The following is a 288,358-nucleotide window of genomic DNA, read 5'->3' on the forward strand; positions in this document are numbered from 1 at the left end:
TGTTTTCCTCTTAGCCATTCTTGGGTGTTTTTAGCTGTGTTTTTTGTCATTATCCTGTTGCAAGAATCATGATTCTTGCAACAGGACTGAGACCAAGCTTTCTGACACTGGGTAGCACATTTCTCTTTAGAATCCCTTGATAGTCTTGAGATTTCATTGTACCCTGCAGAGATTCAAGACACCCTGTGCCAGATGCAGCAAAGCAGCCCCAGAACACAACAGAGCCTCTTCCATGTTTCACAGTAGGGACAGTGTTCTTTTCTTGATATGCTCTTGATATACCAACAGATATGTCTCATCTCACATCCTCCCAGAAGCTTTGGGGCTTGTCAACATGTAGTTTGGCAAATTCCAGTCTGGCTTTTTTATGATTTGTTTTTCTAACAATGCTGTCCTCCTTGTTATTTCTGTGACCACTGTGGGTTTTTCTTTCATTAATCGAGGGGTACCAACAATTTAGTTGGTAAAACAAAGTTTTTTGTCGTCACACACATAGTCATAAACAGTACAACTAACAGTGAAAGGCTTTGAGCAAAGGATGACAGCAGCCAACCTCACTGGCGCCTTTTTGGAATTGTGATCTGCAATGGTTTCCTTTTTCTCCTAACCTACGTGGATGCAGACAAATTGAAAAAAAAAAAGTTCCAAACAAATGAAAATTTTACCAGCCACAAGTTGTATCTCTAAGCTTGTTTTTTTTTTGTCCAGAACTGTGTTGATGGAACATTTGGTTGTTATTTTATGAACTGTGTGCAACCACCTGGTCCTTTTTAATCATGTAAATTCCAAGCACTATTTTCCTGTGCAATTGAGAGTTTTTGTAAGCACACCCACAGAAAGGCAAAGGCATTGTTGACTCATGCTGAGTCTTTGATCTGTATCTTTACAATACAATACGGAGCATGGAATGTGAGTTTCCTGCATTCACGATCTTTTCCCAGTGTTAACATGTGAGTTCATACTCTAGTTCCAATTGTTACCCAGTGTATATTAGCCAACCCAAAATCACCATCATATAATGTCAAATTTTACTAATAATCCTACATTTATTTAATTAAAAAATGTAACACATATAGCATTTATCATTTACAGTATTTACATATCAAAACTGTCATCAGATTCAACAGTACACAGAGTACGTTAAACCTGCATCTACTTATAATTTTTCAGGAAAAGATAAAAATGAAAAAACATAAAAGACAAGTGTTGAAAAAATAATAATTGGCCTCCCTAGAACAGTGGAGCCTTAGATCAGTTTTCTGCTGTTACATTCTTAGTGGATGCCACTGACTGCTCATGTAGATACTAGATTTTCAAACCATTATTTCTATCTGTTATATTTTCTTGCCAAGTACTTTAAGAGAGAAGCTGGTGAAGGTTTTAAGCCTCATATTCTTTACATAATGTAGTAGGTCAGGGATTTCAGTGACATTCTACTAGACTAATTACAGTTAATACAACATATATTGTAATATCTAAAATCTGTAGATTCTCAGATGTTTTTTCTGTATTTAAAAGAATTGATTTCAAACATGAAATGATACACAATTTGTACAAATAAACAGTTTTTATAACTGTTAATTTATTATTATAAATTAACAGTTGGGGACAGTTAATAAATATATTATTTATTTATTTATTAACTGCCCCCAAGTTCCTTTCAGGTCCTGCCACATTTACATAAAACACTACCCAAAAAGTGGGAGTATGAATTTAAGGGTTATTAGAGGAAGTGACACTACTTGATCAAGGTGAAGCTTCTTTTAGCATGTTGTTTGATGAGTATGAGCGGAAGCATGAATGAATAAAAGGCTTTTTGAAATTCTGTGCTTTCGTACTAATAATCTTGCTGCTAGCATGTTCACAGGCTGAACAATGGCAGTGAAAATGGCTGACGGTCGGGCCATCATGTCAAGCCCTGTTACAGCCATGCATTAGAAGACTTGAGAGATTTGTGACCGGACCTGACAAATGAATGACATTGTTCCTTTTTATTACCTTTATTGAAGCTTTTTATGATCATAGACAAGAAAACAAAATAGCAGTTGATTAAATACCTTCATTTGGAATACTCTGCAATGTCACCATCAACCACAACAGTAGACATGCAAAGATAGATATAAATGGAATTCATATTAGCTTTGAGACAAATTAGTCTAATATTACAGTAACATCATGAGAAATTAAAATGTGAATGTTAAAAAAAAAAAGTAACTCAAAACATAAACTCCATAAAGTCAATCCTGTCATGCATCTGTCACCATCAACTACAACTCAGGACAGTCTTCAGTAGGCATGCAAAGACTGATGGGTAGCATTAAATGAAACTGAACAGCTGTCTTGCAAACAAATAAAGATTTCTGACCAACCATCCTTCACTACATTGGTCAAATTTGCTTCAAATTTGCTTTAACTGCTGAATTTACTACATAGAGAGGAATTTTCTACTTAGTATAAATCCACAGCAAACATAAATCCATCAAGATGCAATTACTTCTGTGTATCTGTATAAATTCTATATGAATAATCATTTCTCCTTGTTACAGTTGAGTATATAACGTTAGTTCAAGTGTTTACAGTTGTTACTATATTAGTTAATATATGCATTTGTTGTATATTTATTTCATTGAATGTTAACAAAAGATATGGAACATGACACATTTGAAGTATGTAAGAAAAGTGAGAAGCATAAAAGAAAAGTACTTTGACATGTTCACAGCTACAACCTAGCAACAGCCCGAAAAGTACATTGATTATATTCAACACTGCATCATTTTAGATGAAATCATAAAAAATAAAATGATTAAACTGTAAAAATAATAATATTTGTTACCCCTAAAGGAAAAAGTTGACAGTCATGATTAAAAAAAAGTGTAGACTTTGGAACAGCCCCTTTAGTAATCAGGACTTTTTATATAAGTAGTCTGCTGTTCTTTGACTGCTCATGCAACATCTAAAACACAAACTATCATAGATCTTCAAACACTCATCAAATGACCTGAGAGAGAAGCTAATGAAGGACCTTGCCTTGAATACGTAAGCCTGATAATCTTCTTTGACTTTTAAAGAAGCAGCATTCTCTCTGTATTATGAATACCATAATCGCTGAATGCGCTTCAACACTCCTGGGTTTTCATCCTTGTCTCTTTTCTTCAGCTCCTGAAGCTTCTTGACTCTCTCTGTGTTTCCTGTTTCCTTCACTTTCTCAATGAGAAAGTCCAGGTGCTGAAGAGTAGAAACAGCAGTGGGATTTAAGGCAATCTCTTCTAGACCGATGACACACTGATAGCACTCTTCAACCAGCCTGTTTTTCTCATTATTCTGAACTTTAATTTCATTCTCCAGTCTGCTGATGAGACTCATTTTCTCTCCAGAGTCTTCCTCATATTTTCTTTTCAGATCTTCAAGAGTCTTCTTCACCTTGCGTGTCTTCGTCTCATAGATTTTCCCCTCTTTAACATGATCAGTGTAGTGACATCTTTCTGTGCACACTGTGCATTTCCCCTCTGACATTACACTGCACCAGGAGAGATCTCTGACCCACCAGCATCCTGGATAATGACAGTTCTCTTTACACACACTGCAGCAAGTTGCTTCTCTACTCAGGTGCCACCACTTAGATTCTATAGGCACCTTTTCTTTGTAGGGCTCATCAACTTCATACTCAAAGTCATTGTTGTCCTTCTTTTCTTTCTCATGTTTCTCCAAAGCTGCTTTTGTCTGTTCAAGCTCAGTTTTTCTGAGCTCTGTCAGTGTGATCCGATCTTTGAGGTTGCTGATGGAAGCTTTCAGTTGTTTGCGTTTTCTCAGAACACTTTCAGTCAGCTTTACGTTTATAGAGCTGACTTCATTCAGAAAAGTGAAAAAATTGTTCATGGTCTCCTTATTTGTTTCCCACAGATGTTGGTATTCGTCAGCCTTTTTTTCGTTATCTGTTTTATCATCATCATCATCATCATCACTCTGAAGGTTTTCACAGTGAGAGTTGTTAAAGCAGAAATGTACAGGCTTGCCATTAGAAGCTTTAGCACATTTGATTTTAGAATCCTTGATAGCCTTAAGGGCATTTCTAGGCTTGTTGTGGGCATGTGTAATGAGCACAACTATGTTTCTCTCCATATCAAAAGCAAATAAAGAGAGGACTGCATCAAATACATACAGTTGTGTGTCTGTAAGTCGAATGGTATCTGCTGACACCACAAGACACACTGCATCAATTTCCTGAACTCCATCCTTGGATCTGAATAACTCGTGCAAAGTTTCAGCAATTTTTAAATCACTCTCAATCCCTTCTGTGCTTCCATATCTAGGTGTGTCAATGACAGTGAAAGAGACTGGGCTCTCGTCAGTGAAGATATCATACACAGTGACTGCTTTTGTTTGAGATTCAGTTTGGCTTGCTTTTGTCTCTATGATCTCACACCAGATCCTGTTTTCCCACTGAACTCCCAGCATGTAGTTGACGATGGCATTAATGAGAGTAGTCTTCCCTGTTCCTGTTGCTCCAACCAGCAAGATGGTTTTATGGGGTTTGCTTCTGTCACTTTCTCCAAATGTCTCTCTCCTCAGTTTGTCTCCATCTAGTAAAGTCTTTGTGTTTAGAATATATCTTGTGAGAGGTCCTTTTATTGATCTGCACTTTCTTGTGATTTCCTGCAGTTGTTTTCCCATTGAAGTATATAAATCTTCACTCCTACAAAAAAATAAGAGGTTAATGTTTCTATCATTAAATCACTTGCTTGTTAAATGGGTTGCAACTGATCTTTATTATTTTTGTCATTATGAGTATTATATATATATGTCATAATATTCCCCCAAAACATTTATTGCAATGCAAAGGGTTAAGGAGCTGCACATTAGTTCAGTTTTTTTGTCACTATATGAGTTACCACTTTTTCCACTATTCAGACAATTTCTAAGCACTACTAAAGACACATTGGCATGTTATAGCAAGCTTTGCTATTTTTTGTATGTATGAGTGTCAAGCACACTCAAGCCTCTCTAGCCAGCCTGGATAGTTGCACCTACTGCCTCACTGAGTTGGTGGCCATGCTGGAGAGATGCCTGTGTGTTGTTGCTTTGTCTGATGACACATACAGTGTATCACAAAAGTGAGTACACCCCTCACATTTCTGCAGATATTTAAGTATATCTTTTCATGGGACAACACTGACAAAATGACACCTGGACACAATGAAAAGTACTCTGTGTGCAGCTTATATAACAGTGTAAATTTATTCTTCCCTCACAATAACTCAATATACAGCCATTAATGTCTAAACCACTGGCAACGAAAGTGAGTACACCCCTTAGTGAAAGAAGAGTTCTGAAGTGTCAATATTTTGTGTAGCCACCATTATTTCCCTGAACTGCCTTAACCCTCCTGGGCATGGAGTTTACCAGAGCTTCACAGGTGGCCACTAGAATGCTTTTCCACTCCTCCATGACGACATCACTGAGCTGGCGGATATTCAAGACTTTGTGCTCCTCCACCTTCCGCTTGAGGATGCCCCAAAGATGTTCTATTGGATTTAGGTCTGGAGACATGCTTGGCCAGTCCATCACCTTTACCCTCAGCCTCTTCAATAAAGCAGTGGTCGTCTTAGAGGTGTGTTTGGGGTCATTATCATGCTGGAACACTGCCCTGCGACCCAGTTTCCGGAGGGAGGGGATCATGCTCTGCTTCAGTATTTCACAGTACATATTGGAGTTCATGTGTCCCTCAATGAAATGTAACTCCCCAACACCTGCTGCACTCATGCAGCCCCAGACCATGGCATTCCCACCACCATGCTTGACTGTAGGCATGACACACTTATTTTGTACTCCTCACCTAATTGCCGCCACACATGCTTGAGACCATCTGAACCAAACAAATTAATCTTGGTCTCATCAGACAACAGGACATGGTTTCAGTATTCCATGTCCTTTGTTGACATGTCTTCAGCAAACTGTTCGCAGGCTTTCTTGTGTACAGACTTTAGAAGAAGCTTCCTTCTGGGGTGACAGCCATGCAGACCAATTTGATGTAGTGTGCGGCGTATGGTCTGAGCACTGACAGGCTCACCCCCCACCTCTTCAATCTCTGCAGCAATGCTGACAGCACTTCTGCTCCTATCTTTTAAAGACAGCATTTAGATGTGACGCTGAGCACGTGCACTCAGCTTTGGATGACCAACGCGAGGTCTGTTCTGAGTGGACCCTGCTCTTTTAAAACGCTGCATGATCTTGGCCACTGTGCTTCAAATTTGCTTTAACTGCTGAATTTACTACTTAGAGAGGGATTTACTACTTAGTATAAATCCACAGCAAACATAAATCCATCAAGATGCAATTACTTCCGTGTATCTGTATTAATTCTATATCAATAATCATTTCTCCTTGTTACAGTTGAGTATATAACGTTAGTTCAAGTGTTTACAGTTGTTACTATATTAGTTAATATATGCATTTGTTGTATATTTATTTTATTGAATGTTAACAAAAGATATGGAACATGACAAATTTGAAGTATGTACGAAAATTGAGAAGCATAAAAGAAATTAGTTTGACATGTTCCCAGCTACAACCTAGCAACAGCCCGAAAAGTACATTGATTATATTCAACACTGCATCATTTTAGATGAAATCATAAAAAATAAAATGATTAAACTGTAAAAATAATAATATTTGTTACCCCTAAAGGAAAAAGTTGACAGTCATGATTAACAAAAAGTGTAGACTTTGGAACAGCCCCTTTAGTAATCAGGACTTTTTATATAAGTAGTCTGCTGTTCTTTGACTGCTCATGCAACATCTAAAACACAAACTATCATAGATCTTCAAACACTCATCAAATGACCTGAGAGAGAAGCTAATGAAGGACCTTGCCTTGAATACGTAAGCCTGATAATCTTCTTTGACTTTTAAAGAAGCAGCATTCTCTCTGTATTATGAATACCATAATTGCTGAATGCGCTTCAACACTCCTGGGTTTTCATCCTCATCTCTTTTCTTCAGCTCCTGAAGCTTATTGACTCTCTCTGTGTTTCCTGTTTCCTTCACTTTCTCAATGAGAAAGTCCAGGTGCTGAAGAGTAGAAACAGCAGTGGGATTTAAGGCAATCTCTTCTAGACCGATGACACACTGATAGCACTCTTCAACCAGCCTGTTTTTCTCATTATTCTGAACTTTAATTTCATCCTCCAGTCTGCTGATGAGACTCATTTTCTCTCCAGACTCTTTCTCATATTTCTTTTTCAGATCCTCAAGAGTCCTCTTCACCTTGCGTGTCTTCGTCTCATAGATTTTCCCCTCTTTAACATGATCAGTGTAGTGACATCTTCCTGTGCACACTGTGCATTTCTCCTCTGACATTACACTGCACCAGGAGAGATCTCTGACCCACCAGCATCCTGGATAATGACAGTTCTCTTTACACACACTGCAGCAAGTTGCATCTCTACTCAGGTGCCACCACTTAGATTCTATAGGCACCTTTTCTTTGTAGGGCTCATCAACTTCATACTCAAAGTCCTTCTTTTCTTTCTCATGGTTCTCCAAAGCTGCTTTTGTCTGTTCAAGCTCAGTTTTTCTGAGCTCTGTCAGTGTGATCCGATCTTTGAGGTTGCTGATGGAAGCTTTCAGTTGTTTGCGTTTTCTCAGAACACTTTCAGTCAGCTTTACGTTTATAGAGCTGACTTCATTCAGAAAAGTGAAAAAATTGTTCATGGTCTCCTTATTTGTTTCCCACAGATGTTGGTATTCGTCAGCCTTTTTTTCGTTATCTGTTTTATCATCATCATCATCATCATCACTCTGAAGGTTTTCACAGTGAGAGTTGTTAAAGCAGAAATGTACAGGCTTGCCATTAGAAGCTTTAGCACATTTGATTTTAGAATCCTTGATAGCCTTAAGGGCATTTCTAGGCTTGTTGTGGGCATGTGTAATGAGCACAACTATGTTTCTCTCCATATCAAAAGCAAATAAAGAGAGGACTGCATCAAATACATACAGTTGTGTGTCTGTAAGTCGAATGGTATCTGCTGACACCACAAGACACACTGCGTCAATTTCCTGAACTCCATCCTTGGATCTGAATAACTCGTGCAAAGTTTCAGCAATTTTTAAATCACTCTCAATCCCTTCTGTGCTTCCGTATCCAGGTGTGTCAATGACAGTGAAAGAGACTGGGCTCTCGTCAGTGAAGATATCATACACAGTGAATGCTTTTGTTTGAGATTCAGTTTGGCTTGCTTTTGTCTCTATGATCTCACACCAGATCCTGTTTTCCCACTGAACTCCCAGCATGTAGTTGACGATGGCATTAATGAGAGTAGTCTTCCCTGTTCCTGTTGCTCCAACCAGTAAGATGGTTTTATGGGGTTTGCTTCTGTCACTTTCTCCAAATGTCTCTCTCCTCAGTTTGTCTCCATCTAGTAAAGTCTTTGTGTTTAGAATATATCTTGTGAGAGGTCCTTTTATTGATCTGCACTTTCTTGTGATTTCCTGCAGTTGTTTTCCCATTGAAGTATATAAATCTTCACTCCTACAAAAAAATAAGAGGTTAATGTTTCTATCATTAAATCACTTGCTTGTTAAATGGGTTGCAACTGATCTTTATTATTTTTGTCATTATGAGTATTATATATATATGTCATAATATTCCCCCAAAACATTTATTGCAATGCAAAGGGTTAAGGAGCTGCACATTAGTTCAGTTTTTTTGTCACTATATGAGTTACCACTTTTTCCACTATTCAGACAATTTCTAAGCACTACTAAAGACACATTGGCATGTTATAGCAAGCTTTGCTATTTTTTGTATGTATGAGTGTCAAGCACACTCAAGCCTCTCTAGCCAGCCTGGATAGTTGCACCTACTGCCTCACTGAGTTGGTGGCCATGCTGGAGAGATGCCTGTGTGTTGTTGCTTTGTCTGATGACACATACAGTGTATCACAAAAGTGAGTACACCCCTCACATTTCTGCAGATATTTAAGTATATCTTTTCATGGGACAACACTGACAAAATGACACCTGGACACAATGAAAAGTACTCTGTGTGCAGCTTATATAACAGTGTAAATTTATTCTTCCCTCACAATAACTCAATATACAGCCATTAATGTCTAAACCACTGGCAACGAAAGTGAGTACACCCCTTAGTGAAAGAAGAGTTCTGAAGTGTCAATATTTTGTGTAGCCACCATTATTTCCCTGAACTGCCTTAACCCTCCTGGGCATGGAGTTTACCAGAGCTTCACAGGTGGCCACTGGAATGCTTTTCCACTCCTCCATGACGACATCACTGAGCAGGTGGATATTCAAGACTTTGTGCTCCTCCACCTTCCGCTTGAGGATGCCCCAAAGATGTTCTATTGGATTTAGGTCTGGAGACATGCTTGGCCAGTCCATCACCTTTATCCTCAGCCTCTTCAATAAAGCAGTGGTCGTCTTAGAGGTGTGTTTGGGGTCATTATCATGTTGGAACACTGCCCTGCGACCCAGTTTCCGGAGGGAGGGGATCATGCTCTGCTTCAGTATTTCACAGTACATATTGGAGTTCATGTGTCCCTCAATGAAATGTAACTCCCCAACACCTGCTGCACTCATGCAGCCCCAGACCATGGCATTCCCACCACCATGCTTGACTGTAGGCATGACCAAACAAATTACTATTGGTCTTATCAGACAACAGGGCATGGTTCCAGTATTCCATGTCCTTTTCAATCTCTGCAGCAATGCTGACAGCACTTCTGCTCCTATCTTTTAAAGACAGCATTTAGATGTGATGCTGAGCACGTGCACTCAGCTTTGGATGACCAACGCGAGGTCTGTTCTGAGTGGACCCTGCTCTTTTAAAACGCTGCATGATCTTGGCCACTGTGCTGCAGCTAAGTTTCAGGGTGTTGGCAATCTTCTTGTATCCTTGGCCGTCTTCATGTAGCACAACAATTCGTCTTTGAGGATCCTCAGAGAGTTATGCCATAAGGTGCCATGTTGGAACTTTCAGTGACCAGTATGAGAGAGTGTGAGAGCTGTACTACAAAACTGAACACACCTGCTCCCTATGCACACCTGAGACCTAGTAACACTAATGGGTCACATGACATTTTAAAGAGAAAATGACAAGCAGTGCGCAATTTGGACATTTAGGGGTGTAGTCTCTTAGGGGTGTACTCACTTTCATTAGACATTAATGGCTGTATATTGAGTTATTGTGAGGGAAGAATACATTTACACTGTTATATAAGCTGCACACAGAATACTTTTCATTGTGTCAAAGTGTCATTTTGTCAGTGTTGTCCCATGAATAGATATACTTAAATATCTGCAGAAATGTGAGGGGTGTACTCACTTTTGTGATACACTGTACCTCTTGGCTACCGTTTCTGCCACCAAGAAGGCCCCCAAACCCTCCAGGCTGATTTCTCCAAGCTGGGATGAACTCTAAATTACAGCCTCAGTAGAAGGGGGTAACTCAGACCGTATTATGAGGCAGAAATATCTTATCACCTCAGCAAAGGAGCTGTTTAGAGAGTCCCAGTGGAAGAAGGCTAAAGTGGTTTCTCACTACTTCCTCATTCTGAAAAAATACAATGGACTGCATCCCATTCTGGACATTCTGTTTTCAACAAGCATTTGGGGTAGTATGCATTTAAAATACTAACTCCCAAGAACCATTCTACTTGTCCTAAGAATTGTTTCACCACGATTTAAAGGACGCTTCTTAGATGCATCCATCTCATAGAAAGTATCTGTTTGCTTTCAGGGAAATGGCTTTTAAGTTTGTCACTGTCGTTTTTGGGCTCAGCTTTGCTCTGTGGGTTTTCACTCCAAGAGCTGTTCAGTACCCCAAGAGGTGACTTTTCTGGGGCTCAGGATGAACTCTCTCATCCCAAGTCATGCTATCAGAAGACAGATTTAGATTTTGCCGCACTGACCAGGGAGACTTTGGTTAGTGGAAATAACTGTTAGAGATGCCTTGTCTGTTCCCAATATGAGACTTGCTGTCTCAAGCCTACAGGCAGATTTACACCCATACCGTCTGGCCCTGTCCACGTGCACGCTCATCCATCCACGTGCACACTGTATAACAAAAAGTGGCATGTGTTTAAGTTGTGGTCTGAGCATAGAGGACTAATTTTTCTCCAGTGCTCAGGTTCAGATGTGCTATGACTGCTGGATGGCAGTAGAGTATATTTGGCTGCTTTTTTGGCATGCCACATGGGTTTTGACAGGACCACCGTCCTTTGATATGTTGTTTAATAAGAGGCATGTGCCAGTTATGCGGGTCATTTAAGCCTTTCCTGGATCCTGGATGCACTCTCACAACCACCATTTGAGCTGTTGGAGAGTGTGGGTATTAAAATAATTTCTGTTAAGACTGTGCTGGTACTTGCATTAGTGTCCACTAAGTGAGTTAGGGAGCTGCATGCATTATTGTTGCATCCCATGTGTTTGGACTATACCTGCACTGCTTTGAAGATGAGGGATTTACCTCATTTGATGAGTGGAGGTAGCATTGCCTGTGTCCAGTCCATGCATCACATGTCTTTGTGTCGTGAGCTATATTGTTTTCAGAGAACTAGGGTTCTGTTTCAGAGAACTAGGGTTACACATGTAACTGTACATTTTGACAACAGGGGGCTCTTAGCCTTTGTCTTTCAGCACTTGTTTACATTTCCCATACAGCCAGCCAACAGTTACTCTGATAAGAGTTACAGGAAAAAAAGGTCATTTGAATATATTAATTATTAATATCAGTTGATTTCGAAGAAGCCCATAGAAAAACAATTGATTTGATTTGATGTTGAGGCGAAGCTTAGTGGTTTTGCACAAAAAGCTTGGAATTTTTGTTGTAAATAGTTCATTTCATTCAGTATTTCATTTAAAAGGTTTGCCTCAAGGTGGGAATTTCGCTTAGTGACTGTCTGAGTAAGTGAGTGACTAATTGCCTGATGGACCTTGTTGAAACATGCATTGTTATTGTTGCATTCAATTGCATTATTTGTAGATAATGTTTAAGTGTATTTATGGCAACCCACTCAGTTGTTAATAGAGCTGACAGCCACACTAGAGGATACTTACTTCATACTACATACTATCTGGATATTGGAAGGATATCCATCAAGCTTTTAGTATTATATTCCAGAAAAAAATACCATTTCATTTTTTATATTCTTGGGGAACCTCTCTGTTGATATGTGTAATGATGATAAGAAATTACTACTAGTCTATTGTGTTAGTAATGTAAGTAAAAAAAAAAAAAGGAAGTAAAAAAGTCATCACCAGAAAATGGTTGTCTACTGAACTCAAAGACACGAGTTTGTTTATAAATTTGTTGTTATGGAGAAACTAACTTATTCCTTAACAATTCAAGAGGACATTTTTAATCAAATTTGGTTTAGATGGCCAGACTTTATAAGACCCCAGTGACAAGAATTCAACTCAAGTGACCTTCCCACTCAAACCCTTAAAAAAAAATCTTAATTAATTATCTTAATAGTGCTTTTTGTTTGTAACATGAATTGTACTCTTGCCTTACAATGCTTGAGACAATAACTGTGACACTGTACTTTGTTCTAAGTGAATTACATTTCCTGTTCTTTAAAATATATTTTTTTCAATAAAAAGAAAATGACAAAAAAAGAAACATGCATGAGCAAGGACTGCCTGTTGTTTCCCTAGAAAATACATTTTCTTGTACTGCCAAGAGCTTTAAGAGGAGATGTAATCTTAGGTTGTTTTCATTTTGCTTGAAATATTATTGCAAAGGGAAATGGAAAGGGTATTAATGCTGTGCCATTAATGTGTGTATCAAACTCTGTAGCAATAGCTTGTTGACTTAAGCAATCCCACTGTAAAGATCATGTGATCTACAAGAAACCACCCTAACAGAGTTGTTTAAGAAGTAAATTGTTCTCATTCCCAGTTTTTATACCAGCAGAAATATAACCTGTCTATTTCCTTTGATGTTAAGCCAGATCACTGCCTACTAAGATATGGCTCTCTGTGTTGACATTTGCTGGTGGCTACAACTAGCTTTTGAAACTTTGACCAAAAGAGGAGACCTAAACTTGCCTTGCCCAGCATCACCGCGGTAGCAATGCTAAGGCTGCAGTAGCAAGATAACGCTGTGTTAGTGCGCTAGCCACCAGCCTCCTCCAGTATCACTACCACAGCGTTATCTTGCTACTGCAGCCTTAGCATTGCTACCGCGGTGAATGTTGGCCTCAATGTTATCACGGCATTATCATTGCAATATCCCACTTTTATATTTTATGTTTGATGTTGTGCAGTTCCAAAAAGACCCTTTCATTTTAATAGTCAAGTTTTAAACAATCATCCATTGAGTTTAGGGAACCAAACGTAGGTCTTTTGTGGCACTGTACTTAGAAAACGTTTACTTTTAAGTGTTCCAGTTGATGTTAGTTCATTTAGGATAAGGTCGCTGTGGTGTGGATGATTCTTGCAAATAAAACCTTACCCATGAGAGGACACTTGGCACTCTGCCATGGCTGCCTGGTCTGGTTTGGACAAGCAACTGAAACTGCTGGGTTTCACAGGAAGAACTCTGAGGAAATATTAAACCTGATCAAATCCAAAGCAGAGATGGGTGGATTATCCCAAACTCATTTTCAAGCAAAAGTATTGTTGTTTCAAAGGGGTTATTAATCACCTATGCAAAAGTATAAGTACCACTGGAACTGAAATTTATTAAGAGCTATATGTTAAAACCTTAGGATGGGCTGTGTAGCTTCTGACAGGATAGCTCAATATTAAAAACTCTAAAGTTAAAACACAACTAGTACAAAGATTCACAAGAAATTGATTTGGATCGCACTACAATTGTGATGTACACAACAGCATGATACATCAAATTCTACATCAACAGCATGATAAACCAAAAAAAGCAAAGTGAAACAAAGTGTGAAACAGCCTTATTTGGTCTTAAAAGATCATCTAAATGCATTACTTACCTTTGGATGTGGTGTTTGTGCTTTTTGTGCTGCCAGGCCACAACAGAGAACTACATCAGGAAGTTTGATGCTTGCACTTACATAAACACTGCCACTGTGAAGATCACGTGATCTTCAAGAAACCACTCTAGTTGCTTGGGACGTCAGTTGTTCTCATTCTGTTTTACACCAGCAGAAAGATGCCCTGCCTCTTTTTACACTGTAGAATGCTGGATGTTAAGTTGTAGTGGCTTGTAGCAAGAGATACAAACATGACATCTCAAAAAATATAAGTAAACACACCTGCCTTAGAGCTCAAATTACTCAAAGATAAAACAGTGCAGGGTTTTATTTGATATCTTAAACTACAAATTTGATTGTTTGCACATATTTCCTGTGATTTTAAGTCAATCACTGCACACTAAGGCATGGCTATCTGTGTTCACACTTTCTGGTGGCTACTTTAAAAGCTTTTGAAACTTTGACCAAAAGAGGAATTCTAAACTTTAGATTTGGCCAAGTGTTTTTACTTTGTGTGGTTTACGAGGTTAATGTTTTCTACGATGCATAATGTAACTTGGATCTTGAATGTGAGATACAAGTCAATCAAAAAGACTGTTAGAGACAACACATAGTTGGCATACTGGTCATTTTAGATAGTGTGTTACACCAATTTATTACATCACAGGATTTACTGGATCAGATTTGTTTAAATGCATAAAATCAAAAAGTATATTGGTGGTCGATAGTTGTAGATAGTTGCTTAAATGTTTAAAGAATATGTTTTATTTTAAGGTGAGCTTTTTACTCTAACAGTACAAAACAGACCAGTGACCACTGTAAATATGGCTATGTAAATATATGTATGTAAATATATGTATGTAAATATATCTATGTGAATATATCTATGTGAATATGTCTATGTGAATATGTTTATGTAAATATATCTATGTAAATGTATCTATGTGAATATGTCTATGTAAATATGTCTATGTAAATATATCTATGTAAATATATCTATGTGAATATGTTTATGTAAATATATCTATGTAAATATATCTATGTGAATATATCTATGTAAAAATGTCTATGTGAATAGATCTATGTAAATATATCTATGTGAATATGTTTATGTAACTATATCTATGTAAATATATCTATGTGAAAATGTTTATGTAAATATATCTATGTGAATATGTTTATGTAACTATATCTATGTAAATATGTCTATGTGAATATATCTATGTAAATATGTCTATGTAAATATATCTATGTAAATATATCTATGTGAAAATGTTTATGTAATTATATCTATGTGAATATATCTATGTAAATATGTCTGTGTAAATATTTCATAAACAGACTTTAAATATTCACTGATGGCTGTGTCTTTAAATGAATCTTTAATAAAGTAATTAAAATGACAAACTTAAGACACAATAAATAAATCCATTTAATAATAGGATACGTAATTAGCCTACTACACAGTATACATAGACAGTAGGCTAAAAGCACCAATCTTCTCTTTAAATATAATGAAATTTAGAGCACAAGTTCTAAAAAAGTTCTGTAAATCCTTACAAAACTGAACCATGCAAGCACCAATAACTGCACAAGTCTTCTGATGGTTCATTTTAAAACACTAAAAGCTTTGTCACACAAACTCAAACACTCACATCACATCACAGTACTATGGTGTCTATAAAAAGTATTCAACCCCTTTAATGTTTTTTTTTCCCTTTTATTGCTTTTATGAATGGAATCATGGTAAATTTACTTTGTCTTTCATGTCAAAAGTGAAATGTGAAAGTGGAAACATATTTCTACAAAGTAATGTCACTTCATTAAAAATACACTGCTCAAAAAGGTAACACGCTAAAATAACACATCCTAGATCTCAATTAATGAAATATTCCAGTTGAAAATCTTTATTCATTACATAGTGGAATTGGTTGAGAACAAAATAACAAAAATGATCAATATAAATCAAAAGTATTATCCCATGGAGATCATACTCAAAATAAAAGTGGAAAATCCAAATTACAGGTGGATCCAACTTCAGTGGAAATTCCTCAACACAAGTTAGGCTCAGTAGTGTGTGTGTGGCCTCCACGTGCCTGTATGACCTCCCCACCTCATCCGTGAAGAGCACAGGGCACCAGTGGCGAATCTGCCAATCTTGGTGTTCTTTGGCAGATGCCAATTACCCTGTACGGTGTTGGGCTGTAAGCACAAGCCCCACTTGTGGACGTCTGGCCCTCATACCCCCCTCATGGACTCCTGGTGTACTGGCCTGTCTCCTGGTATCTGCTCCATGCTCTGGACACTGTGCAGACAAACACCAAACCCTCTTGCTGCAGCTCGCATTCATGTGCCATCCTGGATGAGCTGCACTACCTGAGTAACTTCTGTGAGTTATAGACACAGCCTCATGCTACCTCTAGGGGTGAGAGCACTGACAAAATGCAAAAGTGACTAAAACATCAGTCCGAAAGGATGAGAACGGAGAAATTATTTGTGGACCTGCAGAACCACTCCTTTAAACTACTCCTTTCCATCTTTCTAATTTTCTCTCATTTCTACCTGTTGTCAGTTCTATTTGCACAACAGCAGGTGAAATGATTCACAACCTGTGTTGATTCCTAACTATACAGGTTGATTTCACAGTGTATAAACTGTAAAATACATGATTGCATCTATACTTCCATTGTGTGTTTATTAAATTATTATTGTACTTTCCATTTAATGTGTTAATGTGATTATATTACATTTTATTTTAATGATCTTTTTCTATTTAACAATTGACCCAACTAACAATCTCACAATCAATGTTTGGAAAAGACATTACTACAGTTATTTGAGCTTCACAAACCAGTCAGTTCCTGTAATGTTGAAAGATTTGGAATACATCATACACATCTACTTCATTCCTGACAAGGTTATTGGCAAAATGAACAGTGGCACATGCTAACACACCTAGCTAACCTAACATAGCTATTAAATTGAGTGCCATAACAAAGGAATCACACAAACACACTAACTTTACAATGTTACAGCTTGAATTATTATTACTTTAGCCAGGGTTTGAGGTGTATGAATACTGTAGCTACTTTACTGCATCTAACATTATCTTGCAGTTACCACTTTATTAATAACATTAGCATTCAGAACTTTGCCGGATCACAGGTCTCCTTGATGTAAGTGATAGAACTGATCGAGAATTAAGGAACAAATATGACTTCCAATATGATCTTGTACTTATCTTGACCTTTACTTGCTGCAGCAGTGGTCAACTTTACACGTATATGATGTTGCCATGGTAAATGTGTTACTTTAACTGTTCTACCGGGGAAAGGGGGGTGGGGGTGTAGTACCCCTGTGACACAACAGCATAAAAACACATTTTCCAGTGGGGGCCGTTCAGGTGAAGAACTGAGTTTCCCTCACTGTGATGTTTGTATAGTATTTGTATGAAATATGAGAATCTACAGAATATCATACAATAAAATGTGATTGAAAACAATATAAATATAATGCATATTTATATTTGAACACTGACATTTGTCTCTTCTTGTCCACAATGCACAATCAAGTAAAAAAAAAACAACATTGACTGTTCACACACTTCAAAAACTGATAGAAATCCTAATCAGTGGGCATTGACCACCACATACACCTACTGGCAACTTACTTAGTAGGGTTGTAAGGGTTAGTCAAACATGGGATTATTCCATTATAGTCCAAATGACTTGTATCAATGCTGTCAGGAAACACAGGCAACATTATGCTTTGTGCTACAGCTCCATTGGAAAACCGTATTAAATATCTTGGTGGAGTAAGGCATATGTAGTTCGGAATATACATTGCATTACATTGTCTTGGAAGGTAGCCTCTCCTTCTTTTACTCTCAGGAAGCAGTGCAGGTGAGGCATTTATTACTGCTGAGCCGATGGCTGTTACAAGGCTGCCGAATGCTCGGAGACACGAAAATCTTCTGATGGTTACCTTTGCTGAAAGGAGCTGACCCAATTACCTACTGCCCTCACCCCATTATTTATGCAGTTTATCTAAAACTGGGCTGCACTGTACTGTAGAAAGCATGCAATTATCAGGCAGAATCATGTTCAAGTTTGTAGATTGTTTGTGACAACCAAGTAACCAAGTAGCATTCTGATCACCATGATAGCTCCTCAGAGCTGAACAAAAACTAAATTCACTCCAGTGCTACCAAACACTACAGATGTCATTTTATACTACTACCCAGCGTGCAATACTGTACTGTGGTGGGGGTAAAATCTGACTAGGTTCTCTTGTATTTGTTCACAGTAGCCACGTCAGCCAGCCTGCACATTGACAATTCAGTGATAACTGGGCGTCTCACCATCATTACAGCTCATTATACTGCAGACGAGAATTGCCTTTGCTTACATTTGTGGCCAACTGGAGGATTTCTGGTGACCAGGTGTCTGGTTCAGCCCAAGTCACACCCAGCTAACAACGCGTTAGTAGTTCTGGATCAGCGCAACTGCTAATTGCCAAACCAAAAATAATTTAAAAATAGAAATCACCACACATTCATTAATTACCAAAAGCATCCCATAACCCAATTAATCCAAACTAAGCTAAGGAGAGTCTGAAAGAATGACATGGGGGAATTCACTCAGAAAAAGGTACTTTTTTTGGGTGGTTTGTACAAAGCCAAAACTAACAAGAACAGTTGCATATTATTGCTTTTATTGAGGTTCTGGAGAATTTCCATATCTTCAGAACAGGGACAACATCCACTCCATGGCTCCCCAACAGAAGTCCCAATTAAGACATATGTACAATTTATATCAAATGACATTACATTTCGAAAGCTAGCTCACTTATCAAAAACACACAAATTTAAAAAACTAATTTGAGAGGTACCCACAGCACACAGTCACTTCCATGCTCATATATAAAAGAGTACATTAGGAACAGCAAGCTGTCCTTAGCATTTAGCAAACTTGCTCATATAGTTTTGTTTTACTGGGAAACATCTGACAGCTGACTAAAGCATAACATGTGCAATAAAAATAAAAAAAAAGTGGGAAATAAAGTGAAATTCAAAAGTTAGTACATTAAATAGTTATATTATGCCATTTATTTATGTTAAATAAATATTGAGAAATGATCCATTGCTTATGGTAGATCCTCATTAATTCACCTTCCTAAACAAATGAAAGCTGTTTTAAAAGCTTATGAACTAAAAACCCATCTTTCTCCCATAATGGGGGGTATTAGGGGAGACCGGTATTTTTTTAGGATGCAGTTTTCCAGCCATTTTCTTCACAATTTGACAGAACTTTCACCCTGCATTAAACCAATGCATGTAATATCACCATTTGTTTTTGTGTTCCAGAAGTAAAATATCACAATAATTGAAACTTCATTGCAACCATTTTAAACCAAACTAACAAGTTACTATAAATCAACCATAAGACTGAATTCACTGAACAGACGCAGAGGTACAACAGTGTGTAATGTGGTTAGCATTAACAGCTAAATGTAGGTTGACGGGCAGGTAATGTAAAAGAAGCAGACAAGACAACAATCCAGGCAGCTGGTACAGCCAAGTTCTGAACATTTACGGTACTCCAAGACACATACAGACATATCCCAGCTTCTTGAAGGAATAGCACTGGAAGTGTTGCGTAAAATTCCAAGTCACTTTTCCAGTTAGATCAATGCAAACAGAAGAAAACGCCCAACATTCAAGTGGACTACTCAAATAGCGTGAAATATGGGGGCTTTACAAGGCATACGACTAGGGAACCAACTTCCTTTTTGGAAATCAAACCAGTTCCTGTACACTTGCTTTACCTGTCAGGTTTGAACTCAAAAACAGCCCCCACATCAAACTAGAACATGCATCAGGCTGCAACACTGGTTAGCTGAAAAGGCCAAGACAAATAAAGAGAAACTTCCATGTTGAACTCATGTGTAACTGCTAAAGTAAAATGCAGTCAATGACACCATGTGGCCCAAAAGCGCAACTACAGTTTTAACAGATTAAGAACTTTGTCCTTCAGAAATGAAAGTTTAGGGTGATCACTTCCAGAAAATCTGATTGGTGCTGAAAAAGCAAAAAAATCATTATGAACGAACATGGGGAAGGCAGTATCTAGTGCTAAGGGTAAAACCAATCAGGAATATATTTGGCCCAATAACATTCGCCCCACAACCTGGCCAATCAGTAACAACCCTTATTCCCATTGTTCTGTAAGCTTTGTACAGCCATTGGTATTGTTAAAGAAAAGTTTATTTTCAGAGGGGTAGCATTTCTAAACTCATTCTCTCAGTCACAAGGCTTTCAAAAGACTTCAGAAGCATGATACACAACTTTTACTTTGTTAAAAACGGAGATAATTCCAATCACAGGACTAGAGCTCCAGGTACTGTAGGTTTCTCACCCATTCTGTACCCAGGAACTCGACAAACATACATTAACCGTTCATCGATCATTAAAACTCCAGATTTGAAGATCTCTGTTCTTTAGACTTGGCTCGACCAACAGAGCAGAGTGGACTTTTGGTGTAACTGCTTCATTTCCAACTCAACCGGGCTGAAGGACCAAGCGCTTTTTTGAATTAGGTCAAGCCTAAAGAAAAAGTACCACACCTTTTACACATCAATGGCTTCAGTCAAGGACACCTGCCTTGCATTTTAAGTTGATCAAGCATCACTTAGAAAACATTTAACACTTTTAAACAGCACAGCTTAACAACAAAGCTTCCAATGACAACCTAAATGGAAAAAAAAAAAAAGAAACAACCCACACAATTGCAAATACCAGTAATTTCCCTTCACACAGTAGTCCCACAAACAATAGGAAAAAAAGTCCAGTCCATAAAATTGCCCAGAACTGATTTTCTTTTCATTTGGATGGTGGTACAGTAAGCATACATCCAGGAAAAGAGATCTAAAGTGCACTTCCAGAGTTGAAATGGAACCGGCCACTGGTGCAAGCAGATCCCTCATTTCTAGTAACATCAGTTGGTAATCCTGCCAGTGTCCGAGCATGCAGTTTCTCCATGAAGATGAATGCAGCGCCATTTTGTCCTTTGGCCTATAAAAGTCATTAGTTCCAGACCAATATGAATATTGGGCTCATATGAACAGGTCACGGATCAAAAGGGAGTGTATGAATCTGCAACAAGTGCAGACAAGGTATTTCCACAGAAGAGTCCCCTGATTAAAAAATGTGATTGAGGACCACAGATTCAAGCTAGTAGTATTTCATTTCTATACAAAGCAGAGCAAGCTGTGGAAGTGCTGTGTAGTTCTACACAGCAGCTTACTTTCTCCAACTCACCTCTTTAGTGAAGCGATCCAGAGAACTTATTTCCAATAATTAAGTCACTACTGATGAATCATAAGGCCTCTTGAAAGAACGATCTCATTGAGGACAGGAGGAGGACATCCTGGCAACCATTCGAAAAGCAGGTCCTATACACACACTGCTAAACAGGTAAAGGTATGCAGACTCATATCAAGGTCATGTGGAAGATGCATTTGCAATCCAATGCAAGCACATGGTGGATCCTAGTCACCTCATAAAGGCTGGGCTCCTTGTCTGAAATTTCTGAACCCAAGATGGAGTCTCAGAGACCCATTCACTCTTAGTTGCAGAGGAGGTCATCCAGGTTTGGAAGTCTATCCAGGTCATCAAAGAGGTCGCTGATGCCCTCCCCCTCACCCAGGCTCATGAGGTAGTCCTCGCTGAGAGGGGGTGAGCCCAGGCTGACGAAGGGCCCATCAGCATAGGGGATCTGGTCTTCTGTCTGCTGTAGCAGGCTGGTGTATGGAGATGTGATGGGAGACAGGCTGGTGACCGTTACTGCAGGACCAGAACAGCCGGAGATGCCATCTGCAAAGAAGCAGCAAGGACAGACTTATCACAAAGTTTAACCCTTTAGAATCTGAAGCTTGAAAACCATGAAAAATTGTGGATAGTTTAAGCTGTGGATCGGACACAGTGCAAGGACCAGAGGGTCACAAAGACGACGCCTCAAAGACCATTTTGGTTTTTCTATAAGAACAGTGCTCAGTGTGCATTTGAGGCCTTTTTTGCACAGGTGCAGAGAGCAAGCATGGTCACTCAAGCTTAACCCATTATATGGCTTCCTTTTCCAGAACCATTCCTTGGCTGATGGCCCCAGCAACACACCAGTGTTACAAGAGTAACAGGTGGAAGCTGGGAAGCCTACTAACATCACTGACAACCCAGAAAAAAGTTAAATAAGATGTCAGTAACTGAAAGGTCACCCATCGTATTCCACAATTCTCCAATTGCAGTACAACAATGTAGCATTATCAGGGATGCTGCAATCTAGTTTGGTTCCAGATATATTCTAACTACCTTAATGCTTAATACCACTGCAAGCCACAATTCTAATTTCTAGATTAACTGAACTGCCAACAAGACACTTTATGATCTGAAGATTTAATTACCTTTAAATCAGTCAACTACGTATCTATTAATCCCACTTTCACTGCAAAATGAGAGCACTGGGAACTGCCACTACTGCAGTAATGTGCATTTATGGGGTCAAGAGGGTATTAGAGGATGAAAGAAAACAGGACGGGAACTGAAACAGTCCGAAATTGAAACTGGCACACACCCGCTCCCTTAAAATATGCCCGGATTAGCCCTGGTGCCAATCCACTAAAACATTGAAGAAAAAGGGGACTGGAAGTGATGTTTAGCACTAAGGAGGGAGCAAAATACATAGTTACTAAATACAGTAAGCACAGAAGCACAGTGAAGACATTTAGACATGAATTAATGCATAATGCACTGAAAGCAGCTCCAGTTTATTTGGAGCACTTGCGCAAAACCTGGGAGATCAGGAGATTGCAGGAGGCGCCAGATCAAATCTGGGAGGCACCTGGAATGCACACATTTAGAACTGCATATAAGGAAAACCAAAAGGCAAAAAGGAGCCTATTACAGTAAACCCACCGTCTAACACTTTCATGAAAGGTGACGAGTCTCCATTCAAGCGCAAGCCTTCATTTTTCACTGGACTGTCAGGGGTGTTCTCATCCGGACAAAGGAAGACATCTATAGGACCCTTTGTACTGGTGAGGTGTACTTGTAGGCCCTGTAAAAAAGCAAGCAGATAAGCTGTTAAACACCTGCGAGTGCTTCCTACACTAGCTTGGTCAAACTAAATTCTTAAAAGTTTGACACTCCACATGTATCATGCTTTACTTCTCCCAATAATTTCATTTAAGTGGGCAAATTAAGCCAGGCCTGGAGGACCACTGCACTGCAGACATGGAATCCAACCACCAGTGATGTTTAGATTGAGGTTATGGCAATGAATATCTATAAGTCCATCAGACAATTCACTTCAACTGACCTCTTGTGGATCAGGCACCTCCAGCTTGGTCCCAGACGGTGCCTTGACCACGATGACAGTCTGATCTCTCAAGCTACGGTCCCGTCGCAGGTCTTGATACGTCACATAAGCAAATGTGAGGGAAGTTAAGGAATCACACTTGCAGTTGGAAGGGTTCAGAACATTACAGGTAACAAAGTAGGGAATCACCCATTTAATTAGTAAAATAGCAACACAAAGTGCTTTGAACAAAAAACAAGTAAATAAACCACACAAGAACACATTTTCAACACAGGTTTTCTAGATCACACCAAGGTCTGTTCGTTGCAATTCCTATATGGCCCAAGTGTACCAAATATTTTAAGCCAATTTGAGAACTACAAAAACCTGTGGCCAGATTCTCAAAACTACTGTAACTTCCAAGCCTGTCAAAACTTGTCAGCAATTCTCAAAACATTCCAGCTGCAATAGATGGCTCTGTTGGACGTCACTGTGCTCGTCTGTAGCCGCGATGTAGTAAAATAAAGGACCTTGCCAGAGCAGTTCAACCAGTGAGCACACATCCCCTTATTGTACACCACACTGCAGTCAACTGAAATACCACCAAAATGAGAACCGACGTCCTGACTCGATCTAGTGGATCTGGTCTGATGCAAGCATATTTGAAACGGATCAGGTATTGGATTATAAGATACACTAGAAGTCTTAAATATTTAGTATATTAATAAACCAGAATATTACTACTAAATGCAGCAAGCATAAAAATAGCACAGTTAATGAAGTCCTTTAGACAAGTGTAGCTAAAATCCACAACAATAAGGGGTTTACTACAAACTAGAACCTGGAATAACAAATTTAACGCCAATTGGCATCTCCCACCACTGAGGGATTTGACACAGAATGCACTGGTAAAGCAGCTCCCTTAATATAGGGGATCCAAGTTAGTGTCCTCAGATTTAATCAGACCACCTTCATGGCTATTTGTTGTGTGGAGCATGTGTGAACTATTTTATAGTGGAGTGTACATTTACGGCATTTAGCAGATGCTCCTATCCAGAGCGACTTACAAAAGTGCTTTGCTATTTACTCAAGAAAAACCTCAGCTAGTTCAAATAGGCTAAAAATTCAAAGCTACTTCCACGTTTAGAGACTACTAAACAGTCGATATGGAGACCATAGTACTCTACTCTTCACCCAAGTACTCTCGGAAGAGGTGGGTCTTCAGTCTGCGTTTGAAGACAGTGAGCGACTCCCAGGAGGAAGTTCGTTGATTGTATTAACTATATAGAGCACCACGTTTTTGGAACTACAGAATATGGCTATAGTTTATTATTGCCATAATATGGACATATAGTTTATTAATGGTCAATGCTAACTTCTGCAACTGTGGCTGCAACTTCCACTGTTTTATGCTCAAAGAACTGTGTATATGTATTTGTAAACAAACCGTGACGCAATAAGTTCGGTAGACCTACACTGATATTTTACATGTTCATGTACAGAAAAAGGCTCAGCACAGTGAAAACCCCTTTGCTGCACATGTTTATAGTCCACTATGAAACAGATTCACATTATTTGTACATTTATGAACTCATCCAATCTCCATTCATCTGAAAAGGCTCAAGACTGGCACCTTTCATTTCAAGCCATGTCATCTGCTACAGATTAGTGGTGTGGATATGGATTTACTACAGTACAGCAAAACGCTGAAAGGCACTGCTGTCTCTGGCAGAGTTGTGTGATGGTCTGCAGTCATTTTAATATCTAAATTCATGTTTTACAAATTCAACAGAACACTCATAGCTACACAAACACCCAAAATGGCCCAAAAGCCCCCATCCACCCAAAAACAAACAAGCTACGCACACAATGCAAGTCCTTGAACGCAGCCCTTGTCTCAGCGTGAAAGGATATTTTTGACCATTTGATGACTCCGTCATCTGCTTCACCTCCTGGGTGCATCTCTGGATCAACTCATCCAGCCGGCGTTCCTCCTGCACCAGCTGAGCCACCTCACTGCTTAGCGTCTGCTTCTGGGTTAAAACCCCACCAACCTCTGACAAGTTACAGCCCCTGATGCAGAGACGGGGAGAAAAAAAAAAAAAAGCTAAGCATAAGTAGAAACGAGTCACTTAAACACATCAGTGCTGGATCCATGTCATCCTGGGAAAAGCAAGTGCCATCACTGCAGCATTAGCTCTACTGAGTTAAAAGGTTCAAATTCCTACATTAGGTACATTGCTAAAAATAAATAAATAAATAAATAATAATAATAATTTAAAAAGACAACATACTACTATTGTATTTGCCTGTCAATAAACATTTTCCCATCATTTAGCAGAGCATAGAATAAGCATGGGACTAAAATCAGGGAAACAGTTACAATAACCCAAAACCCCCATGTAAGACTAAGGCTGTACGAATATCAAATTTTATCCTCCCATTTTCTGCCGTTTTCTGCGCACGGCATGCTAGTGGTTCCTAGCTACGAACATTTAAACAGTATTCATGTTGTACTGTGCAGTCTACAGCCATCATCAATTATCCTGCTGCAGCATTAGTCCTAAAGAACAAAATACCCAGGCTGATAGTCATGGCAAGGTATCTTACAGCCTGATACGCTTGAAAGAAACATTTCCATATGTGACTTCCTGCTTTTCTTCACAGACACTGTTGTATTTGCCAGTGGCATCGGTGCAGAAACACTTTAGGCACCATTCAGTCGTTTTGTTTTGCATTTTCTACATGCAAGTATGCCTCACAGAGCATGCACACAAATGTGGATTTTAAATCAATTTTCCACAAACTGGGCTTTCAGTCCAAGTCAGAGCATAAAAATAAAAAACTTTTGGGTCGACAAGGTACAAATCCACCCATCAAAATTAAAATACATTTGACTGTAAGGGATACCAGGAGCAAGACAGCAATTCCTTGCATAATTCTCTTTTAAAACTAGAGTCATTGCATTTACCAAATTGTGCAATCCTTTCGGTATCAAAATATCAGTTCTTGTGACCTAATACAGCTCCTCTATATTACAAAGTTATTTAAGCTTGGCCCAGTTTAATATGAAAAAGAGAACAATCGCATGTCTCACTGTTGAGTGTTTATGCGTGTTTATCAGGGTTACCACAGCAACAATACTCTTCTGGGTCTCTGTATATGAACTTCATGCATACGGGCAAGCAGGATTACCACAGGCAGGAAAACAGCAACTTCCTGTGCGCATGTGTGCAGAGAAGTGATGTGTATGATGTGCAAGGTGCTGAAAAAGCACTTTCACACACGTATCTAATGGTCTATCCTTCAACACGAATTCCCCAAATATGCAGTGACCACTGACGAACAGTACCACTGGCCTCAAGTTTAGATGCACTTGCCAAGTTATGTTGAAAAACCCACTCAACCTCCCGCCTCAGACACTAGATACAACATAGCATTGTGTAAAGGTACACAGTACGTACATCCATTGTATGTTGTTTTTCGATTTCTTCTTGATCAGATGAACCCCCTCCAACACATTGGTGATGTCATAGAGACGTCTCTTCTGGACATTGAGGACCTCAGCCGCTTGGTTTAGGTCCACCACTCCATCAGAGGACTGGCCTAAGAGCTGCACAAACTTCTTAGTCAGGAGGCCCAGAGAAGTGTCATAGCGAGTCTTTTCCGATGGAGACTTGGGAGCTATACAGAGAGTTTATAAGAAATAGAAAGACGTCTCAGCACATTCAGGACAACACACCAGTCAGGCATTTCATACAGCCCTCATTTCAAATCAATCTGGTAAGCAAACCTTTAGCTGTGGGACTCATTTATCCCCCTTAAGACCTGCCTACTTTTCTGTCCCAGTTCTCTGCACCAATCATTACACAACTAGGGAGGTGTCAAATAAACAGATACAACCATACACCATGGATAAGCATGTGGAGTAGACCTATTAGGGCTGCAAAAAAAGCAAAAGAAAATGACATTGGAACTTTTACACCCCCTGTGATCTATATTACAGTATTAAATAAGGCGGAATTTGCACCAATTGTTACTAAGCAACTTAACATTTATATATTTACATTTGCCAGATGTATGTGCAATCTATGCTGCATTCAAATACAAGACTGCAGCATTTATAACCCAAGAAACGCAGCACACTACTAGCAGCTGGTCTTGCTCTTTCAGGGAAAAATGTGTCTCACACTTGGGAGAAAGAGAACAGGGTGAAGTTTAGCTGCTTTCCAGGATGTGAATGAAGTACTGTTGACTAACTGTAGTTAGGGAACGTACAATACTTTGTTGCATAGTCTGAATTCAGCTCTTAGCAATTTGGCTAAATGTTTGACGAGCTGCTTCATGTTGTAATGCTGTTAAATTAGTTTTGTAAAGTTTTGTTCAACCTCTTAGAAGCCATGTCTTGCTTACTTTTGTTGCCCTTCAGCACAGCTAGCGGTGCTCCATTTTGTGTCTTGGGAGTTTTGGCTACTTCGGTCGTATACAAGTGATCTGCATCATCCAAGGCCAAGCGTCTTTTCGCCTGTGGAGAGGGTTCAGAAGACATTCAGAGCACGTCATGACACAAAATAAACACATTTCAGCTTATCCAAGTAACTGACTAAATCCAGCTAGAAATATGAACATTTAAAGCAAGGTATTAAAGGATGGGTAACTGACCCACAAAAGGAGACCCCTCTCCATTGTTCTTATAGCAATATAGTATGGTAGAAGGAGAAAAATTATCAAGGCAGTCATGCACTGGACCAGATATCAGTCTTTAAAGAAGGGGGGGGGGGGGGGGTTGTCCTAGAGTTAAAGTACATTACAGACACATGCCTTCTGCAAATATACTGATAGTGAGTGACTGCTGCCAAAGACAACCCCTTCTTACTGCTGAACATGCAGCCCACCATTCCCCCCCCCTTCTGCAATAACACTCGATTCAACTGATCAATTAATTATTAAGCCCCTCATGAGCCGAGGCGGCAGGGTTGGAGCAGGGACAACAAAAGGAAATGGATTAGGAAAAGCAGTCTCATCAAAAAAAAAAAAAAACCCTTTCTGGTGGTCGTGTTAATCTGTAATACAGATCTGCAAGTGCTCCAGACCATCTGACATGGCGAAAAATGTTCATAGCCAAGCCAAAGAAGTGCATCCCCCAAAATATTTGGAAAATGAAGCAGTCAGGGTGGACGTTTGGTGTTTTTCATACTGGAGCTGCAAAGCTAAAGTGGCTAACAAGGTGATCTTTTAAACCTGTGTGGTTTTGGACACCATGACCGCAATCTATTAAAAAAGGACAAGTAGGTGGCATGGCTAAAAACAGTCCCAGCAGCCATTTTGAGGCCTGAGCTGCTTGTCCTAGTCCATATTTATAGAGATCAGTATCTCCGTGCATTCAAATACAAGCGCAAGCTATTTTCTAAGAATATTCCTCATATGCACATCAGCTACAGTTCTCTTCCGTTCTATTTAGCTCTTCATCATCTGGCACATTCTGCTATGTTGTCAACCCCTGGACCGCCTTACATGCGTTTAAGTCTCTAAAAGATGGACTAAAAGATGGTGCAAGCTCAATCAGCAAATCAACAGCAGTTCTATAGGGAGCTTGGTACTTTGCCACCTTTACTAAAGACATTTGACCACCACCTTTTCTTCAATTGGATACTTTGTGTCTGCAGAAAGAAACTTGAATGGATAACTCCAGGTTCTCTCACACAATTGACAAGTGGACCTTTACATTAGAGACTTCTGTAGGAGTTCAACCTGGCTAATAATGATCACTTTCTAGGCTCAGGATCAGAATGTAGGGTTTTCTCCATTGCAGCCAGCACTTATGTGCACTCACCTCCACTCAGCTGCTCAGAAATGATCATGAAATCAACCACAAACACAGGCCAGGACGTGAAGCCTGGTTGAGCAGGGAGGAGGCTAAGGGATGGAAGCCCTTTAAGGAGATTAGCTCTACTAGCAAAGAGAAAAAAAACACACAGAATAGCAGATCCGTTTTCCCAACTCTGCACCCTTCCCCCTCTGAACAACAAGAGCAGGGGCCTAGAGCTCCTTCCCAGCCATGAACACACACATGTACCCACAGCACATTCGCTTATCTTCAGGCCAGACCCAAAGAAAATCGCCCCTGTGAAGCAACTGCCACTTCCCCGTGTGCAGGACCCCTTAGACGAGCAGCGAAATACAAGAAGTGTCAACAAGACGCATTTACAGCAGTGTGAAGCTACTCCCGACCCCTAAGCCCCCCTGACTGGAGGTGTAAAAGTTTGAGTAAAGTTTACCGTGGTAAGCGTGTCTGTGTGTGTGCTGTAAGGCTAAGATAGCGAGCGAGGAGCCCCTGAGGTGTCCACTAACGCTCTGCTACGCTGCTAGCAAGCCACTTAGCGTTAGCATGCGGCGCTCCTGAAAATAAACGAGCTCAGAAAGTGAGTTTCTGTTTGGGTTTATTCGCTCTTTTTTTTTTTTTTTTACCGGAGGACGTCCCAGGGCAGGTCGTGGTCCGGCTCCGTTGTTTCCGTGCGGGGTTGTGTACAAACTGGCAGTCGGAGGCTCGGACAGACACACGGCGGAGGTCTGAGAAATGCCCGGCGGCGGGGTTATTATTTGGATATAAGCTGTGGCAGGGAGATGAGAGGTCAGGCGGTCGGATAGGGCCGTCAAAACAGCGTTTTTGTCCAGCGAGGAGCCACCAACCCCTGCAATTATGACTTTCTCCGGGGCTGATGAGATCCCTCTTCTCATCGTCGTGGACTCAAGTAGGGGGGCCGTCCTTTTGTCCCTCCTTGGTTTAAACTCTCTTTTTGCACCTACACACCGCGCTTATATCATCAATATCGGCCTCGAACAGCAGATGAGACTCTTAACTGTCGATGTGGCCACGTTTGGGATTATATTAGTCCCGCAGAAGCGCAGATGGTTTGGATTTAAAACCGGAGTTGAAGCGCTGCGCCGCTCGCTGGAAAATGGCTCCAGGAAGCTGACAATGAATGAGGGGGGATGCAGTTTTACCCGCGAAAGAAGCTCGCGCGAAACTCAGAATTCCCGCGAATATTTTCAAACTAAATTTGCATACACTCGCGTATTGGTCCGCTCCACAACGCAAAGCCACGCCCTCTATTGAGTTTGCGGCAATGGAGGCGCGAACACGCAGAGACCAATTCTCTGATTGGTCAGCAGGAGCGCATGTGCCGAGACGTCACAGAAGCGTATGACGCCACGGGGTAGTGTGCAGCCAACGCTGTTGACGTTTTTCTTTATCAGTTTATTTTATTCATATTTTATTTATTTTATTTATTTATGTATTTTTGTTATACCGAGTTTTGTCACAAATGGTGGCCATTAATATACAATATAAACAGAGCCATATCAGGTCATGAGCCACAGTTAGCCCTGATCTAACTTGTTCCTGGTCAGACGCTAAAAGGAAACCATAACACATAGCGAACAGCTTACAACAACAAAGACCGCGCAGGACATGTCCATTAAAGCACTTCATCTAAAGCATAAAGTCAAAAAAAAAAAAGCCCAAGATCATTTGTATTTGTATTCAGAATAAAAGTCACTCTAAACACAGTAAAACTCGACAGAGACGTTATCCTGCATAACATGAAGCACAAAGGGGCGAGTAAGGAGGGCAGTGTTGCACATACTAGCTGGCTATTGCGCAGGCACAGTGCAGTCTGTCTGGCAGTACAGGCGCAGGTAGGCTGCAGGAATTAAGTAGCAAAAGTCAAATTCATGTGAGAAGAGGAGTTCTGTAGTGCAGAATACAGTGTACAATACAACGGTACCAAATACAAGTCCCTATCTTGAACTAAATCCTATGTATTTATTTCTATTCATTTTAGGCCTAATTTGGGTGGACCTTGCACTTTGTACAGTGCTTGAAATTCAAGTGGTTTCAGTTTAGTTTCACCTGTTCCCAACATATTCAGCTTATTTATTAAACACATTAACCCTGCCACACTTTCTTCATATGAGATTTAACGGATATACTTGTACACTTGTACACTGGGTGGTCTAAAGCACTGCTGAAATTCAGGCCTAATTCTATTTATTTGTAAACATTGCATTGAAAATGTTGATAACAATGATGTTTAAAGCTTTAAATTGTTCGTTTTATTTCAGTTTCACCACCATACAGCCTTAGTTGTAGTATAACTGGCATTCAGATTATTATTACAATAATTGTTGAAGAATTAGATCGGACTTGTCCAAGCTGTTATATGTTATATGGCCATATGAAGCCAGTTAGATCATTGCTCATGGGCCGCCAAGGTCATAAGAATATTATTTCCCATGCTCATTAATTCATCATCCAAACTAGTAGCGGGTTACTGCGCTGTAGTAGAGACTGCACGTTATTACCATTGGCTGCCGGCAGGTGTCGCTCTGCGCTAAAACAATAGCAGGGCGACGCGAGTTTCTGTACATGAGCCTAAAGCATAATCGGTTTGAGGTGACAAAGAAGTAAAACTGGGTGTCTATTTTTATAGTACTGAAGATGAAATTTACAGCCAGTAAAACTGTAAATAAAAAAACTCACAATAACGAAGCTTTACGTGTTCAAAATAAACAGATACAGCGGTCTGCTTACAGTGTGGCACCTATCATTCATATATAGGAGTTTTTCTCTTCAGTTCTCTTCTTTTATGTCGATATTTGATCAGATCTCTCAGTAAAATCTCAGTAAAGTTGGTCTTATGTGTTTACTGTGTCAACAAAATCTCACAGTGCAAACAAGGAGACAGGAATGGACAGAGCAACACACAGAAAAGTACACAGACACGGATGGCAGATCAGTAAATATAAATAAAAGGAGCAGAACTGCAGTATTGATCCATTAAAAGGTTGTTAAAAGTGGAAACTGGCAAAAAAAAAAGAAAGTCACAGAGCCAATAAAATGTGCGAATCCACGACGTTGGGCGGAGCCGAGCGCGGAGGCGCGTCCTGTGTGGTGGGCGGGCCCAATAGAACGCGAGGAAGGAGCTCCTAGTAGGCGTGGCCACTGTTCGGAAGCGGCCGTTCAGTGCTGCACCCAGCAAAACAACAGGCTGTGGGCGGGGCCGATAGAACACATGGAACCGCTACAGCGAGTGTAGCAGCTACGGTGGGAGGGGCAACTAGAACGCGCGGAGGGGCCTCGGTGGGCGGGGCTAGAGCTCCACTGCAAGGCTGGCTTTCCCGCGCCCCGCCTTGTTAAAACACACGCAACTTCTAGACGACCGGCTGGGCGTGCCGATGAGAGTGTGAATGAGTGTGTGAATGAGTGTGAATGAGTGTGTAAAAGAGTGTGTAAAAGAGTGTGTAAAAGAGTGTGTAAAAGAGTGTATGAGAGTGCAGAAGACCGGAGGGAAGATGCTGTTGCTCTTCGCGGCTCTTCGCTGAGATTCTCCTCGAGCAACAGGTCGCTGAGTCCGGCTGGTGGGTGAAGGAGGGACAGTGGATGCGGAATGGAGGACCGATCCGACAGCTTTACCACCACGGGCTGCGCATGGCTGCGGCCTCTCAGCGACCTTACCGGAGTCCCTCTGGATCAGGTAGGACCAAGAGCTCACCCCGACGAGGAACACTCAGTGGATCAGTGGAATTGACCAACCTGGTGATCCCCAGCATAGAGCCTCACAGTAGCTGAGATTTAGAGCTTTACTAGACATGTAGTTATGTAGTGTGGATGCTCATCTCCATCACTGAGCTGATGAGCATCAGTTCAGCCTGCTTCTCTCCAGCTTTATCAAGCAGTCGTCTTCCTTCAGATTTGAGAAATTATTCACACCAAGTATCTGAAACTTCTCTGGACCCTGGGAAGACCTCAGTTCATCCTGCTGCTAGTTGTGCCACATCTTAGACATACCACAGCTTGCTGTGACCATACGAGAAGCAGCACCGTTCCTGAACAGTTCTAGGCCCTTAAAGAGGAGTTTGTGCATGACTACATCTTTAAGATGAAAACAGTCAGAATTGTTCACAGTGGTGGTGATAGGAACCAGTCGTCTGATAACGGAGACATTGATTTACTGATTTATCAATTTTTAGTTTTGAGAAGGTTTTGGCCAAAAAAAAAAAAACATTGGTAAGAGACTCTTTCAGGCCCATTCAGGCCCATTCAGACCCATTCAGGGCATAGCTAGACAAAGTAGGGCAAATTTACCATAATTAACCAGGTTAACCAGGGGTGCCACCAGGGATTTGGGGCCCCATTAAAAGATATTACACCAGGCCCCACAACAATTCTGCCAAAATACTATATAATTGTATACTATATTCGTATAATATTATACTATATAATTGTATAATTAATACAATTTTAGGGCCCTTGTCAATCACAGGCCATATGGTATCCCTGTGGTAAACCAGTGGTTTTGGTTAGTAAATAAAATGGCTAAATTTATGTTGTAGGCATGGCGACCCCTAGTTTTTATCACCACTGCTAATAAAATCAAGCGCTGGTATGCAGACATTCAAAAAATTAAAAAAATCTGTGGGATTCCCTTTTATATTCATGTCTTCTCTGCAGGTGAACTTCATAATTTGTCAGTTGTTTGGCCTAGCTGTCGCATTCTGGTTCCGCCTGAGCCTCAGCCCTCAGCGTGTCAGTCCGGCACTGCGCCATGCTGTCGCCACCCTCCTCGGGGTATCATTCGTCATATTCTGCTTCGGATGGTAAGGAGGACAGGTGTGGTGGTGGTCTAACCTGTTCACATCTCACCGCTGATGCTTGTGGTGCTTCGTTGCAGGCCTTTACTACTACTACTGCTACTGCTACTTCAGCTGTCTTACACTGGTGTATGGGGTTATTAGTATACTTCCATACTGCTCCTGTTTGTGCTGGGTTGTAGTTGCTCCCACACTCAGTAACACTCTGTAAACACACTCGGAGTAATCAATATAATCCCAAGTAATCACAAACTGGACTTCACCGCGGCTTATATGCAGCTTTAGGAGGGCTCGGCCGTAACTCTGCACCTTCTGACAAGAGGCGACTCCCACGTTTTTTCCCCCATCGAAAGAATGTGACCTACTGCACCTGTCCCACCTGTTTCACCAGCAGGCAGGTGTTCCTTACCTGACACCAGGGCTTCTGCAGTAGCATATTTATAGATCTTACCTTCTTGTCCCATAGGTATGCATCACACGTCTTGATCCTGACGCTGGCCTGCTATCTAATACTGTGCACAGCAGGTGTTCACAACGTCCACTGGTAAGCCCTGGAAACTTTGTCTCTAAACATGCTCTGAACACACACTGGACGCTCCTGACTTGCAGGATCTTCGCACTGGCCTGCCATGACAGGAAACATTAGCCTGCATCGTTGTTAGCCACACTGAACTGTCTGCTAAGGTGATACTGATTGTGTCACCTGTTTTAGCAGGGGGTAAGCGGGCTTCCGGTATTGCCGTAGACTGTTATAGATAGGCATTTTCGATGAACCCGTTCGGCTATTAAAAAAATAAGGGACTACAGCTGCACAAAGTATCAGAGATATTTTATTTAAATAAGCAAAAAAGAGATTCAATACACATGTATTTCCAAGACCATTGAAGACTAGACCAAACCCATTTCCAATGCTATTCCCAATGTTATTCACCAGTGACACTGCAATTTAGTCCAAGACTAGGCTTAATCAATAGCGTAATAAAATTCGACCCTTGGGCACTTTGCTGCTCTTTCTTGCCCTCATCCCTTCTTCTGTAGTTCTTACATTTAACGAACAGAAAAAGCTCTTAACTCCATTATTTTCATTCTTGAAAAGCTCAGGCTTAACACAGCAGAATGGGTTTGTTAAGAATGCCATATAGTCCGAGACTAGACTTAAACAATGGCTTAATAAAATCAGATACTTAGTGTTCTGCCTTAGTTCTGTTTATAACTGTCTGTGGTCTGCCACACAGCTCCAGGGTTTGGGGTTCGGTGTTCACTCTGGCTTCTGTTTTTGTGTCCGCATGGATTTCCTGCGGGTACTCCAGTTTCCTCCTACCAAAAACACACATTGTAGGTGAACTGGCCACGCTAAATTTCCCCGAAGTGTGAGTGTGTGTGAGCTAAGGATTGTGTGTGGTTCCCTGCAATGGACTGCTAAACTGTCTAGGGGGTATTCCTGCCTTGCACCCAATGATTCTGGGTAGGTTTATCCCCCCCCCCAAGCACTGGTAGCAATATGTTTGTGAGGCTGGGAGACCTTCTGAAACTTGGAAACCATGACAACCCTACTTGGATCATCTTTTGCAGATGGCTTTTACTTACATTTGACTGGTTACACTTTACTAAGGTCTTACTAATGTGTTGCATGTTGTTTGGCCTAGGTATACCATGCTTGCAGCAGTGGGCTATCTCACGGCGTGTCAGGTCAGCAGGGTCTTCATCTTCAGCTACGGCATCCTGTCCACAGACTTCTCAGGGTGGGTCTCCAGGCATTGCGCCATCTTTTCTCTGTAACATGGTGATGACAGGTACTCATCCTAGCCGGTTCAGCCCGAGAGCGGGGTCAAAGAAGAACAACAGAAGAAGGGGTGGGGGCAAGAAAGAGCAGCTAAGTGAGTGGAAGCTGTGCTGTCGTGCTGTGAGATCATGAGCCAAACAAGTTTAGCATGATCCAATATGTTGCTTGAGACACTAAGCCACTTTATGAACTTCTACCTTTCACCTACCCACCCACCCATTCACCAGCGCACCTATATACACACCCACACGCACACTCTGACACAATTAGACCTCTGTTAAGCTGGCCACTCCTTGGAGGTAGATTTTGTTGCTTATCTGCTGATCCTGTTGGTTCCCCTTCACCGAAAGTTTGCAACACACCCTTGAGCAAACAAAGGTGTGAGATAATGTGTGGCTGGCTGCTTCACCTGCCTGTGCAGTCGTCCTTGCTGGACGAGTTTGGCTCCGCCAGACTGCAGGGCTGGTTTCCAGCAGGGTGGGGTGGTGTATGACTGGGCTGTATCAGCTTAATCTCATTATGCTGCTGCAAAATATGGTCACTTTGATACAGTTTGATGTTCCATTCATGGCTTGCTATCATTCCTCTGCCAGCACACACCCTGCATCTTTAAGCTTTACTTTACACCTTTCAGTCCAGATAGCCGAGCCTGTAGCCGACCTTCCCAAACCAACTGGACTGTCCCATCCACGCTTTGCAAGCTTGCCATCGTAAACTATTCATTAAAAATCAATGATGCTTTTGAGAATCGTTGCAGTATTCCAAAACATAAAATCACGATACTTCGATATATCACTATTTTCATACACCCCTAGAGTTTACCAGTACTATAAAGCCTGGATGTGCAGCCTCTGACCAACTGCCATATCCCACTGGTCACTTTTTTCACCGTACCTTTCGTCCCCTGACAACGCTACCCCGTGTCTAATACGACTCTCGTCACATGAGTGGTCCGAGCAGAGTCTGCACAAAGTCAGCAGTATGCTGGCCAAACAGAGAGTGTTCTATCTGCTGGACAAACACAGAGCCAGCAGCACAGCTACACCCGTCCGAGGCAGCCCAGGAATGGGGCCGTCACAGAAGAATGGCGTCGGGTCTTCTCCTATTGTCTCCCCTCTCGCAGTGTCGGGCTAGAGACCTAATTGAATCAAACTGCCATAAAACTGGCCACAGCAGGGCTGTTCAGTCGAAAGCAAAGAATGTACGGCATTCTAATTGTAATTAGAAAACCATATGAAACACTGGTCGGGAAACTTGACTCAGCAAAGAATTACCGGAAGAGCAATAATTACTGGGAAACCAGTCCACAGTAATAAGCTCTGGGCTTCGAGTGGCTCAGTGGTCTGTTGCACTGCCACTATGGTCCGGGGGTTCCAATCCTGAGCCGTTGCTTTGCCATCAGCGGCCAGAGTCTGAGAGAGCACAATTGGCTGTGCTCTTTCTGGGTGGGTATATGGCACACTCTCCCCTCATCACTCTTAAAGTGTTGACTGGCATAGGTGCCTGTTAGCTGGGGTGGTGGAGTTGGGGACCCAATGCTTCTCCTCAGAGGGTGTCGGCTGCATGGTAATGCCGCATTGGCGGCAGTTGGAAAAGAGACGGTGTCTGGCTTTGCATGTATCTGTGGAGACATTTGTGAAGTCCTTACCCTCCAAGTGTTGGGAGCATTGCTAGTGCTAGCAATGACAACAAATTTATATAAAAACTGTCCAAAATGAGAAGTTGCTATAGGTGCAGTTATCGGATGATGCACAGTGAATTTACAATTTATATAATTTATTATAAATCATTATAAATAATTTATTTATATAATAATTTATTAAATGTTAAATTAAATAATTATTAAATAATAATTTATTATAATTTATACGCTAAGCAGGGTAATGCTGGTGAATTCATTTTCATGCTTTACTCTAAAAAAGCCTGCACTGATTGCATAGTGTACAGCTTCATTCCTTTAGTTTCAGAGAGGAGGTGCCAAGTCTGTCGTATGTAATTTAAAAAGTTCTGATGTAAGACACTTACTGTAATATCCAGCATGACTGAAAACATCCTGTTATTCCTTTTTGGACATTGTTTACTCAGCAGTGTCTTTTTTGTTGTTGTTGTTCTTTGTAGGCCGCTGATGATGGTAACGCAGAGGATCACCACTCTAGCTTTTCAGGTCCATGATGGTAAGAAACAGGATTGGGCGGTATGGCATGAATATAATTTCATGATGCACAATATGACACAAGTAAAGCCTGATTTACTCAAAATGTACTAAAGCCATACTGCTGATTGGTTGGTTTGTTTGATCTGTATACATACATGTATATACAGGTATGTGTCGCGAGCCAGACAAGCTCACCCCGGAGCAGAGACGGCTGGCAGTCATGTATGTACGGTACACTTTTAATGTCTAAATAGATAACAAAGTTTCCTAATTTCAGTAAAGGTATAAGTGCTCATCTTCATCCCCTTCAGCTTTCACTGTAGAGCAAGTGTAACAGTTGCATCTTCATTACCCTGCAGAACTGACTTGTGTTACTGACTTGTGTTTAGTAGAGTCTAAACTTAGAGGTATCTTTAAATTATTAGTCTATTCAAACTAGCTGAGGTTTTTCTTAAGTAAATAGCAAAGCACTTTTGTAAGTCGCTCTGGATAAGAGCGTCTGCTAAATGCCTTAAACGTAAATGTAAATATAAACTATATAGCAGTGACAGCTGAGCTGTCCAGATGCAATACAGCAAAACGAACTATCAAAAAAGTATCCCTGTCTTGCGAGCATAATTACGGAGCTTTTCTATTGGTCCATTCTTTATGAAATTTGAATTCAATGTAAAGAACAACTGCTACATTTACATTCTATCAAACGTGAATAATAATAGAGACACAAGTAGCTGCATAACCTTTCTGCCTCTACGATCATTTAAATCTTCCTTATATTGCATCCACGTTTCATGATAAATGGACCAATAGAAAAGCTCCATATTTTCTGGAATAAAACCTTTTAGTTTTTCCTTCTCATGTAAAGTTGGAATTTTGGAGATGCAAGGTTTTTGTATAACAGTGATGTTTAACTTACCATTATGAGCCACAATAGTAAATGTGGGTTACTGCTATGATATGAATGTTCTGTTCATGGCTGACGGCTACCAGCAGTGAGTAGTCTGGCAGTCTGTGTGACATTAATGCATATGTTAAACTCTCCATCTGATCTCTTAGTAAGAAACAGAGTCTGATGGACCTGCGAATTCAGATTTTTAACTGGTGAAGTATTTTTTGGTTTTGCACAGTTTGTCAATGCTTAGTTATGTTTAGCATTTGGCTTAAAAAAACAATGTATTTTCATTTAAATTAATCAGCCTTGCATCTTCAGTGCAAAACCAAAGAATTATGGCCCATAACGATAGCTCCAGTGCAAGTCTTACCTGATTCTCTACATTTCAGTAGAAGTGAATACATGTGTAAATGTGACTTTGCCCTGAACTGTTTCTTTAAGAGAATTGGGTGGATGTGCATTGGCCAGCACATCTGGTCATGAGTGTGTGAGTCAGGCCAGACCAGTTAAATATCCATACCTTCACTTGTTTGGGCAATAGCATGAGGAATGTCCATTCAGTGCTGGGGCATGTTTATGTTTAAGTAAAGATTAGGCCTGAATTTGGCTTTGAAAAAGGAGAAAACTTTCCAGGTAACTTTCTAAAACTTCTGCTGTAATTCTATACTTATTCTCACATGCACTGACAGGAGAGGAGGAGAGGAACAGACATGTGTGCAATCCTATCTGACCTTATTTTATTACGTTTTTAAACTGTGATTGAAACAAGGCCCTTACTTTCCACTCACCTGCCAATGAAAAAAAATACAGGGGTCAACTGCAGTACAGGAGTCAACTGCAGTACGGGAGTCAATGCTAAAAATCGGGTGTATCACATACCTGGGATTGTTGCTTAAAGCTTAAAGCGTTCACCCTCTGTTCAAAATTTGTCTTTTTTACTACTGAGGCCCTGCAGCATTTTTATCATATCTATTACATAGGTAATAACACACTTATTTTAACTTGAGAGGGGCTTGTTAATAAGCTGCCAATTGCTTAGTTTAGGTGTGTATACAGCAGAGAAATCACCAAAATGCAGGGCAGGGCAGAGGGTACTCCAGGACCAGGCATTGAAATCATTGGCTTAAAGGGGCATTCCACAGATTTTCAAGATTCCTATGTAGTTTAATTAGCTTAGTTACATAGCTCATTGTAAAGAAACATACTGAATGGTGGTGATTGGAACCAGGGGTCATAATGACTACAACACCAATATAGGCAATTTATTTACTAGCCAACCCATCAGTGAACCTACTTGAGTCTTCTGAGTTTAATATGTAATGTTAAAGACATGTTTTAATCTAAAATCTAAGGTAAAGCAATGTCTCAAGCTGCATGTTTATATATCTGAATGACTTTGTTCTTAACCATTTAATATTGCAGAAATGTTTGAATGAATTGAATTGGTGGAATTCCACTTTAAGCCTGTAAAATGTGAAATTCAGTGTATATCAAATATGATCTATTTTTATTCTGTAGCTCCAAACCTTCCCTGCTTGAATACCTCAGCTACAATCTGAACTTCATGAGCATCCTGGTAGGGCCGTGCAGCAACTACAAGGACTACGCAGAGTTCATTGAGGGGCAGCATGTGCAGAGCAAGCTGAAGAAGCTACGAGAGGGCAGCCCGGAGCAGAACGGCTGGGACGCACTCTCTGAGCCTTCGCCTGTGGTGAGACACAAAGACGGATTCAAGGCTCCATTCACACGCACATAAAAGGCTCATCACTCAGGCTAAGACTGGCAAAGCAGCATAGAAACAGCCTAGCACCGAACAGGGCTTCTGCTAGCTGAAAGATTTAAGGTGGCTTGTGGATTAAAGGAACAGCAACGACAACAACAAACATCGCTAATAATGTAGGAAGGTGAATGAGGGGATGTTAGTGGTTTAGAAGCGAATGGAGGCCAACTACACTAATTGTTCGCTCTATGAAACACCACTACCTTGTACCACTTTAGAAGCTTAAGGGTCAATATACACTATAGGGACTAAAGTATTTGGACACCTGCTCTTCCGTTGTTTGTTTTTTACTGAAAAAGTTATTGAAAATGAGTTTATCCTGCTTTGGTTGGAGTAACTGTCTCCACACTGTCCAGGAAAGGCTCTACTAGATTTTGAAGCATTGCTGTGAGGATTTGATTGCATTCAGTGACAAGAGGTAATGAGGTCAGGATGTTGGATGATCACCACTCCACCTCATCCATTGGATGGAGCACCAACCATCATTCCAGAGAACACAGTTCCACTGCTCCACAGCTCAATGCTGGGGGCTTTATGCCCCTCTATTGGCATTACTTCTTTACAAGGTGTGTTCAATTGCAAATTTGTGTGAGCAACTTATAGCAACAATAGCTAAATGAATTCATTAAAGGGGCGTCCACAAACATTTAGAAACGGTGTAGATGTACATCATCTTTGTTCATTCAAAATAAATCAACCACTCTTTACCCAATTCTTCAGTGGACAGTTTTGGACCACAGGGCCGCGACACTACACTGATAAATTAACCAAGAGTGGAAACTGATCACTGATGAAGTGCTAAAAGATCAGTTGAGTGCTAGAGTTTAGGGCTGAGGGCTACATTAGCCAGGTGGAGCTACAACGTAAGAGGTTTCTAAAAGTGGACGATAATTGAAGCTTCAGTTCTTTCATAGTAGTAGCACCTGCTACCTGTCTTCGAACACCAAGCCACTCTTTGGTAACATAGCACTTTATGTATTAATACTGATGTCTTCCTCCGCTCCTCCTCAGCCGGCAGTGTGCCAGAAGTTGCTGGTGTGTGTGGGGTGCGTGTTCTGGTTCTTCACAATCACCAAAGCGTTCCCCATCACCTACAACGTTGACCCTGACTTCATCAGCCAGGCCTCATTCATCAACAGACTAGCGTATGCCTTCGTATCCATCCAGGCAGCCCGACCCAAGTTCTACTTTGCATGGACACTCGGTGAGTGAAGTTTCACACGACACAAGGTATTCACTGACCTTCACTGAGCCTATTGTGTGGTAAACAATGCTAACTCCAGGCTATCATTAGTGAAGTGGTGGGACCAGCCCGTACCCATTTAGTAGAAGCCAATGAAATTGCGTGTAGTTGCCATATAGCTGCACAAAGCTTGTTTTGTGTGAACGCTTTGCAAGGTCCATAGAGTGCGACACTATTGGGGAGAACTCCCACTACATGTTTCTTGTTACCATGCATACCCCTTTATTGATCTCAGTGAACTGCATGTTCTTTCCATCAGCGGACGCCATTCATAACGCAGCAGGGTACGGAATCAGTGGAGTGGACAAGAACGGCAGAGTGTCCTGGGACCTTGTCTCCAATATCCACATTTTGGAGATAGAGGCAAGTTCAGCTGCTATCAGGATTACACCCGATAGTGTGTTCTTGTCTTACTGGCTGTACGTAGCAGTTAAACATAAGTGGTTCTCAGACTGGTCCCCCGGGGTTCCTCCAGACTCTACATTTTTGCTTGAATCCAACTTTCAACATACTTTCAGCAAATATCAAGTCAAGTCAAGTCAAATGGGTTTTTATTGCCATTTCAACTACATACAGAAAACACAGTGAAACAAAACAATGTTCCTCCAGGACCATGGTGCAACATAGACAGTGCATACAGAACACAAGTGCAACACAGTACAAGTGCAGACAGACAATACAACACAGTACAGACAAAGAATAATAAAGAATTAGGGGTAGTGTGCCAATTATGCAGTGTGCAATAAATATTGAGTCCAGTGAGGCAGAGTGGGTTGTCTGTGGGTTGATTGAGGACCTGTTTGAGAACCACTGGTCTGAAACACTTCTGTCTGGTTGTTGGTTAAAGAATACGCCACCAGTTTTCAACCTAATATCTAGGGATGCACGATGATCGCATCGGTATCAACAGATAATTGCTTAAAGGTGCCCTAGAATAAAAAACTGATTTTTTTTGGCATAATCGAATGACAAGAGGTTTGTACATGGAGGTGACAAACACTGGTGTTTACTGACTAGAAAATACTACATAACCAAAACAGAGCTGCAAAATGGACTAATTCCACATCTCAAAACTGGGTCATAACAGTCTTTACTCACTTTGTTTACACCCTTGAAATTTGCACAAAGCCATTTAAACCAGCCAATCAGAGAAGATCTCTTTTTTTTGCCCGGAGCGGTGGGCAGCCATTGTTGTGGCGCCCGGGGAGAAGAGAGGGTGAAGGGCTTTGCTCAAGGGCCTAACAATGGCAGCTTGCCGAGCCGGGTATCGAACTCACAACCCTGTCATCAATAGCTCAGAGTCTGGGGACTGGACTGGACACTCTGGAGTACTGTGCTAATACAGCTCTGGTAAAAATGAAAAGATCGCTCCACATGATCAGTGTCTCTGGTTTCACTATTGTTGTTTTATTCTATTAACCACTGATGACAATTCCCTCAAAAAGATTATCTCCGAATAGAAATATTGCTGTTTAAAACATTTATTTGAAAAAAAGGACCCCACTGTTAAGTTAATATTCATATTTTAAACAACACACTACAAAAGTTTTTCACTTTTAGAGAATTCAGAACGTTTGGTGAAATCACAGCTTTTATGCATTGGCATGCTCTCCACTAGTATTTCACACTGCTGTGGGGGTGAGTTTATGCCATTCTAATGTTGTTTTATAAATGTGGTATAAATGTTATATATGTCATCATTTGGCTTTTATTACAATTGTGTTTTGAGACACTGGGGTTTCTAGGCACTGGGTGTCATATGAAACTAATTGGCCGTGGTAATGATCATACAGAGATTAGGTTGAAAAACACTGAAGTATTCCTTTAATAATCTCACAGAGGCTTCCTTTTTTATATGTGTGGATTCATCTTTTTGCGAGTTTCTTTTTCTGAGGGTAAAAGCCTAAGCAGGCTGGTTTAACCTCAGCAAACCTGTGTTGAGCATTCCATTTCTTCTCCTCTGTTCTGTGAACAGACAGCAACCAGCTTCAAGACGTTCATCGATAACTGGAACATTCAGACTGGGGTATGGCTGAAGAGGTATGTATCTGTCCTGTCACCTGCAACCCACAAGGCATTTGGTGGGTTAATATATCCTTACTGTTACACAAAAACCTTGTATGTCCAAAATAGCAACTTTTCAGAAGAAGGAAAAAACCTTCTCAATGGAAGTCAATAGAAAAATGCTTTATTATAAGGCATTTTGGAGCGTTTCTATTGGTGCATTCATTGTGAAATCGACACAATATAAAGAACAACTGTTAGATTCTTATTATGTTAAAAATGGTATACAAGGATACAAGGTGCTTGCGTGACACTGATCATATGCTGATAGCCCTGCTAACATGATGCAGAGTTTAAAAAATAAATGATGAAGAATCAAATGTAATAGTAAAAATAATGAATAATATGTGAGTAAATATGTAAGAAATGGTTTCTGAGGGTGTGGGTGAGGAGGAAGGGTCAGGTTTGGCTCTCATAGTGAACATGGTCAGGTGGAGTTATTGACAGATCAGTGTCTTTCCTTTGCTGTTTAATCCTGATGTGTTCTCTGTGGTTCGGTCCAGTGTGTGTTATGACCGGGTGCCGTATTACCAGACACCTTTGACCTTTGTGCTGTCAGCACTGTGGCATGGAGTTTACCCAGGATACTACTTCACCTTTCTCACAGGCATTCCCATCACCCTTGCTGCTCGCACTGTGAGTCCACACTCCTACATACACATCATGGTCTTTCACACTTACACTCACCATCTACTTTATTATGTGCTAAAAACACTGGTCAGTCTCCGAACACTGGACTGCTGCTGGCCAGATATAATTTGGTTGGAAGCTGTTCTGGACATAGAGGTGATGCATTTGTGGTAGTGTGTGTGCGTGTGTGTGTGTGTGTGTGTGGTACTACTACATAGTTGTGTTTTAAGCTCAAGAGTGGTCCACCACCCAAAACTATCCAGCTAAGAGCAGCTCCGTGGTCAGAAACAGGCGCTAGAGGATGACTTACACCAATTATGTATCAACAGATGGTCTACAGCAGGGGTGCACCACTCCGGTCCTTCTCTTCCTCACATCCCAGTGAGCACAAAGACGTTTAAAAGATTTTTATGAGATCCCAAGATTTGTCCAGAGGGAGGTTTTTAACATGGACTTTGAGAACATAGAAAAAACTGTTGTATTGGACGTCTCGGCTGGACATAGAAACATCATTAAGGACCGTTTTTTTCAGACAGGGATCTGTGTAGTCCAGGACCAGACTTCATCCCTGTTTGGAAAACCAGTCGATGGCTTTGGAGGCCAACAACACTCTTGAAAATAAAGGTGTGTGTGTGTGTGTGTAAAGAACCTTTACTTCCAGAACCTATAAAAGGTTCCTCACTCACACGCCCTTTGTACAAATGTGGTTCTTCTAAGGCATCGCTTAAAGAACCATTCTAGCGACTATATTTTTAGAGTCAAAGTAACTTGATGATAGCAAGATTAACTGGTTTCCATATTTTGGCCCGAAATGTAAATAGCATAACATCTTGTGTCATTTGGTGCTTGCTGGGAAAGTCTGGAAACCTAACAGATGAGCTGATTCAGCTACGTTGGAGCCGGGAAAATGGCAAACTCTGCTGGACCCTCTAGGACTAGAGTCAACACCACTGAGCCAGAAGGAAGGGGTTTCTAATACAGAGACCAATTACACACATACAAACCCAAAAACTAGTCTGTAAAACACACCACCGATCAGTGTCTGTCCCCTCACTGTGTCTCTTTTGCTTCGTGTGTCCAGGTGCGCAGGAACTTCCGCCAGTATTTCTTGGTCTCCCCCACTGTGAAGTTTGCTTATGACGTGGTGACCTGGGCGGCCACGCAGTTGACCATCTGTTACACCGTCATGCCCTTCTTACTGTTGGCCGTGGAGCCCACGCTGGAGTATTACAGGCAAGCCCTAAGTCCTGCTGACCCTTGCATCCTTCCAATCAGCACCGGCTGATGAACACACCAGGGGCAAATCTGTGGCTTTAATGCTGAACTAAGGCCATGTTTTTGTTCCTCTAGAAAATGTATGCTAATGATGCTAATAACGAATGAATGCAAATGGCTAGTATGCGATTGGCTCTGAAAAGTGTTTAAGTCGTTTAAGCTCTGGCAAAATAGCACTACTAGGATGTGAACCAGTCGACTGCAGTTCTCCTTTGAGGATCTTAAAGCAGTAAATGCTGGTAGTGGTTTCATTTGCCTCTTTCTCTCTCTCTCTCTCTCTCTCGCTCAGGTCCATGTACTTCCATGTGCACATCATCAGCATTCTGGCTATGATCTTGCTGCCCGGCAAACCCAGGAGCTCTAAGCCTGAAAAACATGCCCAGCACTCCAACAATAATGTGAAAGGAGAATGAACGCCACCATGGTGTGTGTGTGTGTGTGTATGCGTGTAAAGGGACAGGCAGAGCAGAGGCATGGATCTGGACAAAGGCTGCTCTGTGAACGCAACAAAGAAAGCTCGACAGGGCCTTGACCAGCTGGCTGGTCGGCCCTGTGCTGCCCTCTCAGCCAGGACGCTTGCCAGAGAAGCACTCCGTGTACACACACACGCACACACACACACACGCACACACACACAGTATCTACAAAGTGAACATGCACCCCAAAAGGCCTGAGCTGCAAGACTCCGACTGTAATGGGGAGACGATGAAGCCAGAGTATCAGAGAGACCATTTTCTGGAAACAGCAGAATGAACACATCACACCTTTACTAAGTAAATTAATTCTACCCTTGTTAAGGGTTTTTAAAAACTGTTAAACTCTGGGTAGTGAAGAAGCGGAAGAGGAGAGGAGCCTAATTGTAAACTAATGTCTAATATATATTTATTGTCTATGTAGCATTGGCATTGCAGGAACCAGGATTATTGTGATATTACCGTTTTAAAGTGTTTTGGATAAAGAATAAAGCAAAGTTTCAAATAAGGGTAGATTTTTTTCCTAATTTATGGAAGACTGATTTAACCAAGGTTCACTCAAGCAGAAGCAGAAGCAGAGCCTGACTCCACTTATTTAATCACTTTGTCACTGTTCAAAAAGCAACGATCAGGTGTGCTTGTGTTTGGTTGGTCTGAAAGCCTGCCACCACTCCAGCCTTTTAAGGATCAGACAGGCCCTAAATTAAAGCAACATTATGTAATAATTGTACCTTAAAGCACAGAACTGGCATTTATTGCTCCTGGGCCCCACCTACAGTCAGGAACTGTCATTTGCACTTTTGAGCCATCCCCAGAGGACATGGCAGAGTAAGGGAGATTCTCAATACAAAGTACGCCGGATTGTAAGTGTGGACTGGTCTACTTGGTAGTGCTGACTTGGCAAGTTCGACTTACGAGGACAAACTCCCGAGGACAGGAGGACAGCAGTGTGGTGTGTAATGCATTCTGGGATATTTGTCTGAGCCAAGTCCACACAAGTCATGTCCTGAGGCATCCTCGATAACACGGGCGGATCAAGAACTCATCCGGGTGTTCGGACTGTACTTGGCTGGATGTGAACTTTTGAATGGAGCGGTACTTGGGCCGCAACTGGTGACGTTTCACAAGTCCAGACAAGAGCGCAGATTGAGAATCTGCCTAATATTACAGGATGTTTGTATAAAATCCTGCACTATTACTCTACCATGTCGGTCCACATGCTTCTTTCACAGTGACGGTTCTGTATCTCAGCTTGTCAACAAATGCGTGTGTACAGCTGCTTATAGCACAATCTGCAATTTGTATTTACTGCAGGGGTGTAGAAGTGAATTACACTCCACAACCATAAAGGGAGCCTAGGAGCAAAAAATACCAAAGGCCTTATTTTAGCAATCTTTAGGCGAGCCGTCAACGGGGGCCCCACACTGTTTGATTTAGGGGGACGTGTAAGTGTGTCTTTGCTATCGTAAGGGTGGGAAAAGTACACTTGCGCTTCTCGAAAAGTGCAAAAGGCATGCACTAAGTCTCTTAATTAATCATGGGTGTGTTTTGGGCGTAACGTGCAATAAACCAATCAGCATGCCATTCCTTTTAAGAGTCAGGTGCGGTCTGATTTTGGCGGATTGCTGTTTCAATGGCGCATCGGATACAGTCTGGGGAGGCTTGCTGACTCTGGCCTCGCCTCTAGAATAATGTTATTTTATTTTTTATTCTGTTTATTGTTGACAGCTGCCAACTGGCACGCACTATGGGTTTGTGCACCTGCTGCGTGAAAATTGGGAGTGTACATACATTTGGCACCCTCCTGTGTTGACAATGTACTGCCAAGATAGCAATGAATGTCTGACTGTTGACGGCCGCCTAGGTTGTTTTCACTAAGTGGTGCACCTGTGTTTTCCATTTTTGACCTGAACACACCTCACTTCAAGACCACCACACCCATCCGTGTGGATATATTCGCAAGCACTGTTGCTATTTAAACGTCACAGGTGGAAGGCGTGAAAATAGGCTGTTGGAGGGGTGTACACATGGTGTAAGATAGGGCCCAAATTCTCACATTGCTCCTTTAAACAGTTTCACATGGTGCATGAAACAGCATGAAACCTCTTGAATCCCATCATATCATTTGAAATGGTAACAATTCTTATTTCTGTGTTGAATTTGCCATTTTCTCAAGGATCTACAGTTACAATCCTTTTATATTTTCACCATCTGCACAGTAATCAGTCATAGCACTGGTAATAACTGGCAATAATACATTTCAGGCTATTTTCTTAAGCCTGTTTTTCTTTCAAAGCAGAATGTCCATACAAAGAGTCCTTGTGCACAGAACCCATTAAACATAAAGACTGTGGAGAAAAAGCATGTTCAGTATATTTTAATAACACTGCAATAATATCAAAAAAGCCACTGACCTCAGGATGGGGCAGCTATACTCGTACCATTCCATCCCCAATTAAACGTGAGACAGACTGTTACTATTACGATGCAGGAATTCCTGCCCTGCTGCCTGGGTCTAATCAAATTTAAAGTATGAATGTGTCTGATTCAGTCTTAATGAACTAGCCAGGAGACAGAAATCACTGTGTGTCACATTGCAGATGGGAATCTACACTTTGGAACAATTCCATGCTATTCTGACTGATATTTAGTATTCGTGCTGGGAGTTCCTGTGAATACCACCACCACAAGGACACAAATCTATACGCTCTAGTAAAGCTGAATGCAACTAAAGACGGCGTTAAGCCCACATTTCTGTAAATACAGGCCATGGCTGTGGGAAATGGTTGCATTCTGTTAATCGGTAAACAAGCAGGCCCAGGAACAAGCTAGAATAACCAGCTCAGGTTGTGGGTGAATGTGAGTTTGGCTCTGACTAAGGTCACTGACCCAGAGTAACAGCCTGTCAGACCTGTGCTGACTTTTAGCATAGCGGAAAAGACAGTGGTCTTGTTTCGGCACATTCCAAACACTGCTAGTCATTCTCAGTATTACGTAATGGAGATGGTGCTGGAAAAACGAGTCTTGGGTTTGGTGAGATGTTGTCTTTATCTTGGCTTTGTAAAAGATTTTTGGGGTTGGGGAATTCTCTCTCGTGTTACAGGGAGTGATTGTGTGGAATAACAGCATCATGCAGCTGTGGTTTGATTCGACAGCAGAGATGTTTAAACAGTAGAGGGAGCTCTTTACTTTACTTCTCTGTGCAAGGCCTGCCACATGGCCGGCCTGGCCATCACACACACGCACACACTCACACACACACAAATCTATACTCACACCAAGAAATAGATTCTCAGTTTTGTGCACTTTCATTCTGGACAAATACAGGTTTATTAAAGAGGCCATTCTCACAGCCTAACAGCTTAATCCGCTCCCATTCTGCCAAAGGGCTTCATGCTTTAGCTGCCCTATTCACAGCATGATCCGAAAAAAAATAGACCCAGATTTTTGCTTGATTTCACAAGTTTGGGAACCTCTGGATACCCATAGGCAACCCTAGATTCCTGTTACCATGAAATTTTCAGTGAAGTGAGGAGAAAATGAACCGATCTTGGAAAAGATGAAGTTACATTTTTTTATGTAAAATTACTGTATTATTTTAGTTTTGTACAAATTTAGAGTGTAAACAAGGAGAACTATTTGAAATTTGACACCTCAAGAGATTTGAGCTTGAGATTAGGGCAATGGTTTGTTTACAGTCATCGTTAGGAATAGCCAGGTAATGCAGATGTAAAACCTTAATAATAATAATAATAATAATAATGATAATATATATATATATATATATATATATATATATATATAATAAATAATAATTTATAAATAAAGCTCTTCAAACCTTGTTCCAACAATCAGCAGGTGTCTAGGACCCACAAAGCAGGAGCAGGTTAGAAGGAGATAATAAAGCATTCTCAGGCAGCTTCCTCAGTTTATAATGGGATTGTAATGCCAGTGAACAGGAACAATAAAACAAAAACCTTCAGGAAGATTTAACCAACTCTGGAGTGGTGGGCACTGTTCTACTGGGCAGCGATATCTGCACAAATATTAAGGAGACCCCTTAATAATAGTAATAATAATAATAATAATAATAAAACCTTTCCTGTATCCACACTACAAAATTCAGCCTCAAACAAGCCTGATATGTTTTCAAAAAAATCTCCTGTGGACTGATGAAGTTCAAACCCCTCTCCAACTGTTAAGCAGGACTTGACTTGATCACGCATCCATTTCACAGGTGGCAGAAAGAATGGATTCCAATCAATACCAGCAAATTCTGAAAACAAACATCACACCAGCTGTAATACAAAAAAAGCTGAAGAAAAAGCTTCTACAGCAGAATAATGATCCTTAACACCCAAAAAATCTATAATTGGTGACCTTAAGAAGTGCTAGCTGGAGGGTTTGTTGAGCTTGATCTAAACATCATCCAAAATATGTGGATAGAACTCAGTAGAAGTCTTGTTTCCAAAGAAGTATGGTTGAAAATCCCTCAAACGGGGCACTGAGTGGTCCGGAGGAATAAGGCTCTTGTTACTATGACTAGTTCAAATCCTGGTCATGCTGCTAGCCATCGGCATCCAGAGCCTGAGAAAGCACAATTCGCCTTGCTCTCTAGGGTGGGTAGATGGCACATTCTCCCCACATCACTCCAGTGCAATGCTGTGATCAGCACTGGCGTCTGCTGGCTGATGCGTATGGGTACATGGTGCTTTCCTCTTAACTAACGCGTTGGTTGGTTGTCTGGTGGCAGTTCGGAAAAGAGGCTCTGGCTGGCTCTGTCTTCACCCTCCCAGTGTCGGGAGCATTGCATGTGATTGTAGGGGGAGAATATGTTTGGTTTGGGGTGAACTTAAGGACTTAAGGGGGTGTTACTAAGTACTGACCCTGCAGGTGGCCCATACTTCGTTAAGGTCCTTTTCCTTTTTTGTTATATAGAACCCGTTAAAGAGGATGAAGATCAGGTCAGGCAGGACGATGTGATTTATTACTTCACCTGGGACTAGTTTACTCCTCTGTGCTTTGTGTTTGAATGCTGTGGTTATTGATGTTTTTGGAGGAACACAGGTTACTGGCAGTACAGCCAAAATACTAGCTACGCTGAAGTGCTTTTACTCTGTGTGAAAGGGTCATTACGCATTCCTTTGAACACTGTTGCTCTATGGCCCGTGGAAGCCTATGTGGGGTGATTTGCACCATATCCTACTTAAGAAACTCTGGAGATCTGAAAAAGTTTTGTTTTTCACAAAGAAAATCCTTCATTCCTCATTGAATTCCCATTCAAATAAGCCACTGCCAGATTACCATCTATTATTAAAAAGTTTATTTCTTTGGCTCAGAAGCCCATGCTCTCAAAGGGATCGTCATTTTGAAGACCTCATCACATAGAAGCATTTCTGCCAAGACGTCTTTAACATTTCATAAGTCTAGCCTCCCCTGTAGGCTATCATTGTCAGTGTCAGCAAAAGATAAAATAAACACCTTTCATAAATCTGCAGATGCTGCTGTGCTTGTTCCTGTACAGTCAGTCAGGCCTGATTTGGGCATTAGCCATGTTTAGCAGAGCGAGTCATTCTAAGCCAATATTGCAGTTTAATTTGCATTTAATTGTTTTTCATAAGAATCAGCGTCCAGGCTTTCGTTTGGCGGCACTTGTGACTTTAATTTCACTTCGCAGGAATTGCGCCTCAACCCAGGCCTCATGTCTCAGTGTTTAATGTGCAGGAGATTAGCTGCAGTTTTCTGAAGTAGCGAGTCCCCCTGAAGGGGATTTAATCTCACCGGGTGGCGCTCCTTGCACTTGGAGAAATGTTCAGGGCAGGAGCACATTAAGTTCTGTATTATGTGCAGATTGCTGGAGCTCATGTTCGATCCTGTTTCCTTTGGGCAACACAGGACTTAGCACTAAGGCGATGTGATGCAGTTTCTCTCTCTCTCTGCTCCTGCCAAGAAAACAGAAGAGGGGTCTCTCATCACACCCACACAGCATTAGGTGCAGACAGAGGTCTCATTACACCAGAGACAGAGACCCCTGGCGCTGAAATCTCTCCGCTGGCAAATAGGGATGAGCCATATGGTTCAAAAAATACACTGAAAATTGGAAGCGTGCAGAAGCTGAGATGAAGTGGGATTGAGCTTTGAATTCATTATTTTTATATTTGTATTTATATATTTATACTTTATTTTTATGAACTTAGTGATTTTGCTTGGTATTGTTTCAATCATAATTAGCCATTTGTTTAAGTGGTAGTATTTGCCCCCTTGGCATGGTGTGCTAGGCCAGACCAATATGGGACGAACATGGTTTCAAAGCAAGGCAATTTATAAACAAGAACCAATCGAGGCAAACAATGCAGCAACTAATGGGTACAAACACAAACACAACACAACAAGAAAAACGAGAGGGCGAACCCAAAAACGGGGTAGCCAGAGAATCTGGACTGTGAGCGAGCGAGCCTCGCAGAAAGCGTGGACAGCAGGGTGACCTGCTCCTGAATGAGGACACCGAGCAGAAGCTGACCTCAACACACCTCTAACAGTTCGGGAAACCTATTGGGGAACCTCTCGGGGAACCTCAAGGTCCCAAACGATACAATTCTCGGCCCCGAATGGCGGTGTCGAGGCTCCTTAAATACCCCCCAATCCCAGGTTTGAATTATGTGCTGTATATGGTGGCATGTAAAAGTTTGGCCATCCCCGTCACAACGTCTGTTACTGTGCATATTTACACACTCTAGTAAAACATGACCTGATCTCCAGAGTTAAGAGCTGAAGACAACACATTTCTTTGATATTTGAACCCCCTTAACATCATATGGGTTACTGGCAGGCTGAAAGTATTATAAACTCATATTACCATAGATTAGCCCCACAAATTTGTGCAGAAGTGTCTGTAATTACTGAGTAATACGTGTTAAGTGTTAAGTGTTAACATAGCAGTTAAGAGTCTTTTAGTCTTTGAGTTCATCTTTGGGGGATTTTCACCCTCCCACCCACCCACCTTCCTTCCAAAAAGCTTCCAGTTCTTCGAAATTATTGGGCTGTCTTGCGTGTACTGCTCTATCTTGCGGTCCACAGATTTGCAATGATGTTTAGGGCATGGGATTGTGAGGGCCATGGCAAAACCTCCAGCTAGCACCTCTTGAAGTTGTCCGTTGTGGATTTTGAGGTGTGTTTAGGATCATTATCCTGCTATAGAGGGCATCCTCTGTTCATCTCCAGGTTTTGACAGATGGTGTGAAGTTAGCTTTCACAATTTGCTTGGACTTTCGCACAGTACTGTCTATGGTGGAAGGCATTGTTATTGGGGAACTGCAGGATATACACTATAAAAAAATAGTAATGTCAGATACTTTACTGTACTTTTACAGTATTCTGATATACTGTAATATGCAAATAAACCTTTTGACAAATTACAAATTGGGATGAGCTTTGAGCATCTCAAATGTTCGTCAGATGTTCATCTCAAACATAATACTTTTAGTCAAAATAATGAAAGCTGAGCTTTATTTCTTTAATCATGTCAAATCAAGGGTTTGCCAATGTTATTTCTAGGCGTATATCTGAAGCAAAGTGGTATTTTGTTCACAGCTGTGCTGGAAATACACCCTGTACTGTACTTAAAGGAAAACAGAAGAGTCATTTTTGCTTTAGCAAGAGACGATTCTCTGCCTATAAATGTTAATCCCTGACAAGAACATTCATTAGCCTGATGATATATGAGCCTGGTATCACAGCTGCGGAAGCGCTAGTTTATTAGTAATTAAACCACAGAAATCCCAGCGGCCTAACTTAGCACAATTATTGAGAAGCTTCAGTTCATATCCGTCAGATATCAAACAACTACTCGACCTGCCTGACGTTCACTCTGACAGCAGATAATCTGACACAGGTGAGAAAAAAAGTCAATATTTCCCAACAACTTCATTTGAGGACAAAAAATACTGTCTAATGCATGCAAATCTATGCAAATGTAGAATAACGCATGGCTGAAGTAGTCCTCCTTTTAAGTCTGAAGGGACAGAGCTGTGTGTCACCAGCAACAAGACGAACCCAGCACAGCTGTTTCTGGACCCTAAACCTGGCATAGATTTGCATGTACTGGTTCTTAATCTAGAATCTTTTCACAGATTTCACATCTATTTTTAATAACAGCAGCCTACAGTTCATATGGGAACAGAAAACTGATGGGATTCAAGTTGCGCTTCTGTTGTTACTTTAAATGTATATTGTGTCATATTCCAAACATGCTGAACATTACATACAATGAGTGAAGAAATATTTTTCAAATGATAATTGAATTTACTAAAGGAAAATCCATGATAATCCATCACCTATTGACCTCGTGTGAATTGTTTCTCAATGAAGCCCCTAACGCAGCAAGGCTTATTACACACTAAGGCATATTACTCAGTAACTACAGGGACAGTCTTATACAAACTGGTGAGGCTATTCTTTGGTAATAGAAGTTTGTAAGAACATTTTTAAAGGGCTTTTTAAGGGGTTTTAATGTAGTTAAAGCAACATTATGTGAGAATTGGTATTTCTCAACCCTCAAGAAGGGCATGCTTTACAAATGCATTTCTTGTCAAGCTAATAGATGCAGAACTGTTGCTAAAAGTGAAAGGTCATTGTCCTGCCCGCTTCACCAGAGTTACATAGTTCAGTTAGCAGTGCCTGAAGTGGTAATGATGGAGAGCATCAGTGATTTATGCCATTCTGAAGCTGTTATTTTAAGGTTAAAATGTTGCCTTAATAATTGAGGTCAATTAAACTAGACCCAGATGGACAGCCCTGTTGAATCTAAACACATTCAGAGCAATGTGAAATTCTGAGACGAGAAGAGTTATAGAAATCCGTCTGTCTAGAGATAGTTATAAACAGCAGCATAGCTATATGGATGGCTACTCTGGCTACTCCTGAAAACCCACTGCTGAAAACCCTGGGTGCCACCTCGAACTGCTCCTCAGTGAGAAAGTACACAATGTTACATGCAGTCAAAACACCAGTGAAGCAATACTAAATTGGAACAATCTCAAAATTCCTTGTGAAGTGAAGTGACTGCCATCTATATTTCAGTCACATGCTGTAAATGGGACATGCAAATGTCATTAAATCAACTACAACGATTTTTTATTATCAAAGCTACTGATAATGTTGATTAGTTGCTGCAGCTCTAATAAGAAGAACACACCAACAGTAAAACATGGGGGTAGTAGTGTGATGGTGAGAGGATGCTTTGCTGGCTCAGAGCCTGGGTGACTGAAACCATGAATTCTGCACTTAACCATAAAAACCTACAGATGAATGTCCATTCTTCAGTCTCTGACTCAAGTGCTCAAGCTCAAGTGCACTTGGGTTATGCAGCAAGACAATGATTCAAAGCCCAAGATCAAGTCCACCTTTAAATGGCTCAAAAAAGAATCCAAATGAAGGTTCTGAAGTGGTCTACTCAGAGAAAGAAAGAAGACACAAAGCCAGAGATGACCATTTATAACCCTTTAATTTACATGGAGCAAACCATAACATAGGAGGGTACATATTCAGGTAAAGTACATTACTCAAGTCTCCTAAAACAAACAATAAACAGAGCAACAAAATCATAAGCATTGTAACACTGATTTTAAATGCACTTACTCATAACTCATACTCATACCTAAAACCCGTGCTGTTGGCATTAGCTGAGGGTCATTCATGTACAAATGCATGAACTGAACAATTTATAAAATAGTGCTACAATAATCCATCATTCAGGGGCTATTACAGCAGATCACACCCGATAAACAAGGCTTTAGCTCACTCTGTTTGTGTTCAGGCTTCTGACTGGTGTGCACATTGTGTCTTCAAATGAAATTAAGCAATTCAAGATGATGAGATTGAAATTTTTTTTTTTTCATTGGAAAAAAAATGGGGAAAAATATATATATATATATATATATTTCATTGCTGTCCAATAAAAACCATGTATCTCCATTTGTTTAAATTTTTTTCTCGTTTTGAAACCTGTAGCTGTACTTGATATTACACAGGTGGTAATAATGTTATGGCTATTAAGGATATAAATAAGATGTAGATCTAATCCTTGAGATCTAAACACTTACAACGTGGAGCCCATTACATGCTTTTCTAGAAAATTCCACATGCCAGTAAGTCACCTGAATGTCCCAAATCAGATTCCGAAAAGCTTTATTAAAAAAAACGCAGCCTGCTGCCTAAACCCAGAGAGCATTGAGATCTCCGTTCCTTAGAATAAGAAATCAACATGAAAAAATCTCTCATCGTTAAACTGAATAAAGAAGTAAAAGAAACACAAGGCAAGACATGCTGCTACATGCACTTCTCCATTCTGCTCACTGGTCCCATTCAGCCATTCAATTTTTTTGCTTGTTTGTTTGTTTGTTTTTTTTACTTATACTATGATTGCACACTTTTCGACTTCTATGTAATGTGATAGGAGTCTAAAAACAGCCACTTGATTTTTCATTCCAAAAACCAGAAGAGCTATAAATAAACTATAATAAATAAATTAGTAATAAGTAATAAAATATAATTACACTGATATAATTAAGGGTATCAATAAGAAAAAGATATCTTAATGTGCTCCCATCTCATTTGATCGTCAGGGCCACCTGATGTCACTTTGATTTTATAGCCTTTTTCAATTTAGCAAGCTAATTTAGGCAGCTAGCCCTAGCTAGGGTGTTAACTAAACTCTACTAAATTCTCCCCTGCAAACACCTTTGTGTGCATTTATTAGCATTGGCAATTTGTGATCGATTCTAAGCAAATTTGTGACAAGTCTTACATTTTACAGCATGGCCCAAATCAAAATACTAGCGATGCGTGTGGCGTGGAAAGACGGCTCAGACAGGCTGTTTAGAAAGCAGAAGATCTCACATCCTGTGGCGTGTGGGTTCAGCTTACCTTAACCTCCTGAGACCCAGACTTTTGCTTGGTGTGCATTTTTAATTTCTCCTATTTGGGATCAGTAGGACCTAATAAGTAGAAAAACTAAACGTAGTTGTTTTTGCAAAATATGGGGTCCTCATATGGGGTCAAAGGGTCAAAGCTTTAAAAAAAAGAAGTATCATGGTGCAGAGAAGCAGAAATGTAACGTCCCCCTATGAGGACACAGGTTCTCACGAGGTTAAGCATCAATCTGTCTATATGGAATCGAGACCATAGCTTCGTAGTCGACTCTCAGTTTCCAAACAATTGGAATTAGAAGAGCCTTGCGCTGCTGTAACAATAGGCTAATGCTAATATGCAAATCCAACAGCTCTAAGATGCAAAGACTGAACAAGGCAAAAAAAGTAAAAAAAAATTAGTCACCTGGTTGCCTTAAGAATCAGCATTAAACAATAACAGAAGAATCCTACGTGTCTTACATTGTGCTGTGTTACTGTTCCAGCTGGAGCGCTATGCTCAGCAGTAATCATTATGCCCATATAGGTGGTCCCGCAATTGCAGTAATAATGTACTCAAAGTAATTTGGGAGCTGTTTAATTATTCAACACAACTGCACATTATAACTTTTCTTAGAATCCCGCTTCACACACGCGTGCACTTAAAGTGTTAAGTGTGTGATTATGAGAAACGCTTGATACACAGAGGGCCAATATAGCTACTATTCTGGTAATGAATCTGACCTTCCTGGCTTCTGTGCAAGCTACAACCACATAGCACTTATCACATTGTGTCTAATTACCAATTCCTCTTGACACACACAAAAAAATGAGGTGATTGGTCTACGCGGCAAAAAGTCATTTCAATTTATTCTAATGTGTCCAGGCACCCAAATTCATTACAGCCAGAGGCCATTGGACACAAAGAGTGATTGGCTCGGGCCTTCAGGCGAAATGTTAATGAATTCATGAGTATCCCACAGTCAAAAGGCATTGCCTCTTTATTAGGATCTATACAACAGCTTAGCCCTGCAGTTTCTCCACAACAACAACAACAAATAATAATAATAATATATAGAGGAGGAAGTTCTTTGCTGCATGTACTGGATGAGAAAACCTGTGGATTATCTTTTTTTAAATAGAACCAATCAGGATAAAAGCTTGTACACTTTATCCAGACCCCTGATGGCACTAAACGAATTGGCAAGCATTTCATGAATGAGACTTGAGGGAAGGCCTGGCCCAATCTAACACAATGACTCATAAAGTCCAAATATAGCAAATCAGCTTCTTGCTAATCTACACTGTGTGTAGTTGAGAAGAACCCTTACACTGCTCTATGCTGAGACTGTGGTGTTTCTTACAATGTATTACAATACATAGAGGAATCCCTGAACCACTGAAATTCATCTGGAAAATCTGACCTGGCCGGTCAGGTCAGGATGCTCACAGCACAGTTAGTTCAGACTCATTTGCATATTTCAAACTTCTGCTGTAGCCATATTGCGGTTATATTTAAACGATACATTGTGCAGCCCTAATGTGGAAGGCTAGGGCATTTGGGTCTGTTTGGTGGATGGAGTAGAGTGGAGTGGAGTCAGTCACATCTCCATCCATCACTGTCACACGTTTATCTCTCGTCATTCAGACAGGAAGCTTAAAAGACAGAGTCAGAGTAAAAGACACTGCAGGTCTCCATCACTCTTCCTCAATGCAGAAATACAGCCAGACACACACATGCTTGAAAGTCCTCACAGCCTCTATTGTCTCCATCCTACACACACACACACACACACACACACACAGATAGACTCCTCCACAAGGCTACAAGTCCCATCACACTGCCAACCCATCCTTAGAGAGCCCCAGCTGTCCCTGACTGACTCTAAAGTTATCCCGGCACACCGAAAGGAACCTGCACTTCCTGGCTCTCACAACCCAACTCATGACTACTGCTAACATCCAGTATTCACTGACCTGCCAGAGCATGTGCTGAGGACGGACATGTGGAACGACTTAATGTGGGTTTTAAATTTCAGGCTTAGGGAATAAAATGTATGTACATTTACAAAGGAGCCAAAAAATGATGACCAATTACAGTTGTACCAAATATGCCCAATACAATGCCTGTGCTCGTCATGTCCGGGGGTATACGTGTTTGGTGGTTACTGAACAGTTGGTTCTTGCATGAAGACACTAAGCAACTTTGACAAGGACCCAATTGTTATGGACAGACTGGGTTGGCTCATTAGTGGTGTTGGACAACCAATGTTTCTCGGCAGACCACGTTAATCCCTTCATGGTGATGATCATCCGTGGTGGCAGTGGTGGCCTATTTCAGCAAGATGGTTTGCTGAACATGCCGGAGAGTTCAAGATCTTGCCGTGGCCTCAGATCTAAATCCTACAGATTGAGCATTTGCTGAGCCCAAGAGGCTCCACATCACATCGTGCAGGACTTAAAAAATTCTGCTGCTAATGTCTTGGTGCCAGATAACACATAGTGCCTTCAGAGGTCTTGTAGAGTTAATGTCTCAGCAAAAAAAGAGCTGGTGGCTCTGTGGAGGGGCTGGGTGGTAGAGCCATAACACTCTGAATATGGAAGAACAGCACAATTTCTTTTACAATAAGCTAAAAGGGGCTTGACAGCTGCACTTATACAGCTGTACAAATGTCAAATAAGCATGGCATCACATTATGACCCTGTAGTGGGAGCTTGTGAACCACATATGCTCTAAAACCAGAGAGTATCTAACAAATCTCCTATGTAACTGTAACTTGTTGGTTGTATTTTAGAGTCTCCAAGACATCAATATCTTGTATGTTGAATATGACTGTACTGCAAACCATCCTTCACTTTGGATCAGGGGTCAGAATTTATCTTGGTTACTTAGTGTGACTGCTGTGCTTGAGAATGGCAACTGTAAACCAACTTATTAAATAGTAAGGGTATCAGAAAATATTGATAAGTTATTATTGTAGTTAATATTGATAAATATTGATATTGTGATATTATAATTAGCAATACGGTATCAATTCTCCAAAAGACAGTATTGATCTTAATGAATAGATTACATGTAAAGATTGGAGGCAAACATTGGTTCATATTGTGGTGTGTTTAAACCTTTTCAGTTCTGGCTGTCGGTGACGGCCCGCACAGAGGGAGCTCTTCAGACACCAGCAGAGTGGGGAAATCTAGAATATGGCATCTGTAGAGCAGTGTGGGGAAACAACAGTGCAACTAGGGACCAGCCATGGTTGAACCGTCCCTGCTAAAGCAGGGGTGGGTTATTCTGGTGCTGGAGGGCTTTTGAGCTTTTTCTGCTCAAGCACCCCTGATTTAACTCACTTGTTAATTGGCAGGTTTAGGAAGTCTGTTAGAGTTGGGAAACCAGCAAATCGGCTCGTTGCACACTAAAAGGTTAAAAGGTTAAACCCTGACCGCTACATAGACAGCAGTGGTTTACTCTGTTGTCTTTAGATCCCACTGTTCTGAATGGATAAAAAGTCAACTTTTCTTTGGCTCAGATTTGATGCACATATGGGTCTTTTTATTCTATGACAGTTTTCCTAAAATTTGCTACATAAAAAAAGGTGACATATCGCTTTGCTCAAAATATCACAGTATATCGAAATATACTGAATCATAACCTCTGTATCGTGACACATATTGTATGGTCAGTCCCTTGGCAGTACACAGCCTTACTAGGTAATAGTAGGTGTACCTGATAAAATGGCCAATATGTGAGGATACAGAGCTAAAACCTTGGTGGTACATTTACCTTATTCCCTGCCTTAAACTTCTGAGCCTCAGTAGGCTGTTCCACATCTCCAGACCCAACACCATCACATACACACACACACACATACATACATACATCCAACCACTCTCCTCTCACACTCAACCTGAAACCTTGCAGACTCAGACACTGAATCTACAGTCTCCTCACACGCCGATCCCGTCTCTGATGCCCGTCTGACTCCACACACACACACTGCAAATGCCAGCTCAACAGAGGCAACAGCATTCGGTTCTATCTGAAGAAACGCAACAAACAGGATGAGAGGTAATTAAGCTGACACAGTCACGGCCCGGAATAAATAAAAGCCTCAAATGGTGGAAAAAAATGGGAACCAGACGTGAAAATTGGAAGCCATTATGTCTTCCTCAACAATATATAAGTAGAGACACTCAAAGTGGATCCAGTAAAGCTACGAGGTTTTGTGTGACTTCAATAAATACGTCATTATTTTCTCCTGACCTGCTTAATATAGTGCTCATCCAGTAACTTACCAGACAGCCCTGCGTTTGCTGAGACGCGTGTCAGAGAACTCAATTTTCTCTAGTAGTTTCTGCAAACTCATTGATCTGAATATAAAGGGAAAAAAGGAAAAACAGAAGCTGAAGGCTCTGACAATAGTCAGTACAGGGTGCACTTAACAGCAAAAGCATGAAATGAAATGAAATTTGTGAAATCTAAATCCATCCAAATGTATCTAATTAGACCCTCAGGACAAATGCAGCCGTAACTGTGAGCAGCTGAATATAGAACAATGACTGCTACTGTGGAGGGCCCCAGTTAGGTGTTCACCTTGCCTACTCATTGATCTTTTTTCAGTAGAATATTGGTTTAACTAATCCAGTTAGTTCTACATAAACTCCAAAGTCCTTCTACTAATCACTACCCAGTGAGCTTTATCCCTGCTATTTCTTTTAATTCAACCGAACACAGAAGCTAAAGTATTAGACAGTATGTTGGTTTGCAGGGTTTAATGTGAGCAACTGTCTCAGTATCACATGCAAATTAAAGCTGGACTTCCCAAACAGAAAAGGAAAGTTAAAAATAATTACATTGGTACAAAGCAATCCATTCAAAGAGTGTTTGAAATAAATAACTCAGTGTGCATGCAGGTATAAAACTCAGGTCTCCTCCTGTACTTCTGTGGCTCTAAGCACATTTTCATAATGCATAGTCACTACAAGCCAGAATAAGTCTCAAATATTTTAGTGCACAGCAATCAACACAGAACACATCTCTCATCCGCACGTTGAGCTTTCCACACACATGTATAAATATATATATATACAGTACCAGTACACAGGGCATACCTGACTGAAGGTATGTTTTCAAGTCATTTTGACCAAAATGAGGTTACAAACGGGTAACATGTGGCTCCGAGTGGTCCAGCGGACTATGGCGCTGTCACTATGCCACTGTATCGCTGCGTCAAATTCTGGGTCATGCTGTCTGCCATCAGCAGCCAGAGCCTGAGAAAGCTCAATTGGCCTTGCTCTCTCCAGGTGGGTAGATGAGCTTGAGTGTGTCTGCTGGCCGATGCATTAGAGCCCGGTGCTTTCTTGCAAGTGTGTTGGTTGCCCGGTGACGTTGCATGTTGCCCGGCACCAGTACTAACGAATGGGTTGGGCAAACTGGCTTATTGGGAAAATTTGTATTTGTACAAATTGCAGTATTTGTAAGGCTGCATGAGACCTACGTAAGACTTTCATGACTACTAACCTAAACCTACAGGCATTTAGCAGTTGCAGCAGGTGGAATTACATCAAAATTGACAAAAGCAGCATTTACGACAACTGATGCCTATTTGAATAAGCCTTTATGCATGCTTATGAAGGTTTATGTTAGTGAAAAGAATATTAGAGACATACAGATTGCATTATGTAGCCTTAAAGGTGTCCTAGAATAGAACACCGTATTTTCCTTGGCAAAAGAGATGGAAGTGACATAGCATAAACCTCAAATAGCCTAAATTGTTTGGTAACAGTCTTGACTCATTTTATTTATACCCCTACAATTTACATACACCAAGCCTGTGTAAAGTCTAAACAAAATGGTTACTTAGGGAGAATATGGAAGCGAAATACCGGGCCTACCGGGTAAAGCACCACTAGATCAGTTGGGCTGACTGGAGCAAGCCCCACTGTGGGTACCTGCGGGTATCTTCGGCTAGCTCGATGCTATAAGAGGATGAAATCTAACCCTACCATACCCGACTACAATGTGATCAGCTTGCTAACTGCAAACTGGACACAGAGAGGACCCAGAGAGGACAGCACTCTCTGGGAATAATTACAGAAAACGTGCTTGTTTTAATTTGTTCATGTTACAGTGCTAAGCTAGGATACGCTAAGATATGCTTAGCTGCTGTGAGCATAAACCAGACAATAAAATCAGTTTTTCCCCCACAAGCCCAGCATAAAAGCAAAAACAGTATTTCACTCTGAGGCAAAATAACAGCATTGTAAACAGGCTCATAATAAAAATGCTATGGCACTTTTAAAAATCCTTCCCAAACATATAGTTTTCAGCATACACTATATGGACAAAAGAATTGGAACACACCTCAAACATTGATTGATGTCATTCGGGGGGACCAACTCCATATTAATGCCTAATAATGTCTACAATGGGATGTCACAAAAGCCCAAAGTAATATAGAAAATGGTCAAAATAAAGAAAACCCTTCTACATGTAGATGACTGGTACTGTATATGTACATATGTATTCCAAGTAGAAACAGTTGATATGGCTTCATTCAACCTCGACTATCTTGGATTTCACAATGAAAACTCTACACACACACACACACACACACACACACACACACACACACAGTGAGTTTGTCATGCCACCTCTCTTAGGCCTGTACGTTAGTGCTTGTGCTTACATCTTTTTTCTCCCAGTGCGACCAGCAGCAGAGGTCAATGAGATCCTGTTGCCCAGCTTCACGGTTAGCTGTCAGTGTATGTGCCTGACACCGCGTAAAGCTCTCTACTCAGGAGATGGAGGCAAAGCGTTTCCATGGTTACAGCATCCCAGAATATCACATCGGTAGAGCTATGCGGACACTCCAGGTCGACTTATCTTGATCCTATTAATGTTCAAAACACTTAACAGTCTCAACACTTCATAAACAACACAAAGCAAATGAACAAACACAAATGAGAACTGAAAAACTAGTGTGCAAACATTCTGCAGTGTTACTACAGAGATCCATATACAGATTGCCCATGATAAAACAGATGTTTACCGGGCCAGGTTCCCGTTTATAGTGTGTGTGTGTGTTTGTGTTTACAGTGTGAGTTAAGCCAGGGTTGGTCAAGGGAGCCAGTCAATGGATGCTTAATTGACTCTTCTTTCATACGGCCCTTGTTGGTCAACCCTGCATTAAGGCACATAACAACACAGAAACATGGCTGAGGTATATGTAGTGTGTGTGTGTGTGTGTGGGTACATGAATGTGTTTTTGTGCATTGAAAGTGTTCTGATAAACCCTTCCAATGATACATGAGCAAAGCTCATATAAACAGAACAATATCTGAACATGGATATTCAGCAGGGAGGTATGCTGAGATTCCCCATGCATTTTTTCCTTCACTTCTACTTCTGTTTCAGGCCTCTCTCAGTACTGCCCACTGGTGGCAGGGTGGAGAGATTATGAAGCTAATCATCGGTTGGATTTCGGATGGATGCCTTCACAAAAAGAAAAATGCACTCAGCAAAGTCCTTCAGTCCAAAGATTTCCAGTGCACACGGTCACCACGCAGGGAAGAAATGTGCTGATCTTTAGAGGTCCGGTTTCTAGTGTAAGATGATGATACAACAGTTTGTCCAATGGCAGTATCAGGTTCCGAAGCAGGTGCAGACCCACTGAATCGAGAGGCCACTTCTATACAAGACACTTCAGTTTGGAGGCTGAAGTTGCTCTTTTACGCTGACAATGTCATGAAGAAGCTCGAACTGAGCTCAAACTGACACCTCAGTCCATCAGAATTAACAGTACTAATTCAATCCACAATTCAAATGACCCAACAGTACGTTTCAATTCAAATATTCCAAGAAATCAACTATCACAATCAAACTATCACAAATCAAATCCTGCACACTTTAAAGGAAAAGAATTTTTTTTTAAAGAAAAATGAAATAAATAGAAGATACTACGTGCCAGCATTACGCAAACAAGCTCATGCTAAATGCTTCCCAATTGCCTTCATTCTTGGTTAGCCATGTTAGCAGCTTTGACTTAATTGGCTGTGTCTCAAGTGTCACAAGTTCTGCACCACTGCTGGCCTGCTGGCTGTACAGTTTCTTACCAACTCCAGATGACATTCAGGTTATGAATTTTGATGAAGGGGATCACGAAAAAATAAATAAATAAAATAAAGCGCCAGCTGGGATGACTGAAGGAAGCTCATTCGCTTAATACCTCAGGAACTCTGTCATGAGGACCTCAGGGTTTCAGAACAATGACGTCATTGAAGGAATCCATGCGCATGGTGTTAGTTCGAGATGGAGCACCTGCTGCAACAGGGCAAAATGATGCTGCAATTGGCAGCTCGAGGAATGGTCCGATCAGGGGTTCTATCATTTACAGGAGGAGCAGTTCATCAGGGAGAACCCCTCTGGGCACTCCTTTCTCCTCATGCGCTTTTGGAGGTGGCGGCAGGAGGAGACGTCTGTTCCTCCCCTTCTTCTGCTTTCTTCTCCTCGTCGTCTTTGAAGAAGAGCAGGGGAAACATGCCTAGGATGCAGCCGATGCCCACTCCAATGGCTTTGCCCTGCAGACAAAGCCACAAACAATCATGAGATGCAGTTCTTAGCTGGGAATTCCTACTTGAGCATTTGGCCAGTCCTGGCTTTTGTAATCACACACACCTGATGCTATGCACCAAATTATCATTATCAGCAGCTCAATTAGCCAGAAATTGCAAAACCCAGACCTGGAAACTGGACTCAAGGTCCGTTTTTGAAGACCTCGGGACGATTTTGGCCAACAAACTGTGGATTTACAGATGAGCTAGCCTCTAACTGTACACCAGCAAGAAGGAGCTATAAGCTGAGGGTCTATATGTATACTCACAGATTAAGTCAGAAATGTCCCCCATATTTTGGGAAACAGCAATCGTTTTTTAGATTGTCTGCTGGGTTTGGACCTTTCTCTTTCCCCAGCTCTGTTTTTTGCTTGAAGATGATTCTACTCTTAACATAAATATCCGTGACACGAAAGGTAGAATAGATGCTCGCAAGGCAGTTAAAAAAACAATATTGTAAAATGTAGGGTCAAGCCCTGTGTACTCCTAAAATCTGTGTTTTTGCACCTGTGGACGTTCTTATGCTGGAGCGAGCCACTGCCAGACTACATCACTCAAGGTCAGCCACTATTGAACAGTGGTCTGAAGCCATTGATTCTGTTAGATGCATGTCCAGCCAAATGTGAAGTTGTGTGTATTCTATATATATAAATGAGTATTTATTTAATTATCATTCCCCTCATTTTCATAAGTACTGCATCTATATGTCTGTCAGAGGTCTTAGAATATGCTCTACACAAGGCTGGAAGTCCATGCAGCAAATTGTTGATGTTTGGAGTATAAAAGTAGTCACGTATCACAGCGAAGTGCAGAGCAACAGATTAGTGCCAGTTTAACATTGAACCTTTTTTCCTTCATGGATCTACAGAGCTTCTAACATTGTTATCCACAACAGCTTGTCAGCATCCTGTGTGATGAAATAGGTATGAAATAGGTTGTAATATGACTCACCTTTCCATTCAGAACCCATTCGTATAAACTAGAACATGTGAAAAATGATTTTTTGGGGTTTTGACCATAGTGACCTATTCAACGTCAAACAGAGCTTTTGGGGACAAGTGTTTGGTTGTAATCTTACACTCCGGTCAGCTTATCGTGCTGGACATCAGTCAACTTCTCACTAATAAATTACTGTGATGTGAGGAACGTTTGAGAAGCTGTTCTTTCTCAGGCTGGCTCAGTAGACCACTCAGCAAATCCATCGTTTTTACAGCTGCACTTGCCATTATCACCTCCTCCAGGGACGGCACAGCCAGTTCTCATAATCATTGTTTATGCTGCAGAGATGCACAGCACTGCATCTGCTGCTGTCGTCTAAGAGGCACAAGACATTTTAAGAAGCATTGAGAGTTGACAATTCCATTTCATGTATTTTACATTTTTCTGGGTTTTATTTTTTACCCTCTGAAGTCCACTTATAATGCTTGTGTGGTTTCATGTAACACAAAAAAGCTATTTTCCATTATCTCTTTTATCCCCTAGAGTTAAACAGGCTGTTTTGTCACAGTGTCATTAAGATTAATATAAGCAAATCATCTCTGTTCTACCCTGATGAGCTGTATTATGACTCCTTTAGGAACCAGCCCAGGCTGAAACATGCAAAAACTGTTGGGTCTGGACTGAAATGAAGCTCAGGTTTGCTGAACAGAAGCTATTAATTTCAGATGCCTGGATGCTTTTTGAAGGCTGCAGAGATGCACTTGCGTCCTGACAGACAGAAATGAAACAATTGTGTCCCTCACATCTTTTGCTTAAATAAACTCAGACTGTCTACAACAACACTCTTCATGTGAATGAGTGGGAAAAGCTGGTGTGGGCTGAATTGACAGTGCAGTGTAAATGCGTTCATGCCTGTGGAATCACAGCCATGATGAATTCAAACCTGTTGTTTTGTAGTGTACACATCTTCTGTTACTTACTAGATCCTAGTCATTAGTAAGATCCTAGAAAGTCAAAGGTTAAGATGAAGTGTCCTGTTCACTAACCCCTTCACTAACCATGAATGTACTGGACACTGTGACTCCTTCTCGGGTCCTGTCTCCTGGCTTTGTCTATTCTTATTCTTCCAGAAAAAATGAATATACAGCAAATGGCGTAGTCGGCAGGATGGATGGATCATCACACACAGCACAGGTGAGTGAGTCCTCCAGAAAAAGATCTCAGAAAAGCAAAACCAGAATAAAGAGTAAATGTGTGTTTTTGTCTATGTCTTTGTTTGTGGGTATCCCTAGAGGTTTTGTTCTAGGGTGGAGGTGGACGTTTTTAAACCTATGTCGGTGACAAGTTCCTAGTCAGGGATGAAGGGTGTTTTAGACATCCTGCTCTCTAACGTTATTATTCATGTGGCCAAACAGCAGTGTTCCATTGTCAGGTAATCAAGTAATCATTTCTGGTCCGTCTGTGTTTTTGTCTCAATGCAGGACAATCAATACAGCCTCACCGAGAACCTTTAATCAGATTTAGCATCTGTAGGGACTTAATGCAGATGTTAACTTTTAACATTCCAGAAGAATAAGAATGAAGTGTAAGGAATGTTCCCCTGTTTTGTAAAAGTGTAAAGAATCCCTGCCAGTATGTGTGTAGTGTTCAGAGATTCTAGAGGCATTCTATCATTACGAAGGAGCAACAAGAGCAAATTTAACAGGAAACAAGCATTAATCATCTAAGCATTGCACAGGAACCATGTGATGATGCCCAGAATTCTCTTAATGTCCTCCAAGCTAAAGTTGGGTTGCTGGAGGAAGAAGAAAATGAGCTGCTAAATCATGCTGAGGAAACACAAAAGAACTGATGACTCTTTTGAGTGCAGGAGTAAATAAATCTAAAACCCTCTAAAACTCCTTTAGAGTTGTTGTCTTCCAGTGACAGCCATGGACCATTCTCATTCTGCGAGTTTCACTGAATGGTCATTAGAGCTCCATTCAAGGAGATGATAACAGAAAAAGAATCTACGTCTGTGTACAGAGTAGGGCGACTGCATGGCAAACCATCCTGATTGCACTTCTACTGAGGATGTAGCAAACAGCAGTAGTGCCAGCTGCTAAATTGGCTGATCATTTGCTTTTGTCCACAAAGTATAATGTGTAAGTCTGCCTATAAGGCCTAAAAAGCACCACAGCAATCAGTAATGGAAAACTAGGGGAAAAAAAACATTTGGTGCAGAGTTTGAAAGTCCATGTCTCTGCTCTGAGGTGGAGGGGTTCAGGTTGCACAGCGAGCCATTTCCATAAGAAGAGAATGGATTAAACTAGCCATGTCTTTTGGGAAAGCCTAGTTACAGCCAGTTACACATAAGCAGGACATCAGGATGGGTGTGAACATTACTGTGGATAATTATGATAATTATTATGCCACTCTGATGTTTAGCTATGGTTAAAGATTTTTGGTAAAGACTGAGTAGAACTCATTTGGTCTGCTCATGGGGGTCTGTAGCCTGAGCTGCTATGATTTATGTCTGCAGGCCATCATTATTCAGCCTAATTAGATCGATGTTGCTTCAGTCAGTGTTATGGTTCACATGCTGCCTTCACATCTTCTTGTTTTTTGTAGTTAGGATTATTGTCCAGGGATGGGTGAAATAGGTTGTTGCTCTCTCAGTTCCAACAGCCCTAAGGTTGCCAAGATCACAGCTTGGATTAGCTTAAATTTAACCATAGAAAATTAAATATTTTAGACTATTTTGTCTCATTATGGGAGAATACGTTGTCTACTATGTGGTAGTTATGGAAAGGAAATCCAGACATGCTTTAGATGATGGCTCAGCACATAACAGCATTGCTGTAAATGTGCAGGTTTTCTGATCAACTTTCAGCTCAAGCTGCCAAGCATGTAGGCCTGATTAAGGTCTGTATTTTAAAATCTACTAATTACTTCTTCTTGTATGCCCAATAAGCATGCAGTCCAGCCAGGAAGTCTGGACACACCTTTTACTTTCTTCCTCAATTATATTACAGACTTATTCTACAATAGATTTTCAGTTTTGGCCTTAAAAATCTACACACAATTGCCAATAATTACGAATTGAAAACATGTTTTTAAAAAATTCTGATGAAAATTTTAAATGTAATTAGATTTTTTTTTGACAAAATTAGGTCATTTAGGTGTTACATATCTGTACAAACCCTTAACCTATTACTTGGTTAATGCACCTTTTAATTATTTCAGCTTCAAGGTGTCTTGGAAAAGAAGCTACAAGCTTGGCACACTTGTTTCTGGACATTTTTGCCTCTTGGCATATCCCTGCAACCTCCATCAGGTTGGATGGGGAGCGTCGATACACAGCCATTTTCAGCTCCCTCCACAGATGTCCAATTGGACTCAGGTCTGGGCTCAGCTTGGGCCACTCAAGGACATTCACAGACTTGGCTGTGTGCTTCGGGTCGTTGTCATGTTGAAAGGTAAACCTTCACCCCAGTCTGAGGTCCAGAGCTCTCTGCATTTCTTCAAGGATCTCAGTGTACTGAGATTGCATTCATCTTTCCCTCTAACAGGACTAGTCGCCCCGGTCCCGCTGATGAAAAACATCCCGACATCACGATGCTGCCACCGCTATTCTTCACTGCTGGAATGGCATTAGTCAGGTGATGAGCGGTGCCCGTTTTTCTTCCAGACTTGAGGCTTGGTATTCAGGCCAAAATGTTCAATCAGACCAGATAATCTTGTTTCTCACCATAAACGTGAGACTTGTGGAGTACTGCCTGGATGGTTGGTCTGAAAGGTTATCTCATCTCCACAGACACATGATGGAAATCTGTCAAAGTGACCCTCGGTTCCTGCTCGCCTCCCTGGCCAAGACCCGTCTTCTCAGTTGGACGGCCAGGTCTAGGAAGATTTTTTGGTGGTTTTGGTGGTGGTCTTTGGGACCTGTAAAGATGCAGCAATTTTTCTGTATTCCTCTCCAGATCTATACCTTGACCTTTGACTCCATAGCTTGCTGGGAGTTTGCTGTTGGACCTCATATGGGCAGGTGTTGGAAATCCCCAATCATGTCCAATCAATTGTATGCACCTCAGCTTACTTCTGGGTGTGCACATGTGCGTAAATATGCCAAAATGCATAATAAAATTAGTACAAATGTTCTAATTGTGGGCTATTTTGTGTAGAATTTACTGTAGAACACGTCTGTTATGTCCTTAAACGTGGAGAAGGTGCAGACTTTCTGATTTGACCGTATATCTGAGGCCTTCTTTGTCTCTGATTTCTTGCCAGTGTGTAAGCTTTCAGCATGACTACTGACAAGGCAGAAATCACTCCTTAGACTGATTAAAACAAAGGGTCGTTTTTTAATGCGGATGCTGCAACCAAGCTACAGTAAAGTGTCCCACTCTTTTAAATTGCTGCCACTGAAACATTTCAGTGTTTTAGAGCCCAGATTTCTTGAGTTAGGAGGTCATAGCTCAGAGAGTGGGGCAGGACAGTGGCCTCACTGCAGAAATGCCTGAGGCAGAATGAGAATAAATTGCTCACAAAGTGAACTGATGCTAGATTAATATAAATATGGGTGAAACTAAGGAGGAGAGCTTTGAGGAAGAACAGATGATATTGAGATCAAGCTGTCTTTGCTCCCCATTCATCTTCAGGACCCTTTTGGTTAGGTAGGGAGAGTGTATAAAACAAATGGCTGTGAAGCAATTAATATCTGAATCATCTTTGTGATGAGTATGAGATGCTCCTGCATTTCCATTTAGTCATGAGGCTGTGATGAATGACAACAATGAAGATCCAGCAGACACGACTTGACCTCATTCAAATTCACTGGGCTGACAAACACCTGGATGGGCTTCACTGCATTATCAGTCCTGGACAGCACAAAGACTGAACATCACGTCTTTTAAGATATACTAACATTTAAGATGTGAACTTTATTTTCAGAACAAAATATTTACATCCCATATAATTCTGGTAATACAGCAGGATAGAATATTTGTGATCAGAATTCATGAGCACTACTCCACTAAGACGTTTCTACGAACTGCTGAGGTAGATATTTTCAGAAATAGAAACCTGTCTTCACAGCTGAAGTGATGAAAAACTGTAGCCATAAGCCAGGTCTATGGATGATTGATTTAATGAATTTTGTCATGTCTCTGTACAGATATGTAGGTTATGTGGAAAAACAGCTTGTAGCAAACTGCTTGATTAGACAAATGATTGATATCCAATGATTTATTCACTGCCAGCAGTAAGAATATTTCCTGCAATTGGCTGGTAAATCTGTTTCAATTTCACCAGGTGTAAAATGTCTAGTATAAAGGCACTGCACACAGATCTTTTTAGTAGAAACTAAGAAAGTAAAAATGAATGCAAGTGTCACATTTGAAGTTCGAGGTACAATGTGCTGACATATATTACCACTGGAAAGATAGCCCTAAACAATCCTCTCAATGCTTAGTCTGTGTTTCAAATCACTGGATTGAACACTTTAATATAGGGTATGCTCTAACGTCAACTTTCCGCCGGAACACGCCCTCTTTAGTCGGACTGAGTGGCAACACATTCTGCAGCACAGCTGAGTTTATTAGGGAACACAGAAATCAGGGAATAAAACAAGTGATTATTAAAGTTAAAGTTAAAATCAAGTTAAAGTCTGCCGGACTCAATGGCGATCCATCCAAATGACTAAAGAACCAATGGTTCATCGACAGTAAGGTGTAGCCAGGAACCTCCAGCTAACTGAGGCTCAAATCACACCAGTTTAGAGGATACAACCTTAAATCTGAGAGCACAAAGTCGAGTGAATGGTCTCAGGATTGTGTTCCACTGTTTTCAGGCTTATTTAGTAGACTGGTTAGTCTAGGTTAGTCCAACTTTGCAACTACTGTGGGCTTGGTTTATTCCCACCTGTTTTCAGAATGTGACTTCACCACTCTTCAAATGTTTCAGAGCCTGGATTCCAGTTGTTTCTGTGAATTGCAGCAGTCCATTAGTTTATCTTATCTTTAGCTTTCAGCAGCCTGTAAAAGAAGAGCTCTGAATTCCTGCTGAATCTGTTTGTACAGTCAAACGCACAACAGCTCTTTCTCATTTTTGTGAGAAACTAGGTCAGTCTTCTTGCCACTCAGTGGGCGTGGCTGCAGTGACTCCTGCCACCTTTGTGGCCAACCTTTGCAAAGCAGGTTTTAAGTGCTCTTCTTCATGGTGTAGGACAGCTTAAGTAAAATCTGACCCATGAAGGAAAAAAAAAAACTAATGTTAGATTAGCTGTCTTTAGATTTTATTTTCTTAAATGCTACAATAACAAAGAATAACACAGAATTATGTCTGCTTTGGTTTGCTCATGGGTTTTAGGTTTTTATGTTTTGTTAATATCTTTTGTCCTCTTATTAAAGCCTGTAAAGATGCTTTGTGACAATGGCAGTTGAAAAAAAAGCATTATACAATTAAAATTTGATGATAATGATGGTTATAGTGCAACAAAACGTTTAAGAGAATAGGAATATTAGTGAGGTTTAAGTGGTTTTCTAATTTTCCAAACTTCTCTTCTCTTTTCTTCTCACATGAGATTTTACAAAATATCCACATAAAAAACTGATCACATCTCAGCATTACTGTTATTATTCTCCTCTGCTTCCCGGAAATATTACAACAATGTGTCCAGGTAAGACGGGACCTCAAGGTTAATGCTGGTGTTGACTCTTATGTTTTGCAGAGAGGACTATTTTGGAGAATTGTCAATCTTTCTTTAAAACACTGTTAAAATCTGCACATGCTTTTTTTAAACAAGAGAAAATCAGAGTTCTTTACTTTCAATTTGATGCTAATCTTATTTTTAGCTGTTTATTTTTTTATTTCTTTGATGTATTTGATGTACACTATATGGGAAAAGGTATTGGGACACCTGTCATCTTCACTGTTTTATTTGAAATCAAAGGTAATAAAAAAGAGTTTATCCTGCTTCTGTTGGAGTATCTGTCTCTACCAGAGTGTTAGTAAGGTCAGGATGTTGGATGTTCACCACCCAACCTCATCTACAACTCCCCAGCTCACCCTAAAAGTATTTCCATACTCACAGTCACAGTCATCAGCTCAATGCTGGGGGGCTTTATACCCCTCTAGTCCACACCTGGTATTAGGCAAGGGTTGATGTTTATCTGCTCCAGAGAGTGCTATTCTATTGGCAGTACTTATCTACAGGGAAAAGACAAGCTGTGTGTGTGTGGGCATTAGCACATCTGTGTCAGCAATGGGTGCAACTTTAAGAAGCTGAATGCAATTATTAAAAGGGTGTCCACAAACATTTGGGCATATGGTGTATGTATTTAATTGATGTATTTTTCCCTTTTCATTAAAAACAATAATAATATAACTATTAATAAAAATACTATATTTAGTATCTTTTTATTCTGCAAAAGATCACTCTGTTTAAAATGCAGCAGGATGCATGTCACCTAAGGGTCACCAGATGCAGTCTCAGCAGACATCCTGGTGGCACTCCTAATTAGCCAGATCCTAATTACCCAGGTCCTAGAGGTCAAAGGTAATGACCAACCATGCTGTTCTTCATTAACCACGAATGCACAAACCATAGCTAGAGAAATGTGTGGATTCAGACTGCGAACGCTACAAATAAAGAGCACCTTCTCTCCTTCTTATTCTTCTGGCCCAGAGAAAATGAATTTACAGCACAGCTTACTTTTAATGTTTTTTTTTTTTTGTTTTTTGTTTTTTTGTTTCTTGTACTAATTCTCATTGATATTTCCATCATTCTGAGACTTTCTCCAGATAGCAGCACTTTCGCTTGAAAAAGAATCCTCCCAGATTTCTGATTGCTAAAACAACAACATAAATCCACAGGCGTAAGGATGCTATCCCAGTGGGAGCGTTTACAATGCCATATGCCTCCATCCTTTTCACACAATTGTAAGAGGACATTTATAAATGGCGTGTGAGCATGTGAGCACTTATCTGAGCCATGTTAACACCTAGAAAAGGCTACTACACATAGCTAGAGTAGGCAGTAGTTGACTGTGGTAATGGCAAGTAACATTCTGGTTATGGTCATGAAGGGGTCCCCTTCTCATTACGTGGCTAGCTGGGTGTTGTCATCCTCACAATAGTGACATAACAGTAGAGTAAAAGACTGGCAGATTGACCAGCATACTAATATTTCAAAGTGAGAGAGAGAGAGAGAGAGAGAGAGAGAGAGAGAGAGAGAGAGAAATAGAGAGATTAATTACTTACGGCATGAGAGCTGACTCTGGTTTGCCACATATCAGCCTGCTTGGGACTCAGGTCTGGAATCTGCATGCCAAGCCTACAGGCCAGAGCTTCCACATAACCTGCAAGACTATATGCACACACAGACACACAGTCACACTTTAGAAAAGTTTTCTTTTGAATATACATTGTTTTATACATTGAATTTACATGTCAGTGATGAATAAAGAAAAGGTTGTTTCGATTTCCAAGTAAAACAATAATGTTGAATTTTTTTTTTTTTTTACATATTTCAGACACAGAACCTCCATAGACTGTTCATTAAAGCAACCTTATGTAGCTTTTTCCACTTAAAGTAACAGCTTAAAATCAAGCTCCACTGATGTAATAGGGACAATGGCATCTCTATCTTTGCTATTCCAGGCCCGGAACGCGGCTAACTGCACTATGTGACTGGTGAAGCAGGCAGGATAACGCTCATGAGAACTCCATAACGTGGTGTAATTATATTTGTGTAAAACTAATAATATTACTATATTGCCACACTCTACATGCTTCTTTCCTTTTGAGTGACAATTCTGTATCTCTCAAAAAAAGAGAGTCTTCTCTGCAGTAAAGTAAAACTGAATTAAACTCTTCACCTGTAGGGGAGCCCATGAGCAAGAAATACCAATTCTGCATAATGCTGCTTTAACACAGGCTGGAGATACAGGTACAAATGACAAACACAAACTCTCACAAAAACACTTCCATGTGGTAGAAGAAAAAGCTTCTGCAAAACTTTTAGGAACTGATAATGATCCACCATTTTTGGATAGTGAATTCCCAGCTCAATTCATCTTTGGGAGAACACAGATGTCACCTAAAGCTGTCAGATTGATGTGATAGGCTGAAGACGCTCTCACTCAAAATTTCTTCCTCCTCTTCGTTTCCCTTAACCAATCATTCTGTCCCAGAGAGACAGAATGTGCTTTGATTCCAGACGCGATGGTGGAACTAATGACAACTCCGACTGAGACAAATATGAGAGACAGTAGTGAGCTAATTAATAAAATCACTTAAGACTAATGAGAAAATCACTGACCTGATTTCTGCTAAAAGAATCATATTGCACTTCAGCTTTACTTCAAATGTCATTATATACTGATGGTGTTAGTGGGTAACACAGGTAGGCAACTGCTCACGTACAGCAATTCATACATTAAAGTAGGTGAATAAGTTTTATTTTATTCTCATGAAATCTAACTCCTATTTGTAAACAGTAAAACACAAAAACGTGAGTAATCATCACATACGTTCTGATATGTTTTCTGCACAGAAATAGTTTTAAAGTCTATTCGAATTTCTTTCCATTGTCTGTCACTGAAAGAAATCTAAGAAATAAGTCTTAAAAAACTAAAATTGCAACATATTAATCATAATGGCATAGAAAACATGTTTGTCAGGATTCCATTTGTAAACAGAAATTAGGGCAAGTTAGGGCTTACTGCATTTTAAACCACATATATTTGGCTTTAGAGTTATATATGTATGAGAATATTTAGCATGTGTAATAGAGCACAAAACTTATGGTTTGAATTAGGTTTGAATCATCAGATTTGAAGTCATGGATCAGACAATTTTTGGATCACCAAAATTTGAGAGACAATTCTGTAGCTTTCATTTCTGTTTGGGACGTATTTTGTAACAGTCTGTTTCAGTGACTTTTATTTTGACGTGGTCTGTTAGTTTGTATTACTGACAGTTTGTACTACCACTCTTTTTTTATGTGGTCTGTTAGTTTGTATTACTGACAGTTTGTTCTACCGACCTTTATTTTGACGTGATCTGTTAGTTTGTATTCCTGACCTTTATTTTGACGTGGTCTGTTAGTTTGTATTCCTGACCTTTATTTTGACGTGGTCTGTTAGTTTGTATTAGTAATCTTAATTTTGAAGTGGTCTGTTAGTTTGTAATCCTGACCTTTATTTTGAAATGGTCTGTTAGTTTGTATTAATGATTTTCCGTTCAGTTCAACATTAAAGGTTAACAAAGGAGTCCGTCGTTCTGAGGCGTAAGATTTCTCCTCTCCACACACAGCCTGTTTACAGCAAGTGTTTACAGCTGCTCAGTGTGTATGGTTTCACTACAGCTCTGCATCAAGCATTTAACTTAAGAATTATTATCATAGGAAGTAACCACGGTAAAACTGTATTCCACATTGGTATGGTTAAACTTGGATGATTAATCAGCGGTTCACGTACAATCCATACAAATTATCCGTAAACTGCTAATTAACAGTAACAGTCTGACAAGCCTCATGTAGGTGATCTGTAGCACCATGAATAAAGGGTAGTAAAGCTTAGCTTCAGATCAGCTTGGCTTTTTTGCTACTGTTTACTGGTTTACAGTAAGGCACTGCCACATAGCATAGCATAGCATAGCTGACGGCTTGCCTAAAGATCACTACAGTCCTTAGTGTTTAGTCTAGCATGGATACCCGTATGCTTCCCTGTCTTTTATGTTGTCTCTCTTTTTTGACACTTGCTTAGGAAAATCCACAATCACAAGACCTAGTTAGCCATCAACCCATTTTCTGATAACATGCAGAATCTGGCAGTGATGTGCTGCTCCCCAGTGTTACCAATGCACAACTCTGGCTAAGATTGCCTTCACAAACTGGCTTCAAGTATCAAAAATACTGTATTCTCCCAAAGTGGCTGTTGAGAGTTACCTTGTCACAGCTTTAGCTAGTGGGCTGGGTGATAATCCTGATAATGGCAGAGTGTCCTTCTGTTTCGTGTGGTGCTACAGAAAATTGAAAAACTGACACAAAATGGGAAAACCTGTGCCAGCAATCATCGCGGCTCCCCCAGCTTCCGCTACATACGTCAAACCGACCCTTTCAGCACTGGACAGCCGAACCCTCCTCAGGGCCATTTCATCACAGGCAAATAACATCTCATTACACTTCTCATTAGCTCTACCAGTGAGAGCTCCGAAAACACTGGCTGCTTCCAGGATCCAAATCCTCATCCATCATCTGCGTGCAGATGGGCCGCGCCACGTGGAGCTGCAGCCATAGAAAATGAACAGTCTTGGCAGGAAACAGCCGGCTGGGTCGCATAGCTGGTCTCCCAGGCCTGTAATGTATTAGAGTTAGTGATGATGCTCGGCGCTTGCAGAGGGACTGCTGGGTAAGAGTGATGAATTGGGCCGCTCTGGGTGAGAGGCGGCTGCTGCGGCACGCTAGTACCAGACCGGGAGGGTGGCGGGAGGAACCCAGAGCTGTCTGCTCATTTGCAACCAGAGGCTCTGATGTACTGCATCTGCCCATTAGGTTCTCCTGAGAGAAATAAGAGCCTCAAAAGCAAACAACCAATTCAGGAAGTATAGCATTGCAGAAATCCACAAATCTAGACTTAATGCCACTATTTACAGAAAGGCACTCATTACCATTATTGATATCACAAATGACTCCCAGCCACTCCCAGCTCCACCATGCTGGTGTACACTGTAGCACACCCGCTGCCATGCAATGCTTCTTCTGATAATGGCAAAGGGGTCAAAGATCAGGGAGTTCTAAAGTCACCAGATCATGCTAAATATGTAAATACTCAATTTGCTGTATCTACAAAACACTGACAACCCAAAATGACAAAGCCAGGCCACCAATATATGCTGAAACCCTATTTCAAGGGGGTTCTTTCCTCCCCAAAGCGTGACCTGCTGTAATCTTGGCTAAGTTACAGTTACTAGTATATGACCCCTTGAATGTAGATGCACACAACGTTTCTGTAGACTTCAATAATAATAATAATAAAAAATCACAATCCTAAATTTCCATTATCAATTTGGAATGGATGTTTTACAGGACATTCAGAACATCTTTCAAGCTCAAAATGATGGGATGATTTCAGTGTCATATAACACACTGAATGGTTTAACAGTTAATGGCAGACACAGTGGACACCCGGACACCCCCAATATATAGTCCCTTAAATCTTTTGACTAGCCAATTATCTTTGAGATCTCAACTGGAGGTCTTTGAAACACCAATCATAGACAGATCCTACCCAGACTTTCGTCTCATTAGTAGATAGAACATGCATGCAACGTTCTGGACTTTAAGGCACCCCTTGCGACTGAAAGCTTTGGCTGAGCCTGTATGTCAACAGTCCCAGTTCAAACGTTAATATAAAGCGTAATATTTCCCGCTTTTCTCTTTACAATGTGGCGTGAGTATCCCGATGTACGGAACACTGTGGAATACACTGTACTACTCCTATATTTTACCTACAGTTTTGTTTTTACACTTTATGCATGCCATTCTGAGACTGATTTGTCCTGTTGGACTAATGTACCAATATAAGCACAATATATTAATTAGTAGTAACAATCTCATATTGCTCATATTCCTACATTATTTGGTCGTGTTGCTTGAGAAAAAGGTCACTTATAGGTTTGGTATCCTGTGGAAGGTAAAGTCCCCCATGTGAGGACCACCAACATTTATTTAGTGCCCTACATAAGATCTCATAAACCAACACTTAATTTAAAGCCTTCACAGGAGAGTAGAAGCTGTTACTGTATCAAAAGGTGTCAAAATGTCTATTAACACCCTTGATTCCAGAAGAAACAGGTGTGCACAAGCATTTTGACATTTAGGGCAAGATCTAGTAGTGTTTGCACTTCCTAAAACCAACCCTTTATTAATACAATGGTTTAAACTGCTGTTTCGTAATATTTTGGGTAGATTATTTGCTCAATAAAGTGTCTTAGAGGCAGGTTTTGTCAGAATGATGACTGATTGGAGCTTTTTGCCTGTGCATTACTAAAACTACTCATTATTTTCTTACTTCAGGTTCACTGTGGCTTCTGCTGAAGAAATGTCACAGCCAGTGGATGCAATTATATATATTTTCTTCTACCTTGTGGAATAGGAATTATTATTGCAATGCTACAAGGAAAGTTAAGTAAAGTCTTAAATTGACCACCCTCCCCAGCACAAATTGTTGGTAGCGAGACAATAATTAGTGTCTCTTTTTGTAAATCTGCTCTCTAGTGTGTTACACCTAGACTATGTACGGGTCGTTTCTCCATATTTAAGCTTTATTAGCTTTAAAACTTCATTAACGTGCAAGACACTTTCAAACAATACATGTCATGGACAGCTACTTCGCTTTTCTCATTATCAGGTTTCACAGGCTGGTTTACACAAAGATTTGCATAAGATTTGCATAGATATTATTGTAATGAACAGAATTTGTATGCAGGTGCTGTAATGTTAGCTGCTTTGTGTGATTTGAACTGTTAAAGGCCAGCTGAATTAAGCAACTAAAGAAACCTTACAGTTCACTTCATTGTACAGTGCAGTAAAAAAGTGTAATGGTCATAACATATTTTTTGGTTCTTTGTGGATGATTAATAAACTCCACATAACAGCACAATCAACATAACACATCAACAACATATCAGTGCAGTAGCAGCAGTGAAGCAGCAATACACTGAGGTAAATATCCTGTACATGATCTGTTGATGCATCACTGACAATGTAGATTTACTGTTGATCTGATACATCAGACCCAAAACCTATCCCTGGCCCTAATCCTGACTTAAACTTAAACCCAAACCCTAACCCTGGCCCTGATACTGACTTTAACTTCAACCCAAAACTTAACCCTGGCCCTAATCCTGACTTTAACTTCAACCCAAAACTTAACCCTGGCCCTAATCCTGATTTTAACTTCAACCCAAAACCTAACCCTGGCCATAATCCTGACTTTAACTTCAACCCAAAACCTAACCCTGGCCCTAATCCAAACCTTAACTTCAACCCAAAACCTAACCCTGGCCCTAATCCAAACCTTAACTTCAACCCAAAACCTAACCCTGGCCCTAATCCTGACTTTAACCTCAACCCAAAACCTAGTCCTAATCCACATTCTGATTCTGATCCTACCCCTAGCCTCAACCCAAAACCTAACCCTGGCCCTGATCCTGACTTTAATGTCAACCCAAAACCTAACCCTGGCCCTAATCCTGACTTTAACCTCAACCCAAAACCTAGTCCTAATCCTCATTCTGATTCTGATCCTACCCCTACCCCTAACCTCAACCCTAAACCTTATCCAAACTCCATCCTGGCCCTACTCCTAACCTTAAACCCATATCCAAAACCTAATCTAAACCCTCATTAAGGCCCTAATCCTAGCCTTAATCTTAGCCCAACCTCTAATCATAACCCTCATCCTGCCCCTAATCTTAACATTAACTTTATCCCAAAACCTAATCCTAACCCTCCTCCTGGCTCTAATCCTAACCCCAACCTCAACCCAAAACCTAGTCCTAAACCTCATTCTGGCCCTAATCTTAACCTTAATCTCAACCCAACTTCTAATCATAACCCTCATCCTGCCCCTAATGCTAACATTAACATTATCTCAAAACCTAATCCCAACCTTCATTCTGGTCCTAATCCCAACCCTAACCTCAACCCAAAATGTAATCCTTCCCCTCATCCTGGCCCCTTTATCTCAGCCTAATCCAGTTAAGATCCAGTTCTGTAGCAGCTGGTTGAGGATGTTGAGATGGTCAGTATTAGAGCTGTTATATGATGCATGGTTTCTCAGGTGAACATCTACAGATCTGAACCTGGACTCTCCAAATAAAATGAAGAGCAGCTGAATTCAGCAGATGCTAAACATTTTATTTATGCGGTTATTGACAAGTCTCTTCATGTGTAACTGAAACTGTCTGTGTGCTAATATGTGGAAACTCAGTCTTGAATGTAGAACTTTTGTCCTCTGACCTACTGGCCTGCTCACAGCTCCGGATGATGGACATGTGGTTAAACAGGCCTGTTGGCAAAGCTGGCAAATTGCTGAGGGTGGTACAGCCACACAGCTAATCCTTTAGACAATGAAATCAGCAAACCAAGCGGCTTGGTGACTGCCAAAGTTTGCACTAGTTAGCCAATCATACAGGCAGCCAGAGCCTCCTTTAGCTCGAATATTACAGTCCAACTACACTATTTGTCCAAATGTTTGTGGACATCCCTTCTAATGAATGCATTCAGCTACCCTAGGTTGCACCCATTGCTGACATAAATATATATATATATATAAACCTACTGGCACCGTTCTGGAGCAGTGTACTGTCCTGTGTTCTCAGGAATGATGGCGTTCCATCAAATCATTTTGGAATGAGTTGGAAAGTTGGGGATGAGGAGGGCTGGTTATCATCCAACATCCTGACTTTACTACCGCTCTTGTCGCTGAATGCAATCAAATCTTTACAGCAATGTTCTAAAATGTAGCAGAAAGCCTTCCCTCAACAATAGAGACAGTTACTCCAAAGATGGAAGAACTCTTGAATTCCCTTCATTTCGAAAGAAAGAATGAATGGCCAGGTGTCCAAATATTTTTGTCCATATAGTATAAAACATCCATGATGTATCAGGGAGTGGTACAGCATGTCTTTCTATATAGTTGTATGGGAATCTATTGTAAATACTGTAGGCCTTAAGAATACTGTGGATATATTATTCACTTGAGGGGTGATATTGAACACATTAGTGAGGATTTGATTGCATTGAGCCACAGGATAGGTACTGAGACAGGCCCTGCTGTGTGAATTTTAATTGTGACTGTTTAGAGCTGCTCTGCATTCGCTTGTGTTCAGTGACACACAGGGATCCCAGAGGAGCTCCTGTGTGGCACAGCGGTAGGAACACTGCACAAAGGGTGTGTCTGTCAGATCCTTTCCGAGGTCTCTGGAGAACGCCACTGTCTGTACGGCAGGAGTTACTCTCCCCCACCAAGTGAGCCAATATGGGTGATTAAGCGGCAAACGTGGGTGAGCACCTTCCTGAGGGACTGAGCGAATGGGTGAGGGAGGGAGAGAGAGAGGAAATAAGCACTAACAGAAGAGAAAGGTCATTCGGGGTTATCTTAACGCAGCCTAAAGCACACGGTCAGCTTTGCAGCTCAAATGCTGAAGGAAAGTGAGCGGTTAGGTGGTATTTTATATGTAAGTGGGGAGTGCTGCTGAGCAGGCTGGGAGTTTGCTTTATGATGATTCACTGCCTAAATGACACACATATTAGATAGCTGGGAGAGACAGACGGAACTGGAGAGGGAGGAGAGAGTGAAACATCGCGGATAGAAGATTACTGGGGCATGATATTGAGCAATTGTCAGGCCAAATCATGTGCAGATGTGCAGGTCCCCAGTCTTCAACGTAGGACCTCACACATCAAAAACACCATTGATTTAAAGCACCTTTCCAGCAAACTGCTCCTGGCGTAAAAGGCAGGGTGTTTTCTGCTCTGTATTGATATACAGTGCCGGTCAAAGTTTTCACAATTTTAGAGTAATGCTGAAGACATCAACACAATATAATAACTTATATTAATGGGTGCAATTAGCCAACAAAACAAAAACTTTATTTATAGGCATAAACACATTATATATTAAATGTTGATTATCTGCAAACAGCGAGCCATGCCAAGGTCTGGGATATATGGCCCATTCTAGAAGTGCAGGGTACATTTCAAGTATGGAAAATCTGACTCAGTCAACTCTAATATTGATAATCTGCTTAAACCATTTAAACCATTATCCACCACTTTGCTAACCCTAAACTAGATAAAAAAAACTATGGATTTTCAACAGATTGAAAATATTATGTGAAATATGATATATTGAAAACACATATTATTAAAAATTTTATATCACAATAAAGTATTTGATCAATAATTAAGATCAGTCTTACAAAATAATGAGGTTAGAAGTTTGACATAACTCACTTCCTTCAAGGGCTGCCGCCTGAAAGTCGACAAGCCAAATAAAAAGTTGGAGACCTGTAGGCCTCTATTTTTATTTTATTTTTTTACAGACAAAAGCTTACAAAAATGCACAAGGACTACATTGTAATTTAGAATTATACATAATGAAACTTAAATAATGATTATAAATATATTTTATCATGTGCTGGTGGTTTACTGTTAAGACAAACTGAAGCCGAGACGCTGAGGCAGAGGGGAAGATAAATTAGGCTACCAATTTTTCAGAAAAGCTCTAAAGTATGGAGCCATTTTGGACATTTGAAAGAAAATCCTAACAAACTTAAATGCAACTGAGCAAATTCTGAGTCGGGTACAGCCCTACTGTCTTGGATATGTTTTCTGGCAGAGGAAGTGACGTCACAATGTTTTTTATTAGAAAAAACTGTTTGCAGATCTTGTGCAGTTGTATATTAGAGGTAACAGAGAGTGGACTGAACATTGGGACATAATTAAATGTAGTTTTAAATGACTAAAATGACATATGCTACAGAAAACAGATATTCAATGCACTTGGTTTTTTAGAGCACACACAAAAACTGAAAATTAGACTTAACTAATTATTAGACCTAAATATTTTATGCAAAAATCAGGATGAAAGTATAAATCAGTCAATAATTTAGTTCAAACATTTAGTTAACATGTTGTGTATAAATTGTGCCTAACATATAAATCCAGCATGAATAATAGAGAAACAATATTGTAGTTATTTTTATTATTCAAAACTGATTCAATAAAGATTGTAAAGACAGTAACTGGGCAATCAGTTGTGCTAGTTGATGAGGTGGATCTGGGAGAAATAGATAGGCACGAAGAACTAAGCCATTTTGAGAAGAGCCAATTCATTATGGACCTACAACCGAGTCAGAGTGGGGTGTGGGGTGTGGGTGCTGCTGGAAACCACTGCAGAGTGCCTACTGACAGTGGTCCACTAAGACAAATCGGCAACCAGGTTTTGGGCACTCGAGACTCCTGTACAGGGAAAATACGGCTATCCCATCTGGGATATGAAGGCTTTTGTGGCACAGACCTCAGAATGATATATCTCAGTAAAGTCTCAGAATGTGTTGTACCCCTCTGTGTATGGGGCTGCAAGACTACGCACAGACCTCCCAGAATGCCCATGCTAATCAGTCATCAGTCAAAAGCACCTATATCCGACACACATGTCAGAACTGGACCTTGGAGCAATGAGAAGGTTTTAGCATTTAAGCCTAAGATAAAAAAAACCCACACATTTAAATAGATACATTCAGTTTGTATGTATTCAGTTTTCACTGGAACTGCAAGATTCTCTTTCCCTTTTAACCACCCTCAGTGTCAGCAGGTCTCTTGCCCTCTCAGCGCATTTGAAAAATGCATGTTAGAGGCTTGATAACAAAAGTGAGGAGGCGGCGAGGAGCTAGTAGGGTAGAACAGAGGCAGTAAACTGAGTTTCTCTGAAGATTCGACAACTGATCAACGAAAGAAATGGAATTTCACTCTCTCTTATGCCTACTTACATTTCTACTAGTAAAAACTCAATTTTCAAAACCCTGTAGATATCATAGATATCTAAGATAATATTACTGAGATGTAAAACTGCACATATCCTAAATGCACATTACTTCTAATCAAAACTTCATTAGAGATATCTTGAATTAGCATCTGTACTAGTCAGAATTAACTGACGGATATGTGGACCTGGACTTTTCATTAGTAGGACATTCTAGATGTATGGAACTGCAGCTTCTACTAGTAAAGTAACTGTAGATATCTGTAACTGGAGCTTTTCCTAATGCAAATGTTATTAGAGACAAGAGAGAGTAAATATAATGTCAATCCATCATGGTGTAATTCAGAACTACATTAAAGATACATCACCCTGGAAATATGACTAGTCAGAATTACATTAAAGCTACGTCACTATGGTAATATGACTAGTCAGAATTACATCAGATTGAGATGACATAGAGATACTGCCCCTCAGCCGAATGCAATGATACTGTGGTCTAACTTTACACCTGACTATATTTTGCCATGGAATTTTATAACATAATCATTTTATAAAAATGTTATTTTACTGGATGATGGGGTGGGGTTAGGGGGTAGGGTTAGGGGCACTTTCTGTTGAACCAAATCAAACATCCTCATGGGCCACACTTTGAGCAATTCCGCTCTAGACAGAGCAGCTCCCATGGCAGCTCATTATCTACTCTGCATGTCTCGCTTGTCGAAATCTCTTATCTATGAATGCAATGAATGCAAAGCCGTTTTGAACAACCACAGAAAAAAGAACAATCACAGGACGACAAGCAAGTCTAGCCTTTGGCCAGCGGTGGTATTTCATAGAAACTGTAGAATGCTCTTAGAGCATTTTCTTAGATGCTCTTAGTTTTTACATACAGAATACAGACTTGTATGTGCGATGGTGGTTCAGTGATTAAAGTGCTGGGTTATTGATCACAGGGTGGTAAGTTTGATACCTGCGCCCACCTACACTGTTGGGCCCTGGAGCAAGACTCTTAATCCTCTTTTCTGCAGGGGGCCCTCAGCTTTCCAAGCTGGGATATGTGAAGAGCAGTATTTTGTTGTAGTGTAAATGCATAATGACAATAACAGCACCTTCTTCAATCACAATTATTAGTATGCCAGAGCCACTAAGACATGTTTACTCGAACCTGTATTTGTGATTATTCTGACTGTACATTTTCTTGTCCCTTTTCATTTCAATGCCATCCTCATCCTCATCTCTTACAGAACAACAGACCTAAAGACGAAGCTGACCTGACATCTGCTCTTCTTTTCGGTGTGTTAAGACATGTGCAAGACCCGCCATCGCAGTTGTAACTGACTGTGAAAGTAATCGCTTCTGGCAGCAAAAGCTCAAAAGCTTTGGTCAAAACGTTCGGTTTAAGAAAGGCTCTTACCCAAGTCCAGCCAAGTCTGATACCAGGTTACCCAGAGCGGCAGCTGCAGAGAGAGACAGACAGAGATAAGAAGGAGAAATAAATGAGGATAGAACAAATGATGTGTCAAATGATGATCAAATTAAGTACTTATATAGGCTTCACTGATTGCAGCACATAGAACAGATGTATTCAGAACTGTTTGTCCCTTCCCAGTCCCAAACACACGTCTGCCGCATACACCAATCTGCCATAATATTAAAACTAACCAGCTTAATATTTTATAGGTCCCTCTCAAGCCCCCAAAACAGCTCTGACATGCATAGGCATGGACTCTACAAGATCTCTGAATGTGTCCTGTGGTATTTGGCACCATGGCATTAGCAGCAGATCCTTTCGTTTCTGTATGTCGCGAGGTGGGGTCTGATCTATGCTCTGGCCCAGTCATCTACCATCACAGCCATGACCCTTGTCAAAGTGGATAAGCTTCAAGAAATGAGTGTTAGCCTATTATGTATATCCCACCCCTTGACAGATGCCACGGAAAAAGAGATGATCAGTGTTTTTCACTTCATTTATCAGTGGTTTTAATGTTATGGCTGATTAGTGTTTATGTAACCAGACCTGTAATAATTTTTGTCGACGATTGTCCCAGAAGCAATTGTAATAAATGATATGTAACCTATTTTTTTCAACTGATATAACAGCATAATAATGCAATCACACTCTTTTTTAGAGCAATGCATTTTCAAATTAATCTAATTAAAAGTCTTTTTAAACATAAGATTTTTTGTACTGCCTGTCAAAGCTATTAGCCTCAAGTTACAAGCATTCACCAGCTGCAGTCCACTCTGTGGGTCTGAAGACACTGTTATTGATGTATTGGTCATTGTTCGTGCGATACTGCTGAGGTCAGCAAATGTAATTATCAGGACAGACCTCATGCAAGAGGTCTCATGCAACCCTAAATATAACAAATTATTAGCTCCATAAAATAAACCAGCATTACATTACACTTGTGATAAAATTGAAATTCCAGATCATAAAATGCAAAAATAGTCTTTTCAACATTACAGATTACAGTCAGACACTGATGGTAAAATAATATGGGGCTTCTATATTAAGGGCAAAAAGAGTAAACATAGTCATCATATTGGCAAAGGTCAAGATCAGTGAGAAACATAACCAAAACATCAGCAAGAACACTAGCCGAGGGACACCTAGAGAGTGAAACCAGTCAAAACCAGTACAAACCAAAACATCAGCAAGAACACTAGCCGAGGGACACCTAGAGAGTGAAACCAGTCAAAACCAGTACAAACCAAAACATCAGCAAGAACACTAGCCGAGGGACACCTAGAGAGTGAAACCAGTCAAAACCAGTACAAACCACAATAGACAAAGCCCGAGGTGAAAAGCCAAAAGGTGGGCTCGGTGGGTTAACACTGGTTGGGAGACCCTACTGCAATTTCTTTGTAAAACACTAAGAGGGCGTTTCACCTTAGAACTACACCAGTGGGCCCAGACTGCTCCCAACAAGCCCTACATGAGATGAAGTGGGTGTGTCACTAGGGAAAAACACTAAAACGTGCAGAGCGGCCTGGGTTGGAAACCTGTGAACTGCAGTAGACAAGTTGAGGGTCCTGCAAGATCCAAGTCTAAAGGTGGTCCTGTTAGCTTAGTCTTATTCAGTTCTCATTCTGTTGTGCCAGTTATTGAATACAGATATAAAAGTATGTATATATAAACATGGGATTAAATGGCAGACAATAGTAGGACAAACTCTCTTCTGGCTGGCAACTTATCCAGAATTCAGTGGCACGGGTCGTCTTCAATGCTCCTAAATTCAGCCATGTCACTCCACTGCTGCGTTCACTTCACTGGCTTCCTGTAGCTGCTTCAGAGCTTGGCCTACAGAGCCAAGAACGGACCAGCCCCGCAATGGTCAAAAGCCGATCCGCACCAAGAGCCCTTCAAGCTTCAAGTACGGAAAATCCACGGAAGACAAGCGTCCAGGCTTTATTCTGTCCTGCACCAAAGTGGTGGAACGAGCTTCCCCTTGGTGTCCGAACAGCAGAGTCGCTCGCTGTCTTCAAACGCAGACTGAAGACCCACCTCTTCAGAGAATACTTGGGCGAATAGCAGAGTGTCCACCTTACTGACTTGTGTTTAGTAGTGTCTAAACTTAGAGGTATCTTTGAATGTTAGTCTATTCAAACTAGCTGAGGTTATTCTTGGGTAAATAGCAAAACACTTTTGTAAGTCGCTCTGGATAAGAGCATCTGCTAAATGCCTTAAATGTAAATGTTAAATACAGTATACAGTCATAGTCAAAAGTTTGGAAAGCTCTGCTCAAAGGGCTTATATTGTTGATATTCTAAGTGAGGATAGTTTAAAAAATCCTCTACAAGACATAAACTTAATTATGGATTTGCTTATTTTAGAGCATTTTAATTAATTCGCGTTTATTTTTTTAATGATTAAATTCATGAAATAGACAGACATTGTGCATAAAATGTGCAGCAGCTTATTTTTATCTTATTTTCATTAATTATTTTTAATCATTACTTGACTTGGATGAATGTTTGATGTGGAGTTTGAAGTGTGCTGATCTTTAATAGTTATAAAGTCATAAAGCGTAGTGTAAGATAATGTGTGAGTTTGAAGCTTAGAGGATAAACAGCATCACCCCTCCAATATTCCTGATAAAAAAACATTTCTGATAAAGAAAAGAAGATGTGCATTTCAGACTCCCATTCATCTTTATAACAGCCTCAGTCTGGTTATGGACGTCTTCCACAGGGCATGGCAGGGTGAATAATAGCCCCAGTGTAGAGAATTCTGGGTACTGATCTAAACAATCAGTCAGCAGGCATTGATCAAATGTCACAGTAACACAACGCCTTTGGGGGCAATTTAGGGGTGATGACACACTGAATGCCAGCGGATGAAACCAGTCGCAGGGAGAAGGGCTGTTGGATGCTGGAACTGTGAGTCACTTGACTGGTTAACACGTGATGGATTTCTAATAAAACCAGGTTAACGGGATGACCAGCCCTTCAGGCCCGGCTGAATCAATGACCACTGCTGTGTACTGTGGGTGTACGTTCACCTACTCATCCACTAGAAACACCTACTAGATTATATGTTATACGCTCACTCAGCGGTCCCTTTATGAGCTCTACCTACCGTCCGCCGTACAGGTGTACAATTACACACTGTAGGACATCTGCTGCATACATCATTTGTCAGCCCTCCCTCTACCCCATTCTTTCTTTGTCAGGCTTGATCACAGGGCCTGTGCTGACCTGATATTATTTGGTTGGCAAACTGTTCTCAGGTCAACAGTGACACTGTCATGGTACTAGAATGAAATGTGTGGTGCACTTCAGTGTCAGGTCACCTTCAGGTCAAGAGTGGTCCACCACACAGAAACATCCAGCAGCTCTGTGGTTAGACACTGACCACTGATGAAGAACTACAAGATGGCTAACACAAAATGGGCACTAACAGAAGAGCTTCAGTCTCTGTCAAATAGATTTTCAGAGGGATTCTCAGCAGAGGTTGAGCACTGGGAACAAGCATGCGTCTTTCTCTGATTCACTAAAGTGATAAGGAGCTCGGATCAGATGGGCAAGCAGTCAAATTCTGATCTATAACGGAACCAAGCGAGGCTGCTTCATCTCATTACACTATGACGGTTCAGTTTTGACAAATGCCAGTGGCAGTGGAAATAGTGCAAATGCCACTGCCAGTGGCAGTGGAAATACTGCACAGTTGGAGGGAAGAACGGACTTCTGCACATGTCAAATTGTCTGTTAAAAAGCTAACGCTGAACAGAAGGTGGCTTCCTCAAAACCACCATGGGTGACCTTAAACTTCTGCTAATGTTCTCACAGTCCCCTGACCTACATATCATAGAAAATGTGTGGCTAGAACTTCAGAGGCTGTGTTTAATACTTCTCGATCTAAAAATGAATAACCTGTTATTTGACCAAGGGTGCTCCAACTTTGGCATTCAAACACAAAACACATTTGAAAAGAAACAGAGCACGGGAGACAAAAAAAGAGCAAAAGCTTTTGGCACAGCAGTGCTGCTGGAGTGTTTAAACACCTCAGTGTCACTGCTGGACTGAGAATAGTCCCCCAACCAGAAGTATCAAGCCAGGAGCGTCCTGTGGGCAACGTCCTGTGAGCGCTGATGAAGGACTAGAGGATGACCAACACAAACTGAGCAGCAACAGATGAGCCTCTGTCTCTGACTTTGCATCTACAAGGGGGAGCAACTAGGTAGTGACTAAAAGTGAGTTTCAGTGAGTGGACACAGTGTTTAAAAACTCCAGCAGCACTGCTGTGTTCACATCAGTGTCACTGCAGTGATGAGAATGACCTACCACCCAAAAAATACCTGCTCTGTGGTGGTCCTGTGGGGTCCTGAGCACGAGAGACAAAAAAAGAGCAAAAGCTTTTGGGAAATATGTTTGACACACACTCCACAATGTCAAAGCTGCATAAAAAGTCAAATGCTACATCCATGAGACTGCAAAACTAGATGAAGCTAAATTGGCAGCTGGTTTGACTAATTCTGACTCTCCGTTTTCACCTTTTTCCACAGTGAATAAAAACATCCATTCATCAAAAAACTCTCCCTGCCAAGCCAGATCTGATAAACTTCAGAGTCTCATATTCTCGTCCTGGATCTGCCATTTAACTACAATACAGTTAAAGACCTGCTTGAAAAGAACGCCAGTGATGGAGAGCACCCAGGCTTTGTGAAATGAGAAAAGTAAAGCCTGCTTTGTTTCCAATTCTGCTTGAATTGTTCCCCCCAAAACCTGGTCTTCTGCAAGGCACTACAACCTGCACTAAAGCTTCATACTGAGAAGAATCTTTTAGTCTAAGAAAATCCATCATATCTGATGTCCTCCAAAGCAGATTCATACCACCTGCATCCATTCTCTCTGAAATAACATACACACATACACACTGCATTGATTTGGCTCTGTGAGCATTCTGCTGTCAGCTTTGGCAAAGCCTCCTGGCCTTACTAGCAGCCTGAAATAGCTCTGCAGAGGGGCGTCGTTTGAGCTTTCTCCTGAACTGCTCTGCAGTCTGGAAAGCATCTCACACGCGACAAAACCGCCAGAGATGACAAACCTCAGCTTCCTCTCCTACTACAAGCCATGGAGAAACTCTGAAGGCTCCAAATAGAGAAACAGCATCCTACACTAAAGCTGCCTGACAGATGGAATGCGTTGTAGGAGTTACGCAGCTAAGCGGTTGTGTTTGTTTTTGTTTGGTCTCCTGCCTGCACACTACCACCATCTCAGATAACGTGACAAAACCAACACAAATTAAGCTGCTTTTTCAGATTACTTATCACAGACAGCGCACCGCTATTGGGAATGGATGCACGCGGCAGTGTGAGAGATAAAGAGACTCGCTAATGCACTTTGGAGTTGGCCCTGTGGCTGCCATTCAGGGATAATTCCCATTCGTGCCATCTTGTTTCATATAAGAGGTACTCTAGATATTTGTTTTAATATCAATTAATTAATGATGATCTATCTGATCATCATTCTACACTTTACACCTACTTTTTTTATTCCTAGACTGGCATACTTTTCATTTTATCCATTCATCTGAAATCAAACTGATTCCAAATGTACAGCCCCCTCAAAGTTACCTGGAATGGTAACATTCTCCCTATTACCAACTGAACTGTTGTACCATCAGAATGATTTTATAGCTATTATTTGTATTGTATTATTTGCCTGTACATTTTACAGTAAACCCCTGGAAGCATAGGAACCACCTATTCACTATAGCTATACAGGGACACTACTGTGATTCCTATTAACAGAATAGTACTATAGTTATACACAAGTCATTTTCAGATGTTTTGACCACCCCTGGTATGGAATGACCTCAGCCCATTATATCAGCTCCACTGACCACATAGGAGCACTGTGTAGTTCTATAATTAGAGACTAGACTGCAGTCCATCTGTTTCTCTGCATACATTTGCTTTCACCCTGTTCTTCAGTGGTCAGGACCCCACAGGACCACTACAGAGCATGTAGTGACATGGTAAAAGGTGTGTTAGTAGTGTGCGTTGCGCTGGTATGAGCAGATCAGACACAGCAGTGCTGCTGGAGTGTTTAAACACCTCAGTGTCACTGCTGTACTGAGGATAGTCCACCAACCAGGAATATCCAGCCAACAGTATCCTGTGGGCAGCGTCCTCTGAGCACTGACGAAGGACTGAGGACTGAGGATGACCAACACAAACTGAGCAGCAACAGATGAGCCTGTCTCTGACTTTACATCTACAGGGTGGAGCAACTAGGTAGGTAGGAGTGTCTAAAAGAGAGGACAGTGAGTGGACACAGTGTTTAAAAACTCCAGCAGCACTGCTGTGTCCACGTCAGTGTCACTGTGTCAGAATGACCCACTACCCAAATAGTAGCTGCTCTGTGGTGGACCTGTGGGGTCCTGACCATTGAAGAACAGGGTGAAAGGGGGCTAACAAAGTCTGCTGAGAAAGAGAAGGACTACAGTCTGTAATGATAGAACTACGACGTGCTCCAATATTGTCAGTGGAGCTGATAGAATTGGGCGAATTATGGTACACTACTGGCAGTAGAATTACCACATACCGCACATTTTCACCTGGTGGTACACGCTAAAGATTTTCAGCTATTTATAGCTTTTTAAAGTCAACAGTGTGACTGTGCTGTTAACTGGAACAGCATCAAACTGTTTAAGCTCGACTATTTAAGATATTATAACAGTTCCATGCTCTTCTGCTGATCTTTAAGGCTGTAAAGCTGACAGTAACACTGTGTGTTTCAATGCCACACTGGGAGACAAACTAACTATAACACAAAACACACACACACACAAGACTCCACAACATCCCTACCACTTTCCCAGCATGCTCTGCAAATAACAGCTAATTACTGTAAAATCTGATTTGCATCTCCCAGAATGGACCAGTTTCACAGCAGTGCTGTATTCAAGCGATGGAGTACATGCGGTACATTTACAGCAATGTCTTACAGTGCAGATTAAACAATTAGTACTCCACTAGAATCTGGCTGTGCTTTGGTGGAGTGTAGCTCATGATCTGGGTGCTCCAGGTTTTTGATGAATTATGTATTCAAACAAGATGTGTGCCAGCTGTGATTAACTGTGGGAGCCAAAATAACCAAAACTGCATGAATTTGCTTTTATAGAAGACGACTGCTGGCTAGCACATATGTGGCAGGTGCCGTTTTTCCTCTCGCTCGAATACAGGCGTTCCTAATGAAGTTTACTTTCCAGTGTTGTACATTACTCATCACAGATTGCAATTATTGTTGGCAAATATTAACAGTACAAAGAATCTGTGCACACCTAATTCAATGCATGCACATTGCTATCCAAAGGCTTATGCTTAAAGGCTTTAAATTTTTTGTTTAAATACACTCCAAAACCAACAAAGAAAATTTCATTTTCTCCTGACTATTAAGTCTCCTATTCTCTCTTTTTGTGAAGTTCTAGCCAGTGCCATTTTGATATATTAATTCAATTAATGCCTACCCCACCCTTTCCCCTGATAACATTGCCATTGTCACCTTACCCGCACCCCTTTCCCCCTTTATCTTCCTCCTCACCTCAGTGAACTTAAACCCTGAAAGTGTATGCACGCTGTATGCCGAAATTTCTAATACTTTTAAGTTGCCAGGAAGGCCTCAGCTTCTTTAGCCCAGCATCTGCAATCATTCTGCTCTTTTGCAGGACAACAAATACAGCAAATACACTGTATTGACAAAAGGGAAATCTTCCAAAATCATGGGCATTAAAAAAAGAGCTTATTCTGCTTTTGCTGGAGTAACTACTGCCTCTACTGTCCAGGGAAGAAAGCTTTCCACTAGGTTTTGGAACATTGCTGTGAGGATTTGATTTCACTGAGCAACAAGAAAGTGAGTCAGATCAGGATAGTGGATCATCACTAACCCACCTCATCTCCAACTGTCCAGGGAAGAAGGTTTTCCACTGCTGGATGGAGCACCATCATTCCAGAGAACACAGTTCCACTGCTCCACAGCTCACTAATGGGGGCCTTTACACCCCTCTAGCCCAAACCTCCCATTAGGCCTGGTGTTAATAGGTTCATATGTTATATTACAGGCCGCTCTCTACAGGTAATGTGGGCATTTTATTATTTGGTAGTGTGTGCCCTCCGTACAATACTCTTATCTGCTTATGTGTCCTTATTCACTCCTGAATGCACACAGCTGCCTCCTGCCCTTTTGGAGCTACTGTGCTGAATCCATAAGCACTGGCCTCCTTGTGAAACGAGAAGCTAGATGCTTGGCCTGGCTGCCCGCTTGCTTAATCACAATTCAGAGCTTCAGAGCTTGTGCATTTTCGTGCATAGAGATGATGGTAGGCGTACAGGTCTGCTGTTTCTATTTTGGAAGACTGGGCAAAATTGATCAGATAATGGAGGGAATTAGAACAGTAATACTCACTACTTAGTACATCTGCAAATACATAAATGAACCCTGAGCAGGATGTTGCAGAGCACTCACATTTTATGTATGTGACGTCTGTGGTTCTTACTGCCAATGCAATCGTTCCTAATTGTAATTACATATAGCATTGGCATGCAAAAGCTTAGCTGAACCCTCCGGAAGGTTCTTTCAGCTAAGCTTACGCTCTAAAAAGAAGCATGTTTGAGAGATGTGTAAGTGTGATGAACTGTAAGGTGGTAAAGAAACTTTACATCCAGTAAAGGTTTTTGTTATAATGTGTATAATGTATAATGTGTATAATGTATTTTATTTCAATACACTTGTAAAATTCAGTGAATATTTCCTCAGGGTTCGCTAGTTCCTACCAATTCCAGCAAATCAGACCCCCAGTACAATTCAATTGTCAATTGTAAGCAGCAAAAACTGTCCATAACAAAAGGTTTGCAATGCCTCTTTCTAATAAACAGTTAATGTTCGCAGCCCTACTTTCTTACCACATCGCTGTATGCCAGTCAGCATTCAGCTTAGGTGTCATAGTTCAGTGCATAGATGACAAATCACAGAGCTACATGCAGACTGTATAAACTCCCTGGTTTGAACAGTGACTGGCAGCGTGGCTGAGAGCAAGAGGCACATCGTCCTACCTCCAAAACATACCCATCCCGCGCTCCATTACAGCTCACAAACAAGACCAAATTGAACCAATCCACTCACACAGCAGTGTACAGCCACCTGCTGAAATGGGATGAGACTAGTGTGTATGTGTGTGTTGTAAGGTGTTTATTTGGAATGGTTTCACACAAATGTCAGCATTAAAAGGAATAGCTCAGAAAAAATGTATGTACAGTTTTTACCCCAAATGTAGTCGAACAGCAAAGACACGTTTGGGGTCTGGTTGGGTTTCTTGACCAGTAACAGAAGCTATGAGTTGTTTGTAGGAGTGTAGGAAATACTGATATATCAGAGTATCCTGATTTTCTGTTTTGCAATACTGTATCAATTCTCAGAATCACAGTACTAATTTTTAATGAATAGATCACATGTAGATTTTCTGGTAGGTTCATTTTGTGTTGTGTTTGAACCTTGATCACTAGATGACAGCGTTATACGTGTTCAGATCCCACTGTTCTGATTTTACTCAGATTTTATGCATATGATGATGATTTTTCTCAAATTAGATTTTTTGTTTTGTATCGTCATGCTAACAGTAACGCAATGTCTCAATATGCGTATCGCATCACCAGGTTCTTGCCAGCACACAGCCCTAGCCGTATGTGGGTTCTGACAAGGGATGGGCGCAGGTACTTGAGTGCTAGGTTAACAGTTCGAGGTGACAGTACTAGAACACAGAGACAGTTATTTGGGTGTTTGCTGTTTTACGGCCATCAAGGGAGGCAGAGGAAATATACAGGCTACCAACTGAAAAAAATGGCAGACATGTCTTGACCAATCAACTACATTTGGGATAAGGGGAAAACTGTGTAAATCAGATTTTTTCTTCCAGATATTTTCTTTCAGATTCCTTGCCACTGTCGCCGTTGGCTTGCTCACGGGGGTCTTTGACGCTTCATGTTATTCCTTCTTTCTTCTCTGTCTCTGTTCTTTATTAAGTACTAATTATGTAAAGCTGCTTTGTGACGACAACAGTTGTAAAAAGCGCTATACAAATAAATTTGACTTGACTTGACTTGACCAAACTGGGCCTTTAACAGCACTGTGTTATTTGGAACGGCTTGCTGTGAGGGAGCCTGACATGTCTTATGCCCTAAGCTGAGAAACACTGGGGCCAAACCTAGAGCCATAAAAAGGAAAATCAATAACCTCAGATTTTTCAGAGCATGTCACACGGGAGAGCAATTTCACCACATATTCTGCTTCCACACAACTGTCTGGCTCCTCTCTTATTCTACCCCTCCTCCTATTACAGACCTCTCCCTGTATGTCTGCTGTAAAGCAGGAAAACTCGGAAGAAGCAGCTCATATTTGTGGTTTCATTTCACAGTTATTGCAAGTGCCAAAAGTGTATAACCATATGCAATTGCTGAGCACCTAATTAGAAACAACTAAACATCTACTCTTTCATGCAATTATTTCATCAGCCAATCGTGTGGAAGCTGTGTAATGCATGAGAGGCAATGTTCTCACCAACCATCAGAATAAGGGACTCCTGATCTCCTGGGATTTTCAGCACAACAGTCTCTAGCGTTCACTGAGAACTCTGGTCTAATAAAGAAAAGGTTGTTGTTGAGAGGGGTTGACTGGAGAAACGTAGCCTGGTCTGATGAAGCTCAGTTTCTACTGAGACACACAGATGGTGGAATCAGAATTTGGTCCTAACAGCAAGAATACATGGACCCACCCTGCCTTGTGTAAACTGTCCAGGCTGGTAAAGGTGGTGTAGTGGTGTGGGGAATGTGTTCTTGTCCCACTTTGAGCTCGTACTACTAACCTTATGGCAAAACCTAGGTCATCTCATACTGTTTTCATGAACATGACAATAAGTTCAGTGTCAGGCCTGAAGACGTTCCATGTGCGATGAGAATGTGACGGCTGCTGAAAACTGCTGTTATGGGGCTATTAAGAAAAATACTCCTTTTGGAAATAAACTCATACATGGCATTAACTTACCAGAAAACCATTTAACGAATGGAATGAAACAGTCTTTTAGGACTATGAAACACACATTCAATCAGGTGTGTCCAAACTTTGAACTGGTTCAGTGAACTCCAACATGAAGAATAAATAAGCTCTTTACTGTACCTGCCATGGTTGAGATGCCTAAGATCACTCCTATGGACAGCTCGATCTGTGTGCCCTGTGGACAAAGAAACCTGTGATTAGTTTATTTATTCATTTGTTTAGTTTTTTTCTGGCATTTTATTTCCCCCCTGATATCTACTTATGTTTGTTTGGTTTTGCATGGCAATAAAGTCCTAATTTCTTTTTTACAAACTCGTTTTCTCTTCCATCTTGTAATGAAACAAGCTGCTTTTGTTAATGTGCATTTCAGACTGATATATGTAAATGAGCGCTGTTTGCACTGGCTGCTCCGTATTGTGGCTAATTCAAAAAGTACCCCGGGGCTGAAACACTATTTATATCATTAATGAGAATGTGCGGAGCTAAACTGCTGTAGACTGAATGGGTGGATACACATAAATTCGTTGGTTTACAGCTTAAACTGGCTGTTTTTTGAAGCACATTTCTCTATCATCTGTCACTGTCAATCAAAAACCTTGTATCTGAAAATCTCTGGTAACGTTAAAAGAGAAGGAAATAAAATTAATGGAAGTAATTTTGATGCATTTCTACTGGTCAATTCAGGATCAAATTCTGATATGACGTAAAGAACAAGTGCCAGTTAAAAAATGTCAAAAATGAATAAAGAGTAAAAATTTAGATTGTTTTTGTGTGACAGTGATGATATACAAACCATACTGCATCTTAAAACTTTAACAATGTTTACACATTACCTAAAACACTGATTTCAAATAAAGTGAGTAAAATTCCGGCACCTTTACAAGGATTCCAGTAGACGTATAGTGTAACAGGACACTACTAAAATATCCTGAATTGACCATGATCTGAAGCTGGCTGTTGCTCCACTATAACTGCTTTGATGAGTGCAGCTGAAGTGCTCGTAATAAAACCCGAATAGTTCAAGTGTGACCAGAAGCACTGTCTACTGAATCACAATGAATGAGGCTTGTGCATAAATGAGCTTAAAGAGCTACGCAGAATGAAGACTGATATCAGTGACTAGCAGTGACAATATGCGCCCTGAAAAAGGGCTTTATCTGACCTGAGGAAAACTCATGGGACCACCAACTGGACTCAGCTTGGCCTGCCTGAACCTCTTATCACTATCTGACTGAGGCCTTTTCAGGAGCTTAAGAATGAAAGTGTCATTTAATTTGACAGCCATAAGCAGCTCAGAAAGTGTTCTCTCAGAAATCCAAATTTTCAACCCACGAGCGGGTAACTGGCTAGAATGTCACTTTTTCATTTTCATAATAAATGGAACTTACCGCAACAATCATGATGGCATTGTCCAGGAAGCCAAAGCCAACGAAAGGGATAGCATTGTGGAGCAGCACTGGAAGAGAAAAGAGATCAAGGAAAACAGACAAAATTGGTGGTCTTCAATAACTGCTGTGAAAACAATATAACACCAGACAACTATGCTTTCCAGCGTGACTATCAAGGCTTCAACAATTTTAAAAGCTTATATCTTCATTGAACAACTGGCTTCAACAATGAAGGTAACTGCTGGAAAAGTATATTTCTTATCTTAATTCATTATTTTAATTTGGAGATCACATTTAAGAAGCCACTAAGACGCCAGAAGCACTTCCTCCCGACATCACTCCTAGTGTGATGTTGGTCAGCACATGCGTCTGTTAGCTGTTGTTTGGGAGTTTGAGAATGTTCTGGCTACCTAGCAATGCTGCATCAGCAGCAGTTCGAAAAGACGTGTGGTTGTCTTCACCCTCCTAGTGTTGGGGCATTGCGACTGATAGACAGAGTTTACATGAACAGGGTTTGGGTAATAACTAGAAAGAAAATGGGGTAAAATTAAACATAAATTACATATAAAAAACAAACGCCATTCATGTAAAAATCCAACGACACTCTATGAGGAACTCAATTCTATAAAGAACTGCTCTATTTAGTAAAACCAGAAAATTCAGACGGCCCTCCCTTAACAACCAGAAGGAAGAACTCTGAAGCCTCTCATTATGAGAAATGTGGTTCTCCATATCTTCTTCAAATGAGATTTGGGATGGCCCTCAGCGCACTCTTAGCGCAATGCTAGCCAGCATGGATGTCTGTTAGTTAAAGGGACATAACCGCTGGTTAGCACTCCCCTCCAAGCGTGTTCATCTGTGTAATGAAGCATTATGAAAAGATGTAGTTGGCCAGCTTTATGTTACACAGATCTTGTGGTTAGGGTTTAAACTATACAAAATGAACTGTCTGCCACCATCATTTTAAATGGAATCGTTAAATGGAACGTACTGTTCAAAGTAGCCCCAGAACAGCCTCAATGTTACACTGAGGCACAATGCTTATGTCCAGAAATGTTATGAACCATAAAATGATGGGGCTTCCTGTTCATATAGTGCAGGTCAATCTCGCTGTGCACTCAGCCAACTGTGCCAGCCATTTCACTGATAAGAACAGAGGAACTGGCTTGGCTAAGAGAGATGTGGGGCAATTTCTAGAGAAATTTGTGGGATGTGAAAATGGGCACAGGCAAACACCCACACACACACAGACATGCTTGCATAAACACTTACCATATCTCAGTTGGGCTGCGGTTGGGGGAGCCATTTCCAGCTGCTCTGTAAGGACAGAGAGAGAATAAAAAATGACCACGTCATCTCCTGAGACATAAATGTGAAGCAGGACCTTGGAGTCATTGCTGGCCCGCGGGCAGAGTGTAAGGGCAGCAAGGGGGTGGTGGATTAGACAGCTCTGACGGCACACTAGACCCACTAGAGACAAACGCACAGATGGGCACACACACAGGAGCGCAGACTAACCTGAGATAAACAAAAGCTGTGAAATTCAACAAGCCAATTATTGCTTAAGCAATCTGGGACAAATGTCAGACAAAAAAATGCACCACATTAGGAAATTAGTAATAAGACTGCATGTAAACGTATTATACTCTAACCTACCTATAACTCTAATCTAATTACAGAGTCTGGTGGCTGATTAGTGTCACTCTTTCTTGGATAAACTGCAACAGTCAGAATGAATTGAATCTAATAAAAGTCCAGCAGGTAAATTAAACTGTTGAAGCAAGAAATAAAGCTTCTAGAGGCATTTCAGAAAAATCAGCACTGACAGCAAGCTTACAACTCACAAAAGTGGAATGCTGCTCACATACTGTATGCTGTGCTCCAGGACTGAGCAGCTTATTTACTCTCCATATGCTAGGCTTGGCATATAGAGAAAAATGGCTGCATTACATTCAAGTCCTATGAAAAAAAAAATCTGCCGTATGTGTTGAATGGCGTTTACTGGCAAGTTCATAGCCCCAGGGTCTGATTTTGGTCGAACCAATACACATAATTAAGCACCGGTTATTACTATTACTACTACCCACTTTTTTCATAGTGTGGTATACGGTTTTCCTGCTGGCTTCTGCCTCATATTAAAACGTATTATATTAAAGCTGAAATAAGAGTTTTTTTTCTCCATGGTTCTGGATCTGTAGCCCACTCGCTAGACTTGCCTTTCTGAGCTAGCTCAGCTACAGCTCCACCAGTATCAAAAACTCAGTTTGGCTTTGCTGCTGACTAACTGCTGAGCTGCTGCTGAGTGTTTAGACTAAAAAGGCAAGTCGGGAGACTGGCGAGGGCAAACTGCTACAGGTTCTGCTGTGTTTACACTATCTAGCTATATTTAGATAGGCTGGCCAACACGCCAAACACCACAGCACAGTCCGCGTTCCAGCTGAGGCTTCTATATGGTCTTACCGCTACGCCACCCAAGTTATTACTAACTGATGTTTCCACATTTGACAAGCACTACTTGTCAAAGATGAAAACATGGGAAAATTGTGCTCATTCCAACCACTCCTGAATTCCGATATCTACATAGCAGGGACCTGGCAGGTAATAAATAATGTAATGGGTCTACTCTATGAACCTTCATAATGGTTATATAATAGGCCATTTTATGAACTCCTTCTATCTTTCCCTACATAGTAAGAATGCACTGACATGGGAATTCTGAGCCGATGCCAATATCCAATATTTTTTATGTTGGCCTACATATCAGCAGATCCCCATACATAAATATTTCAACAGAACTCATACAGACTACAATAAGCAGGATTAGCATTACAGAGAATCCAGTAAGCTTAAGAGCTGTAAAATGAATAAAAAGTAAGATATTTTAGTGCAGTAGCCCAGCAAAACCTAAAATTAGGAAATATGACATAAAAGATGAAGTACAGTGAACCCAGACTGCAGAGCAAGCTTTGTAAACTATATATTTAGCTTATATATATGGCATCTTTCCCCCACTTAAATTCAGAGTTCAGTTAAGTCCATCATTAAGAAATGGAAGGAATATGGCAGATGTGTAAATCTGCCAACAGCAGGCCGTCCTCACAAACTGAGTGCAAGAAGGAGACTAGTGAGGGAGGCCACCTATGAATACATTTATATGTACTTATACATATTGACTACACTAGTGTGTGTGTGTGTATTTGACTGCATAAAATATGACCTCTGCAATCAAAAACAAACTGACCACTGGTTATGTTGTATGAGCATGACTACCACAAGTTGTGAATCAGTGGATGAGCTACAGCCTCTAACTGTACACCTGCAATGTGGAGATCCAAGGGAGAGTCTACATACAGTGAAATTGTACTCCACAATGCCTTGCTAGGTTCTTTGTCACAACACAGAGATATCAAGGAGCTTTCTTTCCATTTTTCTTGCACTTCCAGGCACTCCTGCACTGCAGGCCTACCACTGCTTTCCTAAGCCCCACTTTCTGCAGGGGAGATGTCAGTACATCTATGCTTTGCAAAGATAAAAGATCGAAGAAGTTCTACCCAAGTCAGCTTTCCCTGCAAAAAAGATTGAGGCGTAGACACGTCTAACAAGGAGAACGTCAGACAAGCAGTTTTGGATCTCAGTACAGGCTGAAAGAAGCCCTCGCTATAAATAAGAGATGAGGAATTTGGGCATTGTTTTTCATTAAAAAGCCAACTGCAGACTTGCCCTTTCCTTTCACAGAGGGAAGCAGATGTACAGTCATCTAGACAGCTTGTTAAGCAGGTCTCTTATTGGCAAACCACCCTCAAATTTACATCTGGACGGCCCTGTGATTTAAGAAAGCTTCAATTCTCAGTTCTTGCAAGGATGACTTTGTTAGCTTTCATGTCACTAGAGGCAATTTCACTTTTTTCATTTCTATTTAGAACTTTTATTCAAAACTGACGGCTCCAACCACAATTTAGACTGGACCGCTTCTGTGGCCAGTGAGTATCCATCATTAAGGCTTAGCCTACTGAATGCTTATTTGTCGATCTTACAGCCTCATGCTGATGTAGCCTCCATTAAAATGTCTAGTGCTAGATGTTTAATGCCAGCCACAGCAATTTACAGCTATGTAAACAGCCCTGTTGCTATATAAAGCGGGAAAGCTACAACATTTACAGTGTGCGACTTCCAAGGCTTCCAAAGAATCATGTCGCTAATAAATCAGATTTGGTGTTGAACACTTTTCCACCACTTTCCCTCAACAACGAGAAGTGAAAAGCACAGGCACTCTCTTTTAACAGTGATTAGATCCTAAATTAAAAGGTATAGTGTGAAATCTAGGAGGGATCTTGCCTCTATCTTTTCCATGCACAGTCTCATGACAGCAACACAAGGAAGTTGTTTTAATCAGACAAGATCATGTACGGGTTCTCTGCTCTCTACCCCAAGAGCCCGGAATGACAGAGCTGCTTTGCAGATGAAGGAAATGCTGAACCTGCTGTTCAGTGTGGGCTGCCGCACTACAGCAGCAATGTGATCACCAGAGCTGCTCTTCTTAAAATTCAAGACCTGCAGTGTGTGTAAGACCACTGTCCATTAAACCTAAATGACGGTTTAGGCCAGTGGTCTATGGGCACATACACAGTTATCGTCTTTAGAACCCTTTTACTGCTATGACCTGCTGCAAACGTGATGCATAGCCAGAAACCAGCTTCTGGCGGCCTTCCTGAGGAATCCTAGCCCATTCCTTATGGGCAGTGGCCTCCAGTTCACTAATATTTTGGGGTTTTGCATGTGACAACCGCCTTCTTCAAGTCCCACCAAAGATATTTTCTATAGGGTTCAAATCAGGTGACTGTGACAGCCACTCCAGAATCTTCCAGGACTTCTTCTGAAACCAAGCCTCTTCTGTGCTTGGGATCACTGTGCTAGTGGAAGGTCCAATGATGCCCGAGCTTCAGCTTCCTCACAGAAGCCATGACAATGTCTCCTAGGATTTCCTGATACTTTATTAAATTCATCTTGCTCAAACACACACACTGCAGATTTCCAATGCCAGAGGAAGCAAAGCAGCCTCAGAACATTACCAAGTCACCACCATTCTTCACTGCTGGCAGGGTAAGCATACGTCTTTTCAGCAAATGCTCGCAAAATAGGCTAATTAGCAAGAGAAATGGAAACTTTGACTAATTAATCTAATTTGCAGTGGGGCTTGAATAATTTTATGGTATAGTATAGTATGCTTGTTATGCTCAAAGAATCTATCTGTTAACTAATTTTATTCTATTACATGTTCTGAAAGGTAGTTCTTTTAAGAGCACTGCTTAAAGTCGTCCTTAAATTAAACCCTTTTTTTCAACATGTTAGTTTCTAGTCACATTAATCATGGTTCATTTATCTGTTCCATAGTTTTATGTCTTTCTGTAATCTTTGACTGAATGTTGTTCACCAAAGGGTAAATAATATTAATTTGTAAACTTATCACATATTCTGCATGTACAGACCTAACTTCTACAAAATCCTTTATCTTCTCCTCTGCCTGTGTTGTCTTTACTACCTTGTCTAAAGCATGTGGAGACCAAGTTGCAGGGAGTAGTCCTCCACGACTGACTGTACCCTAGAGTCCAGGTCTGATTCCAAGTTTGTTTGGGGTTTGATTTTCAATCAAATTCCAAAAGATAAGAGGTTCTGAGTGGCTCATCAGTCTATTGTGAGTTAGAATCCCGAGCCATGTCTCTTTGCCATCAGCAGCTAGAGTCCAAGAGAGCACAATTGGCCGTGCTCTCTCCAAGTGGGTAGATGACCTCTCTCCCCTCATCACTCTTAAGGTGACGTTGGCCGGTACAAGCGTCTGTTAGCTGGTGCTGTGTAGCTGGGACCTCACGTTTTCCTCAGAGCGTGTAGGCTGTCTGGTGATGCCACAAAGGCGGCTGTTTGAATTGAAGTGGTGGCTGGCTTTGCATGTATCAGAGGAGACATACATGAAGTCCTTAAGTCCCCCAAAGGAAACTGCAGCTGTACAGTAGGGATACATTTTACTGCACGTAAATGGACACACTTATAATATAGGTCAGAAATGTACATAATTTTAACATGTTTGTTACATTTACATGACATTTAAGTCAAGTCTATTCAAAGCAGGAGCTAGAGAAAACAATATTGGACCTTCCTCACCTCACACCTACGTTATTCAGGCTGGCTGAGAAAGCCTGCTTTGTGAAATCCCCCCCCCCACGTTCAGTTGCATTAGTTCAGACAGTGTGTCTCCAAGCCTCTGCATTTAGCACTATCTAAAATTGATACTCTAGTGCATCACCTCAAGTGAAAAAGAGCAGGTCTCCTGGTGCCTTGTGTCACACTTTCACACTCCTGCTTATATGCTTTAGCACATTTGTACTTCTCAGCCAGCCTCTCCTGGGGGGGTAAAAAATCCTGGTATCCTGGTTTAGGCATAACTGCCTCCATGAAAGTGAATACAACCCTCAGCAGCTACAGGGCTATAGCCTGACAAGCTTGCAAAACAGTACTATAAGTCATGTACTACTGGGTCACGTCATGTCCTGGTTGACAATCATAGTCTCACAAGAGGTAAACTCCATCATCTTTCTATTATTACTGCCTGGGACCACTGGGTGATAGGTGTCTGGAGGACATGGCTAGCACAGCAACAGTAAAGTGATGTATAGAGGGAGAAGGGAAGCTGTGAGGAACAGTGAAGGCCACAGGCATTTAATCATGGCAGGACAAAATCACAGCTCCAGTGCCATGTGAGGCTGTATTTAAATGCTTGAATCCTTAATATTCTCAAAGGCAAGACACGAGAATGAACCGTCAAATGTGAACCAAGGACAGTGACTCGATTCTGAACATGTTCAAAGAAAATTCAACCCTGTAAGAATGGTGCTGCTGGTTGAACATTTTGTATCTTTACTGCTACAACAATTTGCATTCATGGAGAAAAAAGTTTTATTCATGTACCACTTAACCTCCTACCTTGTAAGTCCACTTTACTGGTACACAGTTAGATTTCGTTGACCCACCTGTCGATGCACAAAACTCATTCTGTAACCCTTCATCAGTGGTCAGTTTCAAACACTGACAAGTGTAAAAACTCCAGCTATATAGTGCCTAAAACACTCACACCATGGCAGACTGACTGTTGTTTTGACAGTACCTGGTCAAGAGTGGCCCTGTGGTCAGAGAAATGACCAATGTTGAGTGGTAAAAGGTGGATAATGAAAATTGAGAAGCCGCAAACAAAGCCGCAGTACCTACTCAAACATACTTCAGAATATTATAGGCCCGGAATATTATACCTACCTCTAGGCTGAGACTAAATGGCTTATCTCTCAAAGTCTCAACAAACCATCCTCCAGCCCAAACTCACTTCACGTTTTCCCACCTAGGAGTTTATAACACCCTGGCATATCTAAAGTGCCCGCCCCTGGCCCAATCAGCATTCGCCACTGCACACTGAACATTGTAAAAAAAAGTCCTTTGAGGTGAAAGGTGTGAAATAGTGTACGTGTAAGAATGCGTGCTGTGGTGTGAATGTCTTGGAGCCTAACTTGTTTTGGCTCAGATTATTCTGGCAAGAGACACTGTAAATATGAAACATCTAACTATCATGTTCCACTAACTGGTACATTATGACCCATGTCATAATGACCCATATATAAAAACTATAATAACACTCTTTTAATGAATATTATTGTGATTCTGTAATCCCCAGATCTCTTACAACATTTAACCAACCTTTAAGCATAGGGGTGATCGATTGTGCTTTGAGTTGTATTGCTGCCAGTGGCATTAGCAGTACTGCACAGGTGGAGGGATGTGTTTTGTGGAAATACCACCAAATCTTGGATGCAAATGTCAAACCATTTGTTAAAGTAGTATTCTGTATCAATTCCACATTAAAATAACAGCTAGAGAATCCCCTTTATGCTTCATAAAAAAAAGGGAGAACAGCATCTTTGTCATTTCTCAGCTGTAACGCTGTGTAACCAGAGCTATATTTCTGTCAAATCTTGGAGTATTACTTTCACTTACAGTGATGATTCTGTGTCACTCAGCTTGCCCAGAAATGCATGTGTAAAGCATGGGGCTAAGAGCAAGAAATGCCAATTCTCACACATGCTGCTTTAAAAGACTGAAGCTGAGAAAAGGATGGTTTCTACTGCATGATAATAAACCAGAACATACATAAAACCAGCATGGACTACCTGAAGACATAAACTAAGGCTTTTAAAATGGCAAAAGATATGTGGATAGATATTAAACAAGCTGTACAGCAAGATAACTGAAGAATATCCCAAATTTGCTTCTGCAAAGCAGAGTGGGAAAAAAAATACAACAAGAACTACAAGAATGAAAAGACCTTTAGTTCCTACAATTAGCATGCAAGCTGTGCTGTCTGCAAAAGGGTGTGTTACTAAGTCCTGACCTTATAAGGTGCCCACATTTTCACGTTAATATGTTTAGTTTCTTTTTTATGTTACAAAAGACATTACATTTCTGGGAATTTGATGAAACCGTTGTATAGAGAGTATATAATGGACCTGTAAGTAACAGAATGCTCAGTAAACACTACACAGTGTTTGCCCTCATTTCCCTATTGCTAGATTTTTGAGACCAGGCAGGCAGCAGCAGCACGAAGCAGCACCCAATCAGAGCAAGTAACCATACTGTTACCATACATGGCAGCAGGCAACAAGAGGGTTTTTGGAGAAAAAATAAGTGAACACTGACCAAAGTGGCTGCACACTGTTGCTGGTTGGGTTTGGAGCACTGGAGTAAAATATTTACAGCATCTTTCTCCTCTAAGCTGCTCACTTGCAACAGAAGAGGCCATAGGACTGGAAAGAGCATGGCCCTGTATGAGAATGATGGATGTTTTCATTCCCTACTTTCTTTTCCTATAAAAACTAGTGCAGAAACAGCAAATACTGCAAAGCCCTGAGCTCCATTTTAGCAGAGAATGGAGATTTCTCATGTTTATTTATGCACTTTGTCGCAGTGTGTTAGCCTTGTGTGATCGCTTGTGTAGTCCACATTTTCAGACAGTCCCCAGACTGCAAGTGTATAATTTGGAATGGAGCAAAAATGTGGAATCTTGGGCTGAGGGTTTGATAACCTGAGAGCCTATTAAACTTCTGGTTATTGACCAGAAGTAAAAGGTAGATGATAGGTGAGTGTATAAATATGTTGCTTTCATGCAGCCTTCCAGTTTCTGAAGTAGACACATAATATTTTGTTCTTTTTTTTAAGTGCTCACTGAAACTATGGGCCCCTTTCATGTCTCTGAAGTATGCAATAGAGAGTTGCAGAAGAATCCTCTATGCTCTAAAATAGAATGGCGCATTGATCGTCTTACTTTGACATCCTAGCCACACCTGGCTCTTAAGAGCCCAATTTGGCGAGAGATGAAGATGGCGAAAGAGTTTTTTGTGTTGCTTCAGCAGATCAATTGCATTCTAGTGCTGATCAATATGGAGTAGACCTCTCCTACGTAGATGGCCGGTGCTTTGCAGACCTCAAAAAAAAAAAAAAAAAAAAACTCCCATCATTATAAATTAAATGTCCAATAAATTAGATGAAAATCATTAATAAGATATGACAGACTGTTTGCCACAAACACGCAAGGACGTTGCCATGTAAGCCATATGGGAGAGAGCTCGTGTGTAGCGGGGAATGAAAGGCAAAAGGCACTCGGCTGGACTCTGAAGTATAAAGTGCAGCCAGAGGGACAGATGGGATTGTCCTTAATTGAATCATAACTTTTAGCCTTTCTAAAAGAGGACAGCCAGGGCCGCTAGTGAGATACTCAGCCGTCCTCATCTGCACTCCCAGTTTACTGAGAGATTTCCGAGCTTGTATTTGTCTGTGCATTCCGATAAAGACAAAACATGCAATGAGGCAAAATCTATTATTTGTATTCAAATGGACTTAATAATTTAATTTCTATTATAACCAAAACAGAGAGATCCTGGACACCTATCCAATCACAACTGGCAGACTTAAAAGTTGTTCTTTTATTTTTTTGCTTTTTCCTAGTCAGGTTGGTGCAGAACCTATCCGGAAACACTGGTCACAAAGTGTCGGGCAATATGATGATATTTCATCGACCTGTGATCAATTATGTTAATGTGATACACAACATACTTCTCTGAGCATATTGTGGATGTTGTTGGTGCTTGAGGACTGACCAACACTGACCAACTGCATATTTAATTACAGAGAGTGTTATTAGTCCTGTTTAATTGGATAAAGTGCAGAAATTTGGAACAGTAATTACTGTACTTAATAAGGGAGAGTATCTCAATAGCAGGTTTTAAAATCTGCTGCTGCTGATGCATTTTTTTTATGCATACTTTAAATATTATCATTTAGCTTTACCATATCATCCAATCCTGGTACAGAATTAATAGACTGATTTTCAGTTTTATCAAATTTATACAGACAGAGGCATTTACCATTTGTGTTGGACACAGGAGGAACCCAGGGAGCAGAGAGGATTCACAGGGGCCCAACAGTAGCAGAACTCAGGTACTGAACCCACAACCCTCTCATCAATAACCCATTGCTCTAACCACTGAGTCACAACTGCCCCTTGCTAATTATTCCTTCATACCATTGTGAGCAAGAAAATTAAAATGTAGACACTCAAACTCGTGTTTGTTTAAGAGTTGTTGTAAATAGAAAACTGTATGTTGCTTGCAATAGTTGAATCATTTGGTTTGGTTTAGACAAAGGTCTAGCACAATTAATCTAATACATACATCTAATAGATAAAAAATCAGTTAATTTATATCTGTGTTCTTTTGTTATAGTTTGTTTTACAAAGTTAGTAAAGTAATGTGTAAGTTCATCCTGATGCCTTAAGTCTGTATTAGGTTTATTAAATCTATGGTATAGAATCGGTATCAGGTATCGCCCCATAAGTTTATGTATCGTATCGGTAAACAACATCTGAGCACCAGCCCAACCAAAATCACATACTTACTTTTTACTGTATATATCAAAGACCAACATAAAAATTACATCCTAGGACGTCTTTCATGCTTCTTTTTTAGTCAGTTATTACCTAAAGACTAACTCAAATATTACAAAATATGTTCATTTACTTTTTTATCTGTTTTTGTCATTAGTCTTGTCCTGTGTGAGAAGAATCCATCACCTCAGTAAACGGTGAGTAACCAAAGTAATAAAGGTTCATTTAAATGTTTGCAGAAGCCCATTTGTGTGAACTGGCTTTTTTATTGCTGCGGTAAGGATGTGGAAGAAGGAAGAGGATGGAAATCGATGTTTCCCTGGACTCACAGCCAGAAGGGTGACCACATACATCAACCTCCGTCAGATCCACTACAAGCGGCCTGTGGAAGATGCACAGCGGAGACTGTTACAAATCTGCCAGTGCTCAGAAACAACACAGAAGCATCATAAGCAGAAGAGCGGTAGTGATCATTAAAAATCTGTTAGTGCTCAGACATGGTGCAGTAGGATCATATATCTCGCTCAGTAACAGCCTCTCAGCAGCCTCCAGACTCGCAATCACACGCACACTGATTCACTTCTAAACCTATTTAATGCTTGGCTCTCAAGGTTTGTAGATAAACCTTCTGGCACTCATTTCTATTTTCTATATCTTCTAATGAAACTTACAAACCACACAGCAAATGTATAGCATGTACAGTCCGTTGTGTATGAATTTTACAAAAGCGTGTCTTACTGAGCTTCGTAGATCAGGGCTTTTAGCACAACGAATCAATCCGCTTTTTTACTTTTATGACTTTCACTCAACCAAATCTTTCGAATTGGATTTTAAGAGGGGGTAATTCTGCAAAAACTTCAGCTCATAAGGGTTTAATCTCTTGCTCTGAACCACACAAACAAACACCAATAAATCAGCTAATGCTGCTAATGCATCTAGCTAAGAAATGTGCTTTGAGACAGCTCATTTGTTCTCCTTTAGAAGAGCAAACATATTTATGGAAGCCATTATGATATTTGATAGTAAATGTGGGAAGGTAAAATCACCAGCCTTTAAATCATTTTGTGACTCAAAGTAAGGCTATATTAAAGCCTGAGAAGGCTCTTTAAGCATCAACTGTCTATATGCTCCCCTTATAAACGTCCTTTATTTCATTCGAATAATAAAATAAAATGCAGAGTGCCCAGCCTAAGATGGATAACACCCTGATGGAATGAGATCAGATTACTGAGAAAGCTGAGGCAGGTAAAGGTTATGAAGCTGATGCCACATCACACCTCCATCTAACCTGGTCATGTGCCAGTGGGCACCAGAGCTTGGGAAAAGTTTCACATTACAAGGCAGCTTCGACTTTCTCAACATTTCTGGAAATTTAAGTATGTTCTAAGGCTGACTTCTGCCCTGCCGGTGCTGCATGAAGGAAGACAACTGCAAATAGAAATCGGAATAAATTAAGGTAAATAAAGTAGGACAGCAGGGACATTTCTCTCCGCACCGAGACGGGTACTGCACACACAACTGTGGCCTCTGAATTCCCCAAAAACCAATTAGAACTAGGCGGTACAGAGACAGAGAGGAAATAATAAGGCCCGTATCCGTCCCCCTGAGCACCTCTATTATAAAAGGCACGTCAAAGGAGTGGAACAAAGAGATAGAAAAGCATCGCAGCTCACATCTTATGCAAATAAGCACGAAGGGACCAGCTGGCAGTCTTGAACTCTGTCACAGAAACACACACACAAACACACCTTGAGGAAAATGTGAGCAGCACTCAGACTGTCTGCTGAAGACCAACCTCAGAGTCTCTGAAGGTGCCAACCTCAGAGTCTCTAGATGTTACTGATCATTGCAGCTAATAAGTCAATAAATCAAAGCTGCAAAAGGCCCTCATCACTAGGAGTGTAAGAAAATATTGATGCATTGAAGTATTGCGATATTATGTTTTGCAATCCTGTACCTAAAACAGTGTTGATTTTAAATGAATAGTTTACACATTTAATTCATAATTTAATTGAATGAATAGTATAAATGTTCCATTTTAAAATGGAATTATAATATTAGTTTACATGTTTCAATTATGATTTGAATTGATTAATATTTTTCACATTGAATGTATAATCTAATTTAATTATTAGTTTACATGTTTAATTTATAATTTCATTTCATTAATAGTTTACGGTAGTTACAGTGGTTCATTTTGTGTTGTGTTTAAACCCCAACCTCTAGATGGCAGCTCTGCACTCTTTAGATCCCACCGTTCTGATTGGTTAAATCTTTTACTCAGATTTCATGCAGATGATGTTTTTTATTTGACAGTTTTTCTTAAAATTGAAAGTAGTAGACCACTGTATCTTAAAATGTAATCACTACTGGTCACAGTGATTTTATCACAGTTAAAAAGAAACCATAATTTTTTTTCATTTCTGTACAATGAAATGGTTAAAATATGAACAGTCATTCGGGTGGTTTAGTGTTAAATGCTCTATTCTAGGGAGACTTACTAAGTCAGAATTGTTCACAGTGGTGGGAACAGAAACCAGATATTAGGACCATTTAATGTATCTAAAAGCTACACCATCACAAAGCTATTCTTCAGAGGTAAATAAAATGACCCTATCCTATAATTGTTTACTATCACCACCACTGTTGCTTTTTTTTTCAAATCAAACCACTCTAAAGTTTAAAAAAACATCAGTGTAATTCCCTTTAACAGTGGTTAGACCTGACATGCTTAAGTTTTTGCTGCATTATTAAAGTTATATGTGTGAATACAGTATTTTATCACAATTTCAAAAGTGTCTCACATCTATAAAATGTTACAACTTTATCTATCTAGTTTATAAAGGCTGTAACAATGAAAATACTTCAATTCAATATCAATTCTGAAATATAGAAATTCTTAGGAGAGGTAGGTCACATGGTTAGGAATAGCCACTGATTTCCCAAGGTAGAGCAGATGATGTCACTTACCTGTGACTACTAAAGGTTTGTTTGAATCATGGTGGGGGTGGTTTTGAACAGTGTGCTTGCGGTACCCTGTCTGTGCCAGTTTTCTAAGTTCCCCCTTCAACTTGGTGTTTCTGTAAAAAATGTTTAATCTCCACCAGCAAAACTACACTGAACTGAAACACCTGAAGCAGCAGCATCGTGTGCATTAGTGCTGGGCCAAGTTGGCGACCGGGAGTAATAGCTATTGGGGCAGAGTGAGCAAAGCAGATCACAGGTAAGCTGACCTCTCTCTGTGGCCCCAAGCTTTTGGACTGCCAGCAGGTTATTACACACTTCTATTACCAAAGAATAGCCCCCACTAGTTTGTATAGAAGTCCTTTCTGCATTTGCGAACCAATCTGTGTAATATGAAATTTGATCCCTGAAGACTTTTTTGAAACATACAAAATATAGAATATTTTCAAATGATCTGAACATTTTCAGGTACCGTATCACCGTAGGGACATCACAGTATTCCACTTTTATGTGTCATTATATGCCTACAGTTTTGTAACATTCAAATGCACAAGGTCAGAGGATGGAGATCTTTGGTATATCTTTGGTGATCTTGGTGAGTGAGTGGTGTTGAATTGTGTGGAAGGTGTGTGTGTGTGTGTGTGTGTGGACGAGCACTCTTCTTGTAGAACTACCATATTAATGCAATTCTATCCAATTCAGTTCAATGTCATATAGTTCTAGACCATGTTTAACTTAATGTTTCTAGTGTTTGTGCCATTTTGGACTATTCTGGAATAAAATCACATGCAGATTATAAAGTTTTTGACTGTTTGCATTTTCCAATTACAAACGTCCATTATTTTATTAGCCTCCCTCTCTTTAATGGCACCCAAAGAAAAGCATTACACAACCAATCTAGGACTGATGTGATCCTGATGTAATGAGGTCAGATTACTGAAAAAGCTTTTTCAAGGTCTTAAGTGTACAGTTGTGGTCAGATGTTTACATACACTCATCATGGATATGCATGTTATGATAATATTGGCCTTTCAATAAACACTTAAAACACTTTAGTAATTTAGTAATTCAGTAGAGATGTGTTAAGAAGCCCTCTACATTTTGTCAGTGATCATGACTGACTACAGCTGGTAGCTTCTCTGTGCTCATATAAAAAGGGTTTGACTGTTTGACAGCAGTTGGTAGCCACTTTGTCAAAGTCTAAACAAATACTTAAATTGTTTCTGATGGTCTGGAAAGACCCGGGAACCACCAAGGAACATGGCTGCTATGAAATCCTGAACCAGATTTGTAGCGCTTTGTTTGCCGTACAAGAATAAAAACTTAAACTCAAAAAATTAACAAAACTTTGACTGACTGACTATATGGACAAAAGAAATGTAGGATATTATTATGGTCAGATGAGACAAAGGTTGAGTTTTTGGTCACACTGAACAAAGTTCATGTTTGGAGGAGTAAAGATGGAAGATTCAACCAAATGAACAGTGTGCAAACTATAAATGCACCTGCACAGTTGATGGAATTAAGTGGGTGGAATTATAAAGAAGGTGAACTCGAACCATCAGCTAGACGGTTGAAACTTTGTGGAATAGGTAGAACAGGCCAATGTTAACCTACCCTGAGTCCTGGCCTCAGATATGTGGACTGAGTCTAGAAGTCTGGTCTGTGCCCGGAAAACCTACCAATTCTGCCAAGAAGCGTGGTTAAATATCCAAGCTGAATTCTGTTAACAGACACTCATTCTACAGAGTAATCACAGAAAGCCCAATATTGCCATGACATTCATGCCCATTATGAATGGAAACTTGTAAACTTTTGTACCCCCAAGTCCCTAAGACTAAGCTGCAGATAACGTTCTGAAGAATATTCCCTCAAATAAAACACTAAGAAACTCAATGCTTTAACTTCCATCTAAAGATCAACACAACCAACTTCTCTGCCACCAGTATCTGAGCCACTAGTGGAGTACTGAATAAACTGCCCTAACCATGGTGTTAATCGCCTGGCCACGACCCTGTACCTGCTTCATCTGTCATTTCCCTGCCCTTCCCACAGCTCATCTCACTGGTTAAAATGCAGTTAGGTGGACATTTTTTTTCCTTTGTGCCGTGAGGCAATAGTGACTTGAATGATAATGGGAGAAGTCTTAAGGGGAGCAATATGACATTATGGCAAGCGTCCTCCAGCAAGCAAGGACAGCGCTGAATAATAGTGCCTCATTTTCCCAGTACAGGGGTCATCATGAGAGATTTAGCAAGAGGACAATTCTGAAATGACCATGGGGAAGGCAAAAGTCATGGCTCTAGCTAAAGTATTTGACCTTTTGTCTAATTCCATTAAATGGCATTTCTGCTTTGATTCCAAATTGTACATGCATGCACACACTTGCAGGCTCATGGGCGTTGAGTATTCGGGGATTGAAAATAAGCCGTCTCAATCGTGAACTGCCGAAACAGTGGATTATCAAGCTTACTAACAGACATGGTAAGTGTGGGCTCAGTTTAAGTGCATAAACTGCACGGCATAAACATTAGTTGAAGTACTCTGACTTTGCTGCTGTTCATGTTGGGCTCATGTAAGTCTGTAAGTGTAAGAAGATGTAAGAAGAAGACCCCAAGCTGCAAACCTTTGTCATCACTTGATCTAATTTCGGCATTTTACACTGATTACACTGGTTGAGAGTGGTGAAAACTGAAGCTGAAGACTGGTATGCGGTGTCATTTCACTGATCTGGTAGTGATGCACTGTGGAATAAGAATTTAGAGCATTTCTATTGGTCTATTCACCCACATCCACATTTTTACCCAGTGTACAGAGCAGCTGCAGGGTTCCAAATATGGAGAAAACTAAAAACAGACAAAAATGGAGGCACAACTCAATGATAAATATTGTATATACACAATAATACTGATTAATTACCAGAGAGACTTCAGACTGCAGTGAAAAGTGATTTTCAAAGCCATGACCATTCTAATAAAATGTGTTTTCCATTGTTATAGACGACACAATGTGACATGTTTAAAGGCATCTGGTGCAGCAGCAGCAGTGATTTCTGAAAAGAAAGCAAGCTTAGACCCTAAAAAGTTTCCTAATATGAGAATAATTTAGACTAGAGAAATTCACTTATCAAGAGGACAATGGGAAATTCATATTTTGTTCTTTTGATCACTCATCCAAACCATCAGGGTGCTTAGGCTGTAGGGAAAGAGATTTCCTCTGATGTGCTGCACCCTGGGAAACCCCAGCAGGGACAGTGGAAAATGTACTCTACCATAGCTTAACAGCTAATTAATGCCTTATTATAATTCACTGTTTAAACAGTGACCAAGAATAAAATATTATCATATTAATATTCTTTAGAAAGCTGTAGTTCTCAATCAGCTCTCATTCACAACAAGGCGATTATCACAGTGAAGCATCTTCATTGGGTCATATGTCAGTCATTATCTGCAAATATCTACAAATATCAAATTTTATTATTTATCATCCAAGCCTACACTTGACTATACATGAAAAAAGCAGGTCAACCATGATAAGTATTGGCAAATTAAGTATCATGTATTAAATATTTCAAAACTCTTATTTGAAACATGCCCCTCACTCTACGTGTTCCATGGCAGCAGCAGATCAGGTGATACAGTCAACTAGATTTCTGAATCAAAAATATTTATTATGGTTAGTTTCATACATACTGCCATGAAGCAAGAGCTTTCCCAGCTAACCTTTTTACAGATTCACTGGAATGAAACATGAGATTCTTTTGAAACTGGGGAGATTTAACCAACGGTGTCCTAAAACTGTCAGACTCCCGTGGCTGTGGATAACAGGAACACTTTAATAAGATCTTCGCATGTTTTTCCAACAAGCAGATATGCAAGTCAAAGTTTTATCTATTTATATATTATAAATATAGATTCACAGAAGATACCTGTCTAACAGGCTACGTTTACAGGTTGGATCCTCCATTATTATTCAAACTGGTTTCAAAGTTTAAAAAGTAAGTAGTAGTAAACTGGCTATGCTAAATTGCCCCTACATGTGTGTGATAAATGATTGTGTGTGATCCAGGGGGTATTCCTGCCTTGTGTACTGTATTCCAGGTAGGCTCTGGACACACCGCAACTCTGACCTGAAAGAAGTGGGTGGACGGAAGGATGGATGGATGGGGAAAAGTTATTAAATACTTTCTAACAGTTTGCTAAAAGTACACCTCTTGACATCCTGTATGTAAAAAGTACATTAGTGAGTGTCCTTTTTGTAATGTCATTTTCATTTTGTCTGATTTTTCTCATTATCTAGTTGAAATCTTTATATTATTAAATATAATCATTATGTTTTTGATGCGGTTTATTCTGATTATCATTCACTTATTAATACCATTAGAAACATATATACAGCAGATGATCTGGTATGAATCATATTCAGTCAGCCTCCTTCACCCCATTCCACACTGGTTGGTTTCCATCCAGAGAAGAATTGTTGGCCAGATATGATTTGGGTAATGGGTCCTTTTTAACACAGTAACACTGAAATATTAGTGGTGCGTTAGTGAGTGTGTGGTGCGGGTACAATGAACAGCCGTGTCTCTGGTGTTTTTACACACGTCAGTGTCGCTGCCTACTGATGATGGGCAAGAGAATAGTGAACACAAACTGTGGATCCATACCAAAGCATAAAGTGAAGCTACAAGACAGCAGTTTTTAACAAAGTGGGAAGTAAATGTGCAGTGTGTATATGATCAACTATGAGTCTTCATAGTCTTCTGCTTCAAATCCACGTTCATTTCACAAATCAGTGATCAACAATCACAAAGGGAATGGAAATGAAAGAATGACAGATAGAGAACCCTTAGCACAATATCTATAAATAAGTCCTTTTTGTCAATATCGCACATCACATGACGTCCTCGCCGGCGCATCAACAGCCTGACTCAAGGTGACTGGTCTATAATTAGCCAGGACCTTATAACTTGCCGTGCACATGCAGGGTAAGAGGAGCCACGCGGCACCTTAGCATGAAGGTGACAGTCCCCTCTGGAGCTGCAATAAGCAGCTAAAACATCTGCAGCCTTTAGGAAAACTCAAAAACCTGACAGGCACGCACATGATGTTTGACGTGGACTAAAGAGGAAGTTGAATACTGCTTCAGTTGATTCCACTAAAGCAGAAGTTAAGCGGTCATTACTGGTCTAAGACCATTGTGGATGTAGTATCCACTTCCTAATTTCTGTGCAGTGACAGACACCACAACTGTTAGGTCTTGTATCTTTAAACGAGATGAATATCAAGACTGTAAATGTGCTGACGGAGAACGCCCTCTGCATTTCTAAGTATTCAGCACTTTAGAAAACTCCAACATGCACCAATGGGCCTTCAAACTAGGAGCTGTTGGCTGTACTTCCCCAACATTCACAGTCACAGGGATAACACTGCATGTTCACAGGTCCAATGCCAGCTTTGATTCACAGGTTTCTGATGTTAAACTGTTTTATTAAATAGAACATTGTTTTCTACATTTCCCACACACTCGCTAGGACAAGCCACAGCACTTCCAACACTGAAAGGGTGAAGGCTGGACACATGAGGCCAATCGCATCTTTTTAAACTGCTGCCAACCAAAACAACTCTGACCTGTTGAGGCATGGATTCCACAAGACCTCAGAAGGAGTCCTGTGACATCTGGCACCAAGACGTCATCAGCAGATGCTTTTGTTTCTGTTGTGAGGTCGGACCTCCATGGATCGCACCAGTGAGCCTTGGGAGCCAATGACCCTGTCACCAGTTCACTGGTTGCCCTTCCTTGGAGCTCTTTTGGTTGGTACTAACCACTGCATAACTGACCTGCCTGATGTTTCGGAGATGCTCTGACCCAGTCGTCTAGCCATCACAACCTGGTCCTTGTCAGAGTGGGTCTGCTTTCCTGCTTTCAACACACCAACCATTAAGGCTGATAATATTATATATATATATATATATATATATATATATATATATATATATATATATGTGTATGCATTCTGTCCTGTTTTTGCATGTCATACAGGTACGTGCAATGTTGAGGTACGTGTGCAATGATTTATGCAGGCAGTTTACACAATGCCAATGGGTAAGTAAAAGCTTCCTGTACATGTAAGCTACATTAGCCTTGAAACCTGGTAACCATTAAATAATCAAACTATCCCACATCAAACACGTCTTGACTACATTTGGGATAACTTAGTTTGGTGAACTTTACTCCTTTTAATCATGGCTGTCCTAAAAATGAGAGCCAGTCTGTAATGGGAGCTCACAGCTTCCCCCCAGCCCGCCGACAGGGAGAGTGCTTTGGACGCAATCATGATTACTTTCAGGAACTCGGGCTGCATGTCCTTGATAGAAATCCATCCAGACGCTGGAACCACTCGCTGACTTAAACGCTAATTTCTAATTGCCATGGTAACTGCCTTCTTAAGCTGGCTGGAGGCCCTAAAGAGACAAACCTCACACGGTGGACTCTCGCCGGGGGAGATGGAAGATATTGGACACAAGCCCTCTTGAAACAGCAATTAGTGCTAAAACAACATGCTTTGAGTAGAATCTCTCTCTGGCTGTGTGTCCTTAGATTGGTGTAGATCTAGCGCACAGGTCACTGAAGGGAAGTCTGCGTCGCTGTAATGGAGCTGGAGGAAGAACACAGCCATACTGTTCTATAAAGACAGATTAAACCAGCTAGGATAAGTCTCTCCAAATCTAAATGTGTATCATTCTCAAACACGGATCGGATGTTGGTGGTGCATTCGTTGGGACAATGCGGTGTGGTTTGCAGAAAGCAATGCCAGTTCGATACTAAAGCTGCCTTGCCAATTTACAGCAGGATAAATGCTTTCTGGTAAACACCACAACTCTGCTGGGAGCAGTAAGTGGCACAGTGATCAGGCAGGTGGAACTACAATGTAATGACTGTCTTTCCTGAAGGAACGATATCTGATGTACACAAACAAACATACCAAACATACCTGCATCTTATTGGGGTGATTAGATAAATGCAAATGAGCTAACTATTTAAACCTGTCACCTCTGATTGCTTGCTGGGGGTCTGCTAAGACTGCTAGACTAATTAAAGTAACATATAATTACATAATTACAGGTTTGCATTTTTGCTTCTGACTTGTTTTTCTATGTCTTGATGTAAACAAATCAATGCAAATAAGGCAAAATGATATTTCTTCTACTATTCCAAGGGTGGGTTTCATTTAAAGTCTGAAAACTGAACTTTCAACAGTTTTTCTTTGCTTGTTTTAACAAGCATGCAGTGAGAAATATTTATTACATGAAGCTTCTAAAGGTTAAAACCCACTCTGCATTCTTCAACACTATTATCCGCAAGAAATATTACAAATATCAAAACTTGGCTCCAATATCAAGTTTCCACTTTTTCTTAGCTCAAGCCTTTATTAGCTGCCGATGTTTCACTTCTCTCGTTCATGCACTCTCCACAAAAAAAAAAAAACCCTGTGCAGCCTTGAATAAAATCTGCGCCCCCACTAGAAGGTCAATTTAATTGGCTCTTGAGATTGCCAGTGCCAGGTCTCACTGGAATTCTGTGGTGGTCAAAGGTAAAAGTCCTTTAAACACACACACACACACACACATACAGAAGAGACACAAATGTATCTGTAACTGAATGGTGGGCATTCTTCCACTCATATGTACTGTACTATTTGTTCTGTTGATGCCTTTGCAACTGAGGTGTACTCCAGTATTCACATGTAAATCGCAGGTAAGCAATGGGTTTGGACTCTACAGGTACTCTACTCTGTCGGAAGACCTGGGCAAAAGCTAAAAAAAGAATCAAGAAAGTAAGACACAAATTCTCTCACCCCAACGTGAAAGCCTGCAGAGAAAAAAAGCTACAGTTTTGAAACGCTGACATTATCTGATTCCCAGCATGCTAATTCATTATCTCTCTAGCAAATAGAATAAACACACTGATTACTCATGTAAGGCCTTTAGCCTATTCAATAAATGTCCCCGACAGGGACAGGGACAGCTTAATAAAAGCTGGGAAAGCTGAGCATCACCTACAAGCATGCAAAAAAAAAAAAAAAGTATAGTGCAAATGGGTTTATGTGTGGTTGAGTGTATGGGGTGGAAACAGGTTTTGCTGCGTAAGAACCACTCAATACCAGAGACATTATAAATGAGGAGACCGGACACTGGTAAAAATGTGAATGGGTGTTCCTGTGATGCTTAACATGGCGTCTATTTACAATACGCCTGCCTTTCAGCAAAAAGAGACTATCAACTTGCTGGTTACACTGCAAGTGGTGGAGTCTCAATACACTAGTGGGGAAAGCCCCCCTCGAGATCTGCATTTTTTGTGCACATTTCTGTGCATTTTTTGAGCTGAATGCTACAAAATAACCATGAGGTTTTTGTCAGATTGTATCAGCAATTTAAAATATGTATTTTGGTCTCTCCCCATTCATAGAAATGGGAGCCTGGTCTTGTGCAACTAGAAACAATGCAGACGGCATTGCAAAGATGGCCGATAAGTGAATAGACTTGCCTACAAGGACTTTGTTAATACTACAAGGTACATTCCAATTTCTGGTGATATTTATTAATGTTTACATTAAAACATTAAAAGCAAACAAATTCTGGACTGGAATTGGCTCATTCTAGTCAACTTGAATATTATCGGTCTATAGCCTCTGGACTGTCTGGACATCATCCATTTTTTTAGCTAAACTACTGGTACGTTAACATATGTAAGTAAATAAGTGGGTAAGCAAATACATATGGTTTCATTTCAAAACAGCAAGGCTCAATTAAAGTGTCCCATGACAGTCTGGGTGATGGGGCAGGCCGTCTCACCTCATCACACACAGTCTTTATTATGTATCTATATGTATATAAGCCACGTATCTATACTCCCCTCATGCAAAATGTAGATTATATAGTATATATGCTTAATTATCTATTATGTCTAAGGAAGAAATGTCTTTACAATGTCTAAACTTGTAAGACAATGCCATGTCTAACCGTCAATGCACTGCAATGCAATGTAATGACGTGTGGAACTGTCTGTATAATACACAGACACTAAAGGCAATCCCAGTGTCAAACAGAGTTGGGCAGTATGACCATATTGTAGAGTATATTGTATAGTATATTGTGGCTGTTATACTTCTGGAATAAAATTTAACGCAATGATTTTTCCTTTTATTACATTTTAAAGACACTGCCACAAACTGGATCACTACTGCTTCTTTTTTATCTATTTCTGCACATCAGATAGTGACATATTGTGTATTGAGAAGATTCTTGGTATATTGTGATATTATATTTATGATATATTGCGCACCTCCCCAACTAACATTTTAGTCTACTACTAAACTGCAATATAGTACATCATAGTCTATATGTCATACTGCAATGCAGTCTACTAGTAAACACTACATTGCATAATAAAGCACTGCAATGCCAGCTCTAATAATCTACATACTATTAGGGCTGCAGAGTGTGAATGCAGAATTGTCACACCGCAGGACATGCAACCTAATCTAGCCACATAAGGCAAATTTAACTAGACATGTCCTGCTACAAGGAAAATCTGAACTGTTCTCATTTTCCATGATCGATCTACCAGAGGCACATTATATCTGTCCAATATCATTTATTTTACTCCAATCTTGGGTACATGGAGTGCATTATTAATATCATGATATGTTGGATCACTGACTTCTGGTGAAAATTCCTGTATTTCTTTAAATATCCAGTCAGTTTTGTCTTATATTGTGCAGCCCTTTATTCTATGCTTTAATACAATACAACGTCTAAGTCTACATTCTACACTGCAATCCTACACAATGTTTAACAGTCTGTATTGAGATCTTCAGTTTGAGTCCTGGACAGCTGAAGTCAAACGTTTTATGACCACTAGTCTACCTCACATTGCAATTCTTACACTAATGCCTACATGCAATGTGTGACTGCCTATGAATTACACTGTAATATTGCGCAGAGAACTACACTGCAACCCCACATCTCGTTCATGCTTCCTTTACCTTGAGCGATGGCTATGGACTCAAAGCGGTGCAGTTCGCGCAGCAGGCATGATCGCTCAGAGGGGTGCAGGCCGTAGATGAAGTCTCGTGCTCCTTGTGGTGAGCTCAGTGGCTCCACGGGCTCTTTGCGCGAATGTGTGCCCAGACTGGCGACGTGGCCCTGGGCTGCGCACAGCGGCGGCCTGAGCACCCGGAGCAGCGCAGGCCGCAGGGCTCTCCGCACACACGGCAACATGGAAGACAGAGGGAAGGAAACCAGCATAGAGGGAAGCCTTGAGAGAAGAAAAGGACAGAGAAAAGCTGTTAACAGCAACTAGTAGTAATATTTTCACTGAGGAGCCATTCATAAATTCCTAATCCTGCCTGAGCCTCCTCCCCACCATGTATTCATATCTTTCTTGTAAACTTGTCCTGCAAAGAAAGATTCACATACACAGTCAGGTTCATAAGTATTTGGACAGTGACACAACTTTGCCTCTGTATGATGTGACTAGAGTTTTGACTGCCAGCCCAAAAGAGTGCATTTCCACAGGCTCAAAAGTCATTAGACAACTGATGGATAAGCAGTGTCAGGCCGATGAAACCAAGATTAACTTGAGTACTGTTCTGCCCCTTGTGTGTGGCCTCTGCTGGTTGTTAGTGGGATAGGTCTGAGTAGCAGGTGGGAGGTGCAGTGACTAGGGGATGCATCTCGGGGGGGTTAAATGGGGACATGCCAGTTTAAATAAGGGAATTGAGACAGGTAGTGGTGTGCTCGCTCAGATCCCAGGTAGACTCCCAGGATAGATCTTAGAGCTTAGCTCTCAGGCTGTAGCTTGGACTGCTGGAATATTGACCATCTGGCCACCTTAATTTTAATCTTAATCCCTCTAGGAGAGGCTGTGTTTGTCTCTCTTGTCTCCATGGGTCCGTATTCGCCCTACACAACTGACTTTTTGACAGTCTTCAATCAAGATGATTGAATCTATTTCTATCCACATAGAGAAACGTAGGGGATACAGAGGCAGAACACATCATCTGTAAAACATGGTGGAGGCACTGTAATGGTATGGGCATGTATGACTGCCAATGGTACTGGGTCACTGGTATTTATTGACTGACAGGACGGTTCTAAGTAAGTGGAAGTAGAAACGCAGACCTGAAATCTACCGTAAAAGCCACCCAAAAGCACCCCATAATGGAATGACTGAGTCAGTCACTTGATCTCAACCCAACTGAGCAGTTTTTTACTTACTGAAGACAAAAGTTAAGCAGAAAGACCCACAAACAAGCAACAGCTAAAGGCGGCTGCAGTAAAAGCCTGGCACATTTCCTCTGAATGTCAACTGAGGAAACTGAGCATTTGGTGATGTCTGGTTTCCAGACCTCAGGTAGTCTAGACATTGTATGTTAGTTTTAGTCCCAATTAACTTTGGACCTGTCAAAATGCTTGTGGACACCGCTTCTAATGAATGTACACTCACAGCTTGTCCAGTCCCGATCGAGAAGGATTGCCAATAGATTCAATATCTCTGGAGCAGATGGACATAAACCTATTGGCCCCATGCTTAATGCCGAGCCCCCAGCATTGAGCTGTGGAGCAGTGGAACTGTATTTTCTGGAATGATAAATGATGCTCCATCCAGTACTTTTGGGATGAGTTGGGGAGTTGGGGATGAGGTGGATGGTGTTCAGCCAACATCCTGACCTCACTAATGCTCTGGTCGCTAACTTTCAATCTTTCGAATCTTCACAGCGATACTCCAAAGTTCTGATAGAAAGCCTTCCCTACTTTATTAATGAGCAGGTGTCCCAATACTTTCATCTATATCGTACATACACATAAATGTCTGTAATTCCTAAACAAATGATGCAATATTTTTGTTGACCCCCTTGATTGTTTCTGTGTGGGCTACAGAAGGTGGTACAAGGTGGTGCGCAACACACGTTTGCTGCAATAGTGTGAAGACTGAAGGTAAAGCTGAGATACTACTCAACCCAGCATGCAGAATGAAACACATTCACCTGTGTATGAAATCAGCATTACTGTAGTGGCGATAGCTGGCTGAACAAAGTTAGGTTTTATGACATGCGACTGTCACATGTTCCTGATTATATCACACTGTATAATAACTGACATTACCGTCTCACTGAATTTGCTGCTATTACACTTTTGATCGCATATCAGGGCGCTGTTGTAATGGGGTCTATTGGCCACCTTGTTTATATCTTGGACCTCTATGCTATTCTTTTTTTACAAGATTCTTTTATTACAGCCATATTATCTACTGTTTTTACTTACTGTATTGTATCATGTTATTGTGTGCTTTCAGCATCACTGCTATCCATCTAGGACATTTACATTTACACTTATCCAGAGCGACTTACAAAGTGCCTTGCTATTTACCCAAGAAGACCTTAGCTAGTTAGAATAGACTAATAGTTCAAAGATACCTCTAAGTTTAGACATTACTAAACACAAGTCAGTAAGGTGAACACTCTGCTATTCGCCCAAGTACTCTCTGAAGAGGTGGGTCTTCAGTCTGCGCTTGAAGACGGCGAGCGACTCGGCCGTATGGACACCCAGGGGAAGTTCGTTCCACCACTTTGGTGCCAGGACAGAATAAAGCCTGGACGCTTGTCTTCCGTGGATTTTGAGGGATGGCGGGTCGAGCCGAGCCATACTTGAAGCTTGAAGGGCTCTTGGTGCGGATCGGCTTATGACCATTGCCATCAAGTACGGAGGGGCTGGTCCGTTCTTGACTTTGTAGCCCAGCATCAGGGTTTTGAATCTGATGCGGGAAGCAGCTACAGGAAGCCAGTGAAGAGAACGCAGCAGTGGAGTGACATGGCTGAATTTAGGGACATTGAAGACGACCCATGCTGCTGCATTCTGGATGAGTTGCAGGGGCCTAATGGTGCGCAGAGGGAGACCAGCCAGAAGAGAGTTGCAGTAGCCAAGTCTGGAAGTGACGAGAGACTGAACGAGCACCTGGGTGGCCTGTCTAGAGAGGAAGGGTGGAATTCTCTGTATGTTGTACAGGAGAAATCTGCAGGACCGAGTTACGTTTGCAACATGACTAGAGAACGATAACTGATCATCCATGACTACACCAAGGCTTTGAGCTTCTGTAGAAGGAGTGACCAGTGAGTTCTCAAAGGTGATGGCAAGATCGTTTTTAGGTCCAGCAGTTCCCGGGATGTACAGCAGCTCTGTCTTGCTGGGGTTGAGTTTGATCAGGACAGGACCTCAGTCCCTCTTTTGGTTCTCTTAATGTACAAGTTCTGGACTCACAATAAACTAATTCTCAATTTATATCATTACAAGCTGATCTTATTCCATCAGAATAGCACACAGACTCTGCATAGTCTTGATAATCATCTTAATAGTCTTGGTTCCTCCAGGGTCAAGGTTTCTTCTTCCAGCTCTGAGGGAGTTTTTCCTTGCCACCATCACCGTTGGCTTGCTCACTGGGGGTCTTTGATCCTTCATGTCTTCTAACATTATTTCCTTTTTTGTTTCTGTCTTTTATTAATTAGTAATTACAGTTGTAAAAAGCGCTATACAAATAAATCTGACTTGACTTAATATTTTTTATCAGATTTCCTGATTACTAATAAGACAAATTATGATCGCCTTAAACTCTAATGATACGGTGCAGTCCTTTTTTTCCTGAGACCGTCTCCCTCGGCTCTGTCATTAGGGGTTCGGCTCGGACCAACATTTTCGGAAGGTGTTTTCTGGAATTAAAATAAAGAATAAATCTTTCATGCAAATTATTCAATTCGTCATTAAGCAACACACAAGATTTAGCCACCTGTAAATCTGCATAGGAGTGTGAGAGTGATGCTAATACTGAGTGAACTAATGACATTTGAAAGGAGTCCTCTGTTCATTTTTAATGCCATCTAATGGCTCTCGATTCAAAACTTCCCATTTTGTAAAACACTGGATATGAACGGATGCCCCTCTGCCTCCGAGTCCTCTCTGATTACACAGCATTAGGGTTTCAGATTCACCCAGGAGGAAGAGAAGCTACCACTTTACCAACGAATGAATGAATGAATGAATGAATGAGATTGTCTGTAAATCAGACACGACTGGCAATCACCCTTCATGAGGCATTTATTGATTATTGATTGATATGCACTAATTCGAAAACTACTGAATAACACACCACTGTATTTTTATTCGATCACACGTGTGTGAGTTGGAAACTACATCGATACAAGTCTGAAATACCTGTAAAGATCAAACGCAGGTGACTATCTGAGTGAAGAAGGGCGCAGCACACACTATCAACACACCTCTCAAAACACTGAGACCTTCAGCTGAGCCACTCAACCCTGAGAGTAAACCCTGTGTGAGATATATATATATATATATATATAGAGAGAGAGAGAGAGAGACTACCAGTGCTAAATAAAAGACTTTAGAAAGTGTTTCTTGCTTTAAAAATGTACACCTGTCTTCTGCATGCTCCATCAGGGAGAGCTGCCCTCGCTGGAGGACACGGGTGTGTTTTGCTGGGTTCATCCGTAGAGAGAAGCGGGACACACAGCGGGATACACACCCCGCAGTTCGCCCCCCACTCTCCACATCTCTCACTAACACTCAGAGAAATACAGGGATATCGAGCAGGGCCAGAAAGGAAGCGCTGGCTGATAGGAACCGTATTCGTATTCGTTAAGCGAGGTGTGAGGTGACCGCGATAATAACGCGTTTTAACGGACCGTTACCTCCAACCAAGGGCTCTGCCGCGTCCCGTTACCGTCGCTAGCCGCTCAGCATGTAGCTAGTCAAAAACGCCGAAAACGCTGTCCATTGACCGAGCCTCTCAAACGATGACCGCCGACCAGCCCGGCTCCGACTCGAAATCGCTTAAAAGTGACCCAAACTCTAGCTAGCATTTCTTTTCCACGTCCTTGTCTTCCCCCTCCAGGCGAGCTGCTCTCTCCGTGCTCTCTCCGTCCCCTAGAAATGTTTTGGCTAACGTTAGCTCGCTCGCCTCGCTCGCCTCGCTCGGTCTTTACGTCGCTATGACGACATTAGTCAGACGTTGTAGTGTTTTTTTTTCTTTTTTTTTTTTTTTTTTACTGTAAACTACAGTAGCTGACGTTTTCACCGCTGGGCGTGACTCAGCGGGCGCGGTCTATACGGCACACATGCAGCATACCTAGGGTACTTAGACGGCAGGACGCTCATAGTAACCGCTTTGGTCTACGGGCTCTATTCCAAACAGCAAACATGCAGCCTACGTAGGGCACCTTCAGGACCGGTAGCTAGGATTTTCAAACTGAAGCGTTAGCGAAGTGGAAACAAACCCCGCCCCCCTCATAGGTAGCTAGCGTTGTTAGCTGCCTGCTAGCTAGCTAGCTACCTTGCTGTCTTGTCAGTGCCTCCGCAGGCAGTGTTTTTGTGTGAAGGTCAGCGTTTTGAAAGCTAAGGCGGGTTTATGCAGCAGTATGTCACACCAAGATAAAGACAGACGTTGACAGCTAAAGGTGCTAGATACCCTCTGGTGGTCATCTGCACTAACGTTATCTAGTTCACTTGTCTGATTATGGCAGATCTTCAGCCTTTCCATATACGTAAAGTTCTGCTGTAGGCTAGAGATGACAGGATCGTCCAGCTAAATATGAGTAGCAATAGTATACAGTTTACATACTTTATATAAAAAGACACATATGCATGTTTTCTCACTGTCTGATATGAATTTAGAATAAACTTTTCCTTTTCCTGTGCAATGTCCAGATGCCTGAAGGTGCCTCGTTCATCTGTACAAACAATTATACACAAGTACAAAAATGATGGGAATGTCCAGCCATCATACTGCTCAGGAAGGATACTAAAGACTGAAGGTTCTGTGTCCCAGAGATGAACATGCTTTGGTCTCAAATCAACCCAAGAACAGAAGCTAAAGATCTTGTGAAGATGCTGGCTGAAGCTGGTAAGAGTGTGTGATTATCCACAGTGAAACCAGTACTGTATCCACATGAGCTGAAAGGCCACTCTGCCAGGAAGAAGCCATTACTCCAATAGAAACATAACAAATGCTAATGATTAATATTTGCAGATGCACACAGGGACAAAGACCTTCATTTTTAGAGACATGTCCTGTGGTTTGACGAAACTAAAATTGAACTGTTGAATTGGCCATTGAATTGGCCATAATGACCATTGGAAGCTTGCAAGCCTGATAACACCATCCCAACTGTGAAACATGGGGGTGGCAGCATCATGTTGAGGGGTTGTTTTGCTGCAGGAGGGACTGGTGCACTTCACTAAATAGATCATGCATCATGAGGAAAGAACATAATGTGGAAACACTGAAGCAACATCTGTCAGGAAGTTAAAGCTTGGGAGAAAATTGGTCTTTCAATTGGACAATGACCCGAAGCAGACTGCCAAACTGCTTACAAAGTGGCTTAAGGAGAACAAAGTCAGTGGTTCAGAGTGGCCATCACAAAGCCCTGATCTCAATCCTACTGAAAATTTAGGAGCAAAGCTGAAAAGGCATGTGCGAGCAAGGCGGCCTACAAACATGGCTCAGTTCCACCAGTTCTGTCAGGAGGAATGAGGCAAAATTCCTGCCAACTATTGTGAGAAGCTTGTGGAAGGATATCCAAAACGTTTGACCCAAGTCGTGCAGTTTAAGGGCAATGGTATCAAATATTAATGAAATGTATTTAAACTTTTGACTCTAAAGAAAAAATCGCCTTAATTATTCTGGCATTTAGCAAATAGAATCCAGCAATCTAGCAATTATAAATAATGTTGGTAATCCTAATTGACCTAAAACAGGAAAGGTTTATTATGGTTCATAATGCAAATGTGTCTTTTTATATAGTGTATGTAAACTTCTGCTTTCAACTGTATTTGATAAGAATACCTATCTATCAAGAACTCAGATAGTGGCTGATGAATCTTATAAGAAGCTTGCTTGTGACTTTATAAAAAATCCACAAACGATATTTAAAGGATCACCCTAATATGATTATACAAGTCTTTTCACTGAAACGCTCTTGTGCTTCAGGCCAGTTTTAGCTTGAACTTAAGTTCTAAATTTCATTAATTAAAATTTACTTCAGGGGATCTCGGCCCTGCCTCTGGCAATCTGTCATCCTCCACTTTTGTTCCAAACCTAATCTAATTTACCTCCAGCTAGAATCCCCCATGTATCTCTGAAGTACAGCAAGGTATGATGAAGTACCTCTGGCAATAAACCTCTGCCCCACACCATTTTCCTGCTGTGCTTTGTTTGAGAATAGCAACGACTAAAAAAAACTAATATGCGTTATCTGACTTACTCTAAGGGGCAGCAGTGACTCTCAAGAGGCCCTCTTCTCATATGTTCATGGCTTACTTCAGCTTCTCAATTTCTCAAATTCTTTCAGAGCACTGAACAGCAGCTGTCCTCCTGTGGAACTACTCCTCTGCTTAGATCAGTTCTAAACTCAGAAAACTACATTTCAGGCGGCCTGACTGCCTCCGGTGTGGTAGATCAGGCCTTGTCTGTAGGATTACAGTCCTCCAGGATTACGATGTAACATGCCTGGCTTAATGAATTCCCTACATTGTCATTTCCATCAGGAAGGCCCCCTAGGGTGGTTTGCTTTAGCCTGAAAAATGTAACCTTTTGATTCTCCTAGGTCTAAAACAACAGTCACAGTGAGTTAAAATGGGTGTGGTGGTGTTTTTGTGTTGTGTTAGATAAAAATAAATTATGCACAGCTTCCCATTAAGGCTATTAATATTGATATAATGTTATATTATATAATAAAGAAAACTATAGGTGAAGTAATCAACACTAAAACAGCTATGGACTTCCGACTGGGTGAACATGTTATCACAAGCTTCTATTCTATATTCTGTAGCCCCACCAGTTTGTACAAAAGGCCATGTAGTTATGAATAATACACCTTAGTGTGTAATAGCATTGCTGAGTTAAGGGATTAAAATGATGAAAGGTAATGTCTGCTTGTTATTCATGTATGCATCATGTATGATTTTTTTACTAATTAAAATAACATGTACTTGGTGAAAGTCATTTCAGCATGGAATCTTTTGAAACCCTCCAGTGATCTTGCAGAATAGGTTAATTAACATGGATATTACATCATATTGCAGTATTAAATATTTGATGAATACTTACCAGTTGTCCTGCTATGTAATGCTTACAAAAGGCTAATAATAGCAAAATAGTGATGAAAATGACTTGATGTACAAATGGAAGTACTGAATGGACGATGTTAAGCTATATTTATTCAAGCTATATTTATTGCACAAAGAGCGCAATGGCCCAACATCTCCAATCAAACATGAACACTAAATGCTGTCAGTTGGCTTTATTGTGTTCCAGAAGAACAACAACTGAAGCACCACTAATAGGCCCAGTAAACACCTCAGCATCACTGCTGGACTGAGAATAATTCCTCCAACCAGGAATATCAAGCCACCAGCATCCTGTGGGCAGCATCCTCTGACCATTGATGAATCCGCGGGCTGATGACTATCATAACTCGAGCACAGTTGGTGTCGACTAACATCTGAGTGACAGAAAGTACTGCGATCTCTTTTGGAATAAGCTACAAAAACTCCTGATCATTAGAACGTGCCTGTCCATCAGAGACAGCTGCATTGCCATGGCAACCCTATAGTAGATTTACCACCATTTTTTTTTTTTTTTTTTTTTTTCTGGAACAAATCAGGTTATGAGTGTGTGTGTGTGTGATTATACAGACAGTGAGAAAATCTTCATTGTTAACAAATGTGCATTAGCATTCTTGTGAAGGCCGTGAACTACAAGTTTGTCATACTGACCACAAAGAAGGAAGCATCAGAAGCAGCCTCAGGCTGAAGGTGGTCAATCATTTGTGTCCACACAGCTGGTGTATGTGATTTCTCTTTAATGTATGCTGGAGCAATCATTATAATGGAAAACAATACAGAAGTTGGTGTAATAGCACAGGGAAAGAGGCCACCTCTCAGTATAAACTATGCACTGTAACCTAGATTTCAAACAATGTCCTGGATGATCCATGCCATCCTTCGCAATATTGAAGAAGGAGGAGGAGGGAGGTGGAGGAGGAGAATAGGAGGGTGAGAGCAATTTGGCAGCTTTAAAAGGACATGATCTAGATGTTCTCTAGCGGTACACACCAATACAACTGTCGATACACAGACAATATCAAACCGGCTCTTTACCTACATACAGGTTCATAGCATCATACGCACTGAAGCATCCGCTAGGCTGTAAAGAACTGATTTTCACAAGATCACATGCCTGCCTCCTGATGACACTTCATGAATTTGGTCCACGGAGGAGGGGAAAATAGCCTGCCACGTTTTTTTTTTTGCCTTGGTTTCTTGGTTTTACTGAGTTCTGGGGAAACACGGCCACCATATCCAGAGTGCTACTGAAATAAAGACCACACTGCACCACGTTGCAATTTTCGGAGGACACCTTTCCTGTTTGTTTTTTTTAACAGCTTGGAGAAATATGCTCTCAAGCTACATCATCTGTGATTGGCTCTCATTAACATGTTCTGCCTACTGATCATAGCTTTAATCTGAACTCGGAAGTTGGAAACTGGATCCCTACAGCTAACTGACTAAACGTTCTTGCAGTAGTAGCTGACATAATGGGGTCTCGTGACAGCAATGTTAGCACCAGGCTGACGAGCTGAATAATACAGTGCCTGATGTTTTGTTAAGACTCCATAACACATATGCACAAGCATTGAACACTTGTGTTATTTAACAATTATGCAGGTGTTATGAAGTCCAAGTCTCCAAGTCGGTAGCTGTTAAATGAAGTGTCAATTACATTTTTTCCCTTTCCAGTGGACCAATCCAATCTAAAGCTAATGCAAGCGTCGCACAGGTCATTAAAGAGGAAGGGGGACAGAAAACAGAACCCCTCCTTAAACAAACAAACAAAAAAGCACCATTTTTTAAATAATTAGAAAAAAAAAAGAACATGAATTATGTAAGTCACAGATGTCAATTTGTACAACTGCCTGAACGGCAGAAAACAATCCCACAGCTGCAATAATGCGACTGGAGAATGTATCCGATCAGCACATAAATAAACCCCAAATCCAAAAGATTCAAACTAAATCCAAACATTTAAATACTAAACACCCAGTGCTACGGGTGGACGGAGAGGTACGGACGTTTGAAATGAGAGAGGACGAGGACATGCCACACACCAACCCCCCCACCACCCCAACCCCCCCACTTATGTGCCTGTCTCTGTGGGCACCGGACGACTTGCGCCTCTGGAGGTCAGCAAATCAGCATCTGTTCTTTGCTGAAGCTTGAGCAATGCTGAATGCACTAGAGCTGGTCAATGAACACTTGCCATGCCCCACTGTTCCACTACGCACCATAAACGTGGAATATCTTAGTGGTTAAGTGAGGTGGAAGCTAAGGGCACATGAGCAGAGATGCCAAAGACCTGTGAAGCCCTCTAGATGATCTGTAGCTTTCTTATGTCAAGCGTTTGCACTGGTGAAGTTCTCTTCACTCCCAGTTCTCATCAGACTTTCGGAAGGCCCCAAGCTCACCGCTGCCTCGGAAACGTTTCTGCATTGCACCGCCGTCAACCTAACAGTCCACAGAACAGTCAGACACTGGGTCAAAGTGTGTGTTTGTGTGCTTTGTCTAGAGTGTATTACCTTTATATGTATATATACACGACAGGTTTCACAGAGTACACATGGGGAAGAACTGGATCGATTCTGGACAGATTAAAACAGAGTGCTGAGCAGGTGAATAAATTAAAAGCTTGCGGGTCTCTTCTTTACCCCGTCATTATTTACACATCTATACAAACAATAAAAGTACTTTTTACTTTTGCCCCCAGCTAGTGCTTACAGGTGAACTCTATTAAAGCAGGGACTCAATCATTGAAAGCATTATATAAAAGTTACCAAGAGTAAAAGAAAGCTATGCCTTTAAACATCGGTTATGATTTTAGCTTATGAGCCGCAGTGCCACCACACCGAGGCCGCTGAAGAGCTGTCGTGGCAAAGGTGACATGCACTCATAAAATATTATGCATCTAAGAACTCAGAACATACGAAAACGAAGCGGCTTTAACAGCAAGTCTTCCTCCACTTTCGCTATTCTTTCTGTAGGAGATCTACAGCGCGTGATTGTAAGGGTCCAGTCACAAGAGTACGGTTTTTGAACTCCTAGGCTAGCGAAAAAAGACTGATTAGGCTTGCCTTCGGTTGCTGCACAGCACCCTATGCCCCTTTATCTACCCAAATACAATACACTAACCTTGCATAAAAGATTCAACTCTACCTGGCGAATGCTCTCTTATGGGTGCTACAGTATGTTATTTCAGGTTATGTCCAAAGTTCAGTCTTGAGATAATGTACAACAAATTTGGCACCCGGCACGATGGAAGTGGAAAGTCTGAGAGCGAGAGAAAGAAAGAGACAGAAAGTGTTAGAGTGGAGGCCAAGGTTACTGAATTCTACACAGGGTATAAAATCTGGAGAGCTCTAATCCCCTCGTCTGTATATTTCTCCATCCATGCTCCTCATCAGCACTTTGCACAATCCTTCTAGGAGTCCAAGTCTCTCCACTGGATTAAACACAAGGTTACAGGCCACCGATGTGGGCTAACCCTTCCACACACCCCTTGCAAGGCCTCATAATGTCATTACAAATCTTAATAAACGTTTATAAAGTGTTTGAATGATTTCCTCTTATGCAATGCGTGGTGCAGAGCGGTCGTTGGTCATGGTCTTCTTCAGCCTAACCCCACGTCGGATGGCCAACAGCATGGAGTCTCCCTGCTGGTCCTCCAGATCCAGCTCTTCTAGCATCCCCTCAGGCCCCTCCAAACCGGTAGCTGTGACCTGCTGCCCGGGAGGCAGCGGAGGGTTAGTAGATGCCTGACCGCTCCAGGAGGCCACAGGCAGGATGCCTTCCTGCTCCCCGTCCTCACACAGCGTGGGGGAGCCCGGGCTGGCCGGCTCCTCTGCTTCTTCGCTGCTGGGAAGCGGAAAGCCTCCAGGAAGGTCAGGCACAGTAGGGGTCATGACCGGAATCATAGGGGTTTTGATGGGGATAGGGCCGGCACCGCCCGTGGCTCTGCGGGCAGAGGGTTTGGTGGAAGGGGTTCGGCGGATGGTGGCCACACCAGGCGTGACGATGACCGGTCCGGGTGCAGACGGGAGGCCTGCTGTAGAGGCTGGGCGTTTGGCCTGGAACAGCTTGCGGTAGGACTGGCTGATGTCACTGTTGCGTGGGATGGTGGAGGATTTGTCGAAATCCTGCTGATCTCCTTCGTGCTCACCGCTGACGGAGAAGTAGTCGTAGTCGGACACTGAGGAACACAGGATGGGGGAGGAAAGTGTTAGAATTCCTCAGAAATGAGAAAATGAATTCTGCATCCAAGATCTGATTGGCTGAGACACATTTGACGCCACAGAATAGTTTTATACACACACAAATCACTGCTATACACAGCATCTAATGGTTTATTACCACAATAAAAAACAAGCACAAGCAAAATCATTAAAAATCTCAAATGATTTGGTTGAAAAAACGTCTCTCACACACACGTGTATATATATATACCTACCCTGAGAAGGAATGGTGTCCTCAGAGCAGCAGGGTGTAGTGGTCTGTGTGCTATAGCCACTGGAGCACTGGAGGGAGTCCCTGCTGGACCGCTGAGTGTCCAACTGAAGTCCACGAGACAGAGCCAGAGCCAACTCATCACGAGCCTCTATATCGTCCCCCTATCAGAGCACAAATACAGAAACAATGCTTAGATGTTTATGTGAAAAAGTTAATGTAGTGAAATAGCCAGAAGGTGTTGTTTGTTTTATTTACCCTACAAATATGTATAGAAGACAGTAAAGCGATCTAGTTCCAAGACTTCCTAACAGAGATTGTGAGCTCTGGATGCTCAAGATGCTCCAGTATAAGGTGACTGACCTTTTGTGCTGCAGCCATGCTCCTGGCCTTCTGGCTGTCCTCAGGGGGAGCAGAGGCTGGGCTCGGCTGGAGAGGGGGCACCGAACCGTTTGAATCTGCAGCCTCCTTTGGCTCCTTTTTCTTCCTCAGTGTGTTCACCATGGGCTGATCATATGGTCCCGGCTTAGCCCAGTCCTGCAGCCAGTACCAACAACAGCGGCAACAGTTCATCATTCCTCATTCAACACAACGGCAGTGGAGCTCAAGCCTATTTCTCAGTTCCCAACAGTTCCCACTAGATGGCAGCATTTATCTGTTCCATGTGTTTGAAACTGGCTGGGGTCTTGGAGCACTTTCACACTTGGATTGGTTAGACTGCTGAGTCATGTTTCTTTTGCAAATGTGAACACATCAAACAACCTCTAAACAGAGCCTCAAACAACCCAACCTCAGACCGCCACAAGAGGTTGTCTCAGTACAGTTCGTTCATGGTTCGTATTGTGGTCCAGTTGTTTTGGGCATTGTGAGAGTAAAAACGGCCTCAGTCTGTTTTGCATTTTGATTCATGGTTAAAGAACCTTGAGGCTTACTGTACAAACGCTGTCAAAATCTCCCAGAGTTCAGTGAGTAAAAACAAAATCCTCAGAAAAAGAACAGCCCATGAGTTCACATGATCTCGCAGAGAGACAGCAGTACTGTCATTTTACAGCATTATGTATTATAGTGATTTTGTAATGATTAAATGCACCCCCACACCACCACAGTAATGTCTTCGGTGGCTACTGCTGCTGTAAAACAGTGTATTATTATATACAGTATAATAAAATACAATTGAAAAAACAAATATCTGGCTGAGCAGATATTGTTTTTTCTTCCTGACCTGGGAGCATTTGCCCTGAGAGTTCGGTACATTTGGTCAAGTGTGAAAGCTGTTTTTGAGCCCGACAGCGGGCCAGAGAAGCAATCACTGGTCTGTGGTTCGCTTCAAGCTGACTCTGGTGTGGTCTGCTGTGTGTGCGGAAGCTATCCGCTCCCAGTGATGCTTGTGGGGTTGTGTGATTGGTTATTGCCTGCACTGCTAAAGACTTCCAATAAGTATCCTATAAGGGAGTTCCAGTGCGGTGAAATGCCATGACCCTAGAAAGCGCTGTTCTGCTTTGACACTTGAGTGTTTGCATCCAAGAAAAATAAGGAGGAGCGATAAACCAATGAAAACTTGTCCCTTTTCTGCAGTCATTTTTGCTAAAAAGAAGGTTTTCTATTTAGCAAAAATGAGTGCAGAAAAGGGACAATTGAAATTGTGCAATTGAGCCACGGTTTGAAGGGAATTTTTCAGTGTAAAAACTGGATTTATGCATTCAGTATTCAAGTGTGAAAATGCCCTCTTTAACCCCCCTTTATAGTTCACTTAAATTGTGAGCACAAAAAGCTGGTCAGTTCAAATTGGTTCCCGTTCATGTACATTTTTACAAAACTGTCTTCCAATATGGTTCAATTAAAATGATCTGTGCGTGAAAACTGAAGACGTCTGAAACAATTACTGTGGAATTAAATGTATTGACATTTACATTTACATTTAAGGCATTTAGCAGATGCTCTAATCCAGAGCGACTTGCAAAAGTGTTTTGCTATTTACCCAAGAATAACCTCAGCTAGTTAGAATAGACTAACATTCAAAGATACCTCTAAGTTTAGACATTACTAAACACAAGTCAATAAGGTGACCACTCTGCTATTCCAAGTACTCTCTGAAGAGGTGAGTCTTCAGTCTGCGTTTGAAGACAGCGAGCGACTCGGCCGTATGGACACCCAGGGGAAGCTCGTTCCACCACTTTGGTGCCAGGACAGAATAAAGCCTGGACGCTTGTCTTCAGTGGATTTTGAGGGATGGTGGGTCGAGCCGAGCCGTACTTGAAGCTGGAAGGGCTCTTGGTGCGGATCGGCTTTTCACCATTGCCATCAAGTACGGAGGGGCTGCTCTGTTCTTGGCTTTGTAGGCCAGTGTCAGGGTTTTGAATCTGATGCGGGAAGCAGCTACAGGAAGCCAGTGAAGAGAACGCAGCAGTGGAGTGACATGGCTGAACTTTGAAACAAATTTTGAAATGTGGGGCTGTGTTGGTTTTCCATTGCTAGACTGTCAGTCAGCAAAAAAGCTCCAGACCTAATAGTTTTATTTGTTACCCACTGAGAGCTATTAGTTTTTGTGAGAACCAGCTGAAACTGTTTTACAGCAAAGTGACGCCTACAACTTTCACAGGGTAGGACAATGAATAGTTGGCTTAAGGTCCTTGTTACACTGCATCTCGCATAATCTGGTTGACTACTGACTTCTTTAATGGAGGCTATGATGAAGAAAATGAAGAGGCCATCTACTAACATTTCTCAGAAACCATATTGGAAGAGGCTGACATCTATTCTGAATAAGGGCTGATTTCAATCCGATAGATCCTAGATTCATGTTGTTTCATGTAGGCTACTTTTATGTAAACAGTGGCTCTGGGTTTTTGATGAATATCCTACCTGATTATTCTGTGAATGTATCACTTATATGCTCAACACATCAGGCAACATTCACTTTTAACAATAATTACATTTCAGGGAAGAAAAACTGAACTTCACTCCCATGCCCTTCATATGACTAAATTAATCTCTGAGAATATGTGAATTGGTGCTGCCATCTAGGGGTGACTTCCGCTTACTAAACCCTTTGGTGACCTCACCTCTGAGGAACAAAGGATGGCCAAAGGAGGAGTATATCTGGGGGGAGGTTGTGGGAAAACAAAGGGATGGACAAACCTTCCAACTGGGAATCTTGGAGGAGGGGGGGAGCATGCCAGGACCCAGCGTGCAGTAATGGGGGTAATCGGGAAGGTGGGCTGAGCCTGGCCTCGACCATGACCTCAGAGTGGATGAAGAGGAGGAGGATGAAGAGGAGATGGAGGAGGAAGGAGGGGGAAGGAAGGGGAATGCCCCTCCGGAGCCCCCACCGGACAGGTACGCAGACTCTCCAAGCCCATAGTGGTCGTAGCCATTAGACAACTGTGGACATGCAGCGGGGCGGATGGGACAGAACCAGACACAAATAACAAAGAAAAAAATGGGAGAATAAAAAATATAACAAATCAATAAACAGACAAACACACAAGATGGCAAATAATAGGACAAATAAGGCAACGCTGCAACATATTGGAGATAATAACAGATGTGGTGCAAAAAAACATCCCTCGACAACTAAATCCACATGGGTACGAAAGCAAACGTGAGCAGATGACCATCAACACAGATTCCACAGTGGATATGCTGAAGGCAGGGGTTCAAGGCCGTGGGGTACCAAACGGTAAGTGACCCCAGTTATGGGACAGCCAATTAGAATTGGAATTGGCTTTATTGAGCAGAGGGCCAATGGGGAGTTCACCTTCTCAGAGGAAGCGGCGGTGGCCCCGGCCGAGCCGAGGGAGGTGGGGGAGCTGCACTCGCTGACCGACTGACACGTCTCTGAGGCGTCCGACGAGCCGGAGCTGGAGGTAGTCTGCAGCATGCAGAGTGCACAGAGCGTCAAGAGGGAAATTACACACACGTGCAGCCAGCATGAAAGAAACAGAAGAAGAGAGAGACACACACACAAACAGACAGAACGAAGGAGAGAGAGAGAGAGAGAGAGAGAGAGAGAGAGAGAGAGAGAGAGAGAGAGAGAGAAAGCACAGAAAAGCCACATGTTAAGTGCTATGCAAAAAAGCAGCTAGCTAAAACTTCAGGCAGAGTTAGTGAGAGTGGCTAAAATCAGAGTAAACAGCTGCATTAAAGCAAGAGCGAGCCACAAGCCTCAGCTAGTTTGTATTTGTCAGATTCTTGGAACAGAGCAAGTGAACAGGGGGGGAAAAAAGCAGATATCCAAGCATCTAGGAGCACGTGTGAGCTGGCGGGTTGACCGCCAGAGTGTTTTCCCCCCTAGCCTTTCGGGAGTGTAGCGGTGGCGGCTGGCAGGAACTCCGAGCCCCTGCTGTAACCTGATTTAGGGGCTGGATGATGGCATCGTTGGCGAAGCCCTTTAAACCACAGCGCCGAGCTTTGGAGAAACCAGGAGCTGGCTTTGCCAAAGCAGAGCTTCCACTGCGGTCAGGCCTCTGACCACTTTCAGCTAGGATGACCTCAGTGTCTTCCGCCGTTCTCAGACATGCATTTCCCGAGGGGGTTCTGTGAGGCTGCTTAAGGAGGCCATAGGACGCCTTCAGTCTTGTCTTGAATCGGAGCGGCGCAGACCGCTGGCAGACACAGTGACACATTTTGTGGGTGTCTGGTTAATTTGTAGGGCTCTTTCAATAGGAGGGAAAAGTAGGTTCTGCATAACTGGAAGCCAGGGTCCATGTTGGCCATTCATACTCATCTTGGGTCAGAAAGCCTCTTGCAAAAACTTAAACAGATACTGTAGCCAATAATGCTCACGTGCTTGGCAAAGCAGGTCACGAAAAGCCTGCAGTCACCCTGGTCTTTTGTGCTCACACAGCTTCAAGTCAGGTTAGTATTTAGTGGAACTATTCCTTTAAGGTGCAAAATGCGGCACTTGAATCATTAGCAGAGGGTCACCTCTGCCAATGATGCGATGGGACTTGCTCTACTGTGGGCCAGCACTGCCTTATGGGAAAGTGGGAAAAGTCCAGCATGTCAGAGGAAATGGAAGAACACTGCTGGACACCATTCGGCTCAATGCTAACTCTTTCCTAAATAATTGCAATTAGTTACAGAATGACCGCGGACTGAACCACAGACTATGACACACCACCTACACGCAATGTCTTTTTAAGACCTCAGACATGAGGAAAGGAGCTCTGCAGTAAGACCTGGGGGCTCTCTCACAGACTGTGGGATAAGGGGCTTGTGTTTGGGATTCTCATTCGTACAGCCTATCTAACATCAGGAAGGGAAATACACTTTGGATGAACCTCTCAAGTAGGAGAGATGCATGGAGTGCAGCAGGCCGGTAACGTCAATACTTGTATTTCAGAGCCAAGGTGCATGACACGCAACCACTACTCTTACTGTGCATATGAAAACAATTCCTAAGCACCACCGGGAGTTGTTTACAGTGTACCTCTTCTGTGAGGAGGTATCTGAAAGGCGTCCACTCGGTCTGATCTCTTACCTGTGGGGTGGAGTCGGAGGGCATGGGCGATGGCGACTTGGACTGGAAGGCGTCGTGCGAGACGAAGCCCGAGTCGTGGGAGGAGACGCTGGCGAGGCGGACGGGGGCCTGCTGCGGCAGGGTGGAGCTGCGGTAGCGATAGTGTGGGGAAGGGGAGTGAGAGTGCGAGCCACTGGAGCGCGAGTCACTACTGTTCACACTGTTCAGACTGCTGTTAGAGACAGGAAGGGGGCGGGGCACAGGCAGGAAGTGGGACAGAACAGAGGGGAGGGAAGGGGGAGACCGGGAACCATTAACACTCCACACAAACTCAATGCAGCAGGCAAAAACAAAATAGGAAGAAAAAACTAAAAAAAACACAAACAACCAGAACATGAGGCATGAAACAGATAAAACAAACAACAACAACAACAACAACTTCCCTTTGGGACATCTCAAACCCATCAGGCCTGCTCTAGCATGTCTAGCTACTGATACAGTAGTGTGTGCCTAATGCCTAAGAAACCAATATAATCTAGACTTACCCCTCAGATGCAACACAGTGTTTCCACTACAACTAAATAGGCCAGCATGGATGTTCCTTTCTTAGGAACGTAATGACAAACACAAAGAGGTACATGCAACTGGAGTGTGTATTACTCCCAGTAATACTGATGCAGCAATTTACCTCTATGAGACACACAACTGGCACAATTCCTAGCTTTTTGTCTTGTACTGCGATTGCCAGCATGGCTGACAATGTGAAACGTCAGGCGGTGTTATTTAACAGTTGAGATTGTAGTAGACGATTCAGAAGCTGTTCAGTAGCTCTTGACCATTTGGCCAAGATTTCCTATTTAACAGGATATTAATGACGTTTTCACACCAGTTGGTTGCAAACTTGGAGTATTTTCCCTTTGGTTTGATTCACTTTTACACAGGGAAAAAATCCAAGCACACCAAAACCCTCTGTTTTGGCGTGCTTGGATTTTTCCCTGTGTGAAAGCCCCCTTAAGAGTCTTAAAACAGTTTTGGTCGCCATCCGATGTGTTTAGCCCTATGGAAAGTGTTAATATAAATAAATAAATAAATAAATAAATAAAAATAAAAAGCTTGGCGAGCTAAAGTTTGCTTCCTAGTGTTTGTGCTTTTTTCATCTAAGGTACAATTACTTATAACTTATAAGTAAAAGATGCATAAAGCCAAGATCCCCACTTCAGTGCGGATCTGATCTTTAATACAGCAGTGTGAGCTAGCAGTGTGTAGCAGAAGATCCCTTCACAGACCTAAAACTCAAGCCTGATGTTTCCACTAGTTTTATTGACTAGAAGAATCATTCAGTCACATTAGAACTCTTGGTTTGAACCCATTAACACTGCAAGGCTTATAACACACCAAGCCGTATTATTCAGTAACTACAGGGACTTCTGTACAAACTGGTGGGGCTATTCTTTGGTAAGAGATGTTTGGCCCGCCGGCGGCCCATAGGCTGTTATAGGTTAAATTAACTGACTATAATAAACTCCTAGTCAAGAATGTGTAGAGATCATTACACACACACACACACACACACACACACACACACACACACACACACACACACACACATTCTATGTGATACTACTCTGGCGCTACACTACATTATGTATCCACAACACCACTGCAGCTTCAAAGTAACTATTACCTGACCTGAAACCCTGGAACATCATGTTATTTTAAACAAGCTGGATGTTTTCTTATTCGTGCACAATGAAGGCCAGAAATGGCAGCCAGTACAAACCAAAGAACATGTCACTGATGTAATGCGGGACAATTACTGGGTGCCCTGATTGATATTTTTAGACACTCCTCTAAAATCAGAGCTCTCCGCAAATGAAGCTCATAAAGACTCTGCTTAACACGTGAGAAAGGACAGTAGTGCCAAAGGGAAGAGTCTAACAGTACAGCACATCAACATAAAAACAGACTAAAATAAACTAAAATAATGACCAGGAAGGTGAAGATCGTCTTTCACAAGCTACAACTCCGTGATCAAGGGCGGTGGGACTCAATCATTAGAACCGACAGCCAACAGTGAGCAAAGACACAGTAATGCAGGCATCATCACATAAACTGTTTCTGTATAGAAACAGTTCAGAGGAGCGCATGACAAACAGTGCATACATCTGGACACATACAGGGTGGAGGGGGTCGGTGAGGGGTATCTTATTGCAGAGGTTTAAAGAGAACGCTATTAATGAAATGTCTTGTTGAACCAAAATGTACATTTCTGGCACTTAATCAAGTTAATCAAAGAACAGAACTGTGTGTTACTGGTATCCTGGCAGAGTGCAGTACCTGGAGAGCAGCAAAGTTACCCACTACCATCTTTCCAGCAAAGCAGAATATGCTTTTAAACATAGAAGTTTGTGGAACTTCCGGGTGGAGTAGTTGCATGTGATCAGCGAGTGAACAGTTTATTTTATGTAGTGGTAAATATGAACAAAAAGACTTAAAGTCTTACGTAGTTTCCAGCCAGACCCTAGTAGGGGGCGCTAGTACTTTTAGGAGTAGAAAATGCAGTAAAAGTGTGCACACCCATGCAACGTTTTACACTCAGTTATTAGTCCTAATACAGAAGGGATTACAAATGATTTGGTGATTAATACATTTTGCACATTTTTGGAGTCCCACAGGGTTCTGTTGTAGGAACTGTGAAATTGCTGCTAATTGTGGAGGTAATTTAGTTAACACTAAGTTAACGCCAAGGGTTTAAATGATCAAATCTTTTTATTAGTTTTTTTTTTTCATTAATTTACTCACAAAATCATGGAAAATGTTTTTGTTTTTACAATATTTTGTGTAAATAACTCTCCAATAACTCTCAATTCTGGTAGCAAAAACAATTGTATGAGTGCAGCAGTAACAGCGCTATCCACCCGGAGGTATATGTATTATTATTATTATGAGGTAAAGCTAATTTGTCCATATTTACACATTCATCTTCAATAACCCCCATCATTGACCTTCAAATGGGTCCATACATGCATAACTCCAAGACACCTGTGTTAGTTAAATCATGTAAGAAGATGCAAGAAGAGTAGTTCACTGCATTCAACACTAGGAGGCATTGTCACAGTGTAAGATTTTCCCTTTCCAGTGAACAGCATGTGAAACCTGGTGCATTTCCCACTGTTCCAGGCCCAACTGCAAAAAATCTAAACAACTAAAACTAACAACTTCTGTCATGCAAGATTTTACATCAGTAGGTAACTGGATTAAACTGATTGAGATGCTTACCTGCACATACTGGACTTCCTGGACATAGTGGTGCTTGGAGAGGAGGGAGGGGTTTGGTAGGACCAGCTATAATCTGAACCCTTCAGGTCGTGAATGACCTAAGTGTGGAAGACACGCACAGAAAGACGCGTAAAAATGATTGCTTTGTGGGTGCTTTCAACGGTACTCCACATTACTGAAGGTAAATACTACTAAGCCTTAATGTCAGCAAACAGCAATAAACACTCCCTGTAAAATGAACTCAATTCCCTGTAAAAGCACTTTTCTGCTTTGAAAGAATCATGTTACACAGCTACCATTCATCAATGTCCTGAGTAAAAAAAACACAGCGGTGTAAACAGATACAGAAATTTTGAGTCAGGATTTTGTTGTCACAGGCATGGCCTATCTGCTCCTGGACCTTGAACAAGCTTGTCAAGAGTTTGACAGGTTGTCAAAATATCACGTAAAGGCACTGATTAGTCACAGACTATCCAGTTCTTCCACTTCCACTGACAACCTTAATACTACTGCAGAAAAAGGACATGCCAGAAGAAGCGTGTTTGCACAGGACGATAATAGGACATCTACTGTACACACAAAGAGAATTTCATAAAAACAAGCTAAAATTACTTCAAAAAGAAGGACATAATAACTGGTGGTATAATAAACCTTAGATTTTTTTTTTTTTAGGCTTTAAGTTGTCAATTTGTTTTTCATCAATAGATTACAATGAATCTTTGCAAGTTAATCAGTTAAATAATAATAAGTAATTTTTGTGCTGGAAGAAAAAAAAAAAAAGAAAAGAAAATTATTTTTTTTGTATTTGTTTTTTACTTCCAGCACAAAAATTACTTATTATTATTTATTATTTTTATTATGTATGTCTATTTAGATATGCAAATAAGACATAGCCTGTTTAAATGTATCAACTTTGAATAGTTTGGGAAACATAAATAAAATAGTATATATTATCAAAAAAACAAGAAAGCACAATATACAGTTATTATAAGTTACTATAAATACAAATATCAGCAATTTATTAAGGACATGCAGGATTTTAGCCTGTAGTGTCAACCCCTTAAACGAACAGGTGTTTTTATGTTGATTTTCTAAACCCCTCCTGGGAGAAATGTAACCAATGTGATTTGAAACAGATGTTATTCAGAGTTATTCAGTGGCATAATGAATACTTGTGGTGCTGTGGTGGATTTCACATGGTTGGGATTTGTGTTCATCTGTGTAAGAACGTGGAGAAGATATGGAGGCTAACGGAGTAGCTCACTGGATACTGAAATGTGCTGAAATGGAAACAAGCTGGGTAACAAACCTGTTCACTTGCAGGCGGCAGTTTGTGGGGGTCCATGGTCAAAGCTTTGAGGTCATCTGCAATGTTCTGAAGATGGATGATCTCCCCAAGCATGGACATCTCCTCATCCTGACAGAAAATTAGTGAAAGGCTTCAGTTGAAAACATTCCAGTATAGTTGCACGCATTCTGCATTATGATGTGTAGTACGATCTGATTGCTTAGGATACATTGCATGATGATTACATTCATGTACATGATTTACAGCCCGAAACCAGATTCTGGTGTTCCTGAGGAACCATAGCTCATTCCTCATGGGTAGCGGCCTCAAGTTTACCAATATCCTTGAGCTGCAGGTTACCTTTGCCAGTGAAAGCAAATAACCATACCACTGTCATGCTTTACTGTAGGCAGGATGATCTTTCTTCTCCAGACGTACCACTGATCCATACACCTGAAGTTCTAGTTTTGTTTTTAGATAGTTCCACAGAACAGAATCCCACAGCAACTTCTGGGGCTAATTTCCATAGTTGTAAGCTGACTGAATCTGACTGTTGTTGCACTTTTGGGTCAGTAGGGGTGTAAAGGCATGGAGACCTTCAGTGTTTTGAATGCGCCTTACTGTGCAGACCGAAACCTCAGTGCCTGCTGCCAACAAATCTTGCTGCAGGTCTTTTGCAGTCACTCGAGGGTTTCTGACCACCTGCCTCCTCCAGAATCTGGTGGCAGCCAGCAATGGCTTCCTTTTTCTGCCACATCCAGGTAGTTCCTTCAACTTTGAACCCGTGAACTAAGCAGTGCTTTGCTCTCTTTTTGTAGCCTTGTTTGTGCCCTGATCTTTTTGGGACAACTCTTGATATTTCTAACATGCAATTAAAAAACGTCATAGTCAACAAACCCACCGAATTTAAACTAACAAAGCCCTTGAACTGTAAATGTGTGCTCAAAGAGATTCTGATTAGGGGGTCATTAAAAGTGTCATTTTGTAATGAATGTGGAGAAGGCAATTGTTCTATTAGCTGTGTTGAGCTTTCTTAATTGTTCTTGTTTTACTAGTTTATTGCAAACAGCCTAATATGCAATAGGGGTCTAATGTTTAATGGACATCATTTTAACCATCAGAAGTACTCAAACCACTTTTAAGGACTTAAAATAATCAACTACAGCTTTTAAGTTAAGCCTGCTTACCACCACAGGTCGGAGCATCGTGACAAAGGTGCAGAAGCGAGCTCTCTCCTCAATCAGGGCTTTTCGTACCGCCTGCTTTTCAGTCTCCTCCAGCAGCAGGTATTTATCGTTCACGTCCTGCACAGCACTGTCCAACTGCGGCTGGATGTCTCCTCTCCCTGCAAGGCACAAAACAGCGCTCACACATCCAGTTCATGTTCTCACTACCATGTCAAAGAGGTTTTAGTATACCTTACAGTGGTTGACTATTAGGCCTTCTTATTAGACCTAGGCCTTCAGAACAGGGCCAAAAAACCCACCTGTGCAATAATGCTAATTGCTACTGCCCTAGTAATTTTGTCAGTAGCTATTACTTTAAGGATAACATCATGTTCCCCTTATTCTTTTAGTCAAACCAAGACACAGATGTGCACCTTCTTTTAAGATGCTTTAGTAATCTTCTCTTCCTCATCATTTTACTAAGAGCATTTAATAAAAAACACTTCTTGAAAAACCCACTTATGCAGTTTTCATGAAGATTCTGGCATTCATCAATGTTTTCTTATTAGAGATTTTTTTCAGTTTAAGAGGACAACGAGATCCATCATTATAAGAGAAGAGCTGTGAACAGTTCTGCGCTTTAAAAACACGTACATGTATCTGATTAAGAATTTTAGCTTGGACTTTTGGCAAATTATTAGGGCTGTGGTCCTTTCTCTGCCCTCATTCAAAGAACCATTTGAAGAGCGCACGTCCAAAATGTGAAGCTAGGGGTCCATTTTCAGCTTATGAACATAATCAAAAACAAACTGACCCTGTAACAATAATAATAATAATGAAAACAGTAACGATGCTGCTACATTGTTTTTTTTTATCCAGTTATGAAGTGTAACATTTTGTTGACAGAGGCAGAAAGTTCACTGTAAGGGTTGTAGGCTCCAAAAAATATTGTTTGACTGTTATTTAATTGTGTGTATTTGGGCTGCGTATTGTGCTTCAGTCAGGGACGTTTATAGCAGATTGATTCTGACAAGGCAGAAAACAAACTGAGGCACAGCCTCAAAATCTCCCAGCATACTTGGACCCAACAGAAGCTACCAAATACCCAAATAAATGGAATGACTTTCTTTGGAGTGGTTTGGTCTCAATCCTGATTTTTAAAAACAATCTAAAAGCTGTGGTACTACTGGGATTCTCTCTTGCCTATGGAATGCAGCCTTCACGTTCCCCAAAGCCCCAGTTACGACAGTTATTTTGATGGAACCCAGACTTGAAGACTAATACAAATAAAACAGAACAATAAATCACCAAACACTACAAACATGTCTCCAAGAGCTGCTTTGCTGGCTTGCTAGCTAGGTTGCTTTCAATTAAGTGTGACCAAAACACCATCAAAATTAAAGACAGCCGAAGCCAAAGAAGTGGCAGACCGCTATGTAGATTGTAGGACTGTAGGAAATTAGCCTTTAATTGGAGACAATACAAATTACACACAATCCTCCCCACTCTCGCAATGGAAAAGTCCCTTCAGACAAACACACTGAGCATATCAGACATATGGAACCTGAACAAACTGAGTTGCCAGGTCTTCATGCAAACACGGCAGGTTAAATCCAGCTGAGACAGACACAAAACACATGGGGTTGCCATGTCCTCATGCAAGCCCTAGTCCAAAAAAAAACCAAACAAACAACAACAACAACAACAACAACAACAACAACAAAAAATCCAGAATAATGCTGCCCATATGCAGAACACAGAACATATCCTGACATGTGAAAGCTGTGAGCCCTGGTGAAATGGGAAATAATGATATCTTGCCTTCTTCAAATATTTGATTAAACAAACACCAAGTGGTATCCATGTGGATATCCCTATATTTGAATAACCATGCCCATCTCTAATTACAACACAAGCAGGATGCCACAGTAGCCATCTGGATAACTGTCCAGATGTGAGTTGTATACCAGATAGCCGGGGGGGGGGGGTAATTTACACTACTGTAGCCCTTCAGCTGAATGGAGTTTTGAAGCAAGGGAAAGCAAGGGAAAGACCTCTCTCTGACTTTCATTTATTCATTCCCTCCCACTACGGAAAGCAGCAGCGCTTCTCGGTCAAATTCTGCTTTTATAGGATGCACGGAGGCAGCGCTTGCCTTTGTCCGACAGCAAGGGTGGGGAAATATAGGTCAGAGATGGCAGACTGGATTTCAGTCTGCTATAGGCCACTGACTCTGATCTCGTGGTAGCTCCTTGTGGCTTAAGTGTCATAACACGAGATTTTGCTTTTAATCTATTTTTAACAGTAATTACTATAATCTTCATTATAAAGGTTGTTTGTGCAAGTCTGGCTATTTCGACGTCTCTAGCACTGTGTATGCGTGCCATATGCATGTGCCCGCCTTCAAAGTGTTCAGAGTGTGCTTTTATGAGATTATCCTCTGCTGACTTTGTTCACATGAGTGATTTACATTTCCCGCGATCGCAGCCTTCCTCCACTTTGACCCCTGAGGTCAGAAAAACACACTGGCGAGGGCCATGAGCAAACTAGCAGCCACGCTGAAAATCTGTTACAGACGAAGCAGACACGCAGATGAGAAGCTCGGTCAGAGAGTAACGGTGGCGTGTGAGATTTACATTCATCACCTGAACGTTGAACAACAAGAAAGGTGGATGATAGACAGAGACTATGGCAAATGGAAACAGACAAACAGGAAGGCATGAATGCATGAAAAGCAGTTAGGCCAAATTATTTGGTGACATTCTTCAAAGCACCTCCCGTCCTCAAGGAACAGTTTTAAATAAAAGGCTACAAACGGTCTTACCCTAAATGTACCCGATTTGCCAAGACATTTTCAACTCCCACCCACTAACCAGGTCCAGTAAGGGCCTGCATGTGCTTCCTCCAATACATGTGAAGCCATCCAACCTCCATCCTTCGTATTGAAACGGTGTTAGTGCAACATGATTGGACAGTTAAGCACGCTTGGAGGAGAACACTAATAGCCAGTACTGTTACATTAGCTAACAGACACCTCCGTTGGCTAGCATTGTGCTGAATGATGGGGGAGTAAGAGGGCGAGGGCAGTCTGGGACTATACCAGGAATCAACAGGCATCTCCTGACAGGACCAACTATGACCTGTTTAATGTCTGAAGCTTGCTGCTCTAACTTTGCCCTGGGGCAAAGAGGCATATCAGTTTCGCAGTCATGCCAAAAATATTTTAGCATGTGAAATCCTCATAAATCTAGTCTAAATATCTGATATTTCTCATTTTTACATTATTAAAAAAATATAAGTATAAGACCATTCAACTTATTTCTACCTGTTTTAAGTCATTTTAAACTACTGAAAAATATCTTTTTCCACTAGTAGAGTTTAATTTGTCAATATGTCATTTATTGAATTAAGAACAATTATCTGACAAATCAATAAAACCCTTTTAGTATGTAAATAAGATAATAATAATAATAATAATAATAATAATAATAATTGATCTTAAAATATTTCTGTAAAAATCTGTAAAAAAGGAGAAACCAGAGATATTTAGACTATAATTAAGAGGATTACATGTATGTATATAATAATAATATATAAATTGTCCAACAAATTTCACTCTTTGACATGTAAATGTGAATCTAGCATTTATTCTTTACATTATCTATTCCATCATAACTGTGGAATAGACTAAATTCTCTAAATTGACTTTACACTGACTTCCACTGAGAGTTAAGAAGGTTTTCATCCAGATCTTCCACAAATTCAGTTTAGGGGATACCAGATTTTTGTGATCTGTAGCTCTAACACGTATTAAAAGCTTAAGCCGCTCCAATTAGCATCACACAAACAGCTTGCCCACATTATCACACACTTGCCTATAGTCACATGGAGTGCCTTGTTTGTGTGTTACATAACGTTTTCATAACCAACTCAAACGTCAACATAATTAAAACCATCTTCAAGGCTGACTTTTGTACTCCTTCTCAATCTGTAAGCGAAGCCATATGAGGCCGAAGAACGGAACACAACTTCATTAGTTCACTTCCATCAGCATTCATCCCACCCGCTCCCTCTTTCTCACACACACCACCACCACCACCACCACACAGCTACCCGGGAACGCAGGGTTGAAAATCAGCTCTTTGTTGCCCTCTTAATTGTCGCTGTGTGCTTTAGTGGCACTGCACTCGGAGGGACAAGAAACGAGTCAAACAGATACCAACATACCAGGCAGAGGCAGCAACCGCACCACATTTGGGCAGGGTGGGGACAGGGAGAGAGAGAGAGAGAGAGAGCAAGACTGACTGAACATACAGGCGAGTGGGTTGATGGGGGTGGTCGTATGGCGTCAGCCTGACTGGGTCTGAAGGGACCACACACATTCTATCATACAGTCTGGTGGCATACAGACACACTTACCCAGGGCATCAGCTGCTCCCAACAGGTGCATACCATGATGCGGAGCAGAGGGGGGACATAAACATGGAAGAGGAAAAGATCAGGTTTTTGATTGAAGTCTGAAAGCCAACAGTACGTGCTCAGGTTATCTGATCTGGGTCAGTTTTCCAAAAGCATCAGAGGGAAGTCACATAGAGAGAGAAATGTGAAGAAGAGATTTCCATTCTAGCTCCTTATGATGTTCTCTATTCTACAGTGTTTTTGAACTGTAGCGTCCTGACAGGCGTTTAACAGACAATCCATTACTTTGTATTACATATGTTGTGCACCGATGTGGGAACTGTGGGTTGGTCACAATATCCAATCTGCCGATTCAGATACATAAACATGTATAAGCTGTAGAAATGGGGACTAAATCGACCTGCTTTGGCAATAAATGTAGCTATTTTAGTGCATTGACCTACAGTCAAAAACATTAGGCTCTTCTGCAGTAAAATAAATAAATAATAATAATAAAAATACATATCATATGGAAATTTTTATTATATCACCACTGTCCTGTAAGAACCTTGTATCTTCATTTTTTGCAGTTTTCACTTTTTATAATATTGTAAATTGGGCAGTTGCTCTTTACGTTGTGTCAGAATTATATGATAAATTGACAAATGGAAATGCTCCAAAATAATGTGAAACAAAAGCTTTTTCCATTGACTTCCACTGAAAGATTTTTTCCTTCTCCTGTAAAGCAGCCTCTTTGAAGATCTGAAGGTTTTTGTGTGAACGTAAAATGTATAGGTTTCATTATTAGTCAAATCTAAACACCTGTCTGTATGTACGAATGAAGTCCAGACCATAAAGTGTGCAGGTAGACAAAACAACTCATTTGCTGGCCTTTGTTTAATATGTAAAGCTGGAGTAGGAGATATTTGTGTAAGCTTGTTTCTATGGAGGGGGTTGGGGGAGGGGGGTAGTACTCCCTCCTTCCAAAGTCACTCCCCCAAAACACCTGAGCGAACATGTGCTGACTAGTCACAACAGACAGCATTACAGAGAGGTGCACAATACAAAAGGTGGGGGTAGTGGTCTTGTAAATCCATGCTTCGAATCTCTCCAAACTACAAATAAACACAAATTAGCCAGCTAGCTACGTCCCCTTATTTGCAAAATGTCCCATTTAAGGTTGGTATAGACCTGTAACATAAGACTACAATACTACACAGATCACAATGTAGGCAAATACAGTTTAGCCAACTTTAGCAATGGACTAGTACTAATGTAGCTAACGCAGGAAAATAAACTCCCCCACAAACAAAACAAGCCAGATAATTACCAGGCTTTCTACTCACCGCCCTCACCAACCTTTCACCAACCTCATGTTTCATCCTACCTCGTTTTACCCAAGCTGTTCTTTTTTTTTAACACTACAAGCTGCTGTATCTGTTCAACATTTCCTGCCATTCTTGTGATCCTAACTTGTGTATTTCACTTCGTATAGAGCTGCATTGCCGACTCATGCAAAGGTCTTAAGGTAGCCAGGTTGACAAGCAGGAAAGCCATCCAGTCCACTGCAACAGGTCCGAATAGGTCCGGACAGGGCTTTTACAATTCTGTGGCCTTCATAGATATTTTTTTTCCTTTTGCTTGTCTAAGCATTTGGTTTATTAATTGCAACTGATATAAAGAGAAGTTGAAGAAAATGTTCCTAAAGTGAATCACCTACACAAGCTTTTAGCGAAGTTTTCATAGCCCATTTCTCTAAATCTAATCTAAAGTTGTAAAGCTTTTTAAAGATTCACACATAAGAGAGTGTAAAGAAAGTAAAAGGAAGTGAAAGAGTTTCAAAGATCTGGAGAAAATAAATATTCAACCTCTGGTAGTGCGTCAATATTGACAGAGGTGACTAATCATATCTGTCTGTGAAGACCTAACCTAACCTACGCTAACAGCTGGGTAACCAGATAACAGCCACTGTGTGTATATATTCTACTCAGTGCTTAGCGCACAGTGCAAACCCTACACTTCCGTATGTACACACAGCACACAGTCTGGAGGAAAACATGGGTTTGAAGAATCTAGCAGACTAGATGACTAGAATACCCCACATTCTCAAAAACACTGCTGATAAATAGCAGGTGAAAAGAGTACTTGGATGCAAAATTAAACCAGACGTTTTCAAACAAACTGACGACATTACTAATCCCTGCCTGGAACTGGAGGCAGATTAGATGGAGCCTTGTTTGTGCACATCACTTTATGGAATATAATTAGACCTCTTTGATGTACACTCTCACAAACAGTGACTGCACAAATGATAAGGACGTCAAACTGGAATTATCATGTATACGCCTCCAGAATCCCTAGACAGTCAGTTTTGACTTGATTGCCCCATTCATGAGCATACAGCAGCAATTTTGCCACTTCCTCAGTTACTCTGCTAAAATCAATCTGCAGATATTTTGCCTATTTTTACGTTACCTTACATAACAAGCTTATAGTCGTATTCCGCATTACCATCAAAACTTGAGTTAAGTGGATAGCCGATCTGCCATTACTCAAAGCCATTGTTATTAGGATTCAGCTGTACTGGGAGATCAGTGCTGCACAGAGGATTTGACAGTTGCTGTTACATAACCTTCTGTTCTCTGAAGCCAGATCTGAAGCTAATTTCTCTCCAAATAGGCTCAAGTACGTCCAAGATGACGCCGCTGTCTGCCCACCTCGCCCTGCTCTTTGCCAGACATAATACAGGCAGAAGGATGTTACCTTTCTTTGCTTTCTTCTGCAGCTTCAGAGTGTCGGAGGACTTCTTCTTGATCTCCTGCCGGGCCTTCTTGTATTCTGTAGACAATGAGACAAAAACAACTTCTCCACATACATTCAATCCATCTTATTTCTACAGAACACAATAATTTAATTTTCTAAAGCTGTTTGCCCGAACGACGATGAGCAGATTATAATTAAAGAAGCAATAAGCAGATCATCCCATTATATGAGGTGCCAAAGAATGCATTTATTGAGTGTTTCAGGGTTTCTCTGGTGTATAAATAGTAAGTATGGGACTTGGGGTGAATTCTCAAATGCTCAGATGTCTTTTAACTAGCTATTCAACTATTTACAACCCTGTTATTTTGCCTCAGAATGAAACACACTGATTTACTGTTTACTGAGGGAACAAACAAACAACCAAAACCAATAAGCTCTGTTTATATTGGCTGGTAAGATGCAGTGTTTGAGGTTCACTGTATGTCAGAACCAAACTCTCATTATTCAACAACTCAGTTTTCCATCGTAGTGCCCCTTGAAAAGGGAAGAGATCTGTAAAACGAACATACAGTGGTGCTTGAAAGTTTGTGAACCCTTTAGAATTGTCTATATTTCTGCATACATTTGACCTTAAAGACACAAACAAGACACAAACCTTAGTTCATTTATTTATTTATTGAAGAAAATGATCCAACATTATATATCTGTGAGTGGCAAAAGTATGTGCCTATGCCTTTAGCATCTGGTGTGATTTCCGATAACTTGTTTAGCCCTGCACATTGGCTTGGAGAAATATTAACCTATTACTCAGCAGAAAACGGCTTCAGCTCTGTAATGTTGGAGGGTTTGCTTCAGGTCCTTCCTCAACATTTCTATTGAATTAAGATCAGAACTTTGACTGAAATATAGAAAGTTCTAAAGGGTTCACAACTTTCAAGCACCACTGTAGTAGTTCTACATCATATGCAAATAAGCTAATGCGCCATGGGAGTTCATCACATCTCACCTTTCGCATGGTCCTTATCCAAGGTGTTGGCTCCTCTCTTCCAGTCTTCCAGCTGCTCCTGCATTGGATTGATCAGGCAATCGATAAACGCCCTGGAACCCATTCAAGAGAGAGAACACAATTCATCTGAGAAGCGGACCAACCGAAAATCTTTCCTAAATCCCATCACACTAACTAAATCCCATAACACTTTGGGCTGTATTGTTCTCGTGAACAATGAGAATTACAGCAATTCAACGATATTAGATATAACATTTATCCATTTTCTCATCTTATGTGCAGCCACAGACTAGTGTTTCCACATCATGGAAACTGTCTAAAAGCGGCCCCTACACTAGGGGCTTTGGGTTGAGTTAATCATTCACTCCTTCTCTTCATTTCTCATGGTATGCTGAGGGCCCAGGAGCAGCTGAAAAGGAGCATGTTAAATTTAGCCCTCTCGTCTGCAGTCGCGCTCTCTCGCAGAGGCCGTCCTCAGGAATCTGACGAATTGACCACAAACTGCTGATTTACAGTACAGCAAAGGAGAACTTCCAATACGTCTCTTCAAATTAGAGTGTGTGAGAGCACGTGTGGCTGCAGAGCTCAAAACGCCAGGGACGATTTAGAGTGACCAGGACTGCCCGCGCTCTGCCACCACAGCCCCAGGAGTCCGGGAGCTGCGGTGGCCGCTGTTCTCCTCCCTGCTTCTAGTGGCCAAAGGAACTGCGAGAAAACAGCTGGCACACTTGGGCTGCTCTGTATCCAGTCATAAACCAGGCTTTTATGGCATTTAGTGTAACATGTCTGAGAGTAGGCAAAGTGCTGCTGTAAAAGCGGCAGTAAATAGTATATGATAAACGATGGCATGCTTTTAAGTTGAACTATGTGTGTTTTTACAGTGTCAGGTGAAAGTAGATGTGTGCAATGTGCCAATAAAATTTTTTCACAATACAGAATATGTATCATTATATTTCACTTTTCAGAAATTTAATAAGTATAACAACTTAATAATTTGAGTATTTCTAGAACTGCTCCTGGGATTTTCAGTCTTTTTTATAATTTTCAGAGGTTATTCAGACCTGTGCTATGATGAAATCGGCTTATCTTTGGTCAAGTGGTTCAATTTAAAACAGTTAATTTTTAAACTTAATAGGCAAGGATTAAGGCATTAAAGCATTCTGAATGGTGATTCTCCACGGAAAGTAACATCTAGTCTAGGACTAGGCTTAATCCCTTTCTGGGAAACCAGAAGGCATTCTGTTTACAAGATTTATGAATTTGCAAATTCTGAGATCCCCAGATGGAATAAAGAGAGGATGGTGATGTTATTTCATGCATAAATGCCTTTCTGCATTTCTTCCATTAAGAATATTTACATTGAGAACTGCCGCAGCTTGGCCTCGATGCTTCTGTGTCTCATGCACATTCTGGTAAGCGCAGAGCCAATGTCTCTGGTGCCACCTGCAGAGAAAGAAAAGACAGGAAAAAAAAGCCATCAGTTAAATGAGCCATACTCTTAGCTAGACCAGCATACTAGACCATTAGACCAACAGTCTGACACCGATGCCTGAGCAACAATACAGTAGGTTCCTGTCGAAATGCGAAACCTTCACAGCATGCCGGCAACATTGACACAAGTGTCCCAAACAGAATTGCACGGAGGTAAGAGATGGAGACCAGCCTGACACCTCCCTACTAGTGTGTAACCCCGGTGAGAAACACATTGCCTATGACCTCATCGCTACGCCCAGGGGACCGCATTGGGGCTTCCTAAAATTGCTGGACAAATTCTCCTTAGGGGGGCCTCCACAAAAGAGCTCAACAGTTTGAGAGAGGACGATAAAAAGAGAGTGAGCGAGAAGCATCTTAAGCAGCTGGACAACCTGTGGATGCACAGACGGAGACATTGTCCCGACAGGGACTCCCTCCCAAGCTATTGTCCACATATCTCAGGGCTTTATGTGCTCATAACACATATTTACAGGCTGTGCTTGAATGAAAAAAAGCCTCTATAAGACAAGGGTTAACCTTTTCTCTTCTCATCACAGTGACTGGTATTGAATTTAAACAGACTCCACACACAGTGAAGTGGACCACCTCTTTAAAAACCACACATAGCCCATTCGTAATACCAGCAGTGGACTAGGCTGGTTGCTCTTTTGACCTGTAGAGATTAGACTTCGTCTTCTTTAAATACTAGGGAAACACACTCACAGGCCAAATCTGATCTTTAGTACACAAACATGGCTGAACAAGGTATGAAGATGGGATGCCCGCTACTAGAGCCCACTTGGGGGAGACTGTAGATCTAGAAAATCAATATAACTTTATGACAGGCCATTAAAAAGGCTCCTAATCTAAGAACATTGAGCCAAAATTAGACCTACAGATGACATGCATGAAAAGAAAGACCACAGAGACCAGAGCAAAGTTCCCCCCAACTTTGAGACCCTACAGAGGGGCCCCTCAGACAGAGGACACTGACATTGACAGCCTTTGCTTTTGTGCTTCATGGGGCAGTCTGAAAGCCCTCTGTGTGATGGGCACTGCTGGCCGAGCCCCCTGCTCTGCCACGGCCCCACTCTGCAATAGAAATGAATGAGCAGCTCTGCTGGAAGTGACTTTTAATCTCTCTCAAAAGTGACTAAATGCTTTAGTAGTGCCACTCTTCCCGGAGCATGAGGAAGATGGAGGGGTTCATTTAGAGACATGCCCAATCCCCCAACCTGCATGCTGAGGCCTAGGTTCAATTCGGAGAACATGGCACTCCCCTACAAACCTTGGTGTTTGGTGTGTCAAAAACAAACAATGGGAAAGTAGATGTAGTGTAGGATCAGTCAAAAGCTTGCTTAAATTGATGTGACTGCATAATGTGAAGTTACTACCCACATCTGTGTGTGCAAACTAGCGGGGGTTCCCCATGCCGAAGTATGCAGTAGGTGTAGTTTTAAAAAGTACAGAAAAGCCACTTAGGTTCAATAAGGGACTGACACACAGGAAATGTCAGGGACTGATACACAGGGCTATATTTCTTGCTACCACTGGACATATAGTGAGACAAGTATAAGAAAAATGAACACCAGAGGCAGATCTGTAACCTATTCCTTGACACCCATTCTCTTCACTTTCATTTGGTTTCTGGTTTAGGAACACATTCAGTGGGTGTTGGCATGTTTCGGCATTACTATATAGAACCCATTTGTTCACTGTCAGTTTGTCTCAGTCTTTCCCCCTCAGGCATACAGCCCTTAAAACAACAGCTCGGGCTCCGAGCCGTCAGAAAGACAGTCAGCCTCTTGTTGCTACTCTCAATACACAGCCTTTTCCAGCACACGCCCCAACTGGACACACCGACTCAAAAAGAACTATTCTAACCTTAAACAGGCAGAGTTCTTTCCCTCCCTTCCTCCCTTTCTCACTCGGGCTCACTTACAGAGTGACGATTTGTTGTCTGGTTAAAGCTGCTATGAATACGTCTTTAGAGTTCTCCACAGCTCTTGAGCGAGAGCTGTTAGAAGGGGCTTTTTTGAGTTTACTTAAGAAACAAACGACAATGTGGCCACAGTTAAACCTCTGCTGCCTGTCCTCGGCGGTGGTCTGGTGTAGGCCAGCCGGCCAGGCGGAATAAAGAGGCTTTCCTTTTTTAATCACAGAGATTAGGCTCCGCTGAAACACCAGCAGCTTTAATCCGGACCAAAGCCAGTCGTTGAAAGTTGAGGCCGTCTAGCTGGAGGCTGGATTCTCTTGCAAGCCCCTGTCTTTGTCACTGTCTTAGAAATGAGACCCCGGGGAAAGCAGGTAGTGACAGAACTAGCGTTGGCGATATGGAGACATCACTTAACAGCTCGACTCACGGCCTGTCCCTGACATGTGCGGAGTGAAACAACAGCAAAAAGTTAGGACTGTTAAGGGCATGTCAAACTTCGTCCGTACCCTGACGACAGTTTTCGTAGCACAGGCTTTTTGCCTTTCATGGGTATGTGAACGAATAAATCCTAGAAGCAAAAAAGCCTACTACAGCTCTAATGCCTGGTTTGTTCTTTCCCATCAGCGAAGGTCAACTCTGTGTAATTCTGCCACCAAGTCCAAGCCCCCCCGGTTTTCCAAGGCAACCACAACACATCAAGAAGTCTCATCTATCAAGAATGTCAGATGCCAGATTGCCTCCACAGTCTCTAGCAAAAACAATAAGGGGGGAGACAAGCCAGTAGGGTATGTCCCTCCATTCCTTATAGAAGGAAGTGTCGGCTTCTGCGGCCGGCTGAAAATGATGGTTTTAATTGGGCCTTTTAGTGTCTCGTGACACATGCTCGTATTGCAGCCCTGGCCACAAAGCCGACGGGAGGCCGTCTCTCCCTCTCTTTGCCTCTCACAGTGTGGCCATGCTCACCGGTTTCTGTGGAGACGGGCAAAGGCAGACTGGGTGGACACCCGCAACGAGCCCTGGCTGTGGTTCTTACTTTCTAAGGTTGCTTAGGGAGGGAACATTGCGTCACCAAGTACTACCCACACAAGCATTCCCGCCTCACTGCTCGAAAAAGCTAAATGCTAAAAGCTAGACGACTGCACGCAACTGACTGGGAGAGGAGGGCTGACTCGTGCCTTGCTTTGGACATGAAAGCACCTAAGCACATAAAGCCCCCACTTGAGAGAAGCAATGCACTAAGTGACCCAGTGCGCTGTCTCAACATGCTCAGCCCCATCTTCAGCTGGCACTGGAGCCGCTTTGGAGCCGCTCTGGAGTGCTGTACTCAGATCCTGTGACCCCTGTGTCTATATTTAGCCTGGCTGTGGTGTTAGGCTCCAGCTGCTGCGTCCCGCCCAGAATGCCCGATGTCGTGGAGTGGCACTCTTTATAAATAGGCGTGACATGGTGGCCTCTGTGATTAGCACAGCACCACACCTCTTTCTGCCTCTGCCTCTCCATCGGACGCTCCCTCCATGTCTCTCTCACCCTTCCTGCATGTCCGTCTGTTGGTCTGTCTGCTTGTTCTCATCCACCCTTTGTCCCCTTTGATGTGAGCGCTACAATAGGTACAATCCCAGTGCAAAGAATAGCGACATCGGAGACTTGGCCTTGTAGGGGTGTAAGAAATCTTCAATACACTTGAGTATCTTGATATTATGGTAGCAATACTGTATCAATTCTCAAAAACACAGTATCGATTTTAATTAATAGTTTAATGTAAAGATCTGTGGCAAAGGTGGCTCATTTTGTGTTGTATTTAAAGCAGCCCCCTGACTGCTAGATCTCACTGTTCTGACCACATAAAAAATTTACGTTTATTCAGATTTTACAGATGCACACACACTCACTAGGACTTCCTCCATCCCTCATAGGGTGAAAACAAGCACATGCCCCCTCCAATGCAGCATCACTAGGCAGCCAACGCGCTCGGAGGAAGGCTCCGGCTGCTGATTGTGAAGCAGCATGACCCAGGTTTTGAACTCCTGATCATTGGGCTATAGTGTCAGTGTCGTAGTCGGAGTATGAGTCACTCTTAGCTCAGTTTTCCTATTTTTGATAAAAAAAAAAATACAGAATATTGCCTTGCTTACAGTATTGCAATATAATCATAACCCCTATATCGACAGGTTCTTGCCAATACACACAGCCCTAGTGTCTCGTGTCGTGTTTTTTTCCAAGCTGTTGAGTCATGTTGGCATCTCTTTCCTCTACACCACATCAGTCCCTAAACAGAGGCACATTAAGGTGATCTACAACTTTAATGACTTTGCAGTACAAATCAACAGTACAAATCTTAAACGCTCAAGTGCAAAACCAGTACTAGTGTCACGCTGTCAAAACAAGCTCATTAAAAAGAGAAGATTCCACAGCAGCCCAGGGCTGTGAAAGACAAAGCAATCCGAGAGCAGAAGACAGACGGTGCGAGACAGTTCACTGCAGGGGCATTTGTGAGGGAGGTGAAAGCACACAGACTGTCCTTTTTCCCCTGCCTCCCGCCAGTCCCAGGGAGAGCTCCTGGTATGTGGCACTTCCCTGAAAACATGAGCGTAAAGGACGCTGGCTGGAGGGGGGGGGCTTGGAGGGTGAGGGGCAGCTTAAAGGGGACACAGTTCTCCCAACAAAACAGCTTCAGCTGGGGACAGACACAAGGGTGGCTATTCATAAAGCCCTTCAGAGCGGGTGCGCCAATCTAGGACCTGCTTTGTTCAGAACACTCATAAGGAGCAATCTGATTGCATCTGATAAGAGTGGATGTAGATTTGTTGGGTGTTTCAACATACAGGAAAAAGAAAGTCTAAGATGTCTAATTATAACAAATATATCAGTATTGATGGGGAAGGGGAGAGAGATGATGTCGACGGTCTTGGCACAAGCTCACACTGTGATGTGATGTTAGCTGTTACTTCTTCCTGTGCGGTAGTGGACTGCTCGGGAAGGTTGAGTCTGCCAGCCTACTGTTAAATGCTTTTTTAGGTGAAGCTTAGTAGTTTGGATCAGTACTGGACAAAAAAGGGGGTGGGGGTGTCAAGTTCTAACTCTAGATTATTTCATGAAGAATAAAGGGAACTAGTCATTGTGAAGCTTGTGCTGATATTTTGGTCACAGTGTGCATGAGAAGGCACATTTTGAAGGCGCATAATTAAGGCCCTTTGTTAACTCTCCTCTGGCATGCAACATACCACATAGCATGGTATCTGCTATGCCAAGGGAAAATTTCCCATTCTCAAACTGTTGGCAATTACTTACAGTTTTATGAAGCAGTCAGAGCCCCCATACATTACTGTGGTATTATCCAAGCTGCCTACTGAACACTGTGGCTGGGAAGCACTCCATGGTATTCCTGTACAGGACTGTACGGGACAAAGGATTTCAATTTTCAATTCAAAATGGACAAATCTCAGGGATCAGACAGTGCCAGACTGGCACTCTTTAAATCTGATTTCCTAAAACTGGATGAAAAAAATCTCAGGATGAGTGACCACCCCCCACACACATGCACACAACCCACTGAACACTCATATAGCCAGGTCTTTGTCCTGTTAACCTGGCAGACAATTGCATCATTCAATCAATTCAGTCCCACGCGGTGAGGAATATGACTACAGCCTGGCTCTTCACAGTTGTCAGGGATGTTCTGGAAGAGGGAACAGAGGGAACCCCCCCCCCAAAAAAAATGCTCCAGCACATAGTTTAGCATACAATTTAATACCATGCATGGTTACATTATGGTAATCCTCACATATTTTAATAATCCACTGGTTGCGTTTCTATATTTTCTTGAAGAGGGCTGCAGAGGGTGTGTGTGGAGGGGTGGGGGTGTGGGGGTTAGAGCATTGTCAGACAGCTGCTGCCCGCAAAAACCATAACAGTCAAAGTGACTGACAGTCAAAGAGTCAGATGAGACATCCTCATTTTTGCCTCTATTTTGGATTCTGGAGGCATCTCACATGTTGAGGCATACAGTGGGATACAGCACTGTTGCTAAGCGGACTCCAGAAAGCGCACTATAGCTATTGCTAGCCTCCATATGTAGGTCATCAATCCTGCAGCAAGAGTAGAAGTGTAGAGGCTTTTCCAGAGAGCATCATCTTCCTGCTAGATCTAACAACTCCCAAAGCCCAGTGGAGAATGTAAAAGCCCACCCATCCATAATTCTTAAGGTTCTTTAACGTACAGCTGTCACCACCCTTCCTGCTTGTTTTCCCAGGCCTCGAGACCCACTCGGGTGGACGCTGGATGGCACAAGTGGAGAAAAGCATGCATGCTTAGGTCATCAGAGGGGGACGCTCATTTGGTGGGCAGCATGAGAGGAATGTGCTGAGGACTGGAAACCGGCAGCCTAGATTAGACATGTGCAGGCCAAGGAGTCTTACGGGGGCACGCATGTTATGTTGAATGCTGTACAAGGGCATGATCTGGCATAGCAAACCAGCCCATGTGAAAACCGATCTCTGCGGCAAATAGTAAACCATGAATATGCAGGTTTGTACCTTCGAATCAGGGCCTCACTCATTTCTACCTGGGAAAACAGGTGTTTGTTATGCAGTCAAAGTCAGTAAAACAGCAGGAGGTAATTGTGGACATTGCTAATAACACTCAATGGCACTAGAAGGAGTTTGTGTTCAGTAAAGTTGTAGATGTGAGAACAGAAGCAATAAGAAGTAATATATGTGCGGTGTAACTGTTCAAAATGGAAAATGGAGTTAAATTCACATGAGCATTCACACTCAATTTATCAATTCAACTTCTCTGAGAAAAACAGAACAGTACATCAGGTTTAAGAGGTGTCACTTAAAACACATTTCAGCTATAATTTCAACCACCTTTTTCTTCCTGGTGAAAACTTTTATCAAAGAACAGTCACATCCTATATTGTCTTGCCTGTTTATGCAATGGGCGATAATAGAGGTCCAGGATTACGCAGTTCCAGGAGCACTGTGGAGATATGACGTGATACGTTCATTCAAACTGTGCCAGCAGCCTAAAAGCAAAACCAGTAGAATCAGTAAAGCAAAGATCTGGCATTTGTAACGTAGCCTAAATCATCTTATCCGTCCTTCTCAAGGGCAAAAAAAAACACAAACAAACATTATTACTCTTTATCAAACCACTTCCACCTCCGAGCTTATCGCGCAGATGAAGGCAAAGTGACCCGATAGGGAATTGTAAGACCCCTGCTACCTAATCTCCAGCGAGGGCTTTAATTATAGTTTAGGGTTAGCTGGCCAGATGTTCCCAATTTACTCCAGGCCAAAACCCCCTGTATAACAACCTCTGTACTTCAGCAAAAGGAGCGATTAGGTTGCTAATTAGAGGCACTGAGGCAGGACTGTGCTGATTACTGCCTCACTCTTGCTGTCGCAGCTGTGTGCGAAATCTTTACAGGACTTCCAGTCACTGCCATAATGACCAACACCATGTCAAAGTGTGAAGGAAGCCCAAGATGCTCTCATATGTTGACCATTAACGGGGCTGTGGAGTTGGTGTTGGCATGAAACCAGGAGCACAACTGTTACAGTGTGAACTCTTAAAAGGCTGACCGGTATAGGCCCCATAAAAATGTCCAATTGTCCACACTGAGCCAGCATGAATAGGTAAACACAGCAGGCCAGATTCAGAACACTCTGCCAGACTCCCTGCAACGTTAGAATGAGGTTTTTCTCATTCATAAACAAGGATTACAAGAGTGTTTTATCAACAGTTATGTTAAATGACACCATAACAGGACACTGTCCTGAAAAAAGAAATCACCTGAATGAGTCGGAGGATAAGTTTACCTATTAAAGAGCCAACAGAGATTGAGTGACCTGTTCTGAAATGTTTGCAAAACATGCCAGGCATTACGAAATGATGTACATACAGCTGCTTGGTTGAGCAGCCAATATATTTTAGGCAATTCTGGCCTAAGTGCAGATGTACGAGCACATGATCCAGAAGTTGAATTGCTTGAAAAGTAGTGAAGGATTCTTTCCAGCTTGTAGAGTGGTTGCTCCATCATGCTTTACACTGTATTTCCCTCTTCTATTATTTAATATTACTATTATTTTTTGTTTATTTTCCTGTCTCTCTTTCACTATGGCTAGATGTTGTTGTTTTTTTGTTTTTTTTTAGCAATCTTTAGCTCTATTATTTTGGTTTTACATAAAAAAAACATGACTGTTTTTTTTGAAGGATATAAATGCCATTAAATGGAAATAAATATATATATGACATCATGAAGGGACATCAGAGTGGTTCTAAGGGGGACATCAGAGTGGACTTTGGTACTGCCACTATGATCCGAGGACCACTGGTCCAAATTCTGAGCACGCTGGCTGCCTTAAAAAGAGGTAGCGGCCCAAAAACAGGGATTGGGTAACTGGTCTTCCAAATTGAGTAGGAAGTGGGGTAAAAATTATCTGCCGATACCCATCCAGCATGGGTTTGAGATTCAGTTCACACTACAGTTCAGCAGGTACAATAAAGCAATGTAGACCTGACAGTAAGATGCTCTATGCTGAATCTAAATTGAAAACAACAATACAAATCTGCCATAAACCACATACAGTGCAGCTACAGTAGAAATACAGCCATATTTTCTTTTTTCCACAAGCATCTATCCATAAAGATGAAGACCTACAAAAAAAAAAAAATGCAGACCTACAAACCTATAAATTAGAGATGCAGAAAAAGAGGCAGCATCTGCAGCATTGCTGACCGATACTCAGCCAGTGGTGACATGATTGCTCTGACAGCCATGACAAATTAGGTTACATTTACCCCGGAGGCAGCCATGTTCATTTGACTATGACTGTAGACGAATTGCGAAACAGCACTTCTTCTTTATCCGGGGTTCTTGTCCTCATAGTCTATTTGAAGCAATGTAAGGACAGTTAAAGAAAGAAATCTGGCGTAAAGTTTGAGGATGTGGGTTGTCCTGACGTTTCTCTCATCCACGCAAGACATTTTAGCATACGTATACGTACAGTATACAAGTATACACCAATCGCCCATAACATTAGCACCAGACAAATGTCAAAAACAGGCCACATTACGAAGGCTGCGAAAAACCAACCTAAAAAATGGATTTGGGTAAATCACATTTGGGCCATTTCCACCTGCTGTGTGAAATGGGGCTTTAACCCCCATTTTAGATGTTTACCTGAACATCAACACATATGATTTATCATATTATACTAATGCGTCATCATGCTTTCAGTGTTAATGATGCGGTCACATGAACACTACAGCACAGATAGAGCAGTAGCCACACCACTATGTAAAACACACCCATGCTCACTGTAGAGGAACTGTTCTCAGGAAATGATCAAACTAAGGCCTATAATGGGTCACGGCACCAACAACAACAGCAGTTTTACTAAAATACTACACAACTGGCTCATGCCAGGCATCTCTGGAGTGGTAATACTCATGCCGATCTGCAGAGAGAAGAAGAAGTGTGCCATGATGACAGGGGCTGGCAGTCCCAGAGGTGGCCTACATATCAGCTCTTTAATTAGCCTCCCTTTCCAACCACACTGCCCTTATCCATCAGAGGCAGCTGGCGGGCTCCGCTGGCCTGCCCACACGAAGCGAGCGGGACAGGTGGCGGCTGAGCACAGCACAGGCTTGTGGGCCGGGAAGGGCAGGGTGCTCAGTCTGCAGTGTAAACCGCAAGGCGTGCACACTTGCCGGGCCCAACGCCGCTGACATGGTGTAAAGTAGAGGCAAGGACAGCTGCCAGCCTGGAAGAGAACTAGCAGTTATGGGAAAGACAACAGACTGAGCTGCTTTCTTGACCAGCTTTCCTTAACATATAACTAGTGAACAACAGAGATCACTACTGGCTTGGATCACGCTTTCCAAGGCTCTTAGATGAGGAATCCATTCTATTCACAGAGGTCAAATCAGATGAGCTGTTGCAGCACACTGGGCGAAGGCCCAAGTCCATGAATTCTGACGCCACGCTGCCTCCCACGTTCGAGCTTCCATACAGACACACTGTAAATTTATTAGCCTACTCGGCTGCTTCTTTCACCTCTTTCTCACTTACAGACTTGCATCAACACATTGTCTATTCATCACCACGTTTGTCAAAATACTGTTCCTCATGGGTGAGGATCCTGCAGGGTCAGAGATATGAAATACAGTTCTGTGGATGTCCAGCCAGACCTCTGGCTGTATTCCACTTGGAAATCATGATCATTTGAAACCACTACTACTCATTTCTGCCTTTAAATATCAATGGCAGAGGCCTGGCAAAGCTTGAGAAAGTGAAGAAAGAAAGAAGGATGTGAAGACCGAAGGAACGATGCTGCTGTATCATCACATTACATGTAGTAGGACGGTAGTAGCGGACAGTCCCACCCAGAAGAGGCTTCGATTTCAGTGGTTCCACATTAGAAATGGTGTCTTTCTTTAAGTAGATGGAGTTTAGGGTCAGATCTTTTTATACTTGTTTGAGAGCAGAACCATTCATACAGGCATTGCATAAACAAAGTAGTTCAGATGGCGCTTAAACAAAGACAGGAGAAACGTCTAGAAGTCATGAAAAATACATTGACTAGTTGAGACCGTCCTCTGTTTTCAACAATGCCAAGAAGCTCAGAAATAGCTGCAGATACTAACATAATTTCCAAATAGGGCACGCGAAATCTAGGTCGAGGGGAGATTTATAAAACGAGACTCCAGCCAGAGAGGACTTCACTACAGCATGTTCAGGAATGTAATTTGCACTAAATCCAGGCGAACTGAGGGGGTATATATGGAGCTAGTAAAGTAGATCCATTCTATTAATGACTGAAGTGCATGCAGCACTGTATAAATGTTGGCAAGAATAGGTCTGCACAGAACAGTTAGCCAAGTCAGCTACTATTTTGCGCTAACTCCTGCAAGGTGGCATTACACACTCCGCACACCGGGCGACTCAGGGTGTGGAGCATGCAGTGAAAGGATTCAAACATTCCTAGCGGTCTTTAGAGCAGTTCCGACAGCTCTTGGTCAGCTGTACATGTCTGTAGTCCAGAGACGGCAGGTGGAGCGGTCAGCAGTGACAGCAGTTGGACTGTGCCGATCGCATTTGTTTTGTGCCACACTATTTTCAGTGAGAAATATGTATTTAAAAAGTGTAGATATTAATTACAAATAACATAATTTCCATTTTCCATACAAACATCTGGTAAAAAAAAATTCTCAATGGAATCGTAGACAATGAAAGTGAAACCCAGGCTTGCTGAATATGGTTAAACATGCAGAGGACAAAAGTGACACTGCATACTCCTCATTCCAGAATCAGTATCAAGACATGATCCAGGAATGACGTCTGGGTGGGGCTTATCTGTGATAAATCTCTGTTAAGGCATACGTCACAAGTGTTGGTATGAATACCATTACTTGAGCCATTTTCAATGCATGATTTCCTGATATGGGAGCATCCGGCTACCTCCTTTAACCCCAAGTGGCAAATGCTTAAACGCACAAGGTGGCTCATCTCGCCATGGTTTAGTCCAACATTGACTGTCGCAAGGAATCGCAGAAATGCCTCTACCAACCCATAGCCCTCGCTGTCCTACATGTCCAAAGTGGCCCACTTCTCTTAATCTGGTCATGCCTGACACACATTCCAGAAGCAGGATTATTCGGAATGCTGTGTTAAATCCCAGTGAGGGATCCAGCTCTGCAGCTGAACGGATGTCAAAGAGCAAGTAATTACCACACGTCCACTGAAGAGGTGGTGAGGGTGCCGTGCTGGGTAAAACTTACAGGGACTGAAAGGGTGAAGCCCATTTGAACATGCTACAAACTTTCAGTTTGAACTGGAAAATGGAAAGGTAAACAAGACGACTAGATAATGTTGTGTCTGCTCGGGGTTTGTGAACCCGGTGTACCTTGTACTGCTTAACAACACTGACAGCTGATAAGTGCATGGAAAGTCCAGAGGATGTCAACAGCTGAAAACCCATGGGACAGAGTTAGGCTTCCTTTGACAGCTGACCTTTGCTCATTAAGGCAGGAACACTGTAGGAGGAAATCGATTTTTAAATGATCTAACTACCAGCACTTGAGACTAATGTTTAACTAAACACAGTCCATCTAAGGTAGGTTGGATTGATTGGATTTTATTGTAACAGTTTGTCATTGTCCAAAAAACACCAAAAAAACCAAGTCCAAGCTCACCCCCAATTCTCTGCAACCCAAAACCCCAAAAGCGAAAAACAAGGCGATCAGTCAGATCCAACTATAAAGGCGATTTTCTGTACATTTGCATCCCACATTAAGCCTCTTTCTCTCTCTCCATGCCATCTTCACAGAGAAAAGGCCTTTATCCTGATAATGAGAGTCACAGAGTAGCTGATACTGACTGTTGGGTCAGCTACAGAGAACGTCTTGTTCCTTTACTGGCACTACTGGAACTTGCTCATGTTCATATGGACTGGCAGGGTACAGGCCCTGCGTTACGGCCGATGCCGTGTTCTATTCTGTCTGAGGCAACAATTAAGCCACAAAAGATTTACGAACAGCGAGCCAATGTTTTTGGTTTAACGATCTTGATTACTATTAACTCGCAGCTCAGCTCACATGCCCAGCTCTCGACAAAGCCGTACTCTATGAAGTGCTGCACAAAGCTCTGGCCAACACGTGCAGGCGCTTGGAACAAGGGCCACTCGAACAGGCAAAGAACGTGTGGCAGACTTCCCGTAGCTGGAGAGCACGGCGTGTGGGTTTGAATGCTGCTAGTCTGCAAACTCTGTGGGTGCTTAATGACAACCATGAGGTTTTGGGCACTCAGTGCCGGACTTCGCTCTCAGGCCGTCTGCATGACCGTGCGCACAGCCATTACAAGAGATGCAGCGACACTGCGAGCTGAATAGGGCGACGCCGTCCAAACCCTTCCGAATAATTTGTTCCCAGATGACAGATGGTCGACCCAGGTAGGGAACGGACAGATGAGCCTCCCCCTGAGTGCGGAGAGGGAAAAATCTGTTCCTGTCCTCAGCCTTCCCAAGGCGTCAGGCCTTTGTTGATTCCTTGTACACAGTGTCCTTGAAAGAACGTGTGCTAGGAAGTTGTCCAAATAGTAGGCGAGAGCACGAGAAATCGCACCTCATAAAAGGCAGGACGGACATAAAGGAATGCTGCAACGTTAGGTTTACAGTAGGAATGTCAGCCACTCCATCACACTGCACAGAAGTAGTTTCATAGAGAGAAATATTGAGTCTAGACCCGCAGTTCAACTTCAATTGTCGCTTAAATTTAGCAGTGCTTCCTCCAGCATGTTGAACGACCCGTCAGCTGCAAGTCAAGTAGAAACTCGTCAGGCGCTGTATACAGCTGTCACTCCACACTATTATATTGAGTTATACATTGGCAAGCTACCGTGCACACCACATTTACTGTGCAATGTCCATCACTTGGGCTGCATCCCTGAAATGAGGAGAGCTTGTGCTTTCCAAGCAGTCCAACAAAGACACTACAACCACTCAGCATGCGATCATTCAGTATGTGAATTCTGTTGTGTGTGTCTTTAAATGGGCAATTGCTTGTCCCAATGGCCCCAGTCTTCGGTGATGACCAGAGAGACACTGATGGAGCTGGTAAAGGCAGAGGTCCACTCACAAAGCCACGTGAGAAGCTTCTGCATGGACTGTGCTACTTCCTGATGCTCATATAACCCCACAAACTATATGACCATCTCCTCATAGTCACTACTCACTAACCTGCAACATCTCTATTACTAACCAAGAGTGGGTCTTTTATGGCAGGGGTAGGCAATTCTGGTCCGGAAGTGCTGGATTTGAATGGCACCCATAAATTGCCATTAGTAGGTGTGTAGCAAACTGTGCTGGACTCGTCTACAACGCCGTCCACCAAATTCTATGGCACTGTTTGAAGAACCCTCTGAAGCACCTAATGGCTTGGAAAACCAGTGGCCTGTAGCAAGCTCGGGAATCTCTTTCAAGTGGCAGGTGACCGTCATGAACTTTTTCTAGTTTCTGAGCGGTGAAACGGACAGAACGGGTCAGTTTCAACTCTGGAAAGTCGAGTGGGTCAGGTGGCTGTGAGAACTCGCCACCCCCCACCATGGCTCTCCTTATTGAACAGTCAGACGATTCACAGAGGTCATATTTACCTTCAAAATCACTTTTCAGAAACAACACACGGGAAAGCGACGAGGGCATGTGACGAAAAGCAGTTAATGCCAGACAGAGTCAAAAGTCCAAAAGCTGTTAGCAAAAGGTCACAGGGTCCAATCGGCTCACGGCTGCCACAAACACATGCAAGGTGCAAACGACTGAGTCTGTCTAGCCAGCTGTGTAAAAAAACATGATTGTTATCTTCACACCCACCTGGTTACATGAAAGCTCCTCCAGACGGGTGCAAGTTCACTGGTGGGGCACCGACCACCTCATTAGTGCTTTTAAGAGTGGCCTGATGGCTGTGTTCATTCTTAACTGAGTGAACAGTGTTCAATTAGAAGCCCTTACAAAGGCCTGTTGTGAGGTTCCACTAATTAGAACCGTTAGGATGAATGGAAAACTGACTTGTATCTTACATAAGGTGCATTTTATTTGAACATAAATTCTTCACTTAGGCCAAAAAAAAAAAAAAAAAAAAAAAAAAAAATATATATATATATATATATATATATATATATATATATATATATATATATATATACATAAATAATGGACCAGCAAAGACTAATCTAACCCTTTACTCCTCCCCCCCTACACTAGACTGTATCTGCCCCCTGCCAGGGGGGTGAACAAGAAGGTGGAACAGAAAATATTCACCAAGGAAAGGAGGCATCCATCATCTCCACTGTGGGGAAAAGAGAATGGGGGGCAACCCTGCAGTGTACCATCATATTCGTTTGTGCCTCAGAACCACGATTGTGGTGACGCTAGCTTTCATTGGCTTGAGTTTCTAACAGACGGTCAAAAGCCTCGCCTGTCACTGCAAGGCCCCTCCAGTCTGCTGCCATGCCTCAGTCGGCTCTGAATGCCAATCAGGAAAACCACAAGTATTGAGGCCTGAGGTTTGGGCATCCAGCCGATCCACACACAGACACACACACACACACACACACACACACACACAGTCTTTCACAATGCATGCACACATGCACATCCTCTCACACATTTTCATAGACCACTAGAGAAACTGGCCATGTTGATGAGACTCATTCAGAAGGCCTCGTTGGTGGGGCTTGGCTAAGTCTGGTTTCAATGAGAATGGGAAGTTGGGAGGATCACTACACCACAATAGAAGTGAATGCGGGTTCAGACCATTCCTTCCCAGCAAGTCACTGCTTTAAACCAAAATATTTGTGCAGAAAGGATCTGCCAGGACAGAGAAAACATGGGGGTACAATAAGGATTGCTGAAAGCTTCAACTAGGCAAGTGAGACCGTCAACAGGACTGAAGTTCTAAGAAATCACACTTGTGGAAACATTGAATTAAAAGGGTGTGATGCTGTGTTATCTAGTACCTTAGACCACACACACACACACACACAAAGCTCTAAATGACAAAGAGGTAGAATGAAGGAGCAAACTCTTAATAGAAGTTCTTTCTCGCTCCTCGCTGCCTACCGTCTACTGACTTAGCATTCAAACTGGAAAACAACTGTCATAGGGACCTCCTGGTGATCTGTGTAGGTGAGCGGACATTGAACACTCTTGGAGTCATATTTATGCTGCTTTCACTCAGGCTAATGTAAAAGACTGTAGAGAGATGCTGTAACATGCCATGATAGATTATCCTGAGCTTCGTAGCGGAGCACCAGTGGAATACACAATTTCGCCCGGAGGTGAAAAATGATACTGTGAACGGTCTCAGAGCACCCAAGGCTGAAAGATTTGAAAGTCGATTTGACAAATAATGATAAGAGCAGGGTTTCAAAACAGTATTGGACTGGAATACACAAGAAAAATAGTAGGTAATAGTGATATTTAGAACCATCTGGAGTGTAAACGGTACTTTGCCTGGTTCGAGTTTTTCCGCATTGGTGATACACCTTATGCTTCTACACTACCCTACCAGTTTATGAAGAACACTTGTAGACCTTATTCATGCTATTATTTAAATCAGCCAATGCAATGCATGAAAACTATGCAGAGACAAACCTTTGATTACTATACTATAATTTTATCAGTTGGGCTGGTTTAAATATTTCTAGAACTGAAATCTTCAGCAAAATGTTTTTAGCAATTAAGAAAGAGAAAGGCAGTGAGAGGCAGTCACGGGTTGATGAAAACACCATGTTGATGAGAGAGGTCAACAGAGAATGGCCAGACTCAGAAGGCTACAGTAACTCAGATAACCCCTCTGTACGACTGAGGTGATCAGAAAAGCATCTGAAAATGCACAACACGTCCAACCTTGAGGCGGATAAGCGACAACAGCAGAAGACCACGTCTGGTTCAACAGGCTGCAGTGGGCACTGGCTCACCAAATCTGGACAGTTGGAAGACGGGAGAAAAATAGCCTGGTCTGATGGATCACATTTTCTGCTGAGGCACAAAGATGGTAGGTTTAGAGTTTGGGGTCATCTGCATGAATCCATTGTGCAGTTTGGCTTTCTAGAAATATATTTGCAATACACAACTTACAGAAAAGTCCCCTGAAGAACACTGAAATCATTATGACTGTTCATAAAACCAGCTTGCATTATTATGCTGGAAGTAGACTGTAGAACATGAGTAAATTGTAGCCATTAAGGGATGCACATGGTCAGCTGCAATAATCCCCACAATCAATAGGCTACGACATTTAATTGATGACTGATTCCAGCATATTTATTCAAATTCTCTCTTGCTTTACCAATTTATAAGAATCTCTATTATTCATTCAGTGATTTTTTTTTTTTACACTCAAATTAACTAAAGTTCAGTAGGTCAGAGACTTGCAACACTGCCAACGAGGCAAGAGGCTGGCGCTTTCCCCCCAAAGTAGACTGAAAACAAATGAATCACAATCCGAGGACAGACCGAAAGGCTAACAGGTTTCCCCAGAAATGTGATCTTTCTCTGACAAGTTGCTCGATGCTCTTGGCTGTATGAGGGTACTTAATGCCTGTTTATACAAGATGTGACTCAGCTGTTGAGCAAGACAAGAGAAGCGAAGGACTTAAGGAATACACGTAGGTGCCTGACGAAGCTTACAATACAAAAGTACTGCTCCCCTGGTGGTCAGCAAAGCGCCCAATGCGTACAAACATCGCTGGAAACAGCGCAAGTGAATCCTCACAATCTGACGCTCAGCGCTCAACTTGATCACTTCCTTGCCGGGAATACCTGAAATAAATCTAAGAAAGTGGGTAAATACTGCCAACGTAAGAGTTCACTCTAAGGACACTGCCCAAACACATCAAGCACCGCTTAGTAAGAGACGTGATCTAGGATTAGCTTCCCCGGTGCATATAAGGGCATTGAGAACATGAAGCAAAAAAAAAAAAAAACGATGCTTGAGTAGAGCAGTTCTAAGTGACCCCTTTCAAAACTGTAAGCTACTAGACAGCATGACCAAGCTCTAGTTCAGAAAATCTTAAAGCACTTATGGTTCATAAAGCTGGTGCAAGATTCTTTCCATTCAGTTTACAAAACAATGCATATATCCCCCCCACCCCACACCCATGTGCCCAACTTCACAGCCAAGGCTTGAGAGCTTACACTCCCATTTTTGGGGGGCTGTGCAGAGGTGGGGCCCCCTTTGGGGCACAGCTAAATGAGTCCGGTAGGCATGAGTGGCCTTCAGTCCAGCTCAAAGCAGTGACTTCATTCCCCATTTGTTTGCGGCTACTGCCTGTGAACCCTATCACCGGGCCTCGGCCGGAGAGAACTCACAATGGGCCGAGTGTTTGACTGGTACAGTAGCTCGAATATCCAGGCATGCCAGCGCTTCTGGATCCTCGACGGAACAAAATAAAGTCAAAGCATTTGGACAGACGTGCACACAAGCCCATTCAGGCTTCCCACAGGGAGCAATTCTACTTTCGGGGGGGAAAATATGATCTGAGAGCAATCAGCATCTACGGAAAAATGAATTGGCCTCAGTGCTCACACAAAAAGACTGCAGGTTTTTGTGTGTGTGTGTGTGTGTGTGTGTGTGTGTGTGTGCGTGGAGGGGGCATGCCTCGCCTTGAGTTTCATTTGTGGTCGCTGTCTACAGGCTGTCTATCTTTCTCTCTCTTTCTCTCTCCTGAGAAAGTATTAGTAGAATTGGAACATTTATATTATATCATAAATGAACATGAACAGCCCTAACAGCGTCCCTTTATCTTCAGGACGGCAGTTAATTATTTAATCATATCTGGAAACAAACCCTACTTAAATAATTAACGATCATGCAGGAAAACAAATCAAGAGAGGGAAGGGAGGGCAGCGAGGGGGGGGGAGGGGTAGAGCGAAAGTGAAGGAGATGTCTGAAAGCTTTGAACGGATTTACTGTATGATGAGTGAGAGAAAGAATGGAAAGGACAGTTTAAATAAAGAGAGAAAGAACACAATAAAAGCTTAGTGCCTAAAAAAAAGCACAAAGGTGTGTTTGAACAACTCGGATTATAGGAAAATAGGGCCTTTTCATCTCTGCAAATCCTGTTCTCCAAAGGCGGAGTTACTCATCTGGCAACAACACAAGGCGCTTTAAGCTTGCGTTGAAATTCTCTCCAGTGTGGGTTAACTCAGCTCCGGCCATATCGCATCAGGAGTGACCCAGCTTAAAAGCTTAAGGCAAGGAACTACATATATGCCTGACGTCCATTTTTACGACAGGTGAAGGGCAGGGGTGCCCATTAGGTTTGAAAGGCGGGGGGGGGGGGGGGGGGGGGGGGTGAACATGAATCATCATATTCTCATGAAATCTAATATTGTGTGTCAACATTAAAACACAAAAACACGTAATTACCATCCTGCAACCCTCCCAGAATTGCACCAATGTTCCCCAATGGTGCAATTTTGGAAGGGTTGCAGGATGGTTTATCGTCACACTTTTTTTGTTGTTGTTATTGAGAGTAGGGAAAAAGCACAGGCTTTACGATTGCAGCAACACCTGACTCCCACACTCCTTCACTGATTACAGCAGGGGACTGCAACGTGCTGCAGAGCATGTATGCAAGATGTTGCAATCCCCTGCTGTAGACGATACAGTTTTGGGGGTTTTCATCGAAAAACCTGACTAAATTTATATTATTTATTATAATTCATTTATTTATTTATAAGGAAAAAAAAAGTCACACTTTGCTTTCACACTTTTGGCCTGTGGTGTACATCTGGATCTCGTACAAGCATGAACACTGTGCATCAAATTCCTTAAAGCGTCCGTGTCGAACAGGCATTGGTGCAGCACCAAACTAGGAGGTGACTGAAGGTCAAGAGAGAGAAGAGCCAGATAAGCAGCTGAATGGCTTTATTATTATTTATGTCATCACTGTCCATGAAATTCTACGTTGTAGAATTCTAACCTGTATGTTGCTATAAACCCTTCAGCAGAACACCTCAATAACAAAGAATGTGATGATGATAATAAACCATCCTGCACCCCCTCCAAAACTGCACCACTGGGGAAGGGGGGAAGGAAACGGCACATTTTTTTATGATTGCAGCAACACCTGACTCCCACACTCCTTCACTGATTACAGCCCAGGACTGCAACGTGCTGCAGACCATGTATGCAATATGTTGCAATCCCCCTGCTGCAGACAATACAGATACAGTGTGAGGACGAAACGGGTTTGGAGATAGACAGGAGCTGGTGGTTGCTTAAGAGCGGCGTAGAGTGGTAGTCGCCTTGAGGTACCACGGCCTTTCGAGACAAAGAGGAATGTGCTATGCATGGCTTTGTTGTGAGAAGAATTTGGTAAAGCTTCAAAGACTGGAAAGATGCAGAATGTGAAGACCGGAATGCCTTTTTTTCAGACTAAAAAAACACAGCAGTCCTTGGAATGTCCAGCAAACCCAAGTGAACAGAAAAACACCTGTCAAGAGAGAAGGGAGGGAAAAAAAGAAGAAAAAAAAATCCCAACCCTCTCAGTGGTAGTTGCAAAATGATGCATTAGGGGCATATGCTAAGTTCATTAAAGCGGTATATGCTAAGACTCCTTGGCATGGACTTCTACTCAGGAAGCTGTGGAGTGTAAACAGAAAGCAAAATTTACAGCCTGGGTCGTAAAAGTGGACCTTTGATTCTAATTGACTTTATTACGACTCAACATTCTTTCATTCAGTTCAATCAGTAACTACCAGAGTCTATTTGCCCTGACCCAAGTTACTGTATCGCCATATAGCCAAGAACAGTGTGAGAATGAAACCTAAGAACGCTGCACTCGTCTTCTGCCCTCTCTGACTGAAGCTGGCAACGGGACAACACTATTAAAGAGGTCAGATTCCAGCCTCGCTAACTGGCACGCAGCACAAACAGACCCCAATGACCCGTCACTTTATGCGCACAGATGCAGGCATGGGCACTACTTTATATTCAGTATGAAGCAATGGGGGAACAACTTGGATGCTTTTCTTGATGTTTCTCAGCACTCGAAATCCCTATTCAAGGATCCTTGTTATAATCCAGATTAAAAAGAAACATGAATATTTTCAATAGACAACAATTCATTTGTTTATTTCTTAAATAATATTCCCGCAGGTGTATTAGACACCTGATTGTCGTGTTCAGATTCTCCAGAAGGGTTCATGTACTGAATTTGGGATGTTTGGAAAGTTCTCTGAAACTTCTTTGATTAAACTAAAGGCAATAAACATGCTATACAGTGCCAACTACTAGCAACTTCACCCAAATTATGGGATTTTTTTTTTTCAAACTTAAAAGAAATGACCCTTTGCCCTCACACATTTGGCCCTGTAGTGTACATCTGGATCTCATACAAGCATGAACACAGTCTTCCCAATTCTGCCAAAGGTTCACATCCGATGGCAGTGAACTGAAGGAAATAGAAGGTCAGAAGAGAGAGAGCGAGAGAGAGAGAGAGAGGCCAGATTAGTAGCGGATTCCTCACACTTGTTCCTTCCATGTCCAGAGAAGGTTGTTGGAATCCAGAAAAGAAGACTGTTAGCTTTCTAGTCTCTAGAAAGAAAGTCCAAAAAGTAACCATGGAAAGTGCAGGACGTGATGTTGATGATCTGCTTTTGCTGCTGTGGTGATCCAAAAGGTCTAGCTCATAAGGCAGGATTTCTTCACTAGCATGGATAATGGAGTCCAAAGTGGGGGTTTCCAGTAGCAAAGACTCTTCTCCTATTAGACGGGCGTGGTTCAATAAACATGCAGAACTTCTACTTTGATGAAACATCATGCCAATTTTGCAAAATATATGTAAATAAAAGTTTCAGCCTCAGTATTCTGTCTGTGTCTTTAGACGTGAGTTTATATAAATGGCACAATTTCACAATTCCTTATGCTTTCTGATATTATCACCAAGGATGCACCAATTCTTCTTTTTTTGTTCTGATACAGATAGGGATACATAAACTTTACGCATTGGCCGATACTAAAATAATAATACCATTCTTGAATTAATAAACCATATACCTCACCATGTGGGAGAGACTTAAGGAATCAGAAATATACGGATATCTACTGAGATAAAAAAAAAAAACACCCATGTAATCTGTTGATTTTGGATTCTTCTGGGACTCAAAAGTGTTTGGCTGTGTCTTCTAGCATTTTTCAGACATGGGTGCTGGTTAGATAGGGTAAGCAATGCTGTTTGCTATGATATGTGTATCATGTCTGTGGGTGACTGATCCTGAGTTATGAAGCCTAGAATACCGGCGGTGCAGGAATCAGGTTCAGTGAACGGATTGGATCCCATCCTAGTATCAGATTAGTGCATCTCCAATCACGAATGAAACCTCAGGAGAATTATACTCTCTTAAGCCGTTTCCGTATCTACGTATATATGTGTTCTCCCTCAGGAAATGTTCGGCTTGGTTTAGGCAAGGGGCAGCTGGATGCTGAACGTGCTCTGCAGAAACAGCAGCGTTTTGTTTACAGAACTTTGAAGATGTTGAACAAGGCTACCAACTCATCCATAATCATGTCGTCACTCCCACTGTAAATTCCCCAGACAACTACCTGCTCTATTCGCACATGGGTTCACTAGGACATTACCCAGACTTTGTACTAGAGGGCTGGCAGGAAAAAGACCAGCTAATGTCCAGTACAACCGATCTGGATATTTGTGTTCACACATACAGCTCCTATGTGCAATGTCCGTTAAAGCAATGAGTTACCATGCATGTCTGAAGGGGTTGTTGGGTTCGATGGTCCTCCCGCTCTCCAAACACATGGCATTGTATATAGAGGGAGTCTTAACTAACAGGATTATGGTGTGGGTGAATATATACGTGTACGGTTACCATACAGGCCGATGCCATAGAGCACTGACCTGCAGAAAGAGCTCTAATTGAGCTCCAACACAAAGGAGTGCTCTGAAAGTTCTGGAGATGTTAACTGACCACTGTTGCTGCATACATGGGGGCATAATCCTGTGTTGCATCTTTCTTTCTTTCTTATCAGGCCAAGCTGCAATGAGGGCATTTCATACAAATATTCAGCTAGAGGTGGTTGATTCAAGGGCACTGAGGAGCCATGCTTCTCCAAAGGCTTTTTGGTCAATCCAGGACCCCCCCCCTCTAAACAACAGCTGGATTTACTCCCCAAACGCACTCCTATAATCCCTCTACTGTAAGCTTTAATAATAATAATAATAATAAAAAGATTTATAATAGTTACAAGAGCGGAAATCTAGGATGGGCCTGACGCAATTTTGGCTGCTATTAAATTAAGGTGAGGTTTGGACGAGCAGAGGTACGCTAAGCTGCTGCCATGGCAATCACCATCGCCCCATCGCCGATGAATGAGGAGCATTTTTCCTCCGCCTACTGCCTGTGCCAAAGTGCTACATCCCTTCGTGCGTCATCGATGATTGGGGGAAAAACAAAACAACAACAAAAAACTAATAAACACTCACTGCTGTCACTTCCACAGTCCTGTCCAGTGCAAACAAGCAGGAACACAAATGTGTCTCCTCACATTACGCCAACGCCAATGAACAAGAGAAAGTGATGCCATAAAAGCTATGATTGTAACACTGTGGGCCACACACACGCACACGCAGATACACACAGCATTACAGCTTTGCTGTAAGAGCGACGGTGTGCATGCTCCAACACGCGTGTGGTACAATTAAAAAAACATTAGGCCCTTGAGCAGCCGCAAGGGGCCACAAGCAGGAAGGACGGAGGGGAGGGTGCATTAAATAAAACATCAAACGCTCTTTTTCTGAATCAAGCAGACGCTAAAGATCGGTCTTAAAGAGCTGTGAAGACGACATGGCCTAGATACGTTAAACGGAGCAATGCAGAGGAAGAGAAAACACTGACGAAAAAAAAAAAAAAAAAAAGTCTGACATGTTAAACGTGTTCTTTCGCTGTCTGGCTCGCACACAAACACCGCCAGACATAAACACAGACGCAGACGTACACACATACACGCGGAAGCGCCCGCTCGCGCCCTTTTCATTCCGTTGCCATGGAGACTGCTGCATGCCCTGGAGATTTGAAGCCAGGAGGAGGGATCCCCACCTTGTGCCGCTCTACCTGGCGGTAAACCTGAGACGGTGCTTACAAAAGGGGAGCTGAGGCGACACAAAGAACACAAAGAGGCAGAAACCGCGAAAGAAGAAAGAAAAACAAGACTCTAAGAGGAACAAGAAACAGGAGACGATGGCACAGGGTTAGAACCACGCAATGGAACGTGATTCCAGACACGATTCCATCCCACAATGTTCCCACCACACATTGCTCGGTATTAACAACTACAGTATTAAACACTTCAATTTTCCTGGTACAGTTGAATAATGGGAGTTCGGTACATGGAAGCGGCATACCATGAACCTCAAACATGCCTGTCGTCTCTTCTGCATAAGCAGAAGTATGTATGTATGTATGATCTTATAACTTTCCTTATTAGATCATACATACATCAACATTAATGCCATAGTCCAAGATTACAGCACAGTAAAATGCAGAATCTGAGAATATGGGCTTTTGTTGGTAGATATCGGAAACAACTCAATCTCAGGCTGCTACGTGAACCAGGCCTTGTGACCGTGCCGCTACCTGATGGCACTTGCCAGGGAAGGGTTGTGGAAAGCAATGTGTGAGGAAGCGAAGGCAACGGAAGGCAGCGGGTATACGTGCTAGACTAAAAGCTAGCCCAACCCAGCAGCACTTTGTACTAGAGGGCTGGCAGGAAAAAGACCAGCTAATGTCCAGTACAACCGATCTGGATATTTATGTTCACATATACAGCTCCTACGTGCAATGTCTGTAAAAGTAATGGGTTACCATGCATGCCTAAAGGGGCTGTTAGACCTACGCACTGAGCCCATGGGTTGGATGGTCCTCCCTCTCTCTAAATACATGGCAATGCTGAAAAAAAAACGAAGTTATGACTATGCTAACGTTGTGGCTAGACATGCCGATTTCATATGAGCCACTGCGGTACCTCATACTACAGTAAAGTAGAACCCATCAAATTATTCAGGAGTCCACCATAAAAGGAAAAAAAACAGCTTGGCCTATAACAGGGCTGTAAACTTGCGTGCAAGACCACACAAAAACCTGGGCATTTTTCACCCTGACCAAAGTTCTAACAGCCTCAATGCAACATTAGTGCTCAGTGAAGTTGAAATAATGAATAAATGCATCCTACAGAATCTCTATCAACAATTAACAGTGCTAACAACAGTACACTGAGCACAGGAGCATGTCATGAAACAGCTTAACACCTGTGTACGGGTTTCACTGAATGATGCAACAATAACGTCTCCCCATCGGCTCTACGCTCGGTTACATGATATGCCAGTGTTTCGTTACATGCCTAGTTATCCTGGCAGTGCGCAGAGTCCTGTGCTTGCGTGCGAGTATGTGTGAGAATGTGATGTAACCATGAAAATCACAGGACCAGCCTCTCACCAGGCACCCACCCACATGCCGGCTGAGGCAGGCTGTTGCGTGGCTCTATTTCAGACTCCAGGCCACCGCAGATCTTAACACAATCAGTCCCTACACCTCCGCCCTGACCGACTCGAACCTCCGCTGGGACAAATGCTGAACTGCTTCAACCCAGCCTTTCTATATACACACACACACACACACACAATTAGTTTCCCATGACAGTGGCCGAGCAAAACTTCAAATGAGGCCCAGAAGCTCTCCCCTTACTGCTGCCACAATAAACAACAAAAGGCTTGAGCCTAAAGAGAGTGTACAAACACTCACTAAGGGGCTCTTTAGAAACCCTTTTTCTGGTTGGCTTTTGGCTACACAGCCTGTCCGCTTGCATCAAAACAAGCCAGAAGCTGCTCCTGTATGAACCCAGAGAAGATGCTGAAAAGTGAATTTCAAATATTCAGCAGAACACGCCGTTCTAATGACTTTTCTCATCAACCTTCTGGTTTTAATGGACGCAATTTTTTGGATGGATGGCTCCTGTGCTTCCCAGCGTAAACAGCATAGATTAATGTCAGAGCCAGGATCTGTTTGATAATGGACTTAATGTCTGTCAGGTAATTACTACCATCACAGAGGCACATGGATGCCATTAAAGTGCCTATCTGAACTCTTAGCTAACATCAGATTATGGTTAAATCGCAAAACTGGAAAACAGAGTGAGCGAGAGAGAGAGAGAGAGTGAGAGAGTGGGCACAAGAGCGGGGGCAAGTGCTCCACATCATTAAGCACTAAAAGGGCAGAGAAAAAAAAAAAAAAGCTGTTGGATGGGGGCAGGCTGCAAATTTAGAACGTGACCCCCTTTTCATTAAACCAATCGGCCTTGGGGTTTTTTCACCACATAAAAATCAAACCCCTCTCGTAGCCAGGGCCGGCAATTAGGGCCTACCACTGCACTCTTCGGTCGAAGTGAAAGGGGGCGAGGGACTCTGTTGGGCGTTTTCGCACTTTGTGTGGTCAATTTTTCTGCCGTTACGGAGCAAGGGCTCTGTACATGCGTTTGTGCGCATGTTTAAAACTGGGTTCAATACGCCACCAAGCTGCATCTGCAACACCTGGCATCACACTGCCCTTTTGGGGCAGATGAGAGGATTTTGTATGCAACTCTCTCATTTCCCTTCCAAGCAATTCGCAGAGCTGCACAGTTGTGAGCCAAAGCCAGAAAAACGCGGCCATTGCGGACGGGCCGCCTGTTATTTCCTCCCTGCTCCAGAGGCCAGTGATGAATGTGTGCACATTTCTAGGTGACTATTAATAGGAGCCTGTAGAGGCCTGGGTGTGTGGAGATGAGAGGCTGCTTCAGCACTCCCTTTTTTATTGGATGCAGTGCAAAACAGGACTCACTCTTCTCTCGCTCTCTCTCTTTCTTTCTATTTTTCCATTTTTACCCCCTTATCCTACTGCGTATAGGAATACGCTGCATGTCAACAGTTCGGGACACCTTGCAACCCATTGAAACTTTTTTTTTTTTTGCTGCTTTTCAATAAAAGATTTCATGAAATGCATTTATTGAGCATTTTAGGTTGTTCTTTGATGTATAAATAGAAAGTGTTTGACTTTGTTTGGGGTGAAAAATGCTCAGCAGTGATTTTACAAACCTATTTAGAACCCTGTTATTTCGCCTCAGAAAGGAAACATGCCAATTTTCCTTTTATAGTGGGAAAAACAACTGTGCTCTAATTGGCTGGTTTACTTTACATGTAGAATAGCATGGCAGTGTCTTTTTTCAGCTTGGAAACAAGAACCTTGTAATATTTTCTATAATTATTAGTCTTTCGTCTGTTATTGTAGCCGGTCAGCTGCGATAGCTGTAAGCCTAGAAGCCGTCTATCATTTATAACCCCTTTAAAAAAAAAGAATCAACAATTCTTACTATTTATAATTGATTTAGAACAGTCCCAATTACTTAAGCATGTGTGTGTGTGTGTGTGTGTATATATATAGTATAAGCCCTCCTCTTCTCTGATTACTTTACTTTAATAGACTCAGGCCAGACTTTCACATTGTATATTTTAATATGTACTGAAAATGATACAACTGCCAATACTGAAAATCACTAAAATTGTGGTTTAAACACCTGCTGACATCATCAGGGGATAAAGACTGTGTCCGAAACTCAATGAACTCAATGCACTATCCCCTACATGCAGAAATTTAGATCGGTACATGGAGCACCATTACAGGCAATGTCGCATAAGCAATCTGAACATCGGCCTTCCTCTGAGAAGCTGCGTGTGACTCTTCAATCTTTTGGACATCACAACAAAATGTCAGAACCTAAAGTAGGGTGGCTTTATAGTGGATAGGGCACAGTTTGGTACTATTCCCAAAATAGTTCTGACTTAAATATAGCCATACATATTTAGATGTGTGATACTGTATTTCCCAAATAAACATGATGAATGAACAATTATAGCAGACTGACGAGAAAATACAATCATTTCTAGTAAAAACTATTGAAACACTGTGTATTCCCAAACCTCCAACAGGTGGCATAAGCATAACAAGTCCAGAGTAGAAAAGAAAGTGTGTGAAAGTGCACATGGGACAGTTAAGAATCAGGACGGCATCCAGAGGGAGATGAACAGGTAAGAACAGGTGATAAGTTCAACGACTCTATTCCATTAAAAGCATCATGCTCCTGGGGAACACCATCACGGACAGACACCGAGACCAGGCGTGCCTGAAGTCACCCCAGTGTCCTCTAAAAGACAAGAGGGGCACTTCCCCATACTTGCAAAACGATTGGGGGGGGGGGCTGCCAACAATGCTAAAGGCATTCATACATTCCTCTGAGCAGAGGATGCTGTTCTGAGACAATGAACCAAAACAGGAAGCCCTTCCTCAACACGCTCTCCCCTCCTTTGTCTACATAACGGGCTACGCTATGGGTCCACTGGCAACTTACCTCGCGTGCTTGTGGCCAGGTCGGCCACTTTCTGAAAGGCGTCCAGGAAAGCAGCCACTGCCACCACTGTCGTCCTGCAAAAAAAGCAAGCAAAAACAGAAGCTCTAGGTCAATGTTTTGTGTCCTTATGGGCAAACCATTAAAACAAACACACACAGTCTTACACACACGTGTCAGGGGCATCTGGTCATTTGCTATGCCTGGCCTGAGTTCAGGCTGGTCAGAGGTTGCTTTGTTGTTTGAGGGAAATTGTCAGGATGGTGATAGCGGGGGTGTAGGTTAATGGTCATTTAAAGGCAGTTCATTTCTTTAATGACTGCACTGAACGCTTAGTTCCTTTGTGTCTGTCTGTCTCTTTGTCTGCCAGCTGCTTACAGAACCTTTAATGACCTCCTGCAACTCCATAATGGGCCCAGATAACCAGAAAAGAGACTGATATGGGTGTGTGTGTGTGTGTGGGGGGGTGTTCAAGGAGAAGTGTGGAACTACAGGAATTCCTCTTCCACAGTCGGAACAGCTGTCAGCAGGGGCAGAGAGAGTGTGAAATCCGATCCCTGCGCGTCCACAGCGTCGAGGTCATGTGGCGCGGCACGCCAAGCACTTGGGCAAGAGCAGGAGCACGAGCAGAGGTCGGCGGGATCAGATTCGCCTTCAGCGAGTGTGACGCCAAAGGCAAAACAGATACCAGACACACACACACGCACGCACACACGTTGCCATAGTGCTACACCTTGCTGTGCACAACCACGCGATTTGATCATCACCTGCCCGCCCAGTTCCACAAACAATGGCTTGTGCCAGATGAACTGAACAGAAAGAGATTCAATTACTGACAAGTAGGAGGAAAATAAATATAATTAAAAAAATAAAAATGTACCCAGAGGGAAATTTCATCATCTCATCACACAATCTACACTTTTTTTTTTTTAATATTCCCCTTTATCTAGGCCGCTCGCCTTATACGGTTTCCTCTTTTGGCCCCAAACAAAATGTTCCACAGTGAGGCCTGTTGTTGATGCCGGCGTTCCACACGACTTACCGTATAACAAACAACGTGTTTCCAATCAACCTAACATCTTTTTAAAAGCCCCCACGCTCAAGGGAGCAGGCTAAAAAGTCCCTCTGTGATTAAAAAGCACACCAGCAACGTCACATGCTGGCCAAAGAAAGCAAAGACCCTACACATTCTTCTCTATTATTAGAATGAGGAGGAGCAGACTGCGGTCTGAAACTCCTGCTGATTGTTGATTGTTTTTACCTGCACAAGCCTCTGAGCCTTTTCTTCACAAATAACCGAGAAGGGAGGGACAGAAAAAAAAAAAAAAAGAAAGAAAAGCTAATAAATCACTGGTTTAATTTGGCAGTGGGTCAAAGGGAAAAGAACTGCATTCGTTTGAACGAGTTTTGGCAATGTGGTGCCATCAGTAGGCAAACAGATCAAACTGATAATAAAAATGAAGAAAAAAAAAAAAAAAAAAAAAAAAGCTAATAATAATAATACCCAGCTAAACAAGCAGCTGAGCTGATGACCAGTGATTCGGGCGAGAAAGCAAAAAAACAAACCCTGGGACGGTCTGGATCACATGCTTGCTGGTTTTCCAGAAATGTCACGCTGGTAAGATCATGCAGGAAAGAGACACTGGATATTTCAACCACAAAAACACAGATGCCCAGTCAAGCTGTAATCTTGGAGCAAAACAGCTCAAGCCGCTTTAGAAGAGGAAACGCGGGCTAAATTACAGAGCACTTGAACTCTGCACTTCATTAGCTATTTCCCCAACAGGCAATTCCAACGAGTGATCCCAAAACAAGAGCAGCAGGCTTGACGGTTCAGATGCACCCACACTTAGTCAACACGTCTGGCTTCTTCACGGTTTTGTGCTCTTAAAAAGCAAAAACAACACACCATCAAATTACTCAGCAGAAAGAAGAGGTTCTAGATATCCCTGTGAACCCTCTAAGCCAGTGGGGTTCCATTGCTCTGCCCCCCCCCTCCCTGCATATAGCACTCCATAGGGAATTGGAGAATAACCTCAACAGCCAAATAGTGCACTTAAAGTCCAGTAGGGAGCAATTTGGGCGTTAGTCCTTGAGCCTCGCTCCCCTGAGGTTTACTATGAGAGGGAATTTGTGATGAGTTTGCCTAATAACGCTCCTGAAGTCCCTCTGCAGTGCACATTTAATGCTTAATGCATTTGGGTGCTCACTGAAAGGTTGAGCATGCCCGATTGTTAATCAGCAAATGTGATTCAGGTGCTTGTCGGATGATACAGCCAGAAAACAGAGGAAGAAAGAATGGAGGTCATCCTTCTCCATTTCTTTGCTACACTAAAAAACACATTGTGCGCAAAAGAGACAGAACGCATCAGGAATTTCCCATTTTTTACAGATGGGAAACGCAAAAAGTTCCCCATCTTCTACGTTCCTACTTCTCTGGCTGTTTGAGTGAGAATTTCCCAGTTTCTAACACTACTGTAATGAAAAAAAACAGTGTTTTCCTGCTTCAGCTGAGCTGAAAAACAAGGAAAAAACGGGGCCCTCCAGGACCAGGATTCAGAAACACTGCCCTAAACAGTCTAGCAGGGGCACCTCATCACAGCTTACTGCTAAAGTGCCTGTGGCCTTCATGTTCGTATTATTCATTTCATACCTGTTTACACAACGAGAGGGAGCGAGAGCTTGCTTGCCGCTCCTTGTGCACACATCTAGGGTCACGAGTGGGCGTGGGTGACTCAATACTAAATAAGGCTGGGAGTATATCAAATGTTGACCGAAGACTTTAGCATGTTGCTGCAAACGTTCAATCGTCGGCTGGATGGCGTGACATTTTGGATGCTTGGATGATGATGATGATTAATCCAGATGTGTCAGGCAACCTTCGTTTTGTGATGGACAGTTTGGATATCACATAGCCTGAGAAAACATCCCAGCATCCATAGACACTGACCACAGAAAGCAATCATTGCAATTTCCAGCAATATCTCATAACTATAATTTAGAGACTTTCAGCCTCCGAGTCATAACACTGCTCAGGCTACATCCTGGAAAAGTGATTGTTAATACCCTTAAAGAGATTACATTTCATATAATTTGGTTCCATGAGCTTCACCATACATTTCTTGCGGTCCAAGATTTCCCAAATTTAGGGTCCAACTGCAGTCGGACATCAGATTAGTGAAGAAGTAATCAGCTTATAACCAGCTAAGCAGTGTTATAGGCAGGAAAGGCCAGTATAGGCCTCATCTGGAATCCTAACTTTCCCTCTTGTACTATACTTAGGATACATACGTGTGCCATATCTTATTGGCTGTTCCAGTATTTCTAGGATTTCTAGGAAGACGGGAAACAATGCATGAAAGAATCCATTACTATATATAAAAAAAAAAAAAAAAAAAAAAAAAAAAACAGTCAGTTTCTGACCACAGAAGCACTCCTGGCTGGACATTTGTGGTTTACCCAGTACTGACAGTACACACCTCCATATCACCACCATAGCAATCAGTGTGACCTCAGTGTTGAGAAAAGCCGGCCTTCTTTCAGTGGCCAGTCAGTGGAAGAACAAGGTAGGCGATGAGTGCACATTATTAGGAAACAGGCCTCTGCAATGTTTATGAGACATCTGCCATAATTACTATCTCTAATAAACACCATGTATGACAATAGACAAGCAAGGTCATGACCAGCAACTCAAATCAAATCTGTCATCAGTAACAAAATCACATGTAAATTAGCCAGTGTTCCTCTGTCCTCTGTCTATTAATAAAACCAGTCTGGCGTGACAAAAATCAATCATCAGAATCAATTCTGGGCTGATTAACCAGCACTCTCTGTGCTCACCCTGTATATCAAAGATGCTGCTGTGCGTTCACTTTCAGGAATGAAAAATGAATCGCAGCAGGCCTGCTTAACCTTTTAACCCTCTGCACAAGTACTTCCTTTGCACTGAGCTAAGCCTAACTTCAGTCCAAAATGCTGTCTAGGGGTGGGCAATAGGACAACATACAGGATATTATGATCTCAAAAAACCACCAAACACCAGCTGCATTTTTCATTTGAAAGACTGTACTATTACATTCTTTAATAACTCTTCCATGAAGGTCATATCTGTGCAGCGACTCCTGCACAGATAACAGTGTACCGCCACTCCAGAGTCTGCTAATTCTTCTAGTAATCATACATGCAGTTCCTCCGCTACCTAAAACACTTTGCTATCTTCTTATATCCTTCACTCTTCTTGTGTGGACCTCAATATGGTTTGAGGAGTCAATCTGAGGTCTTGTCTGTACTTGGGTTTCTTGTGAAACGTCATCAGTTGCAGCTCAAGTACTGTTCCATTCAAATCTAGCCAAGTGCAGTCCGAATGCCCGGATGAGGTCTTGTTCCGCCCGTGCTACTGAGGATGCATCAGGACGTGACTTGTGTGGACTTGGCTCGGTCAAATATCCCACAATCCATTACTCCCCACAGCGAAGTTGGCATACTTTGTGTTGAGAATCCCTCAGATGATTTATGAAGCTTCACCTGGCCTTTCCTAACACTGACTGTGAACAAGCCATAGCTTTAACAAGCTAATTAGATTATCTGAGAGCTCATATCTCTTGGGGTGCCCATATTCCTGCACATTGCTCCTTTTCTTTTTTTTCCTGCTTAGAAATTGTCCAAACTGTACAAAACAAAAGAATATTGACCAGGGCTGCCCGAAGTTGCATGCCACTGTACTTGTATGCACTGTGTACAAGAACACACACTTACCTGAGCTGAGACTGTAACTTTCCTGCTTTGCTGACGAAGTCTTCCCAGATTGGATAACTGCTCTGTGAACACACAAAGGCACAAGACTGGTCAGCTGCTGAGTGCTTAATAAAAGGTTAACCTCTTAGGTCAAATTGAACTCCATAAAACCTGCCTGAGAGACGCTGACAGACGTGGAATAAAATGGATTAACAAACATCCTGACAGCGTGACCTTGATTTGCTATAAAGCTGAAATGCCAGAACCCTAAAGAACAAGTGTGAGTATTACACAATACAGCTTATTATCAATAAAGCCCATTCCAACTCTTCATGCAGAGCTACTTGACAAGAAAGGGAGAAGATGACGGCACTGGCAGTTTGTATGTCAGCGACTTCAGGAATGTGACAGCATGCAACTCAATCTGTTTACTGTGAAAGAGAAAGAGACAGACAGACAACTGCCCCCCAGGGTGGGCCTCTTTAGTAAAGGGACCAGTCATGAGATTCTTCCTTAGGCAGCTGACCTGGGACCAGTGTAATATCTTTACACATATTTGTGGGATACATAAAGGTACAGATACTTGGTAAGACCTACACTTCTGTAATGTTCAGGAGTCACATTTGTAGAATATGTGCCATTTCTGCATATGCGCTTAACTTAACACAGCTAAACAAAGCTATGAGGTGGGACAGTGGGACATCTGATCCGAGATCAGTCCAATTATTCTCCTACTCTTTTTGAATGCAGGCTGCAGAGTCTTTGCAATGACTGCTGAATATTTCACGGGGTCTGGAAAGTTTACCCCCTGCTGGGGTGAGACACAACAGAGGCAACAATGGCAACCATCTCAATATAACACAATGCAAAAGGGCTGCATCACTGATCCATCCAGGTTTATCTTTGTTCGTCCAGCTCCACTGAGACCTCTCCTAATCCACTCTACATCTAAACTCTTTCAATCATCAGTATACAATGCTTATATTCATCCGGAGTGGAAAAATCTTAACAGCAGTGTATGACGTGCCTCAGAGTGGCACAAACATCTAAGCAAAGCACTGCCCGTATTATCATTGGGTGATCGCACATTCAACCCCAGGTGATGCCACAGCCATCCGTGCCTGGAAATGCAAAAGAGTACAATTGACCTCAGTATGATGTTCTCCTCCAAGCATGTTAAGCAGTTGAAATGCATCACCTCTCTAAGAGGAAGCATGCGTTAGCCTTCACCCTCCCAGCACCTCCCAACCATCATGTGGTAGGGGAGAGAATTGGCAACAATTGGGGTAGAGAAAATTGGGAGGGAAAAAAAGAAAGCATGAGGCCACAGGAACATGTTTTTCATGATTTGCACAAACATACCAAGGCTGTACAGTTAGTTCCTAACAGCAAGGGCACGCAGTAGATTCAGATTCCAGATATCTTAGTTCCAAGCTGAGCTGAAGTTCACCCACACACAAGGTGATTCATTCACTGACGTGCGGACATAAATCCGGCTGCCCATCATTAAACAAAACAACTCCCATGCAAAGATAATTTACTCCAACGTACGTTTCCCTCAAAGCCATCAGATACACACAGACTGGCTTAATCAGCACCTGCGTGCCTCCCGGTATAGTTCCGTCCACATGTAGGACTTTGGAGACCTTTAGGGTCAACAGGATTCCAGTACTGATTTCTGACTTGACCTCTGACCAGTGAGCACTAAACCCCAGAATGTGTGCAGGAGTGTGGTGCCAGTTCCAGAATATGACGTCAAATTCACACCAACACATAAACCAATCTCTGGCTTACATCTAGACCTACAACAGCGGTTCAAGGCCATTCTTAGAAACCTTATACGGTACACTTTTTATTCCAGCTCACAGCATAGCGGTCCAAGGTCTACAGTAAGTGTGATTGCGTGGTTCTGGTGACTCAGGAGCTGTGACGATGTAAGAATGAGGACTCATTCGGGCAACGGTGGCTTACAAATAGAACAGCTAATAGTAGTTGTGATTTTCCACATTTTGAGGTGTATACCTATCCCACACTGGACCAGCAGCTGGGCTTCTAATGTTCTAACATGACTGGACATATTTCTTTTTAATAGGCCTGTATATTTAGCATCTCTAAAGAATAAAAGCATATGACCCAGATGTATATAAAATATACAGAAAATCAGAAGATAACAGATACCAGATTTGAGTAAAAGGTGAAAACCTTACATGCTGACTTCCCCATAGTACTGAACCAGGGTTTAGTAGGTGCTACTGTTCACATCAGTCCTGGTGCTTGATCAAACTTAGCAGAACTCAAAAATATTAATGTTGTAAACATGGAGCACCAAAATATTACTTTCCACATAAACTTAACGGGCCGATTTCACAGACAGGGATTAAGCCTAGTCTTGGACTACTGAATTTAATGTATATGAAATGAGGAATAACACATGACTCAAGTCTGAAACCTCTTCTTGTTATATATATATATATATATATATATATATATATATATATATATATATATATATATATATATATAATTACAAAGGAAAGTCACTATTCAGAATATATTCTGAATAGTGACTTTCCATTGTAAATTTGAGTCTAGTCTAGGAGGGGTCTAGGCTTTATCCCTTTCTAGGAAACCAGTACAATAGGCACATAGTTACTACCCACCCCTAAACTTTAACCTAACACACTTAACAAACAGCAGCACGCTGTTAATCTTTATATGGTCAAGCTTAGACTAAAAGTACAGTGAAGTAACCAGGTACTCCTGGTACTCCTGAATACCCTCACATATTTGATCATTTTATCTAAGCTCAAAAGGGTCCCACCACCACCACCAGCTATAGGTCCCATGCTGAGAGCTGCAGGCTAAACCAGGACTCTCAGCTGTGGCTTCACTTCAGAGTGCTAGAGGACTCACTGAATCTACTACTTTAGATGAAGCTGTTTTTGTTAACCTTTAGCTAGCTACATGAGGGTGGTCTTAGACCCCTCTTCCACATCTGCATACCATGTAGCTAGCTACTGGATTCCCTGGATCCTGGAGGCTTGTTGTTTTGCCTTGTGAAGTTAGTGCTAGGCAGCTACCTGAGTTACACCAGCCCAGCTTCTGTCGAGACTGAGCAAAAAGTAAACAGCAGTCATGAAGAGATGTCTGCTTGGCTGCTGAACTGAACAGCTGCTTGGCATGAGAGATTCGTTTAGTAGCCCAGCACACATCTGCAGCTTCACCACACAGAAGAGCAACGTTATCTAGCTAATGAAGAAGTGAAGGTTTACCTTCATGTCAGCGATGATCGTTTGAAAGAGCCCCCCGAGAGCACTGCACTCTTTTTCCATTACAGTCTCCATGTTTACGACCCCCCAAAACGACTTGCTGGGGGACAATGCTTAGCTACAAAAAAATCAGTGGTTTTCCAGTCGGTTCGTGACTTAAATATCCAGCAAGACTCAAAACAACGACCCCCTCCAGCCGCTGTATCGCTATGAGACGGTGAGCTATAGAAAACACCGGACCGCACGACTCAGAGCGCCCGTCCTTTCCCACGACGAAAACATTTCCATAACTGCTTCAAGAAACATGGCTAGTGTCAGTCCACAGACTCGGAAATCAACGATTTATATCTTTAAAACATCCCGTAAAAAGAAAATAATTCAGAAAAGACTCAAACTAGTAACGGCGCGCTGTTTCCACTCCTCTGCTGCAGCTCGGAGCAGCTGATGCTGTGGCAACGACGTAAAACCCGGGGGCGGAGCTAAAAGGCCCGCACGTTCGCTTGGAAGCGAACACCCGCGCGGAGAAGCCCCGCCCCTTACCAAAAGGTCCGTGTCGGGTGTGTCTCAAATTGAGCACTAGTGTGGTACTAGCTAGGGCACGACAGTGAGTCCCCTGATTAGGGAACAAAGAAGACTAGACTACATAAAAAAAAAACTGTCTGAATCTCTGGCCTTCCCTGGAATTACAAAGACCGACTTTGCGGGACTTTCAGACTTTCAGAGAGGTCCCTTGATTTGCAGGCTTTGGTGGACTTACCCTACCCAGATCGTAGGTTCAAAGTTTTTAAGACCAGAGTCCAAAGGAACTCAGTGAACACACACACACACACACACACATGCAAACTAGTGATCGAACATACACATGGCTGGAGCGGTGGGCAGCCAGGCAGCTGAGAGGGTCAAGGGCCCAGTAGCAGCTTGCTAAGCCCAGGTATCAAACCCACAAGCCTGTCATCAGTAGACCAGAGCTGACTTTTGGTTTAAGCTCTCCATCTTACTGAGATGGTCTGCTTTGTCAAACAGCTCCTGACAAGGCAATGCAATAGACTGGACTAACTGGGACATTGGACATCTTTCTGGATGGGTGATTAGGCAGACAGTAAGTGCCTAAATACGTGAAATGGAGAATCCTTAATAATAAAAAACATGACTCAACTCTGAAACTTCTTGTTTTTCTGCTTTGTTACAAAGATGGAAGTTGGAATATAGGTCAATTATTTTTAGCACAGCTTAGGTCTTTTTCTGTAGATTTCTATGAACGTTAAGAATACAGTACATTCAGTACAGAGCTTCACTGCGACGATGTGACACTGGTCTTATAATATGAATGGACTGAACAGCTTTGTATTTTGGCGCCATCTAGTGGAAGAATTCAGCATTGCATGATGAAAGACGCTCCATCATTGACGGGTGTGTTTACTATGTGTATTTTTTTTGTGAATTTTCGAATGAATAATAATAATAATAATAATAATAAAAAGAAATACAACTGGATCCAACCTAACCCGGAACCATCTAATATCTGCATTCAGATGTTACTGACCGACTGAATACTGTATCCTCTGCTGGAAGCTGGGCCTGATTCACAAACGTGTCTTAAGAAAGAAACTCTTCTTAGATTTATTTTAAAATAAAAAGAATAAGAAAAGTGCAATTATTCAAAAATCATTTTAAGAATTGTCTCTTTTCCCTTGATTTCCACTTAAGGAAATCCGTCCCTTGGGCTCTTCTTACTCTATTGAAAATACTATTGGACGCTAGAGGGCGCTACGGCTGAACGTTAAGAAGACTTTATGTTAATAGTAAACATTTCCGATTATCTTTTAAACCTGTACGTTTTACACAGTGCAATAAAGTACCTAAAGGGTATGTATAGTGTTTGTATAGTGTAAGTTAATGCGTACATGTCTGTGTTTTTCACTCACCTTTACACTTGTGTAATGCGATGTGACAATAAACGTGATTTGATTTCAGGTCATTTTTCTCTATATTTTTCTAAAACAGAAGGACGTATTTCATTAAAAACAGACGCATATATTTGTGTTATTCTACAGCAAACAGGACAGAAAGACACAGGGCTTCTGGCTACAGGGTGCCAGACGGGCTGTTCTCGTGCACAATCAGACAGCGGTATAAAGTTTATTAACGGAGTTTAAACGCTTTAAAAAAAATCAGACGCTGAGATGTTTGATACTGATCCGCTTTGAGGAATAAAGTGAGTTTGTTTAGGAAAATGATTTGACTTATTTTAAAATGAACACTTTAGCACGATGGCTTCGTAAGGACCCATTCATTCAGGGCTGCCCCCTCTAGCGCCTGAATTGGGTATTTCCCCAACACTACAAGAGCAAGGGGTGGCTTATGGGGCTCAAGACCCGGATGATCGGTCAAAAGTCCCTAAATAAATAAAAGTATATTTTAAAAAATTGAATCGCAGGTCACACTTTTGAAACACTCCAGGAAATATTAATAGTAAGAGCAGATTGTATGAAGCACACGAGGAAACGCATGAAAACATTCATAATTGTGGGTTTGTGAAGGCATGCAGTCGCTAGGTAGGACATTTCGATGGGTAGCATTCTGTAGTTTTTGTAGTTTTGTAGTTTGTAGTGTTCAAAACTTCTGTAGGGTATAGACTTCTTCCAAATGTGCACCCACACACCTTATTTTCCATTGATACATCAATGATCACAATACATGGGGCAGTGGTGGCTCAGCGGTTAGAGCGTCGGGCCATTGATAACGGCAAACTGCTACTGTTGGGCCCTTAAGCAAGGCCCTTTACCCTCTCCGGGCTTGCCCAGTTGGCTGCCCACCGCTCTGAGTGTGTGTATTCACTGCCCCTAGTTCACTTGTGTGTGTGTGAGTGTGTGTTCACTACCACAGATGGGATAAATGCGGAGGACACATTTTGCTGTACAGTGACAAATACGTGCACCTTTACCTTTTTACATCATACATGATCACTTTTCTATCAAGTAAATAATTTATAATAATAATTTTTGTCATGGTTTATAGTTTTTATAGTATTTTATTAGTGTAGACACTAAATAAAAAAACCTTTGTATTTGATTCAAAACCAACTGTAGTTGAGAAACCTTCAGAAAGTTCTAATGTAAAAATAATGTTGCCATAAAGTTGCGGAGATGTTTTATTTACATAAGATTTATGAACATTATATAAAACCTACAAATAGTTATTTTAATGTTGCAGCAACATTGTAGGTATTTTATTAGTGTTATGTAAAAACGTTCTCAGATCATCCAGAAAACTTTAGATTGAAGATTTATTAAAGAAGATGAAATGCTTTAGAAACCATAAGTTGAGAACGTTAATAAACACTACATCTGTTATTCCAAAAATGGTTTGATAATCTAAAAATGAGATTCTCATTTGTTGCAGCAACGTTACCAGAGTATTAAAAAAAGTTAAATAAAAACCTCCAGAAAACTTGACAGATTCTGTCAGTTCTACTAACCAAAAATTGTTCACTGAGAACATCTTATTGGCTAAATGATTCCCAGCTTCTGATGGATTCATGTAATGGTGTGAGGCACTCATGAGTTCTTCTGTTAAAGGCTTTGAGATGGGTTGGATTGTACATAGAAGCAAATCTACCGGCAATACTAACCAGTTGTCCAGCCTTTGACTTTTCTGTAGTTCCATAGACTTGTAGGTCGGAGGACGCTGTAGACTCTTCATTTACAGAAGCCATGATTTCCTCTCTCTCTCGGGCAACTCTTTCAAAAACAGTTACAATTCAGAGACTTTGTGTGTTAGTCGAATGAGGGAACTCTTTATTTGGAAGAAGACTCACCAGAACTAGAGCACCTGACTCTTTTCATTCATTTTTATTCATGAATATTATGTTTCCCCAAATGTATTCGCCATGTTTGCACTCTTCTGTGGTGTACTTTGGAGAAGACTAAAAATGCACAAACAAACAAATACATGAATGAATAAATGAACAAAGTATGAATTTTTAGCCATCAAGTTCCCACAATATTAGGTATCTCACTGTTTATGATGAGATTGATGTCCTCCATCCTTTGACAGTGAACATTTGTGGCCTCTTTAGCTGAGCAGTGCTGGGAGTGTTCCTCTAAAGGACTCCTGGGTGATATTGAAGAAAGCTCACCATTTTCATCTCTACCAGCAGACGTACAAAAGACTCTGAAAATCAGTGATGCTGTCAGAGATGGACTGTTCAAGAGAAGCTGCATCAGTGTGTGTCTGGTATTACAGTAAATAAGGGTAAATACTCCTCTGATGTCTTTGTAATAGTGTGTAATGTAAATGTGTGTTTAATTAGGCTTGATCTTTTAAGTGTTACCTTTTAAGGTAGATTCCCCCCTTGCTTGAATGCACCATAAACCTTACCATGTTAGGATGAAACACGTTTTAAAACTGGGGTCATTTTGACCTTTTTGCTTTGGTCTCATTGTTTTGTAGCTGTCAATGTCACCTTTGTAATGGTAGGGAGTTCGGGTTTAGTTTCTGATGCTCTCAGAATAAATGCAAAAGTTGTGTGTGTTTACTACTAAATAAAACAGCATGAAACTACACTATAAACATCTGTGTAGATATTTTATCTGGAACACTTTAGTCACTGTAGGGTCCAAACTGGCCTGTTGCTGGAGTGGTACCTTTAACAGCACATGCTGGTACCTTTTGGAAAGGGGCCACAGTTGTACCATAGTTTAAAGGTACATCTTAGCTTCTTATGACATCTAACATTACCTTAACTGCTGCAAGAAACATGGGTACAACCCCAGCAACAAGCCTGTGTGCTGTACAGAAAGATTTCACCATAAGAGGCAGCATTTACTGAATAAACCCAGTCCATTTACTTTACCAGGTTTGTCTTCATTAAACTGCCTGAACTATATTTACAGTGTAAAACTCTGGCTTTACCTGAACTAATGATCTTACCTGTAAGAAGAAAACACAATTGTGAGCTCATACTTATTAATATTTCTTCATTTTTAAACTTTCCACTCCGCTGTTATGGGTGTATTTCTGCAGTGGGGTTTAGCGGTTTACAGGATTAGAAATGCAGTAGACCCCTTTTACACCTGGTCACTTCATGGGACGAGTATCTGGACTGTACCCTGAGGAGATTTTAGCCACATGCATTTACACTGTGTGGACAAATGTGTCTCCGGTTAGTCCGACTGAACTCTGATCTCTGTGTGGGACAGAATCTGCAGATTCGCTCATAGAGCACATATTTTTACTGGTGTTGGGGTTGTCCTGGTGTAACCCCGCTGTTTCGCTCCCTCAATAAAGAGACTGCACATCTAAATCAAGTAAAATGAGAGAGAAAACAGCAGCTCCTCAGTCCTGTACTCCTCCACTCTAACAGCTACAGGACACCAAAGAAACCCCATCAGTCCCACACAGTATTTAGAGCGCATGGAGCACAGTGCTAACATAGCTAGCTGTAGCGGGAAGAGAGTACAGCTGGTAATTTTTAGTAATACAAACGAAGCAGAACCAGTAAAAACAGGACATACGCAGACTGTGTTTCTCCAATGTAATGGTTATTACGTTAAATTATGATAACTAAGCCCATAAATACTTCAACAGAATGTAAGTATTTTATACAGTGTGTGCAGAATTATTAGGCAAGTTGTATTTGAGAGGATTCTTTGTATTATTGAACAACCATGTTCTCAATAAACCCAAAAGATAAATATCAAAGCTTAATATTTTTGGAAGTTGGAGTGGGGCTTTTTTTTAGATTTGGCTATCTTAGGAGGATATCTGTTTGTGCAGGTAACTATTACTGTGCAGAATTATTAGGCAACTTAATAAAAAACAAATATATTTTGACATTCAAAAACAAAACCAAAAACAAATCAGTGATCAATACAGCCACCTTTCTTTACGATGACACTCAAAAGCCTTCCATCCATAGATTCTGTCAGTTGCTTGATCTGTTTACGATCAACATTGCGTGCAGACACCACAGCCTCCCAGACACTGTTCAGAGAGGGGGCCATGTCATCACACACACCCTTACTGGCCAGCCACACTGTGGAGTATTTGGATGCATGTGATGGAGCATTGTCCTGCGTGAAAATCATGTTTTTCTTGAACGATACCGACTTCTTTCAGTACCACTGCTTGAAGGTGTCTTCCAGAAACTGGCAGTAGGTCTGGGAGTTGAGCTTCACTCCATCCTCAACCCGAAATGGTCCCACAAGTTCATCTTTGATGACTCCAGCCCATACCAGTACCCCACCTCCACCTTGCTGGCGTCTGAGTCGGAGTGGAGCTCTCTGCCCTTTACTGATCCAGCCTCGGGCCCATCCATCTGGCCCATCAAGAGTCTTTAGATATTTCTTGGCCAGGTCTTGACGTTTTATCTTATGTTTAAAGGTGGTCGTTTTTCAGCCTTCCTTACCTTGGCCATGTCCCTGAGTATCGCACACCTTGTGCTTTTTGATACTCCAGTAACGTTGCAGCTCTGAAATATGGCAAATGACATCTTGGTGGCAAATGACATCTTGGCAGCTTCACGCTTGATTTTCCTCAATTCATGGGCAGTTATTTTGCGCCTTTTTTTTCCAACACGTTTCTTGCGACCCTGTTGGCTATTTGCCATGAAACGCTTGATTGTTCGGTGATCACGCTTCAAAAGTTTGGCAATTTTAAGACTGCTGCATCCCTCTGCAAGACATCTCACAATTTTTGACTTTTCAGAGTCCGTCAAATCTCTTTTCTGACCCATTTTGCCAAAGGAAAGGAAGTTGCCTAATAATTAAGCACACCTTTTATAGGGTGTTGATGTCATTAGACCACACCCCTTCTTATTACAGAGATGCACATCACCTGATTTACTTGATTGGTAGTTGGCTTTCAAGCCTATAGAGCTTGGAGTAGGACAACATGTATAAAAAGGATGATGTGATCAAAATACTCATTTGCCTAATAATTATGCACACAGTGTATAGTTAAAAAAAAAAAAAAAAAACTACTTTGGTTGTAAAATGCGTCTTGGAGAGACGGTAACATGGCTGAAATGATTAAATAAATACATTAAAATACATTTTAATATTTATTTATTTGTTAATTTAATTTAATTTAATTGTATCTTTTTTATTATTACTGTTATTTTTTAAATCAAGGTGTTGGGTGATTTTAGGATTCACTGTGTGTACCCTTGGGGTAATCTTGGGGGTATGTGGACAGTGGTTGGGGTAGTGAGACGGCACAGGGCAGGGTTCTGAAAAATCTACCTTATCTTCAAATCCTAATGGTTATGTATGTATAGGTATGGATTGGCTTAATAAAACCTGATTGAAACTGTAGTAATTAGAGTACCCAGTCCCAGGTTTTATATACAGGACTTTGAACTGATTCAGTCTTAAAATATGGAAATAAGAATTAGTTCTGTATCACAACAGTATTCTAACTTCCCCTTATATGTGAATTAAAGCATATATTTAAAGAATATGGGGATCTAACATGTCTTAGCAGTGCTATAAGGATTAAGATAAAAACAAAGTCAAGATTAAATTAACTGTAATTCCTGGCCACATCCAAGCAGTACCCCAACCAAGTGGCTATTAAAATCCTGGACATGATGACCGAGACAGATGATGATGATTTTGATTTCCTGCCTCGGGAACGTGACATTCTGAGAGCAGTGAACCGCCCTCACATTGTTAACATCCTTGACAATTCAATACGCCATGGACAGGATGTTCATCAGATGGAGGCTGCTGCAACAGAACTCCTGAGGAAGATCAGGGAGCTCCACCATGTACCCATCAGCCGGGCCAAAACGTGGTTCTCCCAGCTCCACCCAGCACAACACTGTTGGCTGCAGTCGAGGTAAGAACCATAATTAACCCATTGTGCTGGAGGTGGAGTGTATATATATAGAAATATATATATATATATATATATATATATATATATATATATTATAGCATTATTATAACTTACCCATATATCTGAATGAATGCAGATAGTGAGCTCAAAGATCTCAGTTACTAATATCTAATATGCTTAATATTTAGTTAAGCATTTAATTATGTTCATTATTTAATAATTTACATCAAGGTTCACAGGAAGAACTGCAGGGGGCTGTTTCCCAAAGCAGCATTTTTCAGCTACTAGATAACTTTAGCCCAATGGTGAGGATAGGAATGTCCCTCAGCTTTTCTCCTACTGGACAGGCTGGACTTCAGGCTGAAGTCCTGCTCTGTGAAACACCCCCAGGTCTGTCAGTTATTTGTTTGTTTTTCAGGATGGACTCTGTGGTGCACAACGCCTCTTCTTCTTCCCAGCAGGATGCTCCTCGTTCTGCTTCCTCTGCAGAAGCTTCTACCTCTTCGTGTTCCCAGCAGGCTTGTGAGGATGTGCTCTGTGGTCCGGTGGTGGAGGCTGAAGCTGTTCTCCCACAGTCCACCGTAAGGCAGAGATCCGGGAGGCTGAAGTTCCCTAAGTGTAAGGTATGTGAGTCGAGTGGTGAGTTTAAACTGTAAAATCCATTTAAATATTTGTCAGAAATATGTATTTGTTATTTAATCGTTGTGATTTTGTCCCTCCAACAGTTCCTGAAGAAATCAACAAGTGGTTGAGCTCGAACATGTGCTCCCACAGCCCACTGTGATGTTCTCTAACTGAACATGTCTCCAACAGCTTTTACCTTCGCTGACTTCTTCTCTGTGTTTCTGCTCACCAGCACTGGAGTCTCAAACTTCAGCATAGAGTTGGCGGGAGGATTCATCACCACAAATGAATTTAAGAAAATGGTGAAACCTCAGTAAAGTGTCGGACTTGATTAATCCGGACTTTATTGATCTAGTTGTTACTATGGCAACCATTGAAACCGTTAAAAACATCATCAGAAAAAAAACAAACATCTCCGTTGTACCAATTCAGCACACACACACACACACACACACACACACACACACACACACACACACACTGCACTACTTACAGCAGTAAGGGTACTGATAAAGGAGGTGTACTATCTTCTCATGGTTTTAGTGTTGGAGTACATGTTTCTGGATGTAGCCATGTATTAAAAAACAAACATTTTAAACAACGAGTCCCTATTTATTTTTATTTTACTCATATTTACAACAGTATCAACATCAATATTTTATTTATTTATTTATTAAACAAATTGGGCTGCGTTTTGGTGAAAAGTATTTTTTCTGGAACGATCTTCTCCAGGTGGTCTATGAACTGATCAGCATCCAGCAGATGGAGATGAAGCTCCAGTAAGCAGAAAGAAAAAATGCAGCAGTTTGAATCTAGAGGTAAAAAATGAATGTGACAAAAATAAAATCAATAAAAACATAAAAATGCTGCAATTAAATAAAATTTATATAAACTTAACAACTACAGTCACAAACAGTCTAGTGTGTACGCCTCACATCCACATGAAACTAATCCTCAGTCTGATACACACTCTTGAAACTAAAGATGATACAGATACCCCAACTGCAAATTAGATCTACTAGCAAAATGTACAAACATTCAGCTGCTTGCAATAAACCAATCAAACAAGACCAATTTAAATATCTCAACACCACAACAGAACAAGTGCTTTCTGCACATTCATCCCTAAAAATACAAAAAGAGGCCGCAAGGTCACCCTTTATTTCTCAGTACTTATAAAGCATTGTTTACAGTCTGACCAAGCCAAACTGGTCAGCTAAACCTCTGTTGAAGATACAGTGCAGTCTTTGCAGTGCACTACTACAGTCACGTCCAAAGGCATAGTATAGAATTGAACAAGAGAACATAAGAGGTGAGTGGGTTTATGCGGCTATGAATTGGTTGCAGGCACAAGCAGATGGTGAGGGCCATAGACCATCACAGCCATGATGTTATTCACAATAACACCTCAAGTGGTCTATACAGCGGTTTCAGGAAATATAGAAACTCAAGAAATCAAGGAAATATTTCAGGAAAATCAGGAAATCAACTCCTGATTTTCATACTGGATATACTTTCCTACTGCCAGAATGTTGCTCCACAATAAATGAGTTATTGCTGTGCAACGGTAACAATTCTAGAAAATCTGGACCGACCAAGTGGACGTTTGTTATGGGACCCGTTGAGCCCTGTATGCAGTCCAAGATAACTGCTGATACTATAAGGCTCACCTTTTGTGGTACGGATTGAGCAACAGAACTGTCGGAGTATCAAGTTCACACAGAGACATTATGAAGGAGGAGGTCAGTCACTGGCTGAAATATGAATGGGAGTTCTCGTAACGCTCTGTTTACGGATAAAGTTCCATCCTTAAACAAAAAGAGCCAATCAGCTTGCTGGTTATGCAATGAGTGAAAGAGGATTGACCAAAACCTCTGGAGTTGCCACAGTAGAGGGGGAAAGCACCCTCCGCTGGGGAGATCTGCGTAAGCAGAGTTGCCAGAACAAGCCAAAAAGATACTGTTTTATGCAGTTTTAAGCCAAATGCTACAAACTACTACTAGATTTCTGTCAGATTTTATATCTGTGATTTAAAACAATAATTGGACCTTTAGTTTCCAGTGTGTTGGTGTCTCCCATTCATAGAAATATGTGCCTGGTTTGTGTGACTGGAAATAACTGCCCGGCATCATTGCAAGGATGGCAGCAGAGTGAACAGACTTACCTATAAGGACAAGTATATAATGGACGTATGTATGTAATGGAAGATTACATACATAAAAAGCCCCTCAGAGCAGCTGGAAACCAACATCACTGTCTGGCCTACAGAAGAGCCCGAGCCCAGAGCTCTGCTGTCCCTTTAAACATAAACATTGGAATGTTGGTCGGTTATTTTTTCGGCTGTAGTTTCTCCAGATTACTGTGATTCTCTGAAACCCTTCGGACACACACAGAGAAACTTACAGAAAACGGTACACACACTTAAACAAACAACATTGGTTTATAGCCCAGTACTTCTACAAAGGATTCACACACAGATCCTGGTGAGTTTGATTAGTACTTAGCACTTGATATATTAGCCAGGTGCTACATCTATGCTCTCATCAAATAATAAACAACAAACAGTAATAGGGTTGTTTTAGTTAGTTTTAAATGTTTTTTTTTTGTCTGTGTTGTATTTATTTATTTATTTATTTATATTTTTATTTATGAGGCCATTAGGACAGTTACAATGCAAGCTGCTAATCACACAATATGACTTACATGATTTTACAGTTGATAATATTTTTGAATTTGGCCCTTTATATTTCACTAAGAATGCAACATATCAAAACATAAATAATAACAGCAATAGCTTAATAATACTATTTCTATAAGGATGTAAAAGGATTGTATTGGAAGGATGGATTTGTATACAGTAAGTGTATTTAGTGATGCTCATTTCTAAGGGCCTGTAACTGACAGGTGACCCTGAACAATGTATAGTGCTTCTGCCCTCCATGCTTCAGTTTTGCATTGGAAAAGTGGCCAGTGTTTATCTCACGAAACCAATATACCTTACCTTATGACACCAAATACGTAAACACTCCTTTTAACTTATGGTATTGGATAGGTTGAATATGTTGTGTGTATGTAGCCTTTACATAATGTGCACAGCACTTCTCTTGACATGCTAATTCTCAATGTCCATGAAATATTGCACGACATAAGACCCTGGACACAACGGACAATAACTGCAATGACGGACTATGTGATTGAGTGAAAATAATTTGTTTAATCATTATTTGTTTGTATAATTTAATAATCAATATTTGTCCTTTTTGTATTTTTTAAGAGAGACAGAAAACATCATGGCTGAGGTCACCCTTGAGGACGTAAGTGTCTTTATTTTGCCTTTGTCGTTACTCACACCATCTACTTGTTCAGAGGAGTCCTGGCTTCCTTTAAAGTTTTCTCATCTTTCCTAAGTCACGCTCAACTCACTTATTAAGGAACTCTTGTAAATCTTGTAAAATGTCTAACTGACCAGGTTAATATACTCACAGAGGATCTGGATGGGGGTGAAGCGTTTGTCTCTGTCCTTGTGCAAGACTGTCCTACACCTTACGCTGTCCCTCCTCGTGGGTGTGTATCAAGTTTTGCGGCCCGTCATTGATGTTGTGGAAGTCCAGCTGCAAAAGTGTGAAGGTCCTTTACTGGTACAGATAAGTTTCTGTAACTAGGTCACACACACTACATGACAAAGTTTGTGAACACAATCATGACACAAGAACTGAGACACACAAGATACATTATTTACAATCCACAAGGAAAAACAGCTCTGGGGAGGCAATTTCCTGCATAATGAAGTGGATTTAAGAACATGTTTAAGAACATCATGGTGTTTACATTGAGGTTCATCTTGTGGCATTTTTATGTTGCAATCTTTATGCATCTTCTCTGATTTTGCCCTCCAGAGTGTTGTGCCAGAGTGAATCTGAATCTGTAGTCTCCCACTGCTCCCATTGTTTAATGGGTTCAGCCTTCTTAAACTTGGGCAGGTATCTAAAAATGATGAAATTAGCAGGCGAACCACTCTGACTCTGAATTGTCAGGTCCCCCAACTGCCTAAATACCTACTAAGGTTGCATGTCTGTGGACTCAAATTTAGGCATCTGTTATGAACTGGTGTGCCTGAAATAGGCGACAAATACTAATCAGAAGATGTGTCTTTGATGATGTGAGCATCCCGACACCATCACCAAGACTGTACATATAGGAGTTTTTGTTAAAACAGATTGTGATCAATAATTATTGACTTACCTGGTGCCGGCATAGATCCTGGTGTCCTCTGTGTTCATGGGAGACAAGTAGCAAGGGTACCTGAAAATGTCAAAAGAAAGCGTTAAGCTAGCTGTATAAGATCACATCATATATGCATATGCAAATGTTGTTTATTTTATTGTGTAGGTGTATTGTATGTATTGTATGTTTGTAGGCCATTCTGTGAAAATCTTGTGTGTATTGTTTGCATAAACTGTTCTTCTTTTCTCCTGTTGTAGATGGGTTGCCAGGTCCTAGAGGGCAAGCACTCTAGTAGATGTTTTGAGATTTTGTCTATTGTAAAAATGAACTGACCAGGCTAATATACTCACAGAGGATCTGGGTGAGGATGAAGAGCTTCTCTGTGCCCTTGAGCAAGACTGTCCTTACACTGTCCCTCTTGGTGGGTGTGTCCGAAGTTTTCATGCTCATCAGTGATGTTGAGGGAGTCCAGCTGCGAGAGTACAAAAAAATTATACTGGTACAGATAAGTTCCTGTAACTAGGTCACACACACTGCATGACTTAAAGTCTGTGGACACAATAAAGACACAAGAACTGAGACACACAAGAGACATTATTTACAATCCACAAGGTAAAACAGCTCTGATCCGTGAGCAGACACTGCTGCATATAAATGCTGAGTTAAGGTCATTCAGCCATCTGTTCCCTGCCATGTTGATTAGTTTGTTTGATTAGTTGATTAGTTGATGTTTTTGGCTAGGTAATCTGCACTTTTATAAAAGTCCTTTTAAGAAAGTGGATACAGCATTTTCCTGACCTTACAATAGCTTCACACTGGTCTCAGACAGAGTGTTCATTGGTGACTGTTTTTAAAGTAGTTGGTGTGTAGATAAGGAAAATAACAGATTTCTGATGTCACACCACAGTTCTTACAGTTTTTTTGCCTATTGGCCATTTCTACCACACTCATTTCATATATTTAGCAATCCACTGCACAGATTTAAATGATGAATTAAACTACGAAATTAAAATGGTCTCATATTTATAATAATCTGTAAAATACAATATAAAAGCTGCATTTAAAAACTAGTGTCTTAAGAAAAGTGTGTAAAAGTGTGCAAAGCCCATCCTTCAGAGGGAGCTCAAAACATGACTTGATGCTTTACTGGGAACTGCAGTGAATTACACTGCCCAACTGTAGGGGGAATCTCCATATTAAAAATACCAATTGTTGCATTTAAGAACATGCGTAAGAACATCTTGGTGTTCACCTTGACATTTATCTTAAATTGCACCTTGTGGCATTTTTTTGATGCTGCTGATCTTTATGCATTTAGTAAAAGGCAGTGACTTGAATTAGCTGATCATGTGTAAATAATGCCCTCCAGAGCATTGTCCCAGAGTGAAACCTGAATCTGTAATCTCCCACTGCGCCCACTGTTTAATATACACAGTGGATGGATTGCTGTAATCCAAAAAAGACTCATAAAACATGGGTATAAATTAACTAGTATAAGTTCAGTTAGGTTCAGCCTTCTTAAATTTCAGCAGGTATCTAAAATGTGTTTAGCAGGCAAACTACTTTGAAGTTCTTCAAAATAGACAAAAGTGTCAGGTCCCCAACTGCCTATATAGTTTTTGAGGTTGCATGTCTGTAGACTCTAATTTATGCATCTGTTATGAACTGGTGTGGCTGAAATAGGCGATAACTACTAATCAGAAGGTGTCTGTGATGATGTGAGCATTCCTACACCATCACCAAGACTGTACATATGGGAGTTTATGTCCAAACCATACAGCTGTGGCGTTGATTGAGTTGTTTACAGCAGCGTTTGTATTCACTTTGTTCTAGGGTGGAGTTTCTGCTGATATTGTCAGTGGGTTTATTAGAGCGTTCTTAGTTATAAGTTTTGTGATCTATGCGTATGTAAATATGTGCTTGGGTGCGTCAATAAAAGTCCAGCACTGTGACCTGGGAACCTCTGTCTGCTGCGCTATTTTGTGGACCTTACTCCCCAGAAACAACACACTTACAGTGTCCACATACTTTTTTTGTGGTTGTTTGGTTAGTTAGGTTTTGCTATCACCTGCCTATCTTTTAAAAACAAAAAGTGGTTTGTCTGTTCAACCTATATAATAAGCCCAGTTCAGTTGCTTGTTATCATACAAGGTTATCATCTAGGTTAAATGATCAAACCACTAAGTTTCTTTTTTCATACACCTTAAGCAGAACTCTTTACATCTTGACTCTGGGTCTAGCTTCCAGTCCTGGATTTTGTAAGCACTTGTAGTAAACTAAACTGTTGTTGTAACTCCTTATCATGACCAGGTGTCATACATACATATCTACCTACCACTGACTACAAAATTCAGGACAGAAACTTGATTCAAGGTTTACAATTGAAGAGCTCTGATCCTCTGATAATGCTAAACATACAGTATCCCTGCTTTTGTTAATCCAATGGTTAGGGGTTCCTGGTTGCTGGATTCTACTGGTCTGTGCTGAGCATCATCTACACAGTGTTAAGAGGCAACCGAAACATCATCTTCATGGCAGTGCTGTCGTTCTGTGAGTCGCAAATTACACCCTACATGCAGCGTAGCAGTGCAGCTACATTCTGTTAAACCAGTGTTTCAGCAGTACTTCCCACTTATTAACACATGATGAACCTAGAGGAGTTTCATTATGATCACAGGAGCATAAAACTAATGTCTACATTCTTTTGGTGTATTTAGGTTAATGTGAGTGCTGTACATAATGCCTAAACACTGACAAATGCACTGATCATGCACTGTCATTTTATTAGGTCTGAACTATGCCGTGGTCGTCTCACGCATCTGCTACGAAGTCTTACAGTTACTGTAATAAATTGGTTGGAAATTAGTGCAATTACATAAATAAAGTATGTTTAATCTGAGGGCACGTCTGAGATCTTCTGAGAGTTGGTTCCAGGTTTTTGAAGCATAAAAGCTAACAGCTGCTTTATCATGTTTGCACTCAATTAGTTGACAAATGTCCATGGATCTAAGAGTTGGAGTGGGGTTATACTCTTCAAACAGATCTGTGATGTTTTTTTGGGTATAAACCGCTGACTGGTTTATAAACCAGTAGCAACACTTTACAATCTACACTATAAGTAACTGGAAACCAGCATACAGATTTTGGAGCTGGATTTTAAAAGTACTGCAGGTGCTTAATTAATATAGTTGGTTATATGATCAGGTCTCCTATTGTCCAAAGCGAAAGTGGAGAAAACTAAACTACACTTTAAATCCCATGTGATATTGATAAAGTCTTAGTTAAAGTTAAGAAGGGCTTGGCAGGTCCATGTTTTCTAAAATTAATTAATAACAGGAACATAACACACACACACACACATCACACTAAAAACCCTCCATAACCGATGGAAGGCAACCAAGGATTGTTCGAATGGTGGCTAACGATCCACAATCCGAGTTCTGAACCTGCAGACACAAGGCACAACAGTGTCAGCTCACACTATCCATTACCATCTGAATGAAATGGGAAGCTACGGTAGAAGTCCCAGGTGGTCCCGGGAGGAGACTGGACAGACTGGAATACAGACTGTGGACAGACGAGAAGACAAGTTGTCAAAAAAACTTAAGATACCATTCAATTATTGGTGTTTTGCCAATCATACATTGATTGGCTACACTGAACCACCTTCCTGCCTGGCTAATGTAAGCCAGTCTACACTGAACCACCTTCCTGCCTAACAGGACATGACTGTCACATTCCAATGCCTAGTTAAGGTTAGCTCTTTAGCTAAAATTTGTATCATATGATCATATTTACCTGAGTGCTGCGAGTGCTTCTACTTTGTCCACTTGGGGGCACCCATCACCACTAAATATTACACAGGGTTTCTTCTACAGTGTTAAAGCACTGATGAGCAAGCTGACCACCTGAGTGGACACACAAATCCCTTACAAAAGTTTAGATTTAAAGTAAATAAAAATTATAATTCTTTTAGCCAGAAAAGAGAAAATAAACACTCATATTTGTACACTGTATGTCCAAATGTTTGTGGACACCCCTTTAAACAAAACACATTTAGCTACTTTAAGTTGCACCCATTGCTGACACAGATATTAAAATGTACACACACAGCTTGTCTAGTCTCTGTAGAGAAGTATTGGCAATATAATAGGTCTCACTGGAGTAGATGGACATGAACCTTTGGGCGACATGCCTAATGCCAAGCGTGGGCTAGAGGGGTATAAAGCCCCCCAGCATTGAGCCGTGGAGCAGTGGAAAGGTGTTCTCTGGAATGATGGTGCTCACAGTGCCCATTACTTCTGCAATGAGCTGGGGAAACTTTGCACTTTGATTTGGGGGTTGAGGTTGAATGATTAACATCCAACATTCTGACCTCACTAACACACACTTCTGTTGCTAAATGCAATCAAATTCTCACATCAATGTTCCAAAATTTAAAATTCACTCCTTTCAGTACCCTTATATGAGCTTCTAACTGCCTACAATAAGAAACTACCCAAATAATCTTCACCCATGAAGATATATGGACTGAGCTGTACTAAGGTGAGCATAAATACCCTGTGGAAATAAATGGGTCATGGCACTCAAACAAGGTACTGGACATCGCTTTTCTTGTTTACTCAGAGCACACATTCTCCCCTTTTGTCCCTCAGTACCTTGAACACATGTATACTGTATATACAAAAAGTAGACATTCAAAAACAACAATAACAACAGTAACTTTGTCCTTTTCTTCTCTCTCTTTCTTTCAACTTCCTTTCTCTCTTCCTTCCACCTTGTCCTTCTCTTCTCTCTGTCCTCCTCTCTCCTTCTCTCTCTTCCTTCCACCTTGTCCTTCTCTTTTCTCTGTCCTTCCACCTTGTCCTTCTCTTCTCTCTGTCCTTCTCTCTCCTTATCTCTCTCCTTCCACCTTATCCTTCTCTTCTCTCTCTCCTTCCACCTTGTCCCTCTTTTCTCTCTCCTTCCATCCCTTTCCCTTTTCCCTCTCTCACCTTCCACCTTGTCCTTCTCATCTCTCTCTCCTTCTCTCTCCTTCTCTCTCTCTTTCCACCTTGTCCTTCTCTTTTCTCTGTCCTTCCACCTTGTCCTTCTCTTCTCTCTCCTTCTCTCTCTCTTTCCACCTTGTCCTTCTTCTCTCTCTCCTTCCACCTTGTCTTTCTCTTCTCTCTGTCCTTCTCTCTCCTTCTCTCTCTCCTTCCACCTTATCCTTCTCTCTCTCCTTCCACCTTATCCTTCTCTCTCTCCTTCCACCGTATTCTTCTCTCTCCGTCCACCTTGTCCTTCTCTTCTCTCTGTCCTTCTCTCTCCTTCTCTCTCTCCTTCCACCTTATCCTTCTCTTCTCTCTCCTTCCACCTTATCCTTCTCTTCTCTCTCTCCTTCCACCTTATCCTTCTCTTCTCTCTCTCCTTCCACCCTATTCTTCTCTTCTCTCTCTCCTTCCACCTTGTCCTTCTCTTCTATCTCTCCCCTTCTCTCTCCTTCCACCTCTTTTCTCTCTACTTCCACCTTATCCTTCTCTTCTCTCTCTCCTTCCACCTTGTTCTTCTCTTCTCTCTCTCCTTCTCTCTCCTTCCACCTCTTTTCTCTCTACTTCCACCTTATCATTCTCTTCTCTCCCGCCTTCCACCTTGTCCTTCTCTCTCCTTCTCTCTGTTCTCTCCTCTCTTGTCCTTCTCTCTGTCCTTCTCTCTCCTTCTCTCTCTTCCTTCCACCTTATCCTTCTCTTCTCTCTCCTTCCATCCCTTTCCCTTTTCCCTCTCTCACCTTCCACCTTGTCCTTTTCATTTCTCTGTCCTTCCACCTTGTCCTTCTCTTCTCTCTCCTTATCTCTCTTCCTTCCACCTTGTTCTTCTCTTCTCTCTCTCTCTCTCTCTTCCTTCCACCTTGTTCTTCTCTTCTCTCTCTTCCTTCCACCTTGTTCTTCTCTTTTCTCTGTCCTTCCACCTTGTCCTTCTCTTCTCTCTCCTTATCTCTCTTCCTTCCACCTTGTTCTTCTCTTCTCTCTCTCTCTCTCTCTTCCTTCCACCTTGTCCTTCTCTTCTCTCTCCTTCCACCTTATCCTTCTCTTCTCTCTCTCCTTCCACCTTGTCCTTCTCTTATCTCTCTCTTCTTTTCTCTCGTGTCTCCTCTCCTAACTCCTGGCTCCCTCGCTTCGCGCCACGAAACAAGTCGTTCTCTTGCCACTCTGATGTTATCTTGTGCTGCATTCACTGCAGTCGGACATTGGAGATTTACTTTTCTTTTAATTGGTTGCTGCCAACCCTGTTAGATCCACCCAAGGGCACCTAACAGCAGAGCCAACATGATGAAAGTAGAAGAGCAGAATAATCAGGTAAAGCAGGCGTACCCGGTCAGGGCAGTAAACAGGGGGAAAAGCTCAGTCACTCACTGGACCTGTGTGTGCAGTGGAGAGTGTTTGTGACCCCATTTCATGAGATACAGATATCACAGTGTAAATCTTAGCAGTTATGTGGTTAAATTAATTGAACTGAGTCTGATGTGCTGCAGCCAATTATACAGGAGAGTTTAGTTTGTCCCGCCTCACCTGCTGCTGATTGGGTATGACTAGTGCAGCAGAGAGCACAGGCCCCCCTGGGAGAAGGAGCTGTAGCTTCCAGTTAGCCTATCACTAAACAGTACTAATTTTAGGTGTAAAATTCTGACTTTCCCAAAACTAATGATTGTACTAGTATGAAGAATACACAACCATGAGGACGACCTTATACTTATTATTATTAATTTCAGAATATTGCAAACGTACCCTTCTCCCCCACTGTTTTCCCCTTTAAAAATTTTCCTGTAAGTCTTGATGGTACTGGTGGGGTTGCTGACTCTTCCCCTCCGGGACAACAGGGGGCAGTACGTACAACATTAGCTGTAACATCAAACTAGAATTGCTTCATTCAAATGGCATCAACATGGCAGTTGTACTAGCTGGCACTCTAGAAATAAGTGGACTTCAGTGAGCTGTCACTGAGCAAAAGTTTGCACTGACTCCTTTGTAGCACGATAGTCCTATGTTGATCAGAAATTAACCATCCACCCAGCTGTGCTACCTTCTAGTGTAAACTACTATTTATTTACCAAGCCAAATATATAAGTAATAAAGTTGGAAAGTCCAGCCAGCAGTCAGTTAATGCCTTCTGGCACTGATCCAAGAGAGGCTGCATCAGTCATACAGGGATGGAATCTTCCTTTATAGCATCATCAGTGATGTCACAGCGAGATGTCCGGAGAGTGACGAGTTCAGTGTGAGTGTGCCATCCTCTCCAGCAGGGTGTGGTAAGTAGGTATCCTGAAATAATTCTCAGTTCAGAGGTAAGTTTCATGTCCAGTTAGTGTTTTGTGCATCGTTAAGTGGATTATAGCATCTAAGCACTAAATGAAGCAGCAGAACCAAACTGTTTCAGTGGAAGAGTGAGTGTATAAGGACAAACATTTTTACAGTGAAGTTTAGTTCACACTCACTTATTTCTCACTTCTGTATTCTGTATAAAATATTTCCTCATATGGAAAATATATGCTACTGTATTCTGTATTGAAAATGTAATGCTACTCCGTTCCGTATGAAAAGTGTTATTCTGCTCTATTCTGTATGAATAGGTATGCTACTGTGTTCTGTATGAAACATTTTATGTTACTCGATACATGTTATGTCACTGGAAATTGCTACTTTATTCGGTAGGAAAAATATTGTTCTCCTGGATTCTCTATGAAAAGTTTTATGCTATTTAATTTGTTTTATGAAAAATGTTATTCTACTGTATTCTGAATGAAACAGCTATGCTACTGCATTTTGTGTGGAAAATGTTAAGCTACTTTTTTTTCTCAGTCATGGTCCTGTATTCTTTATGAAAATTGTTATGGTACTCCATTCTGTATGAAGTGTTATTTTACTGTATTCTGTATTACTGTATTCTGTGGTCTTGTTTTACTAATGAAAACTGTTATGGTACTGTTATTGTACTGTATTGTGTATAAAACATGTTGTGCTACTACATTGAATAAAAGGTATGATATTGTATTTTTTATGTAAAATGTTTTGCCACTATATACTGTGTTGAATGTTATGCTATTTGTTTGTATGGAAATTTTTATTGTACTATATTCTGTAAGAAAAAAACTATGCTACTGGTTTTTGTGTTATGTTATGCTACTATGCTATGTTATGCTACTTTTTCTGTATGAAAAGTGTTATTTTATAGAACAGAGTTCTCTATGAAGATGTACGCTGCTTTATTCTCTAAGAAAATTTTGTATGCTATTTTGAACTGTATGAGAAGTGTTATGCTAATGTATTCTGTAAGAAAAAATGTTATTCTAATGTATTCTGTATGAAAAGTTATGCGGCTGTATTCTGTATGAATTAGCCTTTCATCTGAACGTTTCCTTCCAGATATTTTAAAGTGTTTGTTTGAAGGTCTACTTAAAAATCTATCAATGAGTATGAATAGGTATGCTACTGTGTTCTGTATTGAAAATGTAATTCTATTCGGTTCTGTAAAAAATGTATGCTGCTGTGTTCTGTATGAAAAGTCGTATGATATTGAATTCTCTATGAAAAAGTTTACATTATTGTATTTGCTACTATATTCTGAACTAAAAATGTTATGCTACTTTTTTCTGAATGTAAAATTTGATTTTACTGTATTCTGAATGAAAGTGTTATGCTAATGTATTCTGTATTTAGAATGTTATGCTACTTTGATCTGTATGAAATATGTTTTGCTACTTTATTCTGTAGGAAGAGTATTATTCTACTGTATGAAATATTTTTTGTAACTTTATCCGATGGATGTAATTGTTATGCTACTCTATTGTGTATGAAATATGTTATGCTACTTTATTCTGTAGGGATAACCTTCTCCTGTTTTCTGCATGAAAAGTGCAGTGCAATTGTATTTTAATGTAAAATGTTTTACTACTATATTCTGTATTGAAACTGTTATGCTATTTTATTCTGTATGGATACATTTAATTCTACTGTATTCTGTTTAAAAAGGCTATGCTACTTTATTTTGTGTAAATGTTAGGCTTTTTTTCTAAATCCAAATAGTCATGGTCTTGTTTTACTAATGAAAATTGTTATGATACCGTTATTTTACTGTATTCTGTGTAGAACATGTTGTGCTACTGTGTTATGGTAACGTATTCAGTAGGAAAAAATGTTATTCTTCTGTATTCTGAGTGAAGTATTTTATTTAACCATGTTTGAAGCTATGCTACTGTATTCTGTGTAAAGTGTTATGATATTCTGTATGAAATGTGTAATGCTATTTTGTGCTTTATGAGAGTTAAGATACTGTATTTCTATGAACAGTGTTATGAGGCTGTATTCTGTGTGAAAAGTTATGCAGCTGTATTCTGTATGAATCAACCTTTCAGCTGAAAGTTGATGTTTAGCGTTTCCTTTCAGATATGTTAAAGCGTTTGTTTGAATGTCTATTTAAAAATCTACCAATGAATGCATTTGTCATTCTCCTCCAAGTTCTTTAAACTGAATGACGGGAAGCGTTTGGAATTCTCCCTCTAGTGTTTTTAAATATTTGGAGGGAGGCAGATGCCAATCTCCTCCAAGTCCCGCCAGATATTTGGAAGTAGTTCTTCAAACTGTGTGGAGAAAGGCTTTTGATGTTCTTCACCAAGGCATTTGAATGAAGACATTAGTTTTTTCCTCCATGTTCTGTACATCTCCTCTATGTAAAGAAGAGAAGATAAATGAAAATGAAACACAAAAAGATTTATTGTCCCCAATAGGGGGGGTGGTGGTGTGGTCAAGACTATTGGCCCGGGAATAAAACAACACAGCAACTTTGTGAACTGTGAATGTGTTGTTAAAGTCATTGAATGAGGCATTTGGACTTCTCCGATATCTTTTCTTCTTCTCGTAAGGAAAATGTATGCTACTTTATTCTGGTTTAAAAATGTAATGCTACTCTGTTCTGTATGAAAAGTGTTTTTCTACTGTATTCTGTATAAAAAAGTGTTATGCTAATGTATTCTGTATTTAGAATGTTATGCTACTTTGATCTGTATGAAATATGTTTTGCTACTTTAATCTGTAGGGAAAATATTATTGCACTGTATGAAATATTTTCTGTAACTTTATTCGATGAATGAAATTGTTATGCTACTCTCTTGTGTATGAAATATGTTATGCTACTTTATTCTGAAGTATCCCTACAGAACAAAGTAGCATAACATATTTCATACACAAGAGAGTAGCAGTATCTTCTCCTGTTTTCTGTATGATAAGTGCTGTGCAATTGTATTTTAATGTAACAAGTTTTGCTACTATATTCAGTATTGAAACTGTTATGTTATTTTTTTCTGTATGGTAAATTTAATTCTACTGTATTCTGTTTGAAAAGTCTATGCTACTTTATTTTGTGTAAATGTTAGGCTTTTTTTCTGAATCAAAATAATCATGGTCTTGTTTTAGTAAGGAAAATTGTTATGATACTGTTATTGTACTGTATTCTGTATAGAACATGTTGGGCTACTATGTCATGCTAATGTATTCAGTAGAAAAAAATGTTATTCTTCTGTATTCTGTGTGAAGTATTTTATGTAACCATGTTTGAAACGATGTTACTGTATTTTGTGTAAAGTGTTATGATATTCTGTATGAAATGTGTAATGCTATTTTGTGCTTTATGAGAGTTAAGATACTGTATTTTGTTTGTATTGTTCCTCCAAGTCCTGCCACATATGTGGAAGTAGGCATTTAGCATTCTGTTCAAAGTTCTTCAAACTGTATGGAGAAATGCTTTTGATGTTCTTTACCAAGGCATTTGGAGGAAGAAATTCGTTTTTTTCCTCCATGTTCTGTTACATCTCCTCTATGTAAAGAAGAGAAGATAAATGAAAATGAAACACAAAAAGATTTATTGTCCCCAATAGGGGGGGTGGTGGTGTGGTCAAGACTATTGGCCCGGGAATAAAACAACACAGCAACTTTGTGAACTGTGAATTTGTTTTTAAAGTCATTGAATGAGGCATTTGGACTTCTACGATATCTTTTCTTCTTCTCGTAAGGAAAATATATGCTACTTAACTCTGTTTTGAAAATTTAATGCTACTCTGTTCTGAATGAAAAGTGTTTTTCTACTGTATTCTGTATAAAAAAGTGTTATGCTAATGTATTCTGTATTTTGAATGTTATGCTACTTTGATTTGTATGAAATAGGTTTTGCTACTTTAATCTGTAGGAAAAATATTATTGCACTGTATGAAACATTTTCTGCAACTTTATCCGATGAATGAAATTGTTATGCTACTCTGTTGTGTATGAAATATGTTATGCTACTTTATTCTGTAGATATAACCTTCTCCTGTTTTCTGTATGAAAAGTGTTATGCAATTGTATTTTAATGTAAAATGTTTTGCCACTATGTTCTCTATTGAGACTGTTATGCTATTTTATTCTGTATGGTAAATTTAATTCTACTGCATTCTGTTTGAAAAGGCTATGCTACTGTATTTTGTGTAAATGTTAGGCCATTTTTCTAAATCAAAATAGTCATGGTCTTGTTTTAGTAAGGAAAATTGCTATGATACTGTTATTTTAATGTATTCTGTATGGAAAATGTTGTGCTACTGTGTTATGCTAATGTATTCAGTAGGAAAAAATGTTATTCCTCTGTATTCTGTGTGAAGTATTTTATGTAACCATGTTTGAAACTATGTTACTGTATTCTGTGTAAAGTGTTATTATATTCTGTATGAAATGTGTAATGCTATTTTGTGCTTTTTAACAGTGTTATGCTAATGTATTCTGTGTGAAAAGTTATGCGAATGTATTCTGTATGAATCAGCCTTTCACCTGAAAGTTGATGTTTAGCATGTCCTTCCAGATATGTTAAAGCGTTTGTTTGAATGTCCATTTAAAAATCTACCAATGGATGCATTTGTCATTCTCCTCCAAGTTCTTTAAACTGGATGATGGGAGGCATTTGGAATTCTCCCTCTAGTGTTTTTAAATATTTGGAGGGAGGCAGATGGCAATCACCTCCAAGTCCTGCCACATATGTGGAAGTAGGCATTTAGCATTCTGTTCAAAGTTCTTCAAACTGTATGGAGAAATGCTTTTGATGTTCTTTACCAAGGCATTTGGAGGAAGAAATTCGTTTTTTTCCTCCATGTTCTGTTACATCGCCTCTATGTAAAGAAGAGATAATAAATGAAAATAAAACAAAAAAAAATAATTGTCCCCAATAGGGGGGGTGGTGGTGTGGTCAAGACTATTGGCCCGGGAATAAAACAACACATCAACTTTGTGAACTGTGAATGTGTTTTTAAAGTCATTGAGTAAGGCATTTGGACTGCTCCGATATCTTTTCTTCTTCTCGTAAGGAAAATGTATGCTACTTTAACCTGTTTTGAAAATTTAATGCTACTCTGTTCTGTATGAAAAGTGTTTTTCTACTGTATTCTGTATGAATAGGTATGCTACTGTGTTGTGTATTGAAAATTTAATTCTACTCGGTTCTGTATCAAAATGTATGCTGCTGTGTTCTGTATGAAAACTACTATGATATTGAATTTTCTATGAAAAAAGTTCACGTTATTGTATTTGCTACTATATTCTGAACTGAAAATTTCATGCTACTTTTTGTATGAATGTAAAATTTGATTCTACTGTATTCTGAATTAAAGTGTTATGCTAATGTATTCTGTATTTAGAATGTTATGACACTTTGATCTGTATGAAATAAGTTATGCTAATTTATTCTGTAGGGATAACTTTCTCCTGTTTTCTGTATGAAAAGTGTTATGCAATTGTATTTTAATGTAAAATGTTTTGCTACTATATTGAGACTTATGCTATTTTAAGGATGAAATTGTGATGCTACTTTATTGTGTATGAAATATGTTATGCTACTTTATTCTGTACGGATAATCTTCTCCTGTTTTCTGTATGAAAAGTGCTGTGCAATTGTATTTTAATTTAAAATGTTTTGCTACTATATTCAGTATTGAAACTGTTATGTTATTTTATTCTGTATGGTAAATTTAATTCTACTGTATTCTGTTTGAAAAGTCTATGCTACTGTATTTTGTGTAAATGTTAGGCTTTTTTCTGAATCAAAATAATCATGGTCTTGTTTTAGTAAGGAAAATTGTTATGATACTGTTATTGTACTGTATTCTGTATAGAACATGTTGGGCTACTATGTCATGCTAATGTATTCAGTAGAAAAAATGTTATTCTTCTGTATTCTGTGTGAAGTATTTTATGTAACCATGTTTGAAACGATGTTACTGTATTTTGTGAAAAGTGTTATGATATTCTGTATGAAATGTGTAATGCTATTTTGTGCTTTATGAGAGTGAAGATACTGTATTTTGTTTGTATTGTTCCTCCAAGTCCTGCCAGATATGTGGAAGTAGGCATTTAGCATTCTGTTCAAAGTTCTTCAAACTGTATGGAGAAATGCTTTTGATGTTCTTTACCAAGGCATTTGGAGGAAGAAATTCGTTTTTTTCCTCCATGTTCTGTTACATCTCCTCTATGTAAAGAAGAGAAGATAAATGAAAATGAAACACAAAAAGATTTATTGTCCCCAATAGGGGGGGTGGTGGTGTGGTCAAGACTATTGGCCCGGGAATAAAACAACACAGCAACTTTGTGTACTGTGAATTTGTTTTTAAAGTCATTGAATGAGGCATTTGGACTTCTCCGATATCTTTTCTTCTTCTCGTAAGGAAAATATATGCTACTTAACTCTGTTTTGAAAATTTAATGCTACTCTGTTCTGAATGAAAAGTGTTTTTCTACTGTATTCTGTAAAAAAAAAAAGTGTTATGCTAATGTATTCTGTATTTTGAATGTTATGCTACTTTGATTTGTATGAAATAGGTTTTGCTACTTTAATCTGTAGGAAAAATATTATTGCACTGTATGAAACATTTTCTGCAACTTTATCCGATGAATGAAATTGTTATGCTACTCTGTTGTGTATGAAATATGTTATGCTACTTTATTCTGTAGATATAACATTCTCCTGTTTTCTGTATGAAAAGTGTTATGCAATTGTATTTTAATGTAAAATGTTTTGCCACTATGTTCTCTATTGAGACTGTTGTGCTATTTTATTCTGTATGGCAAATTTAATTCTACTGCATTCTGTTTGAAAAGGCTATGCTACTGTATTTTGTGTAAATGTTAGGCCATTTTTCTAAATCAAAATAGTCATGGTCTTGTTTTAGTAAGGAAAATTGCTATGATACTGTTATTTTAATGTATTCTGTATGGAAAATGTTGTGCTACTGTGTTATGCTAATGTATTCAGTAGGAAAAAATGTTATTCCTCTGTATTCTGTGTGAAATATTTTATGTAACCATGTTTGAAACTATGTTACTGTATTCTGTGTAAAGTGTTATTATATTCTGTATGAAATGTGTAATGCTATTTTGTGCTTTATGAGAGTTAAGATACTGTATTCTGCATAAAACAGTTTTATGCTAATGTATTCTGTGTGAAAAGCTATGCGAATGTATTCTGTATGAATCAGCCTTTCACCTGAAAGTTGATGTTTAGCATGTCCTTCCAGATATGTTAAAGCGTTTGTTTGAATGTCCATTTAAAAATCTACCAATGGATGCATTTGTCATTCTGCTCCAAGTTCTTTAAACTGGATGATGGGAAGCGTTTGGAATTCTCCCTCTAGTGTTTTTAAATATTTGGAGGGAGGCAGATGCCAATCTCCTCCAAGTCCCGCCAGATATTTGGAAGTAGGCATTTAGCATTCTGTTCAAAGTTCTTCAAACTGTGTGGAGAAAGGCTTTTGATGTTCTTCACCAAGGCATTTGAATGAAGACATTAGTTTTTTCCTCCATGTTCTGTACATCTCCTCTATGTAAAGAAGAGAAGATAAATGAAAATGAAACACAAAAAGATTTATTGTCCCCAATAGGGGGGGTGGTGGTGTGGTCAAGACTATTGGCCCGGGAATAAAACAACACAGCAACTTTGTGAACTGTGAATGTTGTTGTTAAAGTCATTGAATGAGGCATTTGGACTTCTCCGATATCTTTTCTTCTTCTCGTAAGGAAAATGTATGCTACTTTATTCTGGTTTAAAAATGTAATGCTACTCTGTTCTGTATGAAAAGTGTTTTTCTACTGTATTCTGTATAAAAAAGTGTTATGCTAATGTATTCTGTATTTAGAATGTTATGCTACTTTGATCTGTATGAAATATGTTTTGCTACTTTAATCTGTAGGGAAAATATTATTGCACTGTATGAAATATTTTCTGTAACTTTATTCGATGAATGAAATTGTTATGCTACTCTCTTGTGTATGAAATATGTTATGCTACTTTATTCTGAAGTATCCCTACAGAACAAAGTAGCATAACATATTTCATACACAAGAGAGTAGCAGTATCTTCTCCTGTTTTCTGTATGATAAGTGCTGTGCAATTGTATTTTAATGTAACAAGTTTTGCTACTATATTCAGTATTGAAACTGTTATGTTATTTTTTTCTGTATGGTAAATTTAATTCTACTGTATTCTGTTTGAAAAGTCTATGCTACTTTATTTTGTGTAAATGTTAGGCTTTTTTTCTGAATCAAAATAATCATGGTCTTGTTTTAGTAAGGAAAATTGTTATGATACTGTTATTGTACTGTATTCTGTATAGAACATGTTGGGCTACTATGTCATGCTAATGTATTCAGTAGAAAAAAATGTTATTCTTCTGTATTCTGTGTGAAGTATTTTATGTAACCATGTTTGAAACGATGTTACTGTATTTTGTGTAAAGTGTTATGATATTCTGTATGAAATGTGTAATGCTATTTTGTGCTTTATGAGAGTTAAGATACTGTATTTTGTTTGTATTGTTCCTCCAAGTCCTGCCACATATGTGGAAGTAGGCATTTAGCATTCTGTTCAAAGTTCTTCAAACTGTATGGAGAAATGCTTTTGATGTTCTTTACCAAGGCATTTGGAGGAAGAAATTCGATTTTTTCCTCCATGTTCTGTTACATCTCCTCTATGTAAAGAAGAGAAGATAAATGAAAATGAAACACAAAAAGATTTATTGTCCCCAATAGGGGGGGTGGTGGTGTGGTCAAGACTATTGGCCCGGGAATAAAACAACACAGCAACTTTGTGAACTGTGAATTTGTTTTTAAAGTCATTGAATGAGGCATTTGGACTTCTCCGATATCTTTTCTTCTTCTCGTAAGGAAAATATATGCTACTTAACTCTGTTTTGAAAATTTAATGCTACTCTGTTCTGAATGAAAAGTGTTTTTCTACTGTATTCTGTATAAAAAAGTGTTATGCTAATGTATTCTGTATTTTGAATGTTATGCTACTTTGATTTGTATGAAATAGGTTTTGCTACTTTAATCTGTAGGAAAAATATTATTGCACTGTATGAAACATTTTCTGCAACTTTATCCGATGAATGAAATTGTTATGCTACTCTGTTGTGTATGAAATATGTTATGCTACTTTATTCTGTAGATATAACCTTCTCCTGTTTTCTGTATGAAAAGTGTTATGCAATTGTATTTTAATGTAAAATGTTTTGCCACTATGTTCTCTATTGAGACTGTTATGCTATTTTATTCTGTATGGTAAATTTAATTCTACTGCATTCTGTTTGAAAAGGCTATGCTACTGTATTTTGTGTAAATGTTAGGCCATTTTTCTAAATCAAAATAGTCATGGTCTTGTTTTAGTAAGGAAAATTGCTATGATACTGTTATTTTAATGTATTCTGTATGGAAAATGTTGTGCTACTGTGTTATGCTAATGTATTCAGTAGGAAAAAATGTTATTCCTCTGTATTCTGTGTGAAGTATTTTATGTAACCATGTTTGAAACTATGTTACTGTATTCTGTGTAAAGTGTTATTATATTCTGTATGAAATGTGTAATGCTATTTTGTGCTTTTTAACAGTGTTATGCTAATGTATTCTGTGTGAAAAGTTATGCGAATGTATTCTGTATGAATCAGCCTTTCACCTGAAAGTTGATGTTTAGCATGTCCTTCCAGATATGTTAAAGCGTTTGTTTGAATGTCCATTTAAAAATCTACCAATGGATGCATTTGTCATTCTCCTCCAAGTTCTTTAAACTGGATGATGGGAAGCGTTTGGAATTCTCTCTCTAGTGTTTTTAAATATTTGGAGGGAGGCAGATGGCAATTTCCTCCAAGTCCCGCCAGAAATGTGGAAGTAGGCATTTAACATTCTGTTCAAAGTTCTTCAAACTGTGTGGAGAAAGGCTTTTGATGTTCTTCACCAAGGCATTTGGAGGAAGAATTCGTTTTTTCCCTCCATGTTCTGTTACATTTCCTCAATGTAAAGAAGAGAAGATAAATGAAAATGAAACACAAAAAAAATTATTGTCCCCAATAGGGGGGGTGGTGGTGTGGTCAAGACTATTGGCCCAGGAATAAAACAACACAGAAACTTTGTGAACTGTGAATGTGTTTTTAAAGTCATTGAGTGAGGCATTTGGACTGCTCCGTTATCTTTTCTTCTTCTCGTAAGTAAAATATATGCTGCTGTATTCTGTCTTAAAATTTCAATGCTACTCTGTTCTGTATGAAAATTGTTTTCTACTGAATTCTATTTGAATATGTATGCTACTGTGTTCTATATTATAAATGTAATGCTATTCGGATCTGTATAAAAATGTATGGTGCTGTGTTCTGTATGAAAACTCCTATGATATTGAATTCTTTATGAAAAAGTTCACGTTATTGTATTTGCTACTATATTTTGAACTTAAAATGTCATGCTACTTTTTTTCTGAATGTAAAATTTGATTCTACTGTATTCTGAATGAAAGTGTTATGCTAATGTATTCTGTATTTAGAATGTTATGACACTTTGATCTGTATGAAATACGTTATGCTACTTTATTCTGTAGGGATAACCTTCTCCTGTTTTCTGTATGAAAAGTGTTATGCAATTGTATTTTAATGTAAAATGTTTTGCTACTATATTCTGTATTGAAACTGTTATGCTATTTTATTCTGTATGGTAAATTTAATTCTACTGCATTCTGTTTGAAAAGGCTATGCTACTTTATTTTCTGTAAATGTTAGGCTTTTTTTCTAAATCAAAATAGTCATGGTCTTGTTTTAGAAATGAAAATTGTTATGATACTGTTATTTTACTGTATTCTGTATAGAACATGTTGGGCTACTGTGTTATGCTAATGTATTCAGTAGAAAAAAAAATTATTCTTCTGTATTCTGTGTGAAGTATTTTATGTAACCATGTTTGAAACGATGTTACTGTATTCTGTGTAAAGTGTTATTATATTCTGTATGAAATGTGTAATGCTATTTTGTGCTTTATGAGAGTTAAGATACTGTATTCTGTATGAACAGTGTTATGCTAATATATTCTGCAGAAAAAGTTATGCAGCTGTATTCTGTATGAATCAGCCTTTCAGCTGAAAGTTGACATTTAGCATTTCCTTCCAGATATGTTAAAGTGTTTGTTTGAATGTCCTTTTAACAATCTACCAATTTTGGTGGTCTTCACCAAGGCATTTGAATGAAGACATTAGTTTTTTCCTCCATGTTCTGTTATATCTCCTCTATGTAAAGAAGAGAAGATAAATGAAAATGAAACACAAAAAGATTTATTGTCCCCAATAGGGGGGGTGGTGGTGTGGTCAAGACTATTGGCCCGGGAATAAAACAACACAGAAACTTTGTGAACTGTGAATTTGTTTTTAAAGTCATTGAGTGAGGCATTTGGACTGCTTCGTTATCTTTTCATCTTCTCGTAAGGAAAATATATGCTGCTGTATTCTGTTTTGAAAATTTAATGCTACTCTGTTCTGTATGAAAATTGTTTTCAACTGAATTCTGTTTGAATAGGTAGTCTACTGTGTTCTATATTATAAATGTAATGCTACTCGGATCTATATAAAAATGTATGCTGCTGTGTTCTGTATGAAAAGTGCTATGACATTGTATTCTCCATGAAAAAGTTTATGCTATTGTATTTGCTACTGTACTCTGTACTGAAAATGTAATGGTACTTTTTTTCTGAATGAAAATTTTAATTCTACTGTATTCTGAATGAAAGTGTTATGCTAATGTATTCTGTATTTAGAATGTTATGCTACTTTGATCTGTAAAAATATGTTATGCTACTTTATTCTGTAGTAAAAATATTATTCAACCGTATGAAATGATTTTTGTAACTTTATCCAATGAATGAAATTGTTATGCTACTCTATTGTGTATGAAATATATTATGCTACTTTATTCTGTAGGGATAATCTTCTCCTGTTTTCTGAATGAAATATGTTTTTTCTATTGTATTTTAATGCAAAATATATTGCTACTATATTCTGTATTGAAGCTGTTATGCTATTTTATTCTGTATGGTAAATTTAATTCTACTTCATTCTGTTTGAAAAGGCTATGCTACTGTATTTTGTGTAAATGTTAGGCCATTTTTCGAAATCAAAATAGTCATTGTTTTGTTTTAGTAAGGAAAATTGCTATGATACTGTTATTTTAATGTATTCTGTATGGAAAATGTTGTGCTACTGTGTTATGCTAATGTATTCAGTAAGAAAAAATATAATTCTACTGTATTCTGTATGAAGTATTTTATGTAACCATGTTTGTAGCTATGCTACTGTATTCTGTGTAAAGTGTTATGATATTCTATATGAAATATGTAATGCTATTTTGTGCTTTATGAGAGTTAAAATACTGTATTCTGTTTGAACAGTGTTATGCTAATGTATTCCTTAGAATAAGTCATGCGACTGTATTCTGCATGTATCAACCTTTCAGCTGAAAGTTGACTTTTAGCGATTCCTTCCAGATATGTTAAAGTGTTTGTTTGAAGGTATATTTAAAAATCTACCAATGGATGCATTTGTCATTCTCCTCCAAGTTCTTTAAACTGGATGATGGGAGGCGTTTGGAATTCTCCCTCTAGTGTTTTTAAATATTTGGAGTGAGGCAGATGGCAATCACCTCCAAGTCCTGCCAGATATGTGGAAGTAGGCATTTAGCATTCTGTGCAAAGTTCTTCAAACTGTATGGAGAAATGCTTTTGATGTTCTTTACCAAGACATTTGGAGGAAGAAATTCGTTTTTTCCTCAATGTTCTGTTACATAGCCTCTATGTAAAGAAGAGAAGATAAATGAAAATGAAACAAAAAGATTTATTGTCCCCAATAGGGGGGGTGGTGGTGTGGTCAAGACTATTGGCCCGGGAATAAAACAACACAGCAACTTTGTGAACTGTGAATTTGTTTTTAACGTCATTGAATGAGGCATTTGGACTTCTCCGATATCTTTTCTTCTTCTCGTAAGAAAAGTATCTGCTACTTAACTCTGTTTTGAAAATTTAATGCTACTCTGTTCTGAATGAAAAGTGTTTTTCTACTGTATTCTGTATAAAAAAGTGTTATGCTAATGTATTCTGTATTTAGAATGTTATGCTACTTTGATCTGTTTGAAATATGTTTTGCTACTTTAATCTGTAGGAAAAATGTTATTGCACTGTATGAAATATTTTCTGTAACTTTATCCGATGAAAGAAATTGTTATGCTACTCTGTTGTGTATGAAATATGTTATGCTACTTTATTCTGTAGATATAACCTTCTCCTGTTTTCTGTATGAAAAGTGTTATGCAATTGTTTTTTAATGTAAAATGTTTTGCCACTACGTTCTCTATTGAGACTGTTATGCTATTTTATTCTGTATGGTAAATTTAATTCTTCTGCATTCTGTTTGAAAAGGCTATGCTACAGTATTTTGTGCAAATGTTAGGCCATTTTTCTAAATCAAAATAGTCATGGTCTTGTTTTAGTAATGAAAATTGCTATGATACTGTTATTTTACTGTATTCTGTATGAAAAATGTTGTGCTACTGTGTTATGCTAATGTATTCAGTAGGAAAAAATGTTATTCCTCTGTATTCTGTGTGAAGTATTTTATGTAACCATGTTTGAAACTATGTTACTGTATTCTGTGTAAAGTGTTATGATATTCTGTATGAAATGTGTAATGCTATTTTGTGCTTTTATAACAGTGTTATGCTAATGTATTCTGTGTGAAAAGTTATGCGAACGTATTCTGTATGAATCAGCCTTTCACCTGAAAGTTGATGTTTAGCATGTCCTTCCAGATATGTCAAAGCGTTTGTTTGAATGTCCATTTAAAAATCTACCAATGGATGCATTTGTCATTGTGCTCCAAGTTCTTTCAACTGGATGACGGGAAGCGTTTGGAATTCTCCCTCTAGTGTTTTTAAATATTTGGAGGGAGGCAGATGGCAATTTCCTCCAAGTCCCGCCAGATATGTGGAAGTAGGCATTTAGCATTCTGTTCAAAGTTCTTCAAACTGTACGGAGAAAGGCTTTTGATGTTCTTCACCAAGGCATTTGGAGGATGAAATTCGTTTTTTTCCTCCATGTTCTGTTACATCTCCTCAATGTAAAGAAGAGAAGATAAATGAAAATGAAACACACAAAAAAAATTATTGTCCCCAATAGGGGGGGTGGTGGTGTGGTCAAGACTATTGGCCCGGGAATAAAACAACACAGAAACTTTGTGAACTGTGAATGTGTTTTTAAAGTCATTGAGTGAGGCATTTGGACTGCTCCGTTATCTTTTCTTCTTCTCGTAAGTAAAATATATGCTGCTGTATTCTGTCTTAAAATTTCAATGCTACTCTGTTCTGTATGAAAATTGTTTTCTACTGAATTCTATTTGAATATGTATGCTACTGTGTTCTATATTATAAATGTAATGCTATTCGGATCTGTATAAAAATGTATGCTGCTGTGTTCTGTATGAAAACTCCTATGATATTGAATTCTTTATGAAAAAGTTCACGTTATTGTATTTGCTACTATATTTTGAACTTAAAATGTCATGCTACTTTTTTTCTGAATGTAAAATTTGATTCTACTGTATTCTGAATGAAAGTGTTATGCTAATGTATTCTGTATTTAGAATGTTATGACACTTTGATCTGTATGAAATACGTTATGCTACTTGATTCTGTAGGGATAACCTTCTCCTGTTTTCTGTATGAAAAGTGTTATGCAATTGTATTTTAATGTAAAATGTTTTGCTACTATATTCTGTATTGAAACTGTTATGCTATTTTATTCTGTATGGTAAATTTAATTCTACTGCATTCTGTTTGAAAAGGCTATGCTACTTTATTTTCTGTAAATGTTAGGCTTTTTTTCTAAATCAAAATAGTCATGGTCTTGTTTTAGAAATGAAAATTGTTATGATACTGTTATTTTACTGTATTCTGTATAGAACATGTTGTGCTACTGTGTTATGCTAATGTATTCAGTAGAAAAAAAATTTATTCTTCTGTATTCTGTGTGAAGTATTTTATGTAACCATGTTTGAAACGATGTTACTGTATTCTGTGTAAAGTGTTATTATATTCTGTATGAAATGTGTAATGCTATCTTGTGCTTTATGAGAGTTAAGATACTGTATTCTGTATGAACAGTGTTATGCTAATATATTCTGCAGAAAAAGTTATGCAGCTGTATTCTGTATGAATCAGCCTTTCAGCTGAAAGTTGACATTTAGCATTTCCTTCCAGATATGTTAAAGTGTTTGTTTGAATGTCCTTTTAACAATCTACCAATTTTGGTGGTCTTCACCAAGGCATTTGAATGAAGACATCAGTTTTTTCCTCCATGTTCTGTTATATCTCCTCTATGTAAAGAAGAGAAGATAAATGAAAATGAAACACAAAAAGATTTATTGTCCCCAATAGGGGGGGTGGTGGTGTGGTCAAGACTATTGGCCCGGGAATAAAACAACACAGAAACTTTGTGAACTGTGAATTTGTTTTTAAAGTCATTGAGTGAGGCATTTGGACTGCTTCGTTATCTTTTCATCTTCTCGTAAGGAAAATATATGCTGCTGTATTCTGTTTTGAAAATTTAATGCTACTCTGTTCTGTATGAAAATTGTTTTCAACTGAATTCTGTTTGAATAGGTAGTCTACTGTGTTCTATATTATAAATGTAATGCTACTCGGATCTATATAAAAATGTATGCTGCTGTGTTCTGTATGAAAAGTGCTATGACATTGTATTCTCCATGAAAAAGTTTATGCTATTGTATTTGCTACTGTATTCTGTACTGAAAATGTAATGGTACTTTTTTTCTGAATGAGAATTTTAATTCCACTGTATTCTGAATGAAAGTGTTATGCTAATGTATTCTGTATTTAGAATGTTATGCTACTTTGATCTGTAAAAATATGTTATGCTACTTTATTCTGTAGTAAAAATATTATTCAACTGTATGAAATGATTTTTGTAACTTTATCCAATGAATGAAATTGTTATGCTACTCTATTGTGTATGAAATATATTATGCTACTTTATTCTGTAGGGATAATCTTCTCCTGTTTTCTGAATGAAATATGTTTTTTCTATTGTATTTTAATGCAAAATATATTGCTACTATATTCTGTATTGAAGCTGTTATGCTATTTTATTCTGTATGGTAAATTTAATTCTACTTCATTCTGTTTGAAAAGGCTATGCTACTGTATTTTGTGTAAATGTTAGGCCATTTTTCGAAATCAAAATAGTCATTGTTTTGTTTTAGTAAGGAAAATTGCTATGATACTGTTATTTTAATGTATTCTGTATGGAAAATGTTGTGCTACTGTGTTATGCTAATGTATTCAGTAAGAAAAAATATAATTCTACTGTATTCTGTATGAAGTATTTTATGTAACCATGTTTGTAGCTATGCTACTGTATTCTGTGTAAAGTGTTATGATATTCTATATGAAATATGTAATGCTATTTTGTGCTTTATGAGAGTTAAAATACTGTATTCTGTTTGAACAGTGTTATGCTTATGTATTCCTTAGAATAAGTCATGCGACTGTATTCTGCATGTATCAACCTTTCAGCTGAAAGTTGACTTTTAGCGATTCCTTCCAGATATGTTAAAGTGTTTGTTTGAAGGTATATTTAAAAATCTACCAATGGATGCATTTGTCATTCTCCTCCAAGTTCTTTAAACTGGATGATGGGAGGCGTTTGGAATTCTCCCTCTAGTGTTTTTAAATATTTGGAGTGAGGCAGATGGCAATCACCTCCAAGTCCTGCCAGATATGTGGAAGTAGGCATTTAGCATTCTGTGCAAAGTTCTTCAAACTGTATGGAGAAATGCTTTTGATGTTCTTTACCAAGACATTTGGAGGAAGAAATTCGTTTTTTTCCTCAATGTTCTGTTACATAGCCTCTATGTAAAGAAGAGAAGATAAATGAAAATGAAACAAAAAGATTTATTGTCCCCAATAGGGGGGGTGGTGGTGTGGTCAAGACTATTGGCCCGGGAATAAAACAACACAGCAACTTTGTGAACTGTGAATTTGTTTTTAACGTCATTGAATGAGGCATTTGGACTTCTCCGATATCTTTTCTTCTTCTCGTAAGAAAAGTATCTGCTACTTAACTCTGTTTTGAAAATTTAATGCTACTCTGTTCTGAATGAAAAGTGTTTTTCTACTGTATTCTGTATAAAAAAGTGTTATGCTAATGTATTCTGTATTTAGAATGTTATGCTACTTTGATCTGTTTGAAATATGTTTTGCTACTTTAATCTGTAGGAAAAATGTTATTGCACTGTATGAAATATTTTCTGTAACTTTATCCGATGAAAGAAATTGTTATGCTACTCTGTTGTGTATGAAATATGTTATGCTACTTTATTCTGTAGATATAACCTTCTCCTGTTTTCTGTATGAAAAGTGTTATGCAATTGTTTTTTAATGTAAAATGTTTTGCCACTACGTTCTCTATTGAGACTGTTATGCTATTTTATTCTGTATGGTAAATTTAATTCTTCTGCATTCTGTTTGAAAAGGCTATGCTACAGTATTTTGTGCAAATGTTAGGCCATTTTTCTAAATCAAAATAGTCATGGTCTTGTTTTAGTAATGAAAATTGCTATGATACTGTTATTTTACTGTATTCTGTATGAAAAATGTTGTGCTACTGTGTTATGCTAATGTATTCAGTAGGAAAAAATGTTATTCCTCTGTATTCTGTGTGAAGTATTTTATGTAACCATGTTTGAAACTATGTTACTGTATTCTGTGTAAAGTGTTATGATATTCTGTATGAAATGTGTAATGCTATTTTGTGCTTTTATAACAGTGTTATGCTAATGTATTCTGTGTGAAAAGTTATGCGAACGTATTCTGTATGAATCAGCCTTTCACCTGAAAGTTGATGTTTAGCATGTCCTTCCAGATATGTCAAAGCGTTTGTTTGAATGTCCATTTAAAAATCTACCAATGGATGCATTTGTCATTGTGCTCCAAGTTCTTTCAACTGGATGACGGGAAGCGTTTGGAATTCTCCCTCTAGTGTTTTTAAATATTTGGAGGGAGGCAGATGGCAATTTCCTCCAAGTCCCGCCAGATATGTGGAAGTAGGCATTTAGCATTCTGTTTAAAGTTCTTCAAACTGTACGGAGAAAGGCTTTTGATGTTCTTCACCAAGGCATTTGGAGGATGAAATTCGTTTTTTTCCTCCATGTTCTGTTACATCTCCTCAATGTAAAGAAGAGAAGATAAATGAAAATGAAACACACAAAAAAAATTATTGTCCCCAATAGGGGGGGTGGTGGTGTGGTCAAGACTATTGGCCCGGGAATAAAACAACACAGAAACTTTGTGAACTGTGAATGTGTTTTTAAAGTCATTGAGTGAGGCATTTGGACTGCTCCGTTATCTTTTCTTCTTCTCGTAAGTAAAATATATGCTGCTGTATTCTGTCTTAAAATTTCAATGCTACTCTGTTCTGTATGAAAATTGTTTTCTACTGAATTCTATTTGAATATGTATGCTACTGTGTTCTATATTATAAATGTAATGCTATTCGGATCTGTATAAAAATGTATGCTGCTGTGTTCTGTATGAAAACTCCTATGATATTGAATTCTTTATGAAAAAGTTCACGTTATTGTATTTGCTACTATATTTTGAACTTAAAATGTCATGCTACTTTTTTTCTGAATGTAAAATTTGATTCTACTGTATTCTGAATGAAAGTGTTATGCTAATGTATTCTGTATTTAGAATGTTATGACACTTTGATCTGTATGAAATACGTTATGCTACTTTATTCTGTAGGGATAACCTTCTCCTGTTTTCTGTATGAAAAGTGTTATGCAATTGTATTTTAATGTAAAATGTTTTGCTACTATATTCTGTATTGAAACTGTTATGCTATTTTATTCTGTATGGTAAATTTAATTCTACTGCATTCTGTTTGAAAAGGCTATGCTACTTTATTTTCTGTAAATGTTAGGCTTTTTTTCTAAATCAAAATAGTCATGGTCTTGTTTTAGAAATGAAAATTGTTATGATACTGTTATTTTACTGTATTCTGTATAGAACATGTTGGGCTACTGTGTTATGCTAATGTATTCAGTAGAAAAAAAATTTATTCTTCTGTATTCTGTGTGAAGTATTTTATGTAACCATGTTTGAAACGATGTTACTGTATTCTGTGTAAAGTGTTATTATATTCTGTATGAAATGTGTAATGCTATCTTGTGCTTTATGAGAGTTAAGATACTGTATTCTGTATGAACAGTGTTATGCTAATATATTCTGCAGAAAAAGTTATGCAGCTGTATTCTGTATGAATCAGCCTTTCAGCTGAAAGTTGACATTTAGCATTTCCTTCCAGATATGTTAAAGTGTTTGTTTGAATGTCCTTTTAACAATCTACCAATTTTGGTGGTCTTCACCAAGGCATTTGAATGAAGACATTAGTTTTTTCCTCCATGTTCTGTTATATCTCCTCTATGTAAAGAAGAGAAGATAAATGAAAATGAAACACAAAAAGATTTATTGTCCCCAATAGGGGGGGTGGTGGTGTGGTCAAGACTATTGGCCCGGGAATAAAACAACACAGAAACTTTGTGAACTGTGAATTTGTTTTTAAAGTCATTGAGTGAGGCATTTGGACTGCTTCGTTATCTTTTCATCTTCTCGTAAGGAAAATATATGCTGCTGTATTCTGTTTTGAAAATTTAATGCTACTCTGTTCTGTATGAAAATTGTTTTCAACTGAATTCTGTTTGAATAGGTAGTCTACTGTGTTCTATATTATAAATGTAATGCTACTCGGATCTATATAAAAATGTATGCTGCTGTGTTCTGTATGAAAAGTGCTATGACATTGTATTCTCCATGAAAAAGTTTATGCTATTGTATTTGCTACTGTATTCTGTACTGAAAATGTAATGGTACTTTTTTTCTGAATGAGAATTTTAATTCCACTGTATTCTGAATGAAAGTGTTATGCTAATGTATTCTGTATTTAGAATGTTATGCTACTTTGATCTGTAAAAATATGTTATGCTACTTTATTCTGTAGTAAAAATATTATTCAACTGTATGAAATGATTTTTGTAACTTTATCCAATGAATGAAATTGTTATGCTACTCTATTGTGTATGAAATATATTATGCTACTTTATTCTGTAGGGATAATCTTCTCCTGTTTTCTGAATGAAATATGTTTTTTCTATTGTATTTTAATGCAAAATATATTGCTACTATATTCTGTATTGAAGCTGTTATGCTATTTTATTCTGTATGGTAAATTTAATTCTACTTCATTCTGTTTGAAAAGGCTATGCTACTGTATTTTGTGTAAATGTTAGGCCATTTTTCGAAATCAAAATAGTCATTGTTTTGTTTTAGTAAGGAAAATTGCTATGATACTGTTATTTTAATGTATTCTGTATGGAAAATGTTGTGCTACTGTGTTATGCTAATGTATTCAGTAAGAAAAAATATAATTCTACTGTATTCTGTATGAAGTATTTTATGTAACCATGTTTGTAGCTATGCTACTGTATTCTGTGTAAAGTGTTATGATATTCTATATGAAATATGTAATGCTATTTTGTGCTTTATGAGAGTTAAAATACTGTATTCTGTTTGAACAGTGTAATGCTTATGTATTCCTTAGAATAAGTCATGCGACTGTATTCTGCATGTATCAACCTTTCAGCTGAAAGTTGACTTTTAGCGATTCCTTCCAGATATGTTAAAGTGTTTGTTTGAAGGTATATTTAAAAATCTACCAATGGATGCATTTGTCATTCTCCTCCAAGTTCTTTAAACTGGATGATGGGAGGCGTTTGGAATTCTCCCTCTAGTGTTTTTAAATATTTGGAGGGAGGCAGATGATACTGCTACTTAACTCTGTTTTGAAAATTTAATGCTACTCTGTTCTGAATGAAAAGTGTTTTTCTACTGTATTCTGTATAAAAAAGTGTTATGCTAATGTATTCTGTATTTAGAATGTTATGCTACTTTGATCTGTTTGAAATATGTTTTGCTACTTTAATCTGTAGGAAAAATGTTATTGCACTGTATGAAATATTTTCTGTAACTCCGATGAAAGAAATTGTTATGCTACTCTGTTGTGTATGAAATATGTTATGCTACTTTATTCTGTAGATATAACCTTCTCCTGTTTTCTGTATGAAAAGTGTTATGCAATTGTTTTTTAATGTAAAATGTTTTGCCACTACGTTCTCTATTGAGACTGTTATGCTATTTTATTCTGTATGGTAAATTTAATTCTTCTGCATTCTGTTTGAAAAGGCTATGCTACAGTATTTTGTGCAAATGTTAGGCCATTTTTCTAAATCAAAATAGTCATGGTCTTGTTTTAGTAATGAAAATTGCTATGATACTGTTATTTTACTGTATTCTGTATGAAAAATGTTGTGCTACTGTGTTATGCTAATGTATTCAGTAGGAAAAAATGTTATTCCTCTGTATTCTGTGTGAAGTATTTTATGTAACCATGTTTGAAACTATGTTACTGTATTCTGTGTAAAGTGTTATGATATTCTGTATGAAATGTGTAATGCTATTTTGTGCTTTTATAACAGTGTTATGCTAATGTATTCTGTGTGAAAAGTTATGCGAACGTATTCTGTATGAATCAGCCTTTCACCTGAAAGTTGATGTTTAGCATGTCCTTCCAGATATGTCAAAGCGTTTGTTTGAATGTCCATTTAAAAATCTACCAATGGATGCATTTGTCATTGTGCTCCAAGTTCTTTCAACTGGATGACGGGAAGCGTTTGGAATTCTCCCTCTAGTGTTTTTAAATATTTGGAGGGAGGCAGATGGCAATTTCCTCCAAGTCCCGCCAGATATGTGGAAGTAGGCATTTAGCATTCTGTTCAAAGTTCTTCAAACTGTACGGAGAAAGGCTTTTGATGTTCTTCACCAAGGCATTTGGAGGATGAAATTCGTTTTTTTCCTCCATGTTCTGTTACATCTCCTCAATGTAAAGAAGAGAAGATAAATGAAAATGAAACACAAAAAAAAAATTATTGTCCCCAATAGGGGGGGTGGTGGTGTGGTCAAGACTATTGGCCCGGGAATAAAACAACACAGAAACTTTGTGAACTGTGAATGTGTTTTTAAAGTCATTGAGTGAGGCATTTGGACTGCTCCGTTATCTTTTCTTCTTCTCGTAAGTAAAATATATGCTGCTGTATTCTGTCTTAAAATTTCAATGCTACTCTGTTCTGTATGAAAATTGTTTTCTACTGAATTCTATTTGAATATGTATGCTACTGTGTTCTATATTATAAATGTAATGCTATTCGGATCTGTATAAAAATGTATGCTGCTGTGTTCTGTATGAAAACTCCTATGATATTGAATTCTTTATGAAAAAGTTCACGTTATTGTATTTGCTACTATATTTTGAACTTAAAATGTCATGCTACTTTTTTTCTGAATGTAAAATTTGATTCTACTGTATTCTGAATGAAAGTGTTATGCTAATGTATTCTGTATTTAGAATGTTATGACACTTTGATCTGTATGAAATACGTTATGCTACTTTATTCTGTAGGGATAACCTTCTCCTGTTTTCTGTATGAAAAGTGTTATGCAATTGTATTTTAATGTAAAATGTTTTGCTACTATATTCTGTATTGAAACTGTTATGCTATTTTATTCTGTATGGTAAATTTAATTCTACTGCATTCTGTTTGAAAAGGCTATGCTACTTTATTTTCTGTAAATGTTAGGCTTTTTTTCTAAATCAAAATAGTCATGGTCTTGTTTTAGAAATGAAAATTGTTATGATACTGTTATTTTACTGTATTCTGTATAGAACATGTTGGGCTACTGTGTTATGCTAATGTATTCAGTAGAAAAAAAATTTATTCTTCTGTATTCTGTGTGAAGTATTTTATGTAACCATGTTTGAAACGATGTTACTGTATTCTGTGTAAAGTGTTATTATATTCTGTATGAAATGTGTAATGCTATCTTGTGCTTTATGAGAGTTAAGATACTGTATTCTGTATGAACAGTGTTATGCTAATATATTCTGCAGAAAAAGTTATGCAGCTGTATTCTGTATGAATCAGCCTTTCAGCTGAAAGTTGACATTTAGCATTTCCTTCCAGATATGTTAAAGTGTTTGTTTGAATGTCCTTTTAACAATCTACCAATTTTGGTGGTCTTCACCAAGGCATTTGAATGAAGACATTAGTTTTTTCCTCCATGTTCTGTTATATCTCCTCTATGTAAAGAAGAGAAGATAAATGAAAATGAAACACAAAAAGATTTATTGTCCCCAATAGGGGGGGTGGTGGTGTGGTCAAGACTATTGGCCCGGGAATAAAACAACACAGAAACTTTGTGAACTGTGAATTTGTTTTTAAAGTCATTGAGTGAGGCATTTGGACTGCTTCGTTATCTTTTCATCTTCTCGTAAGGAAAATATATGCTGCTGTATTCTGTTTTGAAAATTTAATGCTACTCTGTTCTGTATGAAAATTGTTTTCAACTGAATTCTGTTTGAATAGGTAGTCTACTGTGTTCTATATTATAAATGTAATGCTACTCGGATCTATATAAAAATGTATGCTGCTGTGTTCTGTATGAAAAGTGCTATGACATTGTATTCTCCATGAAAAAGTTTATGCTATTGTATTTGCTACTGTATTCTGTACTGAAAATGTAATGGTACTTTTTTTCTGAATGAGAATTTTAATTCCACTGTATTCTGAATGAAAGTGTTATGCTAATGTATTCTGTATTTAGAATGTTATGCTACTTTGATCTGTAAAAATATGTTATGCTACTTTATTCTGTAGTAAAAATATTATTCAACTGTATGAAATGATTTTTGTAACTTTATCCAATGAATGAAATTGTTATGCTACTCTATTGTGTATGAAATATATTATGCTACTTTATTCTGTAGGGATAATCTTCTCCTGTTTTCTGAATGAAATATGTTTTTTCTATTGTATTTTAATGCAAAATATATTGCTACTATATTCTGTATTGAAGCTGTTATGCTATTTTATTCTGTATGGTAAATTTAATTCTACTTCATTCTGTTTGAAAAGGCTATGCTACTGTATTTTGTGTAAATGTTAGGCCATTTTTCGAAATCAAAATAGTCATTGTTTTGTTTTAGTAATGAAAATTGCTATGATACTGTTATTTTAATGTATTCTGTATGGAAAATGTTGTGCTACTGTGTTATGCTAATGTATTCAGTAAGAAAAAATATAATTCTACTGTATTCTGTATGAAGTATTTTATGTAACCATGTTTGTAGCTATGCTACTGTATTCTGTGTAAAGTGTTATGATATTCTATATGAAATATGTAATGCTATTTTGTGCTTTATGAGAGTTAAAATACTGTATTCTGTTTGAACAGTGTTATGCTTATGTATTCCTTAGAATAAGTCATGCGACTGTATTCTGCATGTATCAACCTTTCAGCTGAAAGTTGACTTTTAGCGATTCCTTCCAGATATGTTAAAGTGTTTGTTTGAAGGTATATTTAAAAATCTACCAATGGATGCATTTGTCATTCTCCTCCAAGTTCTTTAAACTGGATGATGGGAGGCGTTTGGAATTCTCCCTCTAGTGTTTTTAAATATTTGGAGGGAGGCAGATGATACTGCTACTTAACTCTGTTTTGAAAATTTAATGCTACTCTGTTCTGAATGAAAAGTGTTTTTCTACTGTATTCTGTATAAAAAAGTGTTATGCTAATGTATTCTGTATTTAGAATGTTATGCTACTTTGATCTGTTTGAAATATGTTTTGCTACTTTAATCTGTAGGAAAAATGTTATTGCACTGTATGAAATATTTTCTGTAACTCCGATGAAAGAAATTGTTATGCTACTCTGTTGTGTATGAAATATGTTATGCTACTTTATTCTGTAGATATAACCTTCTCCTGTTTTCTGTATGAAAAGTGTTATGCAATTGTTTTTTAATGTAAAATGTTTTGCCACTACGTTCTCTATTGAGACTGTTATGCTATTTTATTCTGTATGGTAAATTTAATTCTTCTGCATTCTGTTTGAAAAGGCTATGCTACAGTATTTTGTGCAAATGTTAGGCCATTTTTCTAAATCAAAATAGTCATGGTCTTGTTTTAGTAATGAAAATTGCTATGATACTGTTATTTTACTGTATTCTGTATGAAAAATGTTGTGCTACTGTGTTATGCTAATGTATTCAGTAGGAAAAAATGTTATTCCTCTGTATTCTGTGTGAAGTATTTTATGTAACCATGTTTGAAACTATGTTACTGTATTCTGTGTAAAGTGTTATGATATTCTGTATGAAATGTGTAATGCTATTTTGTGCTTTTATAACAGTGTTATGCTAATGTATTCTGTGTGAAAAGTTATGCGAACGTATTCTGTATGAATCAGCCTTTCACCTGAAAGTTGATGTTTAGCATGTCCTTCCAGATATGTCAAAGCGTTTGTTTGAATGTCCATTTAAAAATCTACCAATGGATGCATTTGTCATTGTGCTCCAAGTTCTTTCAACTGGATGACAGGAAGCGTTTGGAATTCTCCCTCTAGTGTTTTTAAATATTTGGAGGGAGGCAGATGGCAATTTCCTCCAAGTCCCGCCAGATATGTGGAAGTAGGCATTTAGCATTCTGTTCAAAGTTCTTCAAACTGTACGGAGAAAGGCTTTTGATGTTCTTCACCAAGGCATTTGGAGGATGAAATTCGTTTTTTTCCTCCATGTTCTGTTACATCTCCTCAATGTAAAGAAGAGAAGATAAATGAAAATGAAACACAAAAAAAAAATTATTGTCCCCAATAGGGGGGGTGGTGGTGTGGTCAAGACTATTGGCCCGGGAATAAAACAACACAGAAACTTTGTGAACTGTGAATGTGTTTTTAAAGTCATTGAGTGAGGCATTTGGACTGCTCCGTTATCTTTTCTTCTTCTCGTAAGTAAAATATATGCTGCTGTATTCTGTCTTAAAACTTTAATGCTACACTGTTCTGTATGAAAATTGTTTTCTACTGAATTCTGTTTGAATAGGTATGCTACTGTGTTCTATATTATAAATGTAATGCTACTCGGATCTGTATAAAAATGTATGCTGCTGTGTCCTGTATGAAAACTCTATGAAAAAGTTCACATTATTTTATTTGCTACTATATTCTGAACTGAAAATGTCATACTACTTTTTTTCTGAATGTAAAATTTGATTCCACTGTATTCTGAATGAAAGTGTTATGCTAATGTATTCTGTAATTAGAATGTTAAGACACTTTGATCTGTATGAAATACGTTATGCTACTTTATTCTGTAGGGATAACCTTCACCTTTTTTCTGTATGAAAGTGTTATGCAATTGTATTTTAATGTAAAATGTTTTGCAACTATATTCTGTATTGAAAATGTTATGCTATTTTATTCTGTATGGTAAATTTAATATTACTGAATTCTGTTGAAAAGGTTATGCAACTTTATTTTCTGTAAATGTTAGGCTTTTTTTTCTAAATCAAAATAGTCATGGTCTTGTTTTAGAAATGAAAGTTGTTATGATAATGTTATTTTACTGTATTCTGTATAGAACATGTTGTGCTAATGTATTCAGTAGCAAAAAATGTTATTCTACTGCATTCTTTGTGAAGTATTTTATGTAACCATGTTTGAAGCTATGCTACTGTATTCTGTGTAAAGTGTTATGATATTCTGTATGAAATGTGTAATGCTATTTTGAGCATTATGAGAGTTAAGATACTGTATTTTGTATAAACAGTGTTATGAGGCTGTATTCTGTGTGAAAATTTTTGCAGCCTTATTCTGTATGAATCAGCTTTTCACCTTTTCAGATTTTTAAATGGACATTCAAACAAACGCTTTGACATATCTGGAAGGACATGCTAAACATCAACTTTCAGGTGAAAGGCTGATTCATACAAATTTCTTCAAACTGTACAGAGAAAGGCTTTTGGTGTTCTTCACCAAGGCATTTGGAGGAAGAAATTAGTCCCCCCCCCCATGTTCTGTTACTTCTCCTCTACGTAGAGAAGACAAGATAAATGAAAATGAAATGCAAAAAGATTTATTGTCCCCAATAGGGGGGGGTGGTGGTGTGGTCAAGACTATTGGCCCGGGAATAAAACAATATAGCAACTTTTTGAACTGTGAATGTGTTTTTAAAGTCATTGAGTATGGCATTTGGAGTTCTCCGATATCTTTTGAATTACTTCGCCTAGTGTTTTAAAATATTTGGAGGGAGGCAGATGGCAATCTCCTCCAAGTCCTGCCAGATATGTGGAAGTAGGCATTCAGCAGGGATGAAAGATTCAGGGATGGAATCTTCCTTTATAGCATCATCAGTGATGTCACAGCGAGGTGTCCGGAGAGTGGCGATTTCAGTGTGAGTGTGCCATCCTCTCCAGCAGGGTGTGGTAAGTAGGTATCCTGAAATATTTCTCAGTTCAGAGGTAAGTTTCATGTCCAGTTAGTGTTTTATGCATCGTTAAGTGGATTATAGCATCTAAGCACTAAATGAAGCAGCAGAACCAAACTGTTTCAGTGGAAGAGTGAGTGTATGAGGATAAAAAGTTTTACAGTGAAGTTTAGTTCACACTCACTTATTTCTCATTTTCCTAATTATTATTCAAGATTTTCAGGATTTAATCTACAATGCAGTATTTGGATTTACATTAGTAAGAGATTCACATTAGCTAACATTATCTAGTTCATTACCACAGATAGTTAGGGCCATGAACTATTTTTTTTATGTTACTCTATTCTGTATTGAAAATGTTGTGCTATTTTTTTGTATGGAAATTTTATTGTATTTTAATGTAAAATGTTTTGCCACTATTTTCTCTATTGAGACTGTTATGCTATTTTATTCTGTATGGTAAATTTAATTCTACTGTATTCTGTTGGAAAAGGCTATGCTACTGTATTTTGTATAAATGTTAGGACATTTTTCTTAATCAAAAAAGTCATGGTCTTGTTTTAGTAATGAAAATTGCTATGATACTGTTATTTTACTGTATTCTGTTTGGAAAATGTTTTGCTACTGTGTTATGCTAATGTATTCAATAGGAAAAAATATAATTCTACTGTATTCTGTGTAAACTATTATATGTAACCATGTTTGTAGCTATGCTACTGTATTCTGTGTAAAGTGTTATGATATTCTCTATGAAACATGTAATGCTATTTTGTGCTTTATGAGAGTTAAGATACTGTATTCTGTATGAACAGTGTTATGCTAATGTATTCTTTAGAAAAAGTTATGCGGCTGTATTCTGTATGAATCAACCTTTCAGCTGAAAGTTGACATTTAGCGATTCCTTCCAGATATGTTAAAGTGTTTGTTTGAAGGTAGATGGCAATCACCTCTAAGTCCTGCCACATATGTGGAAGTAGGCATTTAGCATTCTGTTCAAAGTTCTTCAAACTGTATGGAGAAATGCTTTTGATGTTCTTTACCAAGGCATTTGGAGGAAGAAATTCGTTTTTTCCCTCCATGTTCTGTTACATCGACTCTATGTAAAGAAGAGAAGATAAATGAAAATGAAACACAAAAAGATTAATTGTCCCCAATAGGGGGGGTGGTGGTGTGGTCAAGACTATTGGCCCGGGAATAAAACAACACAGCAACTTTGTGAACTGTGAATTTGTTTTTTAAGTCATTGAATGAGGCATTTGAACTTCTCAGATATCTTTTCTTCTTCTCGTAAGAAAAATATATGCTACTTAACTCTGTTTTGAAAATTTAATGCTACTCTGTTCTGAATGAAAAGTGTTTTTCTACTGTATTTTGTATAAAAAAGTGTTATGCTAATGTATTCTGTATTTAGAATGTTATGCTACTTTGATCTGTATGAAATATGTTTTGCTACTTTAATCTGTAGGAAAAATATTATTGCACTGTATGAAATATTTTCTGCAACTTTATCCGATGAATGAAATTGTTATGCTACTCTGTTGTGTATGAAATATGTTATGCTACTTTATTCTGTAGATATAACCTTCTCCTGTTTTCTGTATGAAAAGTGTTATGCAATTGTATTTTAATGTAAAATGTTTTGCCACTACGTTCTCTATTGAGACTGTTATGTTATTTTTTTCTGTATGGTAAATTTAATTCTACTGTATTCTGTTTGAAAAGTCTATGCTACTTTATTTTGTGTAAATGTTAGGCTTTTTTTCTGAATCAAAATAATCATGGTCTTGTTTTAGTAAGGAAAATTGTTATGATACTGTTATTGTACTGTATTCTGTATAGAACATGTTGGGCTACTATGTTATGCTAATGTATTCAGTAGAAAAAAAATTTATTCTTCTGTATTCTGTGTGAAGTATTTTATGTAACCATGTTTGAAACGATGTTACTGTATTTTGTGTAAAGTGTTATGATATTCTGTATGAAATGTGTAATGCTATTTTGTGCTTTATGAGAGTTAAGATACTGTATTTTGTTTGTATTGTTCCTCCAAGTCCTGCCACATATGTGGAAGTAGGCATTTAGTATTCTGTTCAAAGTTCTTCAAACTGTATGGAGAAATGCTTTTGATGTTCTTTACCAAGGCATTTGGAGGAAGAAATTCGTTTTTTTCCTCCATGTTCTGTTACATCGCCTCTATGTAAAGAAGAGATAATAAATGAAAATGAAACAAAAAGATTTATTGTCCCCAATAGGGGGGGTGGTGGTGTGGTCAAGACTATTGGCCCGGGAATAAAACAACACATCAACTTTGTGAACTGTGAATGTGTTTTTAAAGTCATTGAGTAAGGTATTTGGACTGCTCCGATATCTTTTCTTCTTCTCGTAAGGAAAATGTATGCTACTTTAACCTGTTTTGAAAATTTAATGCTACTCTGTTCTGTATGAAAAGTGTTTTTCTACTGTATTCTGTATTAATAGGTATGCTACTGTGTTTTGTATTGAAAATTTAATTCTACTCGGTTCTGTATCAAAATGTATGCTGCTGTGTTCTGTATGAAAACTCCTATGATATTGAATTCTCTATGAAAAAAGTTCACGTTATTGTATTTGCTACTATATTCTGAACTGAAAATTTCATGCTACTTTTTGTCTGAATGTAAAATTTGATGCTACTGTATTCTGAATGAAAGTGTTATGCTAATGTATTCTGTATTTAGAATGTTATGACACTTTGATCTGTATGAAGTACGTTATGCTACTTTATTCTGTAGGGATAACCTTCTCCTGTTTTCTGTATGAAAAGTGTTATGCAATTGTATTTTAATGTAAAATGTTTTTCCACTATATTGAGACTGTTATGCTATTTTATGGATGAAATTGTGATGCTACTTTATTGTGTATGAAATATGTTATGCTACTTTATTCTGTAGGGATAATCTTCTCCTGTTTTCTGTATGAAAAGTGCTGTGCAATTGTATTTTAATGTAAAATGTTTTTCTACTATATTCAGTATTGAAACTGTTATGTTATTTTATTCTGTATGGTAAATTTAATTCTACTGTATTCTGTTTGAAAAGTCTATGCTACTTTATTTTGTGTAAATGTTAGGCTTTTTTCTGAATCAAAATAATCATGGTCTTGTTTTAGTAAGGAAACTTGTTATGATACTGTTATTGTACTGTATTCTGTATAGAACATGTTGGGCTACTATGTCATGCTAATGTATTCAGTAGAAAAAATGTTATTCTTCTGTATTCTGTGTGAAGTATTTTATGTAACCATGTTTGAAACGATGTTACTGTATTTTGTGAAAAGTGTTATGATATTCTGTATGAAATGTGTAATGCTATTTTGTGCTTTATGAGAGTTAAGATACTGTATTTTGTTTGTATTGTTCCTCCAAGTCCTGCCACATATGTGGAAGTAGGCATTTAGCATTCTGTTCAAAGTTCTTCAAACTGTATGGAGAAAGGCTTTTGATGTTCTTTACCAAGGCATTTGGAGGAAGAAATTCGTTTTTTTCCTCCATGTTCTGTTACATCTCCTCTATGTAAAGAAGAGAAGATAAATGAAAATGAAACACAAAAAGATTTATTGTCCCCAATAGGGGGGGTGGTGGTGTGGTCAAGACTATTGGCCCGGGAATAAAACAACACAGCAACTTTGTGAACTGTGAATTTGTTTTTAAAGTCATTGAATGAGGCATTTGGACTTCTCCGATATCTTTTCTTCTTCTCGTAAGGAAAATATATGCTACTTAACTCTGTTTTGAAAATTTAATGCTACTCTGTTCTGAATGAAAAGTGTTTTTCTACTGTATTCTGTAATAAAAAAAGGGTTATGCTAATGTATTCTGTATTTTGAATGTTATGCTACTTTGATTTGTATGAAATAGGTTTTGCTACTTTAATCTGTAGGAAAAATATTATTGCACTGCATGAAACATTTTCTGCAACTGTATCCGATGAATGAAATTGTTATGCTACTCTGTTGTGTATGAAATATGTTATGCTACTTTATTCTGTAGATATAACCTTCTCCTGTTTTCTGTATGAAAAGTGTTATGAAATTGTATTTTAATGTAAAATGTTTTGCCACTATGTTCTCTATTGAGACTGTTATGCTATTTTATTCTGTATGGTAAATTTAATTCTACTGCATTCTGTTTGAAAAGGCTATGCTACTGTACTTTGTGTAAATGTTAGGCCATTTTTCTAAATCAAAATAGTCATGGTCTTGTTTTAGTAAGGAAAATTAATATGATACTGTTATTTTAATGTATTCTGTATGGAAAATGTTGTGCTACTGTGTTATGCTAATGTATTCAGTAGGAAAAAATGTTATTCCTCTGTATTCTGTGTGAAGTATTTTATGTAACCATGTTTGAAACTATGTTACTGTATTCTGTGTAAAGTGTTATTATATTCTGTATGAAATGTGTAATGCTATTTTGTGCTTTATGAGAGTTAAGATACTGTATTCTGTATAAAACAGTGTTATGCTAATGTATTCTGTGTGAAAAGCTATGCGAATGTATTCTGTATGAATCAGCCTTTCACCTGAAAGTTGATGTTTAGCATGTCCTTCCAGATATGTTAAAGCGTTTGTTTGAATGTCCATTTAAAAATCTACCAATGGATGCATTTGTCATTCTGCTCCAAGTTCTTTAAACTGGATGACGGGAAGCGTTTGGAATTCTCTCTCTAGTGTTTTTAAATATTTGGAGGAAGGCAGATGGCAATTTCCTCCAAGTCCCGCCAGAAATGTGGAAGTAGGCATTTAACATTCTGTTCAAAGTTCTTCAAACTGTGTGGAGAAAGGCTTTTGATGTTCTTCACCAAGGCATTTGGAGGAAGAATTCGTTTTTTCCCTCCATGTTCTGTTACATTTCCTCAATGTAAAGAAGAAAAGATAAATGAAAATGAAACACAAAAAAAATTATTGTCCCCAATAGGGGGGGTGGTGGTGTGGTCAAGACTATTGGCCCGGGAATAAAACAACACAGAAACTTTGTGAACTGTGAATGTGTTTTTAAAGTCATTGAGTGAGGCATTTGGACTGCTCCGTTATCTTTTCTTCTTCTCGTAAGTAAAATATATGCTGCTGTATTCTGTCTTAAAATTTCAATGCTACTCTGTTCTGTATGAAAATTGTTTTCTACTGAATTCTATTTGAATATGTATGCTACTGTGTTCTATATTATAAATGTAATGCTACTCGGATCTGTATAAAAATGTATGCTGCTGTGTTCTGTATGAAAACTCCTATGATATTGAATTCTTTATGAAAAAGTTCACGTTATTGTATTTGCTACTATATTTTGAACTTAAAATGTCATGCTACTTTTTTTTCTAAATGTAAAATTTGATTCTATTGTATTCTGAATGAAAGTGTTATGCTAATGTATTCTGTATTTAGAATGTTATGACACTTTGATCTGTATGAAATACGTTATGCTACTTTATTCTGTAGGGATAACCTTCTCCTGTTTTCTGTATGAAAAGTGTTATGCAATTGTATTTTAATGTAAAATGTTTTGCTACTATATTCTGTATTGAAACTGTTATGCTATTTTATTCTGTATGGTAAATTTAATTCTACTGCATTCTGTTTGAAAAGGCTATGCTACTTTATTTTCTGTAAATGTTAGGCTTTTTTTCTAAATCAAAATAGTCATGGTCTTGTTTTAGAAATGAAAATTGTTATGATACTGTTATTGTACTGTATTCTGTATAGAACATGTTGGGCTACTATGTCATGCTAATGTATTCAGTAGAAAAAATGTTATTCTTCTGTATTCTGTGTGAAGTATTTTATGTAACCATGTTTGAAACGATGTTACTGTATTTTGTGAAAAGTGTTATGATATTCTGTATGAAATGTGTAATGCTATTTTGTGCTTTATGAGAGTGAAGATACTGTATTTTGTTTGTATTGTTCCTCCAAGTCCTGCCAGATATGTGGAAGTAGGCATTTAGCATTCTGTTCAAAGTTCTTCAAACTGTATGGAGAAATGCTTTTGATGTTCTTTACCAAGGCATTTGGAGGAAGAAATTCGTTTTTTTCCTCCATGTTCTGTTACATCTCCTCTATGTAAAGAAGAGAAGATAAATGAAAATGAAACACAAAAAGATTTATTGTCCCCAATAGGGGGGGTGGTGGTGTGGTCAAGACTATTGGCCCGGGAATAAAACAACACAGCAACTTTGTGAACTGTGAATTTGTTTTTAAAGTCATTGAATGAGGCATTTGGACTTCTCCGATATCTTTTCTTCTTCTCGTAAGGAAAATATATGCTACTTAACTCTGTTTTGAAAATTTAATGCTACTCTGTTCTGAATGAAAAGTGTTTTTCTACTGTATTCTGTAAAAAAAAAAGTGTTATGCTAATGTATTCTGTATTTTGAATGTTATGCTACTTTGATTTGTATGAAATAGGTTTTGCTACTTTAATCTGTAGGAAAAATATTATTGCACTGTATGAAACATTTTCTGCAACTTTATCCGATGAATGAAATTGTTATGCTACTCTGTTGTGTATGAAATATGTTATGCTACTTTATTCTGTAGATATAACATTCTCCTGTTTTCTGTATGAAAAGTGTTATGCAATTGTATTTTAATGTAAAATGTTTTGCCACTATGTTCTCTATTGAGACTGTTGTGCTATTTTATTCTGTATGGCAAATTTAATTCTACTGCATTCTGTTTGAAAAGGCTATGCTACTGTATTTTGTGTAAATGTTAGGCCATTTTTCTAAATCAAAATAGTCATGGTCTTGTTTTAGTAAGGAAAATTGCTATGATACTGTTATTTTAATGTATTCTGTATGGAAAATGTTGTGCTACTGTGTTATGCTAATGTATTCAGTAGGAAAAAATGTTATTCCTCTGTATTCTGTGTGAAATATTTTATGTAACCATGTTTGAAACTATGTTACTGTATTCTGTGTAAAGTGTTATTATATTCTGTATGAAATGTGTAATGCTATTTTGTGCTTTATGAGAGTTAAGATACTGTATTCTGCATAAAACAGTTTTATGCTAATGTATTCTGTGTGAAAAGCTACGCGAATGTATTCTGTATGAATCAGCCTTTCACCTGAAAGTTGATGTTTAGCATGTCCTTCCAGATATGTTAAAGCGTTTGTTTGAATGTCCATTTAAAAATCTACCAATGGATGCATTTGTCATTCTGCTCCAAGTTCTTTAAACTGGATGATGGGAAGCGTTTGGAATTCTCTCTCTAGTGTTTTTAAATATTTGGAGGGAGGCAGATGGCAATTTCCTCCAAGTCCCGCCAGAAATGTGGAAGTAGGCATTTAACATTCTGTTCAAAGTTCTTCAAACTGTGTGGAGAAAGGCTTTTGATGTTCTTCACCAAGGCATTTGGAGGAAGAATTCGTTTTTTCCCTCCATGTTCTGTTACATTTCCTCAATGTAAAGAAGAGAAGATAAATGAAAATGAAACACAAAAAAAATTATTGTCCCCAATAGGGGGGGTGGTGGTGTGGTCAAGACTATTGGCCCAGGAATAAAACAACACAGAAACTTTGTGAACTGTGAATGTGTTTTTAAAGTCATTGAGTGAGGCATTTGGACTGCTCCGTTATCTTTTCTTCTTCTCGTAAGTAAAATATATGCTGCTGTATTCTGTCTTAAAATTTCAATGCTACTCTGTTCTGTATGAAAATTGTTTTCTACTGAATTCTATTTGAATATGTATGCTACTGTGTTCTATATTATAAATGTAATGCTATTCGGATCTGTATAAAAATGTATGCTGCTGTGTTCTGTATGAAAACTCCTATGATATTGAATTCTTTATGAAAAAGTTCACGTTATTGTATTTGCTACTATATTTTGAACTTAAAATGTCATGCTACTTTTTTTCTGAATGTAAAATTTGATTCTACTGTATTCTGAATGAAAGTGTTATGCTAATGTATTCTGTATTTAGAAAGTTATGACACTTTGATCTGTATGAAATACGTTATGCTACTTTATTCTGTAGGGATAACCTTCTCCTGTTTTTTGTATGAAAAGTGTTATGCAATTGTATTTTAATGTAAAATGTTTTGCTACTATATTCTGTATTGAAACTGTTATGCTATTTTATTCTGTATGGTAAATTTAATTCTACTGCATTCTGTTTGAAAAGGCTATGCTACTTTATTTTCTGTAAATGTTAGGCTTTTTTTCTAAATCAAAATAGTCATGGTCTTGTTTTAGAAATGAAAATTGTTATGATACTGTTATTTTACTGTATTCTGTATAGAACATGTTGGGCTACTGTGTTATGCTAATGTATTCAGTAGAAAAAAAATTTATTCTTCTGTATTCTGTGTGAAGTATTTTATGTAACCATGTTTGAAACGATGTTACTGTATTCTGTGTAAAGTGTTATTATATTCTGTATGAAATGTGTAATGCTATTTTGTGCTTTATGAGAGTTAAGATACTGTATTCTGTATGAACAGTGTTATGCTAATATATTCTGCAGAAAAAGTTATGCAGCTGTATTCTGTATGAATCAGCCTTTCAGCTGAAAGTTGACATTTAGCATTTCCTTCCAGATATGTTAAAGTGTTTGTTTGAATGTCCTTTTAACAATCTACCAATTTTGGTGGTCTTCACCAAGGCATTTGAATGAAGACATTAGTTTTTTCCTCCATGTTCTGTTATATCTCCTCTATGTAAAGAAGAGAAGATAAATGAAAATGAAACACAAAAAGATTTATTGTCCCCAATAGGTGGGGTGGTGGTGTGGTCAAGACTATTGGCCCGGGAATAAAACAACACAGAAACTTTGTGAACTGTGAATTTGTTTTTAAAGTCATTGAGTGAGGCATTTGGACTGCTTCGTTATCTTTTCATCTTCTCGTAAGGAAAATATATGCTGCTGTATTCTGTTTTGAAAATTTAATGCTACTCTGTTCTGTATGAAAATTGTTTTCAACTGAATTCTGTTTGAATAGGTAGTCTACTGTGTTCTATATTATAAATGTAATGCTACTCGGATCTATATAAAAATGTATGCTGCTGTGTTCTGTATGAAAAGTGCTATGACATTGTATTCTCCATGAAAAAGTTTATGCTATTGTATTTGCTACTGTACTCTGTACTGAAAATGTAATGGTACTTTTTTTCTGAATGAAAATTTTAATTCTACTGTATTCTGAATGAAAGTGTTATGCTAATGTATTCTGTATTTAGAATGTTATGCTACTTTGATCTGTAAAAATATGTTATGCTACTTTATTCTGTAGTAAAAATATTATTCAACTGTATGAAATGATTTTTGTAACTTTATCCAATGAATGAAATTGTTATGCTACTCTATTGTGTATGAAATATATTATGCTACTTTATTCTGTAGGGATAATCTTCTCCTGTTTTCTGAATGAAATATGTTTTTTCTATTGTATTTTAATGCAAAATATATTGCTACTATATTCTGTATTGAAGCTGTTATGCTATTTTATTCTGTATGGTAAATTTAATTCTACTTCATTCTGTTTGAAAAGGCTATGCTACTGTATTTTGTGTAAATGTTAGGCCATTTTTCGAAATCAAAATAGTCATTGTTTTGTTTTAGTAAGGAAAATTGCTATGATACTGTTATTTTAATGTATTCTGTATGGAAAATGTTGTGCTACTGTGTTATGCTAATGTATTCAGTAAGAAAAAATATAATTCTACTGTATTCTGTATGAAGTATTTTATGTAACCATGTTTGTAGCTATGCTACTGTATTCTGTGTAAAGTGTTATGATATTCTATATGAAATATGTAATGCTATTTTGTGCTTTATGAGAGTTAAAATACTGTATTCTGTTTGAACAGTGTTATGCTTATGTATTCCTTAGAATAAGTCATGCGACTGTATTCTGCATGTATCAACCTTTCAGCTGAAAGTTGACTTTTAGCGATTCCTTCCAGATATGTTAAAGTGTTTGTTTGAAGGTATATTTAAAAATCTACCAATGGATGCATTTGTCATTCTCCTCCAAGTTCTTTAAACTGGATGATGGGAGGCGTTTGGAATTCTCCCTCTAGTGTTTTTAAATATTTGGAGTGAGGCAGATGGCAATCACCTCCAAGTCCTGCCAGATATGTGGAAGTAGGCATTTAGCATTCTGTGCAAAGTTCTTCAAACTGTATGGAGAAATGCTTTTGATGTTCTTTACCAAGACATTTGGAGGAAGAAATTCGTTTTTTTCCTCAATGTTCTGTTACATAGCCTCTATGTAAAGAAGAGAAGATAAATGAAAATGAAACAAAAAGATTTATTGTCCCCAATAGGGGGGGTGGTGGTGTGGTCAAGACTATTGGCCCGGGAATAAAACAACACAGCAACTTTGTGAACTGTGAATTTGTTTTTAACGTCATTGAATGAGGCATTTGGACTTCTCCGATATCTTTTCTTCTTCTCGTAAGAAAAGTATCTGCTACTTAACTCTGTTTTGAAAATTTAATGCTACTCTGTTCTGAATGAAAAGTGTTTTTCTACTGTATTCTGTATAAAAAAGTGTTATGCTAATGTATTCTGTATTTAGAATGTTATGCTACTTTGATCTGTTTGAAATATGTTTTGCTACTTTAATCTGTAGGAAAAATGTTATTGCACTGTATGAAATATTTTCTGTAACTTTATCCGATGAAAGAAATTGTTATGCTACTCTGTTGTGTATGAAATATGTTATGCTACTTTATTCTGTAGATATAACCTTCTCCTGTTTTCTGTATGAAAAGTGTTATGCAATTGTTTTTTAATGTAAAATGTTTTGCCACTACGTTCTCTATTGAGACTGTTATGCTATTTTATTCTGTATGGTAAATTTAATTCTTCTGCATTCTGTTTGAAAAGGCTATGCTACAGTATTTTGTGCAAATGTTAGGCCATTTTTCTAAATCAAAATAGTCATGGTCTTGTTTTAGTAATGAAAATTGCTATGATACTGTTATTTTACTGTATTCTGTATGAAAAATGTTGTGCTACTGTGTTATGCTAATGTATTCAGTAGGAAAAAATGTTATTCCTCTGTATTCTGTGTGAAGTATTTTATGTAACCATGTTTGAAACTATGTTACTGTATTCTGTGTAAAGTGTTATGATATTCTGTATGAAATGTGTAATGCTATTTTGTGCTTTTATAACAGTGTTATGCTAATGTATTCTGTGTGAAAAGTTATGCGAACGTATTCTGTATGAATCAGCCTTTCACCTGAAAGTTGATGTTTAGCATGTCCTTCCAGATATGTCAAAGCGTTTGTTTGAATGTCCATTTAAAAATCTACCAATGGATGCATTTGTCATTGTGCTCCAAGTTCTTTCAACTGGATGACGGGAAGCGTTTGGAATTCTCCCTCTAGTGTTTTTAAATATTTGGAGGGAGGCAGATGGCAATTTCCTCCAAGTCCCGCCAGATATGTGGAAGTAGGCATTTAGCATTCTGTTCAAAGTTCTTCAAACTGTACGGAGAAAGGCTTTTGATGTTCTTCACCAAGGCATTTGGAGGATGAAATTCGTTTTTTTCCTCCATGTTCTGTTACATCTCCTCAATGTAAAGAAGAGAAGATAAATGAAAATGAAACACACAAAAAAAATTATTGTCCCCAATAGGGGGGGTGGTGGTGTGGTCAAGACTATTGGCCCGGGAATAAAACAACACAGAAACTTTGTGAACTGTGAATGTGTTTTTAAAGTCATTGAGTGAGGCATTTGGACTGCTCCGTTATCTTTTCTTCTTCTCGTAAGTAAAATATATGCTGCTGTATTCTGTCTTAAAATTTCAATGCTACTCTGTTCTGTATGAAAATTGTTTTCTACTGAATTCTATTTGAATATGTATGCTACTGTGTTCTATATTATAAATGTAATGCTATTCGGATCTGTATAAAAATGTATGCTGCTGTGTTCTGTATGAAAACTCCTATGATATTGAATTCTTTATGAAAAAGTTCACGTTATTGTATTTGCTACTATATTTTGAACTTAAAATGTCATGCTACTTTTTTTCTGAATGTAAAATTTGATTCTACTGTATTCTGAATGAAAGTGTTATGCTAATGTATTCTGTATTTAGAATGTTATGACACTTTGATCTGTATGAAATACGTTATGCTACTTTATTCTGTAGGGATAACCTTCTCCTGTTTTCTGTATGAAAAGTGTTATGCAATTGTATTTTAATGTAAAATGTTTTGCTACTATATTCTGTATTGAAACTGTTATGCTATTTTATTCTGTATGGTAAATTTAATTCTACTGCATTCTGTTTGAAAAGGCTATGCTACTTTATTTTCTGTAAATGTTAGGCTTTTTTTCTAAATCAAAATAGTCATGGTCTTGTTTTAGAAATGAAAATTGTTATGATACTGTTATTTTACTGTATTCTGTATAGAACATGTTGGGCTACTGTGTTATGCTAATGTATTCAGTAGAAAAAAAATTTATTCTTCTGTATTCTGTGTGAAGTATTTTATGTAACCATGTTTGAAACGATGTTACTGTATTCTGTGTAAAGTGTTATTATATTCTGTATGAAATGTGTAATGCTATCTTGTGCTTTATGAGAGTTAAGATACTGTATTCTGTATGAACAGTGTTATGCTAATATATTCTGCAGAAAAAGTTATGCAGCTGTATTCTGTATGAATCAGCCTTTCAGCTGAAAGTTGACATTTAGCATTTCCTTCCAGATATGTTAAAGTGTTTGTTTGAATGTCCTTTTAACAATCTACCAATTTTGGTGGTCTTCACCAAGGCATTTGAATGAAGACATTAGTTTTTTCCTCCATGTTCTGTTATATCTCCTCTATGTAAAGAAGAGAAGATAAATGAAAATGAAACACAAAAAGATTTATTGTCCCCAATAGGGGGGGTGGTGGTGTGGTCAAGACTATTGGCCCGGGAATAAAACAACACAGAAACTTTGTGAACTGTGAATTTGTTTTTAAAGTCATTGAGTGAGGCATTTGGACTGCTTCGTTATCTTTTCATCTTCTCGTAAGGAAAATATATGCTGCTGTATTCTGTTTTGAAAATTTAATGCTACTCTGTTCTGTATGAAAATTGTTTTCAACTGAATTCTGTTTGAATAGGTAGTCTACTGTGTTCTATATTATAAATGTAATGCTACTCGGATCTATATAAAAATGTATGCTGCTGTGTTCTGTATGAAAAGTGCTATGACATTGTATTCTCCATGAAAAAGTTTATGCTATTGTATTTGCTACTGTATTCTGTACTGAAAATGTAATGGTACTTTTTTTCTGAATGAGAATTTTAATTCCACTGTATTCTGAATGAAAGTGTTATGCTAATGTATTCTGTATTTAGAATGTTATGCTACTTTGATCTGTAAAAATATGTTATGCTACTTTATTCTGTAGTAAAAATATTATTCAACTGTATGAAATGATTTTTGTAACTTTATCCAATGAATGAAATTGTTATGCTACTCTATTGTGTATGAAATATATTATGCTACTTTATTCTGTAGGGATAATCTTCTCCTGTTTTCTGAATGAAATAAGTTTTTTCTATTGTATTTTAATGCAAAATATATTGCTACTATATTCTGTATTGAAGCTGTTATGCTATTTTATTCTGTATGGTAAATTTAATTCTACTTCATTCTGTTTGAAAAGGCTATGCTACTGTATTTTGTGTAAATGTTAGGCCATTTTTCGAAATCAAAATAGTCATTGTTTTGTTTTAGTAATGAAAATTGCTATGATACTGTTATTTTAATGTATTCTGTATGGAAAATGTTGTGCTACTGTGTTATGCTAATGTATTCAGTAAGAAAAAATATAATTCTACTGTATTCTGTATGAAGTATTTTATGTAACCATGTTTGTAGCTATGCTACTGTATTCTGTGTAAAGTGTTATGATATTCTATATGAAATATGTAATGCTATTTTGTGCTTTATGAGAGTTAAAATACTGTATTCTGTTTGAACAGTGTTATGCTTATGTATTCCTTAGAATAAGTCATGCGACTGTATTCTGCATGTATCAACCTTTCAGCTGAAAGTTGACTTTTAGCGATTCCTTCCAGATATGTTAAAGTGTTTGTTTGAAGGTATATTTAAAAATCTACCAATGGATGCATTTGTCATTCTCCTCCAAGTTCTTTAAACTGGATGATGGGAGGCGTTTGGAATTCTCCCTCTAGTGTTTTTAAATATTTGGAGGGAGGCAGATGATACTGCTACTTAACTCTGTTTTGAAAATTTAATGCTACTCTGTTCTGAATGAAAAGTGTTTTTCTACTGTATTCTGTATAAAAAAGTGTTATGCTAATGTATTCTGTATTTAGAATGTTATGCTACTTTGATCTGTTTGAAATATGTTTTGCTACTTTAATCTGTAGGAAAAATGTTATTGCACTGTATGAAATATTTTCTGTAACTCCGATGAAAGAAATTGTTATGCTACTCTGTTGTGTATGAAATATGTTATGCTACTTTATTCTGTAGATATAACCTTCTCCTGTTTTCTGTATGAAAAGTGTTATGCAATTGTTTTTTAATGTAAAATGTTTTGCCACTACGTTCTCTATTGAGACTGTTATGCTATTTTATTCTGTATGGTAAATTTAATTCTTCTGCATTCTGTTTGAAAAGGCTATGCTACAGTATTTTGTGCAAATGTTAGGCCATTTTTCTAAATCAAAATAGTCATGGTCTTGTTTTAGTAATGAAAATTGCTATGATACTGTTATTTTACTGTATTCTGTATGAAAAATGTTGTGCTACTGTGTTATGCTAATGTATTCAGTAGGAAAAAATGTTATTCCTCTGTATTCTGTGTGAAGTATTTTATGTAACCATGTTTGAAACTATGTTACTGTATTCTGTGTAAAGTGTTATGATATTCTGTATGAAATGTGTAATGCTATTTTGTGCTTTTATAACAGTGTTATGCTAATGTATTCTGTGTGAAAAGTTATGCGAACGTATTCTGTATGAATCAGCCTTTCACCTGAAAGTTGATGTTTAGCATGTCCTTCCAGATATGTCAAAGCGTTTGTTTGAATGTCCATTTAAAAATCTACCAATGGATGCATTTGTCATTGTGCTCCAAGTTCTTTCAACTGGATGACGGGAAGCGTTTGGAATTCTCCCTCTAGTGTTTTTAAATATTTGGAGGGAGGCAGATGGCAATTTCCTCCAAGTCCCGCCAGATATGTGGAAGTAGGCATTTAGCATTCTGTTCAAAGTTCTTCAAACTGTACGGAGAAAGGCTTTTGATGTTCTTCACCAAGGCATTTGGAGGATGAAATTCGTTTTTTTCCTCCATGTTCTGTTACATCTCCTCAATGTAAAGAAGAGAAGATAAATGAAAATGAAACACAAAAAAAAAATTATTGTCCCCAATAGGGGGGGTGGTGGTGTGGTCAAGACTATTGGCCCGGGAATAAAACAACACAGAAACTTTGTGAACTGTGAATGTGTTTTTAAAGTCATTGAGTGAGGCATTTGGACTGCTCCGTTATCTTTTCTTCTTCTCGTAAGTAAAATATATGCTGCTGTATTCTGTCTTAAAATTTCAATGCTACTCTGTTCTGTATGAAAATTGTTTTCTACTGAATTCTATTTGAATATGTATGCTACTGTGTTCTATATTATAAATGTAATGCTATTCGGATCTGTATAAAAATGTATGCTGCTGTGTTCTGTATGAAAACTCCTATGATATTGAATTCTTTATGAAAAAGTTCACGTTATTGTATTTGCTACTATATTTTGAACTTAAAATGTCATGCTACTTTTTTTCTGAATGTAAAATTTGATTCTACTGTATTCTGAATGAAAGTGTTATGCTAATGTATTCTGTATTTAGAATGTTATGACACTTTGATCTGTATGAAATACGTTATGCTACTTTATTCTGTAGGGATAACCTTCTCCTGTTTTCTGTATGAAAAGTGTTATGCAATTGTATTTTAATGTAAAATGTTTTGCTACTATATTCTGTATTGAAACTGTTATGCTATTTTATTCTGTATGGTAAATTTAATTCTACTGCATTCTGTTTGAAAAGGCTATGCTACTTTATTTTCTGTAAATGTTAGGCTTTTTTTCTAAATCAAAATAGTCATGGTCTTGTTTTAGAAATGAAAATTGTTATGATACTGTTATTTTACTGTATTCTGTATAGAACATGTTGGGCTACTGTGTTATGCTAATGTATTCAGTAGAAAAAAAATTTATTCTTCTGTATTCTGTGTGAAGTATTTTATGTAACCATGTTTGAAACGATGTTACTGTATTCTGTGTAAAGTGTTATTATATTCTGTATGAAATGTGTAATGCTATCTTGTGCTTTATGAGAGTTAAGATACTGTATTCTGTATGAACAGTGTTATGCTAATATATTCTGCAGAAAAAGTTATGCAGCTGTATTCTGTATGAATCAGCCTTTCAGCTGAAAGTTGACATTTAGCATTTCCTTCCAGATATGTTAAAGTGTTTGTTTGAATGTCCTTTTAACAATCTACCAATTTTGGTGGTCTTCACCAAGGCATTTGAATGAAGACATTAGTTTTTTCCTCCATGTTCTGTTATATCTCCTCTATGTAAAGAAGAGAAGATAAATGAAAATGAAACACAAAAAGATTTATTGTCCCCAATAGGGGGGGTGGTGGTGTGGTCAAGACTATTGGCCCGGGAATAAAACAACACAGAAACTTTGTGAACTGTGAATTTGTTTTTAAAGTCATTGAGTGAGGCATTTGGACTGCTTCGTTATCTTTTCATCTTCTCGTAAGGAAAATATATGCTGCTGTATTCTGTTTTGAAAATTTAATGCTACTCTGTTCTGTATGAAAATTGTTTTCAACTGAATTCTGTTTGAATAGGTAGTCTACTGTGTTCTATATTATAAATGTAATGCTACTCGGATCTATATAAAAATGTATGCTGCTGTGTTCTGTATGAAAAGTGCTATGACATTGTATTCTCCATGAAAAAGTTTATGCTATTGTATTTGCTACTGTATTCTGTACTGAAAATGTAATGGTACTTTTTTTCTGAATGAGAATTTTAATTCCACTGTATTCTGAATGAAAGTGTTATGCTAATGTATTCTGTATTTAGAATGTTATGCTACTTTGATCTGTAAAAATATGTTATGCTACTTTATTCTGTAGTAAAAATATTATTCAACTGTATGAAATGATTTTTGTAACTTTATCCAATGAATGAAATTGTTATGCTACTCTATTGTGTATGAAATATATTATGCTACTTTATTCTGTAGGGATAATCTTCTCCTGTTTTCTGAATGAAATATGTTTTTTCTATTGTATTTTAATGCAAAATATATTGCTACTATATTCTGTATTGAAGCTGTTATGCTATTTTATTCTGTATGGTAAATTTAATTCTACTTCATTCTGTTTGAAAAGGCTATGCTACTGTATTTTGTGTAAATGTTAGGCCATTTTTCGAAATCAAAATAGTCATTGTTTTGTTTTAGTAAGGAAAATTGCTATGATACTGTTATTTTAATGTATTCTGTATGGAAAATGTTGTGCTACTGTGTTATGCTAATGTATTCAGTAAGAAAAAATATAATTCTACTGTATTCTGTATGAAGTATTTTATGTAACCATGTTTGTAGCTATGCTACTGTATTCTGTGTAAAGTGTTATGATATTCTATATGAAATATGTAATGCTATTTTGTGCTTTATGAGAGTTAAAATACTGTATTCTGTTTGAACAGTGTTATGCTTATGTATTCCTTAGAATAAGTCATGCGACTGTATTCTGCATGTATCAACCTTTCAGCTGAAAGTTGACTTTTAGCGATTCCTTCCAGATATGTTAAAGTGTTTGTTTGAAGGTATATTTAAAAATCTACCAATGGATGCATTTGTCATTCTCCTCCAAGTTCTTTAAACTGGATGATGGGAGGCGTTTGGAATTCTCCCTCTAGTGTTTTTAAATATTTGGAGGGAGGCAGATGATACTGCTACTTAACTCTGTTTTGAAAATTTAATGCTACTCTGTTCTGAATGAAAAGTGTTTTTCTACTGTATTCTGTATAAAAAAGTGTTATGCTAATGTATTCTGTATTTAGAATGTTATGCTACTTTGATCTGTTTGAAATATGTTTTGCTACTTTAATCTGTAGGAAAAATGTTATTGCACTGTATGAAATATTTTCTGTAACTCCGATGAAAGAAATTGTTATGCTACTCTGTTGTGTATGAAATATGTTATGCTACTTTATTCTGTAGATATAACCTTCTCCTGTTTTCTGTATGAAAAGTGTTATGCAATTGTTTTTTAATGTAAAATGTTTTGCCACTACGTTCTCTATTGAGACTGTTATGCTATTTTATTCTGTATGGTAAATTTAATTCTTCTGCATTCTGTTTGAAAAGGCTATGCTACAGTATTTTGTGCAAATGTTAGGCCATTTTTCTAAATCAAAATAGTCATGGTCTTGTTTTAGTAATGAAAATTGCTATGATACTGTTATTTTACTGTATTCTGTATGAAAAATGTTGTGCTACTGTGTTATGCTAATGTATTCAGTAGGAAAAAATGTTATTCCTCTGTATTCTGTGTGAAGTATTTTATGTAACCATGTTTGAAACTATGTTACTGTATTCTGTGTAAAGTGTTATGATATTCTGTATGAAATGTGTAATGCTATTTTGTGCTTTTATAACAGTGTTATGCTAATGTATTCTGTGTGAAAAGTTATGCGAACGTATTCTGTATGAATCAGCCTTTCACCTGAAAGTTGATGTTTAGCATGTCCTTCCAGATATGTCAAAGCGTTTGTTTGAATGTCCATTTAAAAATCTACCAATGGATGCATTTGTCATTGTGCTCCAAGTTCTTTCAACTGGATGACGGGAAGCGTTTGGAATTCTCCCTCTAGTGTTTTTAAATATTTGGAGGGAGGCAGATGGCAATTTCCTCCAAGTCCCGCCAGATATGTGGAAGTAGGCATTTAGCATTCTGTTCAAAGTTCTTCAAACTGTACGGAGAAAGGCTTTTGATGTTCTTCACCAAGGCATTTGGAGGATGAAATTCGTTTTTTTCCTCCATGTTCTGTTACATCTCCTCAATGTAAAGAAGAGAAGATAAATGAAAATGAAACACAAAAAAAAAATTATTGTCCCCAATAGGGGGGGTGGTGGTGTGGTCAAGACTATTGGCCCGGGAATAAAACAACACAGAAACTTTGTGAACTGTGAATGTGTTTTTAAAGTCATTGAGTGAGGCATTTGGACTGCTCCGTTATCTTTTCTTCTTCTCGTAAGTAAAATATATGCTGCTGTATTCTGTCTTAAAATTTCAATGCTACTCTGTTCTGTATGAAAATTGTTTTCTACTGAATTCTATTTGAATATGTATGCTACTGTGTTCTATATTATAAATGTAATGCTATTCGGATCTGTATAAAAATGTATGCTGCTGTGTTCTGTATGAAAACTCCTATGATATTGAATTCTTTATGAAAAAGTTCACGTTATTGTATTTGCTACTATATTTTGAACTTAAAATGTCATGCTACTTTTTTTCTGAATGTAAAATTTGATTCTACTGTATTCTGAATGAAAGTGTTATGCTAATGTATTCTGTATTTAGAATGTTATGACACTTTGATCTGTATGAAATACGTTATGCTACTTTATTCTGTAGGGATAACCTTCTCCTGTTTTCTGTATGAAAAGTGTTATGCAATTGTATTTTAATGTAAAATGTTTTGCTACTATATTCTGTATTGAAACTGTTATGCTATTTTATTCTGTATGGTAAATTTAATTCTACTGCATTCTGTTTGAAAAGGCTATGCTACTTTATTTTCTGTAAATGTTAGGCTTTTTTTCTAAATCAAAATAGTCATGGTCTTGTTTTAGAAATGAAAATTGTTATGATACTGTTATTTTACTGTATTCTGTATAGAACATGTTGGGCTACTGTGTTATGCTAATGTATTCAGTAGAAAAAAAATTTATTCTTCTGTATTCTGTGTGAAGTATTTTATGTAACCATGTTTGAAACGATGTTACTGTATTCTGTGTAAAGTGTTATTATATTCTGTATGAAATGTGTAATGCTATCTTGTGCTTTATGAGAGTTAAGATACTGTATTCTGTATGAACAGTGTTATGCTAATATATTCTGCAGAAAAAGTTATGCAGCTGTATTCTGTATGAATCAGCCTTTCAGCTGAAAGTTGACATTTAGCATTTCCTTCCAGATATGTTAAAGTGTTTGTTTGAATGTCCTTTTAACAATCTACCAATTTTGGTGGTCTTCACCAAGGCATTTGAATGAAGACATTAGTTTTTTCCTCCATGTTCTGTTATATCTCCTCTATGTAAAGAAGAGAAGATAAATGAAAATGAAACACAAAAAGATTTATTGTCCCCAATAGGGGGGGTGGTGGTGTGGTCAAGACTATTGGCCCGGGAATAAAACAACACAGAAACTTTGTGAACTGTGAATTTGTTTTTAAAGTCATTGAGTGAGGCATTTGGACTGCTTCGTTATCTTTTCATCTTCTCGTAAGGAAAATATATGCTGCTGTATTCTGTTTTGAAAATTTAATGCTACTCTGTTCTGTATGAAAATTGTTTTCAACTGAATTCTGTTTGAATAGGTAGTCTACTGTGTTCTATATTATAAATGTAATGCTACTCGGATCTATATAAAAATGTATGCTGCTGTGTTCTGTATGAAAAGTGCTATGACATTGTATTCTCCATGAAAAAGTTTATGCTATTGTATTTGCTACTGTATTCTGTACTGAAAATGTAATGGTACTTTTTTTCTGAATGAGAATTTTAATTCCACTGTATTCTGAATGAAAGTGTTATGCTAATGTATTCTGTATTTAGAATGTTATGCTACTTTGATCTGTAAAAATATGTTATGCTACTTTATTCTGTAGTAAAAATATTATTCAACTGTATGAAATGATTTTTGTAACTTTATCCAATGAATGAAATTGTTATGCTACTCTATTGTGTATGAAATATATTATGCTACTTTATTCTGTAGGGATAATCTTCTCCTGTTTTCTGAATGAAATATGTTTTTTCTATTGTATTTTAATGCAAAATATATTGCTACTATATTCTGTATTGAAGCTGTTATGCTATTTTATTCTGTATGGTAAATTTAATTCTACTTCATTCTGTTTGAAAAGGCTATGCTACTGTATTTTGTGTAAATGTTAGGCCATTTTTCGAAATCAAAATAGTCATTGTTTTGTTTTAGTAATGAAAATTGCTATGATACTGTTATTTTAATGTATTCTGTATGGAAAATGTTGTGCTACTGTGTTATGCTAATGTATTCAGTAAGAAAAAATATAATTCTACTGTATTCTGTATGAAGTATTTTATGTAACCATGTTTGTAGCTATGCTACTGTATTCTGTGTAAAGTGTTATGATATTCTATATGAAATATGTAATGCTATTTTGTGCTTTATGAGAGTTAAAATACTGTATTCTGTTTGAACAGTGTTATGCTTATGTATTCCTTAGAATAAGTCATGCGACTGTATTCTGCATGTATCAACCTTTCAGCTGAAAGTTGACTTTTAGCGATTCCTTCCAGATATGTTAAAGTGTTTGTTTGAAGGTATATTTAAAAATCTACCAATGGATGCATTTGTCATTCTCCTCCAAGTTCTTTAAACTGGATGATGGGAGGCGTTTGGAATTCTCCCTCTAGTGTTTTTAAATATTTGGAGGGAGGCAGATGATACTGCTACTTAACTCTGTTTTGAAAATTTAATGCTACTCTGTTCTGAATGAAAAGTGTTTTTCTACTGTATTCTGTATAAAAAAGTGTTATGCTAATGTATTCTGTATTTAGAATGTTATGCTACTTTGATCTGTTTGAAATATGTTTTGCTACTTTAATCTGTAGGAAAAATGTTATTGCACTGTATGAAATATTTTCTGTAACTCCGATGAAAGAAATTGTTATGCTACTCTGTTGTGTATGAAATATGTTATGCTACTTTATTCTGTAGATATAACCTTCTCCTGTTTTCTGTATGAAAAGTGTTATGCAATTGTTTTTTAATGTAAAATGTTTTGCCACTACGTTCTCTATTGAGACTGTTATGCTATTTTATTCTGTATGGTAAATTTAATTCTTCTGCATTCTGTTTGAAAAGGCTATGCTACAGTATTTTGTGCAAATGTTAGGCCATTTTTCTAAATCAAAATAGTCATGGTCTTGTTTTAGTAATGAAAATTGCTATGATACTGTTATTTTACTGTATTCTGTATGAAAAATGTTGTGCTACTGTGTTATGCTAATGTATTCAGTAGGAAAAAATGTTATTCCTCTGTATTCTGTGTGAAGTATTTTATGTAACCATGTTTGAAACTATGTTACTGTATTCTGTGTAAAGTGTTATGATATTCTGTATGAAATGTGTAATGCTATTTTGTGCTTTTATAACAGTGTTATGCTAATGTATTCTGTGTGAAAAGTTATGCGAACGTATTCTGTATGAATCAGCCTTTCACCTGAAAGTTGATGTTTAGCATGTCCTTCCAGATATGTCAAAGCGTTTGTTTGAATGTCCATTTAAAAATCTACCAATGGATGCATTTGTCATTGTGCTCCAAGTTCTTTCAACTGGATGACGGGAAGCGTTTGGAATTCTCCCTCTAGTGTTTTTAAATATTTGGAGGGAGGCAGATGGCAATTTCCTCCAAGTCCCGCCAGATATGTGGAAGTAGGCATTTAGCATTCTGTTCAAAGTTCTTCAAACTGTACGGAGAAAGGCTTTTGATGTTCTTCACCAAGGCATTTGGAGGATGAAATTCGTTTTTTTCCTCCATGTTCTGTTACATCTCCTCAATGTAAAGAAGAGAAGATAAATGAAAATGAAACACAAAAAAAAAATTATTGTCCCCAATAGGGGGGGGTGGTGGTGTGGTCAAGACTATTGGCCCGGGAATAAAACAACACAGAAACTTTGTGAACTGTGAATGTGTTTTTAAAGTCATTGAGTGAGGCATTTGGACTGCTCCGTTATCTTTTCTTCTTCTCGTAAGTAAAATATATGCTGCTGTATTCTGTCTTAAAACTTTAATGCTACACTGTTCTGTATGAAAATTGTTTTCTACTGAATTCTGTTTGAATAGGTATGCTACTGTGTTCTATATTATAAATGTAATGCTACTCGGATCTGTATAAAAATGTATGCTGCTGTGTCCTGTATGAAAACTCTATGAAAAAGTTCACATTATTTTATTTGCTACTATATTCTGAACTGAAAATGTCATACTACTTTTTTTCTGAATGTAAAATTTGATTCCACTGTATTCTGAATGAAAGTGTTATGCTAATGTATTCTGTAATTAGAATGTTAAGACACTTTGATCTGTATGAAATACGTTATGCTACTTTATTCTGTAGGGATAACCTTCACCTTTTTTCTGTATGAAAGTGTTATGCAATTGTATTTTAATGTAAAATGTTTTGCTACTATATTCTGTATTGAAAATGTTATGCTATTTTATTCTGTATGGTAAATTTAATATTACTGAATTCTGTTGAAAAGGTTATGCAACTTTATTTTCTGTAAATGTTAGGCTTTTTTTTCTAAATCAAAATAGTCATGGTCTTGTTTTAGAAATGAAAGTTGTTATGATAATGTTATTTTACTGTATTCTGTATAGAACATGTTGTGCTAATGTATTCAGTAGCAAAAAATGTTATTCTACTGCATTCTTTGTGAAGTATTTTATGTAACCATGTTTGAAGCTATGCTACTGTATTCTGTGTAAAGTGTTATGATATTCTGTATGAAATGTGTAATGCTATTTTGAGCATTATGAGAGTTAAGATACTGTATTTTGTATAAACAGTGTTATGAGGCTGTATTCTGTGTGAAAATTTTTGCAGCCTTATTCTGTATGAATCAGCTTTTCACCTTTTCAGATTTTTAAATGGACATTCAAACAAACGCTTTGACATATCTGGAAGGACATGCTAAACATCAACTTTCAGGTGAAAGGCTGATTCATACAAATTTCTTCAAACTGTACAGAGAAAGGCTTTTGGTGTTCTTCACCAAGGCATTTGGAGGAAGAAATTAGTCCCCCCCCCCATGTTCTGTTACTTCTCCTCTACGTAGAGAAGACAAGATAAATGAAAATGAAATGCAAAAAGATTTATTGTCCCCAATAGGGGGGGGTGGTGGTGTGGTCAAGACTATTGGCCCGGGAATAAAACAATATAGCAACTTTTTGAACTGTGAATGTGTTTTTAAAGTCATTGAGTATGGCATTTGGAGTTCTCCGATATCTTTTGAATTACTTCGCCTAGTGTTTTAAAATATTTGGAGGGAGGCAGATGGCAATCTCCTCCAAGTCCTGCCAGATATGTGGAAGTAGGCATTCAGCAGGGATGAAAGATTCAGGGATGGAATCTTCCTTTATAGCATCATCAGTGATGTCACAGCGAGGTGTCCGGAGAGTGGCGATTTCAGTGTGAGTGTGCCATCCTCTCCAGCAGGGTGTGGTAAGTAGGTATCCTGAAATATTTCTCAGTTCAGAGGTAAGTTTCATGTCCAGTTAGTGTTTTATGCATCGTTAAGTGGATTATAGCATCTAAGCACTAAATGAAGCAGCAGAACCAAACTGTTTCAGTGGAAGAGTGAGTGTATGAGGATAAAAAGTTTTACAGTGAAGTTTAGTTCACACTCACTTATTTCTCATTTTCCTAATTATTATTCAAGATTTTCAGGATTTAATCTACAATGCAGTATTTGGATTTACATTAGTAAGAGATTCACATTAGCTAACATTATCTAGTTCATTACCACAGATAGTTAGGGCCATGAACTATTTTTTTTATGTTACTCTATTCTGTATTGAAAATGTTGTGCTATTTTTTTGTATGGAAATTTTATTGTATTTTAATGTAAAATGTTTTGCCACTATTTTCTCTATTGAGACTGTTATGCTATTTTATTCTGTATGGTAAATTTAATTCTACTGTATTCTGTTGGAAAAGGCTATGCTACTGTATTTTGTATAAATGTTAGGACATTTTTCTTAATCAAAAAAGTCATGGTCTTGTTTTAGTAATGAAAATTGCTATGATACTGTTATTTTACTGTATTCTGTTTGGAAAATGTTTTGCTACTGTGTTATGCTAATGTATTCAATAGGAAAAAATATAATTCTACTGTATTCTGTGTAAACTATTATATGTAACCATGTTTGTAGCTATGCTACTGTATTCTGTGTAAAGTGTTATGATATTCTCTATGAAACATGTAATGCTATTTTGTGCTTTATGAGAGTTAAGATACTGTATTCTGTATGAACAGTGTTATGCTAATGTATTCTTTAGAAAAAGTTATGCGGCTGTATTCTGTATGAATCAACCTTTCAGCTGAAAGTTGACATTTAGCGATTCCTTCCAGATATGTTAAAGTGTTTGTTTGAAGGTAGATGGTAGATGGCAATCACCTCTAAGTCCTGCCACATATGTGGAAGTAGGCATTTAGCATTCTGTTCAAAGTTCTTCAAACTGTATGGAGAAATGCTTTTGATGTTCTTTACCAAGGCATTTGGAGGAAGAAATTCGTTTTTTCCCTCCATGTTCTGTTACATCGACTCTATGTAAAGAAGAGAAGATAAATGAAAATGAAACACAAAAAGATTAATTGTCCCCAATAGGGGGGGTGGTGGTGTGGTCAAGACTATTGGCCCGGGAATAAAACAACACAGCAACTTTGTGAACTGTGAATTTGTTTTTTAAGTCATTGAATGAGGCATTTGAACTTCTCAGATATCTTTTCTTCTTCTCGTAAGAAAAATATATGCTACTTAACTCTGTTTTGAAAATTTAATGCTACTCTGTTCTGAATGAAAAGTGTTTTTCTACTGTATTTTGTATAAAAAAGTGTTATGCTAATGTATTCTGTATTTAGAATGTTATGCTACTTTGATCTGTATGAAATATGTTTTGCTACTTTAATCTGTAGGAAAAATATTATTGCACTGTATGAAATATTTTCTGCAACTTTATCCGATGAATGAAATTGTTATGCTACTCTGTTGTGTATGAAATATGTTATGCTACTTTATTCTGTAGATATAACCTTCTCCTGTTTTCTGTATGAAAAGTGTTATGCAATTGTATTTTAATGTAAAATGTTTTGCCACTACGTTCTCTATTGAGACTGTTATGTTATTTTTTTCTGTTTGGTAAATTTAATTCTACTGTATTCTGTTTGAAAAGGCTATGCTACTTTATTTTGTGTAAATGTTAGGCTTTTTTTCTGAATCAAAATAATCATGGTCTTGTTTTAGTAAGGAAAATTGTTATGATACTGTTATTGTACTGTATTCTGTATAGAACATGTTGGGCTACTATGTTATGCTAATGTATTCAGTAGAAAAAAAATTTATTCTTCTGTATTCTGTGTGAAGTATTTTATGTAACCATGTTTGAAACGATGTTACTGTATTTTGTTTAAAGTGTTATGATATTCTGTATGAAATGTGTAATGCTATTTTGTGCTTTATGAGAGTTAAAATACTGTATTTTGTTTGTATTGTTCCTCCAAGTCCTGCCACATATGTGGAAGTAGGCATTTAGTATTCTGTTCAAAGTTCTTCAAACTGTATGGAGAAATGCTTTTGATGTTCTTTACCAAGGCATTTGGAGGAAGAAATTCGTTTTTTTCCTCCATGTTCTGTTACATCGCCTCTATGTAAAGAAGAGATAATAAATGAAAATGAAACAAAAAGATTTATTGTCCCCAATAGGGGGGGTGGTGGTGTGGTCAAGACTATTGGCCCGGGAATAAAACAACACATCAACTTTGTGAACTGTGAATGTGTTTTTAAAGTCATTGAGTAAGGTATTTGGACTGCTCCGATATCTTTTCTTCTTCTCGTAAGGAAAATGTATGCTACTTTAACCTGTTTTGAAAATTTAATGCTACTCTGTTCTGTATGAAAAGTGTTTTTCTACTGTATTCTGTATGAATAGGTATGCTACTGTGTTTTGTATTGAAAATTTAATTCTACTCGGTTCTGTATCAAAATGTATGCTGCTGTGTTCTGTATGAAAACTCCTATTATATTGAATTTTCTATGAAAAAAGTTCACGTTATTGTATTTGCTACTATTTTCTGTACTGAAAATGTCATGCTACTTTTTTTCTGAATGTAAAATTTGATGCTACTGTATTCTGAATGAAAGTGTTATGCTAATGTATTCTGTATTTAGAATGTTATGACACTTTGATCTGTATGAAGTACGTTATGCTACTTTATTCTGTAGGGATAACCTTCTCCTGTTTTCTGTATGAAAAGTGTTATGCAATTGTATTTTAATGTAAAATGTTTTTCCACTATATTGAGACTGTTATGCTATTTTATGGATGAAGTTGTGATGCTACTTTATTGTGTATGAAATATGTTATGCTACTTTATTCTGTAGGGATAATCTTCTCCTGTTTTCTGTATGAAAAGTGCTGTGCAATTGTATTTTAATGTAAAATGTTTTTCTACTATATTCAGTATTGAAACTCTTATGTTATTTTATTCTGTATGGTAAATTTAATTCTACTGTATTCTGTTTGAAAAGTCTACTAAAAATGCTACTTTATTTTGTGTAAATGTTAGGCTTTTTTCTGAATCAAAATAATCATGGTCTTGTTTTAGTAAGGAAACTTGTTATGATACTGTTATTGTACTGTATTCTGTATAGAACATGTTGGGCTACTATGTCATGCTAATGTATTCAGTAGAAAAAATGTTATTCTTCTGTATTCTGTGTGAAGTATTTTATGTAACCATGTTTGAAACGATGTTACTGTATTTTGTGAAAAGTGTTATGATATTCTGTATGAAATGTGTAATGCTATTTTGTGCTTTATGAGAGTTAAGATACTGTATTTTGTTTGTATTGTTCCTCCAAGTCCTGCCACATATGTGGAAGTAGGCATTTAGCATTCTGTTCAAAGTTCTTCAAACTGTATGGAGAAAGGCTTTTGATGTTCTTTACCAAGGCATTTGGAGGAAGAAATTCGTTTTTTTCCTCCATGTTCTGTTACATCTCCTCTATGTAAAGAAGAGAAGATAAATGAAAATGAAACACAAAAAGATTTATTGTCCCCAATAGGGGGGGTGGTGGTGTGGTCAAGACTATTGGCCCGGGAATAAAACAACACAGCAACTTTGTGAACTGTGAATTTGTTTTTAAAGTCATTGAATGAGGCATTTGGACTTCTCCGATATCTTTTCTTCTTCTCGTAAGGAAAATATATGCTACTTAACTCTGTTTTGAAAATTTAATGCTACTCTGTTCTGAATGAAAAGTGTTTTTCTACTGTATTCTGTAATAAAAAAAGGGTTATGCTAATGTATTCTGTATTTTGAATGTTATGCTACTTTGATTTGTATGAAATAGGTTTTGCTACTTTAATCTGTAGGAAAAATATTATTGCACTGCATGAAACATTTTCTGCAACTGTATCCGATGAATGAAATTGTTATGCTACTCTGTTGTGTATGAAATATGTTATGCTACTTTATTCTGTAGATATAACCTTCTCCTGTTTTCTGTATGAAAAGTGTTATGAAATTGTATTTTAATGTAAAATGTTTTGCCACTATGTTCTCTATTGAGACTGTTATGCTATTTTATTCTGTATGGTAAATTTAATTCTACTGCATTCTGTTTGAAAAGGCTATGCTACTGTACTTTGTGTAAATGTTAGGCCATTTTTCTAAATCAAAATAGTCATGGTCTTGTTTTAGTAAGGAAAATTGCTATGATACTGTTATTTTAATGTATTCTGTATGGAAAATGTTGTGCTACTGTGTTATGCTAATGTATTCAGTAGGAAAAAATGTTATTCCTCTGTATTCTGTGTGAAGTGTTTTATGTAACCATGTTTGAAACTATGTTACTGTATTCTGTGTAAAGTGTTATTATATTCTGTATGAAATGTGTAATGCTATTTTGTGCTTTATGAGAGTTAAGATACTGTATTCTGTATAAAACAGTGTTATGCTAATGTATTCTGTGTGAAAAGCTATGCGAATGTATTCTGTATGAATCAGCCTTTCACCTGAAAGTTGATGTTTAGCATGTCCTTCCAGATATGTTAAAGCGTTTGTTTGAATGTCCATTTAAAAATCTACCAATGGATGCATTTGTCATTCTGCTCCAAGTTCTTTAAACTGGATGACGGGAAGCGTTTGGAATTCTCTCTCTAGTGTTTTTAAATATTTGGAGGAAGGCAGATGGCAATTTCCTCCAAGTCCCGCCAGAAATGTGGAAGTAGGCATTTAACATTCTGTTCAAAGTTCTTCAAACTGTGTGGAGAAAGGCTTTTGATGTTCTTCACCAAGGCATTTGGAGGAAGAATTCGTTTTTTCCCTCCATGTTCTGTTACATTTCCTCAATGTAAAGAAGAAAAGATAAATGAAAATGAAACACAAAAAAAATTATTGTCCCCAATAGGGGGGGTGGTGGTGTGGTCAAGACTATTGGCCCGGGAATAAAACAACACAGAAACTTTGTGAACTGTGAATGTGTTTTTAAAGTCATTGAGTGAGGCATTTGGACTGCTCCGTTATCTTTTCTTCTTCTCGTAAGTAAAATATATGCTGCTGTATTCTGTCTTAAAATTTCAATGCTACTCTGTTCTGTATGAAAATTGTTTTCTACTGAATTCTATTTGAATATGTATGCTACTGTGTTCTATATTATAAATGTAATGCTACTCGGATCTGTATAAAAATGTATGCTGCTGTGTTCTGTATGAAAACTCCTATGATATTGAATTCTTTATGAAAAAGTTCACGTTATTGTATTTGCTACTATATTTTGAACTTAAAATGTCATGCTACTTTTTTTTCTAAATGTAAAATTTGATTCTATTGTATTCTGAATGAAAGTGTTATGCTAATGTATTCTGTATTTAGAATGTTATGACACTTTGATCTGTATGAAATACGTTATGCTACTTTATTCTGTAGGGATAACCTTCTCCTGTTTTCTGTATGAAAAGTGTTATGCAATTGTATTTTAATGTAAAATGTTTTGCTACTATATTCTGTATTGAAACTGTTATGCTATTTTATTCTGTATGGTAAATTTAATTCTACTGCATTCTGTTTGAAAAGGCTATGCTACTTTATTTTCTGTAAATGTTAGGCTTTTTTTCTAAATCAAAATAGTCATGGTCTTGTTTTAGAAATGAAAATTGTTATGATACTGTTATTTTACTGTATTCTGTATAGAACATGTTGGGCTACTGTGTTATGCTAATGTATTCAGTAGGAAAAAATTGTATTCTTCTGTATTCTGTGTGAAGTATTTTATGTAACCATGTTTAAAACTATGTTACTGTATTCTGTGTAAAGTGTTATAATATTCTGTATGAAATGTGTAATGCTATTTTGTGCTTTATGAGAGTTAAGATACTGTATTCAGTATGAACAGTGTTATGCTAATGTATTCTGCAGAAAAAGTTATGCGGCTGTATTCTGTATGAATCAGCCTTTCAGCTGAAAGTTGATGTTTAGCATTTACTTCCAGATATGTTAAAGTGTTTGTTTGAAGGTCTATTTAAAAATCTACCAATGAATGCATTTGTCATTCTTCTCCAAGTTCTTTAATCTGGATGACTGGAAGCGTTTGGAATTCTCCCTCTAGTGTTTTTAATTATTGGGAGGGAGGCAGATGGCAATTTCCTCCAAGTCCTGCCTCTGGAAGTAGGCATTTAGCATTCTGTTCAAAGTTCTTCAAACTGTGTGGAGAAAGGCTTTTGGTGTTCTTCACCAAGGCATTTGAATGAAGACATTAGTTTTTTTCCTCCATGTTCTGTTACATCTCCTCTATGTAAAGAAGAGAAGATAAATGGAAATGAAACAAAAAGATTTATTGTCCCCAAGGGGGGGGGGGGGGGGGGTAGTGTGATCAAGACTATTGTCCCGGGAATAAAACAACACATCAACTTTGTGAAGTGTGAATGTGTTTTTAAAGTCATTGAATGAGGCATTTGGACTTCTCTGATATCTTTTCTTCTTCTCGTAAGGAAAATATATGCTACTTAACTCTGTTTTAAAAATTTAATGCTACTCTGTTCTGTATGAAAAGTGTTTTTCTATTGTATTCTGTATGAATAGGTATGCTACTGTGTTGTGTATTGAAAATTTAATTCTACTCGGTTCTGTATCAAAATGTATGCTGCTGTGTTCTGTATTAAAACTCCTATTATATTGAATTTTCTATGAAAAAAGTTCACGTTATTGTATTTGCTACTATTTTCTGTACTGAAAATGTCATGCTACTTTTTTTCTGAATGTAAAATTTGATGCTACTGTATTCTGAATGAAAGTGTTATGCTAATGTATTCTGTATTTAGAATGTTATGACACTTTGATCTGTATGAAGTACGTTATGCTACTTTATTCTGTAGGGATAACCTTCTCCTGTTTTCTGTATGAAAAGTGTTATGCAATTGTATTTTAATGTAAAATGTTTTGCCACTATGTTCTCTATTGAGACTGTTATACTATTTTATGGATGAAATTGTTATGCTACTTTATTGTGTATGAAATATGTTATGCTACTTTATTCTGTAGGGATAATCTTCTCCTGTTTTCAGTATGATAAGTGCTATGCAATTGTATTTTAATGTAACAAGTTTTGCTACTATATTCAGTATTGAAACTGTTATGTTATTTTTTTCTGTATGGTAAATTTAATTCTACTGTATTCTGTTTGAAAATTCTATGCTACTTTATTTTGTGTAAATGTAAGGCTTTTTTTTTAATCAAAATAATCATGGTCTTGTTTTAGTAAGGAAAATTGTTATGATACTGTTATTGTACTGTATTCTGTATAGAACATGTTGGGCTACTGTGTTATGCTAATGTATTCAGTAGAAAAAAATTGTATTCTTCTGTATTCTGTGTGAAGTATTTTATGTAACCATGTTTGAAACGATGTTACTGTATTCTGTGTAAAGTGTTATGATATTCTGTATGAAATGTGTAATGCTATTTTGTGCTTTATGAGAGTTAAGATACTGTATTCTGTATGAACAGTGTTATGCTAATGTATTCTGCAGAAAAAGTTAAGCGGCTGTATTCTGTATGAATCAGCCTTTCACCTGAAAGTTGATGTTTAGCATGTCCTTCCAGATATGTTAAAGCGTTTGTTTGAATGTCCATTTAAAAATCTACCAATGGATGCATTTGTCATTCTTCTTCAAGTTCTTTCAACTGGATGACGGGAAGCGTTTGGAATTCTCTCTCTAGTGTTTTGAAATATTTGGAGGAAGGCAGATGGCAATCTCCTCCAAGTCCTGCCAGATATGTGGAAGTAGGCATTTAGCATTCTGTTCAAAGTTCTTTAAACTGTGTGGAGAAAGGCTTTTGGTGTTCTTCACCAAGGCATTTGAATGAAGACATTAGTTATTTTCCTCCATGTTCTGTTACATCTCCTCTATGTAAAGAAGAGAAGATAAATAAAAATGAAATGCAAAAAGATTTATTGTCCCCAATAGGGGGGGTGGTGGTGTGGTCAAGACTATTGGCCCGGGAATAAAACAACACAGCAACTTTGTGAACTGTGAATGTGTTTTTAAAGTCATTGAGTAAGGCATTTGGAGTTCTCCGATATTTTTTGAATTACTTCCCCTAGTGTTTTTAAATATTTGGAGGGTTGCAGATGGCAATCTCCTCCAAGTCCTGCCAGATATGTGGAAGTAGGCATTCAGCAGGGATGAAAGATTCGGGGATGGAATCTTCCTTTATAGCATCATCAGTGATGTCACAGCGAGGTGTCCGGAGAGTGGCGATTTCAGTGTGAGTGTGCCATCCTCTCCAGCAGGGTGTGGTAAGTAGGTATCCTGAAATAATTCTCAGTTCAGAGGTAAGTTTCATGTCCAGTTAGTGTTTTGTGCAACTGTTTCAGTGGAAGAGTGAGTGTATGAGGACAAACATTTTTACACTGAAGTTTAGTTCACACTCACTTATTTCTCATTTTCCTAATTATTATTCAAGATTTTCAGGATTTAATCTACAATGCAGTATTTGGATTTACATTAGTAAGAGATTCACATTAGCTAACTTTATCTAGTTCATTACCACAAATAGTTAGGGCCATGAACTATTTTTTATGTTACTCTATTCTGTATTGAAAATGCTGTGCTATTTTTTTGTATGGAAATTTTATTGTATTTTAATGTAAAATGTTTTGCCACTATTTTCTCTATTGAGACTGTTATGCTATTTTATTCTGTATGGTAAATTTAATTCTACTGTATTCTGTTGAAAAAGGCTATGCTACTGTATTTTGTGTAAATGTTAGGACATTTTTCTAAATCAAAAAAGTCATGGTCTTGTTTTAGTAATGAAAATTGCTATGATACTGTTATTTTAATGTATTCTGTTGAGAAAATGTTTTGCTACTGTGTTATGCTAATGTATTCAATAGGAAAAAATATAATTCTTCTGTATTCTGTGTAAACTATTATATGTAACCATGTTTGTAGCTATGCTACTGTATTCTGTGTAAAGTATTATGATATTCTATGTGAAATATGTAATGCTATTTTGAGCTTTATGAGAGTTAAGATACTGTATTCTGCATGAACAGTGTTATGCTAATGTATTCTTTAGAAAATGTTATGCGACTGTATTCTGTATGAATCAACCTTTCAGCTGAAAGTTGACGTTTAGCATTTACTTCCAGATATGTTAAAGTGTTTGTTTGAATGTCCATTTAAAAATCTACCAATTAATGCATTTGTCATTCTTCTCCAAGTTCTTTAAACTGGATGATGGGAAGCGTTTGGAATTCTCCCTCTAGTGTTTTTAAATATTTGGAGGAAGGCAGATGGCAATCTCCTCCAAGTCCTGCCAGATATGTGGAAGTAGGCATTTAGCATTCTGTTCAAAGTTCTTTAAACTGTGTGGAGAAAGGCTTTTGGTGTTCTTCACCAAGGCATTTGAATGAAGACATTGTTTTTTTTCCTCAATGTTCTGTTACATAGCCTCTATGTAAAGAAGAGAAGATAAATGAAAATGAAACAAAAAGATTTATTGTCCCCAATAGGGGGGGTGGTGGTGTGGTCAAGACTATTGGCCCGGGAATAAAACAACACAGCAACTTTGTGAACTGTGAATTTGTTTTTAACGTCATTGAATGAGGCATTTGGACTTCTCCGATATCTTTTCTTCTTCTCGTAAGAAAAGTATCTGCTACTTAACTCTGTTTTGAAAATTTAATGCTACTCTGTTCTGAATGAAAAGTGTTTTTCTACTGTATTCTGTATAAAAAAGTGTTATGCTAATGTATTCTGTATTTAGAATGTTATGCTACTTTGATCTGTTTGAAATATGTTTTGCTACTTTAATCTGTAGGAAAAATGTTATTGCACTGTATGAAATATTTTCTGTAACTTTATCCGATGAAAGAAATTGTTATGCTACTCCGTTGTGTATGAAATATGTTATGCTACTTTATTCTGTAGATATAACCTTCTCCTGTTTTCTGTATGAAAAGTGTTATGCAATTGTATTTTAATGTAAAATGTTTTGCTACTATATTCTGTATTGAAAATGTTATGCTATTTTATTCTGTATGGTAAATTTAATTCTACTGAATTCTGTTGAAAAGGTTATGCAACTTTATTTTCTGTAAATGTTAGGCTTTTTTTTCTAAATCAAAATAGTCATGGTCTTGTTTTAGTAATGAAAGTTGTTATGATAATGTTATTTTACTGTATTCTGTATAGAACATGTTGTGTTAATGTATTCAGTAGCAAAAAATGTTATTCTACTGCATTCTTTGTGAAGTATTTTATGTAAACATGTTTGAAGCTATGCTACTGTATTCTGTGTAAAGTGTCATGATATTCTGTATGAAATGTGTAATGCTATTTCGAGCATTATGAGAGTTAAGATACTGTATTTTGTATAAACAGTGTTATGAGGCTGTATTCTGTGTGAAAATTTTTGCAGCCTTATTCTGTATGAATCAGCTTTTCACCTTTTCAGATTTTTAAATGGACATTCAAACAAACGCTTTGACATATCTGGAAGGACATGCTAAACATCAACTTTCAGGTGAAAGGCTGATTCATACAAATTTCTTCAAACTGTACAGAGAAAGGCTTTTGGTGTTCTTCACCAAGGCATTTGGAGGAAGAAATTAGTTCCCCCCCCCCCCATGTTCTGTTACTTCTCCTCTACGTAGAGAAGACAAGATAAATGAAAATGAAATGCAAAAAGATTTATTGTCCCCAATGGGGGGGGTGGTGGTGTGGTCAAGACTATTGGCCCGGGAATAAAACAATATAGCAACTTTTTGAACTGTGAATGTGTTTTTAAAGTCATTGAGTATGGCATTTGGAGTTCTCCGATATCTTTTGAATTACTTCGCCTAGTGTTTTAAAATATTTGGAGGGAGGCAGATGGCAATCTCCTCCAAGTCCTGCCAGATATGTGGAAGTAGGCATTCAGCAGGGATGAAAGATTCAGGGATGGAATCTTTCTTTATAGCATCATCAGTGATGTCACAGCGAGGTGTCCGGAGAGTGGCGATTTCAGTGTGAGTGTGCCATCCTCTCCAGCAGGGTGTGGTAAGAAGGTATCCTGAAATAATTCTCAGTTCAGAGGTAAGTTTCATGTCCAGTTAGTGTTTTATGCATCGTTAAGTGGATTATAGCATCTAAGCACTAAATGAAGCAGCAGAACCAAACTGTTTCAGTGGAAGAGTGAGTGTATGAGGATAAAAAGTTTTACAGTGAAGTTTAGTTCACACTCACTTATTTCTCATTTTCCTAATTATTATTCAAGATTTTCAGGATTTAATCTACAATGCAGTATTTGGATTTACATTGGTAAGAGATTCACATTATCTAGTTCATTACCACAAATAGTAAGGGCCATGAACTATTTTATTTATGTTACTCTATTCTGTATTGAAAATGTCGTGCTATTTTTTTGTATGGAAATTTTATTGTATTTTAACGTAAAATGTTTTGCCACTATGTTCTCTATTGAGACTGTTATGCTATTTTATTCTGTATGGTAAATTTAATTCTACTGTATTCTGTTGGAAAAGGCTATGCTACTGTATTTTGTATAAATGTTAGGACATTTTTCTAAGTCAAAAAAGTCATGGTCTTGTTTAGTAATGAAAATTGCTATGATACTGTTATTTTACTGTATTCTGTTTGGAAAATGTTTTGCTACTGTGTTATGCTAATGTATTCAATAGGAAAAAATATAATTCTACTGTATTCTGTGTAAACTATTATATGTAACCATGTTTGTAGCTATGCTACTGTATTCTGTGTAAAGTGTTATGATATTCTCTATGAAACATGTAATGCTATTTTGTGCTTTATGAGAGTTAAGATACTGTATTCTGTATGAACAGTGTTATGCTAATGTATTCTTTAGAAAAAGTTATGCGGCTGTATTCTGTATGAATCAACCTTTCAGCTGAAAGTTGACATTTAGCGATTCCTTCCAGATATGTTAAAGTGTTTGTTTGAAGGTAGATGGTAGATGGCAATCACCTCTAAGTCCTGCCACATATGTGGAAGTAGGCATTTAGCATTCTGTTCAAAGTTCTTCAAACTGTATGGAGAAATGCTTTTGATGTTCTTTACCAAGGCATTTGGAGGAAGAAATTCGTTTTTTCCCTCCATGTTCTGTTACATCGACTCTATGTAAAGAAGAGAAGATAAATGAAAATGAAACAAAAAGATTTATTGTCCCCAATAGGGGGGGTGGTGGTGTGGTCAAGACTATTGGCCCGGGAATAAAACAACACAGAAACTTTGTGAACTGTGAATGTGTTTTTAAAGTCATTGAGTAAGGCATTTGGACTGCTCCGATATCTTTTCTTCATCTCGTAAGGAAAATGTATGCTACTTTAACCTGTTTTGAAAATTTACGGCTACTCTGTTCTGTATGAAAAGTGTTTTTCTACTGTATTCTGTATGAATAGGTATGCTACTGTGTTGTGTATTGAAAATTTAATTCTACTTGGTTCTGTATCAAAATGTATGCTGCTGTGTTCTGTATGAAAACTCTGATGATATTGAATTCTCTATGAAAAAAGTTCACGTTATTGTATTTGCTACTATATTCTGAACTGAAAATGTCATGCTACTTTTTATCTGAATGTAAAATTTGATTCTACTGTATTCTGAATGAAAGTGTTATGCTAATGTATTCTGTATTTAGAATGTTATGACACTTTGATCTGTATGAAATAAGTTATGCTACTTTATTCTGTAGGGATAACTTTCTCCTGTTTTCTGTATGAAAAGTGTTATGCAATTGTATTTTAATGTAAAATGTTTTTCCACTATATTGAGACTGTTATGCTATTTTATGGATGAAATTGTTATGCTACTTTATTGTGTATGAAATATGTTATGATACTTTATTCTGTAGGGATAATCTTCTCCTGTTTTCTGTATGAAAAGTGCTGTGCAATTGTATTTTAATGTAAAATGTTTTGCTACTATATTCAGTATTGAAACTGTTATGTTATTTTATTCTGTATGGTAAATTTAATTCTATTGTATTCTGTTTGAAAAGTCTATGCTACTTTATTTTGTGTAAATGTTAGACTTTTTTCTGAATCAAAATAATTATGGTCTTATAATACTGTTATTGTACTGTATTCTGTACAGAACATGTTGGACTACTATGTTATGCTAATGTATTCAGTAGAAAAAAATGTTATTCTTCTGTATTCTGTGTGAAGTATTTTATGTAACCATGTTTGAAACGATGTTACTGTATTCTGTGTAAAGTGTTATGATATTCTGTATGAAATGTGTAATGCTATTTTGTGCTTTATGAGAGTTAAGATACTGTATTTTGTATGTATTGTTCCTCCAAGTCCTGCCAGATATGTGGAAGTAGGCATTTAGCATTCTGTTCAAAGTTCTTCAAACTGTATGGAGAAAGGCTTTTGATGTTCTTTACCAAGGCATTTGGAGGAAGAAATTAGTTTTTTTCCTCCATGTTCTGTTACATCTCCTCTATGTAAAGAAGAGAAGATAAATGAAAATGAAACACAAAAAGATTAATTGTCCCCAATAGGGGGGGTGGTGGTGTGGTCAAGACTATTGGCCCGGGAATAAAACAACACAGCAACTTTGTGAACTGTGAATTTGTTTTTTAAGTCATTGAATGAGGCATTTGAACTTCTCCGATATCTTTTCTTCTTCTCGTAAGAAAAATATATGCTACTTAACTCTGTTTTGAAAATTTAATGCTACTCTGTTCTGAATGAAAAGTGTTTTTCTACTGTATTCTGTATAAAAAAGTGTTATGCTAATGTATTCTGTATTTAGAATGTTATGCTACTTTGATCTGTATGAAATATGTTTTGCTACTTTAATCTGTAGGAAAAATATTATTGCACTGTATGAAATATTTTCTGTAACTTTATCCGATGAATGAAATTGTTATGCTACTCTGTTGTGTATGAAATATGTTATGTTACTTTATTCTGTAGATATAACCTTCTCCTGTTTTCTGTATGAAAAGTGTTATGCAATTGTATTTTAATGTAAAATGTTTTGCCACTACGTTCTCTATTGAGACTGTTATGCTATTTTATTCTGTATGGTAAATTTAATTCTACTGCATTCTGTTTGAAAAGGCTATGCTACTGTATTTTGTGTAAATGTTAGGCCATTTTTCTAAATCAAAATAGTCATGGTCTTGTTTTAGTAAGGAAAATTGCTATGATACTGTTATTTTAATGTATTCTGTATGGAAAATGTTGTGCTACTGTGTTATGCTAATGTATTCAGTAGGTAAAAATGTTATTCCTCTGTATTCTGTGTGAAGTATTTTATGTAACCATGTTTGAAACTATGTTACTGTATTCTGTGTAAAGTGTTATTATATTCTGTATGAAATGTGTAATGCTATTTTGTGCTTTATGAGAGTTAAGATACTGTATTCTGTATAAAACAGTGTTATGCTAATGTATTCTGTGTGAAAAGCTATGCGAATGTATTCTGTATGAATCAGCCTTTCACCTGAAAGTTGATGTTTAGCATGTCCTTCCAGATATCTTAAAGCGTTTGTTTGAATGTCCCTTTAAAAATCTACCAATGGATGCATTTGTCATTCTGCTCCAAGTTCTTTAAACTGGATGACGGGAAGCGTTTGGAATTCTCTCTCTAGTGTTTTTAAATATTTGGAGGGAGGCAGATGGCAATTTCCTCCAAGTCCCGCCAGAAATGTGGAAGTAGGCATTTAACATTCTGTTCAAAGTTCTTCAAACTGTGTGGAGAAAGGCTTTTGATGTTCTTCACCAAGGCATTTGGAGGAAGAATTCGTTTTTTCCCTCCATGTTCTGTTACATTTCCTCAATGTAAAGAAGAGAAGATAAATGAAAATGAAACAAAAAGATTTATTGTCCCCAATAGGGGGGGTGGTGGTGTGGTCAAGACTATTAGCCCGGGAATAAAACAACACAGAAACTTTGTGAACTGTGAATGTGTTTTTAAAGTCATTGAGTGAGGCATTTGGACTGCTCCGTTATCTTTTCTTCTTCTCGTAAGTAAAATATATGCTGCTGTATTCTGTTTTAAAATTTTAATGCTACCCTGTTCTGTATGAAAATTGTTTTCTACTGAATTCTGTTTGAATAGGTATGCTACTGTTTTCTATATTATAAATGTAATGCTACTCGGATCTGTATAAAAATGTATGCTGCTGTGTTCTGTATGAAAACTCCTATGATATTGAATTCTCTATGAAAAAGTTCACGTTATTGTATTTGCTACTATATTTTGAACTGAAAATGTCATGCTACTTTTTTTCTGAATGTAAAATTTGATTCTACTGTATTCTGAATGAAAGTGTTATGCTAATGTATTCTGTATTTAGAATGTTATGACACCTTGATCTGTATGAAATACGTTATGCTACTTTATTCTGTAGGGATAACCTTCTCCTGTTTTCTGTATGAAAAGTGTTATGCAATTGTATTTTAATGTAAAATGTTTTGCTACTATATTCTGTATTGAAACTGTTATGCTATTTTATTCTGTATGGTAAATTGAATTCTACTGCATTCTGTTTGAAAAGGCTATGCTACTTTATTTTCTGTAAATGTTAGGCTTTTTTTCTAAATCAAAATAGTCATGGTCTTGTTTTAGTAATGAAAATTGTTATGATACTGTTATTTTACTGTATTCTGTATAGAACATGTTGTGCTACTGTTATGCTAATGTACTCAGTAGGAAAAAATGATATTCTTCTGTATTCTGTGTGAAGTATTTTATGTAACCATGTTTGAAACTATGTTACTGTATTCTGTGTAAAGTGTTATTATATTCTGTATGAAATATGTAATGCTATTTTGTGCTTTATGACAGTTAAAATACTGTTTTCTGTATGAACAGTGTTATGCTAATGTATTCTGCAGAAAAAGTTATGCGGCTGTATTCTGTATGAATCAGCCTTTCAGCTGAAAGTTGATGTTTAGCATTTACTTCCAGATATGTTAAAGTGTTTGTTTGAATGTCCATTTAAAAATCTACCAATGAATGCATTTGTCATTCTTCTCCAAGTTCTTTAATCTGGATGACTGGAAGCGTTTGGAATTCTCCCTCTAGTGTTTTTAATTATTGGGAGGGAGGCAGATGGCAATTTCCTCCAAGTCCTGCCTCTGGAAGTAGGCATTTAGCATTCTGTTCAAAGTTCTTCAGACTGTGTGGAGAAAGGCTTTTGGTGGTCTTCACCAAGGCATTTGAATGAAGACATTAGTTTTTTCCTCCATGTTCTGTTACATCTCCTCTATGTAAAGAAGAGAAGATCAATGAAAATGAAACACAAAAAGATTTCTTGTCCCCAATAGAGGGGGGTGGTGGTGTGGTCAAGACTATTGGCCCGGGAATAAAACAACACAGAAACTTTGTTAACTGTGAATGTGTTTTTAAAGTCATTGAGTGAGGCATTTGGACTGCGCCGATATCTTTTCTTCTTCTCGTAAGGAAAATGTATGCTACTTTAACCTGTTTTGAAAATTTAATGCTACTCTGTTCTGTATGAAAAGTGTTTTTCTACTGTATTCTGCATGAATAGGTATGCTACTGTGTTGTGCATTGAAAATTTTATTCTACTCGGTTCTGTATCAAAATGTATGCTGCTGTGTTCTGTATGAAAACTCCTATGATATGTATTTGCTACTATATTCTGAACTGAAAATGTCATGCTACTTTTTTTCTGAATGTTAAATTTGATTCTACTGTATTCTGAATGAAAGTGTTATGCTAATGTATTCTGTATTTAGAATGTTATGACACTTTGATCTGTATGAAATACGTTATGCTACTTTATTCTGTAGGGATAACCTTCTCCTGTTTTCTGCATGAAAAGTGTTATGCAATTGTATTTTAATGTAAAATGTTTTGCCACTATGTTTTCTATTGAGACTGTTATGCTATTTTATGGATGAAATTGTTATGTTACTTTATTGTGTATGAAATATGTTATGCTACTTTATTCTGTAGGGATAACCTTCTCCTGTTTCCTGTATGAAAAGTGTTATGCAATTGTATTTTAATGTCAAATGTTTTGCCACTATGTTTTCTATTGAGACTGTTATGCTATTTTATGGATGAAATTGTTATGCTACTTTATTGTGTATGAAATATGTTATGCTACTTTATTCTGTAGGGATAATCTTCTCCTGTTTTCAGTATGATAAGTGCTATGCAATTGTATTTTAATGTAACAAGTTTTGCTACTATATTCAGTATTGAAACTGTTATGTTATTTTTTTCTGTATGGTAAATTTAATTCTACTGTATTCTGTTTGAAAATTCTATGCTACTTTATTTTGTGTAAATGTAAGGCTTTTTTTTTAATCAAAATAATCATGGTCTTGTTTTAGTAAGGAAAATTGTTATGATACTGTTATTGTACTGTATTCTGTATAGAACATGTTGGGCAACTGTGTTATGCTAATGTATTCAGTAGAAAAAAATTGTATTCTTCTGTATTCTGTGTGAAGTATTTTATGTAACCATGTTTGAAACGATGTTACTGTATTCTGTGTAAAGTGTTATGATATTCTGTATGAAATGTGTAATGCTATTTTGTGCTTTATGAGAGTTAAGATACTGTATTCTGTATGAACAGTGTTATGCTAATGTATTCTGCAGAAAAAGTTATGCGGCTGTATTCTGTATGAATCAGCCTTTCACCTGAAAGTTGATGTTTAGCATGTCCTTCCAGATATGTTAAAGCGTTTGTTTGAATGTCCATTTAAAAATCTACCAATGAATGCATTTGTCATTCTTCTTCAAGTTCTTTCAACTGGATGACGGGAAGCGTTTGGAATTCTCTCTCTAGTGTTTTGAAATATTTGGAGGAAGGCAGATGGCAATCTCCTCCAAGTCCTGCCAGATATGTGGAAGTAGGCATTTAGCATTCTGTTCAAAGTTCTTTAAACTGTGTGGAGAAAGGCTTTTGGTGTTCTTCACCAAGGCATTTGAATGAAGACATTAGTTATTTTCCTCCATGTTCTGTTACATCTCCTCTATGTAAAGAAGAGAAGATAAATAAAAATGAAATGCAAAAAGATTTATTGTCCCCAATAGGGGGGGTGGTGGTGTGGTCAAGACTATTGGCCCGGGAATAAAACAACACAGCAACTTTGTGAACTGTGAATGTGTTTTTAAAGTCATTGAGTAAGGCATTTGGAGTTCTCCGATATTTTTTGAATTACTTCCCCTAGTGTTTTTAAATATTTGGAGGGTTGCAGATGGCAATCTCCTCCAAGTCCTGCCAGATATGTGGAAGTAGGCATTCAGCAGGGATGAAAGATTCAGGGATGGAATCTTCCTTTATAGCATCATCAGTGATGTCACAGCGAGGTGTCCGGAGAGTGGCGATTTCAGTGTGAGTGTGCCATCCTCTCCAGCAGGGTGTGGCAAGTAGGTATCCTGAAATAATTCTCAGTTCAGAGGTAAGTTTCATGTCCAGTTAGTGTTTTGTGCAACTGTTTCAGTGGAAGAGTGAGTGTATGAGGACAAACATTTTTACACTGAAGTTTAGTTCACACTCACTTATTTCTCATTTTCCTAATTATTATTCAAGATTTTCAGGATTTAATCTACAATGCAGTATTTGGATTTACATTAGTAAGAGATTCACATTAGCTAACTTTATCTAGTTCATTACCACAAATAGTTAGGGCCATGAACTATTTTTTATGTTACTCTATTCTGTATTGAAAATGCTGTGCTATTTTTTTGTATGGAAATTTTATTGTATTTTAATGTAAAATGTTTTGCCACTATTTTCTCTATTGAGACTGTTATGCTATTTTATTCTGTATGGTAAATTTAATTCTACTGTATTCTGTTGAAAAAGGCTATGCTACTGTATTTTGTGTAAATGTTAGGACATTTTTCTAAATCAAAAAAGTCATGGTCTTGTTTTAGTAATGAAAATTGCTATGATACTGTTATTTTAATGTATTCTGTTGGGAAAATGTTTTGCTACTGTGTTATGCTAATGTATTCAATAGGAAAAAATATAATTCTTCTGTATTCTGTGTAAACTATTATATGTAACCATGTTTGTAGCTATGCTACTGTATTCTGTGTAAAGTATTATGATATTCTATGTGAAATATGTAATGCTATTTTGTGCTTTATGAGAGTTAAGATACTGTATTCTGCATGAACAGTGTTATGCTAATGTATTCTTTAGAAAATGTTATGCGACTGTATTCTGTATGAATCAACCTTTCAGCTGAAAGTTGACGTTTAGCATTTACTTCCAGATATGTTAAAGTGTTTGTTTGAATGTCCATTTAAAAATCTACCAATTAATGCATTTGTCATTCTTCTCCAAGTTCTTTAAACTGGATGATGGGAAGCGTTTGGAATTCTCCCTCTAGTGTTTTTAAATATTTGGAGGAAGGCAGATGGCAATCTCCTCCAAGTCCTGCCAGATATGTGGAAGTAGGCATTTAGCATTCTGTTCAAAGTTCTTTAAACTGTGTGGAGAAAGGCTTTTGGTGTTCTTCACCAAGGCATTTGAATGAAGACATTGGTTTTTTCCCTCAATGTTCTGTTACATAGCCTCTATGTAAAGAAGAGAAGATAAATGAAAATGAAACAAAAAGATTTATTGTCCCCAATAGGGGGGTGGTGGTGTGGTCAAGACTATTGGCCCGGGAATAAAACAACACAGCAACTTTGTGAACTGTGAATTTGTTTTTAACGTCATTGAATGAGGCATTTGGACTTCTCCGATATCTTTTCTTCTTCTCGTAAGAAAAGTAACTGCTACTTAACTCTGTTTTGAAAATTTACTGCTACTCTGTTCTGAATGAAAAGTGTTTTTCTACTGTATTCTGTATAAAAAAGTGTTATGCTAATGTATTCTGTATTTAGAATGTTATGCTACTTTGATCTGTTTGAAATATGTTTTGCTACTTTAATCTGTAGGAAAAATGTTATTGCACTGTATGAAATATTTTCTGTAACTTTATCCGATGAAAGAAATTGTTATGCTACTCCGTTGTGTATGAAATATGTTATGCTACTTTATTCTGTAGATATAACCTTCTCCTGTTTTCTGTATGAAAAGTGTTATGCAATTGTATTTTAATGTAAAATGTTTTGCTACTATATTCTGTATTGAAAATGTTATGCTATTTTATTCTGTATGGTAAATTTAATTCTACTGAATTCTGTTGAAAAGGTTATGCAACTTTATTTTCTGTAAATGTTAGGCTTTTTTTTCTAAATCAAAATAGTCATGGTCTTGTTTTAGTAATGAAAGTTGTTATGATAATGTTATTTTACTGTATTCTGTATAGAACATGTTGTGTTAATGTATTCAGTAGCAAAAAATGTTATTCTACTGCATTCTTTGTGAAGTATTTTATGTAAACATGTTTGAAGCTATGCTACTGTATTCTGTGTAAAGTGTTATGATATTCTGTATGAAATGTGTAATGCTATTTCGAGCATTATGAGAGTTAAGATACTGTATTTTGTATAAACAGTGTTATGAGGCTGTATTCTGTGTGAAAATTTTTGCAGCCTTATTCTGTATGAATCAGCTTTTCACCTTTTCAGATTTTTAAATGGACATTCAAACAAACGCTTTGACATATCTGGAAGGACATGCTAAACATCAACTTTCAGGTGAAAGGCTGATTCATACAAATTTCTTCAAACTGTACAGAGAAAGGCTTTTGGTGTTCTTCACCAAGGCATTTGGAGGAAGAAATTAGTCCCCCCCCCCCCATGTTCTGTTACTTCTCCTCTACGTAGAGAAGACAAGATAAATGAAAATGAAATGGAAAAAGATTTATTGTCCCCAATGGGGGGGGTGGTGGTGTGGTCAAGACTATTGGCCCGGGAATAAAACAATATAGCAACTTTTTGAACTGTGAATGTGTTTTTAAAGTCATTGAGTATGGCATTTGGAGTTCTCTGATATCTTTTGAATTACTTCGCCTAGTGTTTTAAAATATTTGGAGGGAGGCAGATGGCAATCTCCTCCAAGTCCTGCCAGATATGTGGAAGTAGGCATTCAGCAGGGATGAAAGATTCAGGGATGGAATCTTTCTTTATAGCATCATCAGTGATGTCACAGCGAGGTGTCCGGAGAGTGGCGATTTCAGTGTGAGTGTGCCATCCTCTCCAGCAGGGTGTGGTAAGTAGGTATCCTGAAATAATTCTCAGTTCAGAGGTAAGTTTCATGTCCAGTTAGTGTTTTATGCATCGTTAAGTGGATTATAGCATCTAAGCACTAAATGAAGCAGCAGAACCAAACTGTTTCAGTGGAAGAGTGAGTGTATGAGGATAAAAAGTTTTACAGTGAAGTTTAGTTCACACTCACTTATTTCTCATTTTCCTAATTATTATTCAAGATTTTCAGGATTTAATCTACAATGCAGTATTTGGATTTACATTGGTAAGAGATTCACATTATCTAGTTCATTACCACAAATAGTAAGGGCCATGAACTATTTTATTTATGTTACTCTATTCTGTATTGAAAATGTTGTGCTATTTTTTTGTATGGAAATTTTATTGTATTTTAATGTAAAATGTTTTGCCACTATGTTCTCTATTGAGACTGTTATGCTATTTTATTCTGTATGGTAAATTTAATTCTACTGTATTCTGTTGGAAAAGGCTATGCTACTGTATTTTGTATAAATGTTAGGACATTTTTCTAAGTCAAAAAAGTCATGGTCTTGTTTAGTAATGAAAATTGCTATGATACTGTTATTTTACTGTATTCTGTTTGGAAAATGTTTTGCTACTGTGTTATGCTAATGTATTCAATAGGAAAAAATATAATTCTACTGTATTCTGTGTAAACTATTATATGTAACCATGTTTGTAGCTATGCTACTGTATTCTGTGTAAAGTGTTATGATATTCTCTATGAAACATGTAATGCTATTTTGTGCTTTATGAGAGTTAAGATACTGTATTCTGTATGAACAGTGTTATGCTAATGTATTCTTTAGAAAAAGTTATGCGGCTGTATTCTGTATGAATCAACCTTTCAGCTGAAAGTTGACATTTAGCGATTCCTTCCAGATATGTTAAAGTGTTTGTTTGAAGGTAGATGGTAGATGGCAATCACCTCTAAGTCCTGCCACATATGTGGAAGTAGGCATTTAGCATTCTGTTCAAAGTTCTTCAAACTGTATGGAGAAATGCTTTTGATGTTCTTTACCAAGGCATTTGGAGGAAGAAATTCGTTTTTTCCCTCCATGTTCTGTTACATCGACTCTATGTAAAGAAGAGAAGATAAATGAAAATGAAACAAAAAGATTTATTGTCCCCAATAGGGGGGGTGGTGGTGTGGTCAAGACTATTGGCCCGGGAATAAAACAACACAGAAACTTTGTGAACTGTGAATGTGTTTTTAAAGTCATTGAGTAAGGCATTTGGACTGCTCCGATATCTTTTCTTCATCTCGTAAGGAAAATGTATGCTACTTTAACCTGTTTTGAAAATTTACTGCTACTCTGTTCTGTATGAAAAGTGTTTTTCTACTGTATTCTGTATGAATAGGTATGCTACTGTTGTGTATTGAAAATTTAATTCTACTTGGTTCTGTATCAAAATGTATGCTGCTGTGTTCTGTATGAAAACTCTGATGATATTGAATTCTCTATGAAAAAAGTTCACGTTATTGTATTTGCTACTATATTCTGAACTGAAAATGTCATGCTACTTTTTATCTGAATGTAAAATTTGATTCTACTGTATTCTGAATGAAAGTGTTATGCTAATGTATTCTGTATTTAGAATGTTATGACACTTTGATCTGTATGAAATAAGTTATGCTACTTTATTCTGTAGGGATAACTTTCTCCTGTTTTCTGTATGAAAAGTGTTATGCAATTGTATTTTAATGTAAAATGTTTTTCCACTATATTGAGACTGTTATGCTATTTTATGGATGAAATTGTTATGCTACTTTATTGTGTATGAAATATGTTATGATACTTTATTCTGTAGGGATAATCTTCTCCTGTTTTCTGTATGAAAAGTGCTGTGCAATTGTATTTTAATGTAAAATGTTTTGCTACTATATTCAGTATTGAAACTGTTATGTTATTTTATTCTGTATGGTAAATTTAATTCTACTGTATTCTGTTTGAAAAGTCTATGCTACTTTATTTTGTGTAAATGTTAGACTTTTTTCTGAATCAAAATAATTATGGTCTTATAATACTGTTATTGTACTGTATTCTGTACAGAACATGTTGGGCTACTATGTTATGCTAATGTATTCAGTAGAAAAAAATGTTATTCTTCTGTATTCTGTGTGAAGTATTTTATGTAACCATGTTTGAAACGATGTTACTGTATTCTGTGTAAAGTGTTATGATATTCTGTATGAAATGTGTAATGCTATTTTGTGCTTTATGAGAGTTAAGATACTGTATTTTGTATGTATTGTTCCTCCAAGTCCTGCCAGATATGTGGAAGTAGGCATTTAGCATTCTGTTCAAAGTTCTTCAAACTGTATGGAGAAAGGCTTTTGATGTTCTTTACCAAGGCATTTGGAGGAAGAAATTCGTTTTTTTCCTCCATGTTCTGTTACATCTCCTCTATGTAAAGAAGAGAAGATAAATGAAAATGAAACACAAAAAGATTAATTGTCCCCAATAGGGGGGGTGGTGGTGTGGTCAAGACTATTGGCCCGGGAATAAAACAACACAGCAACTTTGTGAACTGTGAATTTGTTTTTTAAGTCATTGAATGAGGCATTTGAACTTCTCCGATATCTTTTCTTCTTCTCGTAAGAAAAATATATGCTACTTAACTCTGTTTT

At 39.0% G+C, this 288,358-nt stretch overlaps 6 protein-coding genes across 17 annotated transcripts; 1 reads left to right on the forward strand and 5 right to left on the reverse strand.

The window, feature by feature from the left end:
• Positions 1–2,148: 2,148 nt before the first annotated feature.
• On the reverse strand, positions 2,149–4,857 carry LOC140555635 (uncharacterized). The gene has a single exon (XM_072678917.1). It carries the CDS (start codon positions 4,669–4,671, stop codon positions 3,088–3,090), a length of 1,584 nt encoding a protein of 527 aa, XP_072535018.1. The 5' UTR covers positions 4,672–4,857; the 3' UTR covers positions 2,149–3,087.
• Positions 4,858–5,176: 319 nt separating this feature from the next.
• On the reverse strand, positions 5,177–14,046 carry LOC140555636 (uncharacterized). Its single transcript, XM_072678918.1, has 3 exons — positions 13,965–14,046; positions 13,472–13,558; positions 5,177–8,527 (listed from the first exon to the last, which is right to left on the reverse strand). Exons 2-3 carry the CDS (start codon positions 13,498–13,500, stop codon positions 6,931–6,933), a joined length of 1,626 nt encoding a protein of 541 aa, XP_072535019.1. The 5' UTR covers positions 13,501–13,558; positions 13,965–14,046; the 3' UTR covers positions 5,177–6,930.
• A 4,674-nt stretch (positions 14,047–18,720) lies between these two features.
• LOC140555637 (transcription factor E2F3-like) lies at positions 18,721–30,273 on the reverse strand. The gene is made up of 7 exons (XM_072678919.1): positions 29,783–30,273; positions 27,728–27,839; positions 26,779–26,998; positions 25,227–25,387; positions 23,336–23,448; positions 22,933–23,074; positions 18,721–21,837 (listed from the first exon to the last, which is right to left on the reverse strand). The coding sequence occupies exons 1-7, from the start codon at positions 30,050–30,052 to the stop codon at positions 21,590–21,592; spliced, it is 1,266 nt and encodes a 421-aa protein (XP_072535020.1). The 5' UTR covers positions 30,053–30,273; the 3' UTR covers positions 18,721–21,589.
• Positions 30,274–32,485: 2,212 nt separating this feature from the next.
• On the forward strand, positions 32,486–46,767 carry mboat1 (membrane bound O-acyltransferase domain containing 1). The gene is made up of 13 exons (XM_072680093.1): positions 32,486–32,850; positions 33,828–33,973; positions 34,434–34,511; positions 35,614–35,709; positions 37,869–37,924; positions 38,073–38,127; positions 40,313–40,505; positions 41,586–41,778; positions 42,077–42,180; positions 43,793–43,857; positions 44,385–44,517; positions 45,593–45,744; positions 46,076–46,767. Exons 1-13 carry the CDS (start codon positions 32,764–32,766, stop codon positions 46,197–46,199), a joined length of 1,482 nt encoding a protein of 493 aa, XP_072536194.1. The 5' UTR covers positions 32,486–32,763; the 3' UTR covers positions 46,200–46,767.
• An 8,975-nt stretch (positions 46,768–55,742) lies between these two features.
• On the reverse strand, positions 55,743–128,183 carry LOC140556326 (transmembrane protein 65-like). Its single transcript, XM_072680095.1, has 8 exons — positions 127,898–128,183; positions 123,179–123,450; positions 100,464–100,508; positions 99,192–99,259; positions 97,924–97,978; positions 86,663–86,705; positions 74,954–75,059; positions 55,743–65,740 (listed from the first exon to the last, which is right to left on the reverse strand). The coding sequence occupies exons 2-8, from the start codon at positions 123,438–123,440 to the stop codon at positions 65,603–65,605; spliced, it is 717 nt and encodes a 238-aa protein (XP_072536196.1). The 5' UTR covers positions 123,441–123,450; positions 127,898–128,183; the 3' UTR covers positions 55,743–65,602.
• Positions 128,184–132,050: 3,867 nt separating this feature from the next.
• Positions 132,051–192,935, reverse strand: LOC140556327 (protein MTSS 1-like). 12 transcript variants are annotated; one of them, XM_072680098.1, is made up of 15 exons: positions 192,494–192,935; positions 189,243–189,304; positions 184,491–184,564; positions 156,481–156,565; positions 155,123–155,214; positions 154,117–154,191; positions 151,375–151,386; positions 146,977–147,134; positions 145,811–145,918; positions 144,502–144,599; positions 141,244–141,454; positions 138,900–139,142; positions 136,125–136,298; positions 135,766–135,925; positions 132,051–135,507 (listed from the first exon to the last, which is right to left on the reverse strand). In XM_072680098.1, exons 1-15 carry the CDS (start codon positions 192,563–192,565, stop codon positions 134,885–134,887), a joined length of 2,247 nt encoding a protein of 748 aa, XP_072536199.1. In that variant the 5' UTR covers positions 192,566–192,935; the 3' UTR covers positions 132,051–134,884. The 12 variants fall into 12 exon arrangements, with proteins under 12 accessions (XP_072536199.1, XP_072536203.1, XP_072536201.1 ...); XM_072680102.1 differs by lacking the exon at positions 138,900–139,142 and adding an exon at positions 139,519–139,632; XM_072680100.1 differs by having other exon boundaries at positions 141,244–141,370; positions 154,117–154,215.
• Between the last annotated feature and the right edge of the window lie 95,423 nt (positions 192,936–288,358).

This window comes from Salminus brasiliensis, chromosome 5 (assembly GCF_030463535.1).
Source record: "Salminus brasiliensis chromosome 5, fSalBra1.hap2, whole genome shotgun sequence".
NCBI classification, from domain to species: domain Eukaryota; kingdom Metazoa; phylum Chordata; class Actinopteri; order Characiformes; family Bryconidae; genus Salminus; species Salminus brasiliensis.

Excerpts from the sequence above, each read along its gene's own strand:
- LOC140555637 (XM_072678919.1), bottom strand. The coding sequence starts at position 30,052 with ATGAGAAGAGGGATCTCATCAGCCCCGGAGAAAGTCATAATTGCAGGG. Across the intron at positions 27,840-29,782 it reads CTGCCCTGGGACGTCCTCCG|GCGAAAAGACGCTTGGCCTT; the intron begins GTAAAAAAAAAA and ends CCCTCTCCACAG. Across the intron at positions 21,838-22,932 it reads TTTCATGAAAGTGTTAGACG|ATGGCATCTCCGGCTGTTCT; the intron begins GTGGGTTTACTG and ends GCTTCTTTGCAG.
- mboat1 (XM_072680093.1), top strand. The coding sequence starts at position 32,764 with ATGGAGGACCGATCCGACAGCTTTACCACCACGGGCTGCGCATGGCTG. Across the intron at positions 44,518-45,592 it reads TCACCCTTGCTGCTCGCACT|GTGCGCAGGAACTTCCGCCA; the intron begins GTGAGTCCACAC and ends TCGTGTGTCCAG. Across the intron at positions 45,745-46,075 it reads CCCACGCTGGAGTATTACAG|GTCCATGTACTTCCATGTGC; the intron begins GCAAGCCCTAAG and ends TCTCTCGCTCAG.
- LOC140555636 (XM_072678918.1), bottom strand. The coding sequence starts at position 13,500 with ATGGCAGAGTGCCAAGTGTCCTCTCATGG. Across the intron at positions 8,528-13,471 it reads TGCCAAGTGTCCTCTCATGG|GAGTGAAGATTTATATACTT; the intron begins GTAAGGTTTTAT and ends ATTTTTTTGTAG.
- LOC140556327 (XM_072680096.1), bottom strand. The coding sequence starts at position 192,565 with ATGGAGACTGTAATGGAAAAAGAGTGCAGTGCTCTCGGGGGGCTCTTT. Across the intron at positions 154,216-155,122 it reads GGATAAGGACCATGCGAAAG|TTGTTTTTGTCTCATTGTCT; the intron begins GTGAGATGTGAT and ends TATGTGGAGAAG. Across the intron at positions 144,600-145,810 it reads TGCCGCCTGCAAGTGAACAG|GTCATTCACGACCTGAAGGG; the intron begins GTTTGTTACCCA and ends TTCCACACTTAG.
- LOC140556326 (XM_072680095.1), bottom strand. The coding sequence starts at position 123,440 with ATGCTGGTTTCCTTCCCTCTGTCTTCCATGTTGCCGTGTGTGCGGAGA. Across the intron at positions 100,509-123,178 it reads GTCCATAGCCATCGCTCAAG|AGCAGCTGGAAATGGCTCCC; the intron begins GTAAAGGAAGCA and ends CTGTCCTTACAG. Across the intron at positions 75,060-86,662 it reads TCAGACTTGGCTGGACTTGG|TCTTGCAGGTTATGTGGAAG; the intron begins GTAAGAGCCTTT and ends GTGTGCATATAG.
- LOC140555635 (XM_072678917.1), bottom strand. The coding sequence starts at position 4,671 with ATGGGAAAACAACTGCAGGAAATCACAAGAAAGTGCAGATCAATAAAA.